This window comes from Lineus longissimus, chromosome 2, assembly GCF_910592395.1.
Source record: "Lineus longissimus chromosome 2, tnLinLong1.2, whole genome shotgun sequence".
Taxonomy (NCBI): domain Eukaryota; kingdom Metazoa; phylum Nemertea; class Pilidiophora; order Heteronemertea; family Lineidae; genus Lineus; species Lineus longissimus.
The window spans coordinates 16,703,502-16,991,859 of NC_088309.1; the positions used below are offsets into that span (position 1 = coordinate 16,703,502).

The window sequence follows — 288,358 nt, forward strand, 5'->3', positions numbered from 1 at the left end:
ATTAGCTGGAACCCAGGTTGTCTTGGGACCCTGGGGGCCCCTACCACGCCCTCTACCACGACTTCTAGCACAGCCTCTAGCTGGAGCTCCTCTCTGACCCCTCACTGGCACCTGACCCCCTCCACGAACCCTAACCCTACCCCTACCTCTACCACGGCCTCGTGGAACAGGAAGTGCTAAACCAGGATCACTATCAGGACTATTTGGCCCATGAGGGCTATCATGATCATCACCAGAAGAAGACGAAATATCATGTCCATGATTTCGTCCTCGGCCCTGTCCACGCTGACGAATTCGTCCTCTACCCCTTTGGACAGGGGGTGTGACCACGGGAGTGACAGGCCTATCATGATTATCACTACTACTACCAATACCATGTGCAGAGCTATGCCGGGAGCTATGCACGCTATGAACAGAACCGTCATCATTTGAAGCCGGGAATTCATCAGAACTCGCATTTCCATCATCACATCCTGTCTCATCCTTTTCGTCCAAATCCGTCTCCCCCGGGTCATATTCTGATTCCTCATCCTCACCGTCTCCTAATGAATCGGAAAAATAATCATGTTCACTGTCCGAGTCGGCAAAATAATCACAAACTTGGTCCAGTGTAAAGCGTGCACGTTTACTAGGGCCCGCCATTGTTTTAGATAATTCAATAAAAGTCAAAAAAAGTGACGTCACTCCGATGAATAGAATGACCCCGCCTAGAGGCACAGTATGACCAATACACTAGCAGACGATCATTGTAATTTCATTCAACATGATATAGAATGCATTAGTGAACCGACACGCCATCTATATATCTTCTGACCAACTGACAAAAATAGAACGTACATGTACGTCCTTGGCACTTTAGGGGTACAAAATTTAGGACGTACAAGTACGTCCTTGGCACTGAAAGAGTTAATGCCCAAGGTGTTAGTTTTATTGGTAATACAAAATGCACTACAAATCTTCCAAATATAACACCAAGCTGGGATTAAGATCACTAATCAGACCTTGGTGTTCCAATTGGTTTCAGTGTGAAACTAAAACCTAATTTGAAATAGGATAATGCTAAATCTGAGTGTCAAACTAACACCAGAACTGATTTCATTTCTGGTGTTGTGGAGAGTTTTAGTTTTAGTCCTGGTGTTAGTTTTTGACACTAAAACCATCCTTTAGTTTTAAGCTAAAACCGGACATAATGCTAAAACCAACAAACACCGACTTTGAAATAGGATGAAACTTAAACCCACTTCATTTCAATGCTGGTTTAATCAAGGATTTTAGTGTTCCATTTAATTTTAAAACAAAATCTAAAAACTGACTTTGAAAATCACCAAATGCATGCCTTATGATGTTTACATTGATTCTAATTTCTAGTAGAGAGTGCAGTTTGCATAGCCAATTCCCCAGATCTCAGATGATCGCAAGCACATTGAATACAATGTTCACACCTAAGCATGTGTTCTTTTTCATTCTCATGAATAAATGGCAGAGAAGTTCTTGAGATTCAACAAAAATCGGTTTGAAATTCTTCCAGGCTCTTTCACATTTCGTAAAAATACTCTTGCCAACTATTTACCTCATAGTGTATTCCGAGTTCTAATGCGTTATCCGAGTTCCAGTTAGAAGCCTTCGTAGGGAAAACGGGAGGCTCAAGGTCTCCATCAGAAAGTGGTGAGTCCCCACAAGTGGCAGTCGCCGTGCCACCGCTACTCTGTGAACCTGCCCAACTCTCGATAGCAGCAGCAGCAGTGATCAGCCCTGGCTTCTCAATAAACTCTGCAGACATATCAGACATCGCAGATTTGTTCATCATAATAATCTACCAAAGTGTGCCTCCTGGAAATAAGAAGGGTAGAAATCATGAATGTTGGGTAAAAACTTACATCCAACAAAAGCAACGCAAAGCGTGGCATGGACCCCTGTAGTGTGTGTGTGTGAACAAGACATGCATGAGGGAATTGTGGATTTGTTTTTGCTGTGCAGGAAAATTGGAGGATACGAAAGGAAGAACCTAGGACTAGGAGTGATGGAAATGTTTTCAGTCATCCTTTGGTAACCACCAATGCACTGCAAAAAGTTGGAATGGAACGGCCAAGGCGTTTGCTTGTTATCAAGCTGAAACAGGTCATGCAGGTAGAAACCGTAGCAGTCGGTTCAGAAAAATGAAGGGGCTATTATTGGAAAAGAAGCACCTTGTAGTGACTGGCAATGAACCAGAGAAAGTAGGAAACGAATGGCCAGGCCGTTTGCCAGTTATCAAGCGGAAACGAAATTCAAAATGACCACCGTAGTGGTCGCTTAGCTAAAATGGCGCTGCTGATTTAATAAGCTAGGAAGCGTCCTCTTGTGACCACCATGTAATCTGTGAACAACTATAATTTTAGAACTAGTATTGGGCAATTCGCCTAACAGCAAATTGCAGACCATATCCCTGGTGAAAGTATTTGTCATGTTGAGAAATTAGGTTTGCACCAGGATATAACCAGATAAATCAGAGGCAAATAACCCTGAATAACCAGCTGAATTAGGTTGTGACAGTTGGGGCATCATAAATACTAGAATTAGCGATGGTTCTGGGACTGCAACAACTCAGCATATGGATGGTCAGAATCCAGCAGACAACAAGCAAATGTAATCTGAATCTCAACATCTTTCGTATCTTTTGATGAGTTTTCTGGTCGAGTGAGGGAAACCAGTTGGCCATCTGATATGGCTGGTGGGGATGAAAGCTCCCAATGTTGGGACGACCAATAATACATTGCGTCTCCACAGTATTTATATTATAATACCTCCCTCCATGCACACATGGTTCTGCTGCCAATTTTTTCTTCAAATGATCTAGGTGTCAATCATGCACTTGTGGGTACTGGCACCACGTAGGTAACTTCTGATCTGATCTTAAGTGGCAGGTTTTTGGTGCTTTGTCCTGGTGCTCATTTTTAAGATGACAAAACACTATCACGAGGGATATGGTCTGCAATTGCTGTTAGGAAAGTCACAACCTGGGGACAAAAAATAAATGTGATTTAGACTTCGCATTCCTTTGAAGTGTAGGTTGCAACATCCCAGGCCATTGATGCATGCATGGTCACAACATAGGGGCAACCGGGAATCATGGCAAGGATTTTTACAACCATTATTTTGAGGTGTAGATTGTGATGCGAGGGAAGTGTCTTGATCTCTACATAAAATTCCTTCGACATGGTGCAACAAACCAGTCCAGTAGATATATACATGGTCATAGCATACGGCATCAAGACAACCAGTATGCAAGGTTACGGCCAGGCCCAAGGGGTATGACCGATCAGCACCAAGAGTAAAAACGTAAAATGCAATAATATCTTTTTAAACTAACTGCCACAGTAGGTTTATTTATTCAGTCTTTTTGAAGTAAAAGAATTACAGTGAAAAGAACGAAATACGGCTGGAATATTATACTGGTTTGTCTTCGGACGGCAAATTCAGCACTGCACCGATGTCAAGGTTAAGACGGTTATACGACTTTGCCTCATCAGCTCCTCGTGGTCAAGGCTCCTATATCCGTGACTGATGCGGTCGCAGAACAGAACAGATGCTGATCATCCCCGTCGTTGCGTCAGGCTGTAAAACAGAGCGAGGAAATATTTTTAACTTCACCAGAAGTTTTATCATTCATTATTCAGACCAACAGACACTGACTACCTGCTAATAGTCTATGAATTTCATTGTCATAATTCAGAACAAACACTTATCACCTTTGCTGACAATATTTTCAGAAGGCGTGTACATTCGTGTGTCCATTTACACTGCACGTGTATACGTGCTTTACTGTACATTTCTACAGGAGTGAGCAGGATGTACAGAAAAACGATCTCCAAAACTGTTGCTTTCAGCACTCGCGACACGTTAAGCGAGGTTTTAGCAATTATTTTCAGTGAAGGTATATCTCATGTGTAGAGTCTGGGTGATTTTGAGACATTCTTAGGTGTTTAAGGCGCACAGTTTGATGAAACTTGCCCGAATTCGTAATTTTTTTGATGAATGTATATCCGCCATTGCGGGGATCTGGAAACTTTCGGATGACAAGTTTGCCTCAAAAGATGGACGTGCTCCCTATAATCACCCAAACTAACAGCGAATATATATTCTTAAGATCCTTTTCATGACCTCTGATGAGTTAATTTTGACTGATGCAGTGTTTCAACACAAATTTGAGGGCGATTACAATCACGAAAAATTCACACTCACCCAGTCTAGAATGCGTAGACGAAATGTCTGTTGGCTCTTCCATGTAGCGGGTATCCTCCCACCTGTTCAGGTTGGGACAGATCAACGTTGAGCAACTTGCCTAATCGGTAAAAACGCGGGAGGCAGTGCTATTACCGGAACGGTTCAGAACCGGCGATTTTCATCAAAAATCACCCGAAAACTAAAAAAGTAAGCAACGGCTGCAAAAATAAAGTACACGTTGTTCGTTAGCAGGTTATGAAACGTAACCTAACCAAATTTCAGGTCGTTCCGTGCGGCAGTTTCGGAGATACGTGTCGAAAACCACATCCCTCGGGTACTGGCGATCGGCTCAGTAAAAACAATAGACCATATCCACGGAGTTGTGGATATGGTCTAATAACACTGTTAAACTGGAATCATTTTGTACTAACTAAAAGTAATCAACAGCTAAACTTACTTTCCCAAAATATGCTATTTGGGAATCTTCGGAAATAAACTATTCCAATCCAAGCAACTCTCACTCTGGTGAATGAAGTAGAATGTCATCGGAGATTCCCAAGAAATTTTTAAAAAGTATAAACATGTAGATTTTTTAGATATGTACTTGGTATTTTCAGTTTAACCCTTATTTAAAATTTCAGTTGAAATAGAAATATTTTATTGAATGAAATGGCCAGGGCCACTGTGCTCACCTCATGTGGAGGAAAGATGGATAAAGAGCATGGTATTGTGTCATGTAGTGTTAGGTTTGATGTAGGTCCAAGCAATTACAATTTCCCCAAAATGGCCAATTTACAGTACATTCGACCTCTGTGACCTTGAAAAGTAGGTCAAATCAAAGAAGACCCGGGTGACACATTGATCGGGCAAGTTATTACTAGGAATAATGGCATTTTGAAGAATTTAGGATTTGGCCCCCTCCCTGGAGGCCAAACGGCACATCAGATCGCACCAAACTTCGGTACCTGAGATCACCTGACCAAGGGGTACATGTGTACTTAATTTATGATCAATAGTCATTGCAGTTAAGAAACGTGCCATAGTTACGGCCTGACAGCGAATTTATGCCATTTGACCTCTGTGACCTTGACAAGAAGGTCAAATTAAAAACCTGTGTGTCATATACTGTATGGTGGTTAGATGTACCCATGATATCAAATTGGTGGCAATCGGGCAAGAAGTTAAGGAATAATCACATTTTTAAGGTTTTTTGATTTTGCTCCCTGGTGGTCAAGTGGTGAATCATATTGGACCAAACTTCGGTCCCTAAGATCACCTGACTAAGGGGTAAATGTGTACCAAATTTGGTATCAATAGTCATTGCAATTTAGAAACGTGCCATCGTTACATCCTTACGGCCAATTTACACCATTTGACCTCTGTGACCTTGAAAAGGAGGTCAAATCAAAAACCCGGAGGATATATGATGCACCTTTGCTAGAAGTACCTACCATATTTTTTTCAAAATTTCCCGACTACTATTAAGGGAGATATTGCATATTTTCACTTTTAACGTTTGGCCCCCTGGTGGCCAAACCATGAAACGAATCGGACCGAAACTTGGTCTCCAAGGTGTCATTACATAAGGGTACATGTGTACCAAGTTTCAACTCAATAGCTCTAACAGTTACGAAACGTGCCCTGCTAACGGACGACGACGACGACGACGACGACGGACGACGGACGCCACGGTATGGGATAAGCTCACCTCTGCTAAGAGGTGAGCTAAAAATTATATCAGGTAGAAGAATGGTGACCCTATTTGTCATGTTGGTGCACCATACTGGCATGCCTGGATGAATTCCAGTCTTCAATTGAGCAAACTTGATTTCGACAGCACCAACAATATTTTATCGTCAATTTTTCAAACTAAGGTTTGTATCGCTTGCACTTACACATTTCACGTAGAGTAATACCTGAGCCCTACTCAAGGGGTATGCCGCCCGCCCCCTGCCAGATAAAGGTGTCTGTCGAAATGAAAAGGCCAGGGCTCACCATTGACATTGTGCTTAAAACAGGAAGAAGATACGGACAGCACATGGTCTCAGCTCAATCAGCCAATCATACGCCGGGGTCTTATTAAACAGCGAACAATCATTGAACAATAGAAGGGATTTGTACCCCAGGGGACTAAATTTCCCTTCACAGTTGCTCATTTGATTCAGCGAACACAGTAGGCCTAAGCAGAGAGGAGGCAAGACCACCATTGATTTTTAAGCCTTTTAGCAGTTAAATTGTCAATGTTTGACCGCGACGCATCAAATACTGCGTGGGGTTGTGAATCTGAAATTTTGATATGATATTCCGGACAGTCGGGCAAGTAAATGGTGAAAAGTAAACTGGTAGTTGACCACAGAAAATTTTTGATAATCGACAAATTGGACAAACGTTGATATTTCAACTCTTTTCAGCCAACTGGCAGAAAAATCTCAAAACCTATTGCCAAATTAGCAAAATTCAAATTAAATTTTTTCATCATATAATTTCTTCATATCTGTAGACTTGCCGCACCAAACATTTTTTCAATACCTCTCCAAATATGCACTTGACAGTTAAAAACATACTCGCATCTAATTAATAGGTATGGAACCTCCAACCTATGAATATTCAATGGTGGTCTTGTTTCAGAGTTTGCCAGATTTTCCCTCCATTATTGGTTACTTTCTAGTAAAAGCAGATTTCTGAGCTATATGGTCAGTTTCAGCCAATCAGAAACACGAGTAGGGAGTCTGGGAAAGCCAAAAGGACATTGCAAGATTTTTTTTTATTGAGGAAAAATATTTCGGGTGAGTGAGACTTTATCTTGGGCATCCCAGGTGATCAAAGTAATTATATCGGGCAACCAACTATCATCTCAGGCAATCGTGACATTTTTTTAGTAGCGCCAGAGATATTTATATTTAGCAGTATTGAAGGCCTAATCTCGATCTTCAATCAAGATAATACAATCGATCGAGAGAACGTCTCGATTGATGGAGAGGAGTGTAGCTCATAATGGCATAAAGATACTCCAGGACGTATTTTATCAATACGACACTTAAACGAAGTTGGCCCGGAAATGGTGACGGTACGGTTTACAATGGGAGACTGCTCAGCTTCAAAAGTTGAATCTGCCAATACTGGCACAGCAAGGATGGAGTCTCCCATGGCTTATGATGAAAGACGGCCGGACGCCCGACTCCCACGCCCGGCCCCACCACGCCGGGTCTACAGATTACCTTTACCAAATTGAAACGGTGACAGATCCAACCCCCAAAATGAAATGGCCAAGAGCCATTGTGCTCACCATATAGATACTTAGTGGTTAGGAATTCATCCTGGTTAAGAAACATGCTACATGTGTAGTATATAGGTCAAACCAAAGTCGGTACGACATGTGATGTATCCTTGCTTGGAATAACTACCATTACAAATATCATCGAAAACACGTCACTAGTAACAAGCAAGATATTGCACTTTTTCACTTTTTTAGTTTTGGCCTCCTGGGGCCTGTTTCATAAAACTTTTTAAAGGAGTTCCTTTAAGGAACCATAAAGGAAGGAGTTATTTAAAATTTAAAGGAACAAAATCAGAGCGTTTCACAAACTGGCTTGAAGGTACCTTTAGCCTGCCCTTCCTTTAGCAGGTGAATCTACGGTTCACCCACCAAGCGCCCATTAAAATTTACTCGAACGCTTAGTCGGAATTCAATTGAAATGCGGTAATATCTGCTCAGAGGCACTCTGCCGGTTCGTTATGTGATGTAATTATGTTGGATATAGGCCCTTCGTGCAGCGTGTTTGACAAGCATTTTGGCAAATGACCACCAAACTTTTAAAGGGGGGGGGGGGGTCATTGATAAATAAACAAATATTTTTGGCTTTACTTTTACTTTGAGATGGTCCCTTATCCCCATGAATCAGTCTATAATGTTGCAACCAATTCCTCTCTTATTTGGTTTCCGTTCATGTCATTGTACCTTGGAGGAAACTCGTTGTCCCCAGCATCACTATCAGAGGAATCATCGTCTGTACTATCCGGATCATGTGAGACTGGCAACTTGTATCTGACGGAAACATTGTGAAGAGCACAGCAAGACTGAATTACCATAGATGCTTTTGCAGGAGTGTAATGTAGCTCCTTCCTGAGGCATCTGAAGCGTTGCTTCAACAATCCATTGCAACGCTCAATGATGCTCCTAGCTTTACATTGCCTCCGTTGATAATGTTTTTCCTGTCGTGTTTGAGCATTACCAAGAGGTGTCATAATCCATCTCTTGGAAGGATACCCAGAATCTCCCAACAGCCAACCATTTGGTGGATTTCTCTCGAATTCTCGGCCTAGTGCTGAACTGTGAAGGACGTAGGAGTCGTGTGTTCCACCAGGAAAACGGGCTACACAGTTATTTATTATCATGTCCCAGTCACACACAAGCATCGCATTGATGCTGTGAAACCCCTTTGGATTCACGTATATATTTTCGTTGATGCTTGGTTTGCTGATGCGGACGTGGGTCCCATCAATCGACTCAATCACGCGGGGAAATTCCGTTTTTTCGAAAAAACTTCGCCTTCACATGCTGTAGATTGTTCGGGAAGTACACGTGTTGATCGATACGAGCCGCCAAAGCAGAGGAAACTGCATTTATGCATCGTGGGGCGCTTGACACACTAATGTGATGATTGTCCCCAACACTCGATTGGTTATTGCCACTGGCAAAAAAACGCAACGCAGTGCATACTTGCATTGACACAGTAAGGGCGTGGTTCCTCTCTGTCGGATGCTGAAGCTCCGCCGAAAGCTCTCTACAAAAATCGATGCAAATGTTTTTTGGAAATCTGTATCGTTTCATAAATAAATCCTCCCGCATCGAATCAATCGGGTCAAATCGATCACGGAATATCCTCTCCCGCCGAATAGCGCGTCTCTCACGCTCTCGTATTAAGCGCAGCATGATGGCACGTCCACTCTGCTCGATGTCCAAAGGCAGAAAGAACTCGTAAAGGAGGCTTGAAGGAGCCCCGAACCTCCTTCAGATTTAAAGGAATTCTGTTAACTAAAGGAAGGTTAATGGCACTACCTCAAAACACTCGTTAAAGCCACCATTAACCTAGATAGTTAATGGAAGCTTTATGAAACAGCTAGGTCCTTTAAGGAACGTCGTTAACGTGCCTTTGGGCCTAAAGGAACTCCATTAAGCTTTATGAAACAGGTCCCTGGTGGCCAAGTCGAGAATCAGATTGAACTGAAATTCCGTGTCTACGGTTATATGACAAAGGGAGTCATGTGCACCAAACTTAAGTTCATAGCTTTAGCGGTTAAGAAACATGCCATAGTTACACTCAAACGGCCAATTTACACCATTTGACCTCTGTGACCTTGAAAACTACGTCAAATCGAAAACCCATATCATATGTGATGTATCCTTGCTAGGAGTAACTACCATAAAAATTTTATCGAAAATGGGTCACTCATAAGACTAAAGCCCGCTACACACGAGGGATTTCTCACCAACTTAGTTGGTTTTAAAATTAAGAACAGGTGCACAGGTGACTGAAACTTTGAGAGTCGTTTACCCACTCACACGAAAGACATAAGCCGCACTTACACCACCTGAAAATGGACCACCAATCTTGGTTCGGGAACCAATGCTGCACCATCGAAAATCCACCAAGCGCTTACACCAGCGCTGCAGCTAGTTATAAAATCCGGCTACAGATGGCGCGCAAACAATAAGCAGAACGCAGAAAGCCTTGGCAGAAAGCGCCATTTCGAAAGCGCCGCCTGGAGCCGAACCATCTAACTAGCTAATTGCCGATCCATTTGCGCGTACACCACGACAAAGCCGAGCTTTTAACAAGCCGGGCGAATTTGGACCATCAAGCTTGGTGGGACAAATTCGCTCGGCAATTTGTATCGGCAATGGATTGCCGAACCAATTTGTCGCGGCAATGTGGTGGTGTAAGTGCAATTGGTCCACCAATATTTCGTGGTGTAAGCGCAGCTATAATCGCATCAATATTTAGGTCCTGCACTATTTTTAGGCCAAAACCTTGGTCAAGGCTGAGTGCAAGTATCTATTATTTCTGGCGGGGAAATCTTAGATCTAGAAACATGGCTGCCAATGATTTTGTTGTGTACAATGAGAGGAAGAAAAAGAAGATTTTATCTGTTATTATTGTAAAAAGTATCAGGGAAAAGAGGAAAAGGAGAAATCGATGGGATAATAGCCTAGTTTTGGGCAAAACCGTGGATTAGGACAAAGGTACAGCCTTGGCGCCTATGGGACTATATAAAGATAAAGAGTCAAAATATGGCCCAACTATGTTGTTGACTGAATCACACGGGGAAATTTCTACCCCACACTCCTTATATAACAAAAAATTCCTTATATAAACAAAAGATGCCATCGAGAAATAGAACAAGTCGGTAGTGCAGCCAGCAACTCCAACCAATCAGGCAAAGTATCAGTTACCTGGTCTGCGTTGCAAACACACGAAAGATTTGAGTTGGCGGATTCCTGTTATGAATTAAAATTCCAACTAAGTTGGTGAGAAATCCCTTGTGTGTAGCGGGTTTAAGAGAGATATTGTGCTAGTAGTCTGTTGTACGTCTCTTGTACGACTTTACAGTTTTACATCAATGCTGACATCTACACTTAGTCATGCAAACTATTGTTATTGCAACATAATTATGTACCCATGCTAATTCCTGTTCCGTTGGAGCATGCGCTCTGGTCTTCTTCCGATGAATAAAAACGTGTTGTTTTTTGTAACTTATGGTTACGTAAATCCTTGATAATCTCTGGACAAGGTACGCACTGGTTGGCAATCCAGCAACGTATGTAAAGACTGGAACATGGTGGCAGCGCCAAACTAGTGTGTGGAAGAAGTATGAAGTGTAGAAAGGTAAAAAACACGAAAAGAAAGTGAGAACCCCCTCGCCCCTGTGTAAAACGAAGTTTTGTGTACATCGAGTAGTACATTCCATCTTGCATAATGGAGCACTTGCCAGCCCCTGCGACACTAGAAGTCGATGTCTCTTTCGAAGGGATCAACAAAATGGTAGAAACGTGGCGTATCTTCAGAGAAAGTTTTGAAGTGTACATGGTTGCAACTGGTGGGTTAACCAAAGCCGTAGCAGTACAGCGAGCCGTACTCAAGCACCTACTTGGAGTAGATGGTCGGAAGATTTTCGACACATTTCCGGGAATCGAAGAAGGAACGATGAATGAAGCTATACTTGAAAAGTTCACGAGACACTTCGATGACCTAGCCGCGCCAAATAAAACATTCCAACGCCATGTTTTCCGAAATATAACACAGGGACAGCAACAGTTCAATGACTTTTTGAAAGAAGTCAAAGATACAGCAAAGAAATGTGACTTTGGTGACCGCATAAACCAAAATATCTGTGACCAGTTAATTTTCGGTATCGAAGATCAGACCTTGAAGAAAAAGATTCTGGCAACTAAGGATCTTGACGCAGATAGGGTAACAGCGATGTGTCGAACGCATGAGATGGTAACCAAGCAGATTGCCGAGATGGACAAGACAACGACTGATAAAGAAAAAGAAAAAGACGTGGATTCCGTGGCGACAGGAAACAAGAAACGTGGAGCATCGTCATCACGTGGACGAGCACAAAATCGCCAACCTCGAAGTGGAAATTCTGCGCAAAAGGATGATCGTGACAAAAGCTGTGATCGTTGTGGTCTTGTGCATCGTGTACCAAACAGGTGCCCCGCGTTTAAGAAAACCTGTGGTAAATGTGGCAAATTAAATCATTTTCGAGTGAAATGTCATCAAAAAGATGTAGCAGAAATGTCTGATCGCAGTCATGGTGCCGGCTCAAATTCAGATTTGACTGGATTCGTGGAGACGTTGTTCACACATGAAGTGAGCTACAAGTCCAATGGCCGAAAATTGAAATCAAGTGTTAGTAACAATCAATGCTTCGTGACCGCATGGTTGAATGGCAAGCAAAAGGTCAAGTTTAAAGTTGACACAGGGTCACAGGTGAACTTGATTCCTGCGCATGTGCATAAATCCTTGAAACTGAGTGCTAAATTAATGCGAGCTGATGCTAAGTTATTCTCTTACACTGGAGAAAAGATTGCCCTCGTTGGAAAATGTCGAGTGAAAGTACGTGATAAAGAACTTGATTTCTTTGTTACTGAGGGTAACCGCATACCCATCCTGGGATTTCCTGCATTGTGCGATTTGAACGTTGTCACCATAAATACTGTTGACATTGAAAAGGAGGACAAACCTGATGAACATGAGTTGTACCGTGAATACCGTGATGTTTTCAGTACTAAGCTAGATGGACTGAATGCGCCAAAAGTTGAAATCAAGTTAAAGGACCCAAAGCCAAAACAAAATCCGCCGCGAAGAATTCCGTTTGCGCTGATAAAACGTATAAAACGTGAGTTGAACAAGATGCTGAAAGAAGGCATTATTTCTAAAGTTGAGAAAGCCACAGACTGGATAAATTCGATAGTCGTGGTGGAAAAGCCAAATAAAGAGCTGAGAATTTGTTTAGATCCGAGAAACTTGAACAAATATATCGTGACTGATCATTTCAGAATCCCGACACAAGAAGAACTTGCTTCAAAGTTATCTGGCTCAAAGTACTTTGCGAAACTAGACGCAAAAGCTTCTTTCTGGCAAATTTTGCTTGAGGAGGAAAGCTCGATCCTCACAACTTTTTCAACTCCATTCGGGAATTTCAAATTCAACAGGCTCCCATATGGACTTAAACTTAGCAGTCAGGTGTATCAGAAATATATGACCGATATGTTCAGTCATTTAGTCGGTGTAGAAGTGTACATAGACGATATTTTGATTCATGCCGCAGACAAGGAAACGCTGAAGAAACGAGTGAGAGAAGTTCTGGAAGTATGCCGAGAAAAGAACTTGAAACTAAACTGGCAGAAATGTGTACTTGAAGAAACCGAAGTAAAGTACATAGGTCTTCTGTTTGATCAGCAGGGGATGAGGATTGATGAAGATAGGCTCAATGCCATCACACAGTTGAAAAATCCGAAATGCAAGCAAGAGTTGCAGAGATTCTTGGGAATGATAGCGTATGTGAGCAAATTCATACCCAACATGGCTGAGGAGACTCGACTTTTTAGGGACTTACTGAAAAAAGACGTGGCATTTGTGTTTGATGAGAATCATAAGAAAGCATTCCAGAGACTCAAAGAAATCTTAGTGAAGTCACCGGTATTGACATATTTAATCCGAAAAAGGATGTGACCGTTTCATGTGATGCGTCGCGAGATGGCGTAGGTTTTGTACTATTGCAAGGGGACCACCCAGTCGCGTATGGATCTCAATCCTTGACCCCGAGCCAAAAGAACTGGTCCCAAATAGAACTTGAAATGCTCAGTTGTACAATTGCTTGTGAAAAGCTACATCAGTACGTGTACGGTCGTGATTTTCGTCTTGTCAATGATCACAAACCGCTGCAGTATCTGTTTAAGAAACCGCTTGCATCTTGCCCGCCGAGGGTACAACGGTTGATGTTGCGTCTTCAGAAATACAGTTTCGAGTATCAATGGGCTCCTGGAAAATCACTAAACATTGCAGATACTCTGTCAAGGGCCCCACAGCCAAGCAAACCTGAGGACACTGAACTTGATCGCGAGTTGAACTACCAAGTTCACATGATATGTGCAACACTACCGTTTTCAGCGAAGAAACTTGCTTCATTCAGACATGAGGTAAAATCTGATGCTGAGCTACAGCAGCTCAAAACTACGATTGTGGCAGGATGGCCTCGCCACAAGAATGATGCGCCATTCTGTGTGCGCCAGTATTGGCAATTCCGTGATGAACTCTCAGTCTGTGACAATCTATTATTACGTGGAGAACGTGTCATCATTCCGCAGAAATTCCGCAAAGAAATGCTTGAGAGAATACATGAGGGATATCTTGGCCGGGACAAATGCCTATCCAGAGCCAAAGCCGCAATGTTCTGGGTTGGTATGGCGACAGAGATAAAAAATTGTGTTGAAAAATGTGCGATCTGTCTCAAATTTCAATCACGTCAACAGAAAGAACCGCTAATATCACATGCTAGGCCGAATTTTCCATGGAATAAACTGGGGACAGATGTGTTCACTTTCCTCAGTAAGAACTATCTTCTTGTTGTCGACTATCATTCGAACTATTTTGAAACCGTGAAACTTGACGATATGACCGCTGAGAACCTTATAGATAAGCTGAAAGCTATGTTCGCCCGACTAGGAATTCCAGAAACTCTTGTCTCTGATAATGGAAGCAACTATGCCTGTGAAAAATTCCGCGATTTCACTGAAAACTGGGGAATAAACCATGTGACTGTCAGTCCTAGGTATCCAAAAGCCAATGGACTAGCTGAAAAGTATTGTGGCATTGCTAAAAAACTCATGAAAAAGGCGAAAGAAACCAAGATCGAGCCGCATATCGCGTTCATGAACTATAGAGACACTCCTGTGATTGATGGTAAATCACCAGCTGAACTCTTAATGGGTCGAAAGTTACGAACGCGTTTGCCGGTAAATGAGAAATGTCTGAAAACCGCTCTACAGACAAAGACTGTTCAAAACGCGCGCGAGAAGAATGCCATGACTCAAGCCCGCCATTACAATAATACCGCGACAAGACAGCCTCTGGGTGATCTGAAGCCTGGAGACAAGGTTGTCTTTAGACACAATGGAGAATGGATCAAAGGGACAATTGTCAATTCATGTGGTCCAAGATCGTACCAAATCCAGTCTAAGGACAAGTCTTTCCGTCGAAATCGGGCAATGATCAAGCCTGACAAGACTGTAGTTGTCCGAAATCCGCCCAGAAATGAGGATTTGCTTACTAGAGCATTATTGGATGCTCACCCGACTCAGCCTGACACGCCTCAACTGAGTACAAACGTCGGTACTGAAATCAATAACGCATCGTCGGCAGTACACCTAGATCCACTTGCATCACCAGAATCTGCTAGTGAAACGTCGATCCAGAGGACACCTGCAGAACGAACGCCGATATCGCCTGGAAAACAGACGCCGTTGAAAGCAGCAACCAAGACACCAGTTGTTCAAGTCCAGCATGGATCGAACACAAGTGCGGAGCAAGTTACAACGAGATCGGGACGTGTTGTGAAAGCGACCAGACATTTTGACGATTTTGTGCACGCAGTCACTAGTGTTCAGGATTCGATTGTGAGCAAAATCTGACTCAAATCATTCGTAGTGCACATATAGCCTGAAGAATGGGTGTAGGCGGATCGCTGCTCATTTTTCATGTTTTGTGTATTTTGTGTCACACTGTATTTAGTGACTAAGACTTGATTTTGTGTCATGCTGTATATTGACATATTTGTGTTCTGTGCTACAATGTTGTTGACAGACTCTCATTATTGTTCATGTTCTAAGTAATTTTCTGTTTAGACTAAAGTTGACCAAGTTTGGTACAACATTTACGTTTAGAATCTTAGGTAAAATTGTGCCTTTAAAATTTCTGTTTTAAAAAAGTATACTAGCATTCACTGGTATGTGTATTCTGTGAGATTGCTAAATTCTAGAGGATTCATTCTGGATAGTGTTTTGTGTTAGATGAGTTTGAGTCGAAATATTCATAATTCAAGGAACACCCAAAGTTGTGTTTGGAATCTTGAGTCAAAGTTTTGACTAGAATTGTTTTTCAGTTATGTGTGTTCCATGTTGTGAGTTTTAATTGGTTTAGAGTAATTGTGAGCTAAGATTATAAGCTACTCCCATAAAAGACACTTGGACTATCAGGACTTCAGTCTCAAAAAGGGAGATGTGCTAGTAGTCTGTTGTACGTCTCTTGTACGACTTTACAGTTTTACATCAATGCTGACATCTACACTTAGTCATGCAAACTATTGTTATTGCAACATAATTATGTACCCATGCTAATTCCTGTTCCGTTGGAGCATGCGCTCTGGTCTTCTTCCGATGAATAAAAACGTGTTGTTTTTTGTAACTTATGGTTACGTAAATCCTTGATAATCTCTGGACAAGGTACGCACTGGTTGGCAATCCAGCAACGTATGTAAAGACTGGAACAATATCACACTTTTTAGGTTTCCACTTCTTGCCCCCTGGTGGCCAAGTTAAGAATAAGATCGAACTGAAATTCATTGTCAGAGGTCAAATGACCCGAGGGGTCCTGTGTGCAAAGTTTCAAGTTCATAGCCCTAGCGGTTAAGAAAATGAAATGGCCAGGGCCATTGTGCTCACCTCTTGTGAAGGGAAGATGGATGAAGCAATAGCATGGTTTTAAATGTAAGAAAGAAATGAAGTAATGTTTTACAATGAAATTACATGAGAGATAAAATAATGCGTAAGTTGAATTTAATTGAGGTGACTACAGGTATGACAAAGCAGAGTAGACAAGTTTGTGATCTGACCAGTAATCGTTAAAACAGCAGCAGAACAAAAGCTTGTTGAAGCAGCAAAACATGCAAGGCATGCCTACCAAAAGAACAAATAAGCAATTCCATCCATGCAACAAGTCATCAGCATTAACACACCTTTTTAAATGAAATGGCCAGGGCCATTGTGCTCACCTCATGTGGAGGAAAGATGGATAAAGAGCATGGTCTTGTGTCATGTAGTGTTAGGTTTGATGTAGGTCCAAGCAATTACAATTTCCCCAAAATGGCCAATTTACAGTACATTCGACCTCTGTGACCTTGAAAAGTAGGTCAAATCAAAGAAGACCCGGGTGACGCATTGAATGGTTGTTAGAATTAGATGTACCTATGATATAAAATTGGTGCCAATCGGGCAAGTCATTACTAGGAATAATGGCATTTTGAAGAATTTAGGATTTGGCCCCCTCCCTGGAGGCCAAACGGCAAATCAGATCGCACCAAACTTCAGTACCTGAGATCACCTGACCAAGGGGTAAATGTGTACTTAATTTGTGATCAATAGTCATTGCAGTTAAGAAACGTGCCATAGTTACGGCCTGACGGCGAATTTACGCCATTTGACCTCTGTGACCTTGACAAGAAGGTCAAATTAAAAACCTGTGTGACATATACTGTATGGTGGTTAGATGTACCCATGATATCAAATTGGTGGCAATCAGGCAAGAAGTTAAGAAATAATCACATTTTTAAGGTTTTTGGATTTTGCCCCCTGGTGGTCAAGTGGTGAATCATATTGGACCAAACTTTGGTCCCTGAGATCACCTGACTAAGGGGTAAATGTGTACCAAATTTGGTATCAATAGTCATTGCAGTTTAGAAACGTGCCATCGTTACATCCTAACGGCTAATTTACACCATTTGACCTCTGTGACCTTGAAAAGGAGGTCAAATCAAAAACCCGGAGGATATATGATGCACCTTTGCTAGAAGTACCTACCATATTTTTTTCAAAATTTCCCGACAACTATTAAGGGAGATATTGCATATTTTCACTTTTAACGTTTGGCCCCCTGGTGGCCAAACCATGAAACGAATCGGACCGAAACTTGGTCTCCCAGGTGTCATTACATAAGGGTACATGTGTACCAAGTTTCAACTCAATAGCTCTAACAGTTACGAAACGTGCCCTGCTAACGGACGACGGACGACGACGACGACGACGACGACGACGACGACGACGACGACGACGACGGACGACGGACGCCACGGTATGGGATAAGCTCACCTCTGCTAAGAGGTGAGCTAAAAAGTCCTTTGGTCCATTACGGAAATGCTTAGGAATAGGATAATTATGTTGTTTGCTTGTGTCTAGTACAAGAAACAAACATCATCTGAAATTCCTAGGGCTCTGTAGAGGTTAATTAATCCTGCATTTGCCTAGGCTTAGACTATGACATCCCACTTAGCAGCATTTCAAGGCACCCTTAGGGGAGAGTCCACTATTAACATTTGGGGCCCTGCTGGCCAAACTGAGAATCAGAAAAAGACTGCAGTTTGGTCTAAGAGTATAGGGGTACATTCGTACCAAGTTAGGGATCTGTAGCAAAAGCAGTGACAAAACGTGCCGTCATTGTAAAATGGCGGTGCCATAGGAAAACTTTGACCTCTGTGACCTTGAGAAGTAGGTCAAATCAAAAACCCACATTTATGAAATGTATCCTTGCTAGGAGTACCTACCATAAAAATGTTATGAAAATCAGACCACTAGATTAAACGAGCAATCAAACATTTTAACTTTGGACATTAAATTTGGCCCCCGGGTGGCCAAACTAAGAATTTTTCAAGATGCCCGCCTGGCACCCATATTGGCTATCACTTTTGATAAAAAATCAAGGATTTAGTAGAGAGTACATAGATATACATCCAGATCAAATTTGGTTGCAATCCGATCATTAGTTTCGGAGTAATAGTACTGTGCTTATTTTTGAAGATGGCTGCCTGGCGGCCATATTTGATGTCCGAACGGCCGAAATTTTAGGGGTGGAATAGAGAATCCCCAGATACATGTCCACACTGGTTTAAACCCTTCTAGCTAAAATAGATAGGAAACATGCTACTGTTCAGTGAATCAGCAAACTTTGACCTCTGTGACCTTGAAAAGGAGGTCAAATCAAAAACCCGGAGGATATATGATGCACCTTTGCTAGAAGTACTACCATATTTTTTTCAAAATTTCCCGACTACTATTAAGGGAGATATTGCATATTTTCACTTTTAACGTTTGGCCCCCTGGTGGCCAAACCATGAAACGAATCGGACCGAAACTTGGTCTCCAAGGTGTCATTACATAAGGGTACATGTGTACCAAGTTTCAACTCAATAGCTCTAACAGTTACGAAACGTGCCCTGCTAACGGACGACGGACGACGACGACGACGACGACGACAACGGACGACGGACGCCATGGTATGGGATAAGCTCACCTCTGCTAAGAGGTGAGCTAAAAAGAAAGAAACATTCACGTAGCAAAAAGTTTCTGATAGTATTCTAGTTTGGTTACCAATGGCAATTGTCATCAATCCTCCATTACCAAATCCAGCCTCCGCTAATCTTCCTGGGAGAGGGATAGTTTTTTGGTGTCCAGCCACTTCATGATATTGATAATGTCCTCCATGTTCAAATCTCTATGTTATTTATCACTCACACAACGTAGTGAGTGTAATGGTTACGTATGTATAAAGTGTAAACAAAATTCATATATCCATCATGTCCATCGAATCTGAAACAATTTGGGCAGACCCATGACAATTCTGGTTCTGGTACAGTTTGTCACATTCCATACGGGCCGCGCGTTGGCCGATCCTGCATTCACGACGCACCGCACCCAGTTACCACGTCGGACGTGATTCCCATTGTTTCCTTCCTAGTGACGCAATTATTTCATGACGTCATGAGCCATTGACCATTCACACAAGTAGATTTATTCACACCGGTGCCCCTGAAGTGCGGGTGTGGGACATCATGTATTTAAAAATCGTCTGCTAGGACATACAGGACAACGTCGGCGGAGACAGTTGTGACATTTCATTGCAGAAAAAGCGAACGTCCTCTTTTGAAGTAAAGTACGTAAGTCAGTTTTAACACTACTAAATCCAGATCCAGTCACGTTATTTCTAGTAACTGCCAAACTCGACCCAGTGCCGGAACTGTGAAGTAATGATGTAGGTCGCGTGGTCAGAGTGCAGGAGTTCCCGTACCGCCTGGCTATCCGATTTAGCATCTACCGTTCCGGAACGACATCAGCGCCTCTAGTGTCAAGATCGTAAATTTGCCATTCTTGATTTTGGCGCCAAACGAATCCAAAATGAAATGGCCAGGGCCATTGTGCTCACCTCATGTGGAGGAAAGATGGATAAAGAGCATGGTATTGTGTCATGTAGTGTTAGGTTTGATGTAGGTCCAAGCAATTACAATTTCCCCAAAATGGCCAATTTACAGTACATTCGACCTCTGTGACCTTGAAAAGTAGGTCAAATCAAAGAAGACCCTGGTGACACATTGAATGGTTGTTAGAATTAGATGTACCTATGATATAAAATTGGTGCCAATCAGGCAAGTCATTACTAGGAATAATGGCATTTTGAAGAATTTAGGATTTGGCCCCCTCCCTGGAGGCCAAACGGCAAATCAGATCGCACCAAACTTCGGTACCTGAGATCACCTGACCAATGGGTACATGTGTACTTAATTTGTGATCAATAGTCATTGCAGTTAAGAAACGTGCCAAAGTTACGGCCTGACGGCGAATTTATGCCATTTGACCTCTGTGACCTTGACAAGAAGGTCAAATTAAAAACCTGTGTGACATATACTGTATGGTGGTTAGATGTACCAATGATATCAAATTGGTGGCAATCGGGCAAGAAGTTAAGGAATAATCACATTTTTTAAGGTTTTTGGATTTTGCCCCCTGGTGGTCAAGTGGTGAATCATATTGGACCAAACTTCGGTCCCTGAGATCACCTGACTAAGGGGTAAATGTGTACCAAATTTGGTGTCAATAGTCATTGCAGTTTAGAAACGTGCCATCGTTACATCCTAACGGCCAATTTACACCATTTGACCTCTGTGACCTTGAAAAGGAGGTCAAATCAAAAACCCGGAGGATATATGATGCACCTTTGCTAGAAGTACCTACCATATTTTTTTCAAAATTTCCCGACTACTATTAAGGGAGATATTGCATATTTTTACTTTTAACGTTTGGCCCCCTGGTGGCCAAACCATGACACGAATCGGACCGAAACTTGGTCTCCAAGGTGTCATTACATAAGGGTACATGTGTACCAAGTTTCAACTCAATAGCTCTAACAGTTACGAAACGTGCCGTGCTAACGGACGACGGACGACGACGGACGACGACGACGACGACGACGACGACGACGACGACGACGGACGACGGACGCCACGGTATGGGATAAGCTCACCTCTGCTAAGAGGTGAGCTAAAAACGTGTTAAAACCATTAAGAATATACAAAAATTCGTTATTAACTAACTGGTGAAGAAACATACACAAATATCTAGGCTAGCAGGTGGAAAATTCAATTATTATTTCACCACAAAGAGCTGCTTCTGTCCGCAGATATGAGACAGCTACCGGGGCGGGGACTATTTCTTTATGGGGCCTTATTGTTCAGCGTCTCCAAGGAATTCTATTTTTAGAGTCCAAGGGGGGTTGGGGGGGGCCTTCCCCCCAATGTAGTAACTAAAACCTGTCACTTTCAGAGAACGGGGGAGGGGGTTTGGGGGACTCATCCCCCAATGTACTGGCTAAATATGTCAGAAGGACGGGGGTTTGGCGGGCTCCCCCATGTCAAACAGTTGTGTGAGTTTACTAGAGCTTGCTCTTTACATATTTCCAAACCAATGTCATAAACTAGTTACAAAGTTACTCCACACCTAATTTTAATTTTATTTTGACCATAAATCATTTACCTAGTCCTAGTCACTCATGTTGTAAATTAAATTTTTTGGCCTAAAAGAGTGTGTTGATTTTGGCATTTGCACGGACTCACTCACTCAGACCCCTTGTTACCTACTTACATAATCACTTTGCATCTGTCTATTATTCATCATGATTAAGGCCTACCTGAGGTCAGTGAGGAGGCCCAGAGTCCACAGAATCACTTATTAGGCCATGGGAATTTTATTAATCCTGTTTACCGTCCACCTCCCGCATGGGTTCTGAGCGAACATGAAATATTTTCATTATTTTTTTAAAAATCTATTTATTTTATTGTTGCCATCATTTTTTTATTTAAATAATCTTTCCAGTGGTTCATCTTTACCTTAAATCAAATGATTGAAAAACACAATAAAAACTTGGCAGGGTAGGCTCTTCATCATCCCCATAATAATGACATTTTTTCAATGCCTCATGTTGATGAACGACCTGATTTTCATTACTGGAACTTGCTGAATTGCGTGTTTTGACCAGTAAATCAGACTGTAGTGTAAACCGATAATGATTAAATGAATAATGAAAAATAAAAAAAGCCTCATCATCTTTTTAAATCTCTCGGATGGTAAACAGGATTAATCATTCCTATGGCCTTAGGGAAGGATCGTTTTCCGAGACTGAATTTGCCAAAAATTATGCAACTTTCTCAGCTGGAAGCGCAGGAAGCGAGGCCTTCCTGCCCACCCTTCTTTCTCAGTTTCTGTTAATCATACTGACCGAAGATGCCTTGCAAACCGAATCTGTCGTCTGCTTCGCTAAGGCCAGAGCAGAGCTTGCATTTATTGAGCTTGGGTATCGCCATCTAATATCTGTCGATTGACGGACAAGAAAATGCATTCGTTGTGTGCCAAATCCTTTGATGGATAGGGTTGGTTTTGGTGTACAACGTTAGGGCCTATGGCACTGAAAGAGTGGAGTGTTGGATCATGTTCAAAAAAATAAATCATGTGATGTCCTTTCCATGCCGACCACATGGATGCGATTGCGTCGCCGCGCTATGGCCTGTTATGTGTAGCACTATGCGATTCACCGATTCATTCAATATTTCAGTCAGAAATCGAATGAATAGTTTCTTTAGTGAAAAATAAATCAAATAAATTGTCAATCGAATCGAATGATAGGTTGTTTTATCAAAAATGTATTGGAAAGAGTTTAAAATATCAAGACCGAGATCAAACAATCTCATTCGATTCTTACAAATCACCTATTCAATATTAATCGCATAATTCGTCATATAGATTAAAGTACATTTCGATATAATCAAATAGTTCTTACAAAAAATTGAATGATAATTTGATTTTAAGAATGAATGTTCATTCGATTCCATATCAAATGAAAAGCAATATTCTATTTAAAAATCAAATGGTCTATTTGATTTAAATCGAATAAAAAATATATATATTTGATTTCAAAATCGAATGGTCTATTCGATTTAAATCAAATGATTATTCGATTTAAAAATCAAATTATCTATTTGATTAAAATCGAATTACCATTCGATTCTGTTCTAAAATGTATTACATAGGCTATATTTGATTTCAAAATCGAATGGTCTATTCGATTTAAATCGAATGGTCTATTCGATTTAAATCGAATGATGTCTCATTCGATTCTGCTCCTATTCCATTCGATTCTAATTGGTTGCTAGTTTGTCACGTGACTACGATTGACCAATCAAAATCGAATAGAAATCTACAAAAATCGAATGACATATTCAATTTTAAATCGAATGGTCTATTCGATTTTAAATCGAATGACCTATTCGATTTAAATCGAATGAGTATTCGATTTCTAAATCAAATGGTCTCATTCGATTCTGCTCCTATTCCATTCGATTCTAATTGGTTGCTAGTTTGTCACGTGACTATGATTGACCAATCAAAATCGAATAGAAATCTACACAAAATCGAATGACCTATTCGGTTTTAAATCGAATAAAATCTGATGATAATTCGATTTTAAAATCGAAAGACCCATTCGATTTCAAATCGAATATATGAAATCGAATAATACTAAAATCTAATTCATATATTCGATTTGAAATCGAATTTACATTCGATTTAAATATCAAATCGAATAGTGCATTCGATTTTGAAATCGAATAGCTATTCGATTTCAAAATCGTATATTATTTGATTCTGCAATTGAATATACTTTGATTAAATTGAAAGATTTGGTGTAATTAAAATCGAAAATGCTTCGTTATTGACCAGTTAATGCTATATTTTTGAATCTGATTTTGATCTATTTCTTTCACCTTTTGATTTTTTCTAAGTTATATTCGATTATGAATTTATAGTGTTTGATTTGATATACAACAAGAACAGTATTTTTTGTTGATAAATGTTTGAAAAAAATCGAATGAATAGAATATGCAAAAAAATCAAATGATTGAGGGAAGAATCGAACAAAGTTGATTAAAATCGAATAGATAGGCACAAAAATCGAATTTTAATTGCAATGTTGCTCAAATCGAATTTTGCTACAAAAAACATGCCATACCGCGCATTGAAGTCAGTGCAGCATCGTGAGCAAGCATGCATGCATGGTCCTGGCAATGGCATGCTGGATGGACCTGATAGACTACCGACTCTTCTATTCTATCCTCATACCATACCAATCAATGATTGATATAAAGAAATGAAGGCCTATCTACCATGCCTACCAAATATCATCCTCACTTAGATTTTATGTCAAATGAGATAAATGAAAGCTGTCAAAGTGTCAGTCTCAGCAGCTCAGTATCACATCACGAAGTTCTACCGCAATGACATGCATGACCGCCAGTTTCCCGCCAGCTTGATGACGCCACGGTCAACGCGGGTGCAGACGTAACTCGGCTAACCCGGGTAAAATCTAGCCGATTTTGTTTTGGACCAATCACAGAGCTTCTATTATGAAGCGTTCGGCATCTAAAATAGTGATGGCGGATGATAACATTTTTCGGGTTTTTCTTCCCAAATAACCAATAAACTCGATTTCTCAAGAAAACAGCAAAAATGCCGAAAACAAGAGCTTACAACCTCGGTGTACTTTTTATTCTACTCCTGGAAAACACATTACATGTATTAAGTCAAAGTAAGAATTGCATTAATTTCTTGGTTGAAAGTGTTGAAATGTGCCGTTTCCAATGTAAACAAGTGGTGAAGTACACGCAATACGCATACATACACGACACAGGAAGGCGCCTATCAATCACTACGAACCGACTTTGCACTGCAAGTACATGATGGAAACAAAATATTTTACTTGAAAATTGCTGTGCATCTGACCACACAGGCCTCTGAACCCTAGTTGACGGGATTAACATGGGTGAACAAAGTGCCCATTTCCAGATACGCTGGTACCACCTAGGGTCGGACCATAGGCCCCTGAATGCTAATTAGCGGGATTATCGGGCTAAACAATGGGATTAGCTCGGAAAAAATATATAGGGAGTTAAAAAACTAAAGGTAGGCAAGCGAGGACCAGATTTGAAGCGAGAGACACCTCCACTTCGGACCTCTCGTACGACCAGAAAACGCCGAGAAACGTAATATTTTTTGATCACCACGCCATCTATAACACTCCAATTTTTAATCCCATGCCTTCTGTCAGCCATCAATTGCATATTAACAACATTGTCGGCATCGTTTGATGGTGGTGAAAGCGAATAAATTCAGAAAACTCTCCGCCCACCATCCCCCTCCTTGGTAACCTAATCAAAATGACGCCAGCATCGCACCGCAGTGAAGGGAATCCCGCGCGCTGATTGGCTTTTCGCTTGTAAACAGCGACCTGGCAGAATTATGTGTTTATTTCTAGCCAATCAGCGCACGGGATTCCATTCACTGCGAGTTCAGGTTACCAAGGAGGTGGATGGTCGGCGGAGAGTTTTCTGAATTTATTCGCTTTCACCACCATCAAACGATGCCGACAATGTTGTTAATATGCGATTGATGGCTGACAGAAGGCATGGGATTAAAAATTGGAGTGTTATAGATGGCGTGGTGATCAAAAAATATTACGTTTCTCGGCGTTTTCTGGTCGTACGAGAGGTCCGAAGTGGAGGTGTCTCTCGCTTCAAATCTGGTCCTCGCTTGCCTACCTTTAGTTTTTTAACTCCCTATATATTATTTCCTAGCTAATCCCATTGTTTAGCCCGATAATCCCGCTAATTAGCATTCAGGGGCCTATGGTCGGACCAACAAAGCATCTTTACAGGAGATCTTCATGGTCAATGACGCCAGACAATGCCTCTCGAGCCATTGTCTGGCGTCTTTTACCCTGAAGATCTATTGTAAAGATGGTTTTTTGGTCTGACCCAAAGGTAGTAGGCCCTAGTACTGAGTAGTAGGTGGTACCGGCGTATCTGCAAAAGGGCCTATGGCTATAGGATAAGCCAGGAAAGGAGGTAAGACTAAGAGAAGGAAAAAAGAAGAGGTTGGCAAGCCTTGGACCGGATTTGAACCGACAGACGGCTCTACTTCGGACCCCTCGTACAACATGTACAACCTGAAAACGCCAAGAAACGGACAGTTTTTTGCTTACCACGCAATCAAAATTGTAGTGTAAGGCCATATGAAATAAATAACCTGATTCTCATCAGACCATTGGCATTGGTGAAAAGTTTGTCCAGTAAGGCATTTTATATCCGCTAAAGTAGGTTAAATTGAAGTGTGAGCGGGTCAAGGAGAATGATTAAAAACATTTCCTCAAAATCCTGGCTGCAATACTTTTTGGTTGTTATTGTTTTAAGTCCAGGAGAGACTGAACATTTCTATTGATATTCTAATGAGTTCAGTAATCGCTGACGAACTTTGGTCAACATTCGAGTTACGTAACAAAATTTGTGATGTGGTTGATGACATTGTCAGTGTGCTATTCTTAATGTAGCTCTCATTCTCAGAAGGTTTGTATTGCTACAGGTTCAGTATTTCAAGGTCTAGCCACAATGCTGCCAATGGTGGTGCTGCCTATTGTCAAACTTTAATTGACCCAAAATAAATCCACGCCACGTTGGTTTACATGATGTTCAGTATTGTAGAGACGCTACTGGTGAAACTGTACATCCAACTCCTTCGCTGGGTATTACCGTTGTGCCTGACGTGATGTCTGACAGGCGTCAATTCCGTTACCTTGTCCTAAACGTCTTGACGTCTGATGTGTTGTTACGTGACGCCAGCTTCGCCCCTTGGGATCGTAAGTGTGTCGATGACGTCACACACAGCTTGGTAACGTTTAGTGCTGATTGGTGGGGTTGTTGCCAAGCAATTCTGCACGGGTTTTGACACGTTTTATTGTCAAAGGCTGGGGGTTGGGCTTGGCATTATGTTTTGCGAGTCCCTGCTAACGGTTTCGTTGATATGTTCAACTCATCAGATATCTGACCAGTGTGGTTGTGTGACGGGTCTGGTGCTGTTACCAGATGAACTCCTGCTTAAATAGTTGTAAAGGTTGATATTGTACTAAATTTTGTTAGACAAGTCGAGAGCTGACGCCCGTGAGCTCTGGGGTGTGGAACCATAAAGGAACCTGTAGTCCAGCTGTAGATTTCTGTTGACAGGTTATGGAGACGTAGGTGTTGTGAGTGGGTTGGAATTCTAAACGATGTTCAGGATCATTCCTTAAAAAATCCTCGGCTCTATCCGTAGCGGAATCAAAACATATTGTTTCCCAAATCACTGTGCAAACCATGTCAATAGGCTAAAAGTCAATTTGAGAGTCATTAGAAAAATAATAGGGCTTCCCAGGTTACTGTTATAGCTTACAACTCCCAAATGTCTAGAAATTTTCAGGAAATATGTTTAAAAATAAAACCTCTACATATTGTGTTTAATACCATTACTCAATTTTATTTTGTTGACTTTAAACTTGACTTTTTTATGTTAACCCGGTGGACCCTGTTTAGAATGACTGTGTTTTGAGCACAATTGCCCCTGTCTTTTCCATTTTTAAGAAATGAAGAATTTCAAAAACATAGGCTTGTGGTAATACGTCCCCAATCGGTAGAGGGTGCGTTGCAATAAAATTGATTCCCTTCAATTTCAGATAATGTTGCTGGTCCATTTTCAAACACAGGCAGTGTCGTCATTGACAAGAGCAACCTAGCTTTATTCACTCTATCTGGGAATGCAGCAGGTGGAGGAGTTCCCGTCACCTTATCAGCTACTGCTAGGTTTGAAAGTGATGTAAGCATTTGAATTTGGCTGTAGTGCTAGCAATTTACCCATCAATCTATCAGTGATAGTTGTTACCAGGAATGTTTTTCATATTTTAATTTGTATGCATGGCATTTGTCTAATTTTACCTTTAACATGTGTAGGATGCAAACTGCCAAGCGCTTGGTTGAAAAAATGTGGCACCATGTTTTGGAAGGGAAGTTTGAGAACACTGAATTTGATAAGTTAAAAATTCTTTTGACACCTATAAAGTAACTTGAATTTTAAACGACTTGTTTTGCAAACTTGTTTTGCAGGTTGTACAACAGATGCTGCAACAGTTGTTGGTTTACAAGCTAACATTCACTGCCCGTGGTGAAAAATTCTTTTGATACCTACATACCTAAGTTACTTGAATTAAACGACTTGTTTTGCAAACTTGTTTTGCAGGTTGTAGTAACATGTACAACAGATGCTGCAACAGTTGTTGGTTAGACCAAGCTAACATTCACTGCCGGTGGTGAAAAATTCTTTTGATACCTACATACCTAAGTTACTTGAATTAAACGACTTGTTTTGCAAACTTGTTTTGCAGGTTGTAGTAACATGTACAACAGATGCTGCAACTGTTGTTGGTTACACCAAGCTAACATTCACTGCCGGTGGTGACAATATCACTCAAGCTGCAGCTCCAAAAACAGGAAATGTGCCATTTACGTAAGTGTCCCTTTGACTTGAGAATAAAGAACAGAACAATACAAAAAACCTCTGATTTACGTCTCAGTCAAAGGACGAAGCAATGTAGGGTTCAGTGTCATGCTCAATCAAGGACACAGACAAAGCAGTGGTGGTCCAACCCACAACCTCCGTATTTTGAGCCGAGCACTGAAACCACTCCTGCTGCTGATCAGCCATCTGTAACACTTAAATGTATGAGAGACCAATTGCACTTCATGTAGGAATAGATGATGTGGATTTTATCAGAATCCTGTTTTAAAGGGGTACACCGTTCGTAATTACTGGTGGTCCAGTTAAATAGAAATCCACAAATACACAACACCTAGTGCAGTTATTGTGATTACAATTTTGTTGAAACTTGGTATTCATAGTATTTGTATATCTGTCTACACAAAGGCAATGCTGAGATTTATATTTTTAGAGTATGTATTTACACAATTGACAATTTTCAAATTCAGCTACAAATTCAATTTTTTAACAAACGATGTTGGCCTTTAATCAGAATCCTGTATTAATGTGGATGATTTTTTCTAACAACAGATAATACATCCTATTCACAGCACTGGACAAGGTGTTACTTTAGTCTTAATCTTAGTTCAGCAAGAGCGAAGTGTAAGTTCAGTACACGTACATGCATTTCACCTTGATCAAATATAAAGAACATTTCCTCCCGTGATTCTGTTTAGAACACATGCACTGAATAACAGCTTGATATTTATTTCAGAATAAATGCTCAAGGTGAAGGCCGTCCAGTTCTAGTCACCTGTTCTGGGGTATCAACACCTGCTGACCCAACACATATCCAACAGTTCACCAAGGCAGAAAGTGATACAGTGTAAGTACCCGTCCTGGATGGGCACATCTCTTGACAGTGTGATGAACTGATTCCAATATTGTCATATTCCACTATAATTGTTCATTTGAAACAAATCATCAACTTTACTGAGCGCCAAGAGGGTAGAGGACTTTCAATTAATCCGTAGAGGTGGCACTACAAGACGTGTACCTTTTCAAGGCAATGACAACGCCAACGGCTGATGATGTCCGAGGTGTCAAAGGACTTTGTGTGAAATGAGCTTACAGAGCCAGCAAATTACGATGTATCAGATTTCACGGAAAGTGATTGGTTACCCTGCCGATATTTCACCAGTTTTGTTGTTTTTCTGGTGTGAAGACTTACCTCCTCATAAGCCCTATAAAATAACTGATTGCACCCCCTAGTGGATTGGCCACTACTCATTAAAAACAACTTTTATCTGTTTAGAGCCTACATTCATTTTAGTGATTCAGGAAAATATCTTAAATATGCTCTCCCAATGTTGTAAGGAAGGGAGAAAATACTTCATCATGTAAATGTCTATTTCAGATATATCCAAGTCACCGAACCTGCCACGGTAAATTTCTGCACATCGTCCATAACAGTTCCAAATTTATTCGGGGTTTTAAGTGATACATTCAGACTTCAGTTCAGGTATGATTTGATCAGTGGTCTTATTTCATAGGTCTTGATACTTTGCTTGAGAATTGTTAATGGCGTAGAAAACGTGGCAGTGACTACCATCAATGAGCAAGTGCGAAAGAAAGAAAGAAGACACAGGTACAGATTAGGACTCGTGAAATGTGTCTCAATCTCCCTAATCAAATGCTTTTAATGCTTGAAATGTTGAAATAGTCATCCCCTGTGATGTCACACGCCGATGGTGCAATGTGCTCGCGAGTTGCATTGCATCTGTTGTCCTGGAAGACCATTGTTCTTGTATAGATGTCGATACATTTTTAGCTCTCCTCTGGGGATATTATACAATACCGTGGCGTCCGTCGTCATCCGTTAGCGGAGCACGTTTCGTCACCGCTAGGGCTGGATAAAACTTGGTGTGATGGTAGCTTTGGGCAATATGCCCAGATGTATATTTCTTTTTCGTGATATGACCTACTTTCTGACCTCCAGGTGGCCATCTTGGAAGTTGTTTTTTGGCTCACCGTCAGGGGAGTCTATACGATAGCCCTGTGTCCGTCCTCGTCCGTATCCTGTGTGGCACGTTTCTTAACCGCTTGTGCTATGAACTTGAAACTTTGTACACATTATGACCAAGGTCACATGACCTCTGGTAGGGAATTTCGGTCTGGTCTGATTCTTCACCTGGCCACCAGGGGGCTAAAACCAAAAACTTAAAAAGTGCGATAAATCGTTTATTACTGATTTGTTTTAGCAAGAATTTTTATGGTGGGTACCTCTAGCAAGGATACATCACATATCATACGGGTTTTTGATTTGACATACTTTTCAAGGTCACAGAGGTCAAACTCTAAAATTTCCCCGATAGTGGCACGTTTTGTCTTTATTCGTCCTATAGTCTTTAAATTTGGTATGTAGACACCTGTTACATAGCTCTACATCTTGACAAAAAATCAGGTCGATGTGGCGTACTTTTCAAGGTCACAGAGGTCAAATGGTGTGAATTGGCCGTTTGTGTGTAAATATTGCACGTTTCTTAACCACTAAAGCTATGAACTTTAAACTTGGTATACATGACCCCCTAGGTCAGATGACCTGTGACACTGATTTTCGGTCCGGTCTGATTCTTAACTTGGCCACCAGGGGGCCAAAACCAAAAATTTAAATAGTGCCATATCTCGCTTATTATAGACCCCACATACAACAAATGTGGGGTCTATATTGAGATTACTAGGAGAAGGTACTAGGCTTCTGCATTCTTCCCAGGTTATATTATGGAGGTAGTCCAGCAAAACTGCTATTTCAACTGAAAAACTGTCACCCCTGTCCCATCAAACTAAACTCGATTTAGTGCACCTGGCAAAGATTTTTTCGAAATTCGGATAATTTTGATGACTTTGAAGCGTTTTTATGCGCCGATTTTCTGATTTGCTTTCAAATCTCCGACGCGATTCTGTCAATCACACGTACATTAGCATAAGCTTCGCCCCGTAATGGTGACGTCATATCCTCATGCATCATGGCGGCGGTATCTCTTTGCCGAAGTCATGGAAGTGGCGAGCTGTCGAGTATTTTGAGCAAAGAACGACGGTTGAATGTAGGAATAAAATAAAGGAATAGCCTTAAATGCTTATCGATGATCCATCCTGCCCATCTGAAAAGGTTAGGGTGCTGTTTAAGTGTTATTGTGCATGTGATTTTGAGAAAGCGCGAGCGTGTTTGTCCAGAAATAGATCATCCGCGAAACGGAATAGACTTCACTCCTCCTTATGTGTACTGTGTGGGCCCGTGGGGGCTATCGAATTTGCTGCCAAGCAAATTTCAAATTTCTAGTTACTGATTAGTTTTTGGTAAACATTTTATGGTAGATACTCTTAGCACGGATACATCACATATGATACAGGTTTTTGATTTGACATACTTGTCAAGGAAGGTCACAGAGGTCAAATGGCATAAATTGGCCATTTGAGCGTAACTGTGGAACGTTTGTTAACGCCTAAGGCTATGAACTTGAGACTTTGTACAAAGGACCCCCTAGGTCAGCTGACCTCTGACCCTGAATTTCAGTCCGGTCTGATTCTCCACTTGGCCACTAGGGGGCCAAAAGTGAAAACCTAGAAAGTGTGATATCTCGCTTATTAGTGATTCGTTTTCAATAACATTTTTATGGTAGGTACTCCTAGCAAGGATACATCACATATCGTATGAGTTTTTGATCTGACCTGCTGAGGTCACGGAGGACGGCGTAAATTGGTCGTTTGATTGTAACTATGCAAGTTTCTTAACCACTAAAGCTATGAACTTGAAATTTGTTACACATGACTCCCTACGTCATGTAACCTCGGATATCCAATTTCGATCTGATCTGGTGCTCAACTTGGCCACCAGGAGGCCAAAACTAAAATAGGTAAAAAGTGCAATATCTTGTTTATTAGTGACTTGTTTTTGAGAATATTCTTATGGTACTTTATTCCAAGCAACGATACATCACAATGTCATACCGAGTTTGGTTTGACTATACTATACATGTACAATGTTTCTTGAATTCCAAAGCACCAAATATCTATACGGTGAGCACAATGGCCCCTGGCCGTTTCATTTGCCTCTTTGAAGCTAATGGTTGTATGTAAAGTGACGACATTTTTATGGTGGGTGTATCTAATAAGGTTAAATGACATATCACCCGGGTTTTTGATTTGACCTACTTTCAAGGTCACAGAGGTCAAAGTTCACTATAGTATAGTTCTCGACATCGACACAATGTGACGCTACAGTAGCTAGCAGATACTGGATGACCGAGAAATATGACACTATACCTGAAAGTTATAGACTACATGAAACTGTAATCCACCAAATTTTTTTCACTATCGTAGATTTTGCAAATACGATTCACAAAAATAAAAATCACAAAGAAATATTTTTGATTGCATTTCTTTATAATCCACCTAAATAAATATCGTAACAAATTAATTTTTTTCTGAAAGATTTGGACTTGCAGAAATAAAAAGGTGTTCAGATTTGGCGGTTCACCAAAATTGTATGAAATTTTTCTTCAAAGAAGTTTCTATGCATTGTTTCTATTTCAGTGATACAGTCGCAGTGGATGGTGTAAGCGTCACATGTAAAACTTGTACAACGTGTCCTGATGCTCCTTTTGGTAAGTACTTATTACAAAAAATCCTTGTTTGACCTCTTGGCCAAAAAAAGAAGAAAACAGCTAGTTCTTATGGGCTTTTGGACATGTGAAACGAATGTCAGATTTAGAAAAGGTGGCAGATACACTAGACCTGTTTCAGTCATCAGTCTGATTACCAACCTAAATTTACAAAATGTGATATTTTTTTGTCCGTCTGGCAAAACAATCGGCACAACGCACTTGGGGAAAGGGAAGAAAAGTATGACAAGTGGGAAAACAAATTATGTTTTTCTTGTTGAAAATGATTTTATGACTGTCAGAGTGGCGCAGTGTTAACAACAGCGCCTGTCACCGCTGAGGTCCCGGGTTTGATTCCCGGTCGGTCCCGGTACACTCATGTGATAGAGATTGCGACTGTCTTCGACAGCGTGGGTTTCCTCCGGATCTCCAATTTCCTCCTACTTACATTACAATTGTCCAATATTGTTTATAGAACTAATAATGTCCTTGTTGACGCTCAGATCTCAACTCAACAGACAATACTTATATGATTTTATGACTTTTCTGCATAACTTAAACTGTGTCTAGACGTGTTGAGCGACTGCTAAATCCATTTAATACAGCAAATTAGTTGCTTTCAGTTGCTTATTCTACTACATCATACATGTAAGCAAGAATACTTAAAGACTTTTAAGTAACCTGTTTTTGGATTAGGTTTTCTCTACTTTAAACCACGGATGTAGAACAAAGGGATTAGCAACTACAGGCTATGACGTCATCATCAGCGGACAACGATGTGTTAGTCTCGAACTCATCTCGAGCAATGACTTGATCGCGAGACCCAAGCGATATTTCTCGTTTGAAACTCAAATATCATGTTTAGTGTTATAACGTTGATATTTGATGAATAGCCGATGTATAACATTAATCTTATTTACCTAACATTGAACTCCTATATTAGGTATCTGCACCGAAAGACCATTAGATTTTGGGGAAGGTTGATGTTTATTCATCTTTGGATTTCGTCTGCATCATCAAAATGGCCGAGGATGTTTGGTTTACTTGTAATGATATCTCTTCAGAATTGGCTACAAATATGTAAATGTCGGCCTCCATGGACCAGTGCAGTTTTTTTGGGCGGGAATGTGTTTCCACTGTGCCACTCCGACAGCCCATGTACCCTTTAGTAAGAGCCAGTCACATTTGTGGAAATATTGGATTGTTTATGAAATAGTGAAATGCTCTTATCTTCCTTTACAGTTGTTGGGACCTCGCTTGCCATTACAATTCCAAGCAAAGTTGCTGCAATAGGGAGTGATTCTATTGATGTAAGTGCATTAGAACGTCCTGGTATCCAAAAATCCTTTCTTTTGAAATGTATGCAATATTTCTTGTTTCTATCAAATATAAGAACAGTCCTTAAACTTGATGTGTCCTGATTTCAATCCAGAGGTCAAATTGAAGGTAATGACAAACTTTGACCATCATTTGAAGGAAACTCTGACCATTTTGAGACCATTGTTTGTTATTGTCTTTAAAAGAGAGAATGCCCTCCAGGTAGAGGTATCCAGTCAAAGGAGAACTATTGTGATATGCCTTGTCTATTCCATTCTTCAGATGGCCTACAACTGGACAGGTTCTGGGACAAATGTAGAGATTCGCTGTGTTGGGGTATCACAAAATGCCGGCAACCAATACCTCCCGGCAACATCCCTCGGTAGGTCACTGCAAAATGATTGTCAAAATATCTGCTGTCAACTTTGTTATCCTAAAACAAAGTTAGTTTTGAAATCAGATATTTGTTTTCTTAAGCAGGAACTAATTTTGGGAATTAAAAATTACAAATAACTTTTACCTCGTGGGATAGTTCACCTATATCCAATATGGTCAGTCTCAATATAAGATCACCACCATTTTTCTGTGACTGATTATTCAAAACACGGCTTCAAATGATACTTTTTTGCATATTCTCAATATCACAATCACCATTAGTCTGTGACTGATTATTCAAATCATGGCATCAAATGATAATTTTGTTCATAGATCTGATTCAAATCGAAAGTAAGACCCGAGGTGATTACGATCATTGTATAATCTGCAATGCCCATGAAATTATCTGAGGTAGTATCACATTCAATTTGCCACACAGTCAGGCTTCGATTGCTCATGCTGATGTTGAAATATCATAAATAATGTTGTCTCCTAATCGAAAATATTGGGAATTATGTCGTCAGAAAATTTGACGCATTTTCCAACCTGGGATCGGGGTGTATTTTCCAGAAATCAATGCCACTGGTAACCAAATTGTGAAGAATCGGTTTTTAAAAAAAGTGAAGAAACAGGCAGTGTGCCGTGTGGTAGCATATCTTTTGGTTGGAATGAAAGTTTCAGGACATCTGCTTTGTTTGTAAATCATCCTGTCTATTCATTCATTCTCTAGTTTCAAATTCAACTGTCCATAAATTTAACCTGCAGCGACTTGGCGGCTGCCACAGGCAGGACCGCAACTTCTCCCAGCAGGATTATTGAAATATCTTTAAACTGCAATAAACAATGCACTAGAACGGGGTGTAACCGGCGTAGGCCTGCCTGAAATTCACATGCCATGTCCAAAACGGCCTCGCAACTCTGGCGGAAATCATTATTAGGGATCAGCATTGGTGTGATACTACACGTGGCGGCACATGGTGTCAAGCAGGGGTATTATCCTCCTGGCTAGGTAAATCCCACACCCAAGTTGTCCCTTTAAGGAACTGTTGCTAAACTGTCAATGAGATTTTTTTTGGCACACATTTCAACATTTCACAGCCATAATTTGAGTCCATCTCCTTTGGGAGAATAATCAAAGATTTCCTGATTTAAACATTATTTCCATACCGACAGGTACATCTTTACACAGGGTATTGAATCCCATGTCATTTCCTCCTGTTCATCCTCATATTGAAAACAGTTGAGAGAGCTGCCTGCCTCTGCACTTTGTTCATACACTTAGCTAGGCCTGATGCGGTGTGTTTACAGTTTCCTTCGGCTATATTACACTTTGACTAGGATGGAAATTGTTTTAATTGTTCTAAAATCATGAAAAAATGACTGCATGTTTTACAATTTCTATGTCTCCTTTACTCTTTTTGACAAGTATTTTACGCATTGCTTGTGTAAAGGAGCGGCAGTTCTGAGTACTGTCATTAAATATGTGGTGGTTACCTAGTCACTTTGGTTCTACACTTGATTCGTTCTTGCATGACCATCTGTTTGCAACAATATTGATGAATTGAAATGTGGCAAGTTTTTAAAACTAAATGCATTGCATTTCAGGTGTCTCTGCAACTTTCACTTTCGAGAAGGGATCTATAAAGCTTCTTCCTGCAGTGCAGCTGGTCAGATCCAGGAAATTCCAATCGCAACTTGTATTAGACACCGCACTGTCTAACCAGGCGCAAGAAGTGACCTTTGATTGTACACTGGAGCAGTTCAATGACACCAGTACCCTTGCAGACGCAGCTCGCAATCCAATCTGTCGGGAACTCTCTGTGATTCGTGTGCCGACAGCAAATACAACAGCCGGTAAAGCTTCGATTTTATATCTCTCCTCTATTTCCTGAACCATGAATGGCATATCCCTTTAAAGGCAAAATGCGTTTTTAACTTGGATAGTTATGCACAGCACTTATTGGCTCACCATAGGGGTCTATACAACATCGCTGTGTCCGTCGTCGTCTGTACCCTGTTTAAAAAAAAAACGGTGGCACGTTTCTTAACCGCTGGGGTTATGAACTTGAAACTTTGTACACAGGACCCCCCCAGGTCAGGTGACCTCTGTCAATGAATTTCGATCTGATCTTAATCTTTACTTGGCAACCAGGGGGGCCAGAAGTGGAAACCTAAAAAGTGTGATATCCCTCTGAGTGACTCGTTTTCGATAACACTTTTATGGTAGGTTCTCCTAGGAAGGATACATCACATATCATACATGTTTTTGATTTGACCTTATTTTCAAGGTCACAGAGGTCAAATAGCATAAATTTGCCGTCTGAGTGTAACTGTGGCATGTTTATTAACCGCTAAAGCTATGAACTTGAAATTTGGTGCACATGACTCCCTATGTCATGTTACCTCTGACACCGAATTTTGGCGATCTGATTCTCGACTTGACCACCAGGAGGCCAAAATTAAAAAATGTAAAATGTACAATATCTCGCTTATTTGTGACTTGTTTTCGATTATATTTTTATGGTGTACTCCAAGCAAGGATACCTCACATGCCATACTGACTTTAGTTTGACCTATACTAAACATATAGCATGTTTCTTAACCAGGATGAATTCCAAACCAACAAATATCTATACGGTGAGCACAATGGTCCCTGGCCTTTTCATTTCAATTTTTAACATGATTGTGTTGAAAAGCATGCCACAGCATCCAAGAGGTAACCTTGTCTATTTCTTTCAGCACCAACAGGTGGCCCTACAGTCCCCACTGTTGCTACAACTGCTGCTACCAATACTGGTACCAATACAAGCATACAATGGACGCTGAAGACACAGAAATTTATATTCAAGGTAAAGTGATTACTGTGTGAAATTTCTTCATAATCAGATGTATGCCAAGAACACATAATCACTTCCTGAATATTTTGAGGACATGTTTATAGACACGATTGTCCAGGATGAATCATCATGTTATATCTCAAATCGTAGGTTTGTCTCCTCAATCAAACTGTCTCCAACGGAATACTCTCATGACATATGGGACCCACCACGGCACAATGAGTCGCATGTCGCACAGAAGATGAGCCTAAAATGACACCAGGACTTAATAGAGGAAATTGATATACTCAGATTTCACAAAAGGCAGACAATAGTGAAATGAACAACCAGTCCGTCTCAGCCTTTCAAGCTCGGAGCGACATGCGACTCATTTTGCCATGGCGGGTCACATATACAATGTAAACCATGCCACAGCTTGATCTTTATTTGTGATTAGGTGCAGAGCCTTAGTCCTTCTTGAAACTTAATCAAGGGAACTGGGGGTCCTTGAAAGTTGCCAAGAATATTATCTATTTTCCTTCTTAGGGCTAATGTATTCAAGTGAGGTCAATCCACAGACTTATAACATTGTGGCTCAAAAGAAAGCTGGACTGTTTCATCACAGCTCGTTACGCATAGTTCTCACGGTGGCTGAAGTATCGGTTTGCCTAAGAAAAATACCTGCTCACCTGGAGAGGAAATGATGATACAAAGAAACATACAGAAGATTAGTTAATTTTGAGGGGCGTATGCCGTAAGGCCCGCATTTATTATTTTTATCCGATTGTACCCCTCCAACACTTTTACAATAGGAGGGCATTGTTTCTATTGTGTTGCAAAGGTAAACCAATACATGTACCTATACCCTCCGTGGTCCTGCTAATCATGTGAGGTTAACCTTTCTTCCGAAGGAGTCCATCAAAAGAACCTTTCTGAAATCATTTGAAATCAACATAGCTTCAATTTCAGCTTCAGCTTTCAACTTCAATTTTCAGAGTTATCTAGTAAAGTGTTGGCAATAGGTACCACCATTTTGGCCTGAACCTGATATCCAAAATCAATTATAAATCCTTCAAAATGAAGTGAATGCCGATTTAAAACCTGAAAAGCTGTTCTCTGGGAAAAAGCACAGACTCCCACCCTTGATAATGGCATTCACTTTATTTTGAAAGATATTTAATTGCTTTTAGATTACTTCTAGCCAAAATAGTGGTACCTATTGCCAAGCCTTAACCTACCAGTGCCATGCAACAGAATGATATTGACACCATTCTACTTACATTTGAACAATTTCTTATTCCAAATGGTGTCAATTTTTTTTTCAGGCAGGGCAGCATTATAAAACTGTGGAGGCAGAAAGATCAGCATGGCCCGCATCAACTACTGCTGAACTCCTGTTGCTTTCCTGCTGTGCTCCAAGTGGTAGTGACACTAGTCCTAAGTACATCAACAAGACAGCTGCAGCTATGGTGTTGAGTTACCTGGAACCAAGTTATGAGGTTAACGTAACTGCTGCTGGTAAGTCAATACTCTTATGCTCTCTGTGTGATCAAGGGTCAATGTGTATCTTATAACCCCCCCCCCCCCCCTCTAATCCCCTGCCGGTATCTATCCAAAACTACGGTGGCTGGGAAAGGACATCGAGAAAAAAAAAATTCTCGGTGGGACGACTTATTATCTCGGGGGGACGACTTATTATGTCGTGGGGACGACTTATTATGTCGTGGGGACGACTTATTATCTCGGGGGGACGACTTAGTAAGTCGGGGGGACAACTTAGTAAGTCGGGGTGACGACTTATTATCTCGGGGGACGACTTATTATCTCGGGGGGACGACTTAGTAAGTCGGGGGGACAACTTAGTAAGTCGGGGTGACGACTTATTATCTCGGGGGATGACTTAGTAAGTCAGGGGGACGACTAATTATCTCGGGAGGACGACTTATTAAGTCGGGGGGACGACTTATGAAAGCGAGGGCGAGTCCTGGCTGTGACTGTCTCATCTCTCTCGCCATATCAATAACTAGGCAGTGCGGCGAAGACTGATGCGGCCTGGCTGTGACTGTCTCATCACTCTCATCATGTTGTCAACACGGTGGAGCAGCCAGGACTGATTTGGCCTGGCTATGACTTCCTAATCTCTCTCATCATGTTGTCAACACGGTGGAGCAGCCAGGACTTATTCGACCTGGCTGTGACTTCCTAATCTCTCTCACCATGTTGACAACACGGTGGAGCAGCCAGGACTTATTCGACCTGGCTGTGACTTCCTAATCTCTCTCATCATGTTGTCAACACGGTGGAGCAGCCAGGACTTATTCGACCTGGCTGTGACTTCCTCATCACTCTCATCATGTTGTCAACACGGTGGAGCAGCCAGGACTTATTCGACCTGGCTGTGACTTCCTAATCTCTCTCATCATGTTGTCAACACGGTGGAGCAGCCAGGACTTATTCGACCTGGCTGTGACTTCCTAATCTCTCTCATCATGTTGTCAACACGGTGGAGCAGCCAGGACTGATTTCGGCCTGGCTGTGACTTCCTAATCTCTCTCATCATGTTGTCAACACGGTGGAGCAGCCAGGACTGATTCGGCCTGGCTGTGACTTCCTCATCTCTCTCACCATGTTGACAACTTGGCAGAGCTGCCAAGACTGATTTGGCCTGGCTGTGACTGTCTCATCTCTCTCACTATTTATTGTCAACTACGTTGTAAACATAATGCTCAAAATTGATTCATGAAAAAGGCAGTAGGGCAATATTATTATTAAGTTGTCAACATGGTAAGTAGGGCGAAAAGGTCAATCCTTGCAAGAATGCGGAACAGAACTTTTCCGCTCAAACTTGGACGATACAGGGGTATACCCCTGCAAGACAGAAATTGTGATAAGAATAGTGTTTAAGACGAATACCATTTCCTTCTGAATGTGATAAATATGACACAGAGAGGAACCAACTATTTAATTATTTTGCTATGTCATTTGGCGTGGACGTGAGGACTATCTCATGAGAAGAAATATTGAGTGTGCTTCTGTCTGGCCCAGCGGCTGATCAGGTTGCGGACTACATACGTCACATTTATGCATTGCGTTACTGAATACGCAGTTAAAACACAGTTTATGTTGCTACCATCTTGTATTCAAATATATGGATTTAAAATTATTGTATTGTGTCTCATAAGCCTTAGTAGGCTGGCGATTTTCTTTTTCGGTGACACATAAATAAAATGTATACTTCTGGACCTGGCTGTGTTACGGGTTTTTAGCTCACCTCTTAGCAGAGGTGAGCTTATCCCATACCGTGGCGACGGTCGTCCGTCGTCGTCGTCGTCGTCGTCGTCCGTCGTCGTCCGTTAGCAGGGCACGTTTCGTAACTGTTAGAGCTATTGAGTTGAAACTTGGTACACATGTACCCTTATGTAATGGCACCTTGGAGACCAAGTTTCGGTCCGATTCGTTTCATGGTTTGGCCACCAGGGGGCCAAACGTTAAAAGTGAAAATATGCAATATCTCCCTTAATAGTAGTCGGGAAATTTTGAAAAAAATATGGTAGGTACTTCTAGCAAAGGTGCATCATATATCCTCCGGGTTTTTGATTTGAACTCCTTTTCAAGGTCACAGAGGTCAAATGGTGTAAATTGGCCGTTAGGATGTAACGATGGCACGTTTCTAAACTGCAATGACTATTGATACCAAATTTGGTAGACATTTACCCCTTAGTCAGGTGATCTCAGGGACCGAAGTTTGGTCCAATATGATTCACCACTTGACCACCAGGGGGCAAAATCCAAAAACCTTAAAAATGTGATTATTCCTTAACTTCTTGCCCGATTGCCACCAATTTGATATCATGGGTACATCTAACCACCATACAGTATATGTCACACAGGTTTTTAATTTGACCTTCTTGTCAAGGTCACAGAGGTCAAATGGCGTAAATTCGCCGTCAGGCCGTAACTATGGCATGTTTCTTAACTGCAATGATTATTGATCACAAATTAAGTACACATGTACCCCTTGGTCAGGTGATCTGAGGTACCGAAGTTTGGTGCGATCTGATTTGCCGTTTGGCCTCCAGGGAGGGGGCCAAATCCTAAATTCTTCAAAATGCCATTATTCCTAGTAATGACTTGCCCGATTGGCACCAATTTTATATCATAGGTACATCTAATTCTAACAACCATTCAATGTGTCACCCGGGTCTTCTTTGATTTGACCTACTTTTCAAGGTCACAGAGGTCGAATGTTATGTAAATTGGCCATTTTGGGGAAATTGTAATTGCTTGGACCTGCATCAAACCTAACACTACATGACACAATACCATGCTCTTTATCCATCTTTCCTCCACATGAAGTGAGCACAATGGCCCTGGCCATTTCATTTTTGTTTGTCTTTGTTTTAAGGGAAAACTAGGTCAAATGGTGGAAAATGGCAGATTCCTTATTGGTGCCTTTGTCAGTGCTCTAGCGTACTCAGTTTTTGACGGATCCTTTTCATTTTTCATATGTATGTATATGACCCTAAAATCTAGGTCGAGTTCGATTTTGGGTGCGGTGTGATTCTTAGTTTACACACTAGATGGCTTTTTCTGAAAACCTTAAAACTGGTCTAGCTCCCATATCCTTTGAGGTATATATCCTTCGAACTAAGATGCTCATATTTCCACTGTAGGTGCAGCTATTATTAGGTACATCATATACAATACAAGTTTTTGATTTTACCGATTTTCAAACCCCCCCCCCCCCAATTCCTACTGCCAAGCGGGCACAGTGTCCTTGGCACTATTTTTTTATATGGCCTTAGGCAAACTCATGTAAAAGCTTGTGTGTTGTGGTATCAAAGTGGCTTACTTTCATTTTCATACCCCCTCTGGCCATTGTGGGGGATGGGTGGTCACAGAAAGAGGGGTCATTATCTTATCAGAATCTGTTTTCTGTATTTTATCATGGTCTGGGGGTCATACTGAACATAGCACCAATATTTATTATGTAACAGCCCTGTGAAGTGTGGATATAACATTTTCTGATTTTCTAAAAGCAAATTCAGTGCCCAAAGGCCTAGTGGTTAATTCATGATTAGTTAGAGAATCTGAGACAAACTTTACATTCATTGCACTTGCAATGATAGTGTCACCCAAGAAAAAGCAGTTCCCCAGCTTGCAGAGAATCAGGCCGGCCTTCCAACTTGCTGAGCTGGCCTGTCCTTATAAAAGAGAAAGTTTTTCAATGATGTTGGATAAAACTGTTGTTTGAGTCTTTACCAAAATAATGTTGTGTTCATGTGTTAACGAGGGCAGTATTATATTTTCATATACCACATATATTCCCAGAAATACCAATAAAATGTTGGTTAAAATGCAATATTCGTAATTCTTTGGCCATAAATCTTTCATGACATGAAATGTGTCATGGAGGACGTAAGTTTTGAGGTAACGACTTCACGCCGATTCGAAAGCCAATGGCAATAGTGGGGAATTACAATGTCATGACGTAACAAAAAGCGTAACGTAGGACGTAATGATATAACAATGAATATGACCTTTCTCTGGATTGCACCCAGTGCATTACAGATATTTTTATTGCATCGCAGATTGCATCCTAGCTTGTGCGATAATTCTTTCGAACTTTCTCGCATATTTTTTCTTTAAAACATTAGTTTTAATGGGGTTTTAAGTGGCGGAGACTTTATTTTAAAGCAAAAGCATTCCTTGAAGACACTTTCCATGATTTTGGAGAAGTTTGTACATATAGCATCAGGCCTTCTTTTTGTGGCAAATTTTGATGTTTTTCATAGCATGTCTGACGGATCAGTGCATTTAGGGTATATGGTAAGATTTTTGGATATGCTATCCTGGCTGTGAAAGACATATCTTCAGTCACAGAGTTTGGGAGTAGAGGCAACAACTGGCATAATTTTGGGCCTACTAGTAGATCATATCATAAAATGTAGGTTCTTATAAGCATGATATCCAGGGAAAAGTTACATAAACAATTGGTACAGTGCTTGTGTGCTTTTTGTGATGCCTTCCAGTACGAGACTACCACCCTCTGATGTAGAACCTTTATATCATCAAACAGTGAGACCGGGCAGTAGTTTGCTACTTCTTACGGGTAGCATGAGACCAGTTTAGCCCAGTTTAAATCCTCCACCAAAACTTGCCACCAATAAATTGGCAATTTTTGAAGTGAAAAATTGCTTCTTCTGACAATTGGATATAAGAAATAATTATTCTGTATTTACTTTCAGCTTTAGCTTCTAGTTCTGTGGAGACTGAGATTAAAAACCCTGCCTTCGTCAACCTGTCACCATGTCCCTGTGACCTCCTCAAGGGTGCGTGCGATGTCAACTGCTGCTGTGATACAGTAAGTACAGTAGAACCTCTCTATTAAGGACCCCCTTGGGACTGACAAGTGCTGTCCTTAATAGAGATGTGTCCTGATTAGAGAGGTCAAATTGAATGGAAACAACCAATTTGGGACCAAAACTAGTGTCCCAAATAGAGAGGTTGTCCTTAATACAGAGGTGTCTGCTAAGGAAGGTTGAACTCTGCTACTGTTGGCCACTGGTGCTGTCGCTGGTCTTTGCAAAATCGCTGCGTGGCTCACTGGTACTTTGTGAGGTCGAAGTGGCTCACTGGTATTTTGTGAGATGGAAGCAACTCACTGGTACTTTGTGATATCAAAGTAGCTCGCGTGGTACCTTGTGAAATAAAAGAAGTTCATTGGTACTCTGTGAGATAAAAGTCGGTCACTGGTACTTTGTGAGATGAGTAGCTCGCTGGTACTTTGTGAAATGAAAGTAGCTCACTGCTACTTTGTGAAATCAAAGTAGCTCACTCGTCAGAGTCGTACCTTGTGTGGTCATTGCTGCTCACTTGCACTTTGTGATATCAAAGTGGTGACTGCATGTATTTCAACAAAAACAGATAATTTTGTTTGTATTCAGATTTCTTGTTTTGACTAAGCATTACCAACTCTCTGTTATGTGTGTTGATTCAGCTGTCACACAGAGTTAAGTCGCTTATGTGTGCTACTTCTATTCAGTCAAATGCCTGGCCCTAAACAGATTTCTTCATTACCTTGTGTCTAACATTTCTGAAGTAGCAAATTGCTGTTCCTTACCAATGGAGCCTTATTTCTACAGTCACAATAAAAATTGCAAATAAAGAAGTAAGAATGTTTCAATACCTGGGAACATGAAATGTGCATTTTGAACAATCTCAGAAAAGGATAGGAAATGGCTGTGGACTTCAAAGCATGAATGAATTGTTTCCTATTTATTTCAGGATTGTACGGCAGATATGAATAAAACAATGATATGTATTCCTGGAATATTGGGTGGGGAACGGACAAATGGCCCCGAGGACAGGACTTGCAAGTCAACACGCTATTACAAGGAGGACTGGTGGATGGTCATGTGTGTTTACTATGAAAACAACGCCTACTTGGGTCTATACTACAACAACCAGAAAGGAATTCAGACCAAGCAAACTTATGCATCCACTGTACCAGCAAAGCGATCGGCGTATTCATGGGAGTAAGTGGTTTTTGTTCTCTATTGAAGTAGAGTTACTCACTCAATCACTCACTTGATTACATTACAGTGAGTGGCCCGGAACTGGCCAATAGTGGTTACACGAGTTTTGTTTTTGCCATTTTCGTAAGCGGCAGGTTCGCAAAACAAGGTATTAAAAAACTCTCGCCTTACCCTTCTTCTATACAACATACACTGTGCATTTGGGTCAGGTCAGCATCCCTGGAACCCCTGGTCTCCCATTATGATGACTTTCAGTGCATGTCTCGTGCGACAACCACGAGTGAGGGTAATGTTAGTGTTGTCGCAACATGGACGCGTGGGAAGGAAGGGAATGTAGGGAGACAACCGATTAAGTAACAGTCCTTCTGACGGCTGATGAGGGGGGAGGTTATCGGCGGTGATGGATGGATATGCACGATGATGGTGGATCGTTATGTTCTACACTTGTCTAAAAAAATTCTCAGGTTGAAAATTGACAGTTTGATTGACAGTGGTGTGCTAATTGAGATATTTTCATGACTAGGCTTGTGTATCCTTAGCATCAAATTGTGCATTTTGGCTCACCGTAGGGGAGTCTATACAATACCGCAGTATTCTTTTTCAAAAACAGTGGCACGTTTCTTAACCACTGAAGCTATGAACTTGAAACTTGTTACATAGGACCCCCCAGGTCAGATAACCTCTGACAATGAATTTCGGTCCAATCTGATCCTTGACTTGGCTACTAAGAGGCAAGAAGTGGAAACCTAAAAAGAGTGATGTCTCTCTTATGAGTGAATTTAAATTTTTATGGTAGGTTCTCCTAGCAAGGATACAATCGCATATCGTATGGGTTTTTGATTTGACCTAATTTTCAAGGTTACAGAGGTCAAATGGCATTAATTGGCCGTTTGAGTGTAACTATGGCACGTTTCTTAACCGCTAACGCTATGAACTTGAAATTTAGTACTAATGACTTCCTGCGTCATATAATATAACCGCTGACACTGAATTTCGGTCTGATCTGATTCTTGACTTGACCACCAGGAGGCCAAAACTAAAAAAGGTAAAAAGTGCAGTATCTCGCTTATTAGTCACTCGTTTTCAATGATATCTTATGGTAGGTTCTCCTAGCAAGGATACATCACATATCCTACGGGTTTTTGATTTGACCTAATTTTCAAGGTCACAGAGGTGAAATGGTGTAAATTGGCCATTTCAATGTGACTATGGCACATTTCTTAACCACTAAAGCTATGAACTTGAAATTTACTACACATGACTCCCTATGTCATTAAACCTCTGTCACCGAATTTCGGTCCGATCTGATTCTTGACTTGGCCACCAGGGGGCCAGAAGTGGAAACTTAAAAAGTGTGATATCTCTCTTATGACTATCAGTAACTTGTTTTCGGTAACATTTTTATGGTAGGTTCTCTATGCAAAGATACATCACATATCACAGGTTTTTGATTTGACCTAATATTCAAGGTCACATAGGTCAAATGGTGTAAATTTGCTGTTTGAGTGGAAAAATGGGTCGTTTCTTAATCGCTTAAGCTATGCACTGGAAATTTGGTACACATGACTCCCTACGTCATGTAATTCGAATGCACTACAAAGTCGGTCGGCGGAATACTTTTTTCGATGGCAGATGATCTTGATTCCCCAGTGTCAGGTGTGACTAAACAGTGTTTTTTAAGTGCTTGTCAAAGCTAATCTGTTCCTTCCAAATTACTTTCAGGGAGAAAGACAAACGAAACCTCGCAGAGAATGTTGCAGGAATTGGTTACAAACAAGGCCTGAGTATTCAAACAAATGTGCCGGGTTCGAATGGGAAAGTTGGAATTCTCACTCTGCCGCAACGTGTCCTGACTGGCCAGTGCCAAAGGACAGCTCCAGTCCAATACTTGACTGACGGTAACAGTAACTGCAATATCAAGATGACACAGGCAACATGTGAAGAAGTCGGCGGACCTTTCAATGCAAGGAGTTATATCACGGCTTCAAGCATCAGCACGCCCCCATGTCCAAGTTATCCTGGCGTTATGATGCAATATGATGGAACGGCATACACAACTGTCAGTACGAATTACTTCTGCACGACCGATCCTAATTTGAGGGGATATGTAAAAAACTTAGAAGATGTCCAAACTGTTTCGACACGTTCGTTGTTTTCAACGACAATTGTAGATTATGCGTCATGTGAATTCAATAAACATGGACAGTTCGTATGCCCCAATAGTACTACGGTGACTACCCCTGCTACAGCAGCTCCCACTCGGTGTGCCTATGATGATGGTCTGAATTTACCCCCAGGACCCACATTTGATGTGACCAACAAAATCTGTAGAAACGCTGTTCTCGATGTTGAATACAAGTTTTATTGGGCTGGGAAAAGGATTGTCAATCTGACGGCGAATTTTATAATGGGGGATGTGCCAGTTGAAATGTCTTACACCAAAACGGTCAAGACGTATTCTACAGATGCGAATAATGTCAGCCAAGAAACCCAGACTGTTTCGACTCTGAGTTACCCCTCTGAAGTGACTCAGAAATACTCCATCAAATATACCCACGATTACAACTTCACGCTTCTTCAAGATGCGAATGTGGATGCCACAAATACAACAGGACAGTATTCACCTAGGTCAGGTTATCCAGGTAAGAAATTGTCAGTTCTTGGGTTTTTTATTCATCAAAACTAGATGCAGAGAGCATGCAATTATTTGACCTTTTTGGCTCACCGTAGGGGAGTCTATACAGCACCGCAGTGTCCATCGTCGTCATCCTCGTCCATCGTCGTCTGTATCCTGTTTAAAAACAGTGCTACGTTTCTCAACTGCTAGGGCTATGAACTTTTTACACAGGATCCCCAGTCAGATGACCTCTGACAATGAATTTCGGTCTGATCTGATTCTTAACTTGGCCAACAGGGGGCCAGAAGTGGAAACATAAAAAGTGTGATATCTTTCATATAAGGTACTCGTTTTTGATAAAAATGTTATGGTAGGTTCTCTTCGCAAGGATACATCACATATCGTACGGGTTTTTGATTTGACCTAATTTTCAAGGTCACAGAGGTCATGGCGTAAATTGGCCATTTGAGTGTATATGGCATGTTTCTTAACCACTAAGGCTATGAACTTGAAATTTGGTACACAAGACTCCCTGAGCCATATAACTGCTGACATCGACTTCCAGTTTGATCTGATTCTCAACTTGGCCACCCGGGGGCCAAAACTAAAAAAGGTAAAAAGTGCAATATCTCGCTTATTAGTGACTTGTTTTCGATGATATTTTTATGGTAGGTACACCAAGCAACGATACATCACATGTCATACTGACTTTGGTTTGACCTATCTACTATACATGTAGCATGTTTCTTAACCAGGATGAATTCCTAACTACAGAATATCTATATGGTGAACACAATGGCCCTTGGCCATTTCATTTACCAATTTTCATGAACGACAGATATTTGTATTGGTTATTTGGTGAAGCGTGCAGTGGCTGGTACATTCAAAACAAGTTGAGGAAACAGATGTTTTGAGGTACTGTGCATCCTGTGACACTTTGACAAATGATATCAAGAATTTATAAAGACCAATCTTTATCAATTCTTGATTGTATGCTCATAAATTTTTCATCTTTATTTTAGGATATGAGTTCGGGAAGCCTATAATTGCTGGTATTGGCTACTATAACACAACCACCACTGTCACTGATCCTGTTGACTACAGCCAAGGAAATGGTATTTACTACTATAAAGTTGGTGAGTACATTCTCTACGGATAGAATTGTTTATTGTGTTCTCCCTGGAGAATCAGTTCCCAAGATTGCCAAAAATCTTCTCTCAATCTTGGGTAATGGCTGCATCGCAGGAAAAGCAGCCAAACTGGGGGACATTGGTAAATCTACTGTAACCTGTGTCCATCTGGTAACATGGGCAATCTATTATTGATACTAGAACTGGTAAACAGTGGTAAAAATCCCTTTATGTCTACCACTGCCTTTACCGCTGGATGGAATCTCCTAATTTTTCGTATGTGCATGTATATTTTGCCTGTGAAGCCATTCAGCTATGTCTCCAAACCATATTTTCAGCGCAAAATGTGTTTTTCGGGTGTTCTTTCCTTTGAACATCCTGGGATCGCTAACATACTAAACAATAGGTGGTGCTGCCATCTAAGCCCGGCTCCGGAGTTATAAATACAAGATCGCCCCAAGCAGTTCTAGGGATTCTGGTGGTCCAATGGTAAAGACACTGGCCTAACATGCCAATGACCCGAGTTCGAAACCTGCAGCGGTCGATTTTTTTTCTTGATTTTTTTCCGTGATTCTTATCATTTCTAAGGGAATGTATAGTAGTATATATTTTATTCAAGTGTCATCTGTTTCACGATACAGCCAGCCTTATTTAGGCTTATAAGACACATTATATAAGCTTACATAAGTTTACGGACCAAAAGTTTATTTTAAATTTGCTTCTACCTACAATATATTATATATTTCTTATCGCAAGCGCTTTGATACCATAGTTCGCAACATATTTCATTACGTCTCGATTACTCAGCATAACTTTTATTTTCTCATTGTCTGCTAGTCCTTTAAAGTCTTTTACTATAGTTGAAATCATTTCGTACCTTTTTGTACGTTGTGTACAATATGCGGGGCAGTGGCACAGGAAATGCACCTCATCTTCTACTTTATCATTATCACATTTTGAACACGTCCTTTGCTCTACCGGAAATCCGCGGTATCGTCCAAGTTCCAAGTTGATTGGGAAAGTTCCATTGTGCCGTTTAACTTAAGTTGACCGTTCAACACGGTTAAACGGTTTCAGTAGATAGTCCTCGGCGGCGAAATTATCCTTCAAGAGTTTGTATGTCCTTAATTTGGGCATTTTTGACACATTTTCCTTCCAGGTCATATTATACGTGATTAATAGTTCTTTTTTAACGTCACTCAAAATCCTTTTGACATTTGGCACTGTCATCGCTAAGTTCTGGAAGTAATAGTCCATATTAACAGAGGAGAAAATAGTTTTCATTGATTCGCACCATGTCTGTTTTCCTCTCCTAAGTTTATAATCCCATCTGAATACACTTTTAGTTAGCCTCTCTTCTGTCATATTTGCCAATCTAAACCATAATCTAACCATTTCGAGATGGTGTCGAACACTGACTGGCGTCCAACCCATATCACCTTCGATGCTTGGGAGCGCTGAGAGCTTGCCTGTACCAAGGAAAGTACGCATTGCGCGGAAATGAACTACGTTTGTCTTTTGGTAACTTTTGAACCCCCATACACCGGCCGCGTAATCCATTATTGGAATCACTGTAGCGTTGTAAAGCTTAGAGTACGTCTTGTATGAAAATCCTCCCGTGGAATAATGTTTCGCTACCAGACCACCAAGTGCTTTCCCGGCGGACGCTGCCAGCGTCGTGGAGCATTGCATAAATTCTAACGAATAATATATTTCAAGCCCAAGATATTTGTAGGAGTTCACTATTTCCAGAACTTCACCTTGAAAGTCAAAACTGAATTCAGTTTGCGGCTGGGCTTGATTACGGAAATGCATAATATTGGTTTTACTAGTGTTTATAAACATTTTCCACCGATCACACCATCTCTCTAGAGTTCGAATCATCTCTTGTAGCGAGTCCTCAGAGTTGGAGATCAGCACGATATCATCAGCATAAAGCAACAGTGACAGTATTTCTCCATCTATATCCACGCCCATGTTCATTGCTTTGATATCTGTGGCTAGGTCGTTAAGATACAAGGCAAACAGAGTCGGTGATAATCCGTCACCCTGCCTTACGCCAGCTGAGGTTTGGAAGTCCCGTGTTAAGTGTCCATTGATACGGATGCAAGCGGTAGTATCCGTGTACATTGCCCTTAATGTGTTAAGGAATCGTCCTGCTATCCCAAGTCCGAGTAGCTTATGTAACATACGGTTCCGGTCCACCAGATCGAACGCTTTGGTGAAATCCACGTAACACACATACATTTCCTGCTTTAGTAGTTTTCTATTTCGTATCACTGAGGTCAGCGTGTATAAGTGATCTAGGCAACTTCTTCCTTGTCGAAACCCGTTTTGTTCGTCACAGAGAAGATTGTTCATTTCGGCAAATGTTATCAATCTATTGTTCAGTATTGCATTATACAGTTTCCCGACAGTTGAATTCAAGCTTATACCACGGTAACTGAACGGGTCTAAGGGGTCCTTGCCCTTTTTATTGATAGGGTGGATAATGCTTAAGGAATTGAACCCGAGGCGGAGGACCTTGGTTGAGTTACCAAGACACTCGAGGGTGGAGCTAAAATTTCGTCCAAACCCTCGCCTCGGGTTCAATTTCTATTCTAAAATACCTCAAACTTAAAAAGACAGGCCACGAAAATAACTTGAATATGTGCGAATTTGGCAAATTTCATCCATCGCCGGCCCGGAGCACCGGTAGCGCCGTTGTTTACATTATGTTACGGCAACGTTACAGAAAATGAGACATGTACATTTTGTACAGCGCGCATAGGAAGTCCGCATGGGCTCGCTCAAGTGATGCTAAAATCCGCGCAAATGGGCTATTTGGAGCGTTTTTCTCGGCAAATATGTGTAGTGCTCATTAAAAAACTTAGGGTGGTTGATGCTTCCTTGGCTGATTTGTGTTTGAAGCAGTGTTTTGAGAGCCTCAAACTTCTGAAGTGAGCTGAAATTCCATTGACGCGACGTGTGCATGGTTTCCACATTTTAGTGCAACCCGAGGGAACTTTGGTAGAGCATCTTGGTTGCGTGTCCAAAACACTCCACTCTCAGAACGAGGCTTATGCATTTTCCATTTAAAAGTTGACTTTACGGTACCAAGGTATTTTAGAATTTTATTCCACGCTTGGGGAACTTTTATACCACTTGAAAATAGTTTGTCGAATAGACTATGTAGCACATATGTGAGGTGTCGACATTTCAGCACTTCGTTGGGTATCTTATCTACACCAGTTGCTTTCCGCATTTTTAAGTTTCTAATTGCCTTCCAGACTTCTCCTCTAGATATCGAAGCGTTAAGAACAGAACCATCATCGAATGTCACATTGCTATCCAAGTGTTTTATTAGATCAGCCTCATTTTGTTGATATGGAACATCCTTCTTGAATAACGTTTGATAATCATTCGACCATTTGTCCGTAATATCCTCCTTCTCGTATGAGATACTGCCGTCATCCTTATACACTGCTCTTATGTAGTCCACTTCTTTGCCGGGGCCAAGTTTTTTAATTTCCTGCCAAAACGTTCTCGGGTTGTCAGTTTCCATGTGCTGGATATTCTCCATTTGCTTATTCTTGTATGAGCGCTCCGATTTACGAAAGTGTTTATCAAAGTTCGATCTACATTCTTTAAATCTAGCCAATAGAGTACGTTTAGTATAACGGTTACCTTTAAAATGCAGATAATTTTTTTCTGATTGTTTACAGTTTTTCCATAACTTCTCCAGTTTCTCACTCCACCATGGTTTTTTATACTGTTTCCTCTTGTCGTTTATTGAAATGTACTTTACTATCCTTGAATGGGAAGAAATCATCCATTTCCCGTCTGCATTCGTTCACAAATACTTCATAAGCTGCGTCCACCTCATTCTGATCTGACATTGCATTAATACGGTTATTACAGATATTGATAATTGCATTTAGGCGCCTTGGGTTTTCGAAAAGGCCCTCTGGAATGCCCGTAACCTTATATTGGTCGTCGCGAGAGCAGACCCTTATTGTCAGGTTCTGTCATTATGTTTGTGGCAGCATGTGCCTAGCAACCATGCCTAGCAACGGGCATTTTACACTAAAAAATATCTTTAAAATGATTTTTTAAAAAATTTGGTTCCGAGGAATTGTTTGCAGTACATTCAGCCTCTTTGTCACCAATTTTGAGACAAATCGGAGTAAAAGTGTAGACGCTGAATCGATTTGTTTCAGGTCCGTTTAGCTAAATGGCGAGATTGACTATGAATGAAGATAGTTTTAGCCCTAGGATGCTCGGCAGTTGTTGAATTGAAATGCAAATTGCGTTGCCAGTATTTGTCCTATTGTAATAAAACTTAAGTTTTCATTAAAGTTCGTTATCTTGTTCATTAAGTCCTTCGTCTCATGTAAAATGCGAAATGAATAAAATTATTAATTGGGAGCTCAAAATTGATGAGCGTGTATACGTAGCATGCAGGAATGTTGTGCTGGCCAGCGAGCAGTATGGTGAGTTTCTTCACAAAGCTACGTGTCTTTATCGATGATGTATTAGGCATAAGAATTTTTGTGGAAGTGGTGGTTTAAGCTATTGTTCTATTTATAGATTTTTGTTATTGCCTGACCTACGACAGCGAGAGTGAGGTCAGGAGCCCAGACTATAAAACGCCCACTAGGGGCCAACGGTTACATAAAATAATTACAAAATATACAATATAAAGTTACAGGGTATACAAAATAAGATCACAAATATTTAAAGACAAAAACATAATAATGGAAATCAGGACAATATAGAGTTATGCAGTTTAAAGAACTCGTTGATAATCGCAGCAGAGGGAGGTGAAGGATTTTTCAGAAAAATTGTAGTCAGATCCGACAGAGACAGAAAATGAAGATCACTTCTATTACAACTGCAATGAGTTTTGCTGTTTTGACGCATATTTAGGGCACACCGCAAGGAAGTGAAAATCATCCTCAACCTCCCCTGACTTGCAAACCTCACACTTTCTTAGACTACAGTGTCTCCCAGTTTTGATTCTTAGACAATGGGCTTCCAGCATTAATTTTGTGATACAAGCCCTGTGTTTCACTGATTTAATATCATTTAAATATGTTTGAAGTTCAAATGAAAACATAAGATTACTATACATCGAGTTTTTTATTTGTTGCGATTTCACCAAAAATTTCATGTTGACAAATATCTCTAATCGTTTACTGGGCATTAGAGTATAATATTTTCCAGTTATCCACATTAATATTCATTTGATCAAGCCATAGGTACCCCAACCCGGAGGAATTAAGAACAACATTTCCAAACTTTGGGGACGTTCTGGCATCAACGCGACGACCCATATTCGCCTATAGGCTTGTTTTCTTTCTATTATTGCTGGTGAATCGCTGTTTTTTCCACAAACACGCGCCTGTACGTTGTCCTGATTACTTATCCTATTGATCACGTCCTCGGTTTGTAGTTTGATGAAATCTGACAAGTCCCATTTCGCTTGCATAAATGAATGATCCCGCACGCGACGCTTTGCTCCAAATTCGGCTGGGTTAACAACTTCACTCATTGTCAAAACTTCAAATTCTGTTAGACTCATTATCTGGTCAGCTGGGGCTAACATGTAATCTACTACGGATCTTCCTTTACTGGAGACACACGTAAAGTTGTCTGATTTCACATTTCGGCCGTTCAAAACGCACATGTTTGAGTCACAAAGAAAATCTAATATACATATATTAGTGAATCGCACTTTCTTTTATAAGCAAAAACTGGCAAAATATGGGTGTTCTGATCGTGCACATTTTTGTTCACTTTATACGTATATACTGTTACATTAGATTTGATGATGGAATTCGACCACGTTTGAAGTGCAGAAGTGCCCATAAATTTTACCCTTAACTCTTTGAGATCGCATCATTTTTTTCTGTCGCAATACAGGAGCGTGGGTTTTTTCGTGAAAAACACTATTTTCAACAAAAATAAAACCAATCATCAAATTCAAAGCTACTTGCATTATGTATCTCCTGAAAGGTCTAGCCTAAGTACTTTTCTTTGCTTCATAGCATTCCAATTCAGGTAAAACACCTGTACAGTATCTTTTTAAAGAAATATAGTTTCCAAAACTCTGTGAGGAGCACGGGTCATTGCTAGTATTACATGCACTAAATTGTTGTGTTTAATCGACCACGTACAAGATCAATCCATGCATAGTTTCAAATGTGTTTATGATCCACAAGACAAACTGGCAGTGTGTTTTTAGCTCACCTCTGGGGAGCTTATACGATATTGTGGCGTCCGTTGTCCGTCGTCGTCCGTTGGCGGAGCACCTTTCGTCACCGCTAGGGCTGATGGCTAAAACTTGGTGTGATGGTAGCTTTGGGCAATATGCCCAGACGTATTTTTCTTTTTCGCGATATGACCTACTTTCTGGCCTCCAGGCGGCGATCTTGGAAATTGGTTTTTTGCCTTGTGAAGCTAATGGTTGTATGAAGAGTGAGGAAATTTTTATGGTGGGTGTATCTAATAAGGTTAAATGACGTATCACCTAGGCTTTTGATTTTACCTACTTTTCAAGGTCACAGAGGTCAAAGTTCACTAAATCACCGATAGGCGGCACGTTTCGTTTCTATTTGAGCTAGAAGGTTTTAAACTTGTGAGGACATGTATCTAGGGACCCTCTATCCTACCCCAAAAATTTGTCCCGCTCGGATTATAAATATGGCCACCAGGTGGCCATCTTGAAAATTAAACAAAGTCGGATTGCAACCAAATTTCATGTGTTGTATATCTGTGTAGTCTCTACAGCATCCCTGATTTTCAGTCAAATCCATCTACCAATATGGCCGCCAGGTGGCCATCTGGAAAACTAAACAAAGTCCTATTACCCCGAAACTAATGATTAGATTGCAACCAAACTTCATGTGATCAAAACAAACTTAAATCAATTGATTTCAAAATATCAAAAGGGCTTTGTAAAGGGTAGGTTTATAGGGGAATGCACTCGTATCACATGGGACTCAATCGTTAAGATGAAAAAACAGCAGGGAGAAATCTAACTATGTATGGGAAAATCTGTATCATTAAGTCACTAGCACTCTCTAAATTAATACACCTGTTTACAGCACTGCCAAATCCATCAGAGGAATGTTTCGGAAGGCTAGAAAAGATCTGCTTTAACTTCATCTGGGACAATAAAAATGAAAAAATAAAAAGAACAACGCTATGCAATGACTATGACAATGGTGGTTTAAAAATGATAAATATAAAATACTTCTGTATGGCCCAAAAATTGATATGGGTTAAGAAATTACACAATGATCTAAATTTTTCTGATTGGAAAACACTTATCCTTTCTGACACTACTAAGCATGGCGGAAATTTATTTTGGCTTTCAAGAGACCCTCATGCAACCTTTAAAAATCACCTAAACCCTTTCTGGCAAGATGTTTATAAATCTTTGATAACAATGGCTGACTCAAAAGAAGAGCATCCCCTTAAAAACATGATTTTTCATGATAAAAATATCAAAATAAACAACAAAACAATCTTCTACAATGAATGGCAACTACATGGTGTTAAATATCTGAATGATTTAGTTGACGAAACAGGGAACTTTTATACATGGGAACAATTCTCGACAAAATATGGAATTCAAAAAGAACCGTTCAAACTCTTAGCTGTGTTACATGCAGTACCAAAAAACTGGAAGAAAAGAATAAAAGATGGGGGATCAAATCTGACCGAAATTGTCGATCTTAGCATAACAAAGATAAAAAAAATTAAAAAACCGGGAAAACATTTCTATTGGCAAAAAATTAAAAGTACAAGTAAAAGACCTGAAAAATCAGAAACCAAATGGACAACCATAACTAACTGCAACCTCACTGAAGATGACTGGAGCGACATATACTGCCTCCCTTACCGGGCCACAATTGACACCAAACTAAGAATGTTGCAATATAAAATATTACATAGAACATTACCTGTTAATACTTGGTTATACAAATGTGGCCTAACAAATACCAATACATGTAGTTTTTGTTTAATATATAAAGAAACTTTACAACACCTGTTGTGGGAATGCAATTTAACCAAAACTCTCTGGCTAAACCTTTGTCAACATCTAAACATACCACTATTTAACATCAAAGACATCATTTTTGGAAGTCCAGGGCAGTCGCTTGCAATAGAACATATCAAAATTATTACAAAAGAATATATATACAAAACAAAACTAAACAATAGCCTACCAAACCTTCAACATCTCAAACAGACAATAAAACTCCAAATCAATATTGAAAAATGCCACAAAAAAAGAACAGACTTTGTGGGAAAATGGGGAAATTCCTTAAATGCTATCTAGGAAAAGACTAAGTTTCTTGCACCTTTGCACTTTGCACACTGCACCGCACTGTAGAAAACTGTTGTAAACAAAATTGTTGGATTGAATACTTTGTGTAATTTTTTTTTCTGAGAGTTTACAATAAAAAATATAAATTACAAAAAAAATAAACTTCATGTGATTATGCATCTATGTACTCTTATCAATATCCCTAATATTCATTCAAATCCCATGACAAATATGGCCACCAGGCCGCCATCTTGAAAATCCAACAAAGTCCTAGTACTCCGAAACTGTTAAACAGATGTCAACCAATTTCCATGTGACATGTGCGCTCTTCAGTAACCCTGAAATTCAGTCAACTTTATAACCAAAATGATATACTTAGATGGTACCGGTAATTTTCTTTTGTGCCATTGAGCCGAGAAAAATAATATTATTCAATGTTATCAAAACTGATGAAAGAAACTAGCCTGAAACTGTTCTCCCCATATCCACTGCAAATGACATGCATTACATTACCCGAGATGAGCACATGGTCCCTGGACCATTTCATTTTCTAATGTGATGCAAAATATTCTTGAAGAACCATATTACCAGATTAACACTACAATATTTCATTAGAAGACTCCAACGACACAGCTTTTCCAACTTTGCCGAATAGCTTTTTTCCTCTCCCAGGACAGGCCAGCTCGGCAAGCTAGTAGACCTGTCTGATACTCTGCAATTTGGGGAATTGATTGATCAGGGTAGTGTTGTGTACCTGGCTGAAGTTGGTTCCTTATTTTATTACTCCTTATTCCCGATTCTACTTATTCCTGATCCTCAGATGGTTATGGTTGGGGTTAGCATTGGCCTTTATTGCCAATAATAACTGTATTTAGCCCTCATTAATGAATTACTGACTCAGCCCTCACATTGGGAACAAGGAATAAGTAATTACTTGAGAATCGGGAATAAGAAATAAGAAGCCAACTTCAGGCTGGTTTAGCACGTACTAAGGCTTACCTGTTTATTATCAAAATGAAGTTTTGGCTGTACTCTTGAATGACAAAGGCACGCATTCAAAATATGTGAATGTTCGGCCAACATTGTGCAAGATTGTATTTAATGAGATTGATTTGATACCTCAGCTGGTAGAGTGGTGGAACAGCAGTCATTCATCGAAGTGTTCATGCAGGAACACTCTGGTTGTGTCATGGTTGTCTAAGTGTTGTCCATTCCTTGTTTTCCTGTTAGGTTTAGACTTCATTGAAAGTTACCAAAAATCCATCTCAAAATCACATGTGAAACAAAAGAGGGGCTTAAAATCTTACCAAACCCAAGATTAATTTAAATCTAGAGGTTTATCGCCATCATATAAAAAACGATTTCTGACTCTGCAAAACTCCTTTATTCGAAGAGTTTTAACACATTTTTGCCATTGTCTAGTGTGTAATCCAACCATAATATTTTTCCTTAACATGTGGATGCATGCGCCTGCATTCTGTGACATAGAGCCTCTCTCTCTCTGTCATTGTTAATTGGTGAGCTTGAGTGATGTCATTCCTCCGTCAAGTCACTACTTCATTGCATCACATCATCATGACACAAAGCACACATTGGTATTGGATCTTTAACTTTTTTTGGAATCTTTTTTACAATTGATCAAAGTACTCCTTCCTTCAGATGCAGATGGACTCTGCACAACTGCTACCAAACAACCGGCTACATATGATGAAGAGGTCTTGAGTAACTGTGCCATCTACCTGACTGTCGGTGACTTTGATAACTGTGACGAACTAAGGTAAGTTGAGAAGGTTAAATAGTTTTCACATGACATCCTTAAAACTGGTCTCGGTGATCAAGTACTCATCACGATGTTTTTTCCTTTGCCATCAGTCTTGTGAGCATTTGTTGTTTGCCGATTGGGGCTATTGGCAGAGTGATGAGTGACTCTATTATCTTTGTTGGATCAGGGATGGGGAGTTCATATCAAGTTTCCCACTTGGATGTAGTCTTGGCTAGCCCTGGCGTAGGGGTTACAGGAAAATTCGTCGCCGAGGAAACTTCGTCCCCGGAAAATTTGTCCCAGGAAAAATCATCCCCAAGGAAAAGTTGTCCCCAGTAATTTTGACCTCAATGGAAGACTTGTCAATTGTGTTGTTTGTGCTGACCTTTCCAATGAATTGATTTTGCCATTTTCCGTGAATTGCCACGTAAATTCCGTAAATTGAGAAGCACAATATGACAGGCAGTGATCAGCATGTTGAAAATGTTTTTACTGCATTTTAGTTCTCAATTGTTTTCCTTTGCCATCTTATTAGCGAAAAAAAAAAAAAATTTCGCCTGCCTACCTCTACCTACCCAGAGGGTTTTCCAGGGACGAATTTTCCTAGAGCCTAGGTAAGCCTAAGTTAGCCTACCAGGTTCAGGGTATTTCAGTTCTACCTCTTGTTTAAAGAATTTGGCAATCAGAAATAAAGAGACTTGTTCTAGATCAAAAAATATTGAACAGATTTTTTTCGTTATATCAGCTTGATAGAGTTCTTTATCACAAGCAAAAGGAAAATTTCTTTGAGTAAATATTTCATCCAAACACAATCCAACTTTGGATTTTGACAGTGCTATGGCTGAACGAGGTTGGCTATTGTTGTCAGCTGACCTCTAGGGGTGGCAGATCTAAAGGCATGACTAAAGGATGTGAGATGGACATTGACAGTTTTAAAATAATGGTGATTTCTCAGATAAGTCGGAAATTTTGTAATTGTATATGTGATTTTATTTGAAACCTGAAAAAGGTACAGTAAGTTACATTTAGCACCAACACATTATGTACAAATGTTTATGCATGACGCACAATGACATACAAATGAAAGGTTATAAAAGAATATTTTTTTATTTTAAGAACATGTACAGACCGAAGAAAACCACAAGACAATAATTAGATATGAAACTTAAATGTATAAAACAGTTATTAAACACTTACAAATCAGAACTCCCGAATGTGTGCGTAGACAAAGAATGGAACCTGCCCGACGCTGACTTCCAGTGTGTAAGAAATGTGAATAACCAAATGGGCGTATAAAGAGGCCTACACAGGATAAAATTAGATTGTGATGTAACCGAAGTGAAAAGTGCACGCAATATGAAATTCGTGAAATGATACATAAATATAGTCCAAAATTCGCATTCTAAGTGAAACAACAGGCAAATTCACCGGTGAATATTTCCTGTCTGCTGTTGAATCGGACTGTGTTTACAAATTTGTTTTTGTCGTCTGCTTGCGCTATGTTAACCATAGTATAAAGTGCCTGGCTGACACTGTCCGAATCCAACTCTGATTTGTCATTCTAGGTTAATTTTTTAGTCGTTTTGATAAAAAAACTTGGTATGATTTGTTCTAGGTCACTAATGTTGCGAGTAAAACGAGTCATCTTCAGCATTTTATTCTGACACTTTGCCCCTGTAAAAATTACTGAAATATTGTTCGTTATTTTGTAGGAAATCGACGCTACTTCATTTAGACTCTATGATGCCGGCAAACTACCTCAGCCAGATAGGTTATGTGGATGATTCCAATACCACAACTGTAGACCAGCACTGGGTGCAGATAGTAAGGTATGAATATGTTGAAAAGGCTCTCTTCTATTCAGAACAGTATGATGCTGCATCGTCGATATCTCCGGGTTGCCTAATGGATACATAGCACTGCAGGACATAATAATACAATAAGTATTTTTATAGTGTACTTCCAGGTTGCCGTGCTCAAAGTACTGTTCCCCAACCAGGACTACAGTTTGGTTCAAGATCTTCAGAAATCTTGAAAATCGCTCTCATTTTTAGCTCACCTTTCAGGGGTGCTTATGCGATACCATGGCGTCTGTCGTCGTCGGTCGTTAACTTTTGACATAAGTGTGCCATGTTTCTTAACCACTTGACCTAGAAGGTTCATACTTGGTGTGTGGGTACCCCTAGGCAAGATCTTCTTTCAAAATGAAAATTAGCACAATTTGACTGCTTGTCTGTCATATACGTGGCGCTCTTTGTAAACATATTTTTGGCAATACCTTATGAACGCTGCTAGCTAGAATCATGGAATTTTTTCGGTTGATGCATCTCATAAGGGTGCTTTTCAAGGTCACAGAGTTCAAAGTTCGCTATCAGCATCGTCGTTAGGTAATAGTGGCACGTTCGTTGCCGCTGGTGTTACTGACTTGAAATCTTCTACATATGTACCCCTAGGTCAAATGACCTCAGAGACTAAATATCCATGTGATTTGATTCATAGATTGGCCACCAGGGGGCCAACACATCGTCATCGGTGACCAAAACTGTTCTCCCCATATCCACTCGAATGGCATGCATTAACATTACCCGAGGTGAGCTCATGGTTCCTGGACCATTTCATCACAACTGCTCCTGGATTTTCACGAAACCTACCTCAAATTGATTGTTACAGCATGTCCCTGTGTTGTAATCCATTCAGAAGTTCATTCCGACCACAGCTGCTCCAGAAAAAGGCCCGATTTTCCAGCACAGGAAATTTTAGTACACACAATTGCATGAGGGTTCCACGCCTATGAAGAAATTTCCTGAAAAATGATGTCGGACAAGCTCCAGATGCTCTGTTGCAAGTAGCCTCATCATAACCCGCCGTGTTTGGCACATGCACTTAGCATTGGTGCTCATTATAGTGCACAAAATCAACATTTTCTGAAGCGGTTGTGGTTGGAATGAATTTCTGTAAGGATCAGAACCCAGCAACATGCTGTAATGATCAATTTGAGGTAGGTTTGATGAAAATCCATGAGCAATTGTGAAAATGAGAGCGATTTTCAAGATTCTGAACATCTTGAACCAGACTATACAGTATTATTTTAACAATATCATTGTAATAGATTTAAGCTGGGCCAGTGTAACTAACTTCTGAATATTTTTTCAAAAAGAAGAATTAAATGACAAATACGGTTTGTAACCCATTGACAGGTTCATGACTGCAGTCAGGAAAAAAGAGTGGATAAGAATACATGCAGACCTCATTTTACTTTCAGTCGCTAATTAATGAAAACAAAAGAATTCTCATGCCGCAGTTTTTCTTTAGGCAAATGATGTGAAATTATGAATTTGCGTACCCAACTATGCTGATGTTTACTCTGAACTGTTTGTTTCTTATTTTTCAGGTCTAATCTTTCAGACACTGTCCTCCCTGTACCTATGAATGCAACCGCCCGTAATGCATCTATCGAAGCGCAGATTCGCCGAACAGGTTATCCGAACGGTACCCATGACATCTTTAATGTAATCGACAAGATCAAAGGGAGATGTTCCTCCATTCCGACAGGGATTCATATATCAATATTCTCTGCTTACACTGGGAACATCAACGGCCGAGAAATTCATCGTATTGTTGGAGCCGCTATATCGTAAGTTGATGCTGCTCATATCTTTCATGGTCCCTGCCCTGGCTTTAGTATGATGTCAAACTTAGTGGTACAATGTACCGCGGATTTGTAAAATTGCAACTTTTGATTTAGTGTTTTCACAACACGGGGTTACAATAGTTAAGATTTTCATTTTCACGGCCAAATTTTTTGGCAATTTTATGTAACAGCGAAAATACAAAGCATATGCAAATATTTCCAAGTTTACTGTATTTTGCATCTTCCCCTAAATGAAGGTATCAAGAGCCTCAGATGAAGAAAATAGAGAGGCATTTTAGATTTCGGTTATTATTTGTCATCTCCTTACTTTGGGAATTATTTCTGTTGATTTAGGTACACGCTGTCGACTCTAGAAATGAGATGTGTTGGTTCACAGGGCACAGCATGTAAAAATAACTCAGCAGAAACTCAGCGCTTTACAATGACAGCGACAGTTGACTTCTCCGATGCACCGAGAAACTCTTCATATGGTATCAGGTAAGAAATAATATAAGTCGGCCTGACTAAAGAATTCACTGCGACTTTTGGGCTCATCGTAGGGGAGTCTGGTACAATACCGCAGTGTTGCCGTCGTCTGTATCCTGTTTCAAAAACAGTGGCACGTTTCTTAACCACTAGGGCTATGAACTTTAAACTTGGTGCAACTGACCTCCCAGGTCAGGTGACCTCCGAAACTGAATTTCGGTTCGATCTGATTCTTGACTAGGTCACCAGGGGGCCATGTAACTATGGCACTTTAAAAGGCCGACGCTGTTAGTTAAAAGTTTTGAATTTGTAATAAAATTTCTAAAAAATCCCGATAGCGGAAATACATTTTAAATATAACCGCTCAAGCTATGAACTTGAAATTTAGCACCTATGACTCCCTACGATCTACTTGGCCACCAGGGGGCCAAAACTGAAATGGTAAAAAGTGCAATATCTTGCTTATTAGGGACTTGTTTTTTTATAATGATTTTATGTTAGGTACATGTACTCCGAGCAAGGATACATTACATGTCGTATGAGATTTTGATTTGACCTACTTTTCAAGGTTAAAGAGGTCAAATTGCCAAAATTGGCCATTTGAGTATAACGATGGCACATTTCTTAACCGTTATTAGCTAACAACTTGAAATTTGATACATGTACACATTATAATAATAATCATGAGACTTATATAGTGCTAAATCCAACTGGTTTCAGTTGTTCAAAGCGCTTCGCATTATCACTTACCCCTAGCTATTGGCCTGTAAATTCGTGGGTCAAGCTCTACTCTCTGGGAGTATCACAGGTCCGAGCTGCAGTTATACAGCGCTCAGGACTAACATTCATAGTTTGCCATCTCTAGTTACCAACTTACTCCTGGGTGGAGAGAAGTAAGTAAGGTAAAGTGCCTTGCAAAACTGGAAAGGTAAAAAGTGCAATAAATAATAGTGACTTGTCTCCAATATTTTTATGGTAGGTACTCCAAGCAAGAATACATCACATGTCGTACTGATTTTGATTTGACATATATGTTTCTTAACCCTTTCCCTGCAGATGTACTCCAATTGGCAACTAAAATAAAAATGTTTATCGTGCAGCCGTACGCCAGTTGGCGGCATCGCCTATCTTGATTCCTATGTGTTATAGACTAATATGCAGTTCCGTAAATGTCCGATAGATGACAATAGTGTTTTATTTATGAGTATTCCTCCATGAATGCCAATGAAAGGAATTAGAATGGTAGAGAAAAATAGAAATTTTGGGTTGCGCAGCGAAAGGGTTAACCAGCATAACTCCTAACCACCAAATATCTATACGGTGAGCACAATAGCCCCTTGCCTTTTCATTTTGGGAAATGGCGGTGAATTGTCAAGTCGCTCCTATAAGTCTTTCCTCAAATGATTACCAGCCATTTGAATTTTGTTTTGATAAGCTGTCATAGCAGCTCCATGTAGTGCAATCATAAAACCTTGTGCGAGTCATAACTCAGGATGATATGAAAAAGGTATCATAGAAATATAGACACTGAATATTGAACATGTCATTTCATCTGAAGAAGCTCGAAATTGTTCATTGAACATGTGACCATGACCTTCTCAAGGTGAGCACACGATCCTGGAAACATTTCCTTCCTTTTGCATGGCGTAATTTTGATCTCTCTGCCTTTATTTTCAGGTTACATCAATTCCAAGGCAAATGTTGGGAGGAGAAATGCAATTCTCAGTTGTTTTATCCATTCACAAAATACTATACCCAAGAATCGTACCAGTATACGCTAGCTTGGTTTTTGGTTTTCCTACTTTTTCTTGTCCCAACTTTTATGGTTACTCGTCCGTGGTGGTGAACGCATATGCCATCTACAACCGTCCATCTCATATCAACAAGTTCAACATGGTGCTTGACTGTCTATGTACATGTAGTCCGAGTTAAAATTAATGATGTGTACTGATTAAATTTGCCTCCAGAGGAGTGCCTCTTCCAATGGAATGGCCAACTTTGCCAAGTAATGAGGTCTGACTCTGTTGACTCGACATCAGGGTGCACATGATGGTGAAAAATGACCAGAGTATGTTGAACATTTTGTTTCCCCATGACAGAGACCCACCACTCCTGGCACTTCTCTGGAAAGAGATCAATTGACGATCTTTACAAAGAGATCGAAATATGTGGTGGAAAACTGAATTGACCCTCGTTTCTGAGCACGTTAGCTGATGACGTCTATAATATCATCAACTGCATTTGTCACTAGCATGCCTACTTCCATTTCTTCAACTTCCCATCATCTTCTGCAAAGTAGCAAACTTTGGACATGGTACAGTCCTGATCATATTAATGTCGACACCTTCTTCATTCAATATCTCACAAACTAGTGCACCAATTCAAATGTGGTTTTCAGGATATTATCCAGAAATCTTGTTTTCTATTTCATTATGGCAGGAATGCGAATGCATGAGTCTTTCATTGTGTTTATATCAGTCAATTAAAAAAACCCTTACAAAAAACTACTTCGAACTCTTTTGGCCCCCAGGGGGCCAAACGTGAAAACATGCGTTTTCTCCCTTAATACTGGTCCGAAAAATTTGAAAAAAATATGGTAGGTACTTCTTGCAATGCTTCATCACATATCCTCCGGGTTTTTGATTTGACTTACTTTTCAAGGTCAAAGAGGTCAAAGTCTGTCGGCGGCACTGCCATTAGACAATGGCAGCACATTTTGAAACCGCTTCAGCCAGAGATCTCAAATTTGGTACCCCTGGGTAACCGCTACTCAGAGACCGAATCGTGGCATCATACTCTTCACGGTTTGGCCACCAGGGGGCCAAAAGTCAAAAGTGAAAATATGAGATTGCTCCCTTATTACTGGTCCGAAAAATTTGAAAAAAATATGGTTGTACTTCTAGCAATGGTGCATCATATATCCACCGCGTTATTTTTCTGACCTACTTTTCAAGGTCGTCTGGCGGCACCGCCGTTGGAGAACGGTGGCATGTTTAGTAACCGCTTTAGCCAGAGATCTCAAATTTGGTACAAATGCACCCCTGGGTAACCCCTACTCAGACACCAAATCGTGGCATCATATGATTCACGGTTTGGCCACCAGAGGGCCAAACGTCAAAAGTGAAAATATGCCATTGATCGCTTAATACTGGTCCGAAATTTTTTTAAAAAATATGGTAGGTACCTCTAGCAATGATACATCATATATCGTCTGCAGTTTTTTTATCTACTTTTCAAGGTCCCTTGGCCCATTTCATTTGTCAGTATTCTTATAATTTTGTGTTTTATTATTGTTGCGAAAAATATTTCAAAAAAAGTTTGAACTTAAAAAGTTTTTTGTAAGGGTTTTTTAAATGGCCGCTTACATAATGACGCACTCATTTGGTATGAATTCACAGCAGATTCATACCATCCATCTTGAATGTCGGCATTAGCCAGGAGTCCTGAGACCGTCTGCTTGCAGGGTGGTTTCCGAATAGTCATGTGCCTTTACATTGTATTTAGTTGGTACTACATCATTCCTCCAGAAATCCGTGTGTCTAAAGGGTCCTTTGTAAGTGATATATAATCTGTCACCAGGATCATTGTAGGAGACTTCCAATTGTTTAGAGTGAATGATGCAGACAAATGCAGTCACATTAAAAAACACATACAGCTTAAAAACACAACCAAACCCATTTACATATAGGTTTTTTTTTATTTTGAAATAATTTTTTTATTGCTTGTAGAATATTTATTTGGTTGTTTGTATGTTATGATACATTATGTTCATGCATGATAGGATGTACATTATATGATACTGTAAACCCGGAAAATTTTGCACGCCTTTATTTTCCCATTTACGGGTAATTGTGAAAATATATGCCCTTGAAAAAGAAATTCTAACAGAGAAGTTGTCAAAATATGCAATTTCACAAAACTGCAAAATCGAATGATCGAGAATATTCCGGGTTTAGAGTATAAGACTAGTGAGTGTAGTAATTTATCCCACACCTTGGATGTGACTAGCTGTGTTTTATATGAAATTAGGTTTTTTTTCCACAGTACTTCAAAGAATACTATTGTAAATGTTGAATGATGTGTAATTTTAGCTGGAGATGATATGCTAGTAGGTCATAGCTGGTCCTGTATTACTCTGGTAGCATTATCAGTTGACATACATGTAATCACTGTATTGCTAGTTGGAGAGTTTAGTTCCTTTAGTTTGAGGTGACAATTTCATTCTTCTTAACCTCTTGAATCCCGAAACTTGAAAATCCCCGGATCCCAGGGTGGTCATGGGGTTGCGAAATTAGATCTGACTTTCAGGATGTATAGCACCCGCAAAAGTCCGGTACCGAGGCGCCATCTACCCAGGCATGCTCTAACTGACCCTACTGTACATCAAACACGCTAAAACAAGCAATAAGCTAGCGTCGCAGCTCAAGGGAATAAAAATGTCACTGAGACCGACCTGTGGGAAAAAACGTTATTTCAAAATGACCGTCTGGTCGGTCACTGGGATTCAAGAGGTATATTTTATACTGTAAGTTATTTGAAGATAGCGTAAAGTACATCTATTCAATGTCGGCAAGAAGAAAATACTTTATTTCCTCTTGATGTTGGCCATAGCAAATTAAGAAGTAGAGCCTATTTGAGATTTCATGTATATGTATTGCAGCATCCTCAAGGTCTTTGGTATATGGTCAAGAAATGAGTTTTTCTTCAATTTGCACAAAATTGTGACAAGAATATTGTCAAAATGTCACTGACCCATGTATGATACAAGATTACCATAAATAGAAGGCCTCGCAGAAGGTAGAAAGTAGTTGGAATCACTATACAGTAGATTCTCTCTAATAAGGACACCCTTGGAACTGACTGGTGCTGTCCTTTATACAGATGTGTCCTGATTACTGAGGTCATATTGAACTTGAATGACCAAATTTGCACCAAAAAATACAATGTAAAGAGGGTGTGATAATTACAGAGGTGTCTGCAAAGGGAGATTTCACTCCAAGACTTTTCTCCATTTATGGCTGATTAGTATTGAAGTGTCAAAAAGGGTCTTGCAGGTTTTATAGAAAGCATGGTATTCTTATCATGCCTAGATATTTTTTGATACATACATTGTATTGTGCATATAAAGCCTTTACAATAAAATGATAGAATAAAAGTGAGACTTTGTTGATTCCTTGTTTCTGGACAATTTTGTGCTCTACCTTTCGCTGCGGCAGCCATTTTCTGCCGCCCCGCCATGTGCTGTTATCCGATACCAGTGATGAACAGTCAGTGGAGCTTATCTTACCGGAACGTCGAAACTTTTCAGTGTTGTGTGTTGCCATCTATACTATTAGGATGAAACTAATTATCCCAGATTGCGTTTGGCGTGTTTAGAGAGGATGAGACCACATGCAGGTAAATTGATATAAAGTTAATTAATATAAAGTCTGCAGATCCACATGTCACATGAGTCGGGGACAGGTTGTGATGTGCCGACAAGCGCCACGTTGTCTCCTTCAAAGTTGTTTTCTGGTGGAAACTGGGACTTCATCAATATATTCAACATTTTCAGGGCCATCGGCCAAGAATGGGACGTCCCTTGCCATTTTTCCTGTTTCCTTCGTTGTGATTGTTTCCTTGCCATGGTCCATCCCGTAGAATGAGTGGCCAGAAGGAATATTCTGTTGTGAGTTTGAGACCTGCCAGCCCTTGCTGAAGGGTGGGTATGTGCACAAGCACCAGAGGGCTCTTTGATGTAATATGAGGGATAAAGCGGTGTAGATTTAGCTGTGTTGCTCAAGGACTTGGAAGACAAAACAGTGCTGATACAACCAAGTTTTATCAGGGGAAGCTTGAGCCTCTCAACATTAGTTCATTAGTTCCAATTTTAAGGACAGGTTTTGACATTTTGCCTCGATAATTGATGATGGACAGATTGTGGCACACCAGATAGTATTATCAATGTTTCTCAAGGGAGAAATTTAAGCAATTGGCACCGCACCAGTAGCTGCTTGTCACCAAGCTAAAATCTAGACTGAGCGGTTTGAATGACGCTTTCTCACTTATTTGTGGAATCATACTTGGCCTGGTACAACATCGAATGGAATAAGTCTGCTAAGGGATTACTCAGTTGTGGACTCAAAACCTGCCAGACCTGACACAAAGAGTGTCAGCCTCAGATACTTGTTCCAAGGATTGGCATAGGCACACATACCAGGAGCAACATCAGTTGCACATATCATTAGAAGGATGTAGCAACCAGCGGTCAGGTTCCAACTCGATATCAGAGGGGTTGCGCATTTCGAGAGTGAAATACTGTCATCTAGTGACAATTTTGATTTAAATTAAGGGACGAACATTTTCATGTCGATAAACTACGTGTACATGTACAAGGACTTTAAAATTCCAAATCGAACCTGTGTTACACAGGTCCGTAAGGGGACAGGTTTATCTGATTACGATATCATTGATACGATATGAGGATAACATGGAAACAGGAATTTGGAGAAAAAACACATGAGATAAAATGCTTTAGACCAAAAAATCAGACAAAAGGATTTGATAAATCGTATTTTCAGCCTTTGAAAAATCGTATTTTTAGCATTTGAAAAAACGTATTTTGGCACTGCAAATTGTATGGCGTACACATGGTGTCGGAAACCGTACGTTGTACGGCTAAAACATACATGTAGGCAGGTCTGTGTGTACAAGTCGTAGTGATTGCCTATGACTTGGATGACGACTTCATTATATCCGTCTAATTCACAGTTCCAATTTGGAATTTCAAAAATGATTGTGCAGGTAATTTATCACTATGAAAGTGTTCAACAATTCAGTTGAATTGAAGATTTCACTAAATGACTGTCAGCCTCAATCTCAGTGGGAGTTGTAATGGTGCGTAACCTCTCGTGTCCAACTCAATTGATCACTTGAGACCCAATTACTATTCTTGTATCGGCAGTTATGGTGTGGTTATTAGTTTCCATGCAGGCCTGCACGGTTAGGGATCTTCAGCAAAACACCCATTGTCCATCTCGATTGAAAAATACTGAATGGCATCGCGTGACAATGCACATAATATCTATGGGAGCTTGGCTTTCATCTTCAGGAATGGTCTCAGTTGGCGAGTCTATTTGCTCTTTTAAGCCGATAAATACTAACGAATTAGACAAACACTGCAGCCGCGGGGAGTGCAAACCAGCGATGCGAAACAGCTGTTCCAAGTTCATAAATGACAGATTGCACACCCACACTGGTCGCTGTCCAATATTCGATATTATATGAAAATTTGGGGAGCCAATATCTCAGAATCGCCAGGCTAGATTGCATGAATAAACATCTCTTCATCTTTGTTTGTTGAAGGATACAAAGTGATATTATTGTTTAAGGAATTGATACCAAAGTGGAAACCGAGGCAGAGCCGAGGTTTTGGTCAAGATTTTAGCTCCAACCCAGCAGTTTTGGTGAGACAATCAATATCGATAGTGAGGTATCAATTTCTATTCTAAAACATCTCTCCAAGATCAGAAGCTTCAAGAAATGCCGGTCACAGCATGTTCAAGGGACAATACTGCAAACGGGAAAAGGTGATGTGAGGACTGAGTCTACTTGGCTATCATTTTGGGGTAAAGGGAAAGGGGGAAAATATTTTGAGTTTAATGCACACATACTGACAAAAACAAAATCCATTTTTACTACACACAACAAGAACCAAACAGATTCCTGTAGTTTATTATCTTTTTACAAGATTTCCAAAACGACTTTTGAAAATGTACAAAAACCTTTTCACTTAATCATGCCAATGCTAGTATTCACATACTTATATCCTCTCTGCAGAATACATAATCAAACTGAGACCTGGCTTCCCCAATTATTGATAAAAGTTCACTGAATAAGGTAAACTGGGGAGGCTACCCCCTACCACCGTTCTATTTTCGCACTCAATGCTTTGGAACGGAACCCAAGGAAGGGTTAGCTTCCCCATTTACCTTGCATTGCAGAATGCAGGTAATCAATGTGGTTTTTCAAATTAATACACCGGTTATCGACAGTAGGAAATAGACAAGGAACCGTTTGTCGCTGGTCAAATCGAGGGGCGAAACATGTACCTTTCAACCCTTTAAAATCCTTTCACTCTCAATTTTGAAACCTTACAATGGATTTCGGTGAGTCTATTGTCAATTTCCGGCAGCCCGGCACCACACCTGTGATGCTAAAATGTGCAATCTGGGTTCACACCATCTCAACTTCCAGAATTACTCACAAGACCCCAACTTTGTTGCGTGTAGAATAGAAACCTCAAAGCACTACATTTAGCCATGTCAATATATCTTGCGGCAAACACAAGGTCGCCTACAGATTTGAACAATGTTGATGAAACAACAAAGTGATATTGTACAACCAAAGAACAACAATTTGGTTCTGGCGGGGATGAATTTTTTTTTCCGTGGAACCTAAAAGCGATACCCGATACTGTACAACCCAGATCAACTTCATTAACAGTACATGCCTCAAGCTAACATTACAGCAAGTAGAATTCAAACGGCAACAATAATTATTGTAATCCAGGTGCGGTTCAAATTGTCGTTGGGTTCAGTTTTCACCTCAGTTTCATTTTTACGAAATTCAGGCCTTATGCATGAAATAGTTCTTGCATAACCCGTGGACACTGAAGGAAGTAAAGCATAGGCAGATTACTCGGTGCACTATAACAATTGGAACAGGCTGCAGTTCTGGCTCCTGTCTGTAATGTACAAAATCACTATAACTTAACTTTGGAAGAAATAATAAATAAACAGAAAATAAGATTTTAAAAACTGTGATGCGAGGCCATTTGGGAGATTACTAGTACCCTCCCAATCAAAAGTATATGAACACTTGAAATTTCCAAATATCTCCAAAAATACATACTGTAAACCGTAAAATCTTTGCCCCTCCTTATTTTTAAGATTTGGCGAAATTCTTTGAAGTGTTTTGAAATTCACATTCCTTATTTTGGCCAATTAAGGAGTAATTTTTAGTATTTCCAACAAAGAGATTTTTGCGTTTATGAGGGGTGGGGAATCAAAGTTAATCATTAAATCTGCGAAAAAATTAAATGCTCACCAGAATTTGGCAGTTAACAGCACAAACGATTTTGATCTAAAACTTTGGTACAGCATTATTTGACATTGTATAGGTTGAAAAATGCAATTCCCAGAATTCGCATGATATGACTCGATACAAAAGTTTTCCCCTTTTTCTAAAACACTAAAAGTTTGGGAAATACCTTAAAAAGATGTTCTCGCTAATTTCTGGAAAACCTGAACACCAGATGACACAACTAAAATATGGTTGGCTATCGTAAGTGTAACATCATCAAATGGTGGTTCAGTGCAGTTTTTCAGCCAGGATGGCAAAAAACGCATAATGCAATCTCAATCACGCTTTATCTGATGAAAGTTACTGTCAATTAGTACATTATTTTCATTTAGTATCCTAGTGCATACTTTAGTGGCAAATTCTGGTTCAATAAAATCAGGGTAAAGATCTCAGAAAAAAAGATTTTTACCCAACAAATATGCATAGCGACATCATTTTAAGACAAATATCAAATGTACATGTTAGCAGATATTTTTGACCTTGTTAGACATTAATATTTACTTTTAATACATGTGCGTAGCTTTAGTCTAGCTATCATATTTTTCCTGTGGTAAGAAAGACAAAAATGCATGTAAAGGTAATATCAATGCCTAAGGAGGTAAAAAAATTAGAAAGTTGTCGGTTTTGTATTGTACATGTACGCCGTGCTCCAACTTGAGGTTCTGTCGATCATGAACCAGAACCAGAACCAGAACCAGAACCAGTAAGAGTTATCCCTCGTTAAAGGGACTTTATAACAGCTAGGCAGGCAAGATAAAGTTACACGAAGTCGCCAATAGGGGTCTCTCACAGTATGTTGAAATGATTCATGCTTGTACAAGGAAGACATTTAGTGCTGAATATGACATGACCCAGGGCTCTTACTGTGTATATTAGTCACCTGAGTCAAGACGGCCAAATTAGCCCCTCAGCTCCTCAATATAGTCCCCCAAAAACCATGTGGAACTACATAACCCATAACACCACTCAATACTGGTTGCTGGAGGTCTCAATGATTTATCCTTTGAATAACAGCTATTGCTAATAGGATATTTTTCTTTGGGGTGGTTATTACTTGTTTCTTAGCGTTGATTGAGATCTTCATATAAGAACATGTGTGATGATACATGTAAAATATTTACAAAATTTTTTAAGTATACTCAATGATTTTACATTCACTAAAAACTACACATACGTCACACTACAGGACAGATTGATTTTATTAACTTTTTTGCCCAATAGTCTGACCTTTTCAGGTGCGGATCCAAGGGGGGGGGGGGGGACGCACCAGACGCATGCCCCCATAACTCATGAAAATCTTTGAAATTGACCATGAAATTTTATAACACCAAGTATTTTGATGAGAAATGCAGTTCACGTCCCCTCATTTTCTGGCCCGTGGATCCAACCCGCTTCTTTTAAATGCGTTTCAGTATTTTTGTTTTTACAACAACTCCACAAGAAAAGTTTTAGTGCTTTTCACTCTGAGGGACTTTTGATAGGGTATACATTTGTTAACTATCATAATCGGCGGACATGTCACCCAGATAATGTTAGAAATTCAATAGCGATCATGCAACATTTTCTTGGCATCCATTCAAAAATAGAATACAGGTATACCAAATGAACACGCCAATGAAAAGCTCACAACTTTAGGTTAACTATTCCTTTGCATCATCTTGACTATTATGTAATCACTATAAAAGATCATCCAAAAGAGACACCATTCCTGGCTATCTCTCATCAAACAGTGGTGTGTCACCTCCCTCGCCAACCATCGGGCTCTGTTGCACCCTTGGGCTTGGTTGAATACGTGGGGTAGTAATCCGAGGAGTACCCCGAGGTGTTGCCCTCCCACCAGATTGTTCTTGTTTCTTTTTTGCCCACATCTGTGCCGCTTTGGCCCAATCAGTGTTGGGTCCAAGGGGTGGGACCTGTTGTTGTCGCTGTCCTGATGGTGTCCGCTGTCCTGGTGTAGCACGGGGAGTCATCCCGCTTGAGGTGCGAGGTGTAAGACCACTTGATGTTCGAGGGGTAAGGCCACCAGCATTCCAGCCTGATCGTGGTGTCGGCTGGTATTGTGGAGTTGTTACACGTCCTGGTGTGATTGCCGGGGTGACTTGGTGTCGGCCACTAGGGGTCATGCCCTGATGATAGGATGGGGTCATCATTGGTGTGACACCCATTGGAGTCTGCATCGGCTGAAGAACACAAAGGACATGGTTCATCACTAAAATGACACTGAATCAAAATTTTCACTACCAGTTTGATTGTTGCCAGTGAATATACACTAATAATTCAGGTAGCACAAGCAATTAACTCTGGTGCGACATGCTTCCAAACAAATTTAAACTTCATTCACCACAAGAAGAGTTTTTAGTAGGAAAAACCTACCATAGTTTTCACTTGATACAAGAAGCTTCATCAGTGACCAGCAATGGCCTAGTGTTTTAGACACATGCAACTCAAGAATGTTTTCCCAAGAGGGAAATGCATTGATTTTCAAATTTTCCTAATACTAGCCAAGCGGAGTAGGAAGCATTCTATATTTGGCATATTATTTATGGCACTAACATAATGCTTGGACAGGGGGAGGGGGGGTTGGCCTCCTTCACCCTGGTAGGCAGCTAGTCTGGGAGAGACAACTCCGAAATCAAACCTGGCAGCCGGGAAATGGCACTAGACTAGGAGACGGAATCTTCAAAATAGAACCTGATTAAAGACATACTGGTGTCTAACCGGCCTGTGGCGCATGCAACAACAGCCAATAATAGATGGCTTAGAAAATGTTGGTTCATCAGAAAACTTGAAAGAGAAAAATCTACTCACGTTGTAATTGAATCCACCACCGAATCCTCCACTGAAGTTGCCAGCATTCTGGAATTGTTGAGGCGTGGCGCCGGCCACCTGGGCCAACGAGTTGAACACACTGCTTGGCAGACCTGCTGCAGCCCGCTGAATGGTGGCGGCATCAAGACCTGGATGAGAAACATACACCGTAAAAGTTTAACGATTGAACAACAGTTAACTGTTGCGTTTATGTGGAGAAAATGGCCACAAAAATTTAGATCAGAAAATTCCGAGAATGGGAAGATTCAAAGCAATAAGACTTATACGTTTCTTTAATCTTGCATCCTATTTTTGAAATTTGGCCAAATAACAAAACCCTCGGGATAATTTAACACCTTCCAGTATTTGATTTCAACCTCAAAATATTTACACTTTACCCAAAAATATATTCAATCATCACACAATGGTGCCATGCCACTGAACATGCTTAAGTTTCTCTTGCCTTAACTTTAGAGGAAGTCACATTTTCTTGGTATTAAAGCATCACGTACAGGTGACCAGTGAATAGGTGTTTTTTCACATCAACATATTATAAATATTTCTCATAACAATGACCACAAAGAACAACAAGTAGTAGATACGCTAGCTAGTGCTGGTTTCCTGTTACCAGGACATGTTGTCCTTGATATTGAGACCGAGCGGTGACATGGTGCGCAGTCGATGGATCCATGTGGACTCTTTGGAGAGTCTAATGTCAAAGTACAACAAGCATCACAACAACATCAACTGACGTGACTACAGGTATATTACCTTTTCCTGAAATATCGCATGAAATGAAAATGCAAAGGATAAAGTGAATATTCACAGGAAAACTATGCATTGTACCTGGGATAACTAAATGCACATGACTTGGAAATAAATCTACGACAGGCAGCACAGTTGCCAAGGGTACTGTTGTGTAAATTAGCATGACCGCACAGAATAACAAACCGAAGTTTCTAAAACTCTGTAATGTCACAATCCAATCTGGGGCCATTCCCTCCTCCTCGCAACGGAATGAAATTGATAAAGTTTACACTGTATGCTGAACACTGCAGAGCATTTTCAAGGTAATGCTTACGAGCACACAATGGAAATGAAGAAAGACTCGCTCGACAAACTTACCGTGAAGGTTGGGTGTAGCACCAATATTTGTGGACATTCCAAGGGGAGTACGTTGTGCACCACCAGGGGTACCTGTAATAAATAAACCGAGGGAGATCAGTTTAGTTGACAAGCGAAAAAAATGCCGCAATTTTTTGGAAAAGAACAGATTCGGTGCCCTCAACACAGCAGCAGTCTTAGCAATTCTTTCCCTCCCAAGTCTTCGTCCCCTTTGGTACGAATCCTGGCAAAGTCATCCAGTTACACCGATCATCAACTTTTCAAAGCGTGATTGATGCACACCCATTAATTTACGCATCATATAAACCAGCCAATATGCTCACTATGGTTAACCTATACACTAAGGACATCTGTAATGCTTTCCAATTACAAAATCAAGGGGGTCGGTTCCGAAGCCAAAGCTTGAAATTTTGATCAAGTACATTAGTTTGCAAACTCGATGACCAAGCTAAATTGAGATCAACTGCCACCATGCATGTGCGGCGCACCCAGATGATCAATAATGGATATCCTCAGTTGAAAGGCCAATTAACCTGATTTTAGATGAGCATGACATGAACCTATCCTCATGAAAGGGATGTGAAGCTCCACATCAAATCAACTACATGTAGTTTAATCACAATTATACCATCCAGTCCAAGAGATACAGCAAATTGAATGCTTTGTTTACATGTTATACCACACTTTGGTTTGGTTTCTAAGTGAAGTGAAGACATTTTTTCCCTCTTTTTATAAAATACCAAATAGCTCAGTAGTAGAAAGTATGGAAATGAGAGTGAGTATGTTCTTATTGGCCTTGCCTTCGATAGCAACCCTTGCAAATGGCTCTGAAGGCAATTGCAACCAAGTAAGACACACATTTTTGGGGTTCTCTTGAGTTGTTGATTCTCCAAATCATGCGACACAAACCAACCAATTTTTTGATAAAAAAAAATTATATATTTCACTGTGTACCTGGAATGGGATCTCTGAAGTGATCCTTGAACCACCGTATGAGCGAGCCGATGGAATGGAAGTTCTGGTTCCGGTACTTGAAACCACTGGGTGTGACCGAGATGAATTCGTGACGAGTTTTCACACGTGGTAAATACGAGATGAGGAATTTGCCAGGGAAAGCCTTGCTTGCACTGACGAAGTATGGAATCCTGAAAGCAGACGGTTAACGTATAGAGTGTTGTCACCGTTAGCCTTGTTGGAGGGCAGAACAACGACTTGTCGTGCTCGACTTACTGAATCAAATCCTGTCATGGTTATTTTGGCTGGCCTTTTTGTCTGTCCCTCCAGCATTGGCAGGTGATGACGTCACGTGAAACTACTCTTTACTCAAGAAAGGGTAATGCTCACTAACATATTACCTTTGCAATCAAGGAGGCAAACCCAAACATCAAGTTTGAAAAAATTTCAACTGTGAGGAAACGACCATTTTATTTCAGTAAACAAAATATTTAAATTCAATAATTTAGCAGCAGCCCTCCCGTAGCAGACCTTTAAATTTAATAATTTAAAGGGCTGCCTGAACTCTAAATATTTTGTGAGCCTACATTTTGGAAATAAGATTGCTGTGAAGGCAGTTTTTGCAGTGAGAATGCGGGATTGCCTTCATTCCTGCTGGTGGCAGGTCTGTGCCAGCTTGCCAATTCAATATTGGTCTTTTCGGTATGAAATCGACTTGGAACCAGTTGCTCAATACTTTCAATGCATTTTTACAGAAATGACACCTGTCCAATGTGGCGTGAAGTTCCATCCGGAAACACGTTTTTCTTACTTGTGAGTTCCAGCTTTTTTCTCCTCTTTACACATCCTGTCCATTTCATCCTTTTCGCCACTGGCCGATTCCACAAAATATTTATAATTTATGATATCTCGTGCATGAGCTGCCATTGGCTGGATATATCTCGCAATGATTTCGTCCAGATCTTCGAATTCCTGAAGAGGAATTGAAAAATTTGTATGTGCAGGTACATAAGTGGGTCAAACAAATTAACAACTTATCACAATTTACAGTGATTTTCTTCTTTTAGTCTGATGGACCTATTTTGGTAGAATCTCCAACTAAGTTAAAGTCTAAACAGTCTAAACAGAGAAGTATTTTAGTTTCTCCTTGAACCCGCTTTCCCCACTCAAAAGACTAAAAAGCATAAGCTTTATTAATTTCACTTCACAGATTCATCTATTTCCATACAGACAGTCTGCATGCAATCACAATAGTACAGACAAAAAGAATCACCAGCTCACGTCATTCTAGCACTGTAAACTTTGAGTATGGGACTGCTGATGCCAAAAAGTTATGAAGCTTAAATATATGAAAAAGACAAGGTTTGGATGTTGAAACAGATGACCTCCCAGCTCAGATGAAAATGTTTATCCCATTAGGTTTCGACCTATTTTGAGATGCTCCCTTAAGGGATTCCAATATGAGCATTCCACCCACTCCCTTCGCAGCTCAAACTACAACCTTATTGGCAAAATTACATGATAAATTTTGAAAGAGAAATTTTAACCAATATTTCTTCCGATACATTTTGACCCGGTACATACCTCGTTATTTACAATCAAAGTTTTTCCCAAACTGAACGCATTCTCCTTGCCTTCTTCAAGAACGTCAATGTGCTGTGAGATACCGTCTGTCACCTTCCACGTCACAGTCAAGTGATCTGATCCCTGGAAAGCAAACATACTTTTTGAGTTGCCAGACACTGTCCCAAAAAGGTAACAACTGTCAAAACTGACATGACCATTAATCAAAATGATTTATCAAAATGATCAAAACCATTTAAATTCATGCCAAATTCCTGGCACAGGTGATAGGCCCCCTAGTCTCCCCTCCCACGACCGCCAAACCCATGATTACCATTCCTATGCAAGATGCTACAACATCTATGCAAGCCTGAAAATAGGTGTCCGGACATGATAAGTGACCAGGACCAAGATCAGGAAAATATAAAGGCACAAATATTTTGCGGTTAACAGTAACCAAAACTAGAAATTTGAAATTTGCTTGTCAGCAAATTTGATAGCCCCCACGGGCCCACACAGTACACGTATGGAGGAGTGAAATCTATTCCGTTTCGCGGATGATCTATTTCCGGACAAACACGCTCGCGCTTTCTCAAAATCACACGCTCAGTAACATTTAAACAGCACCCTAACCTTTTCAGATTGGCAGGATGGATCATCGAGAAGCATTTAAGGCTATTCCTTTATTTTATTCCTTCATTCAACCATGTCAACCGTCGTTCTTTGCTCAAAATACTCGACAGCTCGCCACCTTGGCAAAGAGATACTGCCGCCATGATGCATGAGGATATGACGTCACCATTACGGGGCGGAGCTTATGCTAATATACGTGTGATTGACAGAATCGTGCCGGAGATTTGAAAGCAAATCAGAAAATCGGCGCATAAAAACGCTTCAAAGTCATCAAAATTATCCGAATTTCGAAAAAATCTTTGCCAGGTGCACTAGATCGAGTTTAGTTTGATGGGACAGGGGTGACAGTTTTTCAGTTGAAATAGCAGTTTTGCTGGACTACCTCCATATTATAACCTGGGAAGAATGCAGAAGCCTAGTACCTTCTCCTAGTAATCTCAATATAGACCCCACATTTGTTGTATGTGGGGTCTATAATTAGCACTTAGTAATTGTAACAAGGTCTGGCAAGTGTAAACACTGATGACAATTTGACAAAAATCAGTTGGAAACTCACCTTGCTGCTTGGCCTGATGACCACCTCACCCTGTTCCATATTGTGCATGAGTTTCTCACATTCCCGATAGCCAATATTGTGGAATGACGGATGAACAATTACACGCTTGATGTATGCTGCAAGTTGGATTGAATCATAGCGTCAAATTGTGAAGAAAACGAAAATGAAATGGCCAGGGCCACTGTGCTCACCTCCCTCGTAGACATATTCTTGTTTTCGAATTTAGCCGCCTGGTGGCCAAAACAGGAATCAAACCAGACCGAAATTAAGTCTACAACGTTTCATAACATAGGACTACATATGTACCAAATTCAAGCCAATAGCTCTACCAAACATGCCACCATCAACCAATTTACACTATTTGACCTATGTGACCTTGAAAAGTAGGTCAAATCAAAAACTTGTGTGACATGTTATGCATCGTCATTACATGTGCAAACAATAGAATTTTGGTGATGATCGAGCCCTTAGTTAGGGAGATATAGCACTTCTTGTGTTTTCAGTTTTAGCCATCTGGTGGCAAAATCAGAAATTGAACAGAACCGAAATCCCAGGTGTCATTACATAGGGGAACATAACTTTCAGGTCGATAACTCCAGTAGTTACAAAACGTGCCTTGCTAACGGATGATGACGGATGCTGCGCCATAAGATAAGCAAAAAGTTAGGCGCAAATGGGAGAAGAAAAGATATTTCTACCAGTATCATGAGGAGGACGAGCAGTCAAATTACACAAGGAAGATGGCCCGTTCCTTATATGAATGCTGATGCCTGGCCAAATCAATTCAGCTCCAACCAACAAGATCACCTTTCACGGGTCAGTAGACCCAAGTTAGATGGGATCTGTACGCATGACACCACATTTCTCAAAATTAACCCCTAGAACCCGAGCGGTTGGTTTCTGTGTCACTGACAAGAGGCACATATACCCGAGTGGCCGGTTTTGGTACCGAACGGATTAAGGCCCATTTCCGTCAGCTACTGAACGAGTATTAGTTCAGCCACCTACCACAGGACATCTCTCCCATCACTCAGCGTGTTGCTAACGCCAGTCAAGCAGACGATCTTTTCATAGGGCAGCCCAGCAGGGTGCCTAGGGCTGGGAAAGAGCCGGTTTCGGTAAAAATGTCAAGAAAGTGGACACCACTCACATTTTCACCTCTGTTTAAAGAAATTGGGGCGTCTTCTTTCATTCAGGACTCTTTTTTAATAGATAGAGGAAAGCTAGAGGAACATCACAAACTTTACCTGGAAGGTTTTTCTCTTATAGTTTTTATTCTGATTCTTTTCAAATACCCTCTCAATACCCCAGGAACCCAGGGTACAGAGGTGGGTACCTCTGGGGAAGCCAGGGTTCTAAGAGTTAAGAACAATCAACTCACTCTGCCTGGCTTGTTGTTTCCTCTTTTCTTCCTCTTTCTTCTTTTCGTCCTCTTCAAGTTCAATATCATAGTAGAGATCTTTCTGTAGTCTGAAAAAATTTCACACGAAGATATTACATATGAAAATAAATTGAATAGTTATGCCAACATGAAAATGAGCATAGATGCCAGAGTAGTGTATGGCATTGACATTTTGCTCTTCAGTGTCATGCACTCCAGTGCGGCATCTCACAATGTAATGACACCATGGAATGCCTGAGAGCGTGTCATTGCATGCATTATGGAATAGAACTAGAAAATAAATAGTAGCCAACAAAATCTTTGCAAATATCGTTTGCAGCGAGTGGTTCTAAGCTTCAGGTTCTTCTGCATTCAATCTCAGATGGATAGTCCTGGTCTGGTGACTAATGCCATCGTCTCAGGTCGAACACTAGTTCTAGTAGTTGTTGTCGTCCATTCATGCGATATTTTGAGTAGTGCCACACAGCCAGTTAAGCGCCAAATTGGCCAGAGGCTGCAGTCTCGGGCAGGCTATTTGCCCATAGCTGGTGACTGGACAGGTGAGAGGCAGGTAATTTCCACACAAAGATGGGTCTGCACACGGCACCTTTAGGGTTCCAATCTACTCCTAAGGTTTTAAATCGGAATTTCATCTCTTAGAATGGTTGCCTACTAAGCCAGTCTGCCAGCCTGATTTATTATAGCCTTTCTTTCCATGCAGGTAAAATCCTAATGACTTACTTCCTCTTTCCTTCCTTATCAGCAAGATCTGAAGATCTACATGTCATGTCAGTTTGGAATCGATCAATGTCAATTTTAGTGATGCGGCAATGTAATGTCTGGAACACCTGGACTCTGTCTTCGGGATTTGTCACATGTTTATCACTGATCATCTTTGTCGGAATGAACCCGGTTACACCGTTGTCCAGCCTTGTCTTGACGCCAACTGCTGTTCCTGGGCAACTCCCAGCATCAAAATGGCTCCAAACCTGTAACATGACAGATGAGGTTAGGTCAAATATTTTTGTATTTGAACTACTGGTAATCACATCACAACTGAAAAGAGTATAATAGCTGTATCAAGAGTCACTTTCACTAACATTTCCATCAGCAACAAGAAAAGTTAACAAATGGATTACGGGTATTCTATTATCATGCTCAAATAACTGTCAATAGAGAAATTTTTGGAACAAATACTCTGTCTAAACATTTGGTTTAAAATGCCAAACACGCAAAACTTTATAGATGTCATGATATCGTCCTACAAAAGAAACTAATCTGAACAGATGTCACGTACCTCGCTAAGCTCAGGGAAATCTTTCTTAAGACAGAATGGACACTGCCACAGGCCTGTCTCATCATTCCTTACAGGGTTGGCCTGGTCGAGTTGCTCCCCTAGTGGTCGCTTCCTGGCTATGCCTGTCACTGTACACATGACTAGTTTCCCTAAGAGAATAAATGAATCGATTAATACAAAAATTCCTAGATTACGCAATGCTTTGGGAATCATGGTCCAAGTGCACCCATTTCAGAACCACAGGGCAAAACAACAGTTTAAGATAGCTCAATAAGGTTTTTTGTGACAGCTTCCCCAAGACCAGAGCTTGCTGAATCAACAGCGAAAAGATTACTGTACCCCCAGCTATATATTTTTTCTTTTTCTTTAATGATCCCCATTTCAGCAGCCCCAAAACCACTAAAACAATTCCTGAAGACAGAATCACTTTATAATGGGTTTTAATGCAGAAAATGATTCAGTTCCAACATCCCCCTAAAGATGGATGTCGTTCTAACACTGAAGCCTTTAGAGAACAAGAGGCCCAAGGGCCTGGCGCTCAGCTGAAATGGCTAGGTGAAGGCAAGGGCCAAGTGTGTGTCGGTACCGTTATTATGAGGCAACGTGAAGCTATAACGTCTAGCACGCAGAAGTGCTGGTGCGAAGACCTTCTTGCTATATCAGTGCATGCTGAAGTACTGAGTTGACGTCACCCTGCTATATGACGTAAAGTCATTTCTATTGCCGTTGCAGTAGTGGGGTGTGTGATGACGTCAAGGAGTTGTGTGGTGACGTCAAAGAGTGGAGTCCTTGTCTTCATGCAGCGTAGGTGGAACTAATAACATGCACATGGACACAAGGTACATAATTATCACAGTGTATTTTGTGAGGTGGGGCCTGGTGCTTTACAATGGTCAAATGAACCGACTGTTGTCTGGACATTGATGAAGTGGATGCAGCCAAATGTTTGGGACGGTCTTTTTTGTATGTGAAGAAAAGAAGATAAAGAGTTGATTAACAAAATGAACTTTATTGGTGTGACAGATATTTGATGCCTTTCGGCAGATATTTGAAGCGCCTTGCGGCAGATATTTGTTGCCTTGCGGCAGATATTTGATAACGCTCTCCGGGAATGGAAAGCAGTAGAACGAGTCAGCACACCTTACTCTGAATGTGGGAACAGCAAGTGCTTCCCTGGACTTGAAATGTGCCAACGACTCCTCTTGCAATAACCAACAACAGTAAATCTGTAAAAAAAGAGAAGAGAAATTAACACTGACTGAATAAAAAAGGGTGACATAGACGGGGAAATGTACACCACCGGATACAGTCTGTGCTTGACCAGGCATCGGTCAGATGATATCCTGAACAAGGCATCTATGGAAGCAAATCCAGAAAGAGACTTAACCTTTGAAGGGCACACTTATTACTCAGTGAAAAGTCAGTCCTGTGGGCTGTTTTCCAATTCAAAATAAAAGTGTAACCTCTTTAAATTAGTCTCACAGACTGAACCATAACACTCAACAGCCAACCGTGCCCACATGATGTGAGCCGAGAGCTGGGCTTAAAGATGAGCGAGTGGTGTACTACATTTTGAAAATTGTCTATCGTCTACGACATGTGACAGAACAGGATCTAGTGGACTTAATGATGAGGTACTATCAAATAAGGTGTCCATCAATTGAATCATGAGGGCCTGTTGAGTTATCCTCTTAGTCTTAGGCTATCGTTTTTGTCTTTTTTTACAGCCAACAGTACAACCATGCACAGCACAGTGTACAGACAGTACAGGATTGCAAACCAAAAACATGAGCATTGCTGCCTAACGAAACTGCAGTGGAATTCATACTACGATGTCATAATGTGACTTTCAAAATAATTTTTTTCACGGCCAATGACCAGACAGGGAGAAAACAAACGTAAATGGCGAGATTTGTTGCAAAATTGCCAACCACAACAACTCAGGGACCGTAGCCAAAATGGCCGACGGCGAATTCTCCGGTCGCTCGCGCAGTCCATAAACAAGCATCAATTTTACCCCATTTGGGTGCAAGCTTGGTCATCAAAGTTACAGAACTGTTAGAAATACATCTAAACAACATAAATATACAGTTAAAAGTGCATAAAAATCCCGTTTCAACCTCCGGGCGCTACCTTTTTTTCTCCGCCAGACTTCGGGCCCTACCGGTCGTTATTTAGTGCGACCGCCACCAGAGTGTTTATCAAGATCTTTCGCCGTTTTAATTGCGCGTTTTAGGCAGATCAATCAATTATTACATGCATGCATTATATATCACCGAAATGATAATTGCGTAGGCTATTTGAAACTAAGTTCAGATATTATTTTCGATCTTTGAACTGAATTAAGGCAAGTGATTCTTGACACCCGGTCGACAAATCAGGACTTGCAAAATTCACGTGAGATCGCTTGCATCATCGGCACGTTTGAAAGCCGAATTTCACAAATTCCACAAATATTTATCACATACTATATGTATCACCACAAAGGTAACTCTCTAGACTATTTGAAACCAAGTTCAGATACTTATTTTCACAAAAATTCGAAGCTATGCAAGCGATTTTTCAGTGGTAGAGATCGACGGAAACAAATTTCTCGCTCTAAAATGACATGAGACGAGCACCAACTTTCGCTAATTTGTGCACAAAATTTCCGCAATATTATAAAAAACTATTGATAAATCTGAATTATATAGACTCTTTGCAGTACCTTCACAAATTTCAGGTACATGGTCATGTTGATTAAAAGAGTATCAACCGATTGAACATGAGAAAGTTCACTCACCTTCATTGAAGCAGCGACTACCGCCATTTTTAAATGGTGGCATCTCTTCTATCGATCGGCCAATCAGCAGCACTGCTTGCAAAAAGTTGAGCCACCGCCAAATTTGAAATCGCCAAAATTCAGTCAATGTGCCTGCAGCGCCAACTGGCGGTGAAAACTATATTAATTCCATTAAAAGTAAATGAAATGGCCAGGGCCATTGTGCTCACCTCATGTGGAGGAAAGATGGATAAAGAGCATGGTCTTGTGTCATGTAGTGTTAGGTTTGATGTAGGTCCAAGCAATTACAATTTCCCCAAAATGGCCTATTTACAGTACATTCGACCTCTGTGACCTTGAAAAGTAGGTCAAATCAAAGAAGACCCGGGTGACACATTGAATGGTTGTTAGAATTAGATGTACCTATGATATAAAATTGGTGCCAATCGGGCAAGTCATTACTAGGAATAATGGCATTTTGAAGAATTTAGGATTTGGCCCCCTCCCTGGAGGCCAAACGGCAAATCAGATCGCACCAAACTTCGGTACCTGATATCACCTGACCAAGGGGTACATGTGTACTTAATTTGTGATCAATAGTCATTGCAGTTAAGAAACGTGCCATAGTTACGGCCTGACGGCCAATTTACGCCATTTGACCTCTGTGACCTTGACAAGAAGGTCAAATTAAAAACCTGTGTGACATATACTGTATGGTGTTTGGATGTACCCATGATATCAAATTGGTGGCAATCGGGCAAGAAGTTAAGGAATAATCACATTTTTAAGGTTTTTGGATTTTGCCCCCTGGTGGTCAAGTGGTGAATCATATTGGACCAAACTTCAGTCCCTGAGATCACCTGGCTAAGGGGTAAATGTGTACCAAATTTGGTATCAATAGTCATTGCAGTTTAGAAACGTGCCATCATTACATCCTAACGGCTAATTTACACCATTTGACTTCTGTGACCTTGAAAAGGAGGTCAAATCAAAAACCCGGAGGATATATGATGCACCTTTGCTAGAAGTACCTACCATATTTTTTTCAAAATTTCCCGACTACTATTAAGGGAGATATTGCATATTTTCACTTTTAACGTTTGGCCCCCTGGTGGCCAAACCATGAAACAAATCGGACCGAAACTTGGTCTCCCAGGTGTCATTACATAAGGGTACATGTGTACCAAGTTTCAACTCAATAGCTCTAACAGTTACGAAACGTGCCCTGCTAACGGACGACGGACGACGACGACGACGACGACGACGACGACGACGGACGACGGACGCCACGGTATGGGATAAGCTCACCTCTGCTAAGAGGTGAGCTAAAAATGAAAAAATATTAAAAAATATTCAGCCATATTTGAAATCAATATTTGCTCTGTGGACCGAGGTAAAAAGGGAAAGAAATCTAAACGCGAAATGACCTCATTCTCTTAATATAGGTCGGATCGCGCTGATTTTTCGTTTTTTGAGTTCACCTTGGGCAACTCCTAATTTACCACCGTCAACGAAGTGGCTGGGTCTTCCCGGTCAGAAATGTCCAATTTTGTCCACAGATGGGTCCCTAGATGGATGGATGGATGGATTGCAGGACGGACACCATTTGAACAGCAATTCTACTAGCTCCGCTGACTTTGTCAGCTGAGCTAAAAAATAACCAGCTGGAAGGGCTTTTTTTTGCCAGAAAAGTGATGGAGACCGACATCAGATGGGGTCGAAAGTGTTTTAGTTAAAAACTAGACACTTCTTCAAGCTGTAAAAACAAAATCTGCACCAAACTTAAAGGGGCTTAAAAATCCTATTTCGTCCGGTATTTTGAGAAGATAGTACAGTATACAGGTGAACTTGTCATGTACTTCCCTCATGCCAAGTCCTCCCTCTCATGTTGGCCAGTTATCGTGCATTAGAAGCAGAAGACTTGTTGCTCTCTGATTCAAAGAAACAAGCAAACTTTGCCTTTTAGATAATATTCAACCTAATATCCAGTTCATATGTACACATATGAACACATGTGAACACATATGAACACATATGTACGCATATGAACACATATGAACACATATGTACACATATGTTCATATGTATACAAAACGTAGCACCTGCTTGAGCTATTGTGAAAGATTTCCCAATTCCCATTCCGGTCATTTAGGCTGTGTCACTCCACTGACTGTTCTTACCCATGTTCCCCTATGACCTTCTGAGGCGCCACACAGAAAATGAACCTTTCTTTGGCTTATCGCGCATTCCAATGGGCTGTACCGAGTGAACTTTCCTTCCTGATCACGGCACACCTGATCTTTTGACTGGGAATATAAAGAATGAACATGATTCTTTTTTCGCCAGGTCAGAAGATCACGGCGCCACAAGTCCACAAGAGAACAGTCTAAGGAGACACAGCCTTGGGATTTGGTATTAATGTCTTACCACACCACTCAGAGCAACAGAATATCCTTGAAGAACTGACATCAGCTGTTTGTTGGCTGCTCAAACAAGTCACACAATAGTGCCATTACTCACCGATATAGAATGTTTGTGGTGTCTCCCTGGTGAGTAGATTGAATCTTTCCTCAGCTGTAGGTGATCGATATGGCACTCTCAGATCTTTGTAACGGTGGTTCAACTCGGCTCGAATGTCGTACAGCGTGATGTGTTTGTTGCCGTAGCCCTAGAAGAAAGCAAAGAAGAAATGTAAGTGAAACCGATGTCGGTTTTGGCAACAGAAGAGATAGAGGAGTCTCATAGCCTTGTGGTTAACACTATTGCCTACCACACAATAGCACCTAGGTTCAATTCATGGAGAATTAGGATTGTTCTCAAAGGAAAATAGAAAAGCCAATTATTATTGTTATCATTCCAATCTTTAAAGATGAATATCTTTGTTTACAAAATGATGTCATGCTGATGTCACAAAAAACTTATAATTCTCTCTGCGTGACCATACAACACTCAATAGAGGATGGTGTGATGTAACAATATCAATGTTGCACGATCGTTGTTGGTTTCATTTGGATACGAGAAGTTTTTTTCACCTATCTCGTGACTTGCGGGATGTTTTAGAATAAAACTTGGATATGGTTATGTCACAATAGCAGCTGTACATCATCGGTTAAGCATCACTACGTTATTGAGAGAAATGTCAGCAGGAGGTCGGTTTGTCGCAACTTTTCTCAATGAAAACTATGTTGAAGAGATACGAGAGTGTGCGCGCACGATGTTTAAGATATCCATCAATTAGTTCTTGTTATTATCAATGCTCTTAAAAATCCAAAACCAACCTGTCTCTCCAACTCCTCAGCAAAGGCATCCAAGTCGAGATCTTTCAATCTCTCTGGGCTCTCCAGGATTTCCTCCAGGGCTCCTGCAGGATTGGCATCCTCTGCTGTATCATCATACTCAAGGGCATCTACTGCCATCTTCCGCGCCCACTCGTAGGTCTCAGGATGGACACGGGAACCATCCAAAACCTCCACGTACGCCTCCGTACTGCAAAGTGAGAGTGTCAAATTGTTTTAACCCTATATCTATTCCAGTTCAATTCTTATATGTCCTTATAGTCAATGATAATTTTTTCAGTGCCAAATTACCATCACGAACTCTAGTTTCATTGACCTAAGACAACGGGTCGTCAACACCAAAGGTCATGACGTTATGTTCGCCTTGTATGGTGTGTCTGTTTTGTGCGGATTCATTATGAAGCAGTGATTGATGGAACTAGAGTATGAACATTCCATTCATCATAACTTAGATTTCAGAGAGATTTTAAGCATAATTTATGACAATAAAAGGTGTTCCATTGACCTTCTAGTTACCAATATTTTTATAAAATGAAACGACCAGGGGCCATTGTGCTCACCGTATAGATATTTGGTGGTTAGGAATTCATCCTGGTTAACAAAAGAATATACATGTATATAGTATATAGGTCAAACCAAAGTCGGTTTGACATGTGATGTATCGTTCGTTGGAGTGCCTACCATAAAAATATCATCGAAAACAGGTCACTATTAAGCGAGATATTGCATTTTTTGACACAAAGTTGACAAATTCTAAAGCGAACTTCATTCAAGCAATACAATGTCCTTTACCACACTTCAGTCGGTATCGAAGTAATTGGTGCATTGTCAAATCATACATGAAAATTTAAAATTTAAAATTAAAAGTTAAAAATTAACCCTATTGTAGGCCCTATTCTCAACATGTTCATTCGGCCGAGTTTAGCTTACTGATCAGTGCAAAATTTTAGATCAGGAAATGAGAAGGTTCATTTTCACCGCCCGAGAAAATGTAAAAAGTCGGCCGAAACGTTGGTCATGCGAAATCCCCTTTAAAGGGGTACTGTACCGAGATTATGCTGGGTTAGCCCATATGGTAGTTAAGTGAATTCCAATGCAGGTGGCACTGCAGGTATGTTTATGAAAATGACAATAAACAGGTCAGGGAACAACTGCCAACACTTTCTAATACAGAAGACACTTCTATCAGGGGCAACCCTGGCACTGACAAATGCTGCCTTTAATAGAGATGTGTCCTGATTACAGAGATGAGATTCTATTAAAAATTACCCATTTTGGACAAAATCAGTGTCCATGCTTAAATACAGAGGTGTCCAGATTATAGAGGTGAAATTCTATAGAAATTACCTTTTGGGACAAAAATCAGTGTCCATACAAGAGAGGTTGTCTTGCTTGAATACAGGTGTCCTGATTACAGAGGTCCAATTCTATAGAAATTACCCATTCGGGACAAAATCAGTGTCCATACTAACGAGGGTGTCCTGATTCAATACAGAGGTATTTAACATTTTGTTCTTGGGAGGAGGGGGATGGTTGGCAGAACATCATTGGTTGTATAGCATTGCTATACCCGAATGCAGTTAAACCCATTAGTTTTAGGTCAGTAATCAGCAGTGAATGTATTATCATTCTTAAAAGCGAAGGATTTGTTTTTAGATAGACTCATTATCAGACACACTCCCCTTTAAATGACATCAATATTATACACATAGCCGACTTGGTCAAGTTCCCAGTGTTGATCAATAAGTCTTTATCATGAATGCTGATGATGCATTCGATGAATCTCAATTCTGCCGTCAGTGTATTGAGCCTTGAGAGAAACCAGTAGCGTTTGTACAACGAGCAGGGAGTTGAACCTACAACAGTCTGCAGTATATGGTAAGGTAAGCAGGACTAGAATTGCACCATGTCTATTTCAAACTGAAGATGTACATGTATAGTGTAGTATTCTTAAACACCTGGATGTAGAATGAACCCCACTTTACAGTGTAAATGCACTGTGTGCAAACAAAGCCTTGTTTTGAATTTAGCAGTTATGGTTAGGCAACCATAACCATTGGGTTGTTGCAAAATGTGGAAGCTGTCAAAAAGCAATTAAAACGACATTATTTGATATTTTATTTAAATGTTTTAGAATAGAAATTGATACCTCACCCTCGCTATTGATTGTCTCGATGGAGCTGAAATGTTGGCAAAAAGCTCAGCTCCTTGACATTCACTTCATTTTGAAGAAGTTTTAATCGCTTTAGGACTTCAAGTTCCAGCTGAAATGGTGGTGCTTGTAGCCAACCCTTAATCTGCAATGGTTTATTTCATATGCATGTCAAATATCATCCCATTTAGCCCTAATTCACTCAATTCTGTTGTTTCTATTTCATAGACTAAATAGCTCTGAAGCAACATGGCCTCTGCAGAGACGAACCCGAAGGTTTGCTTGATGTGCCTGGATGCCCCAGCCGTCTGGAAGGTAGGGCAGTTTGAAAATTGTGACCCATCAATCAGGGCTTTCCAACTTCTCCTCAGTGCGGGTCGTCGCTGATGGTCTCTGATGTAGAGATAATGCCACGAAAAATGTGCGACTTCCCCTAACTCACTTTATGGGATTGATTGTATGCATTAGTTAGCCGTAATAAGGAAGAATTAGAGGCTGAAATAGACTTGTTTTTACTAACTTGCCATGTGCTTGGTGGTTAAATTGCGATTGGGGCTCAGTCTTAGTGAAGCTTTCTCAATAATCACTGAACTGGCCTTTCATCGCGATGTAGTTTCTCAATCCTCCTTTCTACTTCTAGCATGGCACAGGTGAACACTCTTACTGTGAGAGCTGCCTGCATACCCACATCAAGGATCAGATAAAAAGTCAGCACCAAGTGATCTCCTGTCCTGCCTGCCAAGGACATTCCCGACCAGATGACTCCACATTGGGCAAGAGTGGGACTAATGTTGCTGGTGCTGGGGGAGATGAGGATATGCTGCCACGTGGACTTGGTCGCCCACAAGCCACAGCAAGAGATCCCAAGGAGGACGCACTCGGACATGCCAACTGCAAGCTGTGTCACTTTAAAGGTAAAACAATAAAGGCTGTTAACATGTGTAAGGAGTGCAAATCAATGCCACTGTGTGGGAAGTGCTCCCAAGCTCATCGAATGAATAAAGTAACACAGAACCACGTGGTGACTGCTCTTGCTGGACTGACAAGGGATGAAGTTTTTTGCAAAGCCCATGACGAGGTTCTCAAGTTTTTCTGCCATGCATGCTCGATGAATGTTTGCCATGTCTGTATTTCACTGGACCATGTGGACCATGCAGTTGAGACATTTAACGATGTCGTCAACACTGAGGTTGTAAAAGTCCGAAGTGCAGTGGAGAAGGAAGAGACGAGGTTGGAGATGTTGAAATCCGATGAGAAAGAACTGCAGGAATCAAAAGCAACTGCACAAGAAATGGAAGCCGTGTTGATTAAGTCCATTGAAGACCATGCTGAGAAGTGTATTGAGGAGATCCTCAAGAATAAGGAGGCTTTGAAGAAACAAGTTGGGGCCGATTTTGAAGTTGTGAGAGTGATAGAGAAACGGTTGGAGGCAATGCAAGGGTACCAGAAGACATCTGCTGATGTTGTCGCTGCAGCGAATCTGCTTCTGAATGAGCAGGCCGAGCTGCATTCGACTTACATAGAGAAGTTGGTGGATCTAAAGCAGCAGCTTGACAAGTTGAAGGAAGAACAACCTGCTTATGAGGAGGACAGGGAAATGTACCGAACAGCTTTCAAGAATGTTCGTAAGAGAGCAATAAAATTTTATCCTAGGACACCTAATTGTGATATTGGTAGATTCAAAGACCTAAATGCTAGGGCCAGATGCAGTGGCGTTATATTATCAATTTAGAGTGGGTGATAATTGTTAACGGAAGGCTGATGAGGCCAGAGTTGCTGAATGTCATCAGAAGGGGAAGTGTACATGTGGGATATGTGGATGTGTGTACAAACGTGGAAAGCTTTGTGGCCAAGGATATTGTAATCGGTGTGGTAATAATAAAATAACTGTCAGTTCCCAAGTATTCCCCTAATTGCCAAAAGATATTAGAGACCAACGCTGCTCTTTGGAGGTTGTTTCCATGAGAACGATGCCCGCCACTGCAGTAACAGCACCAGAGAATACTGGGAGAAATTAGCTGGTTTTTTGTAGAATGCGCTGATAACTTACATGGAAATATGTTCGAAAATTGGCGCGAAAAACCAAAAATCAGTTCAGATAATGTTGCGGCCGCAGTGGAATTGGTTAAGAAGTCAAGATGCCCGATGTGAGTTGCTGAATGTCATCAGAAGGGGAACACTGTGGGAAATGTGGATGTGTTAACAACCATCATGCTCTGCACGGATGGAAATTGTACCAATTGTAGGAGGAGAATAACTGTTAATACCAGCCAATTATTCCCCAAAATCACCGAATGAGGTCGATGAAAAACTCAGAAATATGATACTGAAGACGACCACACAACAGCTGCTGAGAGCAGGACATTTTGAAATTGGGGGTTAGAATTCACGGACTTCTGATCTCCTCATTTTAAAAACTACGCCTTCCACAGAAGCATATGAAGATCACAGAATGAAGCCTTACTCTGCTTTTCGTTCCTTTGCTTTACTTTCTTTCCAAATATCCAAAACAGAAGTATACAATTTGTGAATGGTTAAACTGACCGCTATTGTTAACATGATTAAGCCTAAGAAAAGTTTGGTTACATCACGAATTCATAAAGACTAAAAATTTTGAAACAATACTACAGCATCTTAGCTAGTCTTTATGCATTCTTGGTCAAGCAATTTAAAATCAACATTGTTAATTAGTCTGAACCTTTAAGATGTAAATGGCTAAGGAATAATTGACAGATAACTTCGATAACTCTTTGATTTTGATGAGATTTTGGGCCTCTCGAATTACAATTTTGCAATAAAAAGTGTATAATAAAAAGTTTAAGTCCAGACTTGTTTTTGGTATATCCATACTTTTCAAAGAACTGAGGATATCTACTTGGATGGTTACATCACAGGGTGGTCCAGAAGAGCCTAGAAGTTGACCCAGGTCATTTTTTCACTTGGGCTAGCAGCAATCTGTAAAATCTTTGAGAGCTAGCCCCAACAGACTAGCTTACCAAGGCAGTTTGACAAATGTTTGACCAGCTCTAAATCTCCTTGTTCAGGTCCAGAGTCAGTGGCAATATCCAGATGATGTCATCAGTGGGTCACGCTGCATTGTGGAATCCTTGTTCCATATCTCCAGACCCCCACCCCAATATTGAAGAATTGAAAAGACAAAGCAGAAAGTACTACTGGACCGAACTGAATGATCTTGTTATCTCTTTTCATCTGAGAAGATTTCCCACTTACCCACATTAGTTATTTTCGTCATCAGAAGGTACTGGAAATAGGGATGGCCCGTTTTTATGGATTACCCTGTATAGGCCTCCAGCAAAAAGTGTTCATCAGCTTAGCCCAAGGGGGTATGGTACCTTCAGGAGCCGATTCTAATGTGTATTGTTGCCACAACTCACTCAATATAGGCTGTATGGACTCAGACAAAAAGCCTTCGACCGAGAATTATATTCTAGACAATATGACCTCATTTTGGCACGCCTGGCAAGAATTTTCCAGAAACAAACGGGTTAATAGTGTTAGCTCTACCAGCAAAAATGAATGCCTGAAGGCAAGACAACCCAAGAGAACACTGACCTTAAAGGGACAACTTAGGCATGAGATATGCTGGTTTTTCATACAAAAATTACTTCCAGCAGGACGCAACTTCTCCAAACAGGATAATTGAAAAGTTATTGAACTGCAATAAACAATGCACTAGAACGGGGTGTAACCTTAGGCCTGCCTGAAATTCACATGCCATGTCCAAAACTGCTTCGGCAAACACCGTCCAAAATTATTATTAGAACTCAGCATTTGTGGGATACTACTGGTGGTGGCGCATGGTGTCAAGCAGGGTCATTATCCTCCAGGCCAGGTAACGTTGTCCCTTTAATATCAAGGTTCATCAGAGTAGAGCACTGATACGAAACTGGGTCAATTTCCGAGTGATGGTTCAAAGATTGAGTGATGACTATGGCAGTTGTATTATATCGTATGCATACAAGGAACCACCTACAGTCCGGGGTTTATACTACAGGGACAGCAGTATCTGGACGAGATCAGGTCATTTAGCTATAAATTTGGACAGACAAATGAAAAAGAAATTTTCCTACATTTTGTACCATTTTGAGTAAACTTATAATGTCATAAATGTGTGGTTTCCTTCTCGGCCCAACAGAATGCCCTGAAAGGAAGTATAGCGAGTTGTTCAATAGGTCAATTGCCCAGCTAGGAATATTCAGTGCATCTTGGGCCACCAAGTTTTTGACTTCGCAGGACCGCTCCTCAACCTTCGTATTATTATTAGAACTCAGCATTTGTGGGATACTACATTTGTGGGTGGATAAAAGCCACTTGAAGCCTGGATGTATTCAGTGTGCCTGACATTTTTATACGCTAACTTTCACCTGCCGAGCTTCAGCAAGGTTTGCTGATGTCTGTAGTCTCCCTTTAAGGCATATGGAAGTGGTCAAGACATATGAATTGCAAGATCACATGGCCAGAGAAACATTTTTTGATAAGACAACAGCATCTAAACAAAAATGCCATCACCACAACCAAATGCTCAACATCAGCTGTTCCAAACCACCAACCCAATCATGATTGGTCGTTTCCATTTTCCAGTTCGAACCTCGAAAACAAAATGGCGGCTCCCGTGACTGTTTGCTGGATGTGCCTGAATGCTCCAGCAGTCAAAAAGGTGAGTGCATGTTTTTCCTGTAACGGTCAGTTAGGGCTTTTCCTGTAACGGCTATAGTTAGGGCTTTACCTGAAACGGCTATATTTAGGGCTTTTCCTGTAACGGCTATAGTTAGGGCTTTTCCTGTAACAGCTATATTTAGGGCTTTCCTGTAACGGCTATAGTTAGGGCTTTCCTGTAACGGCTAATGTTAGGGCTTTTCCTGTAATGTTGGGGCTTTAACTTTGGGGCTTTTCCTGTAACGTTGGGGCTTTTCCTGTAACGGCTATAGTTAGGGCTTTTCCTGTAATGGCCAGTTGGGGCTTTTCCTGTAACGGCTATAGTTAGGGCTTTTCCTGCAACGGCTATAGTTAGGGCTTTTCCTGCAACGGCTATAGTTAGGACTTTTCCTGTAACGGCTAATGTTAGGGCTTTTCTTGTAACGTTGGGGCTTTAACGTTGGGGCTTTAACGTTGGGGCTTTTCCTGTAACGTTGGGGCTTTTCCTGTAATGGCTATAGTTAGGGCTTTTTCCTGTAATGGCGAGTTGGGGCTTTTCCTGTAACGGCTATAGTTGGGGCTTTTCCTGTAACGGCTATAGTTAGGGCTTTTCCTGTAACGGCTATAGTTAGGGCTTTTCCTGTAACGGCTATAGCTAGGGCTTTTCCTGTAACGGCTAATGTTAGGGCTTTTCCTGTAACGTTGGGGCTTTTCCTGTAACGGCTTTAGTTAGGGCTTTTCCTGTAATGGCCAGTTGGGGCTTTTCCTGTAACGGCTATAGTTAGGGCTTTTCCTGTAACGGCTATAGTTAGGGCTTTTCCTGTAACGGTTAGTTAGGGCTTTTTCCTGTAATGGCCAGTTAGGGCTTTTCCTGTGACAACCAGTTAGAGCTTTTCTTATTCATGTAATAGAGTGTCAAGCATGGTTGGTGTGGTCTGGTGGTTGAAATGCTCAACTCATAATCCACTTTGGTTTGATTCCAACATGGACACAGCAGACTGTCTGTGATCTTGGATAAGTCACTCTGCAGACTGCTTTGATAGCACTATGCTAGAATCTGAAGGGCGATCATGCAAAACTGTGAGAAGGAAATCAGAGGATAAAGAATTGGCCAGAAAGTAAAATCTTGCTCATAAAAAATCACAAGTCAACATAATTCCTCCATTAAAATGCTTTTTAACATAAAGAAGGGTGCCAAGGAGCCACTATTGGGTAGTGGCTCGGATCCCCGACTCGAAGTCATGAGGTCCTTTCTTCAACACCAACTCATGGCATGAGACTCTGGGAAGGTCCTTTATACATGCCTTTCTCCACCCTCGTGTATGAATGGGGAATCGGTCAGAATTGCTCAGGTTGTAGCCCTGATTGAGCAGCTCCTCTGAGTCCTGCTGAAAGGTTTTTTAGGATGGGAAATAACTGTGAAGCGCTTTGAGAATTCAAATTTTGTTTCTTCCAAGAGCTTCCAGGTAATCAAGGACCTTTGGCACAGATCTTTGTTTACCTCCTCTTGCTCTCATTTCTCTGGTCACTTCTACTTCCAGCTTGGCACATGTAAACACTCCTACTGCATGTGCTGTCTACATGCCCACATTGAGAATCAGATGAAAGGTCAGCACGAAGTGATCTCCTGCCCAGCCTGCCAAAGATTATCCCGACCAGATGACCCCACAGTGGGCAAGAATGGGACCAATGTTGCTGGTGCTGGGGGAGGAGGTGGACAACAGGATACGCTGCCACGTGGACATGGACTCTTACTGGCCACAGCAAGAAATCCCAAGGAGAACACACCCAGACATGCCAACTGCAAGCTGTGCCACTTCAAGGGTAAAATAGTGAAGGCTATGAATGTCTGCAAAAAGTGTAGAAAGCTGCCACTGTGTGCGGACTGTTCACATGCACATCGCGAGAATGAAGGAACCAAGAAACACGTTGTCACTGCCATTGCACTAGCCAAGGATGAGGACCCGTGTCCAGTCCATGAAGAGCCGCTCGTGCTGTTCTGCACAAAATGTTCCACGAATGTTTGCCATGTTTGTGTTTCTTTAGAACACGCTGGTCACACGTTTGAATCGTTTAACAGCGTCTTCGTTGAAGTCGACAAAGTCAGGAGTGCATTGGAGAATGAAGAAAAATGGTTGGTGATGTTGAAATATGATGAGAAAGAACTGCAGGAATCCAAAGCAACTGCACAAGATGTGGAGGACATGTTGATCAAGTCCATTGAAGACCACGCTAAGAAGTGTATTGAGGAGATCCTCAAGAATAAGGAGGTTTTGAAGCAACAAGTTAGGGCCGATTTTGAAGTTGTGAGAGTGATGGAGAAACGGTTGGAGGCAAGCCAGGGTTACAGAAGACATCTGCTGATGTTGTCGCTGCAGCGGATCGATTTCTGAATGAACAGGCCGAGCTGCATTCGACCTACGTAGAGAAGTTGGTAGGTCTGAAACAGCAGCTGGAAGAGCCTGCTTATAAGGAAGACAAGGCCAGGTACCAAAAAGCTTTGAAAGACGTTGATCAGAAAGCGATGAAATTCTATCCTAGGATGCCAAATTGTAAGATTGGGGGCTTTGAGGATCCAGGGCTGAGTTGCAAAGCTGTAATCTGTGTTATGGTAATGGCAGCTTTAATAATAAGATATCTTTCAGTTTAAATCAACAATTCCTCTAATTACCAAAAGATATAAGAGACCAAAGCTGTTCCTTTGGAGGTTGTTGCGCTCTCCATGGATGGAAATTGTACCAAATGTAGGAGGAGAATAACTGTTAATACTAACCAATTATTCCCCAAATCACCGAATAAGGTTGATGAAAAACTCCTGAATATGATACTGAACAGGCACGCAACAGTTGCTGAGAGCATGACATCTTGAAATTGGGAGTCAGAATTCACGGACTTCTGATCTCCTCATTTTAACCCTTAACCTCCAAAAACATTTTGGGGATTTTTCCCTTTTTTGGCATTTTTCAGATTGCTCCCAAGGGGTATCCCTGCCAATGACGTCAGACTTACTCTAGCACACTCGTTGACTCGAGTACAATGCCGAACAAATACCAAAAACGGCTATAACTCACGCAAAAACCCATCAAAATTGGTCTTTTGACCGGCATTTGATGACGTAATATACATCCTGGCCACTTCCAAAGCATAATGACAGTGAATAAACTCCCTTGTACCATTATTTTTGTGATATGTTCAGCAAAACCCGCAGAAAAAAAGTTTTAGGTACATGTATCTGGTGATAGCAATATCACACAAGTACCACAGCTCTGACGATGTCTGGGACGGTCTGGGAGGGAAATTTAATGCGCGGTTGGGAGGTTAAGGGTTTAAAACTAAGCCTTCTATAGAAGCAGATCAAAATGATTGATAGAACGAAGCCTTTCTGTCATTCTTGGCTGCTATGGTTTCTTCCAAGTATGCATATCAGAAGTAAACAATTTGTAAATTGGTTAAAGCGACAGCTATTGTTAACATGATTAAGCCACAGAAAAGTTTGGTTACATCAAGAATACATAAAGACTAAGAATTTTGAAGCAATACTACAGCATCTTAGCTAGTCTTTATGAATTCTTGGTTACAATACATGTAGTGAAGTCAAGCGATTTAAAATCAACATTGTTAATAAGTCTAAACCTTCAAGATGAAAAGGGCTTAGACATAATTGACAGATAACTATGAAAACTCAGAGATTTTGGGCCTCTGGAATTACAATTTTGCAATAAAAGATGTATTTGATAAAAAGTTTAAGTCCAGACTTGTCTTTTGTATCCATATATCCATACTTTTCAAAGAACTGTGGATATTTACTTGGATGGTTATTCCATAGGTTGGTCCAGGAGAGCCTAGACGTGGTCGAACCGGGACTTTTCATTTTTTCCCTTTGGTAGCAGGGATGTGTAAAACTTTGAGCACTGGCCCCGACAGACCATCTTACCAAGGCAGCTTGACCAGCTCTTAATCTCTTTCTTGAGGTCCAGAGTCAGTGGGAATACCCAGATGACGTCATCAGTGGGTGACGCTACACTGGGGAATCCTTGTTCCATATCTCAAATGAACCCCCCACCCCCATGTTATATTGACGAATAGGCCTTTTGCCAGATACTTGAAAGGGCATACACCACCTACATGTAGGGCTGGACCGACCAAACTAAAGATTAATTGACTAACCATTGGCTTCCCCTTCCCGTGCAAATTACAGCAAAACCGCGCAATGCATGCATACCGATCACAAATGTTGAATGTCATGAAAATAAAGCACTCATGCCTTGGCTGCCCTTGAATTACATGTTATTTTGTAGAACATCGACATTGATTGCATTTTTACCCATGTGTTTGGCAAGTTGATCGTGTTTACTTCCCCGACCTCGGAATTTGCATGTGCGCGTGACTCTATTGTACAGCTGGGTCATGTGGCTGAAGGTCATGTGCAATTCATGAAATGAGGCCAAGAACGCGTCATCAAAACTTTCATGCTGATTCTCGTCCCCAGGACAAAACAGGGTGATCTACAGACCAAAATTCTTGCACAGTCCACACCTCGGTTAATCACAGATGCAGTGCTTAATCACGAAACTTTTGATTAAATTCTGTATTATGAAGAAATAATGATAGAATTAATGAAATGGTCCAAGGACCATGTGCTCACCTCGGGCAATGTAATGCATTTCATTTGCAGTGGATATGGGGAGAACAGTTTCTGGCAAGTTTCACCAGTTTTGATTCCATTGAATAATATCATTCTTCTTGGCTCAATTGCACAAAAGAAAATTACCCGTACCATCTAAGTATAGTATTTGGTTATAAAGTTGACTGAATTTCAGGGTTATTTAAGAGTGTACATGTCACATGGAAATTGGTTGACATCTGTTCAACAGTTTAGGAGTATAAGACTTCGTTGGATTTTCAAGATGGCGGCCTGGCGGTCATATTTGTCATGGGATTTGACTGAAAATTAGGGATATTGATAAGAGTATCCTTAATTTTCAGTTTGGTTGCAATCTGATCATTAGTTTCGGAGTAGGACTTTGTTAAATTTTCAAGATGGCTGCCTGGCGGCCATATTGGGAGATGGATTTGACTGAAAATCAGGGATGTTGTAGAGAGTACATAGATATACAATCACATGAAATTTGGTTGCAATCCGACTTTGTTTAATTTTCAAGATGGCTGCCTGGCGGCCATATTTGAAGTCCGAGCGGCACAAATTTTTGGGGTTGAAAAGAGGGTCCCTAGATAAATGTCCTCATAAGTTTAGAACCTTCCAGTCAAATAGAAACGAAACGCGCCACCAATCGATGATTTAGGGAACTCTGACCTCTGTGACCTTGAAAAGTAGGTCAAATCAAAAACCCGGGTGATATGTCATTTAACTTTATCAGATACACCCACCATTAAAATTTCGTCACTCTACGTACAACCATAAGCTTCAAAAAGGCAAAAAGCCAATTTCCAAGATGGCCGCCTGGAGGCCAGAAAGAAGGTCATATTGCGAAAAAGAAAAATACGTCCGGGCATATTGCCCAAAGCTACCATCACATCAATTTTTTAGCCATCTAACCCTAGGAGTGATGAAACGTGCTCCGCTAACGGACGACGGACGCAGTGGTGTTGTATAGACTCCCCTATGGTGAACCAAAAACATATCATCAAGAATACTCACCTGTCTCCAAGTGAGTTTGTGTCAATCTTGATAAACCCAGCGCAGTTGATGAACACTTTTGGCCCCATGTCACTGACCGTAACAAGCTGAGCACGATTCTCAAGACGCCCATGCTGCTTGAGCGTTTTGATTAAGCTGTTGCCCTTCCTTGGCCCAAGACCGCAAACAAACTGTATCAGGGCCACGTTGTGGTTATGCGCGACACATCGGTTGACATCTACGCCGACTTCGTTTACACGGTTCACGAATTCAAGGTAGAGGGCGTTGAGGAGCTCTTCTTTATTGAGTTGTTCCTGAAAAGTAAACAACTTCAATGTCAGTGTTATTTAATTTTGAGACAAGTCCGCAATTCCCCTTGAGGAGTGATCAACATTTCATTTGCTGTTCCGTAGTTTTTCGAAGGGAGGTAGTGTTAAGCTGGTGTCGAACCACGCAATTTGATACTACTCCACTTGTATTAACCAAAGAAGATGTGTGCGGGGTGAGTGTGTCGGGCTTGAGCATTTACTATTTACTGTACTGGCCGGGTAAGGTCGTAAAGTGACTTTTATATAGCTATTGAAATACTCCACTGTGAAGCATAGTGGCTTCTCGTGGGAAGGTAATAGCAAGCGAGAACTATATTTATTATTTATTGTACTGGCTAAGGTTGTTGGAGGTGTCGCAATTTATTTGAACCATTGAACAAATTTTAGTTGGACAACGGCTTCATAAAAGTGCCTTTTTCTAGCTATTGAAATACTCCTCTGAAGCATAGTGGCTTCTCGTGGGAAGGCAATAGCACGAGAGAAATGAATTTACAACCTGTCTGAATGTACTGGCTAAGGGCGTTGAAAATGTTGCAATTTATTTGAACCATTGAACAAATTTTAGTTGGACAACGGCTTCATAAAAGTGCTTTTTATCTAGCTATTGAAATACTCCACTGTGAAGCACAGCGGCTTCTAATGGGAAGGCAATAGCACGAGAGAAATGAATTTACAACCTGTATGAATGTACTGGCTAAGGTCGTTGAAAATGTTGCAATTCATTTGAACCATTGAGCAAATTTTAGTTTGACAACGGCTTCATAAAAGTGCCTTTTATCTAGCTATTGAAATACTCCACTCTGAAGCATAGCGGCTTCTAATGGGAAGGCAATAGCACAAGAGAAATGAATTTACAACCTGTATGAATGTACTGGCTAAGGTCGTTGAAAGTGTTGCAATTTATTTGAACCATTGAACAAATTTTAGTTGGACAACGGCTCCAGAAAAGTGCCTTTTATCTAGCTATTGAAATACTCCACTGTGAAGCATAGCGTCTTCTTGTGGGAAGGCATTAGCACGAGAGAACAATATTTATTATTTATTATATTGGCTAAGGTTGTTGAATGTGTTGCAATTTATTTGAACCATTGGACAAAATTTTGTTGGTCAACCGCTTCAGTAAAGTGCCTTTTATCTCGCTATTGAAATACCCCACTGTGAAGCATAGTGGCTTCTAATGGGAAGGCAATAGCATAAGAGAACTGAATTTACAGTTAATTGTACTGGCTGTTATTGTTGAAAGAGTTGCATTTTATCTAAACCACTGAACAAAGTACAGTTGGACAACAGCTTCAGTAAAGTGCCTTTTATCAAGAATTAATAAAGACTGCTTTAGTATCTTGCTATTGAAATACACCACCGAGAGGCAGACAACAGTGGGAAGGCATTAGCACTCTGCAAATTCTGTCAATTTGGAATCGTACTGCTACATAACTGCATCAAATCATAAGATAATTTTGCCTCCTCATCCATGTAGTAGAGCAATGGCTTCAGAAAATCTTTCTTTCCAACCCTAAGAATACTACTCAGTGCAGTCTTACATACTATAAGGTGGGCAACACCAAAAATATTCAGAGAAGACTCACTCTAAACAATCAAAGAACACATGCTCTGAAATAAGTGAAGATCTGAACCAACATAGGGAATTCAATGGAAATGTTAAGAAATTCCTTACCTGAAGTGGGTGATATTTGAGGCAGAGAATATCTTCATCAGGATTACAAAGCTGAGAGAACTCAACGAGAGGATCCTGCATCCTACGCGCCAGCGAGATACCTCTTCTCAGGAAAACAGGGTATTCGCGGAATTCAGCCTGAAAATGTAACATGAGTTCAAAGATAGCTCAATCAACTTATAACATTTTTTTAGCAATAAATATATCAACTTTTCCTTGTTAATAATAATATGGTATGAGAGACAATTACGTGAACAAGTACATGTATACATGTAGCAGTTTATTTGAACCATGGAACAAAAAGAAATTGAACAACGGCTTCAGTAAAATGCATTCTATCTAGCTATTGAAATACTCCACTCAGTAGCATAGTGGCTACTAGTGGGAAGGCAATAGCAGGTACCATGACAACGCTAGTTAGCATTTATCAGGTGATGTCAAGTGAACTACTACAGCAAGCTATTGAACAACTGGATAAAAAAGGAAACTTGGACAAAGGCTAAAGTGCACATATTTAGCAACGAAACAAAAATTCCACCAAGAAGCATAAAAGCCACCAGTGGGAAGGCAGTTCAGCATGAACTTTTCTCATGTTCCAAGAAACACTAAGATACAGATAGTGAAGCATAATAGCTACCAGTGGGAAGGCAACAGCATGACCTGTTTATTGTGTTCCAAGGAATGCTAACGTGATAGATACAAGGTAGTGTAGCAGTTTATTTGAACCATTGGACAAGAAGAATCTGGACAACGGCTTCAGTAAAGTGCATTTTATGTAGCTATTGATATACTCCACTGAGAAACATAATACTAGCTACCAGTGGGAAGGCAACAGCATGACCTGTTTATTGTGTTCCAAGGAATGCTAACGTGATAGATACAAGGTAGTGTAGCAGTTTATTTGAACCATTGGACAAGAAGAATCTGGACAACGGCTTCAGTAAAGTGCATTTTATCTGGCTATTGATATACTCCACTGAGAAACATAATACTAGCTACCAGTGGGAAGGCAAAAGCATGAACCTTTTATTGTGTTCCAAGGAATGCTAACGTGATAGATACAAGGTAGTGTAGCAGTTTATTTGAACCATTGGACAAGAAGAATCTGGACAACGGCTTCAGTAAAGTGCATTTTATGTAGCTATTGATATACTCCACTGAGAAACATAATACTAGCTACCAGTGGGAAGGCAACAGCATGACCTGTTTATTGTGTTCCAAGGAATGCTAACGTGATAGATACAAGGTAGTGTAGCAGTTTATTTGAACCATTGGACAAGAAGAATGTGGACAACGGCTTCAGTAAAGTGCATTTTATGTAGCTATTGATATACTCCACTGAGAAACATAATAGCTACCAGTGGGAAGGCAAAAGCATGAACCTTTTATTGTGTTCCAAGGAATGCTAATGTGATAGATACAAGGAAGTGTAGCAGTTTATTTGAACCATTGGACAAGAAGAATCTGGACAACGACTTCAGTAAAGTGCATTTTATGTAGCTATTGATATACTCCACTGAGAAGCATAGCAGCTACCAGTGGGAAGGCAACAGCATGACCTGTTTATTGTGTTCCAAGGAATGTTACTGTGATAGATACAAGGTAGTGTAGCAGTTTATTTGAACCATTGGACAAGAAACTTGGACAACGGCTTCAGTAAAGTGCATTTTATCTAGCTATTGATATACTCCACTGAGAAACATAGCAGCTACCAGTGGGAAGGCAACAGCATGACCTGTTTATTGTGTTCCAAGGAATGCTAATGAGATAGATGCAAAGTAGTGAGGCAATTTATTTGAACCATTGGACAAGAAGAATCTGGACAACGGCTTCAGTAAAGTGCATTTTATCTAGCTATTGATATACTCCACTGAGAAACATAATAGCTACCAGTGGGAAGGCAAAAGCATGAACCTTTTATTTGTAGTCCAAGGAATGCTAACGTGATAGATACAAGGTAGTGTAGCAGTTTATTTGAACCATTGGACAAGAAGAATCTGGACAACGGCTTCAGTAAAGTGCATTTTATCTAGCTATTGATATACTCCACTGAGAAGCATAGCAGCTACCAGTGGGAAGGCAACAGCATGAATTATGTGCAAATGATGAGGAGTCTAGTAATAAAGCCGTTGATTTGAAAGAACGTATTTGTAAAAATCTATTAAAAATTAACAAACTGATCGGTGGGTGCTCCCAAATCTTACCTCCGACTTCTTAGTATTTGAGAAAATGATTGCAAGTTCCTGATCAAGCAGCTCCACCCCAATCGATGGAATCTGTTGTTCGTCTTCCAACTCCGACACGCATCTCTTGACATCCTCGAACACAGACATAGCATCTCGGCAATCAGCACCAATGGCTATAACATGTGGTTTTTTTGAAGCTATGAACTTCTTTAGTTTTTCCATATCTTGCTCCTGTGAAAAGGAGTGAAAATATTTTTCAAAAGCAGAATTGACGTTTGAGTCTGCAGGCAGACTCGGAAGTCTCCGTCAACTGTGGGTGTCAGTCCGGCAAGAGTCTTTATTTACAAACGTTCCCAGCATGCAATCAGGCATGAAAACGTCACATTGAAAAGTGTCTAAACTTTAATGTTAGGTATCTCAGAATGCCTGTCGAAACTGACAGCTGCCCACAATGGTACATGTTCCCGAAGAGTACACATTGACCCTGCTCTACGCCCTGAAGATACAGGAGAAAATATCACCAGAACAAATGAACTATGGCAAATTCTCCAGCGTACCTTATGCTTCCTGTCATCCTCGTTGTATGCATTTCTCCTCTTCATTAGATGGATCAGCCTGAGGAAGTCTGTCACCTCTCCGTCTCCATCCACTAGGGCACAGAAAGCAGCCTCATCCCTGTAAACGATGCAAAAAGTAAAATTACCATGAGTACCAACCCAGAAAATCATCACATTGGAGTCTCACAGAGAAAAGTTGTAAGATTTCCTTCACTAATTATGCAAATGTGTAAAATATATTTTGTTCCCACGTGAAGGTAATTTAACGAGAGAAAGGAAGTGATGGAAATATCTTTTATCATATAAATACATTCATAAGGGAATTTATAATGCGCAGAACTCCGATGAGAGGGTCAGAAACACACATCGGTGGAGCCACACAGTAGCCCAACAACAGGGACCAGTGGATACAGTTGTAAACTACAGTTACAGTATCCAGTTTTGCTTCTACTTCCCATGACCTGAGCAGTCGAGACCATCATTTTGCACAGACTATTTCACACCGGTATGCTGGCATGAAAGTGATTACCAAAATTGAATTGGATGCGCTGGAGAAGAGGAGGCAAGTGCGACTCCCTAAGGATAGGGTAATATGTGCTGACTTCCTGACTCTCGTGAACAAATGGGCAGCATGGAATTTTTAAATCTCTGCTGTGAATTTATGGCTGCATCAGGCAGACCAAGGTTTAATCAGCAATTGCGTATAAGTCACTGCTGTATTTGTGGTTAAATTTGTCCTAATCTGACTGATATTGCTAATGCGATTGTTTGTACAACGGACACGGATGAAGCACCATATCCTCATAACTTTGGGGCACTGTCAAATAATTTGCCGGTTTGCCACAAACCTTTTTAATTCTTTAACTTTGATGATCAATGGAAGATTTAATCAACATACCTTTCTTGGCTAAAAGCAATACCCAAGACTTTCAGGCCGTTGGAACTGTCCATGTATTCATCGTCGTCATCTAATTGCTGATCGGTCTGATAGGGGGCCACCTTCAACCAGTGATACAGTTTACGGGTACAAGCCTGAAACACAAACAAGCATAAAGTGGAAATTCCCCCGCTGCTGAACAAGTGTTCCTCTACTCATTACTCTTTATCGGGACCAACCAAGCTTCTGTAACTAGCTAATTATGAGTATTTACAGAGATGTTTAAGAAAGCGACTTGACAAGGACGCCTTAGCCATCTACGAAGGAATGGACAAATGGATTACTGGATAGAATATCTGACGTAAACCTGGTGCAATAGATCCTTTTATCTAGGATTGCCGCTTAGATATGCGCAGTAGCTCACAGCACTGGGTTGGGTGGGAACATGGTTGTATCTTCCACCCAGCAAATTGTGCATGTGAGTTGCCCCAAACAACCAACCAAAAGCTGTTGAAAACAATATAAAGACAGTAAAAATTGATAGGACGCACTTTCCCAGATGACCCCTCTTGGCCACTGAAATGAGAGTCATTTCTGAGACACTAGAGTCAAGGTCACATTCACAGCATCAAATGCCAACGGGTCAAGAAAACATAGTGACACTGCTGGGATTATCAGGGGGCTTCATACCAAATTGGCTCACTCTGCAAAGCTTGAACTTGTGCAGACCCCTACTCCGGGTACAGGTATCATAAAGCTATCCTGCACAACTATTCCCAAGCATTACTTTGCCTCACACAGGACCAACTGGTTTGAGCACGGCAGCTTGACATTAGTTGAAAGGATAAGATACTGACCTACCCCGAGCACATGATTGACCAACCCCGAGCATATGATTGACCTACCCTGAGCACGTGATTGACCTACCCTGAGCACATGATTGGCCTACCCTGAGCACACGATAGACCTAAATGTACCCTGAGTACACGATTGACCTACCCTGAGCACACGATAGACCTAAATGTACCCTGAGCACATGATTGACCAACCCTGAGCACACGATAGACCTAAATGTACCCTGAACACATGATTGACCTACCCTGAGCACACGATAGATCTAAATGTACCCCGAGCACATGATAGACCTAAATGTACCCTGAGCACACGATTGACTTACCCTGAGCACATGATCCTTAGCCTCCTGCAGCAGCTTGCCCTTCAGTTCTTTGATCATCTGCGGGTAAAGAATCTGTGTGAGCGCCCTCTCCAATGCTTGGGTTCTCTGGTTGTTCCATTCCTGCACAAGCTTACTGAACTCATCTCTGTAGTACAGCTGTTTCACTTCATCAAAGTACGTCTGTGCATTTGTGCCCGACTGATCATCAATTTCTATTTTGTAGGTCATGATTAGGTCTTCTTCAGCCTGAAAGTATACAATATTCAATCCACTTTTTAGAGAGTTATGACCTGAAATCCATTTTCCGAAAAAATGGCACTGCACACAAAAAAGCCCACAATGGCTGGGAAAAATTGTCAATATTTCACTTCAAATGGCTCATTTCAGGTCATGCTTTGTATGATTCTGGCAAGGTACGTATTTTTAGATACTACGAAACTTTAAAGTTTAAATTGAAATATGAACTGCTGCATTTTCTGTATCAAATCACCAAAACCAAGATTGCCATTTCTCATGAAGTAGACTTGCAACAAGAAGAGGGAAAAGCTATGACAGAAGAAACTCTTAATTAGAGTCGTCCCAATGAAGAAGTAATAACAAAATGCATGATATTTCCCACAACCCTGACAAGGACTATCAAGTGATATAAGTTTGTAGGGGAAGTAAGATGAAGGCTTGGCTGCTCTGATGAGCTCCTAATGAAACTTCGAAAAAAAATTTTTTTAAAGTGGTGTATTCGGGCTGGGAGTTGTGAAAGTGTGAAATTTGAATTGATTGAAAATTTAAGGATTTGTACATGAATATTCAGTCACCTTCTAGATTTTATCTCAATGCTAAGCTGTTCTTACAAGAACACACCTGGCACCTAATCTCAAACAAGATATTTTAAAACTTACCATAGTGAGTTTGAGAAACTGATCATACTGCAAATCTTTCACAGGTTTATTCTTCAAATATTTGAACGTGTAGCACGGATGTGACTCGTCAATTTCCTTCATGCCCTTCTTAGTAGGCCGAGCACTGATCTTTGCTCTCTCGTTGAAAATGGTGCGGATGCTCTGCCGGACTAGAGGATCGTGTGCAATTTGCATGGCGACCATGTGACGTGCACCACTCAATGCGTCCTCTACAGTTGGGAATCGGCTGAAAATATTAAGCAAGAAGTATTTATTGGGAAAACTCCTGATGTTTCTGACTAATAAATGAGCCTTGTAGTAGGTGCCAGGACAACATCTGTAGAAAATGTGGTCCTTATTTCTGTCTCTTAAGGTGTGGTTCATGTTTTTCCATGAATTCAGACATTGTGAGCCTAAAAATTGAGGCTTGTCATTTTGAGTTTTCGGCTCCTTTAACTAGGAATCCTATTTTAACAATGAAGAATACATCAAATGTAAGTATCATGGCAAAATGCCTCAAAACCAAGAGCAGTGGCAAACTAAACATCAGGCCAATATCACTCGTCTAACTTACTCTGACAAAACTTCTTTAGCAACTTCTGCCGGTTCTGATGGGAACTGATCCACTTCATGTCGCTGGTAGTTGTCACGCAAATTCTCCCCAAATTCCTCAGGGGTCAGACCAAACTTTCTCGCTATTTCATCTGGAAAAGAGATGGTCATAATTTTAACTTTTTTGCGACAAAGTTCTGCTATTTGAAACCCGAGGAATCTCAAAATCAGTCATAATTTTAACTTTTCTGTGACAAAGTTCTGCTATTTGAAACCCGAGGAATCTCAAAATCAGTCATGATTTTAACTTTTTTGTGACAAAGTTCTGCTATTTGAAACCCGAGGAATCTCAAAATCAGTCATGATTTTAACTTTTTTGTGACAAAGTTCTGCTATTTGAAACCCGAGGAATCTCAAAATCAGTCATAATTTAACTTTTTTGCGACAAAGTTCTGCTATTTGAAACCCGAGGAATCTCAAAATCAGTCATAATTTTAACTTTTTTGTGACAAAGTTCTGCTATTTGAAACCCGAGGAATCTCTAAATCATCATAACGTCCCATATTTCTAAACCAATACTAGGCCTAGGTCAATTTGCTTCAGGTTGCTGAATGTTCTTCCATACACTATAAAGAAATAGCATCAAAATGTTGTTGTTATCACGTCAAATAGTCAGTCACTAAAAAGGTTAAAAGCCTTGTTACATCCCTCACAACACTACGGGAAGCTCAGGCAATTTAAACAGAGAAAGTGATGGTAGTGCATAAGTCTTAAAGATACACATTTTGAACGTGTCGAGGACTAGGGGTTGATCATAGCCAATACTCACCAATGCCAGACTGTGTACACAAAGTGTAGCCCGACTTCCTCGTTGCCTGTTTCGGCATGACATTATGAACGTCATCATCCTCATCATCCTGCTCCTCGTCTGTCGCTCCATCACGCTTCTTCTTCTTCTTCAAGGCGTTCTTCATCAGCGGGATCTCGCGACCATAATAGAGCAGGAAATGTTGGTAGACGTCGTTTAACTCTTCCATGGTCTGTACACCCTTTGCCCTGAAGATCACAGGATGAAAAATATAAGATATATCCTGGATTATATGACAAAAAATCCATTAAGTGAGCTCTGCTACGTAGCAGAAAGTTTTGCAAGTGTTGGAGGGTAAACTACATTAAGATAACATGTACAAGTGAAAGTACTGGTTTAATCAGACGTATTAAAGTATGAAAAAGCCATCGGAAACACTTGAAATCATTAACCAAACAGACACAAAAATAGTGGCCATTTCTTGCAATTGAACCAAAAAGAGTACCCTCAGACCAAAACGTCAAGAAATAAGTCAGCTTAACATTTAATGCACTAAGCTTTGCTTGGAAGTTAACACAGTTCACTCCCTTTGAAGCAGGGCCCAGGTTAACCACCACCACTGCAATGGACCGATGTTTCCTTGCGACGCTCAAATATGTGCCAGCTACCACAGACTGATATATCAGCCTCCTGGCATCATGAAATGATGCACTGCAAACCGTAGTGAAAAGAATGGCATACATGGCATAACATCATTGCTGCAAAAGATGTTCTAGAGAATGTAAATTCATCCATTGGTGGTCAACAGCATTCTGGAATTATGATACCTTTATGTCTTGGGCTTATTCCTCCCCTCAATGGAAGACTAAAAGTATGGTTAAACTTTGTCATTTTGTAAGAACTTCAAAAACTAACAAACTTCTTTTCCACACTTTAAGGATTATATGAAATGCACACAGCAATAGGCACCTTTCAATGTCTTCTTCAGTAAGGGGTCTAACTTTGGCCTCAAGTGGTTTGTCTGGGTCGGCGTTTAGCACCGAGTCAAACTGCCATCCCTGCATCTTCACAAATAACTTCACCAGGTTCAGTTTGCGGTTCCGAAGTTGGGTCCACTGAAATTAAAAATCAGGGCAAAATACAATCAGACAAAGCAAGGTTCTGTAGTGTTTTCCATACCTCAAATCATGACTGAGCATCATTTGTTTCACTGTTGGAACCATTCTACTAGACCAGGTGCTGTTCATTTCACTGAAAATCTGGTTGCTCATGCATTCCCTTTTTGACCATTCCAGATGACCAAAAACGCATTACTTCAAAGTTATGAGTTTGGAGATGATCTAATGGTGTTGATCATATTCACCCAACATATCACCCTAAATCCATTATTTTCAATGTCGAAAAGAATCAGATAGCCTACAAGGCACATTTTTGCCTCAGAACGCCTTTACGCCTATATTCAAATATGCTCACTGATAACATTAAGGGGGGATCCCAGAACCCCGCCCCTGGAATCATTTCGAGGTAATTTCAATTTATTCTCCATGTCAAAGGTGCAAGAAAATCTATCTAACAAATTTCTCACCTTTTCATCAAAATGCCACACTCGCCACAGATCATTGATATTCAGCTCTGGCTCGACATACTCCTTCCTATAAAAGGCAATAAACGGCACCTCAAACTGCTGGTTGCGCATGAAGTTCAAGGCTTCCCTGATCTTCTCGACCGTGCCAGGGCCTTTCAGGCTGTACTTCTCAAAGGAGCCACCCTCCCTCGTCTCGAACTGCTCCATGTCCTAAAAAGCGAAAATGAATAGAAGAATTTGGAGACAGCAGTATAGTGAAGTTGCATGTAGACTTTTTCTTTAAGAAAGAAGAGGGATGAGAAATCCTTTTTTGCAATACTGACCAGATTCTTAATTGCAATATTGGTTCGCTGGATTAAAATTAATATGTTGGATTCTCATTTCTATGTTGAAATATAAAATATTCTGTTTCTAAAAAGTTTTCTTTTTATGAACGGAAGTTACTCTATTTTACTCCGTTTTCTAAGGATTTTTTCTTGTAAAGCCAAAAAATACTCTTTTCTTCCCCGCCGTCAAAAGATTTTTCTTGTAAAAGCAGATATTACTCTGTTTACCCTCTTGTCTAAAGATTTTTCTCATCTGACCAGAAATCAAACTTCATCTTTGGGAGAGTCAACTCTGTGAATCATATTGGTTGACAATTGTTCGCTTCAACTGTGCAAAATGTAGCCGATGTGAAAAAAAGAAGATTTTCTGAATATTCCAGCCTTGAAATGATGTGATGTCTCACCTGGACTGACAATGGAGGAGTTTGAAAAGCCTGCTTGTAGATCCACTCTGCCTCTTCTTCCAGTTCGCCCTCATCAGTGGCCTGGACAGGCACCTGACGCAGCTGGAACCTCTCAGGGATATCAGCCACACGGATCTTGTTGTCAATGTCGGTGAAGTGACCACGCTCGAGCTCACTTGGCTCAAAGACCTAAAGAATGAATTATTTCACAAAAATTCAAAGGTATTGTTTCCACGCGTGATACTTTATTTTCTGCATAAATAATCAGCATGATCAGACTAATAACCAAGTTTGGAACTGACTTAGGAGGCACTTTTTGATGTCGCAAGCAACTTGAACCACCGCCCTATTAGTAGTAAAGCAGTGGCTTGATTATGCTGCTTTAATCTGGCTCCATGTCATTTAAAATCTCATGGTGAAATACACAATCTAACCATGGTTGACAAGAGCGACTAAATGACTCTTAGTGACATGATGGTTAGATAACATCGCATTAACTGTCGCAGGCAACTTGAACCACCGCCCTATTAGTAGTAAAACAGCGGCTTGATTATGCTGCTTTAATCTGGCTCCACGTCATTTAAAATCCCACGGTGAAATATACAATCTAACCGTGGTTGACAAGAGCGACTAAATGACTCTTAGTGACATGTTGGATAGATAATATCGCATTTACTGTAGCAGGCAACTTGAACCACCGCCCTATTAGTAGTAAAACAGCAGCTTGATTATGCTGCTTTAATCTGGCTCCATGTCAGTTAAAATCTCATGGTGAAATACACAATCTAACCATGGTTGACAAGAGCGACTAAATTACTCTTAGTGACATGATGGATAGATAACATCGCATTAACTGTAGCAGGCAACTTGAACCACCGCCCTATTAGTAGTAAAACAGCGGCTTGATTATGCTGCTTTAATCTGGCTCCATGTCTTTTGAAATGCCACAGTTTTGCACATTTACTAACCATGGAAAACAAGAGCATTGAAATATTTCAAGTAACCCTCTTACTACACTCTTAACATGTTTATCATTGTAGCAGTAAACTTGAACCAACGCCCTATAAGTAGTAAGGCAGAGGCTTGATTATGCCGCAATAACCTAGCTTCAAGGCATTTAAAAACCACCAGAATAGCCATACAAACTACCAGTGGTAGACAAAAGCACTATAAAAAACAAACTTTGTGAATGTCCATGTGAAGCCAACACCCCACTTCACAGGGAGTTTACCATAATTTTGACCAGTCACACTCACAGCTAAGCCTGGTGCATGTCGCACAGAAGATGAGCGTAATTGACACCAGGAGATAATGGAAGAAATTGATGTACTCAGATTTTCCAAAAGGCAGACGACAGTGAAATGAACAGCCAGTCGTCTAAACCTGCCAAGCTCAGAGCAACATGTGCCTGGTTTAGCTGTGACGGGTCACAACTTGCCACCAAGGTTTGGCAATACTTACATCAAAGATACTTTTCTTCTGTGGACGTTTCCTAACTTTCTTTGTTTTAGGCCGGGTTCCTTCTTCACCCTCTTCTTCTTCTTCATACTGAAAAGAAACAAAGACAGATCATTGAACACAGAAAAGTACCCTTATCAATTGAATGGAAACTAATCACCATTGTCCTGAACAACTGGAATTTTTCTGGTGCAACTGAACAGGTCAGATGCAGAACTCTGTCTGTCATTTCCGGTTCGGGTTTTTGTCCCAAGCAAGTGAGGTCGAGACATTTCAGAGCTCTCAATTCATAACTTTGGGCACACTTTGTATCCCAAATTTGGGTTCTTTTGATAGTGGTAGAGGTTTTCTTCAATTTAGTATGGCACAGACAAACTCCACGTGATTGAAAGCAGGGCATACTTGCATTGACATTGGCACACAGAGAATGAGTACATCTAATTTCAAGGATAGAATGAAGATCAGACACAAAATATAGAAAGAAACCCAGACTGAAAAATCTGAACAAACTGGCCTAATTCTACCAAGGCTTCAAGGTATTTTACCACAGTTTTGAGTGGGAAGCAAGTTACAAGTACAAAGCCCCACAGCTTTTCTCAATCCAAACTTCGTTTCAATGAGACTTACCACATCTTCCAGTTCCTCTTCTTCATCATATTCTTCACCATAATCGCCTATATCGTCAAAATCGAAATCAACACCAAAGATATCCTGGGCTTCTTGCAGTGCTCTGAAACAGAATCGGGTATCACAATGAGCCAAGTCTAGCAAATATTGAATTTTGAGCTTACTGGCAGGGTTACATGAAAGAGAAGGGGGTGGGGGGGGGGGGGGGGAGAGGGGAGAGTCAAAATCAACACCAAACAAGGAAAACCATCAACACCAGAGGAGAAAAAGAGGAATTTATTTCTCTATTATCCTCCCTTTTATAACCTATCTGGGGGTAATGACAACCTAATATTTGCAATCAAAGCAAAATTTTAATTTTCTGTCCAGTCCTTGTCTAGTTTCTTTTGGAAGCAGAATCCGAGATTTTTTTGGAGCGAGTCCCAAAATTCATTAAACTGATTATTTTAACACTCACTTGTCTGTATGAATTATGTGACGCTTCTTCTTGCCTTTTTTACTTATTGGCTGACCTTCCTCATCGACAATGAAGTCATCAACATCTAGAATGAACAAATCACAAAATCATATCGGCAGACAGTTTAAAGTTATTTCCATGAAAGTGGGCAGGCCTCTTAATACATCTTGCTTTTCTGAATTTGGGCTTATTTGATTTCATCGCTTTCGTGCCAAAAATGTTTCTTTTTTTTCTTCATCAATGGAAACTTTAACATCTTTCAAGATTAAATGACAATTTATCTCGTAAGATGTTTTTAAAGTCTAGATCACTTCAAACACATGTTTTTTAATGCAGACACTATGACTGTGGTTATGACTCAAGTATTCCCATCTGAGCCTGGAGCATGTGACCAGAAGGTCATGTGTTGAGGGTCGACCAATGCCACATGGAACTTTCTTCTTTTCTTCTTCAGCATTTGCTTCGCACTTGGTGGAGATTTTCTCCAAGGAGTATACGTCCTCCAAGGCAGAATGAGCAGTTTTAGTGTGACGGTTTCGGCACCACTTGGGTGTATTGCTCTAGTGACACAGACTTTAGCCGGAGGTCGAGTCCACGCAAGCTAATCATGTTTCTCACTTGGTCGGGTCTTTGGCCTGCCCTGGTATAGCCACCAGATACAAGGAACATCCGTTTTACATCTCATTTGAAGGAGTGTGAGGCCTTTGAAAGCCACACCGGTTCTTCCAGAAATACAATCCTGGTGTCTCCCCAGGATTGAAAACCCAGGGCCTATTACGTGGTGGCCAGCAGTGTTAACCACGAGACTATTAGGCTCCCTAGTTGTATAGTATAAAGTACTGTATAAGAATTTAAATTTCATTCATAATGAAATGAAAAATACCTGATTCCTCCTCATCTTCAAGGTCACCAAACTCATTCTCAGGAGGCGCCGGTTTAGCACTGGGACGTCCAATTCTCGACTCTTCTCCATCACCGATCTCACTTTCTGCAGCTTCGTCATCTTCAAACAATTCGTTTGCAATCACATCCCGTTCATGTTCCTCTTCTTTTTCTGAGCCGCCACCCGAGTCATCATCATCAGATATCATCCGGATACGCCGGAGCTTTTTAGGCTGAAGAAAAGGATAAATCTCTGAATGAAACAAAAAGTTTAACCCTTTAGCTACTGTACGGCCGATTTCAGCCACTATAAAAATTCTATATCACTGTACGGCTGATCTCAGCCGGCGCTAACACATCGTTTCAGATGGCTCGTTGTGACATCTGTTAATAAAATTTGGTACTAGAAGAACCTCATTTCCAGGCAAGTTATGATTAGAGGCGTTAAATGCATGCAAAATTTCCATATGGTGCTGCACAAAGTTTGGCTGAATTTTTCACTTGATCCTTGGGCCGGGTTATGTTTCTTCACATGTTCCACGGAAATACAGGAAATACATTAAAAATCTTCAGTAGCTAAAGCGTTTACACAACACCACACATTTGATGAAAATGTTTTGATAGGATTAGGAATAACAGTTTTTTGTTGAAACTTGGCCAATTGGACATAATTGGCTATCCGCAATGTATACTATTCCGAATTCGATCCAACAATAGCGAGCCGTGCTGCTGTGATTTCTGTCCAAAATCTGACATAACATGGAAATCTCCACCTATCTTTAACCGCTAATTGTTAGAGTAGCACAATGACATTTTCATTATAAATATCATTATTATGATTCATCTGCAACTGGTTGTTAGCTCTGATCGTTACCTTTTTCTTGACTTTGTAGCCCAAGTTCTCCTCCAGAAGTTCATAATCTTCATCTTCTAGATCCTGATCCATGTCCGAATCATATTTCTGTTTGCCGGAATCACTGCGATCATCGCCCTCATCTTCTCCCTCTTCCTCCTCCTCATCATCATTGATGAGGTCCTTCATCTCCTCAGCAATCCTGTCCTCATCTGTGGAAAAAAGAAGGGAAACTAAAATAATAGTCCCAACAAAACACATGTAAATTTGCCATTAGTAAGCAAGCTTTAGTTTAAAACAAAAGCATGATCAATGCAGAGTATTAAATGGCATGAAAACTACAACCTGGTGAGTCTTCCTACACAAAAAACCTCAATTTCACACTACATTTCATAACCTATGTGGTGTGTCCCAGGTTGATTGGGAGCATATTAACCCTTTTGCTTTTGATTTTTGACTGCCGTCAGATTTTCACCTAAATTAGATTTTTTGTCATGGCCAATAGAATATTCTGAGAGGACCTACATGATACATCTAAACTTTGATTGAAACCATAAAAAAACTAAAATTTGCTATTTTCTTTAAAAAAAACCTCAATGAACCCGCTTGTTGGATAACAGGAGACAGTCGACTTATTTTTTTTTTTTTTTTTTTTTTTCAAAGTTTAATTACCCACAATTACGACAATAGATGCACACAACGATATAGATAAAAGAGTAAATCTCCCACTTAGGGTGAGTTAGCCCGACCATTCCCTCTATCAACTTTCACCTAATTTAGATTTTTTGTTATGGCCAATAGAATATTCTGAAAATTCCTTCTATAACTACACAAAGTAATGGCAGATTGGTGTTTGTATGCTTCACATAAAAAAGTCAGAGAAGTACGAGTCCGGCAGTCCTCTGATGAAAAGTGCATGCTGCACAGATGTGACTGATTCCAAAGGGTTAACAACACCACCCTCTGGACAATTCTGGTATATCTAGGCAATACTGTACCTTCTTCCTCTTCTTCATCATCACTATCAATGCGTGCCTTCTTGGATGCCCGTGGGTATTCTTCATCAGAGGATTCATCAGCCTCACTGTCCAGAAAATCAGACATCTGAAAAGACGGACAGAAAATTCGGAATACTAATTTGAGAGATATGAAAAAAAACTGGTGTGCCACTCGCCCGCCTTTGGCACCGTTTGACTTACGTAAGTTACAATGCACTGGAAATGTAAATTTCAAAATGGGACTAAGTCGACACTTCAGAAGGTGGCATGCAACTAACCATAACATAGTCCTTTGTTTGCCACCTAGGAATGAGGTTACAATCGGCCCAAAGAAAGGTCATCATTAATGAAATAAATGCCATAGATCGAAGGATTGGTTAAAATTTACAATCCCCGATCAGAAATGATGTAGTTTGATCGAATTCAACTATGAATCCATTGAACAGTGGGGCTTCTTTAGACTTTAGTCAACCGATTACCTTTTTTTGGGCCGTGAACAGGGATTGTAAACTCGTTCAAAAGGATTTATAGTACGCCATCCAGCATACCAAGTAATTGTATATCGTGGACCAGATTTTTACCTAATAATATAACAATCGCTCTCATGCACTTTCAAACAACCGTTCCATTCAACACTTTGTAATTGTTCCTTCACTATAAAGTCCTGCGTGACACTCAACTTGGATAGGTTTTGCACACGGTTGCGATCTTTTTGCACATGGTGCGCCTTTTGACTGTTTCGGTTACGTTAGAAAAAGAAATGTTTTGGAAACTTCTCATTCTCAAGACAATGCAAAATGGTGGCAATTGACCGTAGTCGAAAGCAGCACAGGAAGTCCATGAACATGGTGGTGAAGGCGAACTGTTGCGTGCAACTATAGATCCATGCACTTGACTGGGACAAACGTTTACGAAAACGTCGCGTCACGTCACGTTACACTAATGTAAAATGCATGGTGACGTGACGACGGCCAACACTACGTCATGTAAACGTTGTTCCCAATCAAGTGCATGAATCTATAGTGTAAATATTTTTGAAATGCATACCGGTATGGGAGAAAATCTAATCCACTGTTTACACTGGTTCATGGTCCTAGGCCTACGTCATTTCTGATAGGGGTGGGACTACGATTTACGCCTACGGTATAAATTTTAATCATCGTTCGTTTGTTATAGTTAGGCCTATGATGGCCATCAATCAATGGCTTCCTCAGTACAGTAGGTAGGTACAACAACTACAATGCCTACTGAGGCATAGGATATCCACTGCATCATGGCATTAATGCATGCATCGTGAAAACATCATGAATCATGCAATCATGGAGTCGAGTCGGGAACATGGCATGATGATGGGATGCATGTATTGTAAGCGCGCAGCAGAAAAGCCGAAGGCTTTTCTGCGAAGCGCTACTATGGTTAACGTGCATACGACGTCATCCAATGTAAACAATGTTTCTCAAGTCCATGGATTCGTTTCAAATGGCTTAAATTTGACTTAAAATGGCCGCCAGAAGAGATAAACGCGCGAAAGTAGCAACTCGACTATTCTGAGCTCCGAGAGAGAACCACACGATTATTCTCACTGTTTTTTAATCAAACTTCAATTTCTGGGGGTTTACCCCCCGACATATGTGTTTTGATTTTTGATACTTTAGTGATAATATCCAAAAGATGCTTAAAATGGATATAATCCCGAAATAATGAAGCAAAAGACGGGCAGGCGTTCGAGAAAAAAATTTTATTTTGAGATTTCAATAAACCTTTTGAACGAATTCCACATGGGCCGTAGTGGGATCCGAAGACACCTTAAGGAGGAATGTATCTTTGTATGGGGTACCATTGGTTTTGCAGATCTTCTGGTTTTTTCTAAAGAATAATCAATATTCGCTAGCAGGATTTTTATGCTCCCAGGTATGAAGAGGGTTCTATGTTCCTCAGGTTCTTTGTTCATCAGTCTGGTGTTCCTCAAGAGTCAATTGTCTTCCAGTCTCTTGGCCTGCAAAAACCCTTTCCAACCAATTTTTTATGCATTAACCATTCGGCAACATGTTGGTGGGGGAAAAACCTGATCCCTGACCCCTTGAATTGGTTGCCCAGGTACGACCACAAGCAATTGTCTCAAAGAAGCCACCAGTACGACCTCTTGGTAGTCTTGCCAATATCATGCCAGTGAAAAGTAAGGGTAATGATGGTTGTGGGTTGCAGTTAGGGTACCATCGAAGGAGTACCTCTTCCTCGCTCTGGGTTAAACGTGTCAAAGGCCTGCACCATCATGAAGGTTTGGAGGTTCCACTCAAGCACCCCGGGGTAAGCAGCTCAGAAGGACTTATTGAGAGGCAAATAGGGGGGTTGAGGGGCCTTCCCCCAATGCACTAGCTAAAACATGTCAGAAGGACGGGGGTTAGAGGGGGGGGGGGGCTCTCCATGGCGCCAGTTGCGCGAGTTCAATAGAGCTTGCACTTTACATTAGAATCTGCCAGAGTCCCAGACTACGATAGTCTGGACACCTTTCGGGGGGGGAGGGGGACATTTTCCATTTCTTTGCCGGCTATTATGACGATGGAGTTGAGTTACTGCTAATGCGATACACGGAGAAAACTGTCTATCAAAACAAAAAATTGGCGGAAGGAACTATAGCAGGGCCCCAACCAGGGGGTTTTGGGGGGTTTCCCCCCAACCTAAAGGCGCTGCGCGCTTACTAGGGCACTGCACTGATAATATTATGATGAAGGCTATTACATGTAGGCTATTATAGGCCTGGGGAAATTTGGAAGAAAAGATATTTTCAGATTCTCAGACTCCTGAATTTAGGGTAATTTCTTCATGAAATGCGGTAACTCATTCATTACTGACACGTCCATGTAAAAGATCGCTACATGAAGTATTCTAAAAACAACCTAAGATACCAGATATTGGCAAGATTACTGCAAATACGCACTTTGAAATTCGAAAAAGTGAGTTCCTGTAGAAAAATTAAGCTTAAATGGCCGAGTTTTCTGCGGGGTTGGTTTTTGGCTTCATCTAAAAATTACCTTGGAATAAAATTTGATAAGACTACATTAAAAGACCCTTAGAAATATTTGATCAAGACTATTTGTGTATATTATCCAAAATGTTTTACTTTAAATTTTATATTTTTGCATTTATATTTCTTACCAATCCAACGAAGAGGAGTATTCAGTTTTTGTTCTTCAGTGCCCTCTGCTGAGTATCAAATTAACTAATAAACTAAACATGACATGCATACATCTACATAGCCTAGACATCATGGACATGACCTATCACATCTTGACAGATTCCTTCAAAAACCGTTCATAAAACCAAATTACAAATGTGACAATGCTTAGGCTTGTCGGCCAAAGCCTCCTTAAAACCAAAGAGATTCGTTGTCTTCCTTGCCAATGGCAATGTAGGTTATTTTCAGAAGAAAAAGGGTCCATTCCTTTTAGGAGTGCCAACCTTGGACCATTTTTCCAGAAGCCAGCAGAGCTCCGGAACCAATTTTTGGAGGATGCATTATTGCAGCGATATCTGACTCGCCTTTTGCCGGGAGAGGTAAAAAATGGTAGACGTTAGAACTTCTGTTAACTTTCAGTACCTATATCAGTTTGCCGAGTCCAAATTGATGACCTTCAAAGCCCGACGAATTAAGGCTCGATGTTGATACGTCACGTGTGAATGTGCACTGCCGCTGTCGCTGTGCCTGTAACCGAACGTTGACAAATTTTATTGGTCTATTTGAAGATATCTGAACTTGGAAAAGTTGAGGCCATACCCTTGGCTTTACTGCGTCAGAAGACATCACCAGACACCAGAAATTTCATTGAGAATAACATCATAGCAGAACGGCATTGACATGCACGACGTAGCAATGATATTTCTTTTGACATTAGATCAAATTGAATGTTTACCTGGAGATAAGCATTGTTTATCAAAAAGGCCTTGATGTTGATAAACAAACACTTATCTCCAGGTACAGGTAAACATTCAATCTAATGTACAGAAGCCCCATTTAGATTTACACGGTGCGGGTTCGATCCGGATCGAGACCTCTTTGGTTCAACACGCACTGTGTAAATGAGATTTTAACTAGCCCAAACCGACCTTAACCGGCCTTAAGCCAGAGACCTCTATTAGCCAGCGTGTACATTATGTGTACATTTTAATGAATATAGGTTGGTGAAAAAAGTACACCAAGGGTGCTTTAATTCCCACCAAATTTTATATGTGTTATGAAGAGGCTTTTATCGAAATAATAGTAAAAATTCAAAACATTGCAATACCGATTGCCTAAGAAAAATTGATTTGTGTGCAGCATTGCCATCAAATCGTCATTCGCGGACTGATATGGGCCTATTAGAATACAAGTTCTAAACTGGCCAGTGAGACAATATTTCCTTCAATTAATTATCAAAAAGTATATCCCTGTTATGGCCTGGCTCTGTAGATTAAGAATCCACCAAAGATTGAAGAATAAATCCACTTTCACCCATCACAGTCATGTATTTACCACAGCTTCACAGTTCAGTACGGACTATGTGTCAGTGCCACACTTCCGCCTGTGGATGAATACATGTCTCTGCCCTTAAGTGAACCGACCCGAGACTTGCAAAATAGCGCGGACTCGAGGTCTCACCTGGCCTGGATACCAGCTCTTCATCCAGGTCACTTCCAACAGGCCTTGTGTGGAGACAAGAAGTAAAATTATGACTTTGAATCCAGGGATTGAACTTTGTGGTTCTGGTTAACACTCTTAGACCCGGTAAAATTTTCGAGATTTTTGTGTGCAAACTTTTACACTTTTTTTGCATTGGACCTGATTGGGAGATACTCTGACAAATATGGCTGTTACTTAGTTATACTTAAACATTGGGAAAAGAAAGCAAAATGCATTGGTAGATTATAGTAGGTAACTTGATAGCTGGCATTTGGTAGAAAAGTAAGAAATAGGGTATAAAAAATCGTAAAAACGCTTCATACACTGACAATCCCCAGCCCTGTATTACAGTCTATAATGTAACAAGGTTTTGCTTCTCAACTTTCAAAATGAGTAAGTTCAAGTTGGTTCCATTAAGATAAACTGGGTGTCTTCAAAATGTTTCATTTTGAACTCCAGGTTCAGAAACCGATCTTTGGTGACCTTGAACAGTTTGGAAACCGAGTTGCCACCGACATCTACGACTGGCATCTTCAATGTGAGCGAGATCCTCCACGTTTGCAACAGTTTGATGCCTGGGGAAACAGAACTGATGAAATAATCACATGCGAGGCATGGAAGAAGATGCACGATATATCTGCTCAGGAAGGCTTGATTGCCATTGCTTATGAGAGGAAATTTCAACAATGGAGGTATGTTTAAATTACCAGCTACAAAATGAAACTTTTGCCAGCTACAAGGTTTGAAGTTGGTTTTCAATAGACCTTGGCTTTGCGCTCCCACTTCAGTAACCATGGTAGTGCACTGTGAAATATAGGTTTTTCATTGTATACATTGACGCTGTGCGTTGAAGTTAATTTATTTCCCGACCAATTTGAATAAAGTGTTCAGGTAATTATTTTTTCTGTCCATCTACGTTTGTGCCATGTAGCTCATAGATGAGAAATATCCAAAAATGAAATGTGGCCTATCCACTGGGCTGTCGTGGTACAGCGGCTCGTGAGGGTATCGTGACCTCCGAATGATGCACAATGTCATAGAAATTGAATAGAGATATTGTAATGAACACAACATGAAAATAAATGGTGAAAATTTACAAAAGTTCAGAGAAGGAAAAGGGTATGTGTTGATCGATTCGGAGATGGTGGCGCCTGACCTAGAACGGTGGTGCCACCAGTCTGAAAAGGATGATAATAAAGTCACAACCTGGTAAAGACAGGAAGACAAGATGAATGGAGACGAGACGAATTTGTCAGATTGGCTCCGCTTAAAAAATTTAAAATGTTTGCTTGGACAAAGGTTCTGTAGCTCATGTAGCTTAGATGAAAAAAACCCAAACTTCCCAGAATTCCAACCAGTAGTTGACGTTCAAAGCCGAAACGAATGTAGACAAATGGATTGACTATTCATAGTCATCCTCATCTTTTTCAGTCGGATTTATCAGGTTGCAAAGCTCTACTTATACAACCCGTCTGCTGGACTTTATAGTTGTCCTCTAGCCATGACAGATGGAGCTGCAAAGATATTGGAGGTATGTCAGTTTGGTCCTGGCAAGTACCTTGAGTAGTGGCAAATGCATGGAAGAAGAGAAAGAATGACAAAAAGAATAAGAAGTATTGTTTATTATAGTGTCACCCCTAATGAAAGGGCCAGCCAGCTTTATCTTATGAGACTCTCATTACTTTAAAATACCAAGTGCCTAGCGAGATGGCAGTTGGTATTCTATATTTAACTAGTTGGCGGCTTACAAACTGGCTGCTTTGAGAAGAGGTTACCAGCGTTCATGAGGCAGACGCCTTAACCACTAGGCCGTTGAGATCATAATATGTATCATTTTAGACCTTTCCTTTTTAACCCAATACAGGGAAACTGAAATCATAAAGATGCTTTTATGTGGCTATCTGTTTTTTTGATTGTGTGGATGTTGGGCTCCAGGGGTACGCCGCTCATAATTACTGGTGGTCCAGGAAAATAGAAATGCAGTTGTACACAACACCATAGTGCAATCATTATGCATACGGATTTGCTGAAACTTAGTATTTATGGTGTTTGTATGGGTGTCTACACAATGGCAATGCTGAAATCTGTATTTAGTGTGTATTTTTTTGCGCTATTGAAAATTTCACTCAAACTCTCTTGTGAATAACGAGTCTTGGGTATCACGTCACAGCATTGGGACCGGAAACAATTGACTTTGAAAAGTAGGTCAGATCAAAAACCCTGGTATCATATCATGTCGTCTCATCACAATCCACTGTAAAAAATTTAAGATTCTAGCTGTCAGTGTTTATGAGATACATGTATGCACAAAATATGATTTTCACAGATGGTCGCCTAGAGCCAAGAAAGTAGGTCAAATTGCAATGATTTTTGTAGTATGTCAAGTCCTGTTGTTATGGGACATCCACTCACCATGAGGTCCGTCGCGTGCCGAATCGTCGGAACGGTATTGCATGTATGATATACACTATGTCTAACCCTAACCCTAACCTTAACCCTAACCCTAACCCCTAACCCAGCAATCTGATTGGCTCTGACGATTTGGCACTGGACACTAGTGCCAAGTTTCAACTTTCTGGTCTCTGGACACAATGGTGACCAAATATGCCACCATTGTTGACGGACGGACAAGACATGATATCACAAGCTCATCCATGTAATAGGGAATGACCCAGAGTCAGAGTGCCTCACCATTTACACTCTATACATGGATAACTCTCAGGACCAATGGGGACGTGGCATGGCATGCTTACACCTGTCTGATTAGCACATTCTTGTACATGTTCATACTTTTAGGATCTTGGTGATCCTGCCCTGATGTCTGGTGCTTATACCCACCTAATCAGCAGAGACCCAGCAACATTTTGGACATCTGGCCAATGGATGACAGAGAGGAGAGGAGGATCTGATGTTGGTAAGAGAGTGCAGATTTTGAATGTGAAGGGTAGAGTGAAGAGTTCAGTACGTTATCAAAGATAAACTGAAATTTTCAACGTTTTGTAATTTGATATCATAATGATAATAATGATAAAGAATTCAATAGATGATATCACTGCGGAAATCCATGCAAGGCTCGCATTGTGATGCCATCACCCGAAAACAATTATGTCAACTACATGTAGTACCGAGCTCAGTGCCACGCCTGTTAGTGTTATCATGAAAGAAAAACCTACTTCCTTGCATCAGTCTTATGTTGACCAATCTTGCTTCGGCATACCAGCCATGATATCATTTTTGCTGGATGACGACGTCACGCCAGGCGACCTGCATGAATTACGAACTCTGCAATTTTCGCAGTGATATCATTTGTTCATTATTATTATGATTCAAAAACATTGAAAATGTCAGTTCATCTTCAACCTTCCCGATTCCCCAACATTCCTTTGTGAACTATATTTAGTATACATTGGTTCAATAAAATGCCTCCTAATAGCAAGCAGGGTGCATTTGATGATGATTGGGCCTTTGCTTGGTGGTTATGTCATAGTCACCTACTTTCTTGAGTTACCTGCTGGATATTCTGAGAGGCATCTCTTGGTCTTGGTGCATCAAGATACCTGGCCTGAGGAAACCCAGCTATAAGGAGAGTTATTTCTGGTGGGAAGACATCACAATTGAATCCACTCAAGAACCATGTTTAGGTGTTCTGACCAGGAGGGTCCTCATGGCTGAGTGTGCCTTTGTCAAAATGAACTTAAAATCAGCTTGGCTATTGCCCGAGCCCCAAACGGCTCATTTAGTTGGAACTTATTACTGGATTCTGTAGCATTAAGCGGCTGAATAGTACGCTGATAACTTTCAAGGCGAGCCTGATACCCATTTACTCCTGGGTGAAGAGAAGCAAGTGGGGTTAAGTGCCTTGCCCAAGGACAGAAAGATGAATCGGTGCTGATTTGTCCGAGTGTCGAACCTATGACCTCCTGGTTAAAAGCCGGGCACTCCAACCGCTCTGCCACTGATTCCCCCTGTGCCTTTGTGAGAGGTTCCAATTTCATTGAGTCTATTTCCTTTAATTCCAGAATTCTTATATTATTCCATATCTCCCTAGCTAATGGAACCGAAACAGTAGCAGTGGCTCAGTCAGATGGCTCCTACAAGTTATATGGCTACAAATGGTTTTCATCTGCCACTGACTCGGACATGACTATGACACTGGCTAGAGTTATGGATCAGAATGGACAAACAGTAGATGTAAGTTATCGATGTTCAGTTGCAATTTACGTCTCGTCCTTGGGAATGATATCTGAGATGGTGTACTGTAAAAAAATAAGTGAGATTGAAATTTTAAAATGTTGGATTGGTTCTGTTTCGTTTCCTTCTGTGCATCAGGTCACTTTGTCCATTTTGTGGACAGATGCAAGAGGTGATGACACAATTACCTTATAATGGATGTAGGAGACAATTTTCCCCAGCAGGTTTTGGAGGAGACAAAGGATAATGTCACAATCTGGTCCTTGTGGATACAAGAGACACTGTCACAATCAGGTCCTTGTGGATATTACTGACAATGTCACAATCTGGTCCTTGTGGATACAAGAGACACTGTCACAATTGGGTCCTTGTGGATATTAGTGACAATGTCACAATCTGGTCCTTGTGGATACAAGAGACACTGTCACAATCGGGTCCTTGTGGATATTAGTGACAATGTCACAATCTGGTCGTTGTGGATACAAGAGACACTGTCACAATCAGATCCTTGTGGATACTAGTGACAATGTCACAATCTGGTCCTTTTGGATACAAGAGACACTGTCAAAATCAGGTCCTTGTGGATATTAGTGACAATGTCACAATCTGGTCCTTGTGGATACAAGAGACAATGTCACAATCAGGATCTTGTGTCACAATCTGGTCCTTGTGCAGACGTTTGATGCCAGAGACAATGTCGCTAACAGGTTCTCCTAGACAGTGTTTCTATACCAACTTTACTATCAGTCATAATTGAATAATTATGTTTGTTTCCAGGGTACCAAAGGCCTGAGTTTGTTTTACCTTGAGACAAAAACAGAAGATGGAAAACTGAACAGCATTCAAGTGCAGAAATTGAAAAATAAGCTTGGAACACGACAGTTACCAACTGCAGAGCTTCTGTTAGATGGAGCAAAAGCTATCAAGGTCAGTAAGATAGTCATTCAGACATTGCCTATTCAGGGTTCTCGTCCAGGGACACCACCTGGACAGAATCAATTTCTCCACTTTAGCACCCTCACAAAAGAGTTAGCACCCGGACAGATTCATGGTAATGGTTTCACTGTTAAGAGACCCAGACAGATTTTGCTGCTAACCAAAAAAATATTCTGGAGATAACTTCTATTCTGCCACACACCCCTTGCTAGGCATTTCCAGAGGGCACCCTGCCTTAAAAATTCATTTTGAATTGTGCCTTTCCGCTAAAAAATGTTTCTTTTGCACCCCCTGCCCACCTTTCCTGTCCAAAAAAACGTGTGAAGGATCTCCCGTCGTGTGCTGCCATCTGTGCTGCGCTGTTGAAGTTGGGGTGTGTGCGATGCCGATGTCAGCTATGCAAAAACTCTGTCTTGTTTTAGTCTTGAGCAATCTTCCTTTCAACAGTACACATTAATACAATGAGCATTTGACTAGTGTTTGCACAAGACTTTTGTTCTGAAGGTTTGTAACCATTGCGACCGGTTCAGAATTGATGATTTTAGTGCAGCACTAGGGGTGCTGCAAACATCAATGATTGTGCCCCTATTTTGCCCAAGTGCCCTAAAGCCAGCTTAGTCCACCCTGCCCTCTGACTCCCAGCTAGGGGCCTGTGTCATTGCCTTACTCCTTTGAGCCCGGGGAATTTGTGAGGTGTGACTATCAGATCCCTGGCGATTTACCCTGAATTACAGGTTTTCAAAAGATCAAGTAGCAAAGACCAACTCATCATACCCCAGGATGCATGACTCTCAGCTTCAAGATGATGTATAGAAAATCATTGAAGAGTCAGAGTCAGAGTCTGTCTTTGATATAATATCCATTGAAATTAAGTAAAAGAAGGTCGAAAACTCTTTACAAAAAATTGGCAGAAGGTGTAATCTACTTAAGAAATTGTCAATTTAGCAAAGGTATTCACTAAATTGCAAATGAAAACAAAACACAGGAGAAAATATGTTTTTATTCGCAATGATAATATGCAATACGTGAAGCCATGCAGACAAAGCAAATATTATCCCAATTTTACATGATGCCGCCAATGGACAAGTAACACCGAAATGACAAGTGCGCAGCCTGCAAATGCGCCGGGCAAATGTTGCCAAGACTTTAAGCGGATGAGCCGTATGACACGAACAAATTTTAGCACATTTGATTGATTCATGTAGGGACTACTTAAAATCAAGAAAGGCTTTCGCCATTCTAGAGTCCCAATTACTCACCAGTGACTTTGCACAGTTTGGCCTTCTTTTTGGCTGGAGACTTTGGGGCAGTCAATGCAGTGGCTGTCATCGTCTGTTGAGAATCTAGAATAAAAAATGACAGTTAGGCCTATGTGATGATAAATATCAAATCACGAAAGGTCACAAAATGTTTTGCAACCAAAACTCTGGCAAATATAGATTCAAATATATACAAAATATAAATGCCTTGATATATGAGGTGTGGGCCAGGCTATCAGTATCGATACAGTATTAGACCCCGGGCCTAATAGCCTACTGAAAGACCGAACTTGTATCTAATAGCATACCAAGAATTATTGTGGCTCCCTCTCTGTGTGTTTTTGGTTGACGATAAAAGGTAGTTATATTACATGGGGAAGGATTTATTTTACGTTTTCATTTGATAAAATGGTTCAAAAATTGAAAAAATGAATTTTGAAAAAGAAAAAATAATAGCTGTGGTAGGGGTCGAACTTCGGGTCCCTTGGGTGCAAGACAAGCGCCTTGACCACCATACCACGAGTCACTTGTTGAGGAGTGCTGTATTTTTACTATAAATATGCAGAAAATATTACTTTTCATTGAAAAGTGCTTTCAAATCACATTAAAATATTTGTTTAAGCTATGATAGAAGATTTTTTAGTCAGATTCTGAAAGAGAGACTCTTTGTTATGGAAATAGCGAAAAGAATGTATCGGTTGCCCATCGATCCTTGCCGCTGTCCCTTCTGCCCCTCATTTGCCACTAGAGGCCCACTATTTATTGCTGTCTGGGATAGGCCTATTGTTAATTAAAATTTAATTAACAATAGGCCTAATGTGTACAATTGCGATCATTTTGTTAATTCTTTGAGGTAATTAATTCTCATGACTTATTGAATAAATTAACAGTATTAACAAATATTTATATTGGAATTTATTTCTGGTTCACCCTGTATAGTACTACATGTGTGGGCATGCTCAGTGCGCTTAGAAATATGGAGTCAGAAAGTTTGCTAGCGCATTTTTGGAGTTGCGATTAACGACATTTTCTGTACTTTCGTGTAGTTGAACTGCATTATCTGCTGATGAAGTTGATTTACAGAGCTATGAAGTCAACTACTATGGTACTATTTCTAAGTGACGGTCATGAACAGCTGTGCTTTAGGCCGCTTGAAAAATGCATGCATGCACTGTCATGTCAGCATGTACACATGGTCACTATGCACACAGGAAGTCCATCAGAAATGGCCGGCAGAGTGCCAATATCGGTGCAGGCACCAGATGACGTACTTTGAACTTAGCCAGGGTTGCATGTAGGGCTGAGTTGAGCCTAATTCCGCTAATGTTTTTGAAGATTGACATCAGGCTAATATGTAAAGAGCAAGCTCTAGTGAACTCACACAACTGTATGTCCTAGCAGACGATTTTTAAATACAAGATGTCCCACACCCGCACTTCAGTTGCGCCGGTGTGAATAAATCTACTTGTGTGACTGGTCAATGGCTCATGACGTCATGAAATAATTGCGTCACGAGGAAGGAAACAATGGGATTCACGTCCGACGTCGTAACTGTGGGTGCGGTGCGTCGTGAATGCAGGAGCGGCCAACGCGCGGCCCATATGGAATGCGACAAAACATTACCGGAACCAGAATTGTCATGGGTCTGCACAAATTTTTTCAGATTCGATGGACATGATGGATATATGCATTTTGTTTACACTTTACATACAGTGTATACATACTTAACCATTACACTCACTACGTTGTGTGAGTTATGAAATCTAGACCTATTTATTATAAGGCTTATGTTCAGAAATATATGCTGTAGATAGCTAGTAGAAGTAGATAGCGTTTTAGGGCCTAATTAGGCTAAATCGGAGCCTGGTGTAGGCCTACCTACCTGCAGACTCAAATCCACCAGTGATGCCTCTGAACTCTGCATCTTTTTCAAATGTTTCTATGATACTCTGCAGTGTAGGGTCGGCCTGTGGCATCTTTCCCCCTCCTCTAGTCCCTCTCTGGTGTTTTTGCTGCAGGGAATGGATCTCTTTCACCTTTGAAAGCTGCTGGTTCCATTTTTCCCTGCAGTTATCCCCGGTTCTTTGGAGAAATGAGAGACATTTCAAAGAGTGGTACAACTGTGCCAAAAGCGACGAAAGAGGACAAAATCGACAAAAAGTCATGATTTTGCAGCCAACAGCACCAAGATCAAAGACCAGCCCTGGCCAGAATAAGCAAGCTATGGAGCTGAAAATTTAGGATGTGATTTAGGAATATCTTTGCTGCTTAGGGCACAACTTTCAGAATCAAGGCCTAGGTAGTTTTCAAAGAAATTACAAAATGAATGGCAACACAACAAGACTTGTAAAAATGAAACCGAACTTAGACCGGGGCTAGGTTGGCTCCTATTGGGGTCAAATTAAGTTTTTTTCTCATTATTTTAGCTTGTTTTGACCTTAAATCATCAGCAATACAATATTCTAAATGAATTAGAGTGATTTGAGCACATTCAAATTTTTCACTAAATTGACCCAAAATGTAGTGTAAATGGAGACAAGACAACAATTGATTTTTTAAGCCTTTTAGCAGTTAAATTGTCAATGTTTGACCGCGACGCATCAAATACTGCGTGGGGTTGTGAATCTGAAATTTAGATAATGTTATTCCGGACAGTCGGGCAAGTAAATGGTGAAAAATAAACTGGTAGTTGACCACGGAAATTTTTTGAAAATCGACAAATAAGACAGACTTTGATATTTCCACTCTTTTCAGCCAACTGGCAGAAAAAACTCAAAACACGCCCCCTATTACCCAATTAGCAAAATTCGAAATTAATTTTTTCATCAAATAATTTCTTTATATCTGTAGACTTGCCACAACAAATATTTTTTCAATACCTCTCCAAATATGTACTTGTGAGTTAAAAACATGCACTCGTCTAATTGATAGGCCTCAACCCTCCAACCTATGAATATTCATTAGTGGTCTTGTCTCAGATGAGACAAGACCACAATTGATTTTTTAAGCCTTTTAGCAGTTAAATTGTCAATGTTTGACCGCGACGCATCAAAGAACGCGTGGTGTTGTGAATCTGAAATTTAGATTATGTTATTCCGGACAGTCGGGCAAGTAAATGGTGAAAAATAAAATGGTGATTGACCACGGAAATTTTTTTTTAATCGACAAATTAGACAGACTTTGATATTTCCACTCTTTTCAGCCAACTGGCAGAAAAAACTCAAAACACGCCCCCTATTACCCAATTAGCAAAATTCGAAATTAATTTTTTCATCAAATAATTTCTTTATATCTGTAGACTTGCCACAACAAATATTTTTTCAATACCTCTCCAAATATGTACTTGAGAGTAAAAAACATGCACTCGTCTAATAGATAGGCCTGGACCCTCCAACCTATGAATATTCATTAGTGGTCTTGTCTCAATGAAGGTACATTTCAGGGGTTAACATTTTGAGATTTTTTTCAAACTAATGTACATGACATCCCACAACTCTCCAACAAAGGAAAGTCATATCTGGACATTTCTGGAGAAATGAGAGACATTTCAAAGAGTGGTACAACTGTGCCAAAGCGACGAAAGAGGACAAAATCGACAAAAAGTCATGATTTTGCACCCAACAGCACCAAATTCAAAGACCTGCCCTGGCCAGAATAAGCAAGCTATGGAGCTGAAACTTTAGGATGTGATTTAGGAATATCTTTGCTGCTTAGGGCACAACTTTCAGAATCAAGGCCTAAGTAGTTTCAAAGAAATTACAAAATGAATGGCAACACAACAAGACTTGTAAAAATGAAACCGAACTTAGACCGGGGTTAGGTTGACTCTTATTTGGGTCAAATTAAGTTTTTTTCTCATTATTTTAGCTTGTTTTGACCTTAAATCATCAGCAATACAATATTCTAAATGAATTAGAGTGATTTGAGCACATTCAAATTTTTCACTATATTGACCCAAAATGTAGTGTAAATAGAGACAAGACCACAATTGATTTTTTAAGCCTTTTAGCAGTTAAATTGTCAATGTTTGGCCGCGACGCATCAAAGAACGCGTGGTGTTGTGAATCTGAAATTTAGATTATGTTATTCCGGACAGTCGGGCAAGTAAATGGTGAAAAATAAAATGGTGATTGACCACGGAAATTTTTTTTTAATCGACAAATTAGACAGACTTTGATATTTCCACTCTTTTCAGCCAACTGGCAGAAAAAACTCAAAACACGCCCCCTATTACCCAATTAGCAAAATTCGAAATTAATTTTTTCATCAAATAATTTCTTTATATCTGTAGACTTGCCACAACAAATATTTTTTCAATACCTCTCCAAATATGTACTTGAGAGTAAAAAACATGCACTCGTCTAATAGATAGGCCTGGACCCTCCAACCTATGAATATTCATTAGTGGTCTTGTCTCAGATGAATGATTCTCAATGGGGGCAGCCATCTTGCATGTCTTGCTTTCGATAGGAGGACCAAATGCACTATGGGAAATGTCCTTCGCAACTAACATTGACTTACTTAAAAGTAGCCTTAGTTAACATTGGGCTTAAACATTGATTTGTGCAACTCAATTTTAGCGTTATGTTAGCTAACGCTAAGTTAGGGACTTTAACATAAAAAGATAAACTAACATACTTTTATCACCATAAATTTTGTGCAACCGGGCCCAGATCTATAGATCCAGGACGCTAATACTTACTACATGTAGTGACCGAGCGCAATTTTTGTACGGTAGCATTTTAGGACGCTTTTTGGTCACAATATACATGATGCATTTGAAAGCGAAAATATTGTGTTATGCGTGGCCTTTCCCAGCCACCGTAGGTAAACATTCAGGACGCAAATATTCATTGATGCTATCCATAATTTGATGTGTTAATGTCTACAGCAGCAAATACCCAACACGTTCACGCAATACGTTCTAAACTGCTTCCCTCCACCGAGCACGTAGAGGTAAAAGTTGACAGGTTGGTTTACCAGAGATCGCTGAAGCTGTCCATATAATCACCACTACCACGGATATTTTGATCTACATCCATGCCGCTACTGAATGGCTGCAACGCCGGCTGGGATTTTGAATAAAGTCTCAAAGATCACGTATGATGCGCATCATATGATGAACGCAAAGGACACTAACAGAAGCCTTTTGGTAAAGCGTTTGGTTTCTAATTCTCCTGATTTTTCGTCTTCACCAAGTTTGTTCTTATTCGACGCAGTCACCTGCATGACGCCCTGTATGATTAGAATATTAGATATGAGGATAACAGAGAATGGAATGACTACCAAGACAGTAGACTGATATACCGCTATGATTACTTCCACCCAGGGATATTCTTTGACACTAAGGACAATACTATCGATGTTACCCTCAATTAATCGGACTTAATGTTAACATCATGTTGATATTAACCAGACATATAGACAATGCAACAATCTTCCTTGCATGTGACACTGCACACACAGATTTCGCTTTCAACGGGTACACGATTGCGCACGCGCGATCAGCTGTAATGGCGGCACGAGCACCCTGTGCTGACGCAGCACTAGAATAAGGTGAATAGATCACCCATCTGATGATTAAAATCACAAATACATTACCAAAGATATATATTCTCCACTTTATTTCAGAATTATAAAATGCACGCTCTATCATTGTCCCAAATATTTAATGTAGACGATTGTCAGCGTGAAAGGATTTAGCAATAACTATTATAGATACAACATTTTAAAGTATCCTTTTTTATTTGTATTGTTTTGCATCACTCGAAAAATATTTACCTCAGAGTACATGAAATATGTACATGTATAATGCACTTATCTTCTTTTCCTTTTTTGATAGTGCATAATATGTGCTATGAGCAGCTGCAAGGTGCAAAGCTCCTAGTAGTTCTAGCTAATGCCTTAAAAGCATTAGATAAAGCATCATTTTGAAGACGAAGGCATTAAATACGCTGTTCATACTTCCATAATGTTTATATAGAAAGCATCCTTACCGAAGTATTGTTTTAATGTTTGGTAGTTTTGAAATTTGAGACCAAAGAAAAACGGCAAGTAACCCAGAAAGAATAACAAAAACACTACTGTGCCCACAGGCATGCACTGATGTGGATACACTCCCTCTTTGTGGTTATGAGGAATCGTGAAATGACATTCCCGAATATCTCGATGATGGATACGAATTCTGACCATTTGTTGAGTAAGGACCGGGGATAACTGCAGGGAAAAATGGAACCAGCAGCTTTCAAAGGCGAACGAGATCCATTCCCTGCAGCAAAAACACCAGAGAGGAACTGGAGGAGGGGGAAAGATGCCACAGGCCGACCCTACACTGCAGAGTATCATAGAAACATTTGAAAAAGATGCAGCGTTCAGAGGCATCACTGGTGGGTTTGAATCTACAGGTAGGTAGGCCTACACCAGGCTCCGATTTAGCCTAATTAGGCCCTAAAATGCTATATACTTCTACTAGCTATCTATAGCATATATTTCTGAACATAAGCCTTAAATAGGTCTAGGCCCTATATGGTGACAAGATTTTTGATATCGTATCAACGATATAAATTTGGTAAGAATCTCAAAATATCATAAATAATCAACTTATTGATATCTGTATTTTCTATCGTTCTAATCAATGCTATAGTGAAGTGTGATCAATTTCAAGAAATTTCAAAAAATAATATTTGAGAATATCAAAAATGGTGAAATTTTTCATAAAATCTGTGTTTTTATATCCGCACTTTCGGATAAAGTTCGGATATATTGTTTTTATCAGGATTGTCCGTCCGACCGTCTGGCCGTCCGTCCGTCTGTATGTCACACTCTTGTGACCTCTCTACATTCTGAACGAGTTCGCCTAGACATTTCATATTTGATGTCCACTTGTATCGGGTGAATATCAAAGCCAAGTTCGATAATGGCTGATTTTGCACTCAAGATGGCCGACTGTCAGCCATTTTGTTGTAAAACTTCCAAATCCATTGTGACCTTTCTACATTCTGAACGAGTTTGCCTAGACATTTCATATTTGGTGAGCACGTGTATCGGGTGAATATCAAGGCCAAGTTCGATAATGGCTGATTTTGCACTCAAGATGGCCGACTGTCAGCCATTTTGTTGTAAAACTTCCAAATCCCTTGTGACCTCTCTACATTCTGAACGAGTTCGCCTAGACATTTCATATTTGGTGTGCACGTGTATCGGGTGAATATCAAGGCCAAGTACGATAATGGCTGATTTTGCACTCAAGATGGCCGACTGGTGGCCATTTTGTTGTAAAACTTCCAAATCCCTTGTGACCTTTCTACATTCTGAACGAGTTTGCCTAGACATTTCATATTTGGTGTGCATGTGTATCGGGTGAATATCAAGGCCAAGTTCGATAATGGCTGATTTCGCACTCAAGATGGCCGACTGTCGGCCATTTTGTTGTAAAACTTCCAAATCCCTTGTGACCTCTCTACATTCTGAACGAGTTCGCCTAGACATTTCATATTTGGTGTGCACGTGTATCGGGTGAATATCAAGGCCAAGTTCGATAATGGCTGATTTTGCACTCAAGATGGCCGACTGGTGGCCATTTTGTTGTAAAACTTCCAAATCCCTTGTGACCTCTCTACATTCTGAACGAGTTTGCCTAGACATTTCATATTTGGTGTGCATGTGTATCGGGTGAATATCAAGGCCAAGTTCGATAATGGCTGATTTCGCACTCAAGATGGCCGACTGTCGGCCATTTTGTTGTAAAACTTCCAAATCCCTTGTGACCTCTCTACATTCTGAACGAGTTCGCCTAGACATTTCATATTTAATGTGCACGTGTATCGGGTGAATATCAAAGCCAAGTTCGATAATGGCTGATTTTGCACTCAAGATGGCCGACTGGTGGCCATTTTGTTGTAAAACTTCCAAATCCCTTGTGACCTTTCTACATTCTGAACGAGTTTGCCTAGACATTTCATATTTGGTGAGCACGTGTATCAGGTGAATATCAAGGCCAAGTTCGATAATGGCTGATTTCGCACTCAAGATGGCCGACTGTCGGCCATTTTGTTGTAAAACTTCCAAATCCCTTGTGACCTCTCTACATTCTGAACGAGTTCGCCTAGACATTTCATATTTGGTGTGCACGTGTATCGGGTGAATATCAAGGTCAAGTTTGATAGTGGCTGATTTTGCATTCAAGATGGCCAACTGGCGGCCTTTTTGTTGTAAAACTTGGAAATATCTTGTGACCTCTCTACATTATGAACGAGTTCACGTAGACATTTCTCGCTATAGAAATAGACTACCCAAAATAATAATAAAAGCCACTCCAATCATCAGCATCCTTCTTTACTATTCTATTCAGTTTCACTACCAGCAACCTGATTTCACCAAAGTGCGGATATACTAGCGTTTGCCAGCAAACGCGGTGCCTCTAGTTTGATTAAGTCATAATGATAAAAAATATTCTAACATCGCACAGAAAAAAAAATGTCGACAATATCGACAAAAAATTAAAAATATTCCTATTATTGAGCATTTTTTGATTTTTTAAATTCTCACGATTCGATATGATTTGTCTGGATTTTTGAAGAAATTCGCATGAACTTAAGATGTGTTCCTAAAAACACAGTCAAAACTGGTAGAATACAATTAAAAATATTGATTTTTAGGTGATATTTTCATCAAATATTCTCCTATTAATCAATATCCAAATTTCCACTACGACATATCGTCCGAAACATCGCAGAACAACATATTTCAGCATCAACAAGTTTCTGTGCAATTAACAATGAAAAAATACCAAAACTATGCGTATTCCATATGAGCAACAGTGTACAAGTGATAATTTTTGCAGAATTGGCATTCCATATGTGGTCAGGCAATCATGGAATTGGTCAACGTTCGTTTACCAAAAAAAGGCATGTAAGTCATGGTGTATGTCATGATGTCGTGGATGTGGCGATTGTTGTGATATCATGGATATTGGCCCTAGTATTTAGCATGTTTTCAGGTATAATTATAAAAGTAATTTCCCTTATCGTCAACCACTGCTTGCATGTTGATGGAGTGATATCCCTTCCTGTTTACAAAAGATGCTTCGTAGGCTGGAGCTGGAGGAACTTGTGCGGGTTGTTCTGCTTCTTCCATGGCTTCGCCTTCGCGATCTGCAGGCATGGGCAGTGCAGCTGCATGTGCCGGATCAGGAGCATGTAGGCCTATCTGGTCATCTTGCATCTCCTGGTCGTTCTCAGCAGCATTGGCTGGGTCTGGGATGTGATTAGCATCAGGACGTGGCTCACTGGGGCATATCATTCTGATGTGCGTGCCGTCGATGCATCCCAATACTTTGGGAAAATGTGAGATCGCATAGAATCCAGTGTAATAAATACACCGGAACTGACCTGGAACTCTTCAATATGCTCCAAGCTCCAAACAGTCCTCGTTCCAGAAGCGTCCGGATAGCTAAAAGTCTATAATCTCGATAATCTTGCTGAGTCGTCTCAAAGCGTGTTGTAGGTTTAGTCGTCGTCGTGGTTCTGTCTTTTTTCCGTTCCACCAGGTGGCAGCAGCTCCTTGCTGCTGATTGTCACACCAGCTTGAATTCGACGCCTCTCCTCCACCGACTGGGGCCACACAATAAAATCGTCCTGTGCAGCATCTAACAGGCCAGCCACCCTGTGCACCACACGACGTACACTAGCTTTGTCTACACCGAAAGTGTCCCGAATAATTTCAAAGAAAGCTCCAGATGCAAAATAACGGAGAGCAATCAAGACTTGCACCTCAGGCGAAATTGCATGGCTTCTGTCGGTCGCACTTTCAATGTCCTCATTGAGCATTTCAACGATGGTTTCTCTGCAAAAACAGTATCTTTTAAAAAGTTTATTGTCATTGAAGAACTCCAAGTGGTTGATTCTTTGTCTAAAATGCCGTGGAGCTTGAAAAAATGGCTTGAAAGCCGCAAACAGGGCCTGGTTGTCCGCCATTTTGTTTCAGCTAACTCCAAAATAGGGATTTATCTTGGGGTTAGGAGGTCAGTTAAAGTAAGCGCTAACTTAACGCTACTTTTAAATTATTTTCTTTCTTGCAACCCAAATTCACTTTTTGGAGTTAAGTTAATGCCAAGATAAACTAACAGTGATTTTTAACTATTTTTAACTTTTGTGCAACCGGGCCCAGAACTCAAAATGAAACATGTAATAAACTTGTAATATCGACGAACTGTTCTTGTTACGCATGGAAACAGAAAGAAGAGAAGTTTAAGCGTGCATAATCTGAGTCAGGCGGCGCTGCTACATGGACGAGCAGCATACACACACGGTGGGCAATTTTGGCGGGAAAACCTAATCATGTATTTCGTCCACGGATTGTCAGCTATACTAACGCGACCACCCCGGTCACGCGACCATTCAACCTCGGTCCCCTGAGTGGTCGTGTTACCGGGGTTCCACTGTACTTTCCACGTTTTGTACGTTGTACCCATGTATTTCAGCTGAACGCCAGGCCAATGGGCCTCTTGTTATGAATTATTTGAACCATGTCACAAAATAACGCATGATTAAACTCGAGGCCCTAAAAGTCTCATGATAGTAAAATGGCCTAGTGGCAGGAAATTCTGCACCACTACCACAACAGCCGTATCATGATCAATCAGTGCATGTTGTTTACAGGTAGTTTAACCGTGTTTGTCTTTTTAGCTCAGATCTGAAGACAGATACCTGTTGCTGTTTCCGGTTTAAGGTAGGGTCTCCTCGACGGCATGTGCATGGCACCGACGTATTTAAGTATCTTGCATGACCAAATATTTTTGCTCTCTGCATTTTGCATATATTCTGTTGTAGAACTGATAAATATCACGTGCAGGTTATTTTCGTAAATCTCATGCTTTTTAGCTCACCTCTTAGCAGAGGTGAGCTTATCCCATACCGTGGCGTCCGTCGTCGTCGTCGTCGTCGTCGTCGTCGTCGTCCGTCGTCCGTTAGCAGGGCACGTTTCGTAACTGTTAAAGCTATTGAGTTGAATCTTGGTACACATGTACCCATATGTAATGACACCTTGGAGACCGAGTTTCGGTCCGATTCGTTTCATGGTTTGGCCACCAGGGGGCCAAACGTTAAAAGTGAAAATATGCAATATCTCCCTTAATATTAGTCGGGAAATTTTGAAAAAAATACTTCTAGCAAAGGTGCATCATATATCCTCCGGGTTTTTGATTTGACCTCCTTTTCAAGGTCACAGAGGTCAAATGGTGTAAATTGGCCGTTAGGATGTAACGATGGCACGTTTCTAAACTGCAATGACTATTGATACCAAATTTGGTACACATTTACCCCTTAGTCAGGTGATCTTAGGGACCGAAGTTTGGTCCAATATGATTCACCACTTGACCACCAGGGGGCAAAATCCAAAAACCTTAAAAATGTGATTATTCCTTAACTTCTTGTCCGATTGCCACCAATTTGATATCATGGGTACATCTAACCACCATACAGTATATGTCACACAGGTTTTTAATTTGACCTTCTTGTCAAGGTCACAGAGGTCAAATGGCGTAAATTCGCCGTCAGGCCGTAACTATGGCACGTTTCTTAACTGCAATGACTATTGATCACAAATTAAGTACACATGTACCCCTTGGTCAGGTGATCTCAGGTACCGAAGTTTGGTGCGATCTTATTTGCCGTTTGGCCTCCAGGGAAGGGGCCAAATCCTAAATTCTTCAAAATGCCATTATTCCTAGTAATGACTTGCCCGATTGGCACCAATTTTATATCATAGGTACATCTAATTCTAACAACCATTCAATGTGTCACCCGAGTCTTCTTTGATTTGACCTACTTTTCAATGTCACAGAGGTCGAATGTACTGTAAATTGGCCATTTTGGGGAAATTGTAATTGCTTGGACCTACATCAAACCTAACACTACATGACACAATACCATGCTCTTTATCCATCTTTCCTCCACATGAGGTGAGCACAATGGCCCTGGCCATTTCATTAGCTTATACGATACTGTGGCGTCCGTCGTCATCCGTGTTTGCAAACAGTAGCTAAGGTGGTCATTTTCATCTTCATCAAGCTCTCGTGTGGTCATTTTCCCTTAGGTGGTTAACCATTTAAGGAAAGCTATTGCAATGTGCCGAGCTTGCCCTAATGAATTTATTTCAGACAGTCATTCTTATGTGGTTAAACATGGACTTGTCCATTTTCAATTTTTTTACCTCATAAGTGAAGATTAAAAACAAGGAATGACCTCCTAAGCAAGAGATCGTAGGTGGTGACCACCTTAGGTACTTTTAGTTGCTTTGCTTGTCATCGTCCGTTAGCGGAGCATGTTTCATCACCGCTAGGGCTAGATGGCTAAAACTTGGTGTGATGGTAGCTTTGGGCAATATGCTCAGACTTATTTTTCTTTTTCGCGAATATGACCTACTTTCTGGCCTCCAGGCGGCCATCTTGGAAATTGCTTTTTGCCTTTTTGAAGCTAATGGTTCCACGGTGGCCGTGTTCCACTCGCCAGTCCAAGAGCGCCAACATGACGTGGGGGCTTCTTCGTTTCGTCAGGCACTCGCACCAGGGACTATTTGAAATACCGGTCACTCGTGCGATTATGAATGCCGAAAAAAATTTGACTAGCAGGAAATTAGACTATCATGTTGTGCAAAAAAATGTTGAGCTTTGATTGAATTAAATCAGTTAGGGGTCCCAAGATGTCTGAAGAAATTGAGGATTTTGCCGCCCAAAAATATATTTGTGATAAACGTGCTTCTCAGGATGGTTGAATTTGCCTTTGTAGCAGCAATCTGCTGGTCTGATGTTTGGGTAAATTCGGAAAGGATTCCAAATTTGGACATTGACTTTGAAAGGAATGCACATTTAGACATTTACTGGAATCAGTGTTAGGCCGACCTTTCCAATTTCTGACACTTCTGACTCAGAGTATCTGAAATTGTGTAAAACATTTATTCTGTGCCACATATGAATGGTTTTGGTATGAGATGACAGGTAATTACTGGCTCTCTTCGCTTGTTGTTGTCCAGCCTGGGATTCCTGCTCTTGGCCTTGTCTTGCTCTGATATTTGCAGAGCACAACTTTTTTGACGACATTTGTAATGGGTCATACTGTCTCTACAGCCTCACCCACGAACTCTACCAGCAGCTGAATGAACAGAGAGATCGTCTGCCAATGTACTCTGTCATTGTAACTAACTTCGCGAACATTACCACTTTCAGATCCTTTTTCAAAGTAATTTTGAAAATTGTCAGAACAGCAGAACCGTCATTTGTTTGGTATAATGATAAAACTCTGAAAAGTAGATTCTCAATGCCGGTTTACCATCCAGCAGGGTATACGTCACTATAGTTAAAGGCCGCTTTCAAGGGGTTAAGAAGCCATTTGTCTACTTTTCCAAATTTGGAAGTTTCACGATTTCATGTACGAATATGGAAAACTGTCCAAATTTTGACTTATCCCATGGTGATACATGTAATGTAATGATTTTTTAACCAGATATCTGTTCTGCCGCAGATTTCCCCAGAAGGACGTGGTGTTGCCAGTATTGCCACAATGCTCACAGTCACGAGAATACACAATTCCTTGGCCGCCGTGGGAGCTATGAGAAGGTATGTGAATAGTAACATTCAATCTAATATTTTGTTTATTGTATGTTTCTTGATTTCAGTCGGACGACTTGGGGTTGCATCGTTCAAAAAAAGTGTTGACAGTTACCATGGATACACACTGCACTTATGTCTATTTTCCCCATACGAAGGTGCTTTTTTTCATAATCATTCAAGCCTAGTTTGCTTGTACATATCCCCCGTCCCAAATGATTCCTGTTATGATTTGACAACACACAACCTACTGACACATCTAACATGCAAGAAACTATAAAATCGTACGGGGAAGGGGAGGAAATTTGACTCGGGGGGGGGGGGGGGGGGTAATTGTCCTAATACCGGCTACGGTATGTTTTGCCAATGCCTTTATCTCCCTTTTTAGCTCACCTCTTAGCAGAGGTGAGCTTATCCCATACCGTGGCGTCCGTCGTCCGTCGTCGTCGTCGTTTTAAGGTTTTTGGATTTTGCCCCCTGGTGGTCAAGTGGTGAATCATATTGGACCAAACTTCAGTCCCTGAGATCACCTGACTAAGGGGTAAATGTGTACCAAATTTGGTATCAATTTGGTCGTTGTTTGGCCGTCGTTGACTCGGGGGGGGGGGGGGGGGGGGTAATTGTCCTAATACCGGCTACGGTATGTTTTGCCAATGCCTTTATCTCCCTTTTTAGCTCACCTCTTAGCAGAGGTGAGCTTATCCCATACCGTGGCGTCCGTCGTCCGTCGTCGTCGTCGTCGTCGTCGTCGTCGTCGTCGTCGTCCTCGTCGTCCGTCGTCCGTTAGCAGGGCACGTTTCGTAACTGTTAGAGCTATTGAGTTGAAACTTGGTACACATGTACCCTTATGTAATGACACCTTGGAGACCAAGTTTCGGTCCGATTCGTTTCATGGTTTGGCCACCAGGGGGCCAAACGTTAAAAGTGAAAATATGCAATATCTCCCTTAATAGTAGTCGGGAAATTTTGAAAAAAATATGGTAGGTACTTCTAGCAAAGGTGCATCATATATCGTCCGGGTTTTTGATTTGACCTCCTTTTCAAGGTCACAGAGGTCAAATGGTGTAAATTGGCCGTTAGGATGTAACGATGGCACGTTTCTAAACAGCAATGACTATTGATACCAAATTTGGTACACATTTACCCCTTAGTCAGGTGATCTCAGGGACTGAAGTTTGGTCCAATATGATTCACCACTTGACCACCAGGGGGCAAAATCCAAAAACCTTAAAAATGTGATTATTCCTTAACTTCTTGCCCGATTGCCACCAATTTGATATCATGGGTACATCTAACCACCATACAGTATATGTCACACAGGTTTTTAATTTGACCTTCTTGTCAAGGTCACAGAGGTCAAATGGCGTAAATTCGCCGTAACTATGGCACGTTTCTTAACTGCAATGACTATTGATCACAAATTAAGTACACATGTACCCCTTGGTCAGGTGATCTCAGGTACCGAAGTTTGGTGCGATCTGATTTGCCGTTTGGCCTCCAGGGAGGGGGCCAAATCCTAAATTCTTCAAAATGCCATTATTCCTAGTAATGACTTGCCCGATTGGCACCAATTTTATATCATAGGTACATCTAATTCTAACAACTATTCAATGTGTCACCCGGGTCTTCTTTGATTTGACCTACTTTTCAAGGTCACAGAGGTCGAATGTACTGTAAATTGGCCATTTTGGGGAAATTGTAATTGCTTGGACCTACATCAAACCTAACACTACATGACACAATACAATGCTCTTTATCTATCTTTCCTCCACATGAGGTGAGCACAATGGCCCTGGCCATTTCATTCATATCTCAAGTCAAAGCCAAATTTCTCTGGTTTCGTTTCCAGAGTAATTAACCTTGCGCGTGACTACAGTACAAAACGTGATGCATTCGGACAGAAAATCTGTAACTACCCCCTGCACATGCAGACCATAGCACGGCTGGAGGTGGAGACACGAGGTGCCTTTCTCCTGGTGATGGAAGTCGCTCGGCTACTTGGTCTTGATGACTGCAAGATGAAGACAGAGAGAGATCAACAAATGCTTCGGCTGCTGACACCACTCCTTAAACTCTACACAGGGAAACAGGTTAGTCATTACAGCAAATCTGCTCTCGAGGGCTAAAATTTATAACCTCCTGAGATCCTGCACATTTCCACTCATTCCGTGAGGAAATAATTGTAGGCTCATGCTACCAAGTTCCCAGTATGAGGTCTATTGATTCAGGGGAATAATATCATCCACAGCAGGTAGCAAGGTCTCCCAGACCCTGTTTCAAATCGTGTTCTATGTTGTCTGTGGGGGGGGGGCTGACGATAGATGGGCTCCGAATAAGTTGATCATAGATCTAAGATGAGACAGGCTGATATTATGAATAGAGTGACAGAACATCGTGGTCATGTCATTGCTTTTTTAGTGGGCTCTCGGGCCCTCCCTCTAAAAATCTTGAAAATCTAGATTGATTCTCGATTTTTGGGTAAAGTTACATTTATATGGCGCTAGAAATGTTCAAAAGCGGCCCCCACTAGGAAACCTAATAAAAGCGCTCAGTTTAAATCAGAGTAAATGTGTTTGTGATAAACTTTTACTACTGAAAGTAATGCAAGGGTTTCCAACATTATAGCTAAAAATACGGTCATTTTCTTTACTCTCTTCCATAGGGTGTGTCTGTTGCGTCTGAAGGTCTTGAATGTTTTGGTGGTCAGGGTTACATTGAGGACACCGGATTGCCTGCTATATTACGGGACGTACAGGTAGGCGTATTCCAGGATAGAAAGCATACATTTTTAGCTTATGATATGGGTCTGAAAAGTATCTGTCCGTCGTTCAACCTCTCCATCCATCTGTGAACACAATTGGGCATTTTGCAACTGTAAGGCCTACAGGCACTTCAAACTGGGCATATAAAAATGGGGGTTTTTAGGGAGCGCTTTTCATCGACCTGAGGGTCTGTACCAAAGTATTTCACACCATCTGTCACCATCATAGGCATCTACAGTGGGACTACGGGGTATCAAGTGGCTGCCCTCATTTCAGCGCTCACTGAGCTTGACCTGTGAATGCCATAGGGCGACCAGACCGGGGTTTCGAATCCCACAACCTTTGATTGAGAGTCAGACACCTAAACCAGTATGCCACAGTAGTGGTTTCAGTGGGGGTTGCAATAACCTTCAACCTACTGTAAGCATCCGTAAGGTAGCACTCTCTATAAACCTGCCTTTAGGGCAGAGACATGTATTCATCCACAGGCGGAAGTGTGGCACTGACACACCGTACTAAACTGTGAAGCTGTGGTAAATACATGACTGTGATGGGTGAAAGTGGATTTATTCTTCAAACTTTGGTGGATTCTTAGTCTACAGAGCCAGGCCATAACAGGGATATACTTTTTGATAATTAATTTAAGGAAATATTGTGTCAGTGGCCAGTTTAGAACTTGTATTCTAATAGGCCCATATTAGTCTGCGAGTGACGATTTGATGGCAATGCTGTACACAAATCAATTTTTCTCAGGCAATCGGAATTGGAATGTTTTAAATTTTTACTATTATTTTGATAAAAGCCTCTTCATAACACATATAAAATTTGGTGGGAATTAAAGCACCCTTTGTGTCATTTTTTCACCAACCTATGTTCATTAAAATGTACACAGAATGTACACGCTGGCTAATAGAGGTCTCTGGCCTTTAGGTGTTTTTTTTCATTCTATGTTTTTATTTTTTGAGCCAGATATTTCAGCTGAGCCCCAGACCCTTTGGCCTCTAGTTTGCTTATTCAGGGCAAATTTTTGAAGTGCTGGTTGTTAATTTAAAAATAACACACCGTAATATTTTCTTTTTCGGAAATTGGTTCATTTTCTTATTTTAGGTTTGCTCGATATGGGAAGGAACAACCAACATTCTATCACTCGATGTCCTGAGGTGTATCGCCAAAAGCCACGGTGCTGTGTTACATTCCTTCCACAGCGATGTCTCAGAAAAACTGCTCAATGTATCAAAACGTCCTAACTTGATGCAACACAGCTCAAAGGTTCAACGTGCTTGCGATAGCTTGATGGACTTTTTGAGGAAAAATGCAGATATGTCAATATTAGAAATTGCAGCGAGGGACCTGGCTTACAGTTTGTCAAGAATTTACATCGGTAAGAAGCTTATTGTAATATTGTTGACTGCCAACTTTCCAGTACCTGAGGGACCAAATGGCCAGTAGCAAAAAATTGGTATCCAACCATAAGTGTTTCAGCCCATGCCTTGGTTCAATAGATAATATGGGTAGTCAAATGGGGGGGGGGAGGGAAATATCTATTCCGAAACTTTCAGCCTCATATCTATTCTAAACCTTTCAGTTAAACGCAGATGAGCTTTTCAATCAAAGCTACAACCTGAGCATTTCTGACTGGTACCCATAAACACACATACAGTGGAACCTCCCAAAGCGGACACCTCTCTATTAAGGACAACCTCTCTATCAAGGACACTAGTTTTGGTCCCAAATCGGTTGTTTCCATTCAATTTGACCTCTCTAATCAGGACCCCTCTCTATTAGGGTGTCATTAATAGAGAGGTTCTTCTGTATATGGAATAAGGCAAGTGAGATGAAAATAACTGCCTAGAGTCTTGAGCTGACTGTGGTGTTCCTAGAAGTGACTTTATATTTTTTAAATAACATATTGTAACAGACTCTTAACATCTTCTCCAGCTACACTTCTTCTGGATCATGCCTATTCAGCTGTTTCAACCCCTACTGATGTGGCGGCAGCCATCAGATGGTGCTCCATGGATTTAACGCCAGTTTTAACAAATGCGTCTCTGTACGGGGAAGATGGTGTCAAAATGGACAATGATCTTGTCATGGACGGATTCCTTGGACCTCAGTAGGAAAACGCTGTGAAAGAGTCGCCTGAAGAACGACCTGGTTGGGATTGAAAGTTTCCAGTGAATTTATTACTCAGTTTTAAAAGTTCTGTAGGTTCTGAGTTTGTTTTTTTGACTAGAATTTGACCTTTTGTCATTTTGTAATACGGAGAAGAAATGAGAATGATACAATAATTCGAGTGAATTTGATACATTAGTACTACTAGACGAGAGATCGAGATTTTTCTGAAATTTAGTGTTTAACACATCAATAGTTGCTGATACAGATTTGTTGATACTACAGAACGAAGTGAGCTTTTTGTCAACTTCATAAGCTTCATTAAGGATTGTATTACTGGAGTTTTTAACATGAGATAGGTAATCAAAAGTATGTTTGAACATAAAAACAAGGAAAGGATATTGTCCTAGTTCTGCCTTCACTCCGCAGTTTGATGTAAATCTATTAACACCCAAGATCCATTCACAAAATTTAGACAATAATTGCTCAAATGAAAAACGATCCAGTTGTTTGACAAATTTATTGCTGTCGTTAATAAGTAGTGATTTGAGAAAAGCGAAACTCCAAATTTTACAATTATACATGAATATTGGCCTGATAAAGCTATTAAACAAACGAATAGCAGTACGAGGTTCTATTTGATTGGAGTTAATTGTTTTCGTCAGAACATAAAAAGCTTTGGAGCCTTTTTTAGCTCAGCTGACTAAGTCAGCCGAGCTTGTCAAATAAGTTGTTCAGTGGCGTCCGTCTGTCCATCCATCCATCCATCCATCCATCCATCCATCCGTCCATCCGTTAAACCCATGGTGCACATTTTGTAACCGTAAGACCTAGAGACTTCAATTTTGCATTTCTGGATACTTCTGGTCATACTCTACTTTCAAAACAAAATCTGTCGCCATTCGACCTACTTCCTGCGAGCGAGAGTGCATGAAGGAAACTGGCCTATATCGGCCTAGGAGCAGCAGAATTAGTCGAAATATGCTCTAATATTAAGATAAAATTCTTGAAAATCTATTTTATTGAGAAAAAGTTCAAAATTTTAACAGGAGAGGGCGCTACCTGCCTTTTAATTATTTCTGCCGATTCAAATTCCCGCCCGATGACGTCAGCCATCAATGAAGTCTCCTATTTGCCAGTTCTCAAAACATGGCAGCTACACAACAAAAGCAGTAGCTCCAGGAATAAATCACTGTTCACTTCAGCTTCGTAATCGATTGTACCTCCACTTTATTGTGTTTTGTGTGGTGTTCCTATTCAATCAACGATGTAAGGCCTTATTATGTTGGTTTTAATTGAGAAGGTGCATTATAAGCGGCGTACGAAATACCGAAGCGGAGACAAAATGGCGGCATGTTGTTTACGCCTGGAGCTCAACGACACTCAAGTACCCAATTTTCTGCTTAAAAAGTAGTCTGGTAGGCGATATTATCACTAGTTCGTTTCAGTGGTAGTCATAAGGTCTTTAGAGACTACTTTCAGAAATTAGTTCTTGAAAATTTGGCCACATTTCTGTGAAAACGATATCGGAAGTGCATGCTTTGTTCGCGATGACATCGCCGATGTATTTTGAAGTATACCTATTCCAAGTGGTGCGCCATCACATGCATGTTATGCTGATAAGATTGGGGGATGTTGCGAATCGCAACTTGCACAACATGCAGAGAGAGCGCACTTGAGTCCCAAGCAGACAAGGGAGGGCGGGTTGGGTAAGATCACACTGTCCTTGGAATAGAATCCCTCATCTGGAGCACAGTTTGTTCCTCTCCGACATCCGTTCGTCACATCCGTCCCTGTCGTGTTCCAAACAATAATGACATTGCCGCTCAGCTCACGTGCACATGACGTCACCCCACTTTGGAAATATACCTATTCCAAGTGGTGCGCCATCACATGCATGTTATGCTGATAAGATTGGGGGATGTTGCGAATCTCCACCCACACAGACTGACTACGCTAACCCCTGCCCAGCAGGTATGCGTGTTTTATACAGAGTTTTATCCCAAACTCATCCCCAAACTCATACATATAAACAAAGCATAGAAAACAGGAAACAAGTAAATCAACTATATTTTGGCTTTATTACGAAATAGGTTTTAACACAAAATAGAATTACAACTGCTCTATATATATACAGTGACTACTTAGTTAACTGGTGCTTGGTCTAAAATTTTCTAAGTCACTAATAGAGGCCCAGAATGGGATATTGTCGATTTACGACCATGTAGGGCCTATACTAATCACATTTCAATGAAGAAAATGACAGAGTTTTGATTACATGTTCATTTCTTGATCTGGTCTTCTGTGGCCAATTTTATCAATCAATGGTTGGTATGAAAGGCAATTGCAGTTGTGTAATTTCCTAGGCCCTTTACCCTAACAATCATATTGGTCATTCCTGTAGAAAGTTCAAATCATGAGGAACACAACGTTGTTGTTACTGCTGATGCTTTCGCTCTTTGTCATGTGTCAGTCAATGATGGATGCTGGCAATGATGACGATGATGATGATGATGATGCCGATCAGCAGAATGGTGCTGCAGCAGTTGGTCTCCCTCGACGATGTAACAGTTACACTGTTGAAGCCAGGCTGCGACATGCCTTGGATTGCCAAACAGCAATTGAACATGGCCGCATTCTAAATGTCAATGAGTATGCTAGGCGCTATCGACTATCCCCAACAACGCTCAGGAGATGGATACAGAACATCGATGAAATGACGGATCAAGTGGAGGAAAATGCAGAACGCCGGCGAGTCAGAACCGACCATGATGGTTGTTGGCCGGAAGTTGAGAATATCGTGCACCAGCATTTTCAAGAACGGAGGAATATTGCCCTGCCCGTTTCTCGGTCGGACATTGTTAATGATGCAACGATTGAATTTCAGAACTGGTGGGGCCAACTCCCACACAATGAACTTGAGGACATTGCAGCACGTCGCCCCGAAAGGTCCCAGTTTTCTGCATCAGTGGGTTGGGTTACAAATTTTATGAAACGGAAAAAGATTGTTTTCCGCCGTAAAACGAAAGATTCCACCACTGTACCGGCTGATGCACCACAGAGAGTGAGAGAATTTCAGACTGGCGTTAGGCAAACTGTAGCTGACAACCATGTCCACACGCTCTTGAACTTTAACGAAACGTTTGCTCAGTTGGACTTCCCTCCGATGTATACAGCTGAGACCAGAGGTACAGTAGATGTAAATGTGAAAACATCGCGAGGAAATGCCAAACTCGGGTGCACCGTTGGATTGACAGTTGGCTCCAACGGAGAAAAACCGCCTGCTCATGTTGTTTTCAGGCAGCCGGGCTTCGTGCGTCAGATTAGAGATTTGAACAACATTCCAGATAACGTACGGGTCACATCCTCGAGGTCTGGTTGGGAGAATGGAGAGACACTGCAACATTGGTTGGACAATGTTCTTTTCCCTTACATTGGCGATTTTGACTTTAATGACATCCTTCTGCTTTTGGACAGATTCCGACCGCATCAAGCAGAGGATTTCTGTTACCCAATGGTTAAAGCAGGCATATTGTTAGACAATATTCCTGCTAGGTGTACATCGCTGGCTCAGCCGTTAGATCTCACTATTATGAGGGGATTTAAAGCTATAATGCAAAAGTATTGGAAGTTATGGAAATGTGATGCAACTGAGGCTGACGGAAATTGCCGCAAAATTACATTACAGGATGTACTCGGCATTATAAGTAGAGCATGGAATGATGTAGCTCCTGAGTCTGCGGCTAAGTCATTTCAAGTGGCTGGCTTAACACCTCAACCAGATGGTCATTATCGTGATGATTTGTTGCTTGGTGAAAACGAATTGTCAGACTCCGATAATGATGATGATAACTTAAATTTTGACGACAACTTGGAATTGTAAAACAGTTGTAGTGCAAAGTAATGAATAAGTAAATGTTGTTAATGGCATCGGTTATGTAAGTGTTAGTTACTTTACCCCCCAAGTTAAACTTTTGGGCAAAAATCTCACATCCCCTCCCTGATTCAAATGCCACTTTTTTTAGGGTTTACCCTGTAAAAAGCTTGTAACGACATTCATTTTCCATGAAAAGCACTGGCCAGTGATCGTAGTCTTGGATGGACTTTCTGCATGTCGGATTTCAAGCTATTAAAACTTTCTGAGTACTTGATGAAAGTGATCATAGTCAATAGGTATCAATGCCGACATGTGCAGTAGGCTCAAGTTGTCATTATTAGCCCATTCATGCTTCTCAAAAGGAATGTAGGCCCTGCACAACCCATCTGGGGCCTTATTCATGAAGCCTTCGTAAAATTGTTACTAATAACGATTTACGTGGCTCGTAGTAAGACTTTAGTAACTGCCAAGTAAGACACTAGGTCTTATTCACAAAGCATTATCATCGATTTATTACCGTATTACTTATTAAACCCTTCGTAGGGAAATATTATCAGGTACGCACTTGAGGTGATCTGTATAGAATTGTTACGTAATCCACTTGAGCTCACCTCATTGACTGTTTGTAATAGGGGCATCGAGTATTTATACAGTAATTGGACGTGCTTACCATCATTTGATGGATATTCGCCACCCTGACAACATCATGGAGAAAACCAATAAGAAGAGGAAGACCATTGTCCCACCACCCGAGGAAGGAAAGAAGACCGTTGTCCCACCACCCGAGGAAGGAAAGAGGAAACGGGGTGTGAATTTTTCCCCAAATGAAATTATAAAGTTAGTTGATCTCGTGGAATCGAAGTGGTCCGTGATCAGCAGCAAGTTTTCGGATGTCATTACGCTGAAGCGGAAGTCCGACACGTGGAAAGAAATAACCCTTAAGATCAACAGTGTGGCAAGCGTCCGGAGAACGACCGAAGCAGTTCACCATAAATGGCATGACCTGAAATCGAAGGCAAAACAGAAGGCTGCAAAAATCAATGTACTGACCAAGCGGACCGGGAACAAACCCCTTGGCGATGATGTGTCCGAGTTGACGCAACTCGAGCAAAGGATCGTAGGCCTAATCGGTGTCGAAATGATACAAGGAATCGCTACTGGTATGGACACAGAAGAGCTGGACCTACCTGAAGATGACATGAACCAGCAATACCCGTTTTCCCCGTCTGTCACAGAAGCCGATGATGACGAAATTTCTTATTTCGATCAGCATGCGTCACTCTCACTTCAAAAATCGAAGGTAGGTTGGTCGTCTGCGGGCGCTCCAGTTTCCTGCATTACATTTCGCCCGATTTGTCTACAGATTCAAAAGTGCCATCTTAGGCGCTTGGCTCTTGACGAGATATTTCATCCTTACATAGCATTCAATACTTAATTCTATCAAATGTATTTTCCAGAGAATTCGTAAGGTTACAGCAACCGTCACGCGCCCGAACGATAGCAGCTCAGAAGATGACACCCGATCCCCTTCACCGCCGCCAAGTCCTGTCCGACAACCCAAGAGCTGTCGTCCCACTGCTGGCTCTTCCAAGGCGTCTTCAACTGGTTTGTCTGTCGCAGCAAAGAAGTCATTGCATACATTCCATACCGTTGAATTGCGGAAATCACCCGAGGTAAATAGGTTTTTGATTACTGGAGGCATAAGCAGTGATAAGGGAAGATCGCAACTTTCCAGGTGGCTGCACAACGATCTGTGCAATGCTTTTTCTCATTTGCTTGTGTCGTTATTATGAAAGAAAACGTATCTCCTGACGTGCCCGTTTCTGTACTGGCCTTCTATATGAGAAGGAAGTAAATAACAACTAAAGACATACTAAGACCTCACTCATGTTTAATGGCTTTTTGCATTTAAGTCTATCAAATGTATTTTCCAGAGAATTCGTAAGGTTACAGCAACCATCACGCGCCCGAACGATAGCAGCTCAGAAGATGACACCCGATCCCCTTCACCGCCGCCAAGTCCTGCCCGACAACCCAAGAGCTGTCGTCCCACTGCTGGCTCTTCCAAGGCGTCTTCAACTGGTTTGTCTCTCGCAGATAAGAAGCTTTCACATGCCGTTGAACTAATTGATGTGGAGAAGGAACGGGTCAAAATCGAGAGCAAGCGACTTGACGTGGAAGAACAACGGCTTCATCTGGAAGAAACAAAGGTTCATCTCGCAAAAAAGGCAGTATGGCTATTGGAGGTACTAGTGGATGCTGTTACGGAAACCAGCTAATCCCAGAAAACTGGCTCAAAACCAAAGGAGTACAAGTCCAGGTCATCGGCATTCTCTGTACTTGAAAAAATGGCCAAAGGAGAGTGACCTACATATATCACGCAATTTTAAAGTGATGTTGTTGCTGTATAACTGCTACATTGTTTGTTAGATAGATAGTGAAGTAAGGAATAACTGATAAGATTGTGCTTTCATCAAAATCGTGTTGGTTGTTGGTATGAATTTATACCTTGATCACAGTACATTGTTCTGTACAAACATGATGTTTATTTGTTGATGAAAGAAGATCGTTGGAATTGTAGTTTGGCAGTCTCGCCAGTAATCATATGCTCTACAACCTTTCTGTTTATCGTTGTTGATTGTAACATGATGTTGAAAACGTCTCTTGTTACATGTACCACCATTTTGGTTGTACACATCAATTAAAATGTTTGGGTTAATTGGAAATAAAGTTCTGTTTTAAATACATACTACATATTCCTGAAATGCTGATCTATCAAGCGTGCCCTTTCTCCAACACCTCTTTCTTCGACATCGACATCGAGGATTGGTCTATTGTTGACGTCATCATCGGGATTATCCACATTGGCTGGTGGGTCGTTTGGGACAGGGAGGCCGTGGTTTTCACAGATGTTATGTAGCACAGATGTTGCAATGATCACCGAGCAACACTTCTCGGGGCTTAATCGAAGAGTTCCACCTGCAAAAAAGGCATCTTATTAAAGAAATGAGAATGGGGAAAGTCGGTCGAAATCGAAATGGAACTTGTACTGCAAAGCAGTCTATGCAGCAATGTTATGGGGTGAAATGCTGCAGCACTGTCTGAGAATGGCTATAATAGCCATTTGCAGACAGGTGCTGTCGGTGTCTAGAAACTGGCGATCTCTCCTGATTCACCAATAAGGACATAATTTACCTTCTTTGTGCAAGCACCTCCATCGGTTTTTCCATCTTCCAAAGGTTCGTTCAATGATGTTTCGTACTCGCCTGTGGTGAACGTTGTATTGTCTGTCCGCTGCATCTGCTGGGCGGGAGACTGGGGTCATGAGACAGGGTCTAAGTGGGTAGGCACTGTCACCGAGCAAGTATCCTCCATCATTCAGGCCGCGTTCCATCTTCACCTTTAAATTGCAGTTGGACCAGATAAACGCATCATGGGTGGCACCTGGCCATCGGGCTACTATATTTGAAAATTTCAAATCATAAGTACAAACCCCTGCACATTAATGGCATGCCACTGTTTCCTGCACACGTATGCATTCTCGTTTACGGATGGACATTTGATCGGAATAAGGGATCATCTACGCAACCAATAACGTTCGGAATCCGATGGCGTTCTGTATAAAATCCTTCCTTCTGACGTTCTTGCTCAGCAGCTGTTCGAGGAAATGTTATGAAATGTTTTGCTTTACCCTGCAAAGCAGTTGCAACTCTGGTAATAATCCTTGATATCGTAGGTTGACTCAAGCCATTTGACATGTCTCCATTGTCCAACTGCAAACTGCCAGTAGCAAAATATCTAAGCGCAACGCAAACTTGGAGAGTTGCTGGAACGGCGTGCGAGCGCAGCGTATACGGGGCAATGTCATCCTGCAACAGGTCAATAACTTCGAGAAGGACCGGCCGAGTCATCCGGTATCGTCTGTACAAATCTACGTCATCATAGACGTCAAGCGGTTGTAGACGATCTCTAAACACACGCTGCCGTCGTAAAGCCCGCCTTGCTTCCAAATTTTCCAACACAATCAACGCCGCAGCCATGCTCCTTGTGTAAAAATGTGTCCAACTATCTAAGCATGGACTGATAACACGCTAAGAAGCCCGAACACCTCACGTAACACTAGTAACGACTTGCGAAATAGATTTGAAGTTACGGGTGCTTCGTGAATACCGCGTAATTCGCTAATAACGACCTAGTAATACGTAAGTGCTTACTAGGCCCTAAGAAGGCTTCATGAATAAGGCCCCTGGGCCTAAAATGCATATTATAATGACCTATTATGGACTTAGAAAATTTTAGACCAGCACCAGTTAACTAAGTACTCACTGTATGTACTGGACTGCCTAGGAAGACTGCATGCAATTACTGCTCCAGAGACCGTATTAATCTTGACTGTGGGTAGCCTGTATAACTGCATGACACCGGATACCCAGGCCTATACTCGAGAAATTACAAACGTGGTAAGGCATTTGGTAGACTTCTCTCATTGACAAAATCCTGTTCAGCCTGAGAAACAATATTTAGATTGTGCATAAGCCTGGCATTCAAACGGGTCTGGTTAGAGCAATCTGCCCTGGTATAATGCTTAGCTGATGCCTCTGAAGCCCAGCCAATATGTTGCATCACGGCGCCTAGGTCCCTCCCATCACCTGTGGCTGCGTGAAGAGATATTGCGCAACCTCCTCTGAAGCTGTGAGGGGTTTCCCCCTCGTCAATACCAAGGGAGCGCAAGTAGAATTTAAGTCTAGCGTATATCGCTTCGTATGAGAGTGGCTTGTTTAACACTTGGCCTTTCCACACTGGACGGAACAGGAAACTACACCCAAGATTGATACCAATGGACTTTGCCACAGAAAAATACCTTTCTATAGCCTCCACTGGGCATAAAGATTTGTCCTGACACCTTAGAGCCGAGAAAACCTTGGGCCTATCAATTCTGGCTGTTTTACCCCAGGTGTGCCTGATAAGGAAGCCCTCATGGTTTGGGAGTTCCTTCAGTTCTTGACAGAGCATCAGTCCAAGATCGTGGGACCGGTCGCCCCCAAAAAATAAAAGCTTGAATAGGGCCTGGTCTCTAGCAAAGATAAATGATTCGGAAGATTCCGATTCTGATTCCAAGTGACGCTCTAAGTAGAGCGCCAACAACCTTAGCTTCGATATGAAAATGGGTTTGGCCTGTTTGGAGGTCACATGAGCCTTGCTCTGTTCCACTTTGACTTGTTTCTGATAAATGGATATATCCTCGGAGATAGCCGGGTTACCAAGGATCTGACCCCAGGGGCGGCATCTACCCAAAGCTATGAAGATGGATTTCATCTGGGAGATTTTACTTACAACTGTGTTATAAGCCAAACGTAGAGGGCATGCGCAAAGAGGTTTCAGGTCTGTCATAAATTCACAGTCAACGTGATGAACCGGAGTTTTACCCTGGGAATCACATGCCGCCAGGAAAAGGCATAAATCCGATGGAGTACAGTTATCAATGGTTCTACCTATACCATGGAGAAAACTTTCAAGGTCAACCTGGATCTTGGACTTTTTCCTTTGCGTCGCTGATTCGTGGTACGTGTCCATCAAAAAACCCACTCGAGATTGGAGGGCAAAGATGTCTACCCTGTCATACTTCGATTTCCTGCGTTTCTGGAATGAACGAGACTGATAAATAGAGGAGCGTAGTATCCAGACGGACTTAGTGTTGCCCACGGAAATAACTCGTTACTGTGAATTTATTGCTACATTGATTCCTCATTTTCGGAACGGAGACCGGGATGGGAGGTCCAGTCGAGCTAAGAAAATTGGACAGGTCAGGGGAGATGCAATGTATCCTCGATTGGATGGGATATCAATGACGTCCTCATCCCCTATATTCCCCAGTAAGGTCAACCGAGCAGATTGGATAAGATTTGGCCACCATGCTGGGAGAGGGGTCCTTTGGGGAACTACTAATGATATCCGAAGTGGTCTCGGATTTTCTCGTGCTAGGAAAGCAAGCACAGCCGGGATGAGACCATAAGGGGGAAAGCAGTAGTAATTCTCTTTTGTAAATAAATTCTGAGTAAATACGTTCACTCCGTTCGAATTTGTTAGAGGCCAGGGAGTGAAATGAGGTAGAGCCTGGCCTAATGGATTCAACATGGCGTTGGAGTCCAACGCCATCAAATCCCATGTATGAGGGCCAAAAAGGTTTTCTACTTTGCGCCAAGTTGAATCCGATAGGCGCGAGTCCGAGAGTGACAATGTACGAGAGGGCGCATCAGCTGGGTTTTCCGCCGAGGGAATGTAAATGAGTCTAAGGTCACAATTCAGCTTAGCAACCAACTGAATTATACACTTTACAATTCTCACCAAGGCAGGGTCTTTGGGTTTCAACTTCTCCCATGCTTCGACCAAGGCCTTATTGTCAACCCTTGCGTCAATTCTGCGGTTCTTCAAACGGTCTTCGATAGAATAAAGGGTGTGCAACAAGGCATCCGATTCTTTGATGTGAATCGGGCGTTGGTCGTTTTTGGGCCAGAGGTCGTACAGGAGGTTACTACCTCCCAAGGCCGCCCCCCACGCAAAACCACTAGAGTCGGTAGCCAGTGTTAGGTCAACGTGTCTCTCACTCAGCCATGTTGATCCCTGTTCAAAGTTATCGATGCAGCCCCAGAAGAGAATTTCTTCCCTAAGATCGCCCTCAATTTTGATGGGGGACCCTGACTTCAAAGCCTTTGAAATGCTGGCAGCCATGATCCGGATGTATAGCCTTGCGACTGGGATACACAACTTAAAAGATATACATTTGCCCATGAATTTTTCCATAGTTTTGACATGCACAGCTTCCGACTCTAAAATGGTTTCCCGTAAGATCTTGAAATTCTCCCGTTTAGCCTCTGGGATGCTAAACTGTCTCAAATCAGAGTGAATACAAAGGCCAAGGTGGATCATTGCTAAGACAGGGAACCAGAGGGACTTAATCTGTTCTATGAAGAAACCCAAGAGGTCAAGGATGGCTGCATTGAAATAAATGGACCATCCGGTCTGATTCAATTTAGATGCAATGATGGATTTCAACGGGCCAAGGAATCTATCGTCGAGGTACTGAGTTGTAATCATTCCACGGAGACGCAGGAATGACGTAACCTGCATCCCAATGGTCTGGTAGATGTATGGCGATTCCGACCAGCCAAATGGCAGAACCGTGTACCTTAGGTACCATCCAGCAAACTGTACCCCAAATTAGGTTCGCGAAGCTGGAGATAAGCGAACTCCCAAGTAGGCTGATTTTTCGTCAGACGACGCCATAAAATCCCCTTGATCCAGTAGGGAAGGAAGGAGAGAGAGACCCTCAAGAGAGAACGGAATGTGGCGCATCCATAAGTTCAAAAACTGCTCATTATGGCAGAGCCTCTTTTTCCTTTTGCCATCAACCATCAGGAGAGGCATCACAAGATGAGGGGGGTCTACTTCTCCAACCTTTCCTACTAGCTCAAGCGAACCATTACGCAAACCTTCCTCTAGATGACTCACGATATCCTCTTTGTGTTGGGCACAATTTGGCGCGTTATGAAAGACCATTGCCGGGGGAAGCTTTGAGTCATAGAATTCCCCTTTGAAGTAACCCTTAAAAGGTTGAAAGAAATCCACTATTTCAACTTCGTTGAAAATCCACTTTTCCACCAACTTAGAATCTTTATCATTAACCTGATCGAGCAGTATGGACCAGTTTTGCTTTTCTGTGTGTAGCTGCCCCGCTACGAACGAATTAGGGTCTCTTAGGGAGAGTGAGTCAAGACAGTCTTGCCAGTTTTTACCTTTGACATCCCAAACTTTTAGTAACAGCACAGTGGGCGAAGAGAGAGAGGGCACCGAACCCCGACACTCGGTCCGCCTTGGTGACCTACGTTCGGAAGTAGCTTTTAGAGGATCGAATCCGGTGTTGAGTTCCCATCTGTCGGGTTGGAACCTCGACTGAAATTCAGAACCAGGAAAGGTCACCAAAGCGAGTGCCAGGGCCGGACCTCTCTCTCCCGCTCACCGGGGTTCAGTGTGACCCCATAGAACAGGAAAAAAAAAAAAATCCAACCGAAACACTACCTTAAAGTTTACTGAAAATTTTCCCAACTGAGGCACAGTGGTATCAAGACATTAGGCACTATATAGTTTTACTTGAAGTGATGACGTTTGAAGTCAACAACCAGAGGCGCTTACTACAAAATTTGTTTTGCTTTGTTTGTTTGTTTGTTTGTTTTTTTTTTTTTTCAACATTACTTCTTCTTTTGACAGAATTGAAACCAATTATTTATGCTCAGATTTTACTTTCGATTGGAGATTTAGGGGGCAAGAGGCCAGAAAATGCTCAGATGACCTACAGAGGTAACACAGCCTAGAGAATCCCCTGCCCCTGCCCCTGCCACGACCTCTAAAGGATGAACCACCATTATTTTGAAGCAACAAAGGTATAAGTTGCATAAGAACGTCACTGCTTTCTTTTGGCTTGTCCTTACTATTCTTGGGATCGTTATCCTTATCAATATCTTTGTCTGGAGGCTTCTCCTTGGCATCTTTCTGGCCCTTTTTAACAGACTTCTTCCAGGCGTCAACTGCAGATTGGGCTTTCTTAGCACCCTCAGTCCCCAAAAGCCGTGTTACAAGCCCATGTAAGTTACCAGATTTATCGTTCTCCCTACTGACCTTCAGAGCCATCTTGTACAGCTCCTTGTCAGTATGATCAGAGGCTACAGCCGTGTCATAAAGGCTTTCGAGGGAGGCTAGGAGGACGCCATTTGGGGTTGTGGTCCGCAAAGCCAAGGTTCTCACCTGAGAGAGGGCTGTTTGGACTGATGTGCCTTCTTGCGTCTGTCTTATGCGCTTGACCTCCCCTTCTAGGAGTTTTAGACGTACTGCTGGATCCTCATTATCAGCGTGAGGGGCCAGGACATTGTTATTGTCAGCTCCCTGCTCCACGTTGGGGGGTGCCCCTGCAGCGGCTTCTGGGGCTTTCTAAATGAACGAGAGAAAGATCAGTTACTAATGATGTTTTGTATTGACATTACATTATAAGTAGGAATCCTGCTCGGGGCCCTGCCCGACATGTCGTTCATAGATTGGGAGAATAATATATCCCCAGGAAAAGGTGTTTTACCACGGCATATATTACCATAAATCTGCCTTTTTTTTTCTTTTTTTTTTTTTTTTTCTTCCCCGCTGCTTGGAGCTGACCTCATTATGCCTTAGTGAACGTGACAGCAAATTTATACTCCCCGGGGAAAGAGTGCATGAAGATTCGGTTGGGACATCATTGGAATAACGAGCAAATTTGCAGTTATAGGGAATCCCCTCTCAACTATGCAAAAATATAACCCGAAAATCAAACGTCTAAGCAGGAAAACGTTGCTTACCCTCTTCTGGCCTTTCTCCTTAGCCTGACATGCCTGAAGGGTTTGGCCCGCAGGGGCTCCTGTCAAGTTTGCCTGTAGCACTGCATGGTGGACTGTTAGGCTTCGGTTGCAAATGCTGTCATCTATCTGTGCCATGCCCAGGACCGCCTGCAAATCAATTTACTGAATCGTTTAAATTTTAAGAAACATAGAATCAGAAGTCCGGCTAGATACCCCGTGGAGGTATATTCTACATGGTAGCCTAGAGACACATTATATGCTATGCTGGAGACCTACTCATAAACTTTTATTCTAGTAAAAGTCGCGCTTTAAATGCCGTGGGCAGAATACCTACAGGTGGGGGGATGACCCATGCCCGAGCTGTCCTCCACTTACTAGAAACCAGCAAGCACAACTTACCGTAATGTCATACCCAGTAAGCTTTTTGAATTCACTGCCCAGGTCGTCGAAAGAATACGATGTAAGAGGGTATCTTCTTGACAGACTGGCGAAATTCTCTGGATCCACCTCGTCCGGATGAACTAAGCGCGCGGCGACCGGGAACATGTCTCTGCCACGTAGGGAGTGTCCCTCCTTCAACCATACCGCCGGTGTAGAGGGGTGGGCTGAAGCAGTACGATCCGAGCCTGAGGACTGCATCTCGCGGAATGAACCCCAGAGTGAAAATGAGCTATGAATGTGAGGGCCTCCAAGTTGTATAAATTACCTCGTGTTCGGGTCACGTGATACATTCATGTAATTTCGGACAAGCATCGGAACCATTTAGTGCTGGCGGGTATTGTCTGGCCCTGGGCCTTTGTCATTTTGGCTGATCAATTCTATTAAGCTTTTCACACCTGACATGCCTGAGGCAAGCTTGATTACAACATGGTTACACGATGAATTGTTGGCACATGCCGACTGAATAAAAGTACTCTGTCCATTACTGGTCATTTGAACAATCGATAACGATCTACCCGAAGGATTAATTGGGCGCTTATTCAATCTCCACTAGTGGAACAATGTAACGCATAGCAAGGCCATCGTCTGGATTTTGCAAGCCCAGGCGTTGTCCCCCCGTACTACCATGGACCTATATGGTACTCCTCACAGGAAGAAAAACCGCGTAAATGCTGCTCGAGATAACCCTGGCACACTGCCCATGGTGAATTCAACCATGGACCTATTATAGGTCCATGATTCAACATACGATATATAGACTTCTCTAAGAGTCCGATCGAGTCTCACACTCAAAGTCTATCCTTCGCCGTAGTAACTGACATAAAACGTTGTCTTGAATGAATCTGTCACGAACGGCCTAATAGACCACACAGAAAAGTCTCTCCTACGACTAAGTCAGCTGCTGCCGCAAGATTACCAACTAAATTCCCAGTCATATATCAAGGGATAAGCTCGAGCACAAAGTCAGGTCTCACACAGTTTATAATCTTCAGAAGCAGAAAACTGCCCTAAGATTACCCAGAGCACATAGCAGGATCTCACAGCCTATCTTTAGAAGCAGAAACACTGCCCTAAGATTACTGTCTAGCTTCCTTCCCCAGACACATAGCAGGGGGACGACCTAGAGCACATAGCAAGGTCTCACAGCCTATCTACAGAAGCAGGAACTGCCCTAAGATTACTGTCTAGTTTCCTTCCCCAGACACATAGCAGGGGAATGACCCAGAGCACGTAGCAAGGTCTAAGCCTACGGTCTATCTCGAAAACAAAATGTCTTGAGATTACCGTCGTCTAAATGCGGGTAAAACCACGGAATCGGTATATACTCACCCAAAGGTATAGGCCTACTACCCCAACGCCATGTAGGAACTGTGAAGCTGATGTACGATCGGAGAACCGATCGTGACCTGTACGGGCGGTGTTCCAAACAATAATGACATTGCCGCTCAGCTCACGTGCACATGACGTCACCCCACTTTGGAAATGGAGAATTCCCACAGTATGTGCAGTGAATCGGCATGATTCTGTTCGCCTATTAAGTTTTAGTTCTACGATTCTTTCATGAGTAAAAAGTAGACATTCAAAGCAATACAATAATGTCACTCCCATAAAAATTGATTGGAAATTGAGGGAGCTACGGCATTCTGTTCGGCAACTGTCAGCGCTGAAAAATACATTGCTTACTGTACAATACCAAATGGCACATTTTAAAAAGCGCTCATTGGACAACGTAGGGAATCACCAGAAATGACGTCATCGCTGGTCTAAATAGAAAACTACGGTGGCGCAGTAGAGCACAAGAAAAGGTTTAGCATTAACTTCGTCATGCAAGCTTCAGCAACAAAACGATTTCTCATGAATGATTTATTTGATCATCATCAGCTTGTTTTCTCCTGATAGATAAAAAAATGATTTACAATTTCCATCAAAGTTTTCTATTTTGTGTATAGTCACATGTTATTTAACTGGCAAGGAGCCAAGCAGTTTTGAATATTCGCGGGAAAATACTTCGTACTTGTAAACGAGGCTATGACAATGAGTGTCCTCATTCATGGCATAAACTTCATGTTTCGGTAAATATTTTCATACGATGATTTCACCCGAATTATGGTCAGGATTGAGGAATGAACAGTGGCATAATTATGTCAACCAAAAACATTGGTACCGTAGTGAACGCAAAAGGATATCAAATACCATGGAGCATGCCATTTTCATGCATAATGAACTGAACACCGGGAAGATATTAATGATATTAACTCAGCTGAGCGCCAGGCCCTTGGGCCTCTTGTTGGTAAGTACTTCAACTCCAGACTTAAAAGAACCCTTATAGTCAATGGATGTTCCAAGATATGTGAAGTCATACACCCTATCAAGTATAACATTGTCCAGTGTAAAAGGTACCTGATCTGAGAGTTTCTTTTAGAAAACCAAAATCTTTGACTTGTCCAAATTGATTTGAAGTCTCCATGTTTTACAATATTGTGACAAGCCGTTGAGACATGTCTGAAGACCTGTTGAGGTTAGGGAGAAGAGAACCAAATTACCTGCATACAGTAAAGACGACAATTTGGTTGTATCTAATAGTGCTGGCGATGGATTAGTCTGATCCAGTACATTTACAATATCATTGATAAAAAGATTAAATAGTGTGGGGCTAAGAACATCCCCCTGGCGAGTACCAACTTTGACTTTAAAAAACCATGACATCCCTTGAGGGAATTTGATACAACTTGACATAGAACCATAAAGGTTTTTATATAATTAAGGAAGTTGCCAGAAATATTGACGTTCATCATTTCAGAGAATAAACCACTATGCCAAACACTGTCGAATGACTTTTTAAGGTCGACAAAACAACAATATATTTTTTTACCTTTGCTGAAGTACTTGTTAACGATGGTTTTGATGATAAAAATGTTGTCAATAGTTCTGGCACTTTTCTTAAAGCCATTCTGACAATTACTGATAACATTATTCCGATCCATATATGATACAAGCCTGGCATTTAGTACAGATGAGAACAGTTTACACAAACAGCTGGAAATAGTAATTCCACGATAATTATTAGGGTCAATGGGGTCACCTTTTATTTTAAAAAGAGGTACAATATAACCATATCTCCAATCAGATGGAGAAAGTGAACTACCTAAAATTAGATTGAAAACTTTGGTGAGGAGAGGCAAAAGGTGATCTGAGCCAGTTTTAATCATTTCATTAGAAATTGAATCAAAACCAACTGCCTTACCATTTTTGGCTCAACGTCAGGGGAGTCTATACGATAGCCGTGTGTCCGTCGTCCTTATCCTGTGTGGCACGTTTCTTAACCGCTTGTGCTATGAACTTGAAACTTTGTACACATTATGACCTAGGTCACATGACCTCTGGCAGCGAAATTCGGTCCGGTCTTATTCTTCACCTGGCCACCAGGGGGCTAAAACCAAAAACTTAAAAAGTGCGATAAATCGTTTATTAGTGATTTGTTTTTGCTAAAATCTCTATGGTGGGTACCCCTAGCAAGGATACATCACATATCGTACGGGTTTTTGATTTGACCTACTTGTCAAGGTCACAGAGGTCAAACTCTAAAATTTCACCGATAGTGGCACGTTTTGTCTTTATTCGTCCTATAGTCTTTAAATTTGGTATGTAGACACCTGTTACGTAGCTCTACATGTTGACAAAAAATCAGGTCGATGTGGCGTACTTTTCAAGGTCACAGAGGTCAAATGGTGTGAATTGGCCGTTTGTGTGTAAATATGGCACGTTTCTTAACTACTAAAGCTATGAACTTTAAACTTGGTACACATGACCCCCCCTGTAGTGTAATCTGAATAAATGGGTCATAGAGTTTGAGGTGCTGCCACCTCGTGATAGATAAGGGTACTGTTCAAAATGGCTGTCATGTTCTAGAAATATACTTCAAGTGTTCAGAGTTTAAATCCATCGTTATATTCTTTCGGAACGCCCATCGGCAACTGAACATGGTGTCAGAAGTTAAAGAAGACTCTCATGAACTGGGAGAGACTGTTATTTTGTTGAGAGATGTCGATGTTGATGAGCTTTGAGCCAAGATTCGTGAATCTTTCCCCAGTCAGAGGAAATGTTTCTGATGACTGCATGTACATCTCGTGTGCATCATGTATATAAAGGTGCTGTGCAGTGACTTTTCATGTGCTGAACAGTGAGTTGCGCCCATGAATGATGAATCTGAAGATAATCTAAGGAACTTTCGTGACATTTTGCCCTTCCCTGTTACTGTTATTACAACAATGGCACAATTCCAAGTGCAGCCACCTGAGTCTTTTGACTTTGGTAAGCCTGAAGGGTGGAATAAGTGGATCCGGCGATTTGACAGATTTCGACAAGTGTCTGGCCTAGCTGCCAAGTCAGGAGAGGAGCAGGTCAACACGCTGGTGTACTCCATGGGAGATGAGGCAGAGGACATTCTGACCTCGTTGAGACTCACTAATGACGAGAAGAAAGATTACGAAGTGATCAAAACCAAATTACAAGGTTATTTTGAACCTAAGAGAAATGTGATCTTTGAACGGGCGAAATTTAACCAACGTTTCCAGCGAGAAGGTGAAAGTGTCGATACTTTCATAACTGACTTGCATACACTCGCGGAGAAATGTGACTTTGGAACTTTGCACGATGAATTAATTCGCGATCGAATTGTCGTTGGGTTACGGGACAGTAAACTTTCAGAACGGTTGCAACTTGACGCTGACCTCTCGTTAAAGACGGCCATGGATAAAACTCGCCAGAGTGAATCAATCAAGAAGCAACAAGGTGTTCTTCGTGCAGCAACTTCTCCGGCTGTTGTGGCCAAAGTTGGGTTCCAAAAAGGAAAAAAGTCAGGCAGTCATAAAGCAAAACAGCAGGACAAACCAAGCAGGCCAGCTGAAGGTAAACCTCAGGCCAAGCCTAAAGGAAAGGGTAAATCGTGTCAGAACTGCGGTCTCAACCATGATAAAAGGCCGTGCCCAGCTAAGGACGCGGAATGTCATTTTCGTGCGAAAGTAGGTCACTACAAGAAGTGTTGTAGAACGCGCAAACGGGTCAATGAAATCCAGATTTCGGAAGATCAGCAAACCGCATTTCTAGGATCGGTAAACGTGGAATCTGAGGACGACGATTCTAACTTATGGTCGAGTCGTGTAAAAATTTCTGGTCATGAGCTTGATTGGAAAATCGATACAGGCGCTGAAGTAACATGCCTGCCACTACGCGATTATCGTGAGAGTTTCGGAAAACTTCACAAGTCCAATAAAGTCTTAGTTGGAGCTGGCAGTAACAAGCTTGATGTTCTTGGAATGTTTCATGCTAAGCTTGCTAAAGGGCAGCACGCCACATTGGCAGAGGTGTATGTTGTGCGCGGCCTAGCAAAACCGTTGCTAGGAGATAAAGCGATTCGTAAGCTAAATCTTGTGTCAGTAGTCCGCGCCGTTTGTAAAAGTCAACTCACCAAATGGAAAAAACAGTTCCCAGAACTTTTCACAAATCTTGGGAAAATGACTGGTGAGTACGAGATCAAGTTGGAAGACAGTGCGAATCCGTACGCAATTTCATCACCACGTAGGGTTCCCATACCGCTCTATAATAAAGTGAAAGCCGAACTGTTACGTATGGAAAAATTAGGGGTGATCTCAAGAATAACTGAGCCTACCAATTGGTGCACGGGAATAGTCGTTGTTCCAAAATCCAATGGAACTGTTAGGATCTGTGTGGACCTAACCAAGTTAAATGAGAGTGTAAAACGTGAGAATTTCATTCTGCCATCAGTTGACTCTACACTAGCGCGGCTCAGTGGAGCCAAAGTTTTCTCTAAGCTAGATGCAAATTCTGGCTTTTGGCAAATTCCTCTTAGCAAGGAGTCGTCCCGTCTTTGCTGTTTCATAACGCCATTCGGGAGATTTGTTTTCAACCGCCTTCCTTTCGGGATTTCATCAGCTCCTGAAATCTTCCAGCGCAGGATGCAGGAGATGTTAGATGGTCTGGAAGGGGTAGTGGGCCACATGGACGATATTCTAGTGTTTGGGGCTGATCAGGCAGAACATGATGAGAGACTCAAAGCTGTTCTTCAGAGACTTAAAGATGCTGGTGTCACACTTAATGAGGCCAAGTGTGAGTTTTCAGTTGACAGGGTTAAGTATCTTGGGTACTTGATCACAGCCGAGGGAATATTTCCAGATAGTGACAAGATAAACGCTATCCAGAAAATGGCAAAACCGCAAAATGTGTCAGACATTAGGCGTTTCCTTGGCATGGTAAATCAGTTGGGAAAGTTTATTCCTAATTTAGCGGACAAAACCGAGCCTCTTAGGTCTCTTCTCAGCAAGAAGAATCAATGGTGTTGGGGGTCATCTCAGGACCATGCTTTCCAGGATTTGAAAGCATGTTTGTCTTCTACAACGGTACTCGGAATGTACGACCCAAGCCGGGACACTGTTGTTTCTGCGGATTCATCCTCTTTCGGGTTAGGTGCCGTGATAAAACAGAAGCAGGAGGACGATATGTGGAAGCCTATTGCATATGCGTCGCGATCATTATCGGACACTGAGAAAAGGTATGCGCAGGTGGAAAAGGAAGCATTGGCGTCAGCCTGGGCCTGCGACCGATTCCAAGTGTATCTTCTGGGTAAGCGCTTTACCCTAGAAACGGACCATAAACCGCTTGTTGCGCTACTAGGTTCGAAGAGTGTTGATGAATTGCCTGCGAGAGTTCAACGTTTTAAACTGCGTATGATGCGTTTCTCATATGACATCGTACATGTTCCGGGGAAAGAACTTTATACTGCAGATACGTTGTCCAGGGCACCTATATCTTCGCCATTGTCTACTGTCGAGGAAGGATTTGCGCAGGATGTAAAAGCGTATGTTGACATGGTTGTTGAACACTTACCTGCGACGGAGAAAAGGCTCGAGGAAATCCGTCAAAAACAGGAAGAAGACGAAGTTTGCCGTCAGGTTGTCAAGTATTGTCAAGATGGATGGCCGGACAGACCATTTGTTAAAGGGGCAATACTGCCATATTACCAGGTTGCCAGTGAACTGACTGTTATGGATGGACTATTGATGAAGGGAACCAGAATAGTCATTCCTACATGTATGCGCTTAGAACTGTTGGACAAAATCCATGAGGGCCACCAAGGTATCACTAAGTGCAGAAGGCGAGCCCAAGAATCAATTTGGTGGCCGGGACTCAGTTCACAAATAGAGTCACTAGTCCAGAACTGTAACATTTGTGCTCGAGAGCGGGTAGTTAGGCATGAACCAAATATTACCACCGAATTCCCTAAGAGACCATGGCAGGTTGTTGGCACTGACTTGTTCGAGTTTAAAAAGCGCCATTATCTAGTAGTGGTGGACTATTTTTCTCGCTATATCGAAATTGCTAAGCTGACCGAGCTCTCGTCGGGGGCTACTATCAATCATCTTAAATCGATCTTTGCTAGACATGGTGTGCCAGAACGGGTACGTTCTGACAATGGCCCTCAGTATTCAGCGCAGGACTTCGCAGACTTTGCCGATGTGTACACATTTCAACATGTTACAAGTTCCCCGCTTTACCCGCAAGGGAATGCAGAAGTTGAACGCGCTGTAAAAACTGTTAAAGAACTAGTGAAGAAAGGCAAGGATCCATATTTAGCTTTGCTGACTTACAGAGCTACACCACTGTACCATGGGTACAGTCCCGCCGAACTTTTGTTTGGGAGACGTCTTCGTACGAACTTACCGCAACATCCAAATATGCTGGCCCCAGCATGGCCAGATCTAAACAATCTTGTACAAACAGAACAGGATTATCGCATGAAAATGGCAAAAAACGCAGACAGGCGTCATGGTGTACAGGTGTTGTCAGATCTTTGCGAAGGAGAGAAAGTTTGGGTGTGCGATAAAAACATTCCCGCCATAATCACGGGAAATGCTGAAACACCGCGGTCGTATACTCTGGAGACTGAAACAGGATCATCTTTGAGACGAAATCGCAGGAGTCTACGTCGGCTTGCTCCGAGACTGAATCTCCAGGACAATCCAGCTGATGAATCAGTGCAGGAGAACATTTTGCCTCCCCCAGAGAGACAGAGTATTGTGTTGCCAAATGCTGGACAATCTTCTGAGAATGGCCAGAATAATGTTCAATCAGATCAAAGTGTCTCTAGCACGACTGTGAATAATTCTCCAGGACGTTCTGCTAGTTGTTCTGATCAATATGTAACCAGGTCAGGCAGGGTTTCAAAATCTGTCATTAAACTAGATCTTTAGGGTGTGAGAGTGACCGAGGGTTAATCTGAAATTTCAGTGACATTTCATAGAGAAATCTAAGTAATGATTTTCAAATAGTGCTTTTGTGGTATTCTCTCTATACTTGAGGATGTGATTTCATATTCGGATTAGTTGGAAGTTTTCGAGTTAAAATGTTTATGTTTAGAGTTTCAATATCTTTCACATAAGTAGTGTTTACTCTCCAACGTATTTTGGACTTTCGTTTGTCTTAAGTATAGACAGGAGTCAGTAGTAGCCGAGTAGGATTTGAGATATATTTCCACAGCATTTTAGTTTTGACTTAGTTAAGCTAATTTTCTACGTGTTTGTATGTCTGTACACATAGTTTGCCTAGACCAGACTTTAGGTTGTGATGCATCCTGGGTTATTGGAAATTGGACTTTCAAAGGACTGAAAGGGGGATGTAGTGTAATCTGAATAAATGGGTCATAGAGTTTGAGGTGCTGCCACCTCGTGATAGATAAGGGTACTGTTCAAAATGGCTGTCATGTTCTAGAAATATACTTCAAGTGTTCAGAGTTTAAATCCATCGTTATATTCTTTCGGAACGCCCATCGGCAACTGAACACCCCCTAGGTCAGATGACCTGTAACACTGATTTTCGGGACGGTCTGATTCTTAACTTGGCCACCAGGGGGCCAAAACCAAAAATTTGAATAGTGCCATATCTCGCTTATTACTGATTAGCTTTTGGTAAAAATTTTATGGTAGATACTTCTAGCAAGGATATATCACATATGATACGGGTTTTTGATTTGACGTACTTGTCCATTTGAGCGTAACTGTGGAACGTTTGTTAACCCCTATGGCTATGAACTTGAGACTTTGTACAAAGGACCCCTAGGTCAGCTGACCTCTGGCCCTGATTTCAGTCCGGTCTGATTCTCGACTTGGCCACCAGGGGGCCAAAAGTGAAAACCTAGAAAATGTGATATCTCGCTTATTAGTGATTTGTTTTCAATAACATTTTTATGGTAGGTTCTCCTAGGAAGGATACATCACATATCGTATGAGTTTTTGATTTGACCTGCTTTTCAAGGTCACAGAGGTCAAATGGCGTAAATTGGTCGTTTATGGCACGTTTCTTAACCACTAAAGCTATGAACTTGAAATTTGGTACACATGACTCCCTACGTCATGTTACCTCGGACAGCGAATTTCGATCTGATCTGGTACTCAACTTGGCCACCAGGAGGCCAAAACTAAAATAGGTAAAAAGTGCAATATCTCGTTTATTAGGGACTTGTTTTTGATGATATTCTGGTACTTACTCCAAGCAACGATACATCACATGTCATACCGACTTTGGTTTGACCTATATACTATACATGTACAATGTTTCTTAACCTGGCTGAATTCCAAAGCACCAAATATCTATACGGTGAGCACAATGGTCCCTGGCCGTTTCATTGAGCTTTTTTATAGAATTTTTTTATTTCACCAATAGTGAATGGTTTGTTGAGTTCTGCAACTTCTAAATCAGAGATGGAACAATCATGTAATTGAGCTTGAGGATTGGACCCCTGTACAGAACCACATGTAGGACTACTACTACCTTTAAAGTCTGAAGGAAGAGCAAGATCCTCACAATGCTTTAAAAAAACCGATGGATTGACATTATTTTGGGCCGGCGTCTGAGCACAGTTTTATAGTTTCCCAGAACATCTTTGGGTCTTTTTTCTCGGACTCACATAGCTTGTTAACAAGAAAATCCTTATTTTCTCTTTTGGCTCTTTTGATCGCTTTGTTATATTGGTTGCACATTGCTCGAAGACGACCTGCGAGATAAGTATTATTGGGCTCGCGGGCGAGAGTCTTTGATAGACTTCGGATATAAGACCGCAGAGATTTGCAGTTTTCGTTATACCAACGTTTGTGCGACTTCTTGGGATTTGTCCTCTGATGAGGTTTAGAGCCTATGGATATTTTTAGACTGACCTTAGCAGCTTCAGTAAAAATACGGATCACATCACGAATGGCTGCGTCTATACCAGATTGTTCGTTACTATTTTGTACACTTTGAAAGTACCGTAACTGTGCATTAATTGCCTTAGATTCCAATACCTTAGCAAATCTCAGTTTACTATCATCATTCCATAAATACTTTTTTGGTAATGGAGTCAAATCACACAGTGACTCATCAATCCTATCCTTTGTTGATAAATCTGCCGGTACATTGATGTCAAAAGAAATCTGACAAAGATCGGACAGAGCAAGATCAAAAGGATGTACACAAAAATGATTTACAGACGCAAACAGCTCTTCAGAGACAAGTGTGTGGTCTATTGCGCTTTTAAACACTTTATCCTGGCATACTTTAAAATATGTGAAGTTACCAAAATAATCACCAATGTCTCTACCATTCAAATATCTAAGTTTGTTTCCAACAGCAATATCAATCAGGGATTTACCATGTTTGTTGAGAACATTATCACGATGAAGCCTCATTGGGATACTGTCATCATCACATACATAATTCAAATGGTCGCCAATTGGCAAATGGAGGACGGAATCTTTCTGAATAAAGTCGAGTTCTCCACCGATTCGACTATTGAAATCACCGGATAGAGCTATCATACCCCGACTTTTATACATAAGTACCTCATCCTGGAATAGTTCCCAGGTGTCATTTAAATGAGGTGAACCAGAAGGTGGAATATAAGAAATGCAAAGAAATATTGATTTCTTGAATTCAAAGAAATCAGATTTGAGTTCCAGCCACAGTAAGTTTTCGGACTTACTGCCTAGAATTTTGACACCCTTTTTTGATAGAGTTTTTGATGAAACATAAAATGCCACCCGAGGCACGTCTGGCATGTTTCGATAGGTTCCTATTGTAATTGTTCCATGAATCCAACAACGAGAATTTCGACTTTGACTTTATTCTTCAACGTGTGGCAAATCCTAGCGCTCGTGCCAAAACCCGAGCGCCGTCTACATTCAAGTAATTAAATCAAAAATTGTCTTGGAATTATAAGGACCATACGGTACCTAGCCGGTTTCTCATCCACATTCCCCTCCTCTCGATATGATCCCTTTTCAAATAAATCATAGCGACACCCGGACAGTCCAAAATAAACATTTCTCTCAGTTATCTACTGTGAATTATAGCAACATATTTCTATAATCAAAGAATCTCAAAATCTTATTTTAAGTTTCAACTTTTTAACCCAGAGTAAATCAAATTAAAGCAGAGTATAAATGTAAACATTAAACTTGGAAGTGGTAACTATTTGAATCCAGGCGTTAACCCCTTTTTTTAACCAACAACTGCTAATCTTATCTTAATTATGAGAGGATCAGAAGTTAGAGGAAGCTGCACTTTAATCTCTGGAAAGGATCATCAGGCTTATACTGAAGGCAGGAAGAATTTCCGATGAATCACACACTAGGAGTCCCTTTTGTGTCAGTCTTGGCATCACTGGAGTGTCCTATTTCACCCTCACATGCCACAAGTAACTCACAGTTCTAAAATGCACCACGTGCAGTGGCAATGGAAGGAAATTACACTCCCATTTGTCTAAATTTCACAATACTTTCGAATCAGAATACCAGCATTGGCTTAAGCCAAACACATAGAGAAATTCATGACATGAGAAACTCTCCTGGACAAGGCTCAATTAATTTTTTCAACTTCTCTTCTGAGAATGACAGGTATAACTGTTTACTGTTTAGTATTAAAAAATCAAAAAGCAAATGTTGACCAAAAAAAATACATATTGCCTTGACCCTGGAAAACCTCTTTTGTCAATAATTTCTCACCACACAGACTTTTGATTTTATATCCTGGCGATTTGAAGATACTACTATGGCGACGATCGTGATCAGCGGCGATTTCAGCGTCCTTGAAGATTCTTCCATTAGAAAACTGGATGACGTACAATCTGATGGAAGACTTGTGTTCAAAAGTTCCTTCCTTGCACGTTTAGTTATCAGCAGGAAACTCCAGTGGGCAGATTCGAGTTACCGGACGTTTGTATTCACCATTTGAAGTTTTCACCGTTACCACACGTACCAATTTGTCTTCTGCAGGGTGGATTTCAGCAATGCGTCCAAGTTTCCACAGACCCCTCGGAAGTTTGTCATCTACTACCAGTACTGGATCATCTGGCTGCAAATTTCTCTCTTGGTAAAGCCACTTCTGACGATTATGGAGCCGGGGGAGGATTTCTTGCCGCCATCTTTGCCAAAAGTGTCTCAACAGATTCTGGACATGTCTCCATCTTCTTCTGGGGTTGTATCGGATGATGTCTGTAGTCGGTGGCGCCAGCTGGCCTCCCAACTGGCCATGTAGAAAGCTGTTTGGTGTCAATGGTGGCTCATCATCAGCGTCTGAACTGGGGGGTGTCAGGGGTCTGGAGTTGATTAACCCCTCAGCTTCTACTACAGAGGTATGGAATTCTTCATCTGAGATGTCTGCTTTCCCCATGATGGCTTTCAGAGCCCTTTTTGCAGCCTTCACCATGATTTCAAATGTCCCGCCGAAATGAGGTCCTCCCGGTGGGTTGAACCGCCATCTTATACCTTCGGTGTTCTTATAGCCAACGGTTTTTCTCTCAATGGCGCTCCAGTCTATGGCTGCCACCAATTCCCTCAGCTCTCTCTCTGCTGCTACAAAATTGGACCCATTGTCGGTGAGGACATCCTCGGGCACTCCTCTTCTACTCGTCATTCTGGAAAAAGACATAAGGAACCCATCCGTGTCCATGGAATATACGGGCTCAAGATGGACCGCTCTCACTTGTAGACAGGTGTAGACTGCGAGGTATCTCTTGGCTTGGGTTTTTCCTCGGCCTTGTCTAGTGAAGAAAGGCCCGGCAAAGTCGATGCCGCACTTTGAAAATGCTCTCAAAGGTTGACTGAACCTAAATCTTGGGATTGGTGCCATCATCTGCTGAGCAGGTTTTGCCCTTCGCAGGATACAGTTGGAGCATTTTCTTTCCCATTCTCTCACAGCTTCTCTGGTCTTCAGGATCCAATATCTTTGCCTTATTTGGTGGATTGTGGCTTCCCTTCCCACTGGATGACCAACTTTGTCATGCTCTCTCTGTACAACCAGTCTGGTTACATCTCCTCTTCTTGGTAATATCACAGGAAACTTAGCGCTGTCTTTCAAGCAATCAACCCTTTCCAAACGTGATTGAAGACGGAGCAGTTGTCTCTTCTTGTCGAGGAAAGGGGTGAGTAGTGCTAAATGACTTGACTTTTTGACTCTCTTCTCCCCAGATGCAAGGTCTTTAATCTCCTCTGGAAAGCTCTCCTTTTGAGTCTGTCTCACTAAGCAGTCTTCAGCCTCTTGAATTTCTTCAGGGGAAAGTTCTCCCCGCCAGGATTTGGCTCCCTGAGGTAATGGCTTCTTCAGCATCCACTGGGCTATTCTTCTGACATAGCCAATCCTCCGGACAAGGCGGTTCATATCACTCCAACGACTTGGATGCAGGCAGAACTTGGTTGGGTCCTCTCCTGTTGTTTCTTTTACAATGGCAAAAGTTGGTGATTTCTCTTCTTCAATGATGTCATCCTGAAGTGGGATCTTTCTGGGGGGCCACTTGTCCTCATCTTGCTGCAAGAAATCTGGACCTTCCCACCAGAGCTGAGATTCAGCTAATTCTCCAAGACTAAGACCTCTGGTGGGTAGATCTGCTGGGTTTTGCTTTGTAGGTACGTGCCTCCATTGGTCGGCTGAGCTTCTCTCCTGGATCTCACCAACTCTATTTGCGACGTAGGTCTTGAATTCTTTTCCGGGACGTCTTATCCAGTACAAGACATTCATGGAGTCGCTCCAGTACGTGACGTTCAAGGGCTGAGCATCTCGTCCACTTTCAAGTGTCTTCTTGACTTTTTCAACTATTATCGTCCCCAAGACAGCGGCGCATAACTCTAGTCTTGGGATTGATGCCGTCTTCAAAGGTGAAAGCCTCGTCTTTGCCACTATCAGCCTCACACGAAAGGTCTCATCAGGCATCTGTGTTCTGGCATAGACTGTGGTGGAAAATGCCTCCTTGGATGCGTCTCCAAAAACATGTAGATCTGTAGAGAGACCTCGACTCATCCCGATGTGTCTGTTGACTTTGATGCTGCTCAGACTCTGGAGTTCCGTCACCCATGCATACCATTCCTTTGCTAGGTTTTCATCAATCGGCGCATCCCACTCTTGACTGTGCACCCATGTTTTCTGATAAATGATCCATGCCCTTATCCTGTACGGGTCCAGCAATCCTAGAGGGTCAAATAACTTGGCCATACACCGGAACAGACCCCTCCTCGTGGCTGAAAAGGTTTCTTCTTGTCCCACTACGCTAGACTTGTATGTGAAAACATCTTCACCAGCAATCCAAACCACTCCAAGGGCGTTGTGAACAGGCAATTGGTCTCGGTCTCGGTCCAGGTTGACAGATGAGGCCCTCTCGTCGATGGCTATCTCTTCCAATACTGAGGGGTTGTTGGATATCCATTTTCTCATTTTCCACCCAGCTTTTTTCAACAGTTCTGACAACTCCCTCCTGACTTGGCGCCCCTCTGCAGGGGTACATTTACTATCTAAGGCATCATCCATGTACAATGCGTTTTCTATAGTGTCGGCAGCTTCTGGGAAATCCTTTTTGTGACTGTCAGTGTGTTTCTGTATAACTTGGTTGGCCTTGTATGGTGAAGAGCAATCACCAAAAACAGTTCTCTGATACTCAAAGATTTCTCCATCCCAAATTACTCTATAGAATTTCTTGTCCTCTGGTTTCAGCTCTATCTGTAAAAACATTTCTGATATGTCTCCACTCACTGCTACTGGATATCTCCGGAATCGCAAGAGGACATCAACCAAATCATTCAAAAGCTTTGGTCCTGGGTAGATTTCAGAGTTGAGGCTCTTCCCTTCAAATTTCGCCGCGCAGTCAAGTACCATCCGAACCTTGGTTGTCTCCCTCTCTTCTTCCCTTACGGGGAAAATTGGGATGTAAAATCCGTTTTCTTCTGGAGGGTTGGTCTTTACGTTCCCAATCTTCTTAAGGTATCCTTTCTTTACTTGTCCCAGGATGACCTCCTTGCATTGCCCATGGAAGGCTAGGTCCTTCCTCTTCATGTTTTCTTCCATCTTTTGCTGACGGTGAGCAACTGGCTTTATGTTATTTGGCAGATTTGGGGATTCATCTCTCCACGGAGTGGCAACTTCATATCTGGTCCCGTTAAAAAGTGTTGATGAGGTCACTTTTGACTCAGCTATCTTTTCCTCTGGAGACAGGCAGGTCCTTTTGCTTTTATCTCTTGGTCTCTCCATTCCAATGGCCTCCAATTCCCAAAGTTTCTTGGTGAGGGTTCTCACTTCTTCTACATGTGAATCCATGTTGCTGACTGTAAAGGTGCAGTTCATGTGATCATCATGACCAGGATGATCAGTGCGACCAATACAGGTCCAACCCAAGGGGGTCAGTCTGGCTATTGATGCTTCAGCATCTTCAGAGACGACTTCTTCTAAAGCTTGGTGAAGGAGGGGCATTTGATTCCCTATCAAAATGCCAATCTCTCGTTTCCTTGGTTGTGGTACAAAAGGGACATCTGCCAAATGACTCCATTTTCTAGAGGCATCTGACCAGTCAATTACCGGTGCCTTTCCTACCAATACTGGGTGTGTCCATAGGCCCTTCAGCTTGATACTGTTTTCTCCTTCCAAATCTTCAATGAAGAAATCTGTTACTCTGCAGGAATTGTAGGTCTCCTTCCTATCGCCAAATACTGTGGCTGTCTTGGTGGTAGTATTTTTCATCTCCAGCTTTAGTTCATGTGCTATGTCTTCCAAGATGTAGCTTGAGCTTGACCCATCATCTAACATCGCCACTGTCTGCACCGTATTGCTCCCATTTCTCAGGATAACTGGCACTGTCCTCAATGAGATGGTGCTGCCTGTATTTACAGTAGCTATCGCGTCCCCTCCTTTCCCTGTACTTGGTTTCTTCTCTGGGCCTTGCTGTTTCTTCTCTGGAGATGCAGTTTCTGTGTTCTTCTTCTCTTTGTCTAAATTTCACAATACTTTCGAATCAGAATACCAGCATTGGCTTAAGCCAAACACATAGAGAAATTCATGACATGAGAAACTCTCCTGGACAAGGCTCAATTAATTTTTTCAACTTCTCTTCTGAGAATGACAGGTATAACTGTTTACTGTTTAGTATTAAAAAATCAAAAAGCAAATGTTGACCAAAAAAAATACATATTGGCCTTGACCCTGGAAAACCTCTTTTGTCAATAATTTCTCACCACACAGACTTTTGATTTTATATCCTGGCGATTTGAAGATACTACTATGGCGACGATCGTGATCAGCGGCGATTTCAGCGTCCTTGAAGATTCTTCCATTAGAAAACTGGATGACGTACAATCTGATGGAAGACTTGTGTTCAAAAGTTCCTTCCTTGCACGTTTAGTTATCAGCAGGAAACTCCAGTGGGCAGATTCGAGTTACCGGACGTTTGTATTCACCATTTGAAGTTTTCACCGTTACCACACGTACCAATTTGTCTTCTGCAGGGTGGATTTCAGCAATGCGTCCAAGTTTCCACAGACCCCTCGGAAGTTTGTCATCTACTACCAGTACTGGATCATCTGGCTGCAAATTTCTCTCTTGGTAAAGCCACTTCTGACGATTATGGAGCCGGGGGAGGATTTCTTGCCGCCATCTTTGCCAAAAGTGTCTCAACAGATTCTGGACATGTCTCCATCTTCTTCTGGGGTTGTATCGGATGATGTCTGTAGTCGGTGGCGCCAGCTGGCCTCCCAACTGGCCATGTAGAAAGCTGTTTGGTGTCAATGGTGGCTCATCATCAGCGTCTGAACTGGGGGGTGTCAGGGGTCTGGAGTTGATTAACCCCTCAGCTTCTACTACAGAGGTATGGAATTCTTCATCTGAGATGTCTGCTTTCCCCATGATGGCTTTCAGAGCCCTTTTTGCAGCCTTCACCATGATTTCAAATGTCCCGCCGAAATGAGGTCCTCCCGGTGGGTTGAACCGCCATCTTATACCTTCGGTGTTCTTATAGCCAACGGTTTTTCTCTCAATGGCGCTCCAGTCTATGGCTGCCACCAATTCCCTCAGCTCTCTCTCTGCTGCTACAAAATTGGACCCATTGTCGGTGAGGACATCCTCGGGCACTCCTCTTCTACTCGTCATTCTGGAAAAAGACATAAGGAACCCATCCGTGTCCATGGAATATACGGGCTCAAGATGGACCGCTCTCACTTGTAGACAGGTGTAGACTGCGAGGTATCTCTTGGCTTGGGTTTTTCCTCGGCCTTGTCTAGTGAAGAAAGGCCCGGCAAAGTCGATGCCGCACTTTGAAAATGCTCTCAAAGGTTGACTGAACCTAAATCTTGGGATTGGTGCCATCATCTGCTGAGCAGGTTTTGCCCTTCGCAGGATACAGTTGGAGCATTTTCTTTCCCATTCTCTCACAGCTTCTCTGGTCTTCAGGATCCAATATCTTTGCCTTATTTGGTGGATTGTGGCTTCCCTTCCCACTGGATGACCAACTTTGTCATGCTCTCTCTGTACAACCAGTCTGGTTACATCTCCTCTTCTTGGTAATATCACAGGAAACTTAGCGCTGTCTTTCAAGCAATCAACCCTTTCCAAACGTGATTGAAGACGGAGCAGTTGTCTCTTCTTGTCGAGGAAAGGGGTGAGTAGTGCTAAATGACTTGACTTTTTGACTCTCTTCTCCCCAGATGCAAGGTCTTTAATCTCCTCTGGAAAGCTCTCCTTTTGAGTCTGTCTCACTAAGCAGTCTTCAGCCTCTTGAATTTCTTCAGGGGAAAGTTCTCCCCGCCAGGATTTGGCTCCCTGAGGTAATGGCTTCTTCAGCATCCACTGGGCTATTCTTCTGACATAGCCAATCCTCCGGACAAGGCGGTTCATATCACTCCAACGACTTGGATGCAGGCAGAACTTGGTTGGGTCCTCTCCTGTTGTTTCTTTTACAATGGCAAAAGTTGGTGATTTCTCTTCTTCAATGATGTCATCCTGAAGTGGGATCTTTCTGGGGGGCCACTTGTCCTCATCTTGCTGCAAGAAATCTGGACCTTCCCACCAGAGCTGAGATTCAGCTAATTCTCCAAGACTAAGACCTCTGGTGGGTAGATCTGCTGGGTTTTGCTTTGTAGGTACGTGCCTCCATTGGTCGGCTGAGCTTCTCTCCTGGATCTCACCAACTCTATTTGCGACGTAGGTCTTGAATTCTTTTCCGGGACGTCTTATCCAGTACAAGACATTCATGGAGTCGCTCCAGTACGTGACGTTCAAGGGCTGAGCATCTCGTCCACTTTCAAGTGTCTTCTTGACTTTTTCAACTATTATCGTCCCCAAGACAGCGGCGCATAACTCTAGTCTTGGGATTGATGCCGTCTTCAAAGGTGAAAGCCTCGTCTTTGCCACTATCAGCCTCACACGAAAGGTCTCATCAGGCATCTGTGTTCTGGCATAGACTGTGGTGGAAAATGCCTCCTTGGATGCGTCTCCAAAAACATGTAGATCTGTAGAGAGACCTCGACTCATCCCGATGTGTCTGTTGACTTTGATGCTGCTCAGACTCTGGAGTTCCGTCACCCATGCATACCATTCCTTTGCTAGGTTTTCATCAATCGGCGCATCCCACTCTTGACTGTGCACCCATGTTTTCTGATAAATGATCCATGCCCTTATCCTGTACGGGTCCAGCAATCCTAGAGGGTCAAATAACTTGGCCATACACCGGAACAGACCCCTCCTCTTGGCTGAAAAGGTTTCTTCTTGTCCCACTACGCTAGACTTGTATGTGAAAACATCTTCACCAGCAATCCAAACCACTCCAAGGGCGTTGTGAACAGGCAATTGGTCTCGGTCTCGGTCCAGGTTGACAGATGAGGCCCTCTCGTCGATGGCTATCTCTTCCAATACTGAGGGGTTGTTGGATATCCATTTTCTCATTTTCCACCCAGCTTTTTTCAACAGTTCTGACAACTCCCTCCTGACTTGGCGCCCCTCTGCAGGGGTACATTTACTATCTAAGGCATCATCCATGTACAATGCGTTTTCTATAGTGTCGGCAGCTTCTGGGAAATCCTTTTTGTGACTGTCAGTGTGTTTCTGTATAACTTGGTTGGCCTTGTATGGTGAAGAGCAATCACCAAAAACAGTTCTCTGATACTCAAAGATTTCTCCATCCCAAATTACTCTATAGAATTTCTTGTCCTCTGGTTTCAGCTCTATCTGTAAAAACATTTCTGATATGTCTCCACTCACTGCTACTGGATATCTCCGGAATCGCAAGAGGACATCAACCAAATCATTCAAAAGCTTTGGTCCTGGGTAGATTTCAGAGTTGAGGCTCTTCCCTTCAAATTTCGCCGCGCAGTCAAGTACCATCCGAACCTTGGTTGTCTCCCTCTCTTCTTCCGTTACGGGGAAAATTGGGATGTAAAATCCGTTTTCTTCTGGAGGGTTGGTCTTTACGTTCCCAATCTTCTTAAGGTATCCTTTCTTTACTTGTCCCAGGATGACCTCCTTGCATTGCCCATGGAAGGCTAGGTCCTTCCTCTTCATGTTTTCTTCCATCTTTTGCTGACGGTGAGCAACTGGCTTTATGTTATTTGGCAGATTTGGGGATTCATCTCTCCACGGAGTGGCAACTTCATATCTGGTCCCGTTAAAAAGTGTTGATGAGGTCACTTTTGACTCAGCTATCTTTTCCTCTGGAGACAGGCAGGTCCTTTTGCTTTTATCTCTTGGTCTCTCCATTCCAATGGCCTCCAATTCCCAAAGTTTCTTGGTGAGGGTTCTCACTTCTTCTACATGTGAATCCATGTTGCTGACTGTAAAGGTGCAGTTCATGTGATCATCATGACCAGGATGATCAGTGCGACCAATACAGGTCCAACCCAAGGGGGTCAGTCTGGCTATTGGTGCTTCAGCATCTTCAGAGACGACTTCTTCTAAAGCTTGGTGAAGGAGGGGCATTTGATTCCCTATCAAAATGCCAATCTCTCGTTTCCTTGGTTGTGGTACAAAAGGGACATCTGCCAAATGACTCCATTTTCTAGAGGCATCTGACCAGTCAATTACCGGTGCCTTTCCTACCAATACTGGGTGTGTCCATAGGCCCTTCAGCTTGATACTGTTTTCTCCTTCCAAATCTTCAATGAAGAAATCTGTTACTCTGCAGGAATTGTAGGTCTCCTTCCTATCGCCAAATACTGTGGCTGTCTTGGTGGTAGTATTTTTCATCTCCAGCTTTAGTTCATGTGCTATGTCTTCCAAGATGTAGCTTGAGCTTGACCCATCATCTAACATCGCCACTGTCTGCACCGTATTGCTCCCATTTCTCAGGATAACTGGCACTGTCCTCAATGAGATGGTGCTGCCTGTATTTACAGTAGCTATCGCGTCCCCTCCTTTCCCTGTACTTGGTTTCTTCTCTGGGCCTTGCTGTTTCTTCTCTGGAGATGCAGTTTCTGTGTTCTTCTTCTCTTTGGTGGCCGTTTCTTTCAACTCTTTACTTTTCTTTACTTCTTGACTAGGTCTCAGCAACCAGTGGCTCTTTTCATCTGTTGATTTCTGTGGACAGTCACTGCCCATGTGTCCTTGACGAAGGCAAATTCTGCAAAGGCCTTTTCTCTTCACCTCTTGCCATCTGTCTTTTAGTGTCAACCTTTTAAACTTCCGACAATCCGTCATTGGATGGTTGTAAAACTTGCAAATCGTACATTTCTCTTTGTCAGACTTTTCAGCTGTCATAGTGACTAGAGTCCTGCTGTTTCCCGGTTCCTTTTGCCTTTTCCATGGCTGCTTCTCATTTTGACCAGGATTTCTGTCTTCAAATCCATAGATTGCTTCTCGCACAATGGTCCTGGTTTCGACCAGCTGCTCCAGCCAATCCCTCATTGACATCAGCGTGTGGCCTTGGTCTTTCTGCTCTCTCCATTGATGATACAGGAAGAGGTCATTCTCAGGAATCTTGCTCTTAATTACTGACAGCATCATACCATCACCCAGTTCTGCTTCTCTGTCGGCTGACTGCATAAATGATATGGTCGTGTTAAGGACATTCAGTAGCTCCTTGAGTTTTTCAACCTTCTCTTTTCCTTCCTTGATTGGAGGGAACTTGTGTAGCTTGTCAAGCAGGCGTGTTCCTTCTCTTTGATCTGTACCGTACTCCCTGTCAAGTCTCCTGAGAGCTTCTTTATACTGTGCCGATGAGAAATTTTGCAGATCATCTACTAGAGCTTTTGCTTTTGATCCCAGTGCATTTCTAAGCCGCAGCATCTTCTCATCATCGGGTAATTTCGTCCGGTCGACTGCTACATTAAATGCTGCACGCCACCCTCTGTATTCGGGTATTCTTCCGTGAAACTTGTCCAGCTGAATTTTTGCCAATCCTCGGGCTGGGTGTGAGCGTCTGCTGGCTGGATTGATCGGTGGGTGCAGTATAGATGATGTCATCCTGGTGTCCGTTGCGTGGCTAGTTGGCTGAGTCTGTGGGTATTGTACGGGTGACGATATCCCAATATCGTGTGGCTGACTAGCATGACCAGTCTGTTGATGTACTACAGGTGATGACATCATTGTGTGCGGTGGCTGACTAATATGACCAATCTGTTGATGTACTACAGGTGATGACATCATGGTGTGCGGTGGTTGACTAGTTGGACAAGTCTGTAGTGGTATTACAGGCGGTGACATCCAGGGCTCCTGTGGTTGGCTGCTCGGATAAATCTGTTGGTGTACTACAGGTGGTGATGTCGTTGTGTGCTGAGGTTCTGTTCTCGGTGCGCGAATTGGACTGTTAGGTGGCTGTTGCTCTTCTGCAGGAATATGTACGTTATCCTGTGTCGATCTGTCTATCGTCGTTCGTCTTGCAGCTTGAGGCGGTGTGCGTCTCTGGAATCTCACGGACTTATGGGAATGTCCTGTTCTGGTACTCCCTACGACTGAAGCCTCGAACAGCTCTCTTACTCTTGTTAACTCTAGTTCAATCTTCTCTTCATATCCCTGTATCTCCTCCAGCATCATTCGTTCTGTTCCTTTTTCCGCTCCATATATTTCCAACGCCTCGACGACTCTGTCTTTCTTTTTTGTCACCATCACCTCCAACTGTTCGATCTCATGTTTACCTTTGTCATCTGTAACCGCTTGACTCAGTTTTGTGATAGCTTTTGTAACCGATGACTTCAGCCCGCTGATTTGACTCCTCGTCACACTCACAGGTCCTCTGCTCGGAGGCTCTTTTTCCTTTGATTCCATTTTATCTGCGTCCGGGTTCCCACTGAGTTCTTCCTCAAAGGCGATCAGGTTCTCTGTAGTCAGTTCCAGGTACGTATTCCTCCTGGTCCTAAATTCCATAGCACTGGGGTCCAAGTCAAAATCTGCCATCGTAGGGAATTGATGATGTATCGCCGCCCTTACGGTTCTCTTCTAAGGATCTCTGGCGTGACCTCACCTCGAATCCGAGCGTTTCCAAGGAAAACTTGTCTATCGTGGCTAGATTTTACTCTTGGGGCCGATTCCAAAAGGCCCTTTTTCTAAATCTTAAGTTCTTCAGAGGTGCTGGGGACAGAATGGAACTTCGCCATGCTGATGGGAACCGGTGGGGTTTTGGGCTTTTTTCATTTTCGACTCCGATAATTTACCAATGTCCTACCAAGATTCAATCATCAAATTCGGCCGATCTTCTTTTTCAAAGTCTCAATTTCCGGGGTCTCTGAGTTCTTCGATTCTTCAACTTCGCTCCTGCTACCAAAATGTAATTGTTCCATGAATCCAACAACGAGAATTTCGACTTTGATTGTAACTTTATTCTTCAACGTGTGGCAAATCCTAGCGCTCGTGCCAAAACCCGAGCGCCATCTACATTCAAGTAACTAAATCAAAAATTGTCTTGGAATTATAAGGACCATACGGTACCTAGCCGGTTTCTCATCCACACCTATATTTGTTGTAGGTATGATAGTCAGGAAGCTGAATTGAAGAATTCTCTGTTGTCCAAGATTCTAAATACACCGAAGATATCACATTTGGCGATTCTATTCAGTAGACTAGAGTCAGAAAGCTTCCATCCGTCAATGCCAGAACCATTTAAATTTAGAGTGCTAACTGTAATACAATTACGCATGTTAAACAAAAGTTTGTGACCATAATGAAATAACAGAGTGCCTCATGCTCATCCACGTTGGAAATGAGGAAAGGCAGGCATGCCAGTGTAGGGTCCATACATATGTGGAGGACCAGACTGGACTTGTGGCAATTGCATTGCATTGTTCATGAAGTTGTTCATGTTCATGTGATCATGCACGACAGGCATTGACCACTGAAAAGGTCCATTGCGCTGAAAATTGTTCATGTTTGCGTGGTGATATCCGAAATGTGGCATAGCACGGTATTCTGAGAAGTCTGGTTGACGATCATGCATTGAATTGGCAGACGGAATGGTGACAGGACGGCGCTGTCCGTTGATAGCGTGACTGGTCTGCACTGATTGGCGGGACTTTGAAAAGTCAGGAAGACGGCCATGTGTTGGATGATCAGACGAAGTGGTATTACTGTTATGATCACGCCGTCTGTCGATGCTGTGTCTGGTCTGCATTGGCTGTCGGGACGATTTGCTCTGCTGAAACTTAGATCGTTCATTTGAAGATGAGTCATCTGAACCATCTGAGCCTCGAGAGAGAGTTTTTTTTTTCTGAGAGAGTGATTCAGTAAGACCGATCAAAGGGTGAACCTGTGCAGCGATCCTACGTACCATCCGAGCAACACCGCCATGTTTCACACTAAGATGTACAGTGTCGTGGTATAGATCAGCGGCAAAGACACCGATGTCAAGGAAACATGCGCTACCCTTTGTGGGTTCCTACTCCTCGCACTGAATTTGAAGCATTGCGTTCACTTGCTTTATCGTGTCGTTGAGTGCCAGATCATCACGTGTTGCTGGCGCACTGACCATACAAATGTTCGCATTTGGATGTTTTTCATGCGCTGTTTTCAGAAGGGTTTGAATGTTTTTACGACATTCCCCGGGATTAAAGTTTGTTGCATCTTTTTTGCCAAGAACAAAGACAACAACTTTTTCAGCTTGGATGTACGAGTCAGACACGAAGTCGGAGGCACCATTAAACCATTTATCCTCCAGCCTGTGTTTCTTGACGGATACCCTGTCTTTTCCAAACATAGCCCCTGCATGAATGTTCTTAACATGCGAGGAACCAACGAGAAGAACGTCGCAGATGGACTGGACCATAGATCTTACAGGGGACGCATTGTATTCATTGTGAAATTCCTCGTCTTCGGGGAGGGAGTCGAATCTGTTTTCGCAGGGCACCTCAACTTTTTTCTTCTCTGATCATTCTGCACGTTTGGCTGCACGTTTAGATGGTTTAGAGTAATAGTCTAGTTGGTCGTTTTTGAAACTTGTGTAGTCCTCTGACAGATCACTTGACTGAACTTGAATAGATTTGATCATTTCGAAAGCAGCAGTAAGTCTGTCGTTTGTTGTCTTCACTTCACCCTTGATGGTGTCATTACTGGCAGCGATACCAAGCAGCCTCGAGTCAGTATTATCCAGTCAGACACTCATAGTTTCGAAACGTTTGGCACTGGCGGACTTGTTAGACTCCATTGTTTCTTAAGAGATGAAATGTCAGATTTTACGAAAGACGCGAATTTTTGTTGCATGGCTTCCATATCTACTGAGATATGAGAGCCCTTTTGAATATCGCTCACAATCTTAGAAAGTGAGGTGAGGTTGTTCTCCAGAGCTTGAAAGCCAGAGTGGAACTTGTCCATGACCTCATCGCATTTACACGATTTCGAACTGGTAACATGGTCCAGCGAGGGCGAGGGTGGAGTAGGGGTAAGCGTTTTCGTCCCCTGTGCAGCACATGAGTCAGGATTGACATCTTCATCTGAGAAAAGATCCTGAGAGGAGTGAAGGTGTTTTGTTGATGACTGTATTGTCATCACAAGGCAGCGTTTCTGCGTTCGCAATCACATCATCAGGGTCATTCAGGTTGCATTCATCAGATTCAGAGTTTGTAACCACCACGTCAGCAGTAACCACCACATCAGCAGTATGAGTTTCGTCTGGAGTCTTACAAGTATCACTATCAGCTACAATAGGGTTCAACGATTCGCAGGGAGAGAGAGATTTTCTTATGCGTGTGAAATGGCGACTGCACCAATCCATGAAACCACCTCCTTGTATCAACATATGCAACACATGTAAAATACAAGAAGCTGTACAAGCTGATGTTGGTGCGATCTCGACAATTGCAACAAGATTACAAAGTCATCTCAAAAGATTTTATCAAAACTTTAACTGTTAATTGCCTAATGAGAATCCTATATTCTAACATGGCACACTGCAGTAATCTTTGATATATTAATCTACCTGTTCGCCGGAAATTGGAAAAGATTTAGTAAAAACATTTCGTTCATCTGACAGTCGGCCATATTATAAGTGTGTATATTCGTATTGAGCAATGTATCAATGTTTGTAAGTCGATTTTGGGGCTATTGTCATTGAGCTCTTATTTCCTCATGCCTGTTATAATGTCGTGAGGGACTAATGCAGAGCCATTCCTGTAGAGCAGGTCACAGAACAGACAAGCTAATCGGTTCGCCATTACAACAACAAGGTTTATTATAAAACACGGAATATCAATATGCGAAACGACAGAACATTACATCCACCCCCTTTTGGATGAAAAGGTTTACGCTTAATAAGTCCAGACGCGGATGTTGGTATCAAAATAAAAACATAATCTCAAATTAAACACTTTTCCTGGAAGCGCAGAATAAACACAAGATTGTCTCCGACTCAAGAATTGTCCTTTTCTTGAATTTGAATGTTCTCGAAGTTATGAATTAGAACATGGCGCAAATAGCGAATCACTCTTCACTTAGTCCTTACACGGATAATGTCTTCATTACCAGAATAAAAGCACATCCATATCGAACTTGAAGTGTCCTATTTAGAACAAAATAAAAGTGCACTATATGAATATTGAAGGTCCACTACATGAATATAGAACAGTTCAAACACATAAAACTCAGAACAGGGTGTTCTTAACGAAGAACAAAGTCTTTGAATCTTGGGTTAGGCCTCTTCGTTCGAGTTGATCTCCGGAGTGGTTGTGAGGTAGTCTCAGTCATCACAGGCAGTTTCTGGTTGGAGGTCTCAGGCTCAGAAATACCAGAAGGTGTCTCAGGTGCTATAGTGGGCGGAGCATCTGAGTCAGGAATCTCAACTTCCTCTTCCTGAATGTTTTCAAACAGGCTTTCAGGCACCCGTTTGAAAAACGTTAGGTTGCGAGTTATCTTTCGATCATCTCGCTCGGCTGTCAGCATATTACCATCTCGACGCGTTATCTTTAATGGATCTGGATCGAATGGCGGCGTTAGCTTGTTATGTTTCTGCTGACGAACTACAACGGTGTCTCCTTCGGCAATGTTGCTTTCAGTAGCGTTGCATCTGCGATCTGCATACATTTTGATCTTCTGCTTGCGTTCATTGTCAGTGTCTCTCATTGACGATTGAGAACGAGTTTTCAACTCTGGGTTGAAATCGGCACATGGAAGCTGGGTTTTCATCCTACGACCATAGAGGGCTTCGAATGGCGAGACACCTGTTGTTGAATGTGGTGTCGCACGATACTGGCGTAGAAACTTCTGTAGTTCCTGCTTCCAATTGCGGCCTTCGATGTGTGCGGCTTGCACAGTCTTCGTGATGTTTCTCATGAAACGTTCTGCTTCACCGTTAGCTTGGGGATTTAACGGAGTCACTCTGCGGTGTTGAAAACCGAGGTATTCAGCGAAACGTTTGAAATCATGGCTCGTGAACGGAGGTCCGTTGTCGGATTTCAAAATCGACACAACTCCGTGGCGTGACATAATGGCGTCTATCTTTGGTATGACTGTCTTTGCGGCGGTAGAAGCTATAACTTCAACCTCGGGGTAACGACTGTAGTCATCCATCATCAGGAGTAGGTAGTCAGCGCTTGGGACTGGCAAAGGACCGTAAAAATCCACAGAGACTTCTTCCCAGGGACCATTCGGCAGCTTTGTCATGCGTAGCGGCTCTGGTTTGCTGGCTCTTCCGGACGTAGCTTGGCAAGGCAGACAGTCCTTTACACATTCTTCAACCATGGCGTCGATGGACGGAAACCATACTTTTTCTCTCAGCAACATCTTCGTTTTGACGATGCCCTGATGACCAACGTGAGCAAGGTCAATGGCTCTTCTCTGCAGTGCGTCAGGCATTACCAGTCTTCTCCCTCGGAGGGCGATACCATTATGAACGATCAGCTCATCTTGAAAACGTTTGAATGGCTTCAGGCACTCTTCATCTCGTCTCCAGTAGCCAGTTTCGATAGCTACTTTAAGCTTCTGCAGGGTATGGTCTCGTAAGGTTTCTGATTTTACTTCTTCGAGTTGCATGGCTTTTGGAACCGCATTGTCAATAACATAGTTGACGTAATCATCGACAAAGTTTGCTCTGTTCTGCTCATTGCCTACTACAGGATGGCGACTGCAGAAGTCGGCTGGGTTGGCTTCGTTCCTTCCAGGTCGATATTCCAACTTGTAGTTATACGGCGTTAGACGTAATCTCCATCGTTCAATCCGTAACGACATCGGCTTCTGGCTTTGGAATATTCCGATCAACGGTTTATGATCTGTGACCAAGGTGAAAGGGGAAGTCGAACCGTATAAGTATAGGCGGAAGTGTTCTGTTGCCCAGACCACTGCGAGCATTTCTCTTTCTGTCTGCGAGTATCTCGTCTCAATGTCGGTGAGCGCGCGACTAGCGTACGAAACAACGCGACCTTCTTGCAGCAGAATCGAGCCTAATCCGCGGGGCCCTGCGTCAACGATGAGTTCAGTTTTCTTACGCGGGTCATAGTACGACATGACCTTTGCTCCGGTGAGCGCAGTCTTCAAGTCTGTTAGCACTTTTTCATGTTCCGCGTTCCACTGCCATTCTGTCTTATCATGCGTTAGCTCTCTAAGGGGCGCTGTTATGCTAGCATACCATGGAATGAAGCGCGAGAGGTATTGGGCCATTCCGAGTAACGAACGTATTCCACTCTTGTCCGTCGAGGCAGGCGCATCTCTTATGGCTTCGATCTTCTTCACATCTGCGGTAACACCAGCGCTATTGAAGATATGACCGTCGTAGAACTTCACTTCTGACTGATAGAAGTGACACTTGGGCATGTTGAGACGAATTCCGTATTCTTTCAGTCTCTCCATCACGGCTATCAAACTCTTGTCGTGTTCAGCTTTATCTTTGCCATGGATAATGATATCGTCAGAGATATTTCGACAGTTCGGTATGTCACTCAGAATTTCGGCGATTGCGTTCTGAAAGATTTCCGACGCGGCGTTTATCCCAAAGAAAAGACGTTTGTAGCGTCTAAGACCAAGATGGGTGGTGAACGTGGTGATAAAACGTGATTCCTTTGCAAGTTCTAGTTGATGATACGCGCTACTCAAATCTAGGGTACTGAACACAGTGGATCCGTTCAAATCCGTTACTAGATCATCAAGAGTCGGCATAAGATGTCTTTCACGTTTTATCGCTTTATTTGCCTCGCGCATGTCAACACAAATGCGAATTGCTCCTGATTTCTTGGGGACTGTAACTATGGGACTTATCCACGGTGTCGGACCATCGACTTTCTCTATAATGTCAAGTTCCTCTAGACGCTGTAGCTCTTTCTCTACATCTTTGCGGATATGGAAAGGTATGCGACGGTGAGGTTGCTGCTTCGGCTTGACGTCCTTATCAATGTGAAGTGTCACAGGTTCACGTTTGATCTTGCCTACACCGGAGAAGAGTTCTTCATACTTCTTCAGCGAGTCAGGAAGGGTCTTGGAGCTGGACGGATTGGGCCTCGTTTTCGATTTAACCTCATGTACGATCTTCAAGATTCCTAAATCCGACGCGGTCTTGAAACCAAGTAAATTCCCTCCTCCTTCAGTCACGTAGAACTTCGACCATTTGGTTTCGGACTTGTGACGTGCTGTGGCTCGGAACATTCCTTTCAGCAGTATGGGCGTCTTGCTACCATAGGGGAATACCTGTGTGTCAGCTGGAAGCAACGGGTCTATACCAGGTTGGGCTCGGCGAATAACGTTGAACGTCTTGGAGTCGACTAGGTTGACGGATGCTCCCGAATCTATCATCATGGGGACTCTGGCCATTTTTGGTTTCTTTCCGATTGTTATCGTACACAGCGTTGGGTTGTTGGACTTGGCAGCTTGGGTAAAGTAACAGTAGTCAGAATCTTCGTCAGCCTCTGTCATCAGGGTGTTAGCGCTGTTGGTCTTTGAACGGCACATCCTCCCGAAGTGTCCTATCTTCTTGCAACGATGGCACTCCTGACCATTGGCGGGACAATTACTACTGACTTTGTGGGGTCTCCCTCCACACTTACCACAGTTCTGGTCGTTGTGTTGCTGCTGGGGTCTGGTATCTCGACCATCGCGACGTCTGTCCTGGTCCGGCTTCGATTGTGACTGGAAACGACGTGTCTTCTGCTTAGGTCTGCTCTGTCTTTGGCTCCCTTTGCCTTGGCTCTTGTCATTGGCTCTAATCTTGTTAACGGTTTGATGTTGCGATTCTTCAAGCTTGGTTGCTTGGTGCTCACTCAATTCAAATGCGCGGCCAGTATCTAGAATTTTAGTTAAATTCATGTCTTCACGCAACGCTTTTCTGCGAAGTTGATGTGAATTAGTGCCGGTTATGATTTGAGCGCAAATCTCGCGGTCTACATTCGCGAAATCACATGTCTCGGCAAGTTTTCTCAAGCGAGTATGGTAGGCATCAAGCATTTCATCCTTTGCTTGAGTACACTGTCTGAAGTTGTATACCTCGAATGCTACGTTCTTCTTGGGTAGAAAATGCGCAGTTAACTTAGCCTTAGCAGTATTATAGTCATCATCATCGCCTGTCTCTGTCAACGTGTCGAATATCTCATCTACATCAGGTCCTGCGTAATGTAGTAGCAATGCTCTCTTCCTTGTGGGATCAGTTAAACCTATTCCAACAAAGAGTCTCTCAAATCTAGCCAACCACCTTTTCCATCTGGGGCCAATAGCGGTAGGGTCAGTATGAGGATCAAATGAAGCAAAGTTAGGTAGAGATATCATCGGTTGAGGCGCAACAGCGGCAGCTGGGTCAGCAGGAGCTCGTACTGGTGATGGCATCTTGGCAACACGGTACTAATATTCTAAATATTATGAGCAAGACTGCTAGAAACTAGGGATATTATAATACTGCACAGTAAACGATAGTGTCGACATCTAACGGTAACACGCGGAAACGCATTCACACGGGCTACATACAGCGCGGCGAGATTTCTATTCTACATGAACGATTGCACGTACACATACATAGCGATAGCGCGTACATTACGCATATATTTCTCGCGGCGTGGTCACAGACTTTTTAAACCGTTAAATTCACAGTAATAACTGCACGCATTTTTCAAAATGTCCACTTCTACGGGTTCTTGGTATCTTACTTTAGCATCGAATATCCTCGTCGCCAGATATAATGTCGTGAGGGACTAATGCAGAGCCATTCCTGTAGAGCAGGTCACAGAACAGACAAGCTAATCGGTTCGCCATTACAACAACAAGGTTTATTATAAAACACGGAATATCAATATGCGAAACGACAGAACATTACACCTGTGACCTGCTTATCTGCTATCATGATGTTGTACGTAATATTAAAGAACCAATAATTTAACTCGTAACTTTTTTTATCATATGAATTGAAACTTGGTACATATGTTCCCCTATGTTATGACACCTGGGAGACCAAAATTCAGTCAGATTCGATTTCTGGTATTGCCACCAGGTGGCCAAAACCGAAAACACAAAACGTGTTGTATTTCTCTTACTAAGGGCTCAATCATCACCAAATGTTTATCGTAGGTACATGTAATGACAATACATGACATGTCACATGACTTTTTAATTTGACCTACTTTTCAAGGTCACAGAGGTCAAATAGCGTAAATAAGCCATTGGTGGCACATTTGGTAACTTCTGGAGCTATTGACTTGAATTCGGTACATATGTAGCCCTATGTTTAGAAACCTTGTAGACTAAATTTCGGACCGGTTCGATTCCTGGGTTGTCCACCAAGTGGCTAAATTCGAAAACAATAACATGTCTGTGAGGGAGGTGAGCACAATGGCCCTGGCCATTTCATTTGTAGTTGTAATGGGTGAATCAATTTCCTGTAGATGATGCATGAAAGGCATTTATATTGTTGTAAGGTCCACGTAGAGTTTTTGGGTGATACATAACCTGCTCAGTAATAGCTTACTTGGAATAACCATTTACCTCTCAGGATTGGTACACTAGAGTTTTAATAGGAAAAACTACTTGGGAAAGTTTCTGAAAAAAATCGGTGTGGTCCAATTAAACAACAGTCTCATCCCTTAACTTGTTATCCAATTACAAAAGGTACTCTTACTAGTTTTACCCTGTATAACTGTGATCTGCCTGGGAGTATGATCTCCTATTGTGATGGTGTAATATTAAAGAACCAATATTTTATAATCAACTCGTAGTTTGTTATAATTCTACCTGGACCAATTTAACAAAGTTTATTTTGGAAACGTTGACTCTTTTGTATACAATACCAGATAGACCTCTTGAGATGCAGTCTGTGCCTCGTGTATGCTCAACTGAAGACATTCTCACAACCATATCTACTGGCTGCATTGAACAGAGGGTCCTGAATACACCTCTTGATTTGTATTCATCAATTGAAAACAAGATGGAAGCAATGAAGGTCAATTGATGAAATGTAAAAGACGAAATAAATACGAAACGGAACAAAAACATGTCTGCTCTTAACTAGGTATGGCCGTGAACTGATGTTGTCGTCGGAGCAGGATCTGGTATCTGCAGTGTTTGTTAGAGAGCTGGCGTCAAACTGACGTAACCAACCCTGCTGATAACAGATCCTGCAACGTTAACATGAAGATTGGAGTATTTTACAGGCAACCATCAGGAACGGTCGACACCAACCTTGGTAAACTTGACGAACTAAATCGTAGTCTCCATATCGTCACCAGCAGTAGAAAGAAGGACCAGTCCGTTATCCTGGGGGTGATTTTAACCTTGGCGACATTGACTGGAATAGCAACTCAGTTCCCCGTGGAGCCAAAGACCCAACTATCGGTGAAAGGTTACTCAACATCGTAGACGATCACGGTGTGGACCAAATCCAGAGAGAACCAACGAGAGAGGACCGCTTGTTGGATTTTTTGTGCACAAACAAACCCAACCTTGTCAAGAACTTGGTCACTACGCTACCTGGCATATTCGACCATGACATAATCCCCGCAGACTGTAGCATCAGAGCTGATATCGCCAAGACACCTAGAAGGAAAATAAACCTCTAGTCTCCAAAGCCAAATGGGACCGTTTTAGGGAGGATGCGACAGTTTTCACTCAAAAAAACCTGCACGACCACCACCGCCACGATGTCAATTCTAACTGTGAGAGGATAAAGACCTGTCTGTCTGGTGCTATGGAAAATGAGCAGCAACAGTAATAAACGAAATCAATTTCATCAGTGGTAACTTTCTTAACGCCGTATCAACAGCATTGGTCAGGCATATTGAGTGTCCAAACTAATTAATAACATCATTTATTGAATTTCCTATCTATTCTTCCTACTGGTGTGATCAAACTGGTGTCGATAGAGAGTTTCAGATTTTGATCCGAGAACTAGAACAAACGTGAAAACGAGGTTGCATTTTGACCGCCTTTGGTTTGATGACCATTGGTTTTCCTGCGAGCGGCCAGATTGGGGTATGAATTGAACTTGTCACATGTCGGGCAGTGCACTTTCTGATTTCTGTAAGTCATTGTGATTCAATACATGTAATCCTACAAGCCCGTTTTACCCATTGCAACCTATGCAATTCTGTCTCTGTTTTGAAGCAATACTAATTAATATACGTGCTGTGATTTTAGAAATAAATACATACGATATTTTTTGGGGAAAACGTAGTTTTTCTTAGTTTTTTTTAAGCACCCTGCAGGACCCTTAATTGAACATTTTTTTAAAGGGAACTGGAACCGCCGAGCGATTTAGTCAACTTTTCGACTTTCACCGCCTGAGAAAGTCAAACTTCCAATTTCCTGTTCGAGTTCAGTGTGTAGCTCCGCCCCCAGTGCCCCAGCATGCGCAGTTCAATTTGTTATTATTGAGAATCATGTCGAAAGTTCGCGTAATGGGGCGACCAAAAAAGGTCTCAAAAGCCGATCAGCGGCTATGGATTTCGCGTGAGACGCTGGCGATATTGAAAGTAATACGGAAGGAGTTGAATTTGAAGACAAATGATGAAGTTGCCCAACATTTGGCCGACTTGTACTCCGAGAAAATAGCCGTGAGTCATGCGCTCTATCATTTATGAGTTTTCGTAGTAAATTCCATAGTAGTGACGTCACTCAATGATTGACAGCTAGGCGCCATGTTTCATTCATGCCTCGTTCTGATCACCCGATACGCGGGAAATGAAAGCGAGGTCATACGAACTGGCTCGGCGGTGTCAGTTCCTTTTAATGTGAAAAGCAATTGGCCTCTTCCAACCACCTGACGCTCTTCGTCATCAAGCGCTCCACGAAAATGGAATTACATGAATATTGCAAGGCATTTCTGCATGAATTCTAGGACATCATCAATCAAAGGACAACAAAGAAGCACTTTTCGCTGGGACCAAATAGTAGCCATAACTGTAGGGGGGTAAATTAAATGCTTGCAGTGTGCATGTACGTTGGTTACCCTAACATCAGGAAAGCAAAGTCAGTTTGCTACATAACCGAGTGAATATATAGTTTGAATTAGGACCACTTCCTTTTTTATCCAAAATGTAGATAGTTGTCTTTTAACAAAGTGCAAGTTGTGGTTTCAAAAAAGCTAGGATTCGAGAGAAAAACTTGATACATTTAAAATAGTGTATATATTGGAAATCGATAGATATTGCAAATTTTTATCATTTTGCTTCGACCTCAAACAATACGAAAAATGGTTTCATTGATATGACTATGATGCGATAATAAATTAAAACAACTTTAAATTATGTCAGTAACACACCTTACTGTCGTTGTAGCGAAACAAGTAAAACGTACCGAATATTTTATCCGCGTTCCGCTGAGCTCACACTCGTTGCACCAGCCTGAGTTTTATATTCAGGTATGAGTAGCGAGAGCGGGGTCATCCATATGTTCCCCGGTACCTGTATTCCCCCAATAGGTATGTTCCTCAGTACCTATATTCCACGGTACCTATGTTCCTCCATATAATTTTAAGAAAGGGTATACATGGTATAGTGTACCAACTAAAGTCATGAAAGAATAAAACTATGTTCAGTATGGATTTCCTCGATGCAGCTCGATCAAGCATTTTGTCTCATTAGACCAATACTTCGTCCCCACAGCGTAGCGGATCGAGGCTATATAATGGGCAACAGTCTCATGGGCATGTTCCTCATGGAAAAGTACCCGACTATTTGCATCTTCCATGTCTTAATTGAATCTGTTCGTTCGAGCACGCGCGTAGCATTCCTTTCTCCAGCATCGACAGTGAATAGTTTCATTGGCGTATCGATGTTTGTGGTATCTGAAACCATTAATGACAAGGACTTGACTACCACGATTACTTGCCACAATTAACCCTTACATCCATGGCTACATGTACATGTAGTTCTGAACTGCAAAACATCCAGAAACTCTATGCCTTTTCTTTTTGGGAAGATGAAATAATTTCCTTGAATTGATGATTTCCTGGAATTGACGACTTTCTGTGAAGATGCCGATTTTTTCAGATATTCAAGGAAAGCCGTGTAGCAGCCTACATGTAGTCCTAAAATCCTGTTTCTTGGGGAACATGGGTACCGGAGAATATAGGTACCGGGGAATATGGGTACCGGGGAACATAGGTATGCTCCCGCTAGATTAGGCCTACATGTTGTAAGTCAACGGCAAACTCGTTCATCACAACTCTGGTGCTGGCCATGGTAACCTTAGCTTCTTCATCGATACCGATCAACCAAGGCCTCAACTTCAACTGGCGGCCCTACTGCTGCGAGAAATCAAAGGAGTAGATCGTTAGGACACACCTCCAAAATAATGTGTAACCAGCCTACGCGTTATACGGGAAAGTAGCAGCCTTCATGAAAAAGATTGGAAATACGTACCCTCTTTGGTCGCTTCGTGCATTAAACTTTTGCAGTATTTCAAAAGAGACTAGGCTAAGTATTAACAGAGTCTTTCAAATGTAGTTATTAAGTATTAACCACTCTTTAAAGTGCCTCTTATCAATACTGACAAATAGAACATTTGTGATGTCGTCCATTTATCAGTGTCACTAAAGATAATGGAACCATCCAAGCGACTCGTGACTTCTGGTAGCGTACGTTCTCAATAAAGTTCTCCCGAAAACGTCACACCTTTTACAAGAATTTTGTAACGAATGCACATGCACATGTGGACGGAACTGAACTCCGTAACATCTTAACTTAGAATTTTATAATTATCCTATTCAGATTTCCGTCGACCTTGGGCGTGTGAGCCTACACCAATGTGAGTAAGGCTTTCAGTTTGAAAATGCGCCAACTACTTACCGTTATATTAATCCTTCAATCCAACGCCTTTGGAAGTACTGGAAATACATATATGGACCACAGAGGTGAGTAGTTTGGAATCAGTCAGAGCTTATGGAGTCATTCCTGGTTGCACAAATTTGGTGATGATATCATTTTAAATCTTATATCAGATTATACGATAAATTCAATCCCAAAACATTTTAAAATACACTATTGTCAAATTAACAAAGTGCGTCAGGGTTGCTTATACCTGCAGTTCCAATGTCATTTCTGGGGTCGGAACAAAACCTTTGGCCAGCATGTGCCCACTGTCGATCACGGGGTCGCGTCATTGACTGGTGGTTACCATTCCACACATCACCTCTTTCAAGAAAACTCACCTGATGGTAGTTATACTTACATGTAATTGGAAAGCACAACAATCAACTTTTCACATGCTACATATCATATTGCTTGTTTGAAGTTAATTGAGCGCTAGTCCTTTGAATGAAAACACTCACATGTTAGAAATGCAATTGTCCATCAAGGCATTCCACCAAAAGAATCTTCCAGTCAATTTTTTAAAAAAATAGTAAAAGACCCGTATATCTAATAAACATTGCTACCCTTTACAAAAAATAAAGTAACAATGTTTATTTTTGAACAATTACAAAAAAGGCCGGGTCTATTTGGCAAGCCGCTCGCCGAACAGGCATCTTTTTTTGTCCTGTTTGGAGAGTCGCTTGCCAAACAGCACTAAAAAGCCACCCTGTTCGGCCAGCCTGGCTTGCCAAACAGGTAAAAAATCTACCCTGTTTGGCGAGCTGGAGACTTTACTCAAATATTAATGAGTTCGGCTCTCCATTCAGGACAAGAAAAAGTCGCTGTTTGGTAAGCCGGGCTTGCCAAAAAGTCACTTCCTAAAAAAAATGTCATGCTGCGAAATAAGCACCAATTGATAGAGCGCGGCGCACTGGTATTCACAGCCAACACGCAGCACTTGCATCAACTAGATAACATGCGCTCGACGCAAGGGCCCAAAGCGCCGCGTAGCGGCAAAAAAGCGAAGCTGGCGAAACATTTATAACGGTGTCACCGTCACTTATTATTGGACTTATAGCGCATTTACGGGGTTGCAACTACTTTGCTTTATAGTGTCACCAGCAAAGAAAAGCATGCGACCTAACGCCGATCTATTTGTATAAAGTGATAATTGGAAGGTATATAGTAGGAAATATCAATAAAATAATCATTCCATGTCGTCTTTTGAGGGCATTTTTGATTGTAAAAAATATATGTGTACGTCACCGGAGTCTCTGCAATGATAATTTTATCACAGCAGTCTCTCGTAAGTAGAAGTTCTTTACCTATTAGTTCTTCACTTATTAGTGTCAATGTCTGGCGCAAAGCCAGACGTTTTCCATTACGATTTCACTACGATGTTTGGCAAGAAGGAGCAGTGCGCGAGATATGCTAATGAGCAGACTTCCCTCGCTTGAGTTTCGGAAGAATGTTCCATATCGCGCTAAGCTGACCACTGCTGACCATGAAAGGCGTGCATTGCACTGGTACAGGTTGGAACTGAACATTGAATATGCTGGTGGTGACGCTTTCTGATGAGAAGTTGGTCGTGACTGATGCAGTATCCTTGGACTTGTCCACAGCATCGTTCAATCATTGCTCTCTGAGCTGGCTTGATTCTGTACTTACCCAAATACTGAGACCAAATGCCTGTTGACTGTGCTTTAAGAGAGACTGGCGCCATGCCTAGTCTCTCTTAAAGCACAGTCAACAGACACCAACCCCCTCAGACTCAGAAACCACAAACGCCCAAACCCTTCCTGCTACCTTAATACTTCTGGATTATATAATATAAGGGTAGAACAGTTTCGCAAATTCAAGATGTACATAACCGTGGCAACATACACATTGTAGACCAATGACAGCAGACCACTATCAAAACAACCGACGTAAAATGAATCCTCCAGTTTGCTGACCTCGTTGTGCATTTTCAAGACTATAGAGTCAATCAGAGGGGTTCATCCCTATGTTCCCCGGTACCTATGTTCCCCGGTACTTATGTTCCCCAGTACCTATCTTCCCCCAAGAGGTACCTATGTTCCCCAGTACCTATCTTCCCCCAAGAGGTACCTATGTTCCCCGGTACCTATGTTGCCCCATATAGTCTTTATGATACAGTGTATGTACCAATTTAAAGCAAAGGCGCGTGCACCTTGGCCTTTAAGTCACGAAACAATGAATCTATGCTGAGTAAAAATGTCTTATAATACAAACAAAAAATACTGAAACTCTGCTTTTTGGGGGATTTCTGGGAATTGCAATTTCCTGGAATTCAGTGACTTCATTCTGTGAGGTCTTTCCAGGAATTTATGGAAACAAACCGTATCACAAAAAACACACTTTTCTTTGCGGACATAGGTACTGGGAACATAGGTACCTGGGGAACATAGGTACCGGGGAACATAGGTATACCTCATCGGGGAACATAGGTACCTCTTCGGGGAACATAGGTACCTCTTCGGGGAACATAGGTACCGGGGAACATATAGGTATGCTCCCAATCAGATATGTATGATCGATTGTATAATGCAATGGAGTTATAAATAGCTGCTATCCCTTTATTGATACATATGTTTCAGTATGACTACTTGGACATTGTATTTTAATGCCATTACCTGGGATCGCATTTTCTAAGATATTGGTGCTTATTTGTGATGCATGATTGCCTAATGCAGCTACTAGCCCCTTGCTGATGCGAATGAGCGTGCGAGGATCTTTGGGGGGGGGGCCGAGGGCGGGGGTATTTCCGTCAAACTATTCAAAAAATACAAAATGGACAGGAATTTTTAATATATTTATTTTTACAATTTCTTTTTTTTTTAGAAGTATGCGACGTCGTCGTCGTCGTCGTCGTAGTAGTAGTAGATACCTAATTTATATAGCGTCCTTTTCAGAAGAATGACCCTAACACAAGTTATCAAAATGCTCCCGGAAAATGCTCCCTTTCACCGGCCTTTAAAGAGGGAAAAATTGCCCACCTGGCGTATTTCTGCAGAGAGGCTATCCCACCATACAGCTGTTTCAGATTAACTAAGGCGAGTTTAGATGACATTTATAATTGAACAACGTTCCTGTGCATTTCAGACACCAAGGTTTTCTTTCTTAATGGGACTGACAAAAATATAAGGTAAATGCATCTTATAACAGAAATATTTCTTTATTGTGATAAACTCTTACTTTGGATGTAATAGGCCTCCCACAGACTGCATTTTTCTTTAGCACTCGGTACAAAATCGTGACAACAGATCTAGTCGTCAGCAAGATATGTCCTCTTCTATTCAATGCCCATTGTTGCTATTGGTTCGTCTTGTTTTCTGTCACAAAATGCGTGCCTCAAATAGATAAGTTAGTATAACTCCTCTATTGCTCTAAAACACTCGAGTAGCTACGTATACTCTCATTCCCTAGCACGGCAAATTAGATATTAAGTTTTGTACTCGCTGGCCCAGCCTCCAACATTATCCAACTGCTGAACAGGGGTAGCTTCCAGTCTACTCCAATACGAAGCTACACAGCAATAGACCACGTGCACTGCGCTTTCTTTTTTCATGGCTATTTTCCGGTCTTTAGTTCCATTCTTGGTCCATTAGGCCATTCGGGTAAAAGCCAGAGTACTCTAGTTAACTTGGTTGAGGTTGTTTTATGTCTTTACACTTGGTTGTGGCTCCGTGGAAAGACTTTTATGTCATTTATGGCTTCGGAATGTCTCCTCCCAGCAGCTATAAAGTGTTTTTATATGTTAAACATTGTATTTCTACGATTTAAACTCCTCAAGTGTAAAAAAAGGTGCACACTATGCAAAGTCAACTCTCTTTGGCGACGTTCTCTCATTTACTGAATGTGATCATGAGGTTGATTTGAACATTGATCTTCAGAAGTACGATGCCGTTTCGTTTGCTTTCTACTTCCGGCGGGGTCACCAATACCATCATGAAGACATAGATAGTCAATCTCTAATTTGGATAGCTGGAAGTCACTTTGACGTTCATGTAGCTATCTCTGGTTTTATAGACGTAGTATGTAACAGCCGACCTCATGAACATTGGGCGCGAAGAACTCTAACTAGAAATGTACTCAGTGCACGTGTTTGGTATTTTCTTGTTGTAACGGTGGACGTGACAAGAAATATCCATAATATTTACCTCGACGGGGTAAAACTGAATACCACGAAGGAAAGAAGATATGCCAACGTCATATCAGGTCGCTTTCATTTTCTTGGTCACCAGTTACCTTTTCCAGGAGGAAGATGCGATTCAGCTAACTTTATCGGTGCCATGTCGAATCTTAGGATTTTTCCATGTCTGTTGAATCAACGGGAGGTTCAAAGTATTTATGAGAGCGGTAAGTTGTTAAACGTTCACTGGGATGAGCTTAAATGAAGGAGGTAACTTAGAGAAGAAAGACTGTTTACTTTTTCAGCTTCTCTACCCTATCTCTGTTTTAATTGATATGGACCCAGATGTGTGGCGTTAACTCCTCTAACAAGTCTAATGCACACTTAGAGGACCATTAGAATTATTAAGGGCAGTATTACCCAGCTGTCAACTGCCCAGTCACCTTCTATTCTATATAAGTTGTTTCTATCAACGAATTGCACAAAAAAAGTAAAAATTCAAAATCTGACTGAATTATTATGCTTTTCCGATGTTGATTCTGATTTGACCTGAGTTAGCGCTCCATGCGTCGATTCTTTCCATGTGGAACGATGAACTTGTAAGGCGCTTCCTGGAGCCATGGATCTACCCTGTGACGTCTTGGTGCTGATATCGATTTTATCCGACGTCACGGTGATGGCGCTTGCTTGATTACCCCACTACTGCGACGATAATGGAAATAAAGTTGCGTCGTGATAGCGGGGCGACGTGATCGAACTCGGATCTCAGCGTACATTCACGTGGCGGGAAAGGTCTTTCGCGCCAAACTTACGCGTACTGATTATAACGAATAACGCATTTTTCAACTATCTAAGAGCTGAAACAAAATTGGAAAAGCATCAAACACGTTCAGAAAAATTATTTACTAATGAACCAGAAAAAGGAAAAACATACTGCAGTAAAAATCCGCCCATTCCTTGAACGTTGAGTTTAAATTTTAGTCATTATGATGCCGTTTGTTGAACAACCAAACCCCAATTAGCTTCGCAACCAGACTGTACGTTTAGCGCTCCGCTTTGTCTTTTTATTGCTCAATATATTCGTTGTACCAGGTATTAATATACTGTCTTATCTCCGGGACTTATGGGCCATATTTTGTTTCTTGACGCAATGACCCAACGCGCCGCGTTGCCTCAAAATAGCGAAGCTGGCGAAACATTTATAACGGCTCACCTTGACGCAAGGGCCCAAAGCGCCGCGTAGCGGCAAAAAAGCGAAGCTGGCGAAACATTTATAACGGGTCACCGTCACTTATTATTGGACTTATAGCGCATTTACGGGGTTGCAACTATTTTGCTTTATAGTGTCACCAGGAAAGAAAAGCATGCGACCTAACGCCGATCTAATTGTATAAAGTGATAATTGGAAGGTATATAGTAGGAAATATCAATAAAATAATCATTCCATGTTGTCTTTTGAGGGCATTTTTGATTGTAAAAAATATATGTGTACGTCACCGGAGTCTCTGCAATGATAATTTTATCACAGCAGTCTCGCACAAGTAGGAGTTCTTTACCTATTAGTTCTTCACTTATTAGTGTCAATGTCTGGCGCAAAGCCAGACGTTTTCCATTACGATTTCACTACGATGTTTGACAAGAAGGAGCAGTGCGCGAGATATGCTAATGAGCAGACTTCCCTCGCTTGAGTTTCTGAAGAATGTTCCATATCGCGCTAAGCTGACCACTGCTGACCATGACAGGCGTGCATTGGGGTGGTACAGGTTGGAACTGAACATTGAATATGCCGGTGGTGACGCTTTCTGATGAGAAGTTGGTCGTGACTGATGCAGTATCCTTGGACTTGTCCACAGCATCGTTCAATCATTGCTCTCTGAGCTGGCTTGATTCTGTACTAACCCAAATACTGAGACCAAATGCCTGTTGACTGTGCTTTAAGAGAGACTGGCGCCATGCCTAGTCTCTCTTAAAGCACAGTCAACAGACACCAACCCCCTCAGACTCAGAAACCACAAACGCCCAACCCTTCCTGCTACCTTAATACTTCTGTATCTCATTATGGACTTATAGCGCGATTATGGAGTTGTAACTATTTTGCTGTATATTGTCACGCGGAAAGAAAAGCACGCGACCTAACGCCAACCTATTTTGTAAAGTGATAATTAGAAGGGATATAGTTCAGGAAATGTAATAAATAATCATTCCTTATCGTCTTTTGAGAGCATTTTTAATTGTAAAAAGTATATGCCTACTTCACAGAGTCTCTGCAATGGTCATTTTTATCACAGTAGTCTCGCGCAGCCAGACCTTCTTCACTTATTAATCTGGCGCAAGCCAGGCGTTCTTTGTACTTGATGTTTTCCTCCACAATGTATCTGGGCCGAAGAAACACTGCGCAAGATTACCTCGAGCTGGAGCTAAGAATAGATTATACTAATGAGCATACTTCCACATTGAGTTTTCCCAGAATGGTGCATATCGCGCGAAGCTACTTAGCCTAACACCATTAGGCCCCGCGTGGTGGCGCTGAGGAGGCCGCTGTAATCAAGAGAGTGGTTGAGTCAAGCTACTTGGTCATAACAAATGACGGACCAACTAAAATTGCTTACATTTTCGCATTGCTACAATGAAAGACTTAATACTGAAACCACATGTCTGTTGATTGTGCTTTAAGAGAGACTGTGCTTTAAGAGAGACTCTTATTCGTTCTAGGCACACGAGAGACGCACAAATAATAACTGATAGATAGAATTCGCAGCACAATAAAGTTTTAATAGCCGAAAATTACAAAATTCAGTTCACTGCGCCAATTGTACACAAATAAATACAGACAAAACTCGTTCGTTCATGCTCACAACTCATGAACTTAGAGTTTTATCCCAATCATTACTCCAAATACTTTCCTCATGTTTAACATAGTAGCACGATTTCAGTTACGGCCTTTGTGCAGATATCCAGTCACAGCCAATCAGATTGTGGGTAATTTTACTAGCCAAATTCATTGTTACGACCTTTTTTCCCTTCGTCATTCCAGTCAAATGTGAGAGTAAGTATGGCACCGAATTTCAGGGTTGTTTATCCAAACCTTCTGACTGTGAATTTTGTCTCTTCAGTCATGGATGAATTTTAATTTTAATCAGAACATCCCGATCACTGGAATCTATCGATGCAGCACTATCCCGAATGCAAAACGGCCCAAAATCACCAATAAAGACAATGTTATTTCATCATGAGATCAGATGCCCAGTTAACGTTTTGTTCAGTCTCGCGTACACAAATCTACCAGAATCTTCTGGTGAAAATCACACGCGTGCATCCAAAACTGAATATGATCTGTGAGAAGGTTTGCAACAAGCCTATACGAGGACACTAGTTAAACTGTTGAGGGTTAATTAGTGACATCAAAGCCTCTCACAGTGGTTTTGTTCAAACACACATTCCTTACATGTTCAAAATTAAAAGGAAATGAAATATGGTTAAAATTGTCGAGATGTTTTGGTGACCTGAGTAAAGTAAACATTTGGTCAGACTAACCAAACACGTCGTATACTTTTGGGATTGGAATTGTTTAATGAACTTGGGGTTATTGATTGTTAAAACTGGAGTTCTGAGGAAGAAGATATTGACATTCAATTAAAATGATGCCAGATTAGGTAAAAAGTGCCAAACACAATCTGCATCGAAGGTTGCAACGTCACTGGCAGGATGATGAAATATCAGCATCGTCTTGGTTACAATGCTTAAACAAAACATTTGTATAAATCTGGAGGAACTCATTGCCTCGGGTATTGAGATAGATTCCGTCAAGAAAGAGAGAGCGATTCAGTCAGGGAGAACCAGTCAGATAGCTCCTTAGAACTGTCCGAAAAGGAGAGTGGACAGAAGTAAAATGTAGATTGAATAAAGGAAATAAATTCGTGTCCACAGAGAACAGGCTACTGCCTTTGTCTTCCTCCATGTCCTGTACAATCCCCGGCCTAACTATATCATGCAGTGAGCTAGTACCCCCAACCAATAAGATGGCAAGGAGGATGTGAGGGACCCCAGACCAACATGACAACAGACCTTAACTATGAATCTCACAGTAATTTTTGTTTTGGCAACTGTATGTGTATGCCCTTACGAAAAAGATCTCAGATTCACCACGGTAAAATCGGAGTTTACCAAGCTCACCATGGTGAATTGAGCGTTCACCATGGTGAATTCAGAGTTAACCATGCTCACCATGGTGAATCTACAATTTACCACGCTCACCATAGTGAAATCAACATGGTAAAATATGCTCACCGTCCCAATCCAGCATGGTGAAATGCTGTCAGTTTGTGCCATCGTGAATTGTAAATTTACCGTGGTGAAATTGAGGCACATTGTTCCTAAGGGTGCACAGTTTAGTGTCGACCATAACTGCTTGGGTTAGTACGAATATTGAAGCCTTTAAAAACTGACAAAATCACATTCCATTCTTTTAGTTTGATGTGTTTTTGAAAAGAAGTTGATACCTCGCCGTCGGTCATCATGTCGGTATTGGTGCTCTTCACACGCCACTCGGGTGGAATGGTTATTATGTCGACATTCAGTTTAGCTCTATCCTCCCAGTGTTTGGTGAGAAAGCCAATGCTTCCACTTCAACCAATGTTTTTTGGTCAGTATCGTGACACTATTCAGATGGAATGTTAAATGTTAACTATGAACTCCTGTCGTTTAGAAAACCAACTTATGTTCATAAAAGAAGACGGAGACTCAGACTCCATTGACGAAATATCTCATAACAGAGGACCTGTTCGTTCAAAGATCCAATGCAGCTTGTATTTTCATGAAAAAAGAACACGCAATGATAAATGTGAAGCATTTAGGTTTAATATTAACACATATTTTTGTGAAATCATACAGTATATATAATAAATTATTTCAGGAAAACAAGGAATATATCGTTACAACATTGTTCCGTAAAAGAGGATTCGCCCTGACTCGTTATATTCTAATGAATTCCTCGTGAGAATAATTGAACACTAGCAATTACCCGTGTAGAGTCGAAGGTTATGTAGTCTCAGGCCTGTTGCAGGCTTTCTGAGACAAAAAGGATGAAAATAAGGATTTTTTCTTCTTCTTCAATTAAGGACATTTTTAGGAATTTTTCAATTAAAACAAGGAAAAAGTAGGACATTTCACCGGTTGCAGCAAAGGAAAAAAGAGTGGTTTCTTACCTTTAATTTGCAAAAAGACCACCTAACTTACTAATAACAACAAAACTTGGACAAAAGCATGATGTTGATGGTTCAAAGTGTCACTGTTGCAGGCCTACTTGACGAGGATTACATAGGTGGATCAGGCATAGAAGAACTCAAAGTCGAATGAGATCCAGGAGCAGAATCCTTGTCAGTGTAGTGCTTGCAGAAGAACGTGATCAACAGCGCGACGGCACTTCTCGAGTCCTCTGAAGAAATAAAAGCTGTGATATATTTTCGTTTGATCGCTTTAATTTTCTTTTTTAATGCAGCCACCACTCAATTTATGCTTGCCAAATTTGTTGTTGATAATATAGATAGATAGCTGAAATAATATGGAAATGTTGATTGTTCCCCTGTCATATATACTGCAGAAAAGTAGCTGCAAATCCGTCCTCTTTTGTGCCGTTAAACTTGTGCTGTCATTCAGAAAATAGCACACTAGACAAAGTATCTTTAAATAAATGATTTTACATGAACTTTGCAGGTTTTCGCTCTTTTGCAATCTTTAGAAGGACTGGTTGAAAGAACCTCTGCAGCCTTCTCATAGCATTGTGATGGTTACCACTGCTAGCATGACGGAATGTCTTGGACCTACCGGCCCCGGAAGTATTCCCGTACGTTGCCCGTCCTCTGCGTCCGGAGTGTACGCATGAGGGAAGCTGTTGCAACCAATTAGGTGACCTCAACCAATTAAGTGACCCAACCGAATAAATCACCCAAAATCCACCGATTAAAGCCCGTTACCCACCCCGTTTTGGTTAACCCCCTGTCACCTGATTAAGTGACCCAAAATCATCCGTCCCCTCCCCAAAGTGACCCAACCGAATTTTCCTTTGGAAAAGTCGTGCGAAGGCCGTCATTCCTGTCATTGCCATAAAATCCTGAAGCATGTTGGCCAGACTTGACAGTGCCTTTACCATAGTTGGTCATAGTGATTTGGTTAGGCAATGAACCAGCCGAACTGTCCGCCCTGTACCACCCAACGCATTGCATGCAGGAGACGCCCAGACCGCCAGCGAATGTTCCACCTGTCTTCACCCATGTAGCCACTGCTAGGAGATGGAGAAAGACTCTGGTGCGGACATCTAGCCAAATTGAGGACCTTGCCCAGGAAAGGATTAGTTAGAGGAAGCTTGTGACAACCTGCTGCGCTATAATAATAATAATAATAATAATAATAATAATTTATTGATAAACCTCCAGTCGGAGCAATAAAACATACATGTGAAAAATTGAACAAACTACAATATACATTAAAATGGAGACAAAATGAACCTAAGAAGTAAATGGCATTTGGATTTGCGATTGTTTATTGCACTGTTTGATAAGAGTGATCTAATTGAGTCCACAATTCCGTCATGTCTCTTAGGTATTGCCCCAAAAGCTACCTGTACTGGTGAGAGTCCAAAGCGACACACTCTGTGTATAATAGATCCAGGAACATGGCGCGTGTATGGGCGGTTATTACCGCAAATAAAGACAAACCAAAGCAAAGACACTTGTGTAGCATATCAAGGACACGTAGATTGATACTCCTGTGTGTGCCACATCAAAGACATCTGGACCATACACCACATCAAAGATAACGATGCGAAGTCAACAGGCAGCGCCACCGTCTTGGGAAAAGTAAAAACGATTTCGACAACTATAGGTTTTTGTTGATACAGCGACTAGCGGGGAAAATGCACGTGTTGTTATGTCACTATTGCATCTATTCGTAGTAGACTGTCGTATTTTCAGATCCCCTTTCTTTTCAACATCATCAATCATACTATAGTATATCATAACCATGGATAGAGATAAGTTAGAAAACTGTGTCAACCTCCTTCAACAAGTTGTTGGAATAATGGGGAGAGAGGTGGCGAATAACAACAATAGGCCATGGGACGAGTGTGAAAAATGTGAAGTTCCGTTTGACAAATTAGCGGGCAAATTGAAAACAGTCGTTTTTGGGTAATATGGGGGTGCCGATTTCAAAATTCAATTTTTCTCCCGCGTAAAGTTGCACATTAAGTCAGAAATGAGACCGATTACTGTCAAATAAAACAGTTTTTATCCATTTATAGTCCCTATGAAGATCGTGGGACAGGGTCAAAGTTCACCACTTTTGCCCTTTTTGACCCTCCCTGGGGGGCTCCCACGGTTCGTTAAGGGGACCAAAAACTATGCAATGTTAAAGTACCCCCATAGACCTTCATTTTGATACCCATGTTGACATGTTTCGATGACATCAACTTTTTGACCCCTACTTTAATGGGACCATTAGGCCCTATTAAGGGTCTCAATTCTGACTTAATGTGCAACTTTACGCGGGAGAAAAATTGATTTTTGAAATCAGCACCCCCATATTACACAAAAACGACTGTTTTCAATTTGCCCGCTAATTTTTCAAACGGAATCCTTTTTCGAGACACATTTTTGCCACTCGTCCCATGGCCTATGTACAACGTCAACAGGCATACGGCCGCCAGCAATCTACAGTGGCGCCGCCTGTTGACTTCGCATCGTTATCTTTGATGTGGTGTATGGTCCAGATGTCTTTGATGTGGCACACACAGGAGTATCAATCTACGTGTCCTTGATATGCTACACAAGTGTCTTTGCTTTGGTTTGTCTTTATTTGCGGTAATAACCGCCCATACGCGTTAGCAGGGCAATATCTCTGGCCGGGCACTTAACAGATAGAATACGTTTTAATAAATTAGTGGTCCTGTCAAATAGTACAGTCTTAGCGTCATCAATGCTAAGCGCCTTAAGCAGTGAACCATGATGAAAGAATTTAGATAGACCAAAACATTGTTTGATTAAGGAGCCCTGTACCTTATCTAACTTTTTGATATCACCATTACTTAAACATATTGAGTTTAAACCGTAAAAGAGAGAAGGAGCACACACACTTCTCCAAAGTTCAACCTTAGCCTCTGTATACTAAGACCAGGGTAGCTCAAACCACAGCCGCTCAGACTGTAGTACGCGTTCCTACATGATCTAATACGATTTTCCACATGGCGCAAACCGCTGGGGGATTTTTCAAAAGCAACACCTAGAATGTCCAGATAGTCCGAATTCTCCATTACTGTCCCAGAGAGTGACCATTTGGGGTCGTGTTTAAGGATCTTCTTACCAATAACCATACACTTGGGCCCGTATTCTTGAACCCACCTTTAAATAGGGCTAAAGTAGGCCTTTATTAAGGCCACCTTTACTAAGGAGTTCCTTTGTTAAAGGCACCTATAAGAAATGGTATTCAAGAACCACACTTTAACCTCCCTTATGTTAAGGTCCACCTTTACCTCAAAGTTGCTAAAGGGTCCCTTTGAATAAGGGACACTTTCAATAAGGCTCCCTTTATCCTTATAATGATCTGAGGTAACAGGACGATGTCAGTTTTGAAGTCCCGTGTAATAACTATAGTGATTACACTACCATTGTTATATTATGCCGTGGTCTTGATCTGAAGTGAAGTATATGCAGCTAGGCCTAAATACATGAGAGTTCATTGGGTAGTGCGGCTGTGGAAGCGACAAGTAATTGTACTCAAATTTTGCGGACAACCAACATGCTGAAAACAGGAAAAACCAACGGTTCTCCGGATGACGGCAAAACACAAAAATCGCGTAGACGGTTCAGTGAAATAGAAAAACAGTTACTAATGCAACTGGTCACTAAGGAAAAGCATATACTAGACCAGCGGGAAAATACTACTAAGGTTCTGACTGCCAAAAATGGAGCCTGGGACAGAATCACGAAAACGTTCAATGCGCAGCCAGGTATCAAACCTTGCGATACTACACAGCTTAAGAAAGTTATCGATAATTTGAAAGTGAAGGCAAAGAAAGACGTTGCACAGGAAAAGAAATGTCGCCAACTGACAGGAGGTGGATCAATGGATAAAGATTCCGTCGCTGATGATGTATCCCACATGGTAGCATCCTATTGTAGCGAAGTACTCCACCCACTGGATAACGACTTTGACGATGATACAGGGTATCATAAACTAGAAGGTAAAGTATTGACTCAATACTATACAGCATTGTTTTAATCGAAATAAATAATCTGCCACATTGTGGTGGCTCATAACTGATAACACTCATCACAAAAAGGTAGCACTAATTCGTTCAAATTAATTTTAAACTCTTTTCACTCTTCGTATTAAACTGACAGTCCAATATATGGCTCCGTTCTCCAAGTACCACGTATCCATCACACACATGATAACTGCATTGAATTTAAGAGCATTAATTAGGGTCCTTTTCCAGCTTTATGGAATTGAAGCCACAAAAACAAAACTGTTCAGCATTTATCTAGACCAAACGGAAAACTAAAAATGTTTTACTTCTGGCTTAAGCAAGAGGTTTAAAAAGGTCTCTATTGAATCAAAATGGCAAATTGAATTCTTCAAAACCTCGGTTTTTCAGCCAAGAAAACAAAGCCATCCGCTGGCGCCGGAAAGCCTGACGACTACGAGGACTCATCTGAATCTGATGAACCCCAAGTCATTGAAGAATTAGACGAACCAAACACACCCAAGACTGAAGCCCGCTGTACTCGAAACGTGAAGGAGAGGCCCCGTAGTAAATCTCCATCAGCCGTAGGCAACCGCGCGAACGCAGTTGATTCAGCTTTGGCAATGCAAAGGGAAGAGCACGAGTTCCAGATGAAGTATCTGGAGAACAAAATTAAATTTGAAAAAGACGAGCACGAACAACGGATGGAGGTGTTCAGGTTGCAGCAGTCGTTTTGGACGAAGCTGAATAGTCGAGGATTCCAAGCAGTCACAATGCCAGGCGCCACAGCCAACAATGCTGTTGATGACTACCAACTATCTTCACCAGTTTATACACAGTTGTAATAGGTAAACTTGTTACTTTTGATGCACAATTAAATCCCTTTGGTACATTGTACATGAACAGCAGATCAAAATAATTGTCAATAAATTGTGCTTATTGAAAATGTTGTTGAACAATTGTTTGTCTGATAGCAGCACCCATGACATTATCATCCCTATCGACTACAGGGACATCGTCATCCTCAGCCTCAGCCTCTTCACCAACATCTGGCTCCTTCAGATCAATGGCAATATTGTGCAATACTGCAGTCGCAGTGATGACGGACATTGCTGTGTCAAGCTTCACTCTTATACCCTGTTTCAAACACGGAAATTTGCGTTTCCATATACCAAACATTATTTCAACTGCAGATCTTGTACTCTTGTGTGATCTGTTGTATCGCCTTGGCCAGCTGGGTTCCGAAATGGCGTCATTAAAAATGGTAGGCAAGCGTAGCCTTTATCTCCAAGCAGAAGGCCTTCGAATTGGCGTTGTTCAAGCTGGAAACAAATCCGGCTGTTATCGAAAATACGTGAATCATGAGTTGACCCCGGCCATCGATTAACAATGTTGATGAATTTCAGATCTGTATCTGCGATGCCTTGAACATTCAGCGACATGAAACCCTTGCGACATCTATAAATTTCACGTTCGTCCAAGCTTGGGGCTTCGATGGGCACATGAACTCCGTCAACGCAACCTAGCACATCAGGAAAACCATACTGTTCATAGAATTTCCTTTTATTTTCAACAGCTTCCTGTCCAATTGGAAAACGAATTACTTCGGCTCGTTTTCTTGTTAACAGTCCTGAAACCCTTTTAACAAGTCTTGAAGCCGATGGCTGGGACACTCCTTGCAAATCTCCGTGAACGATCTGAAACGAACCTGTCGCATAGTAACGGAGTGCAACTAGCACTTGGGTCCTTGGTGACATGGGGTGTCCACGATTGTTCTCAGGTTCCGGGATGTCGTCGCCAATGAAGTGCATCAGCTGGTTAAATCCATCCTTGGTGAACCGAAATCGATCAAAAAAGGCGTCGTCACTGAAATCATCCTCTCGAAACTGAGGAAGCAGTGTCCGGATGCGTGGCATACGCATATTGACGTCATAAAGACGCACTAGTCGGTTGACATAATCGCCCATCGCTGAGTTATCAGAAGAGATCCTTCCACATCGGCTACTAAAGGGAGACTAAAGGATACTCCAGACCAACCTTATGTTTAAAGGCCTCCTTACAGCAATTTAAAGCATTTCCTGTAATGAAGGAAGGTTCTAGAAATGGCCCAACCTTTGCTTAAGGAAGATACATAAAGGAGTCCTTTAGCCAGAAATAAAGGTTGGTTCTTGAAATGAAATTTAGCTAAAGGTTGACTTAAAGTCTCCCTTAGTGTTAAAGGAGGGTTCAAGAATACGGGCCTTGGACTTTTTGATCCCAAAATTAAAACGCCATAGTTTTGCGTAGTTCGCGCAAATATTAATTAGATGCTGTAGACCTGGCGCTGTAACACCAAACAAAGTTATATCGTCTGCGTAAGCAAAGCACCTTAGAATATAAGCACCAATCCGTAAACCACCAGGGCCCTCGTTGCTGAGGACTCTCAAAAGATCGTCAATGAAAATGTTGAAGAGGAGCGGAGATAGAACACTTCCCTGCCGGGTTCCTCTGGTTATTGGAAAGGCTGAACTGCTGTAGCCATTCCAGCGGATTTGTGCGTTTGGTGTACCATATAGTTCATACAGAAACATCCACTTGTCGACAGAAAATGTATCGATCAGCTTGTAAAAAAGCCCGGCGTGCCATATTTTGTCGAAGCATTTCTCCGCGTCCAAGCTGCATGCATACAGCGTCGACTGATGATGATGATTGGGTTGCGGCGTCATACGCATTTGATTATACAGTTACACGTATATTGATTGGTATTGGAGCGTATTGCTATTTATCAATGTACTTGTGTGACCGAACTTAATTGCATTTCCTGTCCCGTATGATTACTATATACGATTACAACAAGAACAGTATAATTTACATCATAAGTTGATTATATACAGGTGAAATATCCAACCTTTTTGCATTGATGATTTAATACTCCATCAATTTGACCAATAGATACGTATCAATACAATTGACATACAATTCATTTCCCCTAATTCGACAGTGATCTATCATCAAACAAAGATACTCGATGCCTGGGGTACAGCTGATTACAGTTATCTCTTATACATGTACCTGCTGAGATATATCGGTGTATACTGGCCACATTGGGCTGTACTTGCAATTAAGGTTAAATACATGTAGTTCATGTGTAAAAAAATATCGCGAGAATTATTGTGTGAACGGACATCAGACTTCAATTGCTGCATAGGTTATCATAAAAGGTACGCTACAGAATTAATAAATATTTCATATACTAAGCATGCTTAATCATACATGTAATGTTACTAGTCATGTTATTGACAGGTGACAATATCATAGGATGAAATCCACGCCATGCAACTACTGTAGCCAAACACCTAATGCGGCTATGGCATGATATATGTTGCAATATTCAATAAAAATATTTTTCATGCAATATTGATTTTTGTTCATTCATCGTTTCATTTTTGATGCAATGTTACACTTTTTTATGCAATGTTAAAATTTCCATTCAATGTGTGTTCATATTTGATGCAATGTTACATTTCTTTATGCAATGTTTACTCGATAATTGTTCATTCAATATTTCACATTTGATGCAATAATTCACGTTTTTCATGCAATAATGCTCAAATTTTCATTCGATAGTTGCCCTGATAATTGATCATTCAATGTTTCGTATTCGATTCAATGTTTCTCTTTTTTATGCAATAACGATTTCTAAATTTCATAAAATGATCATGTAATATTTGGCAATTTTTCATTCAATGTTGGCGGAAACTTTTTTATTCAATATTTTGCGAAAATATTTATGCGAAAACTGCATTGTGGGTAATATTAGAAACGCGGACGCTGATTGGCTAATCTCGTGACGGGGAATAAGACAGACGTACCAAAAGCTCCATTGTTGTGTACATGCTGTCAATGGCTGTATATGAATGAGACCAAACCATACAATTGTGATTGTCGTGACAGCCTCCCTCCAAGCTCGTATCAAACGACTTTGGAAAAAGTTGTGTACAATGTGCTAGTGGTATTGTAATCCTTATGAAAATAACTGAAAGAACACAGCTCTTAGATAAAAACACAACTTGTTCTCTTCACACATGGACTCTGAATCCTTGAAAAGACGCAAGTCACAAATCACAACAAACCCACATGTTTGATTGTTGACAAATACCATATTTGGGTAATGACATCACCAATCTAATTATAATATTGTAAACTGGCTTCTGATTGGTTGCTAAGCCAGGTCGCTAGGCAAATACCACATTGCATTATCCAAGATGGTTGCTCTTTAGCAGACAACCAACATGACCAAGGTAAACATCATCAAAACCTGCATTTTCTAACAGAATCCAATCAGTTAAAGACTTAATTACTAGTTTAACTGATAAATAAACACATATAGCTCATATATATTACAGTATATCGCTCCTATTCCACTACATGAGATTAGCCAATCAGCGTTTTCGTTTCTAAGATTACCCACAATGCAGTTTTTGCATAAATATTTTCACAGAGTATTGAAAGAAAAAGGTTGCGCCAACATTGAATGAATAATTGCCAAATATTGCATGAAAATTTAATCGTAATTGCATGAAGAAAATTGAAAACAATCCATCAAATATGAAACTTTGAATGCATATTATCGAATGAAAATTTGAACATTGCATGAAAAAAAAGTGTAACATTGCACCAAAAATAAAACGATGAATGAACAATTATCAGGGCAATTATCAAATGAAAGTTTGAATATTGAATGAAAAAAGTGAAACATAGCATCAAATATGAAACATTGAATGAACAATTATGGAGTAAACATTGCATAAAGAAATGTAACATTGCATCAAATATGAACACACATTGAATGGAAATTTTAACATTGCATAAAAAAGTGTAACATTGCATCAAAAATGAAACGATGAATGAACAAAAATCAATATTGCATGAAAAATATTTTTATTGAATATTGCAACATATATCATGCCACATGCGGGCCTTGCAAATATGGCAAATTTGATAATATTAATCAAATCTGGCAGAAATGATATTCGTGCAGAATCAGTAAAAATAAAAAACTCTTTCATGCGAGTATAGAATCAGTGAGCTTTTGGCGCGTAGAAAAAGCAGAAAAAGATGATTGGTGGTGGTGGTGGTGGTGGTGGGTTGTGGGGCGGGGGGGGGGGGGGTTGCGACACCGGGATCTTTCTGAACGGCCATATTAGGTTAAAATCTTTAGATAAATGTCATGTCCTCCTCCGACCTAAAATTATCACTTTGTATGACGTAACGATTCAGAACTATAAAGCGTATTTTGTGTTCTAGTAGATCCGGTTCAGTTCTGTTGATATACAACCACCTGTGAATATAGCCTATCGATAGAATTGTTTCGGTTCTAATAGAATTCAAATTACGCCTATAGTTCCGAGTTAATACGTTATACTCGATTCATTGATTCCATCTTACCACCATCTTGCTACCCGGATGTACATATATCTGTACACCGGCGTTGTTCATTGTTGTATTGCTTTTCCTACCTCCGCTGGAGTGTGGATATTCCGCCAGTCAATTTATAGCGCCGTTCACCAGTCAATAGTCACCAGTCATTTTTTAGAAACTTATAAACTTGGCACAAAAGTGCCAAAACCTATGATTGAAGTTAAAATCAAATACTTTTTATAACTCTAGCATGTTTAATAGTGATTGTGTCGTATTTGGCAGCATGACACGTATGACTCCAGCATATATTGATAATGCTAGGTAAAATGGAAAGAATTTCGGAGCTGACGGGTTTGCTATGATTGATACAGTGGCCTGTGAGGAAGACAAGTATATTTGTATTGTACATTCATATTTAATTGTACAAACGCAATTTATTGATTCTTTTAATATGTTATGATGGTATAATTAAATTTTCTATTTCTTCAACTGTGTATTTTGGGCTGACACGATGGTATTTTGGGCCTTCTCATTATGTGGGGTTAGCTAATCCCAGGCTTTAAAGGGGGCTATAGGCAGGAGCAGAGGGGCTTATTTGGCCATCTTCAGGTGACTTATATACACAGTAAGGGCCCTAGGTCATGTCAGATTCAGCACTAATATTTTCCTCATGCCAGCGTGAATCATTTCGACGTACTGTGAGATGTGAGAGACCCCTATTGCCGACTTCGTGTAACTTTATCTTGCCTGCCTAGCTGCTGCCTATATTGTCCCTTTAACTTGAAAATTACCCTATCTCCATCCTTTGGATTTGTTCCTGACAGTGTTACTATTAGCCACTTTGTTTATTCTGAGAAAGTTGAAAGGGCACTCAAATGCCCTCCCCCCCGAACTCCACATAAATATAATCTGATTTATAATTGCCAGCTACAGGCCTACGTTAAATACCAAGTTTATTCCCCATGCTTATCATAAACTTTAAAATTATTCGAATAGGCCACCGTATAGTTTTTAAAATGACTGGCGAAATAAAATGACTGGCGGAATATCAACACTCACCAGCGCGGTCGACGTGACCATGCACACGGCGAATTTGATGAATACGTGTACGTGATCACGCAGAAAAGAATCCGGTCCGGATGCACCATATATATGCCTTTTCTCTCATTTACCTTCGAAAGGTCATCTGGTCGATGACCGTTCCAGTACTAAATGCAACGCCACCTTTGGGAATTGTCACAACTGACAAGAATTGATTAAGTTGTTCAACCCCCTTTTACGGCGATATGCACATGGTTATATTACTTTACATTACAAGACCGTCTTAAAAGTTAAAGCCCGCCCTCGGCCACTGGAACACTATAATTCATTAATTCTAGAGTTGCTGAAAAACAAGTCAATAACGAACCGGAATGTGATAAGCTGAAAACACGTAGTCATAAATCAGGCAAAGGCCGGACTACGCGACAGATTTCCGGTGTCCTCTTTATCCTATAGGATGACCAGTGTAAGACGACTCCAAGGTCAAGCTATAGGGCAATCACCCCGCATCCTCTTTTAATGGCCATTCGACCTTCTTTAAACAAATTAACAATCGGTGTCGGAATGATTACTTTCGGTGCTTAACGGTAGTTGGTCAAATATGGAAGACTCTCTGATTGGCAGAATCTCCGCCGACGCACGAGAGGAGGCTGGCCAATCATGATTGCCGATGGTTCCAGCAGCGATTATTGAGATCGTGAGAAGCACACATGTTGGTGATGATGCTGCTGGACCACACGACAAGGTTTTGGTTGATGGTACGACTTTAATTAGTGGACGATTTAAAAAAAATACATCGCATCCAACAATCTGTTTTTTCTTGCTAAGGAGACTGTACATGGAATCATTCAGGAAACCTGCGTTTTGATGCGCTCACAAAGCGTCGACTTATGACACGCGCGACCACAACGAATGTTCTCGGCATATTTTACGAATCGTACGTTATCATATTCAGTCGAATGGAGGTGCAATGTTATGCAAAACTGACCGCACAAGGAATTTTGTGAGTGTTGCTTAAGGATTGTTTATACAACAACAAAATTCCTCAATCACCTCGGATAAGGTGAGAAAGTAAAACGAGTAAAAAATAGAATACCAACGTGCACGGTGTAAGAATACAAACGTGCACGTCTTTGATTTGCTTAATTTGGTCAACAATTCTTGCGAAGGTGTGTTTGTCCCATATGGTTTGGTCAGCGCTTGGTCACAGATAAGCCATCCGTACCGACAATTATCGGCGACCAGAAGCAGCTTACGTGAATTCTCATAATTTCCTGCCTCTATCTGACAAATCGTACGAATAATTAGCCCCACGCCAGATGATTTAGCTGTAGATGGAGACCTTCTCATTTCCGCTATCTGGGGGAAAGTCCTTGATACAGTCAGCAATTGTCGGATAATTTCTACCCGGTGTTTGGAGAAGACTTATATCATGCCTTAGGCGGCTTAATTTCGAGGTTGCATCCGAAATGAAAACGGCTAAGTACACCAGATTGGCAGATTGCGGTCATGATTGACATATAGACAATATTTCTGTAACGATTGCGTTGGAGAAACTTATTTATGTTTCTATCATAGGATAGTCCATGACATGATCTCCACTTGTCGGGTTTTTTCTGGCAGTTCCCCTATGATGGCCAAATATGGCGGCTGTTTAACCCTGCGTATACTTCCGTTTCTGATGCTTTTCGGGATATATTTTCAGCGGATTCAAGGTAAGTATAATTACTTTGTAAAATTAACCTAATCTCGTTCCTGACGGCGGTGCTGATTCAAAGTACGGGTGGTGGATATACTAGACATCATTTGTTGTCCATCAGTTACTGAGTGCACTCCGGACGCAGTGAACCGACCTCATTCCTCACCATGAGGAGATCAAATTAGCATAACGCAATGGACTGCCCCGGGATTCTACCACTGAGTACCTCTGGCTGAACCTCTTTTTGTGAAGTGATTATTGCCCGGTGAATGCCTATACAAAACCTACTATTTCTCTGCTCACCCCTAATGAACGTGAACACGTATCTATAGATACCTTCCCACCCCTGTTCATATATGTTTTCCGCCCGTCGACATTGCGGTATATTCCCATTACGTGCTCCATTCGAATAACCGCCACTGATATTCTGTTGTAATTACTCGTGGTCATCCACCCTTCGATTTCGATTCAAAATCGAAATCGAAATCAACTCGCTAAGAGGAAATAAAACGACGTTGTGTACATCATATATATGGGACCTGCTTAGCGGGCGACAGTCACTTTCAAAATGCACGCATCGAGCTTGATATAAAAATTGTTAATTACACGATTATGGCTGGCGCGAGTGGACAAAATTCAGAATTATGCCACGACATAAATAGAAATTGTGTTACACCATAAATCAACCAAATCAAAACATCGGATCTCTTGAATTATGACGCGGCAGAATTCAGAATTATGCCACGGCATAAATAGGAATTGTGGTGTGGCATAATTAGACCAATCAGAAGGTGGCAATCGTTTTATTCATGGTGCGGCATAAATTGCACTTACGTCGACACTTCCTATTCATGCCGCGGCATAATTCACGAGATCTGATGTTTTGATTGGTCGATTAATTGTGCACCACAATTCCGATTTGTGCCGTGGCATAATTCTGAATTCTGTCCACTCACGCCAGCCATACACAATACTACATTTCAGGAAATGTACCCCTGGATTGCAAACTTACGAGGAAAGGCCGTGAGTACGTGGGATATAAAAGTACTACGGTCTCTGGTCGAACGTGTCAAAGATGGGACAAACAAGTGCCCCACAGGTGAGCGCACTGTACAACCAATGAAATCCTCCGTTTCTCCGTTGAGAATAACGCCGATTGACTGCGCAATCACCTATCGGCGACTTCATGTATCTTAATCTTGCCCACTTGGCTCCCTTTCAGTCTAGTCCAGGTAACCTCAAACCTTCGCTGCGCTAAGGAGCCTGGTGAAAGAGTCTACTTTCAGTCACACTCGCCAATTTAGAATAGATTAAGATGCTAACGGGCCATCTCGAATGATGTTTCTTTCATAGAGGAAATAAGAGAATTCTGTCCTCTCTTCAGGCATTATGTTGTTGGCCATGCGATGCCGGAAATGAGTCTGACCACAGCAGAGAACTACTGTCGTAACCCAGGTTACGGGAGAGCTGATCCCTGGTGCTATACGGTCGATCCGCAGGTTGTTTGGGAGTACTGTCTCGTACCCTACTGCGAGGAAAAGAGTAAGTTACGTTCGTCAAACGATGCCATTGTGTAGACTGATATATGAACACATATACTATAAATGCCAAGTTTCAGCAAATTTTCGTGCTATAACAGCACCAGGGTCGAATTCTATTATCAAAACAAACATTTCAAAGTGGAATTGCTCCGTGTCGCATTGCTGGCAGGTTAACATTCTGAAAAAAATCTTGATAATTCGTGCTAAAACAGCATAATTTCAACTTGCAGTTCTTAATGAGAGTCTACCCGATGCAAAGTGTGTAGCCACAAAAGGCAAGTGTGGAGATAGCAGATGTTGTGTTTATGATGACTACGTCACTAATTTCTGTGATGGTGACGGAAGCAGAGTGTGCTGTCTCGGAGAATTCAACTGCATGTGGGACAAGGACATGTGTAAGTAGTCCCTCCAGTGATAACACATTGTTTACAGGAAATTATTTGTTTGTATTTTCCAGGTTGCCAAGCTGTCTCCGGCCTCCCCACTTTTCGGCATCAAACTTTTTTAATCGCTCTTTTCTGTTACGCTTCAACGATAGCCGCCGCGATAATGCGGAGGCCTCAGAATCGGCAAAATCGAAACGCTAACGTATCGTATCATTCAGAATAATTGGCGTATTTTAGTGTTCCACAGACCCAAGTATCACCACCTCACTAAAGAACCATGTGCAATATTACTTTAAGCCCAAATCATATAATGGATTGAAGGCTATGTAATAACAATCTCGCTTCAGATCCGTCTCCCTCCAACGACTGTCTCTCCGACCCCGCGGGGAAGCTGTACCGAGGTCGACAGTTCCGGACTGTGGATGGGCACCAGTGTCAGCGATGGGATGCCCAGTATCCGAACAGACATGATACAAATGGAGTAGGAAGGTGGGCTTGCAGTAAATGTACCAGTACTTTAGAATTGAGAAGTTCTCCAAGCCAAGTCGGAACTAGAATATCAGCGAAACGAAAATTTTACTTAGATTTTTTTAATATCAAAAACCTTTCTGTATTTGTCATTTTTCCGAAACTTCTATAGGGTTGCATATTTATGTAGGACAAAAAGCCCGGCTTTAAGGTCATTCAAAAGCCCAAAAACATTTATTTTAAAGAGAATATGATACCCTGATGAAAGTTTTATATATTCTTGCGTCATGAGTACGATCTTTGCACGTCAAGTTGTGGGGTAATTGCAAGCGTTTTCATCCGCCGCAGATTACGCAAGCGAAAAGCGGATCTGCTGATCTCATAAGTTTGCATGCGATTTCTTAAAGAATGTGCTAAAACGAAAAAATGAAATCATTTTTGGATAATTTCCTTTTCAGTTCTGATCACAACTACTGTCGCAACAAGTACCTGTTTGGTGAGGAGGATGACAGGTCCGCTCCGTGGTGCTTCACTGTGGGTAACGGCACAGAGTGGCAGCTCTGTAACACACCAATATGTGGTGAGATATGTAGTATAGCGCATAGTTAGTGATTCTGTGCATCTTGTAGATCCCCATTTTGGATGTTATTGTGAAATCTACCGCGGTAATAGATAACTTTCATGCGGTCTTGCACATACATGACAGAGGCGCGAGCACTTGAGCGCTTGTACGTAATTGAGTTAGTATAACTATTTTTACCGAAGTAAAAACACTATCCCAGAGCAGAACCGACACTTGAAGTCCACACGTCTCTCGGAGTAGATTTTGCCTAAGAGGCAAGCCTTTTGCCTGTCCTAATTTCACTGATTTGCCGGGCCGTTTCCAAAAGTACCAATACATTTTATTTTCTCTGCTGAAACGCAAAGGTAGTTTGAACGAATTCGCGAGAAAAGTGTTGACCTAATGCTGAGATCAAAAAGGTAAAATTTATACTACCTACCCCTTCCAGTTGGAGTGACGGCCGAGTCTTACTTTGAGCCCACCCCACAGACTGACGACAGGCTCTGCGGCCTTGCCGGCGGGACGTGTGGACCCATTCAGTGCTGTGCGAACGGTCATTACTCTAACCATCTTTGTGCTGGTCCCGAGAACAGAAAATGTTGTCTTTCTTGGTTTGATTGCGAGTGGACTGAGAAAAAGAAAGGTAAGCAAACCAAGACTACTTTCTATTGGAATTGCATGCTGCACGTATTAGCCATCACCTAGCTGGTTCACATCCCACTATTTCTTTTTCTTTTTTTTCTATCTGTATTAACCCAGGAATTGTTGCCAAGCTGATATTGCAAAACCAAGCTTTTCTCTTATCTGTTTAGGTGCGATTCCTCTCGTGTGGCCGACAGGCTCTTATGCCATTCCAATGTCCGTATACTCATGCCCAGACTGGGCCCGGAAGGTCTGGGAGACTGGTAGCGCCACCTTATCCTCTGATGAACACACTTTCAATTGGCCTAGTGAATTCCAGTTGAAAGGTCCTTACACAACGAGCAACATTGATTTAAATGTCTGCGTGTCCGTGACGTCACCGGATTCTTCCAGTGTGGTGGACACTGGCGTCGAGGTCAAAGCAGTAGATTGGCCGAAAGGAGCCTATTGTATCTTGAGCCTAAACCAAACGTGCCCTGGTGGTAAGTTATTTAGGATCGTGTACAAATATTTTTTGTCCACATTTGTTGACAACATCAAAACCGAAAGTGATGTGGCCATGCTACAGTTGAAAAATCGTCCTCCCATCGAATGCCAATGACATCCGCGGGGGGGGGGGGGATCTCCCAGACAACTAGGGATCCTTTCGAATATTCGAACTAATGTATTGTATGGGATGTAAACTTAAACCTCTTCTTCAAATCCTTTTTAATTGTGAGCTTTAATCATCACATTGCCTCTGTGACTTGGCCTTTCAAGGTCATTCCCTTTTCCTTTCAACTATGAAGAAATGCTTTTTCTCTAAATTCAGGATTCACCTTTAAATCTATGGAGTTGCCATTCTCCATCACTAAGGTGATCGGTTATGCAACCTATGTTTTGGAGAATAGCACGAACTCGGCTTTACTAGGTATATGTTGCCGGAATGATGGTGACATCACCAAAGATGTGATACTGCCGCCATATTACAGTTTTTACTTATTATATGTAAGTACATGAGCGGTGGAGTTACATGTATCAATATCACAGTATGCACCTAAAGTAATCATGTAGATGTTTGATGCTTTATAGCTCGACCACGTGTTAGAGGAGTAACTGAAAGGGAGGGTGAATGGAAAATGAGGAGATGTAAGGTTTAACCCCCGACATTGATGTTTTTTGATCATACTATCTTTCAGATGACAGCCAGCTGTCAGAAAGTAGTTAACATGACGGCGAAATCACAAGTGCTTCGCATCAGTACCAATGGCACAGTCGATGAGAATTCTATCTACTTTTGCTTCTATGAGCCTATCCGTAAGTAAGATTAATTTTGAGGACTCAATTTTATGTACCAATATCAAGAATCAGTTCTTGCCAATATTATGTAAAATCCTCTGTTCTATTTGACCTCCGGCAAAGTAATTTCATCTGCTTGGGATGAAAAAACCCTGTCACAATAACTAAAGATAGTTAAAATCTAAGATAACTAAAATCTAAGATAACTAAAATCTAAGCTGGTTACCCTATTTAGATCTAACATTACACAAGCATGTATCTTGGTTTCTTCAAAACTGTTAGTGAAATGCATGTAACGTGTATTTACCAGCATCATTATGAACTCTTGAACGCTTTAAATATTCTCGACGCCCTTTATTCCAGCGGTCGACACTTGCTACAAAGAATTAGACTCGGGTTGGGACTACCGCGGGGGCATCAACGTCACCCACAAGGGCCCCTGTCAACCCTGGAGTACCTTCAGGTCTTTCGAGTGGAGCCTGTTCATCGACTACGCCGGGATCGCCGCCGACACCAACAACTGCCGATGGGCGTACTTCAGCCTGGAACCAATACCTTGGTGCTTTGCAAACAACTACAGGATACAGTGTGGTGTTCCAAAATGCGGTAACTTTATGATTCCCTTTGAGGAACTAAGAAATACGATTCTGTACCTCTGTTTTTCTTACTTGAAAATTGCATCAACTACCAGATAGCCGTACGTATTATACCCTTCACCAAAAGGAGGCAATTATATTATATATAGGCAATTAAATTACTCAGTAAAGGTAGTACATAGAGTTGCAGATAGCAACAAAAAAAGCAATGAAGAGAGAGGATTAAAGGCGATGAAAAGACATTTGCCTTTTCACTGCCCCATCGCTACCTTCGGCCAGCTTGTCTCGTAAACTGCTCAGGTGAACAAATCTAGGTAGTTTTGTGACCAGCTATTTATAACTACACTCAAGGGACCCTGTTTGTTTATTACCTCTTGAATTATCAGGAAGGGCCCAATTATTAGATGAGCCAAGGAAAAAAAATTGCTGACAAAGACAAGAATACACGATTGGTAAAAATCAGCCAAGTTCCAAATCCGATTTTCGTTTTTTTATGTCCATCTTTTGAAGCTGGCAATGACTACGAGAGATACTCTAATGTGGCCTTAAACAAACCCGCCACACAGATGGACGGAAACGCGGAAAGTGCCCAGCAGGCCGTGGATGATCATTTTGGCAAAAAAGGTATGACTTCTGAAGCCGAGTATAGAATGTTAACGCAAATGTGATATGGATTGTTTAATTGTTGTACGGATGGCAATTAATGGTGAACACAAGGAGTGGTCATTAAAATATCTCTTAGTCTTATCTTGCTATGTACAGTATAATAACGTGTGCAATGAACTTAGAATGTCAGCTTTAGAATCAGACGTGCGGAAACTGTACTTTGGTATTATACTGCTCTAACGTTCATGCCACTCATTTTATCACTATCAGCGAAAAGTAAACTCTCATTTTAGTGCCGTTGTTCCTTCCTTGCATGATGATGCATTCGGATTTCAAAGGTTGCCACAAAATTCTCCGCGGATCTTATCTAAACTCCTGCAGCTATTACTGATATCCCATATCGGAAAGTGATATGGGAATTAGGGAGAGAATTAGTTTGCTTTAAAATCATTCCTAATAAGCTGGTTTTGTTCGCGTGGATTTCCCAGTCAATTGTCATGGAAACCCCATTATAGTTCGACTGGAATCATCGGCGAAGGACGAATGTGTTACTAGAGATTTATTAAATAGCAACGCCTGCTTAGAGTACAATATCTTGCATTCTCTTATACCAGTGGTTTTTTTCAATAAATTACGCTGTCGATATTTCAAATCACGTGGAAGTGAAAAGGCCCTGCATTTTAGGATGATATTTTGATGCATTCAACAACATTATCTGCGAAAAATTCTCCTCCCGACATGAATTAATTGTTAATAGATTGTGCACATGACATCGAGGTTTCAGTCACAAGGCCGAGGTTTTGATTTGGAAATTTCCAAACGCGTGCAAATTTAACACCGTACAGTCCAACTTACATACCAACAAATCTATATCATAATACTATAAGGCGGCTCGCTAAAGTGCCATTTGGGGGTCGTGTTTCGTCTCGAAATTTTGCACGTTTGCAGGTGATATGTTATCCTGATGCAACGTCTTGTTTATTTTCGGAAATTTACTTCAGCGGAGCAGTAATGAGGGATTTTTAATCGGACACGGTCAATTCTCCTTATCACTCACGGAAGCCAAGCCATTGCTGTTCAGTTATGCAGGGGATTAATGAATCACCTGCACTCCCTGTGGGGTGACTAACACTACCTGTTGAACGGCTGGCTGTAGGGGGATGATTGGAACAGCCTGTACACGTGTTGACCTGCTGAACCAAGGTTAATGTTATTTTCAATCCACGATTGTAGGTCACCTGATCTTCGAGATTTCGCGGGAAAGAAATTGTAAACAAACGCATGTGTGCAGTTCAAATGTAAACAAAAATGTATTTTGATACTTTTGGTTGCTGGACTTGGGTTTTCCCGCAGTAAGGAGCTGGGGTCAAATTGATGGTCTATCGTATATTGGTACTGTATTAGCCAGAGCTAGCCCTTGATTATGAAGGGATTTTCAAATTAAGGTTACAATGGTATGTTTATGTGCTCACCACAGCTTTCAAAACTTGATGTATCTGAAGAGGCACTCTGAACTTGGCATGGCCTTATAAAGGAGCTGCTCACGGTGCTGAACTTCTAGCTTGCCTGTCGACTAAGTGCCTTGCCCGAGATCATGCTACATGTAGGAGGAGCACGCATTTTAAAGTTTTAGTAGTGATAGTGCAATTGGTCCGAGCCATTTGGATAGGCCGACATGTGAAGGCCTATCTGGGTTCTCCTTCATCTCCGTATAAAAAGGGGCATATTGCTGACTAAGGAACGAGGTATATTCACATTGCCTCATCATCTCATTCGGACCAATTGATTTACTTTTATATGCACGCATACAGCACGCCACAGGGTCCGAGTCTGTGGACAAATGGTTGGTTTAATTTGTCTCTTCGATATTGCTCCTTTGATATTGCATTATATTTTCATTGCAATTCAATCTATTCAAGGTATAGCCCATTTGAACCTGCCTGCGCCACGGGTACAATGCTAGTTAGATATATATTTGTATTTCATTCCAGTTAGTTGCACGAACCGGATTGATGCACATAAACCTTGGTGGCAGGTCGACTTGAGAGATATCCACGAGGTTCACGCCGTACAGATTACACGTGAGGACAGTACGTATATATAAAGTCCTTTGGGTGCTATAATAGATAAAACTCAAATGTGTATTATGAAGACTCGATTCATGTTCTCATTTCGAAACAATACCTAGCCTAATTTAGCCTACTGAGTCCTTTGGCCGAGGGACCTAAATTTATCCGTGGAAAAACAGTATATAGATGCAGTTCCTGCACGTCTTACTTTTAAGCTTCCGCCAGTAAAAGTTGAGGTTTGCCATACTAGATATGATATAACACCAGTTTTTAGTTGCTCATCGCTTACTTTTTTTTCCCCATTGCCAATATTCTTTTTCTCACAGCCGCTTGCCCATTGCGGCTATTCGACATCCACGTCAGCATGTACCCAGACGACTTCCTAAAAGAGAGCGGCGCCTTTCTCTGTCGCCGGAACTTCAGTGCGGGCACAGCGTACACGATCGTGGCCGAATGCTCTCAGCCTGTCAGAGGCCAGTATGTCACAATTGTGAACCTCGCCCACGTGGAGACTGATATTCGAGTAGATTTCAAGGTCGAGGCATGTTTCCAGATCTGTGACGTCAAGGTTTTTGCCAAAGGTAATCGACTTCCGGACCAATCAGAAGCAGTTCATCTTGCATAAACTCTGCAGATTTTAGATCTTAGCAAACCAAAAGGGTTATTGGGTAGTTTCGTCGCCCTGACCTCGACAGCATGCCCCTGTATAATTGGTTTTCTATCAAAAAAGGTTGATGGCAATCGTTTAGAGATGTTAAATAAAACAACAGGTTTCATATCATTTATGACCGGATGGCTCTCTTGAATATCGGTTGGCCAGTATGATGAAAAGTTAATTATTACCAGGAATAAATCATTAGCCTTGCTAGCTAATGTTGATCATATTATTCTAATGTTTTATTACCAACAATTACGTTATTAAGATTCCATTATAGCTAATAAGTATTCATCAATTAATTACCAAATTTCAGCGACGCACTGCAGTCTCTCCTTAACTACTGCTTCTGGTGCGGCACTTCCGGTCAAGCACTACCAAGTATCTTCATCAGTTTTGGGGTTTGGTATGAAATACGCAGGACTGTTTAGCAAGAATAGTTGGTGTGCGAAAACCGATGACCAGAGGTCGAAATATATACAGGTAATCCCTTATTGAAAGCATTTACTACATGTATAGGCAAGGTATAGAGAAGAACTCAACAGAACATGATGTTTCGCAAATCACTCGTATATTTTTGGGGTCTTGGCGTGTTTCCCACAATGTTTCAACTCCTAGGATTTAACCTTCACTGAATCAACAACATGTTTGCTGAAGTATACCCCTTTGAGAACCTTGGATCAGCACGGTTAACATGAATTCCGCTACTTTTATCGTATTCGAGTCACGACGTGTTGGCCTAGGGGATCTATCGACCCTAGGTAGGCACGAATTACTCCCTTTGGAGACTCACTGCCACAGTCTTTGATAAATTACGGGTTCAGTTATATAGTACCAGAGCGTATAGTTGTCTTCGGTAACATGGTATCAGAGCGTTGTTGTCTTCCGTAACATGGTAACAGAGCGTAGTTGTCTTCGGTTATAGGCCTATATATGGTAGCATCATTTAAAAGATCGCGCATTATTTCTCAGTCTTTCTCCCGTTCAAGAACCCAATTGCAAAAACATGTTATTCTTCTGATATCTATATAGATTGACCTTGAAACCACAAGGAAGATCACCGGGCTGGTCACACAGGGAAACAATGGCGACAAGGACGCCACGACAAGGACATTCACAGTTCAATATTCCATTAAGTCGAATGCAAGTTTTGTTGACTACGAACAGCTGCCAGGAAAGGTTGAGGTGAGAGAGGAGTTTCCCCTGTCTGTAAAAAAAGGTTCTTTAAAAAAAATGTCGAGTGTTACATGAAATTATTCTATTTTTCCCCGGGGCTTTGAATTGGACTTAAAAAGACCGCCGTCTGTTCACTGCTCGCCGGTCACTGTCGCCGTCCGTCGATGGACCTTGCGGATGCTAGCAGTTCATTCATTCCATCGTCATCCACAACCACCCATAGTTGATGCCACGACAAAGCCTTCCTGTTCGTGGCTTTTACATATTTACATGTACAGTAAGATCGCCATATTTTAAAAAGGAACGAAAATAGCTTCACAACACTTTGTTTGTTGTCTTCCTAAAAGTAAAAAAGGGTTCTCATTTATACGATGCTTTGAGCCATCCAGGTCATTACCTTTTTTACGCTTTTTTAACCTAGATTTTCAGACGTGGTAAGGACAGGAATGAGCCTGAGAGACATGTTTTCAGAAGCCCCTTCACGGCAAGATACATCAGGATCATTATTTTAGAATACAATGGCAGCCCCTGCCTCAGATTCGATGTTCTTGGGTGCTTACCCGAACTAGGTAATGCTTCTCCCCAGCCCGAAATTTCGTGCTTGGTGACGGAAGGGTACAGACACATCGGTCATCATAACCATCATTAAACCCATTAATTAAGCACCATTCATATTGACATGTAGTTTCAAACCAGTGCAAAACACGATTTTAACATATCTGATCCACTAGCTAGACGCAGTGTGGGTAGAACGTGACTGTCCAAAACTATCTTAAGGTTATCAAAAGTATTTCATAGCAGCAGCATCGCCTGTCAACACGGTCCTTATGTGTGCTGTCGCTGTATATTACAGAAACTGACATCGCGACCAACATCACCAATGAGACCTTTTTCAACACGAAGAACTTTCCAAAATACTACGGACAAGCTCGCCATTTCCAATGGACAATCATCGCTAAGCCGGACACTTTTGCTCAAGTACACTTCTTGCAGGCTTCCACTGCGAAGAGGGAAGAGGAATGGAAGGTATCGTTCTCTCATCAAGAAATGTTCCATCAGCTTTCTTGTGGCATTCGTTTAGGTTATCTCTCCATTGAGGCAGGGCACTTACTTTAAAAAAAAGTGTTCCTTGTTTGGGTGTAAAATGTGCCGATGTATAGTGGCGATGGGTGTAGCAGAGAAGCCTGTCAGCGTGTTCTTGTAAATTAATCTGACCCTCCTTGCTCCTCAAACAATCTTGCTGGCCAAATAGCAAAATGATAGGAAAGTTTTTTTGGTTGATTCCTCAAGATCTATATGTACTGGTATCATAACGATATTTTTTTAGGAAGGCGGACAAGTTATCCAAACTGGCTTGTGTCAGGATCAACTCAACCTAACGTATGGTGGTAACCCCACGGATATCATGCTCGTCAAAGATGGGGAACGGATCTTTCTCTCCAACGGAACGACAATTTATATTAACCTGACCACGTGTCACAGGTATAGGACACCTATTAACGATGGACCGCTCTCTCATTTCGGATTCAACGCTTCAGTGTACCTTTCTGGTAAGATATGAAATATTTGCGGATGTTAAACCACAATGTCCATGCCATCAAGCATCCACATTTCAGAGTTTGAATGTCATTGTTGCTAAGCCTCCTACTCCTTGCCTTTTGATACAGAAAAGGGATACCTCTAATGAGCATATCCGCTATCAACTCGTCATACACGTAGTGTTTAATTGCAATGCCCCAATGTAAAAAATTGCTATGAATTGCTTTGCGAATGCTTCTTGTCTTTCAGAGTGTCCCGGCTGCTCTGTCCAAAGTGAATGCCAGGGGACCACCGTATGCGATACCTCCTGCGGCCACATCCTCTCGCTCAACTTCCCCTCGCCCTACCCAAAGAACTCCAAGTGTACCTGGGAAATCACGGTCCAGGTCGGGCGATATGTGGCGCTGGAGTTTGTTGTGTTCGACGTTTTTGAGGAGACTTCAACAGTATGTCACGTGGACTATCTGGAAATGTTTGATTTCGACCACACAGGTGATAGACTCTCTTTGAATTAAGCGCTGCGCAAACGAGCGATTTTTGACGCCGCGATATGCGATTATAAGCAATGCGATGTGTGACAAAAAGATCTCTCGTCTGCGGATAAAACCGGTAGTCCGCTGGGTTTGATAATGATATTTTACTGACACATCGCTTTTGCATCCATTGTGTGGCAGGAAATTTTATGTTTTTTTTAATGATACTTTAAACAAATAATGCTCATGCTCTTTAAATTGTATTTCGTTATTTAGCTTTTTGATCAATTCCCTTAAACAGCCTTGACTAGCCTGCAGAACGTTTTGGTCGCTATCGGCTTCAGTACCTAAGACAAAGACGACAAGACGCCGTCTAGAGCAGAAAAGGTCACAAGTGACTCGATCCAAATGTGTGTGTTTTTTTGTTATAAATGGTTCAAATTCAAAATCGGCTTCTTTCCAGGTGATAAGCGAATGTCCATCGGCCGTTTTTGTAACTCCCACATACCGCCAAAGCTGACCTTGTCCAGTTGGAACAAACTGGGGCTGGAACTGATGACGAATTTCAAAGACGAACGGCCAGGATTCCACGCCAAGTACAAATCGTTGACTTACGCTTTCTCTACCGAGAAAAACACGACAGTGAATAGTAAGTTTATGAAACGCTTTTATGACAAACATATTCATCATCAACATTATCGTCATCCTCATCGTCAACGTCACTAATCAAGGTTCTTTGACATGCATTTTGAGAGTTTCGTGAAACTGTTAGGTAGTTGCTTATAAATTGGCCTTCATTTAGTAAATTGTCTGCTCTAACCAAGATCCTCAAACCGGCCATATCCCGCCAGCTTCCAGACTGAATTAAAAGTGCGCAGATTATTCAACGTTGTTGAGCTCATTGAACGTGAAATGTTGGCCATCTTTTGTGTTGTTGACCTCCTTTTGTCTTCTTTTTCAGACTGCCAATTGAACTGGTTTAATTACGGGCCCAGTTGTTACTTCATAAACCAAACTGAGGGCGCTTACGTGACATGGTTGAAGGCACGTGATCTGTGCATCATTTCCGGTGGCTATCTTGTTTCGATCAACGATCAGAAAGAAATGGAGTTTATCCATTACACGTTGACCACTCTGACAAAGCAGCTGGATAACCGCTTCTATATTGGCCTAAGCGACCGGGAAAGAGAGGGGAGCTGGACGTGGGAGGATGGGAGTCCAGTCACCTTCAGTGCCTGGTTAGTATTCAAATCCTGATTACGCAACCCTTCCGTCACAAACAAGGTCTTTCTCCAAACTATCCGTGCTTGTGGCTCGAAATGGCGTTTTAAATGTCTACATAATCTTATAAACAGAAACGTGTTTCAGTAAAGAATGCCCACAGGGTACTGTGTCAGTCCCTGGCGAACAGTGCTACGAAAGGAATAGCATAATGACTCATTGCGTGCATATCCATCTTTGTCCATAGGTCAGTAAGCGGAGTCTTTGCCAAGCCTGATGGGAGCCAGACGAAAGACTGTACAATGATATTATTGGACAAAATCTATGATCCTTCAAGCAGAATGGCTCATTGCCGTTCATATCCATCGTTGTCCCTAGGTCAGTAAGCGGAGTCTTTGCCAAGCCTGATGGGAGCCAGACGGAAGACTGTTCAATGATATTATTGGATAATATCTATTCGTTCAAGCAGAATGACTCATTGCCGTGTATATCCATCTTTGTCCCTAGGTCAGTAAGCGGAGAATTTGCCCAGCCTGATGGGAGCCAGACGGAAGACTGTACAATGATATTATTGAACAATATCTATTCCTTCAACCAATGGCATGACATTCCCTGCTCGTACAACAAGGTCAACCAATACATTTGCGAGAAACCGGCATATGGTACTAAGGCAAAGAGTAAGCTATTTTGACAGAATTCTGAGATAGACGCTTCGTGTAAGTCTCACGATAAAGAGGACAGGAAATGTATCATAAGTCCCGAATGACAACACGAATCATGATAAAAAGCTGATCAAGACCTTTCGAACGAATGGTCATGTCAGTATATTTAGATTCTTAACTTTTACGACTGTGTCTATTCTTCGCGCCATCTTTCTTACTTTTAAATGCCTACAGATGCCACCTCGGTCGTTGATGAACGCCAGGCATATTTCAAACCTGGCTGTCCCTATCCATGGTTCAGGTGTTCCCGAGGCGAGTGTATCAGCAGTGATCATGTTTGCGACGGCAAGAAAGATTGCTTTGACGGGAGCGATGAGGAAGCTTGTGGTGAGTGTTAACTACAATCTCCAAGCCTCGCCATTGGTATTGTGATAACGGTTGCCTATCACCGTTCACTGACTCTGCCTCTGCCTTAATGAAGCACAGTCCTCTCATTGGGAGATTGTGTTAATTATTGTGTGGTCTTTCTGAAGGCTAGAGAGGCAATTAGGAGGAATAAAGCACACACAGTATTTGTCCAATTATTAATCTCCCAGCGTTGAGAATGATCTGGAAGGATACCTATTTATCCTTTCTCAAGGTGTCCCGGTAACATTACCTTAATAGGTGCATTTCGTCTTTTTCCGATCCTGCACTTATTTGGTGACAAATATGATCTCCCCAAAGCACAGCTGCTAAACAATTACACAAAGATAACTACAAAAGGCAGCATAAAAATGTCAAAGGAGGATCTTAAGAGGCACACACAATTACTGATCACCAAATCTCCCGTTTCCAACACTTTTTGTCTTTCCGCTTTCTATCATTTCTTGTTTTTCCCTTTTTTAACAAAGTGCCGCCATGTCCAGAGACGTCCTTCCACTGCGCAAACGGGAGGTGTATCTCTTTGACACTCTTCTGTGACTTCGAAGACCACTGTGGCGACCGATCTGATGAGATTCACTGTGGTAAGAATAAAGTTTTAAGATGGAAAGGAGCAGATCGTCGGTTAATATTTATCGAAAATAAGAAAAATGATTGCATCACAATTTGGTCATGCTTTAGATGAAAGCAAAATCTTGTTTGTTGCAGTACCTCGGAAATGCCAGGCGGAGGAATACATGTGCAGCAATGGCGAATGTATACCGTCACGAAATCGTTGTGATTTGGTTAGAGACTGTGTTGATGGCACAGATGAAGAGAATTGCCGTATGTATGTCGGGTGGCGCAAAACATTCTTCTAAAATTCAACATTGAATATAGGTCAAAGTCAGAAGGCATGCTTTAATACTTTAATAAGTTTATACGTTCTTCGCTAGTGCTGAAAGTACAGTATGTTGATAATGTTGATGAAAAATGAAGTAAAACTAAACACTTGACACGGACATAACTAAGATACGAATTGACGACAAGTTCTTTCTTTCAGAGACGTGTCAAAAAGATGTAGCTTACCAATGCTACGATGGAACATGTATCCCCAAGTCCACGCGCTGTGACAGCCGCATAGACTGCCCAGGAAGTTTCAATGAGGACGAGTCCCTGGGATGTGCCACAGAAACGCGTCAGACGTGCGCTGATTGGCTCAGAGACGGTCATGTGACTAACGGAAGTCGCGTGATCAACCCTGGATCATTAGGTGAGAGAATAACCCTGACTTAAAAAACCTTTCCCGTGATGGTCAGTACAGTGTACTTTTGCCGACATCTAGGAATCGTTTAGGAATTTCCAGAATGCTGTTGGAGGTGTACAGGAATATCCGGGAATGCCAAAAGGAAAGGAAATGTCTCTCTTGGCGAACAAGATCCAGCGTACTGCGCACCCAACGTGGTCGTAACTATAGTAAACAGTGGACTGGATACTGTTTATTGATACTTTTCTTCAAATGTTATGATGAAATCTCCCGTCCAAACACAGTCATGTCTTGTTGTTCATATTACAGGGGCATTCGAAGTTGAGTGTCAGATACACAGCGATCATGGCCATGTTGTTACTGTTGTCCATCACAACACTGCCGTCCGTACATCTGTACATGGGTACGAGGAGTATCTATCTTACATCAGGAACGTGACGTATTATGACGTCACCATGCAACAGGTAATATTACTGTTCCGGTAGTTCAAATCATATTGTAATACCAGGGCAGCCTCATCATTAGTCTTTGCGCCTCCGCCAATTCCTGACGCAAGGTTGGATTTTCAACGTTGACCGGATCGATCGATTACCCAAATATCACGAGATCTCGCAGGGAGACGCGTGGTTTTATCAGGCAGATACAAGGGACGGTCACGATAACTGTGAAAAGTTCCCTAACATCCAAAGCGACCTGAAGCAGCCCGGGGCCATGTTGTACCGTTTCCGTTCGTTCCCTTTATTAGGCCTGATTTTGCCATCCATGTTCTCAATCAATCTATTTACAAAGCTGTATGTAGGATTTTCTCCTACAGATAACGGCACTAAAGTCCCTCTCAACTCACTGTGACCAATTCATGAAGTTGGAATGTTTCGCCTCCTCCGCTGTTAAGAACCTGAATGGATGGTATGACATAAAAGGGGAACTGAACTTGTACAACGCCGGCAACAAAATGTATCCGAAGTGCAAATGTTGGCTGGATAAAGCTTGTGAAGATGACAGAGAATTGTAAGTTCAGTGTACCGTAATTCCATGGTATAGGCCTTTTAGACTTGCCTCTGTCGTATTATTCTATTCCGTTTGCAACCCATTCGCTAGAAGTCTTTAGCTCCATCAGATCGCCTTCCAGATCAGCCACTTGACCGACTCGGAAAGATTCTGGAAAGTTCATGTAGGTATTCATGTTTATCTGCCGCAACGATATGAGGACGATGAATATCAACAGTCACTGGCGGGTCTGGCAGCCACGCATCGCCTGACTGTCTGGCAACATTTTGATCATCAACATATTATGTATGCATCAGGGATGTCGATTGCGACAAAGCGACGTTGCGTCGCTTGTCGCATCGAAAAGCGTCTCCTCTGCGTGATGGCCGCTTACATTTGTAACACAACTTATCTGAAAACCTTTATTTTTAATTATCAAAAAAGTGGGTACGGCATACAAAACGCACGGATATACCTACAATGCGACCTAGGTGCTAGTACTTTATAAAAAACGTACATAATGTATGCAAAAGGTGCCTGAGGTATAAAATGTGCATTTGGAAAGCACATAATCACTTGTGCCTAGATGGTGAATAATCATAAGGCTGCGAACAAACTTCTTTCTATTTGTTTTGTCTAGATGCTGGTGTATGAATAAGCTAGATGGTTTTGAATGGTATGCTGACGAAGGCTACTTGACCAACACAGATCGTCTTCCTATCACGGCCTTCACTCTGCAGGATACGGGCGACCAGAATGAGTATGTCTACCATACCGTAGGCCCACTCAGGTGTTATCAAGGTATATCGATGTTTTCATGTGCGTTACTTTAAAATACGAAAGTCCAGAAGGATTACACCGAGATTCGAATTTCAAAACTCGACTTCGAAATTCAAAACTTGAAATTTCTATCATCCCAAACGTCATGTAAAAGGCACTAGGCCTATAGCCTGATAAAATACTACCAATATACACTTAGCACAATTTTCGATCGTATGATATGTTTCCCAACAGGCACGGATAAATTAAAGATCCTATTTTTAAAATCTTCACTGCATGCTTTTAGCGTTAGAACCCTCAGTGCAGAAGTTCAAGTGCAAGAATGGGCAGCCAATTAGTCAGAAAGAGCGATGCAAGGCCCACAATGACCAGCATGGGAACGACATTGGCTGTAGAGACAGGAGTCATCTCGAGAACTGCGGTAAGATTTATGGTAATCCCGAAGTGATAACCGGTCAGCCCATAATACTTCGTCCTCCGCTGTAAGTTTTGTCCCTACAAAGCAAAAGGTGCAAGAAAACTGATATCTTTCTTGAACTACATCTTAGTTGCCGGCTGTGGTGCGACCCCCGTCTTGAGATTCCGGCCACTTTCGGTTGTCCCCGCTATGTGACCTAGCGAGGAAAGTATTTTATGTGAAAGACCCTGCTGGTATCAAGGATGACTTCTGATATTTAATTACATGTATTTACACCAAATGCCTGCTTACTTCCAAAACAATGGTGTCTTTCAAGCAGAAACCATAGTATCGTCTAGAAATCGTTACTAAACTTTACATTCTCCATCTTTTTTTACAATAGGTGATGCTGTGTGCCAAGAAGGCTACATTAAGTGCCCAGGGAGCTACTGCATACCAGTTGGTTCTTTATGTGACGGGACATGGGACTGCCCGATGGGGGAGGATGAAATTAGTTGTCAGAGTGGTGAGCGATCAAAGACGAGTCCAGTGCGAATAATGGGAGCTGTGAATTGAATCTAAGCTGGACAGTACGCCCGTGGTCGTTCGATGCCGTTCAAGACGATATGGATGGCGACACCAAGTTGTCCGATGGTCATGACGTCATGCCTCGGCTTGGCCTTCGTTTTGATTTCGTAGCGATTAATCAACCGGTCGTAGATCAGTGGATATATGCAACGGGTACGAAATTAAAAAAGATGAACCGCCAACGAGGGGCACATGTTTGGGGAGGGAGGAGGCTTTAGGCCATCCTTGATCTCAAATGTATCGAAAGAAGTTCGATACATATATAATTGGCGATAAACCATGTTATCATTCATTTCAGATCAGCAGGCTAAATGTCCCGGGATGTACAAGTGCAAGTCAAAATGGAACTGTGTACAGTGGGAACGAGTTTGCAACGGGGAACGAGACTGTCCAGAAGGCGATGACGAACGTCACTGCTACCTGTCATGCCCTGATAAATGCAGCTGTAACTTGTTGACGTACAGATGCAAATCAGTTGGACTGACGTCACTTCCTGCCAACATCTCAGCCAACGCACGGAAGTTGGATCTCAGTAGGAATGCCATAAAATTGGACAGTGGGGTAATTTTTGAGTTTTGGTGGTTGGGAGAATTAATTCTCAGCGAGAACGCACTGACACATTTACTGCCCAATCTGTTCGTTAACTTAAAGAATCTTTATCTTTTGGATCTTTCTCACAATAATTTGAAGTCGCTCAAGCCTGGAACCTTTGCTGGGCTGGGTAACTTGGTACGTCTCGTACTCTCAGGGAATCATCAGCTCGGGACTATGTACCCAGATACTTTTACAGGACTTGACAGACTTCCCGTGCTTGATCTCTCAGAGTTTAAACTCCTCGCTTTAGAGAATCATTTCTTTCGGGGCCTTCATAGCTTGGAAAATCTGACACTCTCAAATAACAACATCGCCCGTATTGAAGCGAATGCATTTGCTGGTTTGGGGAACCTGACACGGCTCAATATGTCCGGGAACACAATAGAAACTTTCTCGATCACAATCTTTGACAATTTGAACCTGGATTTCCTCCAGACGGATGACTTCAGTTTCTGCTGCCTCGTCCATGACAGGCTATCTGAAGAACACTGCTTGCCTCCAAGGGATGAGATATCCTCCTGCGAGGACCTCATGCGCGACGACCTTCTCCGGGCGACACTCTGGGTGTTGGGTTGCTGCGCATTCTTCGGTAATGGGTTCGTCTTCATCTGGCGCTTCTTCAACAAGGAAGGGAACGCAATACACGGGCTATTCGTTCAGCATCTTGCCCTTTCGGACTTCCTGATGGGGTTGTATCTGCTGGCGCTTGGCGCAGCTGACATCCACTTCAGAGGGCGCTACATCGAGCACGCCAACTCGTGGAGGAGGAGTTGGATGTGTAATGCCCTTGGGGCAATCGCGACGATAGCAAGTGAGACCTCAGTGTTTATGCTTTGCTCAATCACGACTGATAGGTTAGTCAGTATTGCTTTTCCTTTTGGAGGCAAACGGCTCAACAAGAAGCGTGCTTACATAGTCCTTTGCGTTGTCTGGACATCTGCCGTCCTTATTGCTTGCGTACCACTCTTGCCGATTGGGTATTTCCGGGGACAATTTTACTCTCGAGCGGGCGTCTGCGTCTCCTTGCACATTACACGGGAGACTCCACCCGGATGGGAATACTCCGTCGCCATCTTTCACGGCTTGAACTTCGCCGCTTTCCTCTACATTGCCTTTGCCTATGGTAGTATGTTCATTGTGATCAGAGAGACGGGGTCTGCTGCAGGGGCCAAAGAGAAACAAGCGGAGATAGCTGCGGCCAAGAAAATGATTCTGGTCGTACTCACGGACTTCCTGTGCTGGGTTCCCATCAATATCATGGGTAAGAAATCTAACATTCTTCGAAAATACAGTATCTAAACCACTCTTTTGTATATACGTACTTTGTGAAAGCAGTTAGATATATACTAGTATTCTTCTTTATTTCATGTACACGGACCTTGCACACCCGGGATTGCATAAAGTTATACGTGCATTGCACTCTGGGGGCGCCCTGACGGAGTAGGGCTACGCGGCAATCCTGTGGGTTATGGAGATGGATTTGGACGGACGAGAGCATGACTACGCCTCCACTTCGTTGGTTTTCTTTCAGGTAGTGGCTCTCATGGGAAACGTAATGGTTCTATAACTGTTCACTACTAGTTTATGTCATGTATCATACATGTATATATGCAAATCGCTTTGCTTCTTTGCAGGTTTTATCGCCCTAGCTGGAGGAAACATCCCCGGGGAAGTATACGCATGGACAGTTGTCCTCCTCTTACCTATTAACTCTGCCATCAATCCTATTTTGTACACCATATCGTCAATGAATGTGAAAAAGGTACATTATGTGCATGCGATTGCCTAAAAACCGACGAGGAACACGCAGTTTTTTTCGTCAGCTTTATTTTTAAGCACACATACATGTAATCACTTGGTGAATGGGAAATAGAAGTACGAGACATGGTTTCACCTTCTCCATGTTTTGTTAAACTTTAAGAAGTTTACTGTGTCCCCCTGTGTCACCCTAGAAAAATACTCTAAGAGAATGCCCTGTGATAATCGGCAGAAATTCAGACTAGAAATCGAGGAGAAAAATGAAAAAGAGCAGAAACTCGAAAGGAATTTTCTTACCAACTGTGACCAGCGGTACACCGATATACACGAAACGAGGGGTGGCAAGAGTGTCTGAACTAGCCAGATTGGCCGATTTATATACCAAAAAAATATATAACTGCCAACCAGTTTTACTAGAAGTTAAATAAGGAGTTAAAAAACTAAGTGATTTAAATTGAAGTCTTGGCAGAAATATTACGCCACTGGAGTTTCAAAAATGAGGTTACATGTTTTATAATCAATAGGCCGAGGTTTAAGTTCAAGCAAAAACTACTGTGCGTATAACAAAAGATGGAATACTTTCAAGTAACACTCCATTCTCGCGTCGCTGTATTTCTGTTATTGAAGAATACATTTCTCAAGAAGTAGCAATTTATCGATATCCAACCAGCAATTTTACACCTGAAAATCCGAAACCCTGAAAAATGAAAGGCGTACGTTAGCGCTTTTATGATTGTCTTTCTTTCTATTTATTCAGCGTCGGAAAACGTTGCAGCGCGCCAGAACAGCTCTTGTAAAAGAGACCACTTTAAACTCGGCGGCGGAGTTCAATCAAAAGCTTAATAACGTGTCAGGTACGTAGCGCACACTAGGCCTAACGCTCCAAATTGGGAAAAGTAACGGGTAGATTTTGGTCTGCTATATCTGGTTCTGTCCTCGATTCACAAAGAGACAAGACCACCATTGAATATTCATAGGTTGGAGGTTCCAGACCTATCAATTAGACGCGAGTATGTTTTTAACTGTCAAGTGCATATTTGGAGAGGTATTGAAAAGATATTTGGTGTGGCAAGTCTAAAGATATAAAGAAATTATTTGATGAAAAAATTTAATTTGAATTTTGCTAATTTGGCAATAGGGGGCGTGTTTTGAGATTTTTCTGCCAGTTGGCTGAAAAGAGTGGAAATATCAACGTTTGTCCAATTTGTCGATTATCAAAACATTTCCATGGTCAACTACCACTTTACTTTTCACCATTTACTTGCCCGACTGTCCGGAATATCATATCAAAATTTCAGATTCACAACCCCACGCAGTATTTGATGCGACGCGATCAAACATTGACAATTTAACTGCTAAAAGGTTTAAAAATTAATGGTGGTCTTGTCTCCAAACCGGCTGTGAACAGAGCATATTCAGTAGAACCAGACCGGATACAGCAGAACACAATGTACTTATGGTTCAGAATATGGACAGCGCAGCTACCAGGGATCGTCACGAGTTCTGGGCTAACTAACCTGATACGTGCTTCTTTAGCTTTGACCACGTTCGACATCTCGGCTGTTGCCATTCTATGACATCTAGTAGGCCCGGCCTGGTCACATGTTGCCTGACATGGTCGTTTTCCTCCTACATTCGTTACAAATAACTCATAATGTGTAGGACTATAAATGACTTAGACGCTGTCATCAAAATGCTCGGGCAAGATGATGCAAAATGAACACCAAGATAAAGTAGCAAGAATACTAACCAGAGTTAAGATCTTTGTCCGGTACAGGTTACCTTTATGGGCATTTGCTAGCATGAGCCGGGGTACAAAATAAGAAAAATGTGTGGAACTGACCACAAAATGCCTACGATTACCTCTGCGGCTAAAGGCAGCTAAATTTTACGCACTTCCTGTACTTTTCCAAAAGCTGTCGCTAAAGAAAGGTTCAGCCCAGCAAGAGGCTTGCTTTTCCTTTTCCTTTTTAGGTGTCATGGTAGAGTGTTGTAACTCAGGGGATCAGGTTACACTGGGAAGGCTCCTCAACAGCAGCATGCTGTCCATGAGGAACATCCTCCACGCACTGAGGGAGGTCACCAGGACATTGGTGAAACTCCACGAGATGTCGCTTTGTTTGGGGGCGCTGGACATGGATGATGTATTGGTGCGGTTGTCGGGAACTGTAAGTTTTTAGTTGGCTTTGATTTTTATCGGTGGGGTTCTCAGTGTTCTAGACAGAAAAATATTCAGTCTGAAAGAGTTGAAGAAATAAGAGAGGGAGAGAGAATCGGAATAACTGCGTACATGTGAGTACCCGTATACCTTTCTGTAAAAAATGTCGCGAACTACGGTGAGTTATTCTACAGTATAAGCGGTTACATTTCTAAACCTATCTTCGCAATTTTCTGAGATTCTGGATGATGGTATCTGCTAAGCCCATCCTGTCAATCTATCGTCAATCTATCATTCAAATTTCAAAAACGATAAGTCGACGAACGAAAACTCAAAAACGGAAACACACAAAAACACCGGCCTTGCGGTACTTGTTGGAAATCCGCCGAGTTGTAAACTGGTTGTACCTGATCACATTATAGGACGTAATACATGTAGCTTACTGTAACCACACACTGTATTTCAGGACTCGCCTCCGAACGTATGGATCGTAGCCAAACCCCGCCCTGCTCAAAATGAGTTCCAGTTCGCCACTGATGTTGATGAACTGCGGAAGGTTATCGTAAAGATTCTTCGGATACGGGCAAGTGCCTGAAGACACGGACTTGTCAATTGTCTTTGCTGAAAAGCTTCGTCGAATTTTAATACCTGTACATCGAAATGAATTGGTACATGTAGTGTCAATCACGGACTTTATACACTATGTATACAAGTCCGTGCACTAATTAAGTAGGATTCGATGAACACTGTTATACAACGAGAAAGCTGTTATTCGTAGATGATAGCTTAACTTTCGTTTAAGGCGATCATGCCTGCCGCTAAATTCTTAGTGCCTGAAATCGTATGAAAATCGTTGCCTTACACTTGAAAGCAGTGTCAGCAATAAAGCTCGACGCCGATATTTAGCCGTCCTTGCCTCTTAGTTATTTTTTGGCCGGGATGGACAAACATCACATGCAAGCGTGCAATGTGTTTGGCCGCTGTGGCGTCTTACAATGTCGTTGCTTTTGGCATTTAAGCTGTTATCTTACTGGATAATTGCTCTTGATCCACATCACGAAACGCGATGTCAATTGTGTGACCACCATTAGGGCATTAACTCGCCCGGCCGCATGCACTCGCTGCCGCCCTCAACCAAGGCAACCACCTTGTAGATCAGCTCGCCATAAATGTCTCGGGCGAGAACCACGATCGATGAACCTTGTCGCCCTCACAATGGCCGCGTTTTTGGAACCTAGAAGATGACCAACAGATTTTGTCAATCTCCCAATGCATGAATAAGAGGACTGCGCTTCATTGCCTCCTAAAACGAGAGAGACCAAATGTACACTAGTACACGGTGCAAGGATCGCTTAACACCCGTAAATAGCAAGGCTAGGAGATTGAGATTTTTTGATTAACTGTTTATCTCGCAATTACATGTAATCATAAATTAGGCCATTTAATGATAAATCTATTGACTTCCTTTCCGAGAATGTCGCAAAAACAGATAGCCAGGTCAACTCTCTTAAGGTTGTTTTAAGTAAAAAATACCCAACGGCGTTTACATTGTAGCTCTCATGACAGAGATAGAGGAATATCACCAGACTAAAATAAGTAAATTCACATTTTGGTGACCATGCACTCGATTTATGTCACGGTCATGTCAGTAGAGTAGCCTCCTCGTACAACATGCCTATATGTATCTCTTTTCGGTCGAAGCACCAGGCCCTTTGCTATGGTCGGAGGGAATGCCTCATGGCAAAAAGACGTATTTTCAGTGACGCCTGCGATCGACCGCCTCAACGCTTGATCAGAATAGACGTACTATTTCGTTCATGACAGATTTTCCTTCGCCGCCAGAGCCACGGGGTAGCTTGTCAACAATCATCTATTTACTAACCCCAATAAGTCCAATCACCTCCTTAATGAGCGGTCCTTGGAACAGCTCGTGAAGGGGACGTTGTGATCTCGGAGCCTTGAGTGTCAAGATACAATTTATAACAGTTATGATACTTTCAGGACTCTACCACGTTTTTTCTTGGCTCACATCACTGCTGAAATGGTTTTCCCGGCGAAATCCGGCCATTCTTATTTAAGTAGGTCGGATATGTCACCTGAAATAGCATAGGCCTAGTTAAACGGTATCGCATACAGGTTACACAGCAGCCATAATGATGCTGCCGTGCTAAAGGCTGAACACCACGAAATCAAGGGTCCCCGATTTTTATTCATATTTTACGGTCCTAGATGCTAACATGATTGGCTATTGTCTTCTCCTCGTGGTGGGACTTCCGACATCACACACCAGGGCAAATGTGATTATGATTACACTACGGGTGATTTTCATAAAATGCCTGTCTCGATAAGTTATTTCAAATTACAATGATGTTTGGCTGCCACTTTTTCAACGCTGAAAAATGATTCGCCTATCTGATGCGTCAGTGGTAGAAAAGTCCCTGCTAGAGACAATAAGAACAACCGACGAACCTGTGTTTTACGGCTCTTTGAAGGACAGTGGAGAGCCAGAAATTTGACTTCTTTGAAAGCCACGTCGGTTCATCAAGAAATACAATCCTGGGTTCTCCCTGGGATCGAACCCGGACTGACCCTATAGCGTGGTAGCAAAATATATAATTTTTTTTGTCGTAGCCAGTACTGTAGTGAAGCATAAGGCAAAGGTTCCTCGTCTATTCTTGGACCAACATAGGTTTGACCTTGACCTTGACCTTCCAGATGACTGCACTCCGGATGCCACGTGCTATCTTCCCTTAATCGTGCACGTTGAAGGTGTTGGCAGGGATGTATCCTCCAAGGATACCTACACAGGCAAAAGTTTCCGTCCACGGATAGTTGACGGCCCATGGACGTTCCATCCACGGAGGTCAATGGAAGGAACGTTCATGATTATCACAAACAACGTTTTACAATTGGGTCTCCTATAAGCTATCGACGTGGTTTTGCCGAAATTCACTTGTGTAACATGCCAATTTCAAAAGCATCATTACGGAAACCACCAAGTCCATTTGAATTCCATGAAACACCGAAATCATGTTTCATTTGCTAGTCGAAAAACATCATGTTCTGGATCTGGTCAAGGTAGGCATGATTATTTATATAATTTCATAGATATAGGCCGATACCGGTAGGCAGTTTACGATCGCAACACGCTCAGTGGTGAATACGAAATGGTGATTTCGTGTAATATTGACCAATTAGAAGCTCTCAAACCTGCTTCACCTGAACAATGGTTCAGTAATATACCATATCACAAGGGACTTTTGCTTGAGAAAAGTAGTGAATGGCCGCGAAAAAATCAAAGTCTGCTGAAAAAAATGGATTGTATTGTATCTTATAGCACGATGCCCAATCGATACGATCGTATTGCATGGGGAATAGATTTCCGCTAACAATAGACCAGCCCGATCTTTTGTGACTTGTGAAATTGGGGGGGGGGGGGGCATAAGGAGTGCATTTTACCCCTCTTAAATTCCTTTTATAAAGTTTTTATAAATTGTATTCTATTGTATTGGCTTGTACCCAGTGTAATATTTCTTCGATTGATTACCGTATTAAGGCTCCAAGTTTGTATTTCGTTATTGGCTTTCAGACTACATCGCATGTGGTGTTTCAAACGTACAGAGGACAAGGGATGTGGGTGTCAATACATCAAAAGTACAAGAAGCCAAGCAGGTGCGTTTACACTCAAGGTACAAGGTGGCCTAAAAATCGAATGATTTCTACTTTCACCATCCGCAGATCTAGACCTGACGCATATACATGTCGTACAAGATGAGTATAGATAAAAATTCTTTCCAAATCAACTCGATTCTGTCCATTAGTTTTAGCTCCAGAGCCAATTTCTTGAAGTAAAATTGGTTAGTTACATTAATTGTTCTGCCGTTTCAGTTCTTCCTTCGGCTCAAATTAGTCCCGACTACTTTCCAGTAATGAGATTTTCGTTGCATTTCAGCGTTCTTTGCCGTGACTGGTGAGAATCTCCAAGAACCAGGGACTATTTCTTTTTGCTGGTGCCCAGGAAGCTAAGAAATACGTCCTCACCGCAGCCAGTTGCCTGCACAACGAGAAGGGCGCCCTTCTTCGACCTGTACGGGTAGGTGACACCGCTATCAGCAGTTCATCATGTTTTCATGTTTGTGGGTTTTTCATCCATAAGGTTTGTGCATAAATTCGCAAAAATGCAGTGACCTCCATATACTAATACAGTTCTACTACGAAAACCAGGATTGGAGATGAATTTCTGTCGGTGGTTTATTGAACACATCAACGTGACGGCTCAAGAACGTTAGCATTTTCTACAAGAAAAGTGGACGAAAGGTCAGACCCCACATAAATATACTCCTTTGTTATTGGTTGAATTCTGATTTTGAATTCTGCATAGGTGGCACTGGATTTGCCAATACGACAGGAAGTAAAATGTCACCTACTTGATTGGAAAGTGGTGAATCGGACAGAGAATTCCTTTTACTTTGACAGTATCCCCATCAGCTTAACTTTCGACTTTAACATCATCCATTGTTTCCATGTATTTTTACAGCCTGACAGCCCCATCGATGTGAAGAGCAGGATACTTTGACGCGAACGATATGGCAGGATGGCAATCATCAGCGGCCGCGGAATTCCAAGTTTACACTGGTTTTAACATCGCACATCCGAGGGAAAAAGATATCGCCTCGATTAAGCTCCATGACGATGTCCAGCTAAACTCATAAGTTCGAACACTGTGCCTTCCAGGTGAGTGGCCCAGACATAGCTGCCTGCTTCGTTACTTGATCAGCCTGTGGAAACGGCAAGCGATCTCTTCGAAAACCTCCCACCCCTCCAAGAATCTCCTTCTTCTCCGAGAACGTTTATTTCTGAATCATAAAAAGGGTGAAAATATTTGTTTTTATTTAAGAAACGAAAACAAATTGCAATCTGTCCCAAAAATTTGGAAATTTATTTTCAGATTTTTTCGCGAATTACGATAAAGATTAGGCGCGGATATTTTGCGGTTTGCATGTACAATAACCTTTATCTTCAAAAGGTCCTTGACATTTTATTTTCAGGTCCCGCCGACAGTATCCTCACCCATAAAGTCAAGACAAGGTGGTTTGTTGGCTGGAACACGAGCAACGCGGAACCACTGATGACAATGACGGCAAAGTCGTGGGAGCGCACCATGAAGCTGCACGGAAAGCGTGATTGCAGTTGGGCGCATTCGTATACAGCTTCGCAGTCGCAGTCATATCTTCAGTGTATGGGGGACATGTATGCTTTCTTTTCATGTTCAGTTTAGGGGTTGCTTTAAGGAGGTGGTGGGCCATATAGGCAGGTGATAGGTGGTCAAATTGGTAATCTTCATGCTTCTAGTCATCCAGGCCTACCTCGGGTACGTTTAAATTTCCTCTTACTTCTACTGAATTGAAATAGAAAAATGGAGACGTAAATCCGATGATTAAGCTAATCAGAGAAACGACAAAGGTTGGTGGCCGGGCAGAACTTGATGTACATTGCGCTGCGCTGTGCATAAAAATTCCTCTTATACTTATGACAAGCAAAATTCAACAAATGGGATGGAAAGTTTCTTTTAGATCACCAGAACGTCATCATTAACTACATTTTTACGGACAATTAAGTGTTTCTCGTGATTTTTTAATGCAAAAGATGGCTGAGCGCGAAAGGACAAAAAAACTGTGCAATGTAATGTACATCAAGTTCTGCCCGGCCACCAAGTCACAGGAAGATCGCTACTTCACCTGGGTTAACAGAGAAAACAAATAAGCTGGTACATATACATGTCCATAATCACCCTCAAACAAGACCAATCCTGACATTTATTTAGGCTATCGCACGCAGACGCTAAATTCAAGTCATTCAGACTTACTGTTTCAAAATCGCAATTTGAAAAACTGCTTGACTGCTCAATATGGCCCTGTGGGGTAAACATTCGTCAATATTTCCCTCCTAACAATAGAAAGGAGGATATCATTACTGAGAACAAACCATGATGCGCTCTCTTTTAATACTAACTCTAATGATTATGGCTGCTGCTGATCATTTGTTGAGAGCGAACAGACAGTTATCAATTGGGACTTACAACTCACAGGTGCATGGCCCTGGTAGAAAGGAATATATTTCCAGTCTTCTTATTGAACATGATTTTGTTTGTGTTCAAGAACATTGGCTGTTTGACAGCGAGATCCCTGGTTTTGAACATTCATTAAGTAATGCAACCGTATATGGTATATCAGGTATGATTGAGTCAGAATTTCTACGCGGTAGACCGTACGGCGTGGCGGTAATATGGCGAACAGATTTAAAGTGTAAAATATGTCGCCTTCCAGAAAGGTCAAAACGGGTCTGTGCCATCAGATTCGACAATGGTGGTCAAATGATTCTTCTCTGTAGCGTATACATGCCGTCAGAACATAATCTTACAGAGTATGAAGACGTTCTAAATTACCTTGGAGAGATAATTGCTACTTCTAATCACGATAGAATTATCATCGGGGGTGACTTTAATATTGATACATCAAGAATAGGTGATAGAAAACTTGATCTCTTCAGAAGGTTTGTGACTAGAGAGTCTATGAAACTAGGGACCGACTTTAAGGATATAGACTATACTTTTGAGAGTAAAATTAACGGGGCAAAATCAAAACTAGATTATTTTATCGTTTCCGACAGCATTTTTCAATCAATTACTGAGCATAAGGTTCACCATGATGTCGACAATACATCTGATCATTCATGCCTCTCAATATCGTTTGATCTACCTACTGAATATGTAAGCGAGGAGATCCCTCGTCCAGTCAAAAGGGGTACCATGTGAAAGAAAGCATCCACAGTAGACATAGAAAATTATAACCGTATGCTCGATGAACTGCTAGAAGTAATCATAATGCCAAATGCGGCCTGTCAATGTCGTGAGTACTTCTGTAAAGATCACAAAAATGAGATTGAGTTATTACATGAACAACTACTCGAAGCTTGTTTAAAAGCTAGTCAGTTATGTATCCCACAGTTTGGGAATATGCCTAAGTCAGGTCATGTCCCCGGGTGGAATGAGAAAATAAAACACGGTAGGGAAACAGCAATTTTCTGGCACAACATCTGGAAAAGTATCGGATCACCCAGGCAAGGTGCGGTCGCGGATATTCGTAGAGCAACTCGGGCAAAATACCACTACGAAATTCGACGGCTTAAGAAAAATAACGATATCGAAGAGAGAAATCACTTAGCAGAATCTCTCCTCGAAACCGATAGTAGGGCGTTTTGGTCAAGGGTTAATAAAATGAAAGGTAAAGCGTCAAGTTATGCTAACATAGTTGATGGTAAGACAGAAAAGGGTGATATCGCTAATATATTTGCTGATAAATACGACAAATTATATTCGAGTGTCTCATATCGTGAAGAGGAAATGAAAGTCCTCCTGGATGACATCGATTCCCAAATTGTGAATCAACATCACCATGTAATGTGTGGTCATGATGATCACGTGGTCACAGTAGCTGAAGTCCGAAATGCAATTGGGCTACTTAACAAGGGGAAACATGGCGGCAATTACAAAATCTATACGGACCATTTTATTCATAGTAGTGACAAATTTAAAGAATGCCTAGCGAAATTATTCACGGCGATGTTAACCCATGCATATGTACCACATGGTTTTAAGGAATCGACAATATTTCCTATCCCAAAAGATAAAAGAAAATCGCTGAAAGACTGACAACTATAGAGGGATTACTCGGGACGGTGTTAGATCATGTTCTGATGTCAAAAAACGAAAAAGTGTTTTCATCCTGTGATTTACAATTCGGGTTTAAGAAGAAAATGTCCACGACTCAGTGTACTTTCGTTTATAATGAGACGATTCAGTATTATAGAAACAGAGGAAGTGGTATTTACTCCATGTTTTTAGATGCAAGTAAGGCATTTGATAGAGTGAATTACATCAAATTATTCAAGTTATTACTTAAAAAGGGATGCTGTCCTATCATAACTAGGTTGCTCGCTATCCTGTATACATACCAAACAGTCAATGTATCTTGGAACGGTCACAGAAGTAGAAATTTTGGTGTGCGTAATGGTGTTAAGCAAGGAGGTGTTCTCTCCCCGATACTTTTTTGTATTTACACCGATGAACTGTTGTCAAGGTTAAAGGATTCTGGTTACGGATGCTATGTAGGAAATATATTTATGGGAGTATTTGCTTACGCTGATGATATAGTAATATTATCCCCAACTAGGCATTGGTTACGCATGCTCTTACAAATATGTTCGGTATTCTCAAAAGAATACCAGGTTATTTTCAATCCAACAAAAAGTCAACTAGTGTATTTAGGGGAAGGAGTAGAGAATCACCCCCCTTTTGCCTGGGAGGGTCATGTGATTAATGTCGTATCTTGGGCCACTCACCTTGGTCATATTGTTGGAGAGAATAGTGATGGGAAAAACCTTGAAAATGCCATCAACGTTTTGTATTCGAGAGTAAATACTTTGGTTGCTCAATTTGGACATTGCCACTCAGTAACAAAATACAAGTTATTCAAATCATTCGCAATGGCACTATATGGATGCGTGCTCTGGAATTTTACCCCCAGAAAACTTGATCGATTCTGCGTCGCCTGGAGGAAATGTGTCAGGAAATTATATAATGTGTCCTATTTGACACACTTTAATCTGCTCCCACTCATCTGTGAAGACCTACCCCCAGAACTGCAACTCCATACGCGCTTCTTAAAATTCATTGGTGGGATAGCAAGAAGCACTAACCCATTGCTAAGAATCGCCGGTCAGTTGGCCCTTAAGGGTAGTAATTCACAGGTCGCTAACAACATCAATACCGTGTGTGCAAAAGCGGGTGTTACAAAAAATGATGTTACACAGATTTCTATAAATAAAACTGTTTTTTAAAATGATGCAACAGTCATTCTAAGAGACAAGGGAAATGTCATCAGAGATATGATAAGTTCGAGAGACAATAGAGACCGCAATTTCTTTAATCTTGATGAGATTAATACTATATTAAATGATTTATGTGTAAACTAAATTCTACAGACACCTGAGACTGAATAATTTGTTGATGGTCAATATAATATCTGTATAAACAAGTTCAATTGAGTATCACTGGTAATTAGTTGTGGCATTCGCTGCCTGTTTCTAACTTGTTTTTAAAATGTTCTTCCATCTATTTATTTTTCTCACTGTACAATACAGCACTGCACTCTGTTGAATGTACTATTATGTACGATTAAATAAATAAATGAAATGAATTGAAGCGTCAAAATCGTATGTGCAGTCATAAGGAATAAGCAGGATTTATTTTCAAAGGATGATGGCACACACTTTTTTTCCAGTGCTCATTACAGTACTGTAAAGTCGTCCAAGTATCGTCAAATGATGCACTCCAACGCATGTGCTATTGCGTGACGACCCCTGGCCGAGTTTACACTAGATTAACTCTCCCTTAACGAGGCACGCCCTCTGCCTTCAGGACTACGTTCTCGACCAGAGTGACTGTTTATTGCACACAAAGCGATTGGTCGCGTGTGAATGTCCCAAGCAGACCCATGCAATGGGGTGAATAAGCCTTACATGTATTAGTATACAAGGCCTGTAGGCATTCATACGCCCTTAACAAGCGATTTTCATATCATATCATGAATATTTGTATACTCTCGGCCCTTGTCAGAAGATCGCGGTATCAGATCAGTTCTTGAGAACATCACAAAACCACTGGCTTCTTTGATAAGAATCGGTAAGTGTATGGTGATTATAAGCTGGGTTGCCGATTTCTTAACATACCATAGTGCAAAACTGATTTCTTGAAGCCGTTACACGCGTGAAAAACATGTTCAAATCGCTAAGAATCGGTATAGCCTGGGTGGGTAACCTCCTACCGCCTTTTCTCGGATATCTTTCCATGTCAGAGCTTTTTGAACGAGTTATAGCACCTCCAAAATCTCCATTTTGCGTTAGGAGCCTAAAGCATCTTGTTTACAGTATACAAAATTAAATGTTGACACCTTAACATATTTTCCAGATGGAAAACGAGACGTCAAACTCTGCCGCTTTTGAAAATTACGCCATTGCAGAGAACGGCGATGTGGGCAGCTATGGAACGAATCATGATGATGGCGCAACGGATGTTGACACGCAATGCGGCTATGGAGACTGTAAGCCCGCCTGCTTACAGAAGTGCCACAACACTAAGACAGCTTTGGTAGTTCTATCTATTTTCGCGATTATCCAAGGTAAAAATTGTCATGTTAGAACCACAACCTATGCTTAATACTATGTGATGAATTCTTGAAAGGCGTCTTCTATGCCAGCATTGGAGTTCATTATCTAGATTCTAGATTCACTCGTTACTTATGGCGAACTTATGAAACCTTTTTTCTAAAATGTGGTTTGTTTCTACTAGGGTTTGTCGTAAATGGGATCAACAACTCAAACACGACCTCCATGGAAAGGAGATTTGGCTTCTCGAGTCTTGAGGTCAGTTTTATATCGGCTTCCTACGATATCTCCGCCGGGCTTTTCGTTATACCCATTGGATACTATGGCCGACTGGGTCACAAGCCGCGGTGGCTGGCCACCGCCTGTCTGATTATGGGGGTCGGATCCTGCGTGATGTTCCTACCACATTTTATAACCGGCCCGTACGAATTCAGTCAGGATGCTGGGAATCTGTGTTCAGGTGCGTAGAATGATACTTTCATTTCCTTCGGCCGACTTAGAAAGCTTAAATCGTTGCTTACCGTATTGTACTACCGATAATTCTTAGCTAAGAAACCACCCATGAGAAAGACCGTCTTACCCAAAGTTGATAGTTATTATATTTGGGTCAAACTACATAGAATGGGTGATATACCACCGAGCGGTACACTCCGGACGCAGGGGACCGGCCTCGTTCCTCTCCTTAACCAAATAAGGATGACGCGATGGGCTGCCCATGGAGTCTATACACAGCGGCAGGTAATGAAACGCACCTGCCGTTGCACTACAGAAGTTTCTTTTAAGCATGTGCATGATTGTATTCCACCTGATGTTCCATGACGACCGCTAACCATTCGAATTTAGGAAGCCACCTGTTGACAAATAAGAGAACTGATCCTGCCAAAACTTGTCGTATCTTCACAGTTATCGTTTTTTGGTACGAGTTTCTCGAGGTCTCTTTCAGGGAACAGCACGCTATGTTCTACAAGGACCGACATACCCGGCGGGATGTATCTCCATCTTGCCATATTAGTCACAGGGCAGTTCCTTCACGGTATAGGTGGCACCACTCTTTACACACTTGGAATAATCTGGTTGGACGACAACGTGAAGCTGCATCAGTTACCGCTGTATGTCGGTAAGTTTCAGGGGGTGTATCGTTATGACGTCAGGGCCGAACATTTCATAAAAGCGAGAGTATTTCCAAACGCATACAGATTCCGTCACATTCCACGAAACCAGTCATGCGGATTTTGAACCGGGAAATTTTCGATTCAGCGTACGAACTTCCGCAGCGTTAGTCGCGCCTCCTTCTCCTTACATTTCCCCTTCTTTTTAATCGGTCTAGAAACCTCCCTTGCAGGAAAATATCAGTTCCACTTTATATATTTTGCTTTTGCTAGGTATAATGGAAGGGTGTTCTGCTCTTGGGCCAGCCATTGGATTTGTACTGGGAGGACTGTTCCTTGATTTCTATGTCGACTTTGACATTATTGATACGAACAAGTAAGTAGATGAAAACATGCATCTCTACAAGGTCATTACGATTGACTATTGACAGAGACGGGGGGGGGGATACCAACTTCCACGGATCTAACCTAAGATTGTCAGAGCTCACGTCAGTTCCCAGCAGTGACATTCCCGCTGAAGAAGGATCACTATAGTGCTTCGAACAAAGTTTGGTGTTCTATTCAAATATGGACAGGCTATATGAATAAACTGAGACGTGATTGAAAGATCGAGCCTTTTAATTGTAAGGTAAAATTGGCTTTGGTGGGTGAACTAAGCCTTGACATTATTCTCTGTTTACACTCGAGATTTGTAAATGACACAATATAGGAGGCTCTAAACGTACTCAATTTTACCATACTCTTTTGTTTCAGATTGACCCTGGCAAATACCGACCCGCGCTGGGTGGGTGCTTGGTGGACAGGGTTCATGCTGTCGGGAATCCTAGCAATACTATGCAGCCATTATTCTCTGTTTACACTCCAGATTTGTAAATGACACAATATAGGAGGCTCTAAACGTACTCAATTTTACCATACTCTTTTGTTTCAGATTGACCCTGGCAAATACCGACCCGCGCTGGGTGGGTGCTTGGTGGATAGGGTTCATGCTGTCGGGAATCCTAGCAATTCTATGCAGCCTTGTCGTCTACTGCTTTGGATGGGAGATGCCAGGTAATTTACTTCACCCGAGTAATAAGATTGCGCCTCTGACTCAAGCTAACTGAAAGGTTGCAGGTTTTACTGAAGGTCAGCTGCCCACAGTAGCAGTTGTTTTTGTTGTTACGTTCGAATTCTCACTGGCGGTAAATATCTGTCGCCACAAAAACTTCAAGGTATGAGGTAACTTATTGAGGCAAAACACCTTTGAGTGATTAACACAATAGTTTGATTTAAAACATGCGGAAGAGACAGTGTTACAAGCCTGATGGCGACAGAGGTTCAATAGTATGTTTGCAGGTAAAAAAGCTTGTTGCAATGCACCAAAATCCGTAAGGTTACTGCGTTCTCATTCAGTTCTGTTTTCGAGATCAGTTGTCCTGATGATGATGCCCATGCCAGAATGTCGAACGCATACTTAGCTAAAAAATACGATACGTCTAGATTATGAGATTTAAAACGATTCATAAATGAGAACAAAAACCTTTTTGACTTTCAGAAGCAGCAGAGAATCGCAAAGGAAGAATCTCCCAGGTGCACAATGATGGAAGCGAGAAACTCGCCATGAAACCAGGGTTTGGCATGACATTGAAAGACCTCCCGAAGTGCACCTGGTTACTGCTGAAGAACCCCACCTTCATGCTGTTGAACTTAGCAGGGATAACGGCCATGCTACTCGTCATGGCGTATGCTACGTTCATGCCAAAGTTTGTACAGAACCAGTTTCAGCAGACGGCGTCTTGGTCGGCCCTTCTGACGGGTAAGTTTTAAATTTGTTGCAACAAGTCCAAATCAAACCTCGACCCACTGACAAATGATCATAAATTCTTGTACAGTCGACAGGCAAGTACACATGTATTGATATCAAGCTTCCGGTCTTGTTCATTACCAGCTATTGCTTTGAATAGAGGGAGACTCCATCATTCCTATTGTTTGAGATTGGAAAGGTGTGAATTAATCTGGCAATTAGCCTCCTGTGCATTGGTGCATACAAACACTAAAATGTTTGGTTTTTGCTGATTTAGGGTCAAATAAATCAGCCAAAAGTTTTGAAAGCTTCACAAATGATTGTTGCAAGGAAGTACTTTATGATAGTTTGCGAAATTTTGATTAATTCTAGGTGAAAGGAATATTTTTCGCATATTTGTTGGGAAAAAAATTGAAAATCCTCCAATTTTCAACCCCCCTGGACACTATGAATTTTTCTCCAATAAAGCTGAAATCTTGGGAATATAATCCTAAGAGTTATATCAACCACGTCTGAAGTCGGGAGTTTGTATCAAATGTATAGTTTCGGAGCTAGCGCAGCTAGAAAAGCCCCCAAAACCCACTTTCTCAGGAATTTACACTACGGGCTACGAGTGAAGCATTACAGATTTACCAAAATTTTCAACCTATAGATGGACACATCGAATTTCCATCCAAATCACTCCAAATTTTGCCAGTAAATACCTAGACATATATAGAATTGTGTCAGAAGTCGGGAGTTGGGATTATTTTAACACCCCGCCCAAAAAGCCAACTTTATTAATATTTCCTATGCATTTTCCATTAGGCTTGCCAGGACCAATTAAGCAGGTGCACTAATTGGCTTAATTGGCTAGGCCCGCAATAGCTGGTAATGTGGCCAATCAGGATATCTCAATCCTGCTTCATGTGAAGACAGTTTTACGAATGGAACTAATCAGAATTCCTTGACAACATCCGTAGATCTTCCACGATAAAACAGGTAACGTTCGTGACCTTTTTCACATTCTGCACAATTCTACTTGTAGGTTTCGTGGCAATTCCCGGCATCGCGGGCGGACAGCTGATGGGGGGCATCATTCCCGCCAAAATGAAGCTGAAGGTCCGTGGCATGATAATACTCTCCGTAGTCTCCTTCGCCATCTGTCTCCTGCCAATGCCCGTGTTTTTTGCTAGATGTTCGCCTACCAGTTCAGCGGGGATAAATGCTTTCTATGGCAACAGGTAATTCTCTCTGATTTGGCAGCCATCTTGGACACCATTTTGAATCGGTCAGTTTTTTAAAGGGTGTCAACGAAAAATTTCCTGAGGAAAATTCACCCAGACCCCAACTGATAGCGTAAGTTGTTCTGGGACCTACGTCATTTGCGAGAACCCGTCAGGCGCTTATCCATCCCCAACTTGACCTCCGTGGGTTTAATTCAAGGAAGTGGCTATTTGGCAAGCACATGCTTGCTGCGCAGCAATTATTTTTAACTTGGGATGCAAGCATGCTTGCCGTCTAAAGTGAAGATCTAATCACAAGGTAGTAAGCAGAATACGCCCCTCTAATGAATATTAATTGGCATTTTCCACCGACCTTGTGTATTTCTGGACAAAAATACACAAAGTCCTCTCCTGATACTCTTTTAGAGCTATGTATGATCGATAAGTGGCACCTAACTGCAGTTTTGAGCCGACATTCACCGCTTCCACACATCAGTACCCGCCATTGTTTACTCGGTGTGGCGCATAAATTAGGAGAGTCATGAATATTTATATAATTAATGATCCAGTGACAAAAATAACGGACTGCGTAGCAAGCATGTGCTTGCCAAATAGCCAATTCCAATTAATATTCATTAGAGGGGCGTATTCTGCTTGCTTTCTTGTGACTAGATCTTCACTTAAGACGGCAAGCATGCTTGCCACCCAAGTTAAAAATAAGGCCGGGTCTATTTGGCAAGCCGCTCGCCGAACAGGCATCTTTTTTTGTCCTGGTTGGAGAGCCGCTTGCCAAACAGCAAGCATGCTTGCCAAATATCCCTTGCTTTAGTTCAATGTCATTCTTCTTTTCCTCAGTACCATCCCACTCCCAGAAGGGAATGTAAACTTGACAGCCCCGTGCAATTCTGGCTGCGACTGCTCAACCAAAACGCGGGAACCAATCTGTGGAGCTGATGGTGTAGAGTATTTCTCAGGGTGCTATGCTGGTTGCGGTGGGATAAGCTACACTGGCACAGGGGACGCTCAAACTAAGGTAGGACAGAGGTTTCGCAAGTTCACGATTACATTTAATTTTATTGTGTTCTGATTCAAATTCACCACTCGGCCATTTTATTTCAGAATTTCACCAACTGTGCGTGCATTGCACAAAACGTAGCAAGGAAGGTAGCTTCTACGAGAGCCGAGCAAGGTCGCTGTCCGACTAACTGTGATTATCTCATTCCATTTCTATTGCTGATGTTTATCATATCATTTGCCATGATATTGCCGCTGACGCCGTTAGTTACTGTCACTTTAAGGTAGGTAACTCGGATGTGATTTCGCGCATCCCTTCCGCTTACCAATGTATGTCTTTGCTCATTGATATCAGCCGCGTCAACACCCCTGGCCAAGGTGTGGAAGCGACACTGATAAAAGTCTCGCCGTACTATATTATAGATTTCCCCGTGGCACTACCAGAGGTGGCAAAATGGAATCGCGCCTGTTGTCTTTAATAACGCCCCCTTTCATGGTACATGTACATGATTTTCAACTTGTTCTTTTACAGGGTGGTTCCAGAAAATCTCCGTGGATATGCTCTTGCCGTGCAATGGGTTTTCATGAGATTTTTTGGTGAGTTCTCTTTAAAGTTAATTGTGCACACACAGAACGAGGAAACGACGTTGAGCCCTTGCCTCAAGAACGTTGTTTGCCGCCTAGTCGGGTAGTCGTCGGACCACGCTAGTGCAAATCGCAGGAGACTCTTCGGGCGCAAAGAAATTCAAATTACAAAATGTAGCTGATTTCTTGGAGATGTGCGAGCCAATCGATTGCCTTTTGATTTTGCGGCTTGTCAGCGGTGTCAACACTTGGCAATTTTGCCAAACGCTTCTCCGTTTAGATCCTCATTCGTTTAGACAATTGTAATGAATTTTAACTGGTTTTATTTCAGGCAGTTTTCCCGGCCCAATTATCTTCGGGTTGGTGTTGGACAGCTCCTGTATCGTCTGGCAAGACCGCTGCGGCGAGCGCGGATCATGCTGGTATTACGACAGCTTCAGAATGGGGTGGACCGTCTTCGCATTCTCCATAGCGACGGGGATAGCAAGTTTGATATTCATGGCCTTGGCAGTGTATGCTTACAAACCTCCGCCTGGTGAGCAGGACGGCGTGATGATTGAGTCCTCGTCACAATCCAAGAAAACAGGGATGGAAATCGGGGATGACGCACAAACTTTTGACAATGACATGAAGGACACTGATTTTGTGAATAATTCTGAAAAAGGTGATGACAGTAGCGTGAAGGGAGAGGACAATATGGTATTTTCGTCAACGAGTCTTTGATGATTAGATGTTCTCCACAAAACGATGTTGGTTATCGTTCGCTTTCAATCCGTCTACTCAATCCACTGTATACTCTAAAGCTGGTCGACACGATCAACATGGCACATGTACGCCTCGGCCTACAAGTGATGGCAACTTGTTTATGACCACGTCATTGATTATAATGGCCTATACGCCGTTTATAAAAATTTGTACTTGAGTTTGAAACTTTCTAATCGTGTAAATATGTATCAAATATAAATTTCAGTATTGCCGATGTGAAGACAGATATGCAAATACTACGAATACAAAATTTCAGCAAATTCGTTCGAATAATAACTGCACTATACGGCATTGTGTAGATCTGAATTTCTATCATTTTCTGGACTACCGGTCATTAAAAACGGCGTAAACCCCCAGTAAGATGACGGTGTTGGCATTGTCTTGGAGGTCTACCGAATCCCCGGGACAATCTGTAAAATCTGCATCAATAATCTTGGAGTTTTCTGGTATGAGACATTCAAAGAGGATTTGAATTGAATCATGCGGACATGGTGGTAGTGGATAGGAGTGTTGCGGCAAAGTTGTTTGTTTCCATGTTGAAGTAACCACTGGCACTGGTGTTGGTTTTCTTCGGCTCTCTGCCTGCTTCAATGACAATGCCGGAGGAAGTTCGTCAAATGCCGACTCCTGCATTACATTACTGAGGCTAGTCGGCCTGGTATCAATAGACGATTTAGAACTACTCAAGTGACACCATTTCAGGTATAGGGACTTTGGGAGGTGACACCATCGCTGGTACACTGACTTGGGGAGGGGACACTGTCTTGGGTTCAGGCATAATTAATGGAGGTGGTGCTGTCCTTGGCCCAACGACTGTTGGAGGTATACACCATCTTTGGTACATGGACTGGAGGGTGACACTGTCTCTGGTACAGAGACTTTGTCCTTGGTCCAGGGACTGATGGACTTTTCACTGTCTCTGGACCCAGGATTAGATGAGGGGACATTGTCTCTGATCAAGGGACTTGAGGAGGGGATACTGTCCTGGGTCCAGGTATCATTAATGGATGTGACGCTGTTCTTGGTCCAGGGACTGATGAAGGTGACACCATTTCTGGTAGAGGGAATTGGGGAGATGACACCATCACTGGTACACTGCCTTCGGGGGGGGACACTGCCCTTGCTCCAGGTATTAATAATGGAGGTGATGCTGTCCTTGGTCCATCGACTGATGGAGGTTACACCATCTCCGGTATAGGGACTTTGGTCAAAGACACTGTCCTGGGTCAAGGAATTATTATTGGTGTTGACGCTGCCCTTGGCCCAACGACACCATCTTCGGTACAGGGACTTGCGGAGGGGACACTGTCTCTTGTAGAGGAACTTGGGAGTGGACAGTCTCTGAATTGATCGATATACTCTAAAGTCGGAAGTCACCCACGCACGAAGTTCGCGGGCAGTAGCTTTAGTGATTACCAAACATGCCACAAATGTTAAACAAACGACAACAGGCTATGATTGAGATTACATCGGCTCACAGGTGAGTCAAAAAAAGAGATACATACTGCCTGGGTTTCTTCTTCCATTCTCATTTGATCCTCTTTAATATTCTTATGCTTTCCAATCAATTTAGCCACTGAAGTTCTAATTATTTGAAATATCTTATTACTGAGGCCAACTGTCTCTTTTCTAAAAAACAATAGCATTGTCTTTGCGCAATCGGGCAAGTGAAAATACACTGGAAATTCTTCCCATTCTCCGGACCCACCCTCATTTCTGTATATTTTCTTGAAGCAGTCTGCCAGGGAGCTACATCTGTTGGGATCACCCGCACCTCGTTGAATCTGAAACCTTGTCTTTATCAGATCCAAGGATGTATCAACGATACCTCCACAAAGCCTGAAACAAAGTCCACTTGTTATACCCACTGAGATGAGCCAAACTTGGGGTGGTCCACCAGCTAAAAGGGTCAATGAGTTTCAGTGAGATGGCCGGATTAGCTTGTACATGTCCATTTAATAGTACTAGAAGAAATGTACGACAAGCAAGTGAATGTTGTCAAAACAAATCTATTTTTCAATCAAGGTCAAATCTTTTTTGTAATATATATTTTTATTGAGGAACAAATATCAAGATAGACAAATTACATGAAACAGATATTACAAATACAGTATACATACGGGTATTTTTCAGAACACACTTTACCATTCACCTTTTTTAAATTCTTAATTTTTTCAAAAGATGTTCCCCCATTTGGTTTTTAGCTTTTCCGGTAGTGTATATTGTTCTTGTATTTGGCCTCGATCATCGATTTAGATGTCGCCGGTCATTTATTTCGCTAGATGATATCACATTCGACTATTTAAGACGAGAGTCAGAGCCAAGATAATGTCCCCATGGTCATTAAAATGTCACATCCAGGTAGTGTGGTTGACACAACTGCAAATGTTTCAAGATAGATGAAAGTGTTGGCCACTTATTAGTGAGGTAAAGACTGGAGAGACGCATCAGCACTAGTTTACATCGTTCGTGATGAAACCATTATTAAAATGTCACATTTTGAGTCTCGTGCATTGAGTCTCGTATAACGCCACCTCTCCCGTTATTTGGTACACACCACGCATGTGAGCTCGTGCCCATCTTTATACGGCTGACATGGAAGAGACCCGCAGCGTCCTTCCACAAGATACATCAGTGCTCCATTCTCGTCCTTAGCACCTCCTTCCGTACCTTTCTGAGGAGCATGGTCGACACAGGCATACGTGTACTGGGCCTTATGGGCGTAATGTGAGGACATCAGGTAGCCCCAGTACTCCATGTTCCATCCGGAGACACATTCGTTTGTCCCTGGTATCATCACCTGCAAAGTTAAGACAGAAACTACGTATCACAACGCACATTGTCACAATCAGTTAAATATCGTTGGGTCTTCACAGTGCATGGACGACTCTAAGGTAGTCTCCCGGACTTCCTCTGCCGTCTCTTGGATGTTGTAAATGAAGCCTTCTTCGTTTCATAAAAATATTATTGATACGCAGCCGACCACTTACCGAACTAGTTCTCAGCCGGCTTCTGCAGACGGCACATTGAACGTCAGAATTCGGCAGGTCATTTGGGTTCGAGTTAGTATGCTCGAACAGTTCGTTCACAATAGGTTCCACTTGGAATTCCACACCGTATATAAGCGACAAGTAATTTTGCTCCCCGGCCTTGTGTTTAGCGTATTTTGGATTATCAGTGAGACAGATATATTCACTCCCAGCACCCGTGTGTGCGTACCAGCCACCAGCAGCAAAACCTGGACAAAATAAAAAAATATCGCCCAGTGTCATGTGCCGATTTTGCTGATACATTTCGCATTTCAGACTTTGTATTCATCAATGAGTTCTCTATACTTGTCACCGTCTCTGCAAATTGACACTCCATGTTGGTCTAATATCCCTGCCTCTCTGGCCCAATTTACCGCGACTTGGCAGTTAACATGTTCATAGATAATCGACGGGGACCCGACGGCTTTTGACTGACTTCACTGTCTGGCGTTGGTCACATTGGCCAAAATGAGTACGAGTGTCTCACGAATGGCACATCCAGTTTCACCCGAATTTCGAAGATACGGCCCAAAAGTCGGTGTCTCACTATACAGAAAACCAGGCAAGACAGTTGGGGCCGCCGTCTGTAATCTCCCAGCAAGAATGAGAAGACCTAAACAAATAGCCTGGACGACGAAACAACCTGTTGATAGCCCACCTACCTTTATAAACTAGGTCTGCCTCATCTGGACACTCGGTTCGACCCCAGCGGATGTAAGTGGCACCGCCGACTGGCGGGGCTTGGCGGTTGGTCGAGCGTTTCGGACGCGTATTTTCCTCCTCCGTCAGGCCAGCCTGGAACCTCTTCTCTTGTTGTGTAAACTTGTTGTGGATGATTGCGTTCCATGTGATAAGACCGCACAGGATGAAGAGGAGGACACCCGTCTTCACTGATTCACGACTCGCCATTTTAGAATGTTGTACTGGGCATTAAAGTGCATACTCATTCTACATATCAAGAACACTGCTCTTTTTTCGAATAAGAACGAGGTCATATTAACAACATTTCATAATTATCATATATTTTGCCAGGTCTATACTTGTTCGATTTAAAATGACGATGGCAGGGGAAAACGAGATCCAGTGGGGTCGTGGATGGTGTGAGGTGATGGGGGCATCCTTAACTAACATGCCATACCAGTCGCTAGACAATAATAATGATAATGATAATGATAACAATAATAAGTGTGCGAGGGGAGGAGGATACCACTGACTCTGGATTTTCGAGGCTGTCTGATCTCAGCCCTCCCGGAGTGGGAGAGACCAGTGTCGGTTTGCAGTATTCTCACATCGCACACGACACTGAGGAGCCACAGCCACCTGTCCACACCAACCCAACGATAAAAGCCCATTCATAGACATCTTAAACTCCTCGTTTGAATTGCCAAAGACCCATGTATTTCCGGTTGCTCGGCTCCTAACGGATGAAATGGCTTAATTATCACTCATTTGAATGCTTGGTGTGTTGGTGCCTGAGACAGTGTAGGGTGATGGGATGACCAACTGGGTTGGGCGAGCGAGGTTAGTCGCACAACACATGACCAAGGTCTCCAGTCGTATCCCGTGTGGTCGCAGTCTCTCTTCTTGGTCTCCCTCCCCCGGCCTCCCACCCGAGAAATGGAATGAGGGGAATCGATCGAAAGGCGTTCGGTCGAGACGGGTCACCATGTTGCGTCAGTGGGGGTGTCTAAACATGAGAGCCCTCCCGCGGACAGACGGCTAGTCACCGATGTCTGAGTCACTCACTGTGAGCAAGTGGCTGTGATTGCCATGACTGAGGACGTAGCTGTGTTCACCGTCGTTCCACACCCTCGATCCCCTTACACCCGAAACTGGTCAAACAAGTTAAGCCAACTGTCCTCCCACATGCGTTGACAATATTTCATACCGATCGCATGTTCTTCTAATCACACGTGAGCATGGAATTAAGATCCTGGGGCAGTGCATTTCGTCATCCTGATCGTCTCTCCTTATGTACCGGGCGACAAGACGAAGCCGTCCCACTACTGCGCGTGTCCGGTGTGGAATTGGCTGATGCAATATCTTCTCAAGACACATCAAAGAAGCCCATTTTTGCATAAAAAACACAACCCAGCTCCTCATGAATAATTCCCAGATAGATATTCAGAACCTTTCCACTCAAAGCTTGTCTCTCGACCGCTTCAACTTTGTGAGTTTCGCCATTCTTTCATTTGTCATCAAGCATTCGTGTTACGTGTCCAGGTAGGGAATGCCATCGTTCCCGCTGAAGGCGGCTCAGTATGCCGCCAAGCCAGGCAACTGTATTTCTAGTGATGACTACGGCGCGGCCCTATCTTGTCCAAGCGCGAGCAGACGATTATCGCTGCGGAATCAAGAAATAAAGTACAGTCATCACAGTCATCACCATTATCATCAATACTATTCACTTGTCTTCTTATCACTTGAATGATTTCGCGACATCTCCGCGTGTTTCTTTCACGGCAAGGTCACCGTCGTTTCGAATGGAACGTTGTTCCTTTGGTCTGAAGTTGAAACGCAAGTGTTAACGTTGCGCATTCCGCCATGTCAACCCGTTCTGGGCACACTCGAGAAGCATATGACACCCCTGGCAGTGGAAAGGTCAACTAATTGCATCACAATCCTGGCGATACAACAATCCCTTTAAATCAGGATCCCTCGTGATTCATCCTCAGACCAATCTCAGGGACCGTGTTGTCCTTGGCCAATCTGCACACTTGGGTATTCTCACCACTCTCACTCAGTAAATTGACCTGTCCGAACCACCTGTCTCTGTTTCTATACAATTAATGCAACGGGCTGCTTCATACATATCTTAACTGTTTTAGGGAACAAGATAGGGCAGTGACCCTAACCAAGGGAAGCTCGGGAGCCGAGATCTGTGGCGCGGATGAGATCTCTGCCCTTTTTTTCGTGAGGGGGGAGTAGAAGTGGACTAGCTCGAATGGGTAGAGTCACTGCACTTGGCTAATTTAATAGGACCGAGACGCACTGTGTGTCGTAGCACAAAAGTAAATAACGTTCCATCCAGTATTTTGATGAATGATGAAGGTGGTTTATTAGTAACTTATATTTGAGATGGCTGATGTTTGTTGTTAGCCAAAAAAAACGTCGAAAAACTGAGTGCAGAGTGTGTATTATTTCTTTAAGGCGGGTGTTTAAATAACCCAACTCTCGGCAACAGCAGTTGCTAAAAGATCTCTAAGTCTGAAAGAGAGCAACCGTCGTCCGGAGCGATATTATTGCTAGGGACGTAGTTTAGATTTGTCGTCCAGGAGACGCCCGTGGCCGAGCCGATTGTTGCCTATAGTTGACCTTATTGTGTCAACACCAACGTCAGCCAAGGATACATATTTACATTAGTTAATATTTACATGTTTATAGCATGGCAATAGTAGACTGTCTGTAGTACAACGCTGCAGATCCCTGACAGGAGAAGCAAGGCTGGATGGAAACGTTAAGAATGACTTGTAACCTAAGGAGGGAGACTGAGGAGTTGCCAGTGGGAAGGTCACCGTGTCATGTATGTGGTAATGATTGGCTCAGCTTTAAATCAATGTTTTTTTGAGTCCGAAATACGGTTCATGAATTACAGTGGTATCGAGTGAGACATGTCCATATGAATTTCTGACAGTAAGTCTTCACTGAATGAAAAGACACCAATACGTCAATGAGGCTGAGCAACCAGATAATGATCAGCAATACAGTTAGTTCATGGGTTCCCGTGTTTTTTTGCTAGATGTTCGCCTACCAGTTCAGCGGGGATAAGTGCTTTCTATGGCAACAGGTAATTCTCTCTGATTTGGCAGCCATCTTGGACACCATTTTGAATCGTTCAGATTTTTAATGGGTGTCAACGAAAAATTTCCTGAGGAATATTCACCTAGACCCCAACTGATAGCGTAAGTTGTTCCGGGACCTACGTCATTTGCGAGAACCCGTCAGACGCTTATCATCCCCAACTTGACCTCCGTTGGTTTATTTTAATGTCATTCTTCTTTTCTTCAGTACTATCCCACTCCCAGAATAACTGTAAACTTGACAGCCCCGTGAAATTCTGGCTGCGACTGCTCAACCAAAACGCGGGAACCAATCTGTGGAGCTGATGGTGTAGAGTATTTCTCAGGGTGCTATGCTGGTTGTGGTGGGATAAGCTACACTGGCACAGGGGACGCTCAAACTAAGGTAGAAGAGAGGTGTTGGCAAGTTCACGGTTACATTTAATTTTATTGTGTTCTAATTCAAATTCACCACTCGGCCATTTTATTTCAGAATTTCACCAACTGTGCGTGCATTGCACAAAACGTAGCAAGGAAGGTAGCTTCAACGAGAGCCGAGCCAGGCTGCTGTCCGACCAACTGTGATTATCTCATTCCATTTCTATTGCTGATGTTTATCATATCATTTGCCATGATATTGCCGCTGACGCCGTTAGTTACTGTCACTTTAAGGTAGGTAACTCGGATGTGATTTCGCACATCCCTTCCGCTTACCAATGTATGTCTTTGCTCAGTGATATCAGCCGCGTCAACACCCCTGGCCAAGGAGTGGAAGCGACACTGATAAAAGTCTCGCCGTACTATATTATAGATTTCCCCGTGGCACTACCAGAGGTGACAAAATGGAATCGCGCCTGTTGTCTTTAATAACGCCCCCTTTCATGGTACATGTACATGTTTTTAAACTTGTTCTTTTACAGGGTGGTTCAGAAAATCTCCGTGGATATGCTCTTGCCGTGCAATGGGTTTTCATGAGATTTTTTGGTGAGTTCTCTTTAAAGTTAATTGTGCACACACAGAAAGAGGAAACGACGTTGAGCCCTTGCCTCAAGAACGTTGTTGGCCGCCTAGTCGGGTAGTCGTCGGACCACGCTAGTGCAAATCGCAGGACACTCTTCGGGCGCAAAGAAATTCAAATTACATACAAAATGTAGCTGATTTCTTGGAGATGTGCAAGCCAATCGATTGCCTTTTGATTTTGCGGCTCGTCAGCGGTGTCAACACTTGGCAATTTTGCCAAACGCTTCTCCGCTTAGATCCTCATTCGTTTAGACAAGTGTAATGAATTTTAACTGGTTTTATTTCAGGGAGTTTTCCCGGCCCAATTATCTTCGGGTTGGTGTTGGACAGCTCCTGTATCGTCTGGCAAGACCGCTGCGGCGAGCGCGGATCATGCTGATATTACGACAGCTTCAGAATGGGGTGGACCGTCTTCGCATTCTCCATAGCGACGGGGATAGCAAGTTTGATATTCATGGCCTTGGCAGTGTATGCTTACAAACCTCCGCCTGGTGAGCAGGACGGCGTGATGATTGAGTCCTCGTCACAATCCAAGAAAACAGGGATGGAAATCGGGGATGACGCACAAACTTTTGACAATGACATGAAGGACACTGATTTTGTGAATAATTCTGAAAAAGGTGATGACAGTAGCGTGAAGGGAGAGGACAATATGGTATTTTCGTCAACGAGTCTTTGATGATTAGATGTTCTCCACAAAACGATGACGGTTATCGTTTGCTTTCAATCCGTTTACTCAATCCACTGTATACTCTAAAGCTGGTCGACACGATTAACATGGCACATGTACGCCTCGGCCTACAAGTGATGGCAACTTGTTTATGACCACGTCATTGATTATAATGGCCTATAGTAAAAAAATTGTACTTGAGTTTGAAACTTTCTAATCGTGAAAATACGTATCAAATATAAATTTCAGTATTGCCGATGTGAAGACAGATATGCAAATACTACGAATACAAAATTTCAGCAAATTCGTTCGAAATAATAACTGCACTATACGGCATTGTGTAGATCTGAATTTCTATCATTTTCTGGACTACCGGTCATTACAAATGGCGTAAACCCCCAGTAAGATGACGGTGTTGGCATTGTCTTGGGGTCTACCAAATCCCCAGGACAAATCTGTAAAATCTGCATCAACGATCTTGGAGTTTTCTCTTATGAGACATTCGAAGAGGACTTGAATTGAATCATGCGGACATGGTGGTAGTGGATAGGAGTGTTGCGGCAAAGTTGTTTGTTTCCATGTTGTAGTAACCACTGGCACTGGTGTTGGTTTTCTTCGGCTCTCTGCCTGCTTCAATGACAATGCCGAAGGAAGTCCGTCACATGCCGACCATTTAGAACTTCTCAAGTGACACCATCTTTGTAACAGGGACTTTGGGCGGGGACACTGGCCCCGGTCCAGGTATTATTAATGGAGGTGACGGTGTCCTTGGTCCAGGGACTGATGGACGTGTCACTGTCTCTGGACCCGGGATTAGATGAGGGGACACTGCCTCTGTTCAAGGGACTTGAGGAGGGGATACTGTCCTGGTTCCAGGTATTGTTAATGGAGAAGACGCTGTTCTTGGTCCAGGGGTTGATGGAGGTTACACCATCTCTTGTATAGGGACTTGGGGAGGGGACACCATCACTGGCACACTGACTTGGGGAGGGGACACTGTTCTGGGTCCAGGTATTTTTAATGGATGTGATGCTGTCCTTGGTCCAGGGGCTGATGAAGGTGACGCCATCTCTGGTATAGGGACTTGGGGAGGTGACACCATCACTGGTACACTGACTTGGGGAGGGGACACTGTCTTGGGTTCAGGTATTATTAATGAAGGTGATGCTGTCCTTGGGCCAACGACTGTTGGAGGTTGACATCATCTTTGACACAGGGACTTGAGGGGGACACTGTCTCTGAAACTGTGTCCCGGGTCAAGGTACAATCAATGGAGTTGACGCTGTCCTTGGCCCAACGTCGGTTGGAGGTACACGCCATCTTTGGTACAGGGTCATGAGGAGGGGACACTGTCTTTGGTACAGGGACTTTGGTCGGGAACACTGTCCCGGGTCCAGGTATTATCAATGGAGGTGACGCTGTCCTTAGACCAGGGATTGATGGACGTGTCATTGTCTCTTGTCCCGGGATTAAGAGGAACTTGGGAGTGGACAGTCTCTGAATTGATCGATATACTCGAAATTCTCCTTTACAGTCACCCAGTGGTACATACGCACGAAGTTTGCGGGCAGCAGCTTTGGTGATTACCAAACATGCCACAAATGTTAAACAAACGGCAACGGGCTACTCTTGAGATTACATCGGCTCACAAGTGAGTCAAAAAAAGATACATACTGCCTGGGTTTTTCTTCCATTCTCATTTGATCCTCTTTAATATTCTTATGCTTTCCAATCAATTTAGCCACTGAAGTTGAGTACATGAAATAGAGCAATGATTCTATTTATTGGAAAGCTCTTATTACTGAGGCCAATTGTCTGTTTTCTAAAGAGAATAGCATTCTCTTTGCGCAATCGGGCAAGTGAAAATACACTGGAAATTCCTCCCATTCTCCGAACCCACCCCTCATTTCTGTATATTTTCTTGAAGCAGTCTGCCAGGGAACTACATCTGTTGGGATCACCCACACCTCGTTGAATCTGAAACCTTGTCTTTATCAGATCCAGTGGATGTATCGACGATACCTCCACAAAGCCTGAAACAAAGTCCACTTGTTATACCCACTGAGATGAGCCAAACTTGGGGTGGTCCACCAGTTAAAAGGGTCAATGAGTTTCAGTGAGATGGCCGGATTAGCTTGTACATGTCCATTTAATAGTACTAGAAGAAATGTACGAAAAGCAAGTGGATGTTGTCAAAACAAATCTATTTTTCAATCAAGGTCAAATCTTTTTTGTAATATATATTTTTATTGAGGAACAAATATCAAGATAGACAAATTACATGAAACAGATATTACAAATACAGTATACATACGGGTATTTTTCAGAACACACTTTACCATTCACCTTTTTTAAATTCTTAATTTTTTCAAAAGATGTTCCCCATTTGGTTTTTAGCTTTTCCGGTAGTGTATATTGTTCTTGTATTTGGCCTCGATCATCGATTTAGATGTCGCCGGTCATTTATTTCGCTAGATGATATCACATTCTACTATTTAAGACAAGAGTCAGAGCCAAGATAATGTCCCCATGGTCATTAAAATGTCACATCCAGGTAGTGTGGTTGGCACAACTGCAAATGTTTCAAGATTGAAAGTGTTGGCCACTTATTAGTGAGGTAAAGACTGGAGAGACGCATCAGCACTAGTTTTCATCGTTCGTGATGAAACCATTATCAAAATGTCACATTTTGAGTCTCGTGCATTGAGTCTCGTATAACGCCACCTCTCCCGTTATTTGGTACACACCACGCATGTGAACTCGTGCCCATCTTTATAGGGCTGACATGGAAGAGACCCGCAGCGCCCTTCCACAAGATACATCAGTGCTCCATTCTCGTCCTTAGCACCTCCTTCCGTACCTTTCTGAGGTGCATGGTCGACACAGGCATACGTGTACTGGGCCTTATGGTTGTAATATGAGGACATCAGATAGCCCCAGTACTCCATGTTCCATCCGGAGACACATTCGTTTGTCCCTGGTATCATCACCTGCAAAGTTAAGACAGAAACTACGTAACACTCCGCACATTGTCACAATCAGTTGAATATCGTTGGGTCTTCACAGTGCATGGACGACTCTAAGGTAGTCTCCCGGACTTCCTCTGCCGTCTCTTGGATGTTGTAAATGAAGCCTTCTTCGTTTCATAAGAATATTATTGATACGCAGCCGACCACTTACCGAACTAGTTCTCAGCCGGCTTCTGCAGACGGCACATTGAACGTCAGAATTCGGCAGGTCATTTGGGTTCGAGTTAGTATGCTCGAACAGTTCGTTCACAATAGGTTGCGCTTGGAATTCCACACCGTATATAAACGACAAGTAATTTTGCTCCCCGGCCTTGTGTTTAGCGTATTTTGGATTATCAGTGAGACAGATATATTCACTCCCAGCACCCGTGTGTGCGTACCAGCCACCAGCAGCAAAACCTGGACAAAATAAAAAAATATCGCCCAGTGTCATGTGCCGATTTTGCTGATACATTTCGCATTTCAGACTTTGTATTCATCAATGAGTTCTCTATACTTGTCACCGCCTCTGCAAAATGACACTCCATGTTGGTCTAATATCACTGCCTCTCTGGCCCAATTTACCGCGACTTGGCAGTTAACATGTTCATAGATAATCGACGGGGACCCGACGGCTTTTGACTGACTTCACTGTCTGGCGTTGGTCACATTGGCCAAAATGAGTACGAGTGTCTCACGAATGGCACATCCAGTTTCACCCGAATTTCGAAGATACGGCCCAAAAGTCGGTGTCTCACTATACAGAAAACCAGGCAAGACAGTTGGGGCCGCCGTCTGTAATCTCCCAGCAAGAATGAGAAGACATAAACAAATAGCCTGGACGACGAAACAACCTGTTGATAGCCCACCTACCTTTATAAACTAGGTCTGCCTCATCTGGACACTCGGTTCGACCTCGGCGGATGTAAGTGGCACCGCCGACTGGCGGGGCTTGGCGGTTGGTCGAGCGTTTCGGACGCGTATTTTCCTCCTCCGTCAGGCCAGCCTGGAACCTCTTCTCTTGTTGTGTAAACTTGTTGTGGATGATTGCGTTCCATGTGATAAGACCGCACAGGATGAAGAGGAGGACACCCGTCTTCACTGATTCACGACTCGCCATTTTAGAATGTTGTACTGGGCATTAAAGTGCATACTCATTCTACATATCAAGAACACTGCTCTTTTTTCGAATAAGAACGAGGTCATATTAACAACATTTCATAATTATCATATATTTTGCCAGGTCTATACTTGTTCGATTTAAAATGACGATGGCAGGGGAAAACGAGATCCAGTGGGGTCGTGGATGGTGTGAGGTGATGGGGGCATCCTTAACTAACATGCCATACCAGTCGCTAGACAATAATACTGATAATGATAATGATAACAATAATAAGTGTGCGAGGGGAGGAGGATACCACTGACTCTGGATTTTCGAGGCTGTCTGATCTCAGCCCTCCCGGAGTGGGAGAGACCAGTGTCGGTTTGCAGTATTCTCACATCGCACACGACACTGAGGAGCCACAGCCACCTGTCCACACCAACCCAACGATAAAAGCCCATTCATAGACATCTTAAACTCCTCGTTTGAATTGCCAAAGACCCATGTATTTCCGGTTGCTCGGCTCCTAACGGGTGAAATGGCTTAATTATCACTCATTTGAATGCTTGGTGTGTTGGTGCCTGAGACAGTGTAGGGTGATGGGATGACCAACTGGGTTGGGCGAGCGAGGTTAGTCGCACAACACATGACCAAGGTCTCCAGTCGTATCCCGTGTGGTCGCAGTCTCTCTTCTTGGTCTCCCTCCCCCGGCCTCCCACCCGAGAAATGGAATGAGGGGAATCGATCGAAAGGCGTTCGGTCGAGACGGGTCACCATGTTGCGTCAGTGGGGGTGTCTAAACATGAGAGCCCTCCCGCGGACAGACGGCTAGTCACCGATGTCTGAGTCACTCACTTTGAGCAAGTGGCTGTGATTGCCATGACTGAGGACGTAGCTGTGTTCACCGTCGTTCCACACCCTCGATCCCCTTACACCCGAAACTGGTCAAACAAGTTAAGCCAACTGTCCTCCCACATGCGTTGACAATATTTCATACCGATCGCATGTTCTTCTAATCACACGTGAGCATGGAATTAAGATCCTGGGGCAGTGCATTTCGTCATCCTGATCGTCTCTCCTTATGTACCGGGCGACAAGACGAAGCCGTCCCACTACTGCGCGTGTCCGGTGTGGAATTGGCTGATGCAATATCTTCTCAAGACACATCAAAGAAGCCCATTTTTGCATAAAAAACACAACCCAGCTCCTCATGAATAATTCCCAGATAGATATTCAGAACCTTTCCACTCAAAGCTTGTCTCTCGACCGCTTCAACTTTGTGAGTTTCGCCATTCTTTCATTTGTCATCAAGCATTCGTGTTACGTGTCCAGGTAGGGAATGCCATCGTTCCCGCTGAAGGCGGCTCAGTATGCCGCCAAGCCAGGCAACTGTATTTCTAGTGATGACTACGGCGCGGCCCTATCTTGTCCAAGCGCGAGCAGACGATTATCGCTGCGGAATCAAGAAATAAAGTACAGTCATCACAGTCATCACCATTATCATCAATACTATTCACTTGTCTTCTTATCACTTGAATGATTTCGCGACATCTCCGCGTGTTTCTTTCACGGCAAGGTCACCGTCGTTTCGAATGGAACGTTGTTCCTTTGGTCTGAAGTTGAAACGCAAGTGTTAACGTTGCGCATTCCGCCATGTCAACCCGTTCTGGGCACACTCGAGAAGCATATGACACCCCTGGCAGTGGAAAGGTCAACTAATTGCATCACAATCCTGGCGATACAACAATCCCTTTAAATCAGGATCCCTCGTGATTCATCCTCAGACCAATCTCAGGGACCGTGTTGTCCTTGGCCAATCTGCACACTTGGGTATTCTCACCACTCTCACTCAGTAAATTGACCTGTCCGAACCACCTGTCTCTGTTTCTATACAATTAATGCAACGGGCTGCTTCATACATATCTTAACTGTTTTAGGGAACAAGATAGGGCAGTGACCCTAACCAAGGGAAGCTCGGGAGCCGAGATCTGTGGCGCGGATGAGATCTCTGCCCTTTTTTTCGTGAGGGGGGAGTAGAAGTGGACTAGCTCGAATGGGTAGAGTCACTGCACTTGGCTAATTTAATAGGACCGAGACGCACTGTGTGTCGTAGCACAAAAGTAAATAACGTTCCATCCAGTATTTTGATGAATGATGAAGGTGGTTTATTAGTAACTTATATTTGAGATGGCTGATGTTTGTTGTTAGCCAAAAAAAACGTCGAAAAACTGAGTGCAGAGTGTGTATTATTTCTTTAAGGCGGGTGTTTAAATAACCCAACTCTCGGCAACAGCAGTTGCTAAAAGATCTCTAAGTCTGAAAGAGAGCAACCGTCGTCCGGAGCGATATTATTGCTAGGGACGTAGTTTAGATTTGTCGTCCAGGAGACGCCCGTGGCCGAGCCGATTGTTGCCTATAGTTGACCTTATTGTGTCAACACCAACGTCAGCCAAGGATACATATTTACATTAGTTAATATTTACATGTTTATAGCATGGCAATAGTAGACTGTCTGTAGTACAACGCTGCAGATCCCTGACAGGAGAAGCAAGGCTGGATGGAAACGTTAAGAATGACTTGTAACCTAAGGAGGGAGACTGAGGAGTTGCCAGTGGGAAGGTCACCGTGTCATGTATGTGGTAATGATTGGCTCAGCTTTAAATCAATGTTTTTTTGAGTCCGAAATACGGTTCATGAATTACAGTGGTATCGAGTGAGACATGTCCATATGAATTTCTGACAGTAAGTCTTCACTGAATGAAAAGACACCAATACGTCAATGAGGCTGAGCAACCAGATAATGATCAGCAATACAGTTAGTTCATGGGTTCCCGTGTTTTTTTGCTAGATGTTCGCCTACCAGTTCAGCGGGGATAAGTGCTTTCTATGGCAACAGGTAATTCTCTCTGATTTGGCAGCCATCTTGGACACCATTTTGAATCGTTCAGATTTTTAATGGGTGTCAACGAAAAATTTCCTGAGGAATATTCACCTAGACCCCAACTGATAGCGTAAGTTGTTCCGGGACCTACGTCATTTGCGAGAACCCGTCAGACGCTTATCATCCCCAACTTGACCTCCGTTGGTTTATTTTAATGTCATTCTTCTTTTCTTCAGTACTATCCCACTCCCAGAAGGGACTGTAAACTTGACAGCCCCGTGAAATTCTGGCTGCGACTGCTCAACCAAAACGCGGGAACCAATCTGTGGAGCTGATGGTGTAGAGTATTTCTCAGGGTGCTATGCTGGTTGTGGTGGGATAAGCTACACTGGCACAGGGGACGCTCAAACTAAGGTAGAAGAGAGGTGTTGGCAAGTTCACGGTTACATTTAATTTTATTGTGTTCTAATTCAAATTCACCACTCGGCCATTTTATTTCAGAATTTCACCAACTGTGCGTGCATTGCACAAAACGTAGCAAGGAAGGTAGCTTCAACGAGAGCCGAGCCAGGCTGCTGTCCGACCAACTGTGATTATCTCATTCCATTTCTATTGCTGATGTTTATCATATCATTTGCCATGATATTGCCTGAACTAACATACCATACCAGTCGCTAGACAATAATAATGATAATGATAATGATAACAATAATAAGTGTGCGAGGGGAGGAGGATACCACTGACTCTGGATTTTCGAGGCTGTTTGATCTCAGCCCTCCCGGAGTGGGAGAGACCAGTGTCGGTTTGCAGTATTCTCACCTCGCACACGACACTGAGGAGCCACAGCCACCTGTCCACACCAACCCAACCCAACGATAAAAGCCCATTCATAGACATCTTAAACTCCTCATTTGAATTGCCAAAGACCCATGTATTTCCGGTTGCTCGGCTCCTAACGGGTGAAATGGCTTAATTATCACTCATTTGAATGCTTGGTGTGTTGGTGCCTGAGACAGTGTAGGGTGATGGGATGACCAACTGGGTTGGGCGAGCGAGGTTAGTCGCACAACACATGACCAAGGTCTCCAGTCATATCCCGTGTGGTCGCAGTCTCTCTTCTTGGTCTCCCTCCCCCGGCCTCCCACCCGAGAAATGGAATGAGGGGAATCGATCGAAAGGCGTTCGGTCGAGACGGGTCACCATGTTGCGTCAGTGGGGGTGTCTAAACATGAGAGCCCTCCCGCGGACAGACGGCTAGTCACCGATGTCTGAGTCACTCACTGTGAGCAAGTGGCTGTGATTGCCATGACTGAGGACGTAGCTGTGTTCACCGTCGTTTCACACCCTCGATCCCCTTATACCCGAAACTGGTCAAACAAGTTAAGCCAACTGTCCTCCCACATGCGTTGACAATATTTCATACCGATCGCATGTTCTTCTGAACACACGTGAGCATGGAATTAAGACTCTGGCGCAGTGCATTTCGTCATCCTGATCGTCTCTCCTTATGTACCGGGCGACAAGACGAAGCCGTCCCACTACTGCGCGCGTCCGGTGTGGAATTGGCTGATGCAATATCTTCTCAAGACATATCAAATAAGTCCATTTTTGCATAAAAAACACAACCCAGCTCCTCATGAATAATTCCCAGATAGATATTCAGAACCCTTCCACTCAAAGCTTGTCTCTCGACCGCTTCAACTTTGTGAGTTTCGCCATTCTTTCATTTGTCATCAAGCATTCGTGTCACGTGTCCAGGTAGGGAATGCCATCGTTCCCGCTGAAGGCGGCTCAGTATGCCGCCAAGTCAGGCAACTGTATTTCTAGTGATGATTACGGCGCGGCCTATCTTGTCCAAGCGCGAGCAGACGATTATTGCTGCGGAATCAAGAAATAAAGTACAGTCATCACAGTCATCACCATTATCATCAACACTATTCACTTGTCTTCTTATCACTTGAGTGATTTCGCGACATCTCCACGTGTTTCTTTCACGGCAAGGTCACCGTCGTTTCGAATGGAACGCGGTTCCTTTGGTCTGAAGTTGAAACGCAAGTGTTAACGTTGCGCATTCCGCCATGTCAACCCGTTCTGGGCACACTCGAGAAGCATATGACACCCCTGGCGGTGGAAAGGTCAACTAATTGCATCACAATCCTGGCGATACAACAATCCCTTTAAATCAGGATCCCTCGTGATTCATCCTCAGACCAATCTCAGGGACCGTGTTGTCCTTGGCCAACACTTGGGTATTCTCACCACTCTCACTCAGTAAATTGACCTGTCCGAACCACCTGTCTCTGTTTCTATACAATTAATGCAACGGGCTGCTTCATACATATCTTAACTTTTTGAGGGAACAAGATAGGGCAGTGACCCTAACCAAGGGAAGCTCGGGAGCCGAGATCTGTGGCGCGGATGAGATCTCTGCCCTTTTTTTCGTGAGGGGGGAGTAGAAGTGGCGGACTAGCTCGAATGGGTAGAGTCACTGCACTTGGCTAATTTAATAGGACCGAGACGCACTGTGTGTCATAGCACCAAAGAAAATAACGTTCCATCCAGTATTTTGATGAATGATGAAGGTGGTTTATTAGTAACTTATATTTGAGATGGCTGAAGTTTGTTGTTAGCCAAAAAAAACGTCGAAAAACTGAGTGCAGAGTGTGTATTATTTCTTTAAGGCGGGTGTTTAAATAACCCAACTCTCGGCAACAGCAGTTGCTAAAAGATCTCTAAGTCTGAAAGAGAGCAACCGTCGTCCGGAGCGATATTGTTGCTAGGGTCGTAGTTTAGATTAGTCGTCCAGGAGACGCCCGTGGCCGAGCCGATTGTTGCCTATAGTTGACCTTATTGTGTCAATACCAACGTCAGCAAAGTATACATATTTACATTAATTAATGTTTACATGTTTATACCATGGCAATAGTAGACTGTTTGTAGTACAACGCTGCAGATCCCTGACAGGAGAAGCAAGGCTGGATGGAAACGTTAAGAATGACTTGTAACCTAAGGAGGGAGACTGAGGAGTTGCCAGTGGGAAGGTCACCGTGTCATGCATGTGGTAATGATTGGCTCAGCTTTAAATCAATGTTTTTTTGAGTCCGAAATATGGTTCATGAATTACAGTGGGATCGAGTGAGACATGTCCATATGAATTTCTGACAGTAAGTCTTCACTGAATGAAAAGACACCAATACGTCAATGAGGCTGAGGAACCAGATAATAGAGAGGTTGCGGACCGTCCCCACTCCCACTCCCACTCCGAGGTGATTCCATTTTGGCGTATTACGTCATCACTTCACGAGGGATTTCCCCGTCTTGCTCCATGAACTCGGACGATTTTACGAGTTGGAGGCCGCGTACTCGTAAGTGTTCTCCCACTTGCATTATCTTAGCTTTTAGACATTTAAATCAAGTGACAATGAAGAAGCAATATCCCTTACACACTGTTCTAGCACGTCACCTAAGTTGTAACAAGATTTTTTGTGTAAAAGACGTAGAAAACTTGTTATTTTTGAAGTGTTCAAAATTGTGTACAACGGCCGTGTACTGACTGTGCGTGATATTGGAGGACAGGAAGACTCGCACGTCGTAGGCCTGTCGCCCCAAAATATAGTTTCATGAATGACATTCTGTTCCCCTCTGTACTTTTTGGATCTAGTTATCTTAGGACTGAAGTAATTCGTAGTTTTACAATAGAAATACGCACATGTTACAGAGGAAACGGCTTTTTACAAGCTGTAAATCACCAAAATTGTAGAATATTTCGTCTGCTTTATTTACTTTTTCTCGTACGTCGTTAATTTGGTTGATTTCCAGTTTGGCCGTGTGACTCGCAGGCTGGCCGAATGACGTCTCCCAACTCGGTTCCCGTTGGTGCGCGCAACCTACTTTTCGAAGTCACGAGTTCCGAGAACGACTCGAGTTGAACTCGGAGTGGGAGTGGGAGTCGGGACGGTTCGCCACCTCTCTATTGATCAGCAATACTGTTAGTTCATAGGTTCCCGTGCTTTCTATGGCAACAGGTAGTTTCTCTCTGATTGGCTGTCATCTTGGACACCATTTTGAATCGTTCAGATTTTTAATGTGTGTAACGAAAAATTTCCTGAGGAATATTCACCTAGACCCCAACTGATAGCGTAAGTTATTCCGGGACCTACGTCATTTGCGAGAATCCGTCAGACGCTTATCATCCCCAACTTGACCTCCGTTGGTTTATTTCAATGTCATTCTTCTTTTCTTCAGTACTATCCCACTCCCAGAAGGGACTGTAAACTTGACAGCCCCGTGCAATTCTGGCTGCGACTGCTCAACCAAATTAAACGCAGGAACCAATCTGCGGAGCTGATGGAGTAGAATATTTCTCAGGGTGCTATACTGGTTGCGGTGGGATAAGCTACACTGGCACAGGGGACGCTCAAACTAAGGTAGAAGAGAGGTTTCGCAAGTTCACGATTACATTTAATTTTATTGTGTTCTGATTCGATTTACCACTCGGCCATTTTATTTCAGAATTTCACCAATTGTGCGTGCATTGCACAAAACGTAGCAAGGAAGGTAGCTTCTACGACTGCCGAGCCAGGTCGCTGTCCGACCAACTGTGATTATCTCATTCCATTTCTATTGCTGATGTTTATCATATCATTTGCCATGATATTGCCGCTGACGCCAGTGGTTACTGTCACTTTAAGGTAGGTAACTCGGATGTGATTTCGCACATCCCTTCCACTTACCAATGTATGTCTTTGCTCAGTGTATCAGCCGCATCAACACCCCTGGCCAAGGTGTGGAAGCGACACTGATAAAAGTCTCGCCGTGCTGTATTATAGCTTTCCCCCTGGCACTACCAGAGGTGACAAAATTGAATCGCGCCTGTTGTCTTTAATAACGCCCCCTTTCATGGTTCATGTACATGAATTTCCTCCGTGCATATGCTCTTGCCGTGCAATGGGTTTTCATGAGATTTTTTGGTGAGTTCTCTTTTAAAGCTAACTGTGCACACACAGATCGAGGAAACGACGATGAGCCCTTCCCTCAAGGCGTTGTTGGCCACCTAGTCGGGTAGTCGTCGGACCACGCGAGTGCGAATCGCAGGACACTCTTCGGACGCAAAGAAATTCAAATTACAAAATGTAGCTGACTTCTTAGAGATGTGCAAGCCAATAGATTGCCTTTTGATTTTGCGGCTTGTCAGCGGTGTCAACACTCGGCAATTTTGCCAAACGCTTCTCCGTTTAGATCCTCATTCGTTTAGACAAGTGTAATGAATTTTAACTGGTTTTATTTCAGGGAGTTTTCCCGGCCCAATTATCTTCGGGTTGGTGTTGGACAGCTCCTGTATCGTCTGGCAAGACCGCTGCGGCGAGCGCGGATCATGTTGGTATTACGACAGCTCCAGAATGGGGTGGACCGTCTTTGCATTCTCCATAGCGTCGGGGATAGCAAGTTTGATATTCATGGCCTTGGCAGTGTACGCTTACAAACCTCCGCCTGGTGAGCAGGACGGCGTGATGATTGAGTCCTCGTCACAATCCAAGAAAACAGGGATGGAAATCGGGGATGACGCACAAACTTTTGACAATGATATGAAGGACACTGATTTTGTGAATAATTCTGAAAAAGGTGATGACAGCAGCGTTAAGGGAGAGGACAATATGGTATTTTGTCAACGAGTCTTTGATGATTAGATGTTCTCCACAAAACGATGTTGGTTATCGTTCGCTTTCAATCCGTTTACTCAATCCACTCTATACTCTTAAGCTGGTCGACACGATTAACATGGCACATGTACAGTACGCCTCGGCCTACAAGTGATGGCAACTTGTTTATGACCACGTCATTGATTATAATGGCCTATACGCCGTTCGTAAAAAAAATCTGCATCAATAATCTTGGAGTTTTCTGGTATGAGACATTCGAAGAGGATTTGAATTGAATCATGCGGACATGGTGGTAGTGGATAGGAGTGTTGCGGCAAAGTTGTTTGTTTCCAAGTTGTAGTAACCACTGGCACTGGTGTTGGTTTTCTTCGGCTCTCTGCCTGCTTCAATGACAATGCCGAAGGAAGTCCGTCACATGCCAACTAGGGCATTTCATTACTGTGGCCAGTCAGCCTGGTATTAATAGACCATTTAGAACTTCTCAAGTGACACCATCTCTGTAACAGGGACTTTGGGCGGGGACACTGGCCCGGGTCCAGGTATTGTTAATGGAGGTGACGGTGTCTTTGGCCCAGGGACTGATGGACGTGTCACTGTCTCTTGACCCGGGATTAGATGAGGGGACACTGCCAAGGGACTTGAGGAGGGGATACTGTCCTGGGTCCAGGTATTGTTAATGGAGGTGACGCTGTTCTTGGTCCAGGGGTTGATGGAGGTTACACCATCTCTTGTATAGGGACTTGGGGAGGTGACACGTATTTCTTTACCAATGGCGATGGACGTGCTTCTGCTCCGAAAAAGAATACATCCGCTTATACTGCTCAAAAGTGAAGAACTTGACAGCACGCTTTCGTGTCTCGGCTAACCTTTGTAGAAGGAGCCAAACCTACAAAAATGAAAAAGGATCAACCTTCTAAACAAATATGGACGTTGTTTACATATTCAAACAAACAAAAGGACTTCTAACATAGAGAAGAAACTCATAGCATTTGGCACCAACATTGGCACTATAACCCTGAACTACCTAAATATCAGGTAGCAAGCATCTTTTTACTGTATACTGTCACCAGTTTTCAACATCAGTTGTCAGCATCCTGGCCCCGACTTTGGACCTTCGCCAAGAGTTTTGTATTTGACAAGTTAGACGATGCCATGTGCCCTAAGCACGGACTGCCAGCTAATGATGTCTGTAGTGAGGGGGTATTAAAAAGTCTGATAATATCAACTATTCTCCTTGGAACAGTACACAGCTCAACAAGAATCAATCTGTCTCCGTACCCATCCCTCATTTCTGTATATTTTCTTGAAGTAGTCTGCCACGGAGCTACATCTGTTGGGATCACCCACACCTCGTTGAATCTGAAACCTTGTCTTTATCAGATCCAGGGGATGTATCAACGATACCTCCACAAAGCCTGAAACAAAGTCCACTTGTTATACCCACTGAGATGAGCCAAACTTGGGGTGGTCCACCAGTTAAAAGGGTCAATGAGTTTCAGTGAGATGGCCGGATTAGCTTGTACATGTCCATTTAATAGTACTAGAAGAAATGTACGACAAGCAAGTGAATGTTGTCAAAACAAATCTATTTTTCAATCAAGGTCAAATCTTTTTTGTAATATATATTTTTATTGAGGAACAAATATCAAGATAGACAAATTACATGAAACAGATATTTTTCAGAACACACTTTACCATTCACCTTTTTTAAATTCTTAATTTTTTCAAAAGATGTTCCCCCATTTGGTTTTTAGCTTTTCCGGTAGTGTATATTGTTCATGCCTTGGACCTCGATCATCGAATTAGATGTCGGCGGTCATTTATTTCGCTAGATGATATAAAATTCGACTATTTAAGACAAGAATCAGAGCCAAGATAATGTCCCCATGGTCATTAAAATGTCACATCCAGGTAGTGTGGTTGACACAACTGCAAATATTTCATGATTGATAGTGTTCTTTGCCTCTCATTAGTGAGGTAAAAACCGCATAGGCATAAGCACTAGTTTTGATCTTTCGTGATGAAATCATTATTGAAATGTCACATTTTGAGTCTCGTGCATTGAGTCTCGCATAACACCACCTCTCCCGTTATTTGGTACACACCACGCATGAGAGCTCGTGCCCATCTTTATACGGCTGACATGGAAGAGACCCGCAGCGTCCTTCCACAAGATGCATCTGCGCTCCATCCTCGTCCTTAGCACCTCCTTCCGTACCTTTCTGAGGTGCATGGTCGACACAGGCATAGGTGTGTTGGGCCTTATGGCCACTGCTTGAGGACATCAGGTAGCCCCAGTACTCCATGTTCCATCCGGAGATACATTCGTTTGTCCCTGGTATCATCACCTGCAAAGTTAAGACAGAAACTACGTAACACTCCGCACACTGTCACAATCAGTTGAATGTCGTTGGATCTTCACAGTGCATGGACGACTCTAAGGTAGTCTCCCAGACGTCCTTTGTTGTCTCTTGGGCCGACTTCGATTGCTTACTCTAGGGTAGAGTGCGAGTGCCCGAGCGTGACGTCACCGATGAGGTAATGCGTGCTCTGCGCAGTCGAGTGAGGGGAACAATCGAACGGCCCGCGAGAATGGAGTAGCGAATAATCATGGCGGCGCCGAACTTAAATCGTGAGTTTGTGATAAGTTTTTTCCAATTTGACGAGTTACTCCAGCCCCCAGACGGTCAATTCCTTGGCAAAACATCGTTCATGTCGCTGCAGGCCTACTTTGAACAAACTGTGTTGTTTAGGCCCTTTCAGTGTCTGAGAACGCATTACAACCGATGTCAGCTAGCAATCCGATAACTATTGTTCTAGTTCTACTTCATTTAGGGATATTTGGTAACGAACAGAAGAAATACGGCCAAAAACAGGGGGTTTTTTTCATCAGAAAACGTGCTTACAAGTTGCTGGCAGCCATGATTAATCACGTGTTCTGCGGGTAATTCAAAACCCACTCCTGTGCGGTCCAGGGTAGTCCTCGAGGAACTAAGTAGGTCAAATATGACGTCACTCGGGTAGTCACCCGAGCAAAATTCTATGTTCGATTGCTCCCCGAGTCACTCGGGGAGAACTCGAGTAAGCAATCGAAGTCGGCCTTGGATGTTGTAATGGAAGCCTTCTTCGTTTCATAAGAATAATATTATTAATACGCAGCCGACCACTTACCGAACTAGTTCTCAGCCGGCTTCTGCAGACGGCACATTGAACGTCAGAATTCGGCAGGTCATTTGGGTTCGAGTTGGTATGCTCGAACAGTTCGTTCACAATAGGTTCCACTTGGAATTCCACACCGTATATAAACGACAAGTAATTTTGCACCCCGGCCTTGTGTTTAGCGTATTTTGGATTATCAGTGAGACAGATATATTCACTCCCAGCACCCGTGTGTGCGTACCAGCCACCAGCAGCAAAACCTGGAAAAAATAAAAAAATATCGCCCAGTGTCATGTGCTGATTTTGCTGATACATTTCGCATTTCAGACTTTGTATTCATCAATGAGTTTTCCATACTTGTCACCGTCTCTGCAAAATGACACTCCATGTTGGTCTAATATCCCTGCCTCTCTGGCCCAATTTACCGCGACTTGGCAGTTAACATGTTCGTAGATAATCGACGGGCTTTTGACTGACTTCACTGTCTGGCGTTGGTCACATCGGCCAAAATGAGAACGAGTGTCTCACGAATGGCACATCCAGTGTAACCCGAATTTCGAAGATACGGGCCCAAAGTTGGTGTCTCACTATCCTTACTTACGTCATGTAAACGTTGTTCCCAATCAAGTGCATGAATCTATAATTCGAGAAAAGTTTGTGTGTTTGTTTGTTTGTTTGTGCGCTCATATCTCCCAGACCGAATGGCTGAGCGACCCCAGATTTTGCATGTAGCATTTAACGGTCCCGAAAATGTCCTTACGAAGCCCGATTTTCGAATATCCAACTAACATCCGATATAACGCCGTTTATTGGTTTTATCTAACGTTATTCAGCTTGCCCGCGCGTCACTCCCGACACAGCCTGATCGCGTCACGGCTCCGACGTCAGGATGGGTCTGCTGCCGTCATGACGTCACAATGCGACGTCTCGAGCCCTGTCACTTCAGTCAAAAGCTTTAGCGCGTTCACACACAGCTTGGTGATCGATTTTTGTTCGATTTCGGAATTAATCAAATTGTGAAAAGAAGGTTTGTATTAATGTGACTCGCTCTACCAAAACTAGGCGCTTGTCGCATCTGAACTTGACAGGTTGATACGGACTTGTTGTTCATTTCCCTATTGTAGACCTTTTGTGAAATCTATTACAAACTGATTTCACAAAACCAAAAGGTCTACAATAGGGAAATGAACAACAAGTCCGTTTCAACCTGTCAAGTTCAGATGCGACAAGCGCCTAGTTTTGGTAGAGCGGGTCACAATATGACGAATGAAAAAGACTGATGATAGGCCCACTGCTGGCCGGTGGGCGTGTTTAGTATCGGCCTTTTGTGTACTGTTCCATTGGCATTGGCCTACTGACATCTCACTTCTTTCTCATCGGTCACTTCATAGAGCAAATGATACTACCCACCTCATTCGGCCTACTACCCACAAGAGAACATAAAATCAATCACCCGGTGAAAGGCCACTGACTAGGCCAGTGCATGATCTGACAATGATATCAGGCCCAGTCACACACCATTTGGGCCCAGCTACTCTGTGTTGAATACAAATAGTTCATTTTGCCTAACCCGCCAAAAAGAAAAAACTAAGAGCCTGTCAAGGCACACGCCAGGGAGTAAACGAATGAAGCAGACTCGAACAGTCGTTTATCAATACATCACTTGTAGTACACTGAAACTCAGTCTGATGATGGCGGCCACGGGTACAGCGGACTAGTAGTACAGAAAAGATACGGGCCCAAAAGTTGGTGTCTCACTATCCAGAAAACCAGGCAAGACATTTGCAGAAGGGGCCGCCGTCTATAATCTCCCAGCAAGAAAGAGAAGACATAAACAAATAGCCTGGACGACGAAACAACCTGTTGATAGCCCACCTACCTTTATAAACTAGGTCTGCCTCATCTGGACACTCGGTTCGACCCCAGCGGATGTAAGTGGCACCGCCGACTGGCGGGGCTTGGCGGTTGGTCGAGCGTTTCGGACGCGTATTTTCCTCCTCCGCCAGGCCAGCCTGGAACCTCTTCTCGTGTTGTGTAAACTTGTTGTGGATGATTGCGTTCCATGTGATAAGATCGCAGAGGATGAAAAGAAGGACACCCGTCTTCACTGATTCACGACTCGCCATTTTAGGATGTTGTTCTGGGCATTAAAGTGCATTTTATGGAGAACACTGCTTTTTTCGAATAAGAACGAGGCCATCTAGATAACATTTCACAATGCCATGTGATTTCCGGGGAAAAAAAACTAGATCCGGTTGGGTCGTGGATGGTGTGAAGTGATGGGGGCATCTGAACTAATATGCCATACCAGTCGCTAGACAATAATGATAATGATAATGATACAGTAATGAAACGGCCAGGGGCCATTGTGCTCAGCGTGCAGATATTTTGTGGTTAGGAATTCATCCTAGTTAAGAAACATGCTACATGTATAGTATATAGGTCAAACCGAAGTCGGTATGATAGGTCTAACCAAAGTCGGTATGACATGTGATGTATCCCTGCTTGGAGTACCTACCATAAAAAAATCATTGAAAACAAGTAACTAACAAGAGAATCATATTTCACCGAAATTCGGTGTCAAAGGTGTACAAAATTTCAAGTTCATAGCATAAGCGGTTAAGAAACGTGCCGTAGTTACACTCAAACGGCCAATTTACGCCATTTGACCTCCGTGACCTTGAAAATTACGTCAAATCTGAAAGCCGTAGGATATGTGATGCATCGTTGCTCGGGGTACCTACAATAAAAATATCATTGAAAACGAGTCACTTATAAGCGAGATATTGCACTTTTTACCTTTTTTAGTTTTGGCCCCCTGGTGGCCAAGTCGAGAATATGATTGGACCGAAATTCGGTGTCAAAGGTTACATGACATAGGGAGTCATGTTTACTAAAATTAAAGTTCATAGCTTTTGCGGTTGGCAAACGTGCCATAGTTAAACTCGAACGGCAAATTTACGCCATTTGACCACTGCGACCTTGAAAATTAGGTCAAATCAAACACCCGTATGATATGTGATGTATCCTTGCTCGGAGGGCCTACCATAAAAATTTCATCGAAAACAAGTCACTAATAAGCGAGATATTGCACTTTTTACCTTTTTTAGTTTTGGGCCCCTGGTGGCCAAGTCGATAATCAGATCACACCGAAATTCGGTGTCGGAGGTTACATGACGTTGTGAGTCATGTGCACCAAATTTCAAGTTCATAGTTTTAGCGGTTAAGAAACGTGCCATAGTTACACTCAAACGGCTAATTTACGCCATTTTACCTCTGTGAGTGTGACCTCGAAAATTAGGTCAAATCAAAAACCCGTATAATAAGTGATGTATCCTTGCTAGTGCAGCGTAAAACCGGGTCGAGCAGAAAGGTGTCACCATTAAAGAAACAAAGACAATGTCACAACCCTGGGCGTCCAAATATCGACGACAAGTACAATGTCACCACCTTATCCTTAATGGACCAATGAACTAAGGAAACCGAGGGCTAAAACTTCATATCGAATTCATAAGTTTTAATGATAAACTGAGCTCATGACTATTTACAGTACTTACACATTTCTACAGCATCATAATTCCAAGCAAAACAATTATATCCACTGATATATTCCTAATAATCACCACATAATTTATCCTCTCTGAAGCACCCTCGCAATCAAAGTGCAAAACAGTAGGTCCAACAGGCTCTCTTGTGAGGCCTTTGGTTACAAGAGCCTCCATCAGATAGCCACTGATGCATTGTCACTCAGGGAAGGGTTAGACTACCTTCTATTTAAAGCCTTGTGCCCAATAATTAAGAAAACCTAGTTTTATTGAAGAAAACCTGTTTTTTTCCTTAAAAACTTAGTTTCATGTACGAAAACCTCCTTTTATTCAGTGAAACTAGGTTTTTACGGAAGAAGCATGGGTTTATTATAAAAAAGCACGTTTTCTTGGTCAAAAACCAAGCTTTTGGCAAGAAAACTATGTTTTTAAAAATTAAACCTATGTTTCTTCAATAAAAACCTAGTTTCGTAGAAGCTCTTGCTTTTGTGGAATAATACCAGGTTATATACATGTCTTCATCAAAACCAAGTTTTTATTGAAAAAGACTAGGTCATTTCTTATAAAACCGAGTTTTCAATCCATATGCTAGAAAACTATCGTCTGGGAAGAGGTTGGGTTGGAGGTAAAAAGACTAGGTTTCAGTAAAACCTGGTTCTTTTCTTTCAAAAGTTAGTTTCATGGAAGAAAACCATGTTCTTTTCAATGAAACTAGGTTTTTATCATAAAACTAGGTTGTATGGAAGAAAACATAGTTTTTATCTTTTTTGAAACTTTTTTTCATGAAACTCATACTTTTTCGAAGAAGACTAAGTTGTTTTTAAAATCTTAGTTTTCTTGAAAGAAAACCCAGTTTTCGTCCGTATAACCTAGTTTTAAGGAAAAACCATTTTTTTTCTTCAATAAAAACCTAGTTTCATTGAAAAAAACATGGTTTTCTTCCATAAAACTAAGTTTTGACAGAAGAAAACCAGGCTTTCTTCCATAAAACTAGGTTTTCTTAATTATTGGACACACGGCTTGCAATAACCTTCATGCTAAGTTGTTCTAGCATTCTGCAAAAGGGCTTTCCCACGAGGATATGGCTACCTCTCATACTGAGCTTTGCTAGCATTGTCTCTTAGACTAGAATTTGAGGATTGGGCTCCCTCCCATGCCAAGTCTTGCTGGCATTCTCCAGTGGGTTTGCTTTGAGGGTTGAGCTACCTCAAATGCCAAGTCGTGCTGGCAACATTCTGATTGCTCCATCCCATTACCACAGGTTTTAGACCAATACCCTGGTAACAACTAAACAAGGTTGGTTAAGCGAGGTTAGCATGTGATGATGCAAGTGCAACATCACAGCAGGGGGTCAGAGGTAGTGTTTACATAATCTAAAATCAAAGTCTAAATAACTCGCCATAAATTGTACTAATATGTTTCAAATGCCATACGACTAAGTTTTAACACCAATCTTGCTAAAATTTCTAAGCATATGGCCAAACAGGGCCTAAAACATCTCCCTAAAATTCAAATACTGCTACACCCGTTTCTCAAAATAGGTCCACCCTATCGGTGAATCCCATCTTTCTTTAGCTCACTTTAGTGACTTCATTGTCTTACAATCTGATGACATCGCACCTGTTGTGAGTTTGCATAAAACAATGGCCTAGCTTCTGAACCCTGAACATATTGTGTATACAAACTGATAGCGTCAGCCTAATTTTGTAACAATAGGAGAACCTACCATAAAAAAATTATCGAAATGGAGTCACTCATAAGAGATATACATGTATCACACTTTTTAGGTTTTCACTTCTTGCCCCCTGGTGGCCAAGTCTAGAATTATATCGGACCGAAATTCATTGTCAGAGGTCACCTGACCTGATGAAACCTGTGTAGAAAGTTTCAAGTTCATAGCTCAAGCGGTTAAGAAACGTGCCACTGTTTTTGAAACAGGATACAGACAACGACGACGAAGACGACAACGACGACGACGACGGACGATGGGGCCATATGAATAAAAACTAGCATTCCCTTTCTCTACCGATTTTGAAGGATTTGCTGGTGCTCGTATGAATATAACCTTAGCAAATACTCGACAATTGAAGTTTTTGCTACAAGTAAAAGCAAACGCTTTTTAGCGTGTAGAGTTTGCTTCTAAAGGGAGGAAATGCTTGTCTTCATATGAATAGAGCATAGCATCTGCTTTTTACTTGATAGGAAATGCCTCGTGCTCCAGGGGTAGCTAAAAAGTTGAAGTAAAAAGTTTGTCATCTTCCGAATGGCTGATTTTATGCGTTTTGGTCAAGAAAATTGTATTTGCCATGAAAGCCATGTCGTGTAGATACATATCATTCACTGCATCGATTTAACGAGGCCACGTTAGCGGAGGTCTGCAATTTCGGAGGACACTCAAGAAGGGTCTTTGAGCACGAAAGACCAAATGTTAAGTGTTTCTTCATAATCTGCGAGAACTCAGGTTTCGGTCGGGCGAGGTGGAGGACATTTTTTTCTATCAAAGTAATCATTTCAAAACAATTGCAAAGGGGCTCTCCCTGAGGAGTAGATGCCCTATGATGTATAACGTGGCAAATTATTAAACGGGTGCAGGACTTCCTCTGTTAGACGACAGATGAGTCGGATGATGATGAAGCGAGAGAGAGTGTC

At 41.9% G+C, this 288,358-nt stretch overlaps 15 protein-coding genes and 1 long non-coding RNA gene across 17 annotated transcripts; 7 read left to right on the forward strand and 9 right to left on the reverse strand.

The window, feature by feature from the left end:
* Positions 1-13,570: 13,570 nt before the first annotated feature.
* Positions 13,571-15,403, forward strand: LOC135482945 (uncharacterized protein K02A2.6-like). Its single transcript, XM_064763431.1, has one exon. The coding sequence runs from the start codon at positions 13,571-13,573 to the stop codon at positions 15,401-15,403; it is 1,833 nt and encodes a 610-aa protein (XP_064619501.1).
* Positions 15,404-24,518: 9,115 nt separating this feature from the next.
* On the forward strand, positions 24,519-68,209 carry LOC135482681 (tectonic-2-like). Of its 2 annotated transcripts, XM_064762936.1 has the most exons (20): positions 24,519-24,668; positions 27,621-27,760; positions 28,326-28,447; positions 29,193-29,303; positions 29,835-29,939; positions 33,011-33,081; positions 34,321-34,388; positions 34,678-34,777; positions 36,376-36,624; positions 37,510-37,619; positions 38,912-39,104; positions 43,835-43,950; positions 44,874-45,124; positions 46,847-47,766; positions 48,764-48,877; positions 58,848-58,965; positions 60,663-60,779; positions 62,342-62,584; positions 62,936-63,079; positions 64,745-68,209. In XM_064762936.1, the coding sequence occupies exons 1-20, from the start codon at positions 24,590-24,592 to the stop codon at positions 64,911-64,913; spliced, it is 3,540 nt and encodes a 1,179-aa protein (XP_064619006.1). In that variant the 5' UTR covers positions 24,519-24,589; the 3' UTR covers positions 64,914-68,209. The 2 variants fall into 2 exon arrangements, with proteins under 2 accessions (XP_064619006.1, XP_064619007.1); XM_064762937.1 differs by lacking the exons at positions 24,519-24,668; positions 27,621-27,760; positions 28,326-28,447 and having other exon boundaries at positions 29,209-29,303; positions 29,835-29,862.
* Positions 68,210-70,737: 2,528 nt separating this feature from the next.
* On the reverse strand, positions 70,738-120,648 carry LOC135482680 (transcription elongation factor SPT6-like). Its single transcript, XM_064762935.1, has 31 exons — positions 120,596-120,648; positions 117,658-117,763; positions 116,681-116,871; positions 115,808-116,039; positions 114,925-115,009; positions 114,468-114,570; positions 113,844-113,930; positions 112,383-112,571; positions 111,653-111,862; positions 111,037-111,182; positions 110,089-110,315; positions 109,282-109,411; positions 108,708-108,954; positions 107,812-108,057; positions 106,656-106,789; positions 105,758-105,875; positions 105,219-105,431; positions 103,015-103,152; positions 101,032-101,324; positions 88,547-88,754; positions 87,789-87,936; positions 82,508-82,656; positions 81,952-82,199; positions 81,211-81,299; positions 79,830-79,945; positions 78,662-78,784; positions 77,889-78,049; positions 77,078-77,268; positions 76,124-76,195; positions 74,999-75,147; positions 70,738-74,370 (listed from the first exon to the last, which is right to left on the reverse strand). Exons 2-31 carry the CDS (start codon positions 117,761-117,763, stop codon positions 73,903-73,905), a joined length of 5,217 nt encoding a protein of 1,738 aa, XP_064619005.1. The 5' UTR covers positions 120,596-120,648; the 3' UTR covers positions 70,738-73,902.
* Positions 120,649-120,905: 257 nt separating this feature from the next.
* On the forward strand, positions 120,906-147,268 carry LOC135483703 (acyl-CoA dehydrogenase family member 11-like). The gene is made up of 11 exons (XM_064764699.1): positions 120,906-121,212; positions 122,774-123,006; positions 123,746-123,845; positions 125,111-125,228; positions 126,363-126,505; positions 127,283-127,432; positions 142,218-142,312; positions 144,153-144,393; positions 144,966-145,058; positions 146,173-146,446; positions 147,004-147,268. The coding sequence occupies exons 1-11, from the start codon at positions 120,997-120,999 to the stop codon at positions 147,180-147,182; spliced, it is 1,842 nt and encodes a 613-aa protein (XP_064620769.1). The 5' UTR covers positions 120,906-120,996; the 3' UTR covers positions 147,183-147,268.
* A 4,492-nt stretch (positions 147,269-151,760) lies between these two features.
* Positions 151,761-152,489, forward strand: LOC135482946 (nuclear apoptosis-inducing factor 1-like). Its single transcript, XM_064763432.1, has one exon. The coding sequence runs from the start codon at positions 151,761-151,763 to the stop codon at positions 152,487-152,489; it is 729 nt and encodes a 242-aa protein (XP_064619502.1).
* Positions 152,490-152,888: 399 nt separating this feature from the next.
* LOC135483704 (uncharacterized) lies at positions 152,889-154,531 on the reverse strand. The gene is made up of 3 exons (XR_010446368.1): positions 154,250-154,531; positions 153,805-154,033; positions 152,889-153,249 (listed from the first exon to the last, which is right to left on the reverse strand). It is a non-coding gene; the product is annotated as an uncharacterized LOC135483704 (long non-coding RNA).
* Positions 154,532-154,599: 68 nt separating this feature from the next.
* Positions 154,600-155,094, reverse strand: LOC135482948 (uncharacterized). Its single transcript, XM_064763433.1, has one exon. It carries the CDS (start codon positions 155,092-155,094, stop codon positions 154,600-154,602), a length of 495 nt encoding a protein of 164 aa, XP_064619503.1.
* A 3,178-nt stretch (positions 155,095-158,272) lies between these two features.
* Positions 158,273-164,668, reverse strand: LOC135482949 (uncharacterized). Its single transcript, XM_064763434.1, has 4 exons — positions 164,120-164,668; positions 160,435-160,581; positions 159,854-160,036; positions 158,273-159,004 (listed from the first exon to the last, which is right to left on the reverse strand). The coding sequence occupies exons 1-4, from the start codon at positions 164,120-164,122 to the stop codon at positions 158,273-158,275; spliced, it is 1,065 nt and encodes a 354-aa protein (XP_064619504.1). The 5' UTR covers positions 164,123-164,668.
* A 22,574-nt stretch (positions 164,669-187,242) lies between these two features.
* LOC135482950 (uncharacterized protein K02A2.6-like) lies at positions 187,243-191,385 on the reverse strand. The gene has a single exon (XM_064763435.1). The coding sequence runs from the start codon at positions 191,383-191,385 to the stop codon at positions 187,243-187,245; it is 4,143 nt and encodes a 1,380-aa protein (XP_064619505.1).
* A 20,016-nt stretch (positions 191,386-211,401) lies between these two features.
* On the reverse strand, positions 211,402-212,190 carry LOC135482951 (putative nuclease HARBI1). The gene has a single exon (XM_064763436.1). The coding sequence runs from the start codon at positions 212,188-212,190 to the stop codon at positions 211,402-211,404; it is 789 nt and encodes a 262-aa protein (XP_064619506.1).
* A 6,107-nt stretch (positions 212,191-218,297) lies between these two features.
* LOC135482952 (uncharacterized) lies at positions 218,298-228,417 on the forward strand. Its single transcript, XM_064763437.1, has 16 exons — positions 218,298-218,379; positions 219,348-219,462; positions 219,748-219,905; positions 220,135-220,299; positions 220,638-220,779; positions 221,217-221,338; positions 221,769-221,963; positions 222,133-222,444; positions 222,774-222,949; positions 223,141-223,258; positions 223,604-223,846; positions 224,347-224,460; positions 226,434-226,532; positions 226,838-227,092; positions 227,483-227,649; positions 228,199-228,417. Exons 1-16 carry the CDS (start codon positions 218,298-218,300, stop codon positions 228,415-228,417), a joined length of 2,682 nt encoding a protein of 893 aa, XP_064619507.1.
* A 404-nt stretch (positions 228,418-228,821) lies between these two features.
* LOC135482682 (G-protein coupled receptor GRL101-like) lies at positions 228,822-242,177 on the forward strand. The gene is made up of 21 exons (XM_064762938.1): positions 228,822-228,911; positions 229,196-229,368; positions 229,670-229,892; positions 230,131-230,373; positions 230,818-231,003; positions 231,316-231,592; positions 232,083-232,252; positions 232,472-232,624; positions 233,131-233,244; positions 233,369-233,485; positions 233,703-233,912; positions 234,216-234,370; positions 234,721-234,914; positions 235,534-235,694; positions 235,960-236,094; positions 236,474-236,596; positions 236,957-238,513; positions 238,887-239,014; positions 239,768-239,864; positions 240,985-241,178; positions 241,635-242,177. The coding sequence occupies exons 3-21, from the start codon at positions 229,748-229,750 to the stop codon at positions 241,761-241,763; spliced, it is 4,488 nt and encodes a 1,495-aa protein (XP_064619008.1). The 5' UTR covers positions 228,822-228,911; positions 229,196-229,368; positions 229,670-229,747; the 3' UTR covers positions 241,764-242,177.
* Positions 242,178-250,792: 8,615 nt separating this feature from the next.
* LOC135483705 (solute carrier organic anion transporter family member 4A1-like) lies at positions 250,793-258,141 on the forward strand. The gene is made up of 12 exons (XM_064764701.1): positions 250,793-250,910; positions 251,196-251,406; positions 251,577-251,852; positions 252,336-252,509; positions 252,775-252,877; positions 253,433-253,554; positions 254,039-254,299; positions 255,315-255,510; positions 256,348-256,525; positions 256,612-256,790; positions 257,039-257,103; positions 257,423-258,141. Exons 2-12 carry the CDS (start codon positions 251,196-251,198, stop codon positions 257,812-257,814), a joined length of 2,157 nt encoding a protein of 718 aa, XP_064620771.1. The 5' UTR covers positions 250,793-250,910; the 3' UTR covers positions 257,815-258,141.
* Positions 258,142-259,925: 1,784 nt separating this feature from the next.
* LOC135482953 (uncharacterized) lies at positions 259,926-261,794 on the reverse strand. The gene is made up of 3 exons (XM_064763438.1): positions 261,548-261,794; positions 260,847-261,094; positions 259,926-260,656 (listed from the first exon to the last, which is right to left on the reverse strand). The coding sequence occupies exons 1-3, from the start codon at positions 261,792-261,794 to the stop codon at positions 260,399-260,401; spliced, it is 753 nt and encodes a 250-aa protein (XP_064619508.1). The 3' UTR covers positions 259,926-260,398.
* Positions 261,795-268,616: 6,822 nt separating this feature from the next.
* Positions 268,617-270,482, reverse strand: LOC135482955 (uncharacterized). Its single transcript, XM_064763439.1, has 3 exons — positions 270,236-270,482; positions 269,535-269,782; positions 268,617-269,344 (listed from the first exon to the last, which is right to left on the reverse strand). Exons 1-3 carry the CDS (start codon positions 270,480-270,482, stop codon positions 269,087-269,089), a joined length of 753 nt encoding a protein of 250 aa, XP_064619509.1. The 3' UTR covers positions 268,617-269,086.
* A 10,162-nt stretch (positions 270,483-280,644) lies between these two features.
* LOC135483706 (uncharacterized) lies at positions 280,645-284,332 on the reverse strand. Its single transcript, XM_064764702.1, has 3 exons — positions 284,044-284,332; positions 282,177-282,424; positions 280,645-281,353 (listed from the first exon to the last, which is right to left on the reverse strand). The coding sequence occupies exons 1-3, from the start codon at positions 284,288-284,290 to the stop codon at positions 281,096-281,098; spliced, it is 753 nt and encodes a 250-aa protein (XP_064620772.1). The 5' UTR covers positions 284,291-284,332; the 3' UTR covers positions 280,645-281,095.
* Between the last annotated feature and the right edge of the window lie 4,026 nt (positions 284,333-288,358).

Excerpts from the sequence above, each read along its gene's own strand:
- LOC135482945 (XM_064763431.1), top strand. The coding sequence starts at position 13,571 with ATGCTCAGTTGTACAATTGCTTGTGAAAAGCTACATCAGTACGTGTAC.
- LOC135482681 (XM_064762936.1), top strand. The coding sequence starts at position 24,590 with ATGCCGAAAACAAGAGCTTACAACCTCGGTGTACTTTTTATTCTACTC. Across the intron at positions 39,105-43,834 it reads GGTTAACGTAACTGCTGCTG|CTTTAGCTTCTAGTTCTGTG; the intron begins GTAAGTCAATAC and ends ATTTACTTTCAG. Across the intron at positions 45,125-46,846 it reads CGATCGGCGTATTCATGGGA|GGAGAAAGACAAACGAAACC; the intron begins GTAAGTGGTTTT and ends AATTACTTTCAG.
- LOC135482680 (XM_064762935.1), bottom strand. The coding sequence starts at position 117,763 with ATGTCTGATTTTCTGGACAGTGAGGCTGATGAATCCTCTGATGAAGAA. Across the intron at positions 108,058-108,707 it reads AGTTTCTCAAACTCACTATG|GCTGAAGAAGACCTAATCAT; the intron begins GTAAGTTTTAAA and ends GTATACTTTCAG. Across the intron at positions 77,269-77,888 it reads AAAAAAGCTGGAACTCACAA|GATTCCATACTTCGTCAGTG; the intron begins GTAAGAAAAACG and ends GTCTGCTTTCAG.
- LOC135483703 (XM_064764699.1), top strand. The coding sequence starts at position 120,997 with ATGCTTAGGCTTGTCGGCCAAAGCCTCCTTAAAACCAAAGAGATTCGT. Across the intron at positions 126,506-127,282 it reads AGAATGGACAAACAGTAGAT|GGTACCAAAGGCCTGAGTTT; the intron begins GTAAGTTATCGA and ends GTTTGTTTCCAG. Across the intron at positions 127,433-142,217 it reads ATGGAGCAAAAGCTATCAAG|ATTTCCCCAGAAGGACGTGG; the intron begins GTCAGTAAGATA and ends GTTCTGCCGCAG.
- LOC135482946 (XM_064763432.1), top strand. The coding sequence starts at position 151,761 with ATGGAGAAAACCAATAAGAAGAGGAAGACCATTGTCCCACCACCCGAG.
- LOC135482948 (XM_064763433.1), bottom strand. The coding sequence starts at position 155,094 with ATGGCTGCGGCGTTGATTGTGTTGGAAAATTTGGAAGCAAGGCGGGCT.
- LOC135482949 (XM_064763434.1), bottom strand. Across the intron at positions 160,037-160,434 it reads AGGAGAAAGGCCAGAAGAGG|AAAGCCCCAGAAGCCGCTGC; the intron begins GTAAGCAACGTT and ends TCGTTCATTTAG. Across the intron at positions 159,005-159,853 it reads TCCAAACAGCCCTCTCTCAG|TCGAGGTTCCAACCCGACAG; the intron begins GTGAGAACCTTG and ends TCTGAATTTCAG.
- LOC135482950 (XM_064763435.1), bottom strand. The coding sequence starts at position 191,385 with ATGCCATCACCAGTACGAGCTCCTGCTGACCCAGCTGCCGCTGTTGCG.
- LOC135482951 (XM_064763436.1), bottom strand. The coding sequence starts at position 212,190 with ATGGGCGATTATGTCAACCGACTAGTGCGTCTTTATGACGTCAATATG.
- LOC135482952 (XM_064763437.1), top strand. The coding sequence starts at position 218,298 with ATGGCCAAATATGGCGGCTGTTTAACCCTGCGTATACTTCCGTTTCTG. Across the intron at positions 218,380-219,347 it reads ATATTTTCAGCGGATTCAAG|GAAATGTACCCCTGGATTGC; the intron begins GTAAGTATAATT and ends ACTACATTTCAG. Across the intron at positions 221,339-221,768 it reads CTGTAACACACCAATATGTG|TTGGAGTGACGGCCGAGTCT; the intron begins GTGAGATATGTA and ends TACCCCTTCCAG.
- LOC135482682 (XM_064762938.1), top strand. The coding sequence starts at position 229,748 with ATGCTCGTCAAAGATGGGGAACGGATCTTTCTCTCCAACGGAACGACA. Across the intron at positions 233,245-233,368 it reads ATCTGATGAGATTCACTGTG|TACCTCGGAAATGCCAGGCG; the intron begins GTAAGAATAAAG and ends TGTTTGTTGCAG. Across the intron at positions 236,597-236,956 it reads TGAAATTAGTTGTCAGAGTG|ATCAGCAGGCTAAATGTCCC; the intron begins GTGAGCGATCAA and ends CATTCATTTCAG.
- LOC135483705 (XM_064764701.1), top strand. The coding sequence starts at position 251,196 with ATGGAAAACGAGACGTCAAACTCTGCCGCTTTTGAAAATTACGCCATT. Across the intron at positions 252,510-252,774 it reads TCAGTTACCGCTGTATGTCG|GTATAATGGAAGGGTGTTCT; the intron begins GTAAGTTTCAGG and ends TGCTTTTGCTAG. Across the intron at positions 254,300-255,314 it reads TTGGTCGGCCCTTCTGACGG|GTTTCGTGGCAATTCCCGGC; the intron begins GTAAGTTTTAAA and ends TTCTACTTGTAG.
- LOC135482953 (XM_064763438.1), bottom strand. The coding sequence starts at position 261,794 with ATGGCGAGTCGTGAATCAGTGAAGACGGGTGTCCTCCTCTTCATCCTG. Across the intron at positions 261,095-261,547 it reads GGCAGACCTAGTTTATAAAG|GTTTTGCTGCTGGTGGCTGG; the intron begins GTAGGTGGGCTA and ends TATTTTGTCCAG. Across the intron at positions 260,657-260,846 it reads GCCGGCTGAGAACTAGTTCG|GTGATGATACCAGGGACAAA; the intron begins GTAAGTGGTCGG and ends TTAACTTTGCAG.
- LOC135482955 (XM_064763439.1), bottom strand. The coding sequence starts at position 270,482 with ATGGCGAGTCGTGAATCAGTGAAGACGGGTGTCCTCCTCTTCATCCTG. Across the intron at positions 269,783-270,235 it reads GGCAGACCTAGTTTATAAAG|GTTTTGCTGCTGGTGGCTGG; the intron begins GTAGGTGGGCTA and ends TATTTTGTCCAG. Across the intron at positions 269,345-269,534 it reads GCCGGCTGAGAACTAGTTCG|GTGATGATACCAGGGACAAA; the intron begins GTAAGTGGTCGG and ends TTAACTTTGCAG.
- LOC135483706 (XM_064764702.1), bottom strand. The coding sequence starts at position 284,290 with ATGGCGAGTCGTGAATCAGTGAAGACGGGTGTCCTTCTTTTCATCCTC. Across the intron at positions 282,425-284,043 it reads GGCAGACCTAGTTTATAAAG|GTTTTGCTGCTGGTGGCTGG; the intron begins GTAGGTGGGCTA and ends TATTTTTTCCAG. Across the intron at positions 281,354-282,176 it reads GCCGGCTGAGAACTAGTTCG|GTGATGATACCAGGGACAAA; the intron begins GTAAGTGGTCGG and ends TTAACTTTGCAG.